The sequence below is a fragment of the Nyctibius grandis genome, chromosome Z (genome assembly GCF_013368605.1).
Source record: "Nyctibius grandis isolate bNycGra1 chromosome Z, bNycGra1.pri, whole genome shotgun sequence".
Taxonomy (NCBI): Eukaryota; Metazoa; Chordata; class Aves; order Nyctibiiformes; family Nyctibiidae; genus Nyctibius; species Nyctibius grandis.
In genome coordinates this window covers 88,573,865-88,862,222 of record NC_090695.1, presented here as the reverse complement: position 1 = coordinate 88,862,222, position 288,358 = coordinate 88,573,865, and the positions used below count along the sequence as shown (strand labels likewise).

Sequence of the window (288,358 nt, the reverse complement as noted above, 5' to 3'; positions counted from 1 at the left end):
TCTCCCTAGAGAGAAGAAACATGTAAATTATTGATTTTGAGCAGTGACAGTTTCAGCACAAAGCACATTCAAAAATACAACCCAAGACATTCTAAATTGTTTTTTTCTCATAAGAGGGTTTTCAAAACTGAACATAAAAATCAAACTGAAGGACAAAACATGTCTCTGATAAATACTGCTTTCTGTTACTACAACCTCAGGGATAAACCTAGAGAGGAGCCACCCTGCCTGAGATGAGTAATGCTTTCATAAATTCTTGCTTGTTTTTTAGAAATGTATTTATAAGACTAAGCCGGGTATGCATGAGAGCTACAGCTCCATCTCACCCACGTAACAATGGTTTGAGGCCTGTGAGTCTGTTACACATGTAGAAATTAGATAATGCAGAGCCTGTTTTTCCATAGTTTGCAAACAGAACTTACATTTGTGAAATAACATTGCTAAATTTTTATTTAATTATTAATTATTATTAAATTATTATAATAATTTTGCTGAGTAACATTTTAAGACATGGCTTATGGTTATTTACTTGAAATTAATTTTGTAATTAGAAAACTATCTATGAAATCACAGCATAAGAGAAGCTAGTGCAGACCAGAAATTGATAACTCCAGTAGCAGTTAAGATGTAGAAATAATTAACATACCACACAGGTTCACTGCCATGATGTAGATTCTTTTACATGACTTCAAGCCTTTTTGAAAGTGTTGCTATATTTGCATTCAGCTTTCTCCTTTCTAGACAACACAATCCCCAAATTTTAAAATCTCTCCTTTTACGTCAGGTTTTCTACACCTCTAATCATCCTTGCCACAATCCCCCAGATCCGTTCCAGTTGCTACATACTCCTCTTGAAACGAGGACCCAAAGTGGACACACTACTGCTGCCTACCAACACTGAGCAGAGCATTTCTACACGTCAGGACTCACAGAAGGACACCATGAGCAGTAAAGCCGGAATTTGCATTACACATACCAGCAAAGGCTGAGCTGCCAGTTATGGTGCTACAAGGAGCTGCACAGCTGCCATCACATCACACGACATGAGTCATGACACATGAGCACAAACTATCCGAACTGGCACACATGGCCCTGTCCCCAGTCCGGACTGTGTGACGTGAAATTTAAGCTGGAAACTTCCTCTCTCACCACGTGCTTGGCAGCGCTGCAGCCCTCCTGCAACCCTGGCCCCATGGGGTCCAGCCCTGGAGCCACAGGGAGGCTGCAGCTCCCGGTGTCACCCAGCATGCCGGGCACAGCAGGGCAGGGGGCCCACAGCAAGGGGTTAGAACAGCAGCCAGAGTCCGATGGGGCTGAATCCCAGGGCAGAATCTGTAGTAGAGAGTCATGTGAAATGAGTCCTCTCCTTAATCCAGCTTCTAGTGTCCATCATTGCATCATTTTTCAGAAATTATTTAGAAATCCCTCACACTGTGCAGTCTTATTGGTGAAAGCGGAAGGTGAAGTAAATTTAATTTAGTTTCATCATTTTTGTCATTTTAACAGAGCCTCTTGATGCCTTTTTAATTGAATTTTACATGTGACAACCAGTATGGCCAACAGAGGACAGCACATCCATTTCTTTTAATGATCAAAAGATCCTGAACTTGAAGCTGCCATTCACTTTTTCACTCAGGAAATGTGACAGGCAGAGTAGAGCAGTGTGCCATAAGTAAGCCAGCCAGCTGAAAAAGGCCTTTTTGCAATTAACTACAGCTGTTTTGAATTCCAAGAGATTACTTACAATAAATCTACTTCTAACCAGGCGTTATTGCTAACGAAACACTGTGGACGCACCTCTCTGGAAGCTGGGTCTGTATTTTGCAGCAATTGTTTATTGAGCACCGCAATAACAGTTAAAACATACTTAGGAGTCCAAACACACTTAAGACTGTCAGGTGAACTCTGCTAATTCCCCTTCAACACTGCAGAGGGACAAGGTGTCTATAACTAAGTTTTGATGAAATGTGAGTGTTTAAAACCACTGAAGTAAAGCCGGACTCCAGTGTTTTTACCGCATTTGATTTGGGGGCAGAGAAGACTGCAAGTCATAATGAAATTCAAAGAACAAACCCAAGGATTTCATGTGGCTGAGGGGAATTTCATTATGGAAATTCAATTAACCTGCAAGAGTTGCACACATTGAAATCTATTATCTTTCCCCAAAAGCTGGCTATTGTGTTTTTTATAGCAACCTTTGCTATTCCTGGATAAATAATGCTTTATTACAAATGCATTGACATCTTTGTATAATTAATAGCATACAATAACATCTTCTTTCGTTACTGCTTTGCAAACATTCATTTCTGCTTCCTATGAAATGTATCAGTGGTTTTTTTTTAAGATATGACTAAAGAATGACTGGGTGTTAGGACACAAGCACAAAGCAAATACACAGATTTAGGAGACATGTGAGGAATAATAGTGGCTCATGACAGCGTGTGGGTCTGCTGCAAGTCCCAATTTACATTTGTCGGTCAGAGCCTGATCCTGTGAATCGCTGAGCAGAATTAATTAACAGCCTAAGATACTATTAAGTCAGTGGCAGTGCTCAGCAGTTCTTAATATTGGAGCACTTAAATAGAAGCCAACCTACAAATTCCCGTTCGTGCAAGTAACAATATTGCACACATCTACAGTAGTAACATGAATTATTCACATCAGTGTAGTGTGAAACACGCAACCCGCAAAGCCTACTTAAAATAACACAGGAACATTAATTAGTGTTCCTGTGATACATGGGAGGGTTATCATTTGGCCCATTTTTCACTCATATGTGTATTCTTTTATTTGCTGTGTGCATAGGTCTGATACGAGGACATGGGGGAAAGTAAATACAGGAGATAGACATCTATAAACATTAGTAGAAAATGAGGAAAGGGGGTTACTGATTAGCTTGCTTCCCATATGAAACTCCTAGATCATATCGGAGAAATGTGAGTTAAGTATTTTACCATTCTTCTTTTTTTAACCATTATCTGATCAGAGAAGCATGAAAACCACTTTATTGCTCACTTGATGGGTTTTTTTTCCTGTGCTAGGAGCCCTCTGCAGGAAGTGAAGCTGAATTTCACAAATCTTCCCTTTCTGACGTCTCCCGAATTTCTAGGAATGCCCCTTCCCTGTTACTATATTTGGCGGTAGTTTCTAGGAAAAAAAGCAATTTTCGGACGGTCTTGGACTCACCACACCTACTCTCGGAGGACTGTGAGCCCCGGGTCTCCTGGCACGGCCCCCGCGGAGTTGAGGAGCCCACGGCTCGGGCTCAGCAACTCCCGGCGCAGACTGCACGTCTTTGTAGCACTGTTGGAGGAATGAGCATGGAGAGGGAGTGGGAAGGCGAGAGGTGTCTTTGTGGCAACAATGAGTGAATCTTCTCTAGTTTTTTTCCTGGTGGCTGCTCTTTTTCCCCCCTCCTGCACTTTTTTTTTTTTCCCCTTTTTTAAAGGAAGAGGATCTTAAGAAAAAAAAAAAACCTTCTGGATTTTTTTTTTCCCCTCCGCTTCCCCCTCTCCCCCTCCCCTTCATGTGGCCTCTTGTTTAGCTTGTGGCGTGACCGTGATGAAGAAATGTTTCTGGGCGCCTGGCAGGGTGATCTTTTTATGTAATGAGTCAGGATTTTGCCAACGGAAGGAGCCGGCTCGGAGCGAGGACCGAAGGGCTGCCTGCTTTCGAGAACGGGAACCTGCCAGGCGAGCGGCACCCTCTCCTCGGGATCCCCGCTCGGTCCGGGCGTTCATCGATTCACGGCTCGCGGGGGGCACGGCCGGGGGGACTGACAAGCGGTAAGTTGCGCTCTCCTCCCGCGCCCCCCGCCATCGCGCTGCCTGCCCGCCCGCGGGGAGAAGCGTGGCCCCGCGCACGTCCCCGCTGCCTCCCTGCCTCCGCGGCCCGCAGGTGGGGCCGCCGCCCCGCGCCCCGCTCCGCCGCCGCGGGCAGCCGGGGGGCCGCGCCCTGCCGCGGGGATGGGGCGGCTCCGCGCCGCTCCGCGCCAGGCGGGCACCTGGGCGGGCGGGCGCCGGCCGAGCCCAGCGCGGCCGCGGAAAGGCGCCCGGCGCCGCCGGTGGGGCGGGGGCGGCCGCGGCGCGGGGCCGCGCATCCCCGGCCGCCTCCCGGCGCGGCGCCCACCTGCCGCAGGCCGCGGAGGGGGCGCAGCGGGCGGGAGGCCGGGGCCCGCCTCGGCCGGCGCCGCGCGGGGAGGGGGCGGTGTGCGGGCGCCCCCGGCAGCCACAGGTGTTCGCGCCTCCCGCTGCCCCAGCGCCGGCCCCGTCCCGGAGCCGAAACGCGGCTTTGGGGTCGACTTTCGCCGAACACGGGTAACTACAAGTAACCGTGATCGGTGTCGATACGTATCGTTTGATGAGCTCATGTGAATAACAGCAAGAAAAATCTCCTGAATCATCACAACCATAACTAAGTCAGTTAATTCCTCTTTCTACAGGCCATACATTTCATTTTAACATTTCTGCTTAGCCCGAATTTCCATCAACTTCTCTGCGTTTTCCTTTCAAGGGGTATTTGCTCATTATACAGCAGCTCAGCGAGGACAGCGTTCTTTGGCTGTGTATTTTGATTATCAAAAGCAGAATAAATGTAATAGTGGCTTTTCAAGCACAGTAACTATTTTCTTTTAAAGTAACTGACAGCATTTACCTACTTCAGTCATCCAAGTCTAAACTACCGTGCTTTTAAACTTGGACTTTATTTAGAAGTTCTGTTGGAATTATAAACTGAGGGTTTAGAAAATACGTTCCTTTTGTCTACCAATCTCCACTTTTCCTCTCATCTTTGAAAGAAGTTCTTAAGAAGCATTATGCTGAGGGTAGTAAGATTTAGGCGCACAGCTGAATACTTGAAACTACCAGTGTTAGTGGGAAGAGACCTAACTGTTTCAAGTAAAGTGAAAATATTTCCTAGTTTATTGTACCAACAACAAATTTAGAATAATGACAGACATCTCTCTGTAATGTGTCAACTGTATAGTCTGAAATCTGGTGAGACAGATAAAGAAGTAAGTTGTTACTCACTTTGAGAAGAAATCTTAATAGATATTTTGAGTGCTGGGTCTGATAAATAACTTACTCTGGGGGAGTTCCATGTCATTTTATAGACACTTATAGAAGGTGCCGCTTACCTACTTAATAAATAAATCATAAAATGTGAATAAAACCAGATAGTATCTGTTATCAATTCCAGCTGTCCAGAAAGTGAAGGAGTGTGTATTGTGACTTGGCTACAATATTCTCTTTTATTAGTCTGAAAATTACCCACTTTATAAGCAATGATTCTCTCAGTTGATTGGGCATATATTACAAAGATACTTTACTTACAAATTGAATCTCAGAAGGTTGTGGTTCCAGAGTCGGGGTTTTGGGGGCGAGATGAGCTTATGTTTTATCCAACTGGCCCACAAAGTCCCGCTTTTGGTGGTCACTTTGTTCTGCAAAAGAAACCAGTACATTATGGCTCTTACAGTGGACATTAAACTTAGTGGTAAACTACTGCTGCACATAGTAAAAGGCTACTATACACTAAATAAATAATAATATTCTAACGTTAACATCTTCAGCGTTAAAAAGTGGATAGAAAATACTATCATTCTGAAAGTTAGACATAAAAAGGTTTTCTAACTGTTGGCAGTGTTTTTCTCTTAAAAAGCCAGCAAAAGCCGAAGAAAAAGCTATGTTTCAAAGAGTGGTCATTCGATATAGGTGAATTGGGAGAAGAGGAAGTAAGTCCCTAGAAAAGACAGGCAGCTTAAACCTTGAAAACATCGTATGAGCACCGGTAACATTTGTCTTGTCAATCCCCTCCTCAGTTTTTTTTCTCACAAAGTGTTCAGTTTTAATGTATCTTTTCAGCTAGCTGTTTTTTTACATGTGTGTGTGTGTCTACATGTGTACAGTCTGCATCTATGAATCAATTTAAATATTACTAATTTTTGTACGGATAAAAGTTCTAGAATATATTTTTATAAGTAAGGCACTGTAAACCTGAGCTTGGTAGAGCTGTTTAAGTTCATGTTAGTATTTACATTCTGATATCAACATCCTAAAGAATCTAAGCATAATTTTTACTTAAAAATGATGTAGTTGTACCTTCCTCATGGGATTCTATGAAGTGTTGAAAATTTGTTAGTAGATAAGCTGAACTTTCTTGTGATTCTGAATATACTGTACATATATTTAAGACTGAATGAAACACATTACACTCACACAATATGATTTATACAATAGCTCATGTACACAGCACACGCACACAAAGTACATACAGGAGCATCCTCTCAGTTGGTGTAAATGTGTCTGTCATAGTTCTGACATTTTATGCCAGCTAATCACCTGCTTAAGTTACACATAAACATCTAGACATTCACATTGTGGTCACATTATCATTGCAGTCAGATTAATTTTAAGAGCTGACCTACTCAGACTGAATCAATTTGAGTATTTCAAAAAGGCCTGGAAATTCAGCTGAAGTTACACAGTGATACACTGTTAAAGCGAAGTTGTTGGTATGTGATATATCACATGACTTTATGCAGGATCTGTATATTCATGCAAATTGATATCAAGCTGAATTATCACGATTTTTCTATGGAATTCTGGTATTTTACATTTTATAGCAATATAATCACTACACATGTGAAATAGGACATATCCAAATCTCAGTGCAACAAATTCCTCACTTTAACGTTAAAGACTGAAATCTGATGTGGAAGAGCTTAGGTCAGAGTTGTGCTGCTAATATGCCTTTTAGCTACTATTTTGCATGAAATAATGCTCTTCAAAAGCAGCATTTATGAAAAGGTTAAATTTTCATGAATCAATTAAGCTACAAACTTAACTGTACAAATTTTTTATTTTTGAATTATAGTACTTAGTTTGGGAATACAGTCTAGACCTGTCCAACATTACAAGTTGTCAGATTTGGATTGGTTTATCTCCTGTGGTCTCTTCACTAGTATTCTGAGAACATAAGAGCAGAGAATCAGAGATTAGAAAGTGGATCCATGTGAGGATCTTGCTTTAAGGGAAAAGAGAAACAAACTTATATATCCGAACAGCAGCAAAGATCAACTCTGCTCTGCTGAAATACAGCAGTTGCTTCTCACCAACTATTACTTTAAAGCTCTTAAACCAAAACATGTAATTTTGTATAGCTACTTCCAGTAAGATGTGCTTTATGTACCGCACTTTAACCAGCTAGTTTTAGATTTTCTTTCAAATAGTTTCTATTTGATTCTCTATTAAAGATACATAAAATTCACATGAATTCCTTTTAGCGCCAATAACCTAGCTATAGAATTAATAAACTATTAAAATGATTAATGAGCAGTGTTAAAGAACAGTTACACTTCTGTAGGCCTTCCTCATACAAAACTTTTATTCACATTTTTCCCATTAGTAAGCTTACAGAAAGAGCTCCTGTTTGTCTCTAGTGTGCAGTAAAGCAGACTATTTTCTACTACTATGGATATCATGCATATATATTAAACTTTAAATGTATGTTCATTTTATATTTGTTACCCAAATTAATGATGATTAGACAAAACAGTGATAAATTCCCTAAATATCTGTGTTATAAAAATTTTATCTCTTTCCCTCACACTGGTTTTCCCACGAGGTTTCTGTGCAGCATGGGGTGGTGGCCTTAAGAGATAAGACTTGTGAAGTGCATTGCGTATCCTGAGCATTAATAATTAAATACCTGGGATCAGTCTATCTTGCTATTTGAAATGAAAAAAGAAATTTACAGAAGATAAAAAGTAGATAGTATGTTTGGAATAAAAATTAATTTTCCTTGAGATAAAAACTGTCATGAATTATTGAAAAAATCATATTTAGAAAGATCAACTCCAATTATTTATTGCATTTATAATTTATAAAATTGAAAGCCCTACTAGGTATGTTTCTATTTAAAATAAATTTTAAACTACATTTTTAGAATGACTTTTCTGCATTTTTAAGCAAACCTTTAAAAACAGCTTACAAACACTGAATCAGCAGAGGATTATCAAATGGCCCAATCTGTTTACTTTTGAAATTTTATTGAAAGCAGTGAAAAGATCAGGATCTCTACCAGAATCCAGTGGCATGGTCTGGGGAATGGTCTGTGGCTGGCATTTTCTGAAGCAGGGCCTCAACCTTTGACATCTCCTGACCTCATGTTGCAACAGAAAAGTTTTGTGACTCCCCTCTGATCTAGCCATAGAAAAAAAAGAGAGGGAGGTAGTGACCCCGAGTTTGGAAACTCATGACCTGGAACAACTAAAAATTTTGCCTTAGTAAAGGCTACAAAATCAGTCATCCCTTCCTATGAAGCTATCCAGAGTTTTTTTCAGGGCAAGAAAACAGACACCCCAAGGTATGATATTTAAATTGTGTCTTGTTCTTCACTCACTGTTACAACGTTACACATCAGCACTGCTTGCCTGTGTAAAACCTGGGCATCATGCCACAAAGAAAATACATGCGAACACACACCAGTATGTTCAGAACACATTTTTCAAAGGTATCACTCAAAAATCCCATTTTATTTGCCTTAAAAATCATATTTAGCAGGTTATGAAGCAAAACAATTTGTAAGTTTTTTTGATGGTTTTAAAATATTGGGGAAAAACCATTGCTATCACCCAGAAGCTGCACCTGTAGTGGAAGAAGTGGTAGAAAAGTGGTTGTATTACATGAACTGCCAAATCCACTTCAGACCGCGCAGCTTGAGACTATGAAGCCTGTGGTGAAATGAATGAATTTAAGGCACCGTTTGCCCTGTTCGCAGTGTACATCGGTTAATAATTACGCAAATCTCTTGTTGCAATGTCATACGCTTTTCTCAGTCAAACAATGCAAATGTGTAGGGAATTTGGTGAAGGTACAAACATGGAAAAAAGAAACAAAGAATCAGCTTTTTTTGCCTGTTGTCAAAATGCCCAAATAGTTTCTGTTTACAAGGTTTCAGTGCAAGGGCAATGTTTATGTAGGTGACGTGTGAATGGATAGGTGTTATTCAGCTTGTGGAATTTTTTCAGGACACTTCTACAACATGTACAGAATAAATAAAGATAATAGGAACAGAAATAAAACCACATCTATTACTGAGGTAACTTGCTTTGTGAGCTAGCCAAATATGACTACATGTTAGCAGTTGGTTTCAGAAGGTTACTACTGATTTCTGACTCCCTGTTGGATATAAGGCTCTTCAATTATCAACATTTTATTTTTCACATTGGAATCATAATTCTCTACAGATAGGCTCCATAGTTTTAAAATATATCTTTTTCCTTTTCCTGTTTGGAGCATACCTGCTCCTAGCTGAGCTCAAAAGAAGTCTTAAAAATAATGCATCGGTCCTATCTGATTACCTAATATACTGAATGCTTACATCGTCAATACACATCAATAGCTTTAAACAAAACTATTTCAATCTTTTCAGTTAATACTGCTGTAATATTTTAATTTAGCTGTTAATGAGGGAGGCTACAATTCACCAGTGAAATGTAATATTGATACATTTTTGCTATTTTAAGTATCTCAGCTTCAGTCAGACAGTCCAAATCCTTTTACTGGAATCATGACCTTTCTATATGAACTGATATAAAATAGTAGCTAGACACCAATTTTTTAAAGGAATAGCTTTTCTTTTGTTTTCTAGGTCAGGATAAGAATTAAAACAAGCAAAAAGACAAAACGTGTTCTGTCATCTACAACAAGGCACATATAAATGGTTTTAGCAAAGAGTGAGAAAAATCATTTCAGGATCTTTCAGGATTGGCCCACAAGGGTCAGTAAAAATAACTGAATGCAGTAATTTTACTGAAGGGGTATTTCTGTTTGTTACATATTGCTATTGTTAAAAGCGTCTATTAAAGTCAGCATAATCTAGATTTTTGCTTTGATGCTCCTGCTGTTTGTATAGAAGCTTTCTTTTGTAATAAAAGGCTTATTTCAAATAACACAAACTGCACACACCTCTGTCAGTAGGTGCCTGGATGCTGGTGTAAGTCAGCAGTATCTCCACTGAAATCACTGGACCTATATCAACAAAAAATACAAGTGAGATCACAGTAAAATTTCTGGAACCTGAGGAAAAAAATGGCTTCATTTTTTGTATTATAACATGAACAAAGAAAGAGCAAAGGTATTACACAGAACAGCATATTAAATAATGTATGAGGGATTGAGCATTGTTTTTTCAACAATATTATTATATTTTATATGTTATCCTACAAGAATCCATTGAAGAGTATGCTTGTTAGGTGCTATTTAGTATGGATTATTTTAAAAGAGTAACTTTTTATTAGGCATGTCAGCTGAATAGGCATAACTAAAAGTTCAAATGTGCTACCTGTTTTACTAAGGAGATTTATAAATATGGAGAATTCGGTCTTTACTAAATTGGGATTCCTCTTTGCATTTTTACTCTGAGTGGTCTTTCTGTATGTATGGAAAACTGCCCACATGGTTGGTTGGAAAACATTTTGAAATTCTTTAAAATGAAAGATGTTACATGATTTTATTATGTATCATTTTGTTCTATAAACTAACGTTCACGCTGTCACTGAAGTAAATCCTTTAAAATGAGAGATGCAGGTCAACTGTTAATGATGATTATTCTGGTTTATTTTTTGCTTTTTGTGAGCTGAAAGAACAAAAATTGTCCTGGATTGTCTGTGCTTTATGCATAATGTTTTTAGTTTCCCAGTAGTAATAGTATTTCTACGACAGCTACTTCAGAATTCACTTTGGTGAATGGACAGAACCATTTTATACATCCAAAGTAAATGAGTTAGAGGCTATTTGAAAAACTACAATTTTCCTATGCAGTGGACTAAGAGGAAATTATGAAATCCTGAAGTATTGTTGGAAAATTGTTCTAACTTTAAAAACTTTTCTTTATAGTTTCATTCTTGGTGTTCCACAGCATTCACCACTTCCTGCATGGCTCTTTACCGCAGGGAAAATGAGGGACTTTTGGGGGCAGATGTGTTTCCATTACACTATCATAATGCCCCTAAAAATCCTTATTGCTCTTGCAGTATTCTTCTGTGTGGCTGGGCCTGGTGTGAACTACTTGAAGACTTAGCTTATAAGTACAGCTTTTCTCTAAAAATACTTTAAAAAAACCACTGACTTTTACTTTGTTTATCTTATATTATTTTTAGTTGTGTTTACTGTTGCTTAAAATATAAATGGCAAGATATGCAACCACCTGTTGGTAAACAAATGTCATAAGTCATAAATCCAAGGGGCATGCCGATAACTGCATGGTATTATGCAGAGGAATGTATTTTGGCTTAGGAGTGAGAGTTTCACTCTTTTGGTATGATTAACTTGTTTTTAACATAAGAATTTAGTGTGTATATCTTTGAAAACATGACACAGATTTTGCAAGCTAATTTGAATGACTGCTATAGCGGACCTCACTTAGAATATTAACCACTTTTAAGAACATACGTCAGGCCATTTATCGAATGAATAGATCTGCCCAGTACTTTAAATTAAATGCATAAAAATATTCAAATCAAATTTTCATGAAGTCCCAAAACAGATTTGTGATTAAACCTAGAAAATGCATTGTGGGTTCTCAGCTATTCTGTGCTTATTCAACTCGAAAGGTCTTTGTGTGGACATACCTTTTGCTGGGGCTTTTGAGGAAGGAGGGATGGCACAGTCCATTGGGAATGCAGTCGTGCTGTAAGGTTCCTCTCTCTACCACTCCAGGTGAGGGTCAGAGATCTCCAGGATGGGAGTGCCCACACTTAGACTCTCAGGCACAGTTTATTCCTACTAGGTGGCAGATTCCCCTGAAGTCTGCAGATTTCCACAGTTCTTGAAGAAAAAGGCAGAACATATAAATGTAAACATGGTTAGTTTTTGTCTGAGTATTGCAGCGCAATATATCATCAGTTTGACACGTGCAGTGCTAGTAACATTTATTTCAGTAGCTATGTGTAGGACAGTACTGTAACTGGTTTGTGTTAAATGTACTCTTGACTTCACTGACTAGCTTAAAACAAATAATAGATATATGGCGTCATGTCGTCCCTCTGACAGTGTCTAATATCTTTAAATAGCCTTCAAAATATTTGGTGACATAGGAAGGAAGCTAGCTGGGTAGATTCTTTCCCCTTCAGCCCTTTTATACTGAAGTTTAATCCCCAAAAATGCTCTTCTTCATCCTGCTAAAGGAGTGTTTCTCATTTCTCAGACAGGAAAATCTTACAGGTTAAGTCATGTCCTATAGGTCACAAAGCAAGCTTACTGTTATGACTGGAACCCAGAATTTTTGATGCCCAGATAAATACCACAATAACAAGAAAATTACTTTCTAGAAGGACAGAATGAGCCACGTTGCACAAAATTATATTTACAGGTCAAAACACACTGGCATATGCATTTCAACCTACAACATTTCAACATGCAACAGCATTTCAAATGTATGTATAGACAGAAAGCAGTAGAAAAACTAGTCATTATATTAATTCTAAATTTTCATAGCAATATTTCAGTGTTTCTATTTGGGCTACTGATCGCAAGATGATTCCCAGCACCTTCTGACATAACTGAAAGCTGGTGTAACACAGACTGGCTCAAGACTTATGCAGCCTTTAAAATTATAAAAGTTACTTACCAGGTATTCAATTAATTGAATTATTAATGTTATTAGTAAAGTTTTTTTGCTATCTGTGTGCATGTTTAGCGAACTTTTTATTTCTATGTAACACTCCTAGCTAAAGAGTCTGCATCTAATTGAAAATGTTTAAAAAAAAAAAAAAGTGCGAGACCGCACATATTCTATGGAGTTCTGTAATATTAGGGATCAGTGAAGGGAGTACTCCCAGAGCTATAAATGGTATCACCTTTATATAGAAGACACTGCTAATATGAACAGAGTGGAATTTTAATTACTTTTAAAAGAAGTCTTTTGGGGGCTATGCTAGTCACAACACTATGTAAAGAATACTGTGATAGATTTGAGCATTAAAACTGATCTGATTTTGTATTTGTCCTATGTTACAATCTTGTCTTAGATGTAATCTTTCAAGGATATCAGAATTTATTTTTTTTTCCTAATGTAAGCAATCTTTCATAAAATTTCTGCATGTATAACTTGCAGATCTCAACAGCTGATTCTTACCTACATACCTACTTATATACATACAGGCTGTAGCAAAAGTCAGATTCCCTCTGAACATGTGCTCTGTAACTATGTAAAAATATGTTTCTCATATGGCACTGCTATCAAGAAAAACATTTGCTTAGGCCTAGCAATCCTGAGATTAAATTCAAGGAATTTGTATCTAATAGGAATCACCTGACATACAATTGTAATTTTTTTTTACACATTTTTATCACTGAATAATAAGTATTAGAAAATGAGAGCCAAGCACATGGTTTGAAATGTGTACTTCAAATGCTTGCTTAAAATTGTTTATTTTAAGTATTTAAATTATTTAGGTTTGAAATATTATGTCACAAAAACCTCTGCATCTGATACAGCCTCAGAGGAAGGACTGCAAAACTCATCTCTAAAACTGTCCACTGAAGCTAAAAGCACTTTGTGAATAGGCTGTGAGTAAGTTTCAGTATTAAATATTTCGTAAAAGATAATTTTGCTGTCTGGTTGTTTTTTAAATATGAGCAAAGCAAAGATTTCTATTAGCCTCTTCTTAGGGATTTCGATTATAGGACCAAGAGTCATTAACATGAACCAACAAATTCACAGTGTTGTGCTAAAAGTTAGAACAGTAGCAACTAGGTAATATTTTTCAAATGGAATTTCCACAGTGGAAAAGATATTAAATGTTTGTTATGTGCCAGGAAATGAGTAATATGAGAATACTTTCGTTCTTTTACAAAATGGAAGAGCATTAACAGCATTTTAGGTTTTTTATTATGTAATACAAAGTTTTTGTGATTACCAACAGTCTCATAATAGATAAACAAAAATAGCAGAAAAGACATGCAGTTATTAAATAGGCGGAATAAGATAAACCAGTCTCATTTATGTATTGAATAAGCCCATTATTATCTCAAGTTTTGAACGTTACCTCAACTGTAGTCAGTATGTAGACTGACTATTTAAAATGTTATTCAGAATACAGAACTTGGCTCATCCATTTTAATAATATTTATTTATTTACTATGTTATTGGACTTCTGATACATTAGATCCAGTTTCTTACTGAATTAAGATAGCATCAATTCTGCTTCAGTCAGTACTGAGGGGATACCAGTGCTGCTCCCTGTATGCACGTGCCTACGTAAATAACAGAATCGGAGTCTGAATGCAGGAAGCAGTACTGTACCTGTGTCACAATGAAGCTGTTCAGAAAAGCTCAGATAAGCCAGCTAGTTTCACACACTGTTAGAGAAGGATGTGGGAAAGGAATGATTGTAAATTAATAAAGTTCATTAAAAGAAATCACACATTTAATAATAGTGCTTTCATCAAGATAATATGACCTATTTTACACTTAAGCAATTAAAACATAAGCTGAAATATTTGGAGATGATTAACTTATCCAGTAGTTAGACTTGACAGGTGATATTACTCAATAAATAATCTACTGAGTGACTGGAATTCTTAACCAAAATGATTTTTTGTTGACTTCTGGGTTGTTGGGGATTTTTAAAGAAAAATCTGTTTACAAATATGCTTTACCTTTCCAATGCCAAATTACATTTTGTACATACCTTTAAAAGAGAAATCTACAGCCTTGCTATGACTGCTGTCTGAGGCTTTCGGATATCTCAATGGTGAGAACAGCATAAGTATCTAACTAAATTGCAGCAGGTTAATTTTGTATTGGAGGAAGCACTAAGGTATTCATATATAAAGCCAGGGAATCTGTGCTAGTCATTTTTGGAGTTCTGAACTAATCCATAACAAAATTATCCCATGACTGGAGCTGGCAGTAAGGAGAACTGAGTGTGTCCAGAAGATCGATTGCAGTTTGGGTCAAACCTAAACTCTGTGATATAATCTGGACTCATATTCAAATAGTCTAGATTCAATATCTTGATAATTCATATAAAATAATCTTATCTTATAAATTTATTCTAATTTGTACCAGAATTTCACAATAATACTCTTTTAAAACTCTGGGTATGTCTAAAATCAAAAAGGAAAATAAACCCCTTCTTAGAACACATCTGAAATTAAAATTGTGGAGTTTTGGTTTCAGTCTGATCATTAGGAGATGAATGTTTCAAATTCAAGAGGTTCCAGATTCAAGGTCTGGGCCCTGATTTGCCCTCTAGCCAGGCACAGGAAGGTGCAAAATGCCTTCACTGGAACCTAAGCAAGGTAAGGTACTGCATGCACTTCATCTATCAGAGGGAGCAGTACAGCTACCAGCTAATTTCAGAATGCATTTTAATCTGGAATAGTGGGCCAGGGCAAGTCAGCTCTGGCCTTAAACTTAGTATCTTTCTGTACCACCCCTATTCCTATCTCCTCCTTTGCAGATTATCCACTTAATAAACAGAAAGTTCCAAGAAGTCAAAAAAACCTCCAAACCAGAGGTTAACTCCTTTTTGAGACTCTCCTGCCAGAAAGTAAAGACTGAGCCACAGCTGCAATTTCCTGATAACGTACCTCTTGCTAACATCCCAGTATGGGGTGTGTGAGTCGAAAAATTACATCAATTAGTCAATTCAAGCCTCTTGATTATCTCACAAAGAAGGACACTCCTTGCATCATGTCCTGCAACAGAGACATGCACCTAGTGTGGCAGGTTGTAGAATAAAAGCAGGGGGTCGTACAACACATTGGTGCATGTGGTGGAAGGAGACTGCAGTGCAAAGCTGGAGCTGGGGGAAGGTGCCTTCTGGCAGGACCCTGTGAGCATGGTGGGAGGCTGGAAGACAGCAGTCCTCTGCCTGCAGGGCAACGCCGTGGCTCTGTCCTTTGTGCTGCACGCACGAGGTGGGACTGGTCAGCCAGCACATCACACTTGACCTTTATTATTGCTATTTTGTGTGTCTGGTTTTGTTGACTTTTTCTCAGACGTCACCCACAAGATAGCAAGAAATGGTGAACTCCTGCATTATGAGTTTCATCTCACCTAACTCCCTAAGAAAATTTCCTTTACTGTTGTTAATAACAGGATTGAAAAACAGCCTACAGCCCTGATGCTGCATAACAGACAAACTGTTTAGCTACACAGTTTTAACTGATTTCACTAGGAATTAATATGAGCAGAGCAATATACTTGAACACCAAATTCTGCAGAGTATATGACAATGCCTGTAATAGCAAGTTTATCTTATTCCACAGAAAAGTTAACATTTCTAATGAATATTGGATGGTATTAATGTTATATATATTATATATTCCAAGGACATATTCTCACCTTTTATTTATATCACAGAGAGCAGAAAAACGTATTTTCCCATTCTACCTACCTAACACTTAGAAACACTTCTGTATTTTGTGCTCCTGTACCAGAATACGGCAGTGTTACAGCAGTAACACATGGAGTTTTAAACATATTTGGGAAATAGGGACTTTGTTTCCGTTCTGTCATTCTACATCTCCCAGATCCTGATGCATGTGTTTAACACTCAGGTGTTAAAAGCTTTGAAAGAACAAATAATAGTTTTAAGGTGCTGTACCTTATTTTGGAGCATTTTTTGTACTTCAGGCTGTACATAATTATTACCTATCTTTAGCATTAGGAATATAGAAAATATTGTGCTGAGAAAAGGCATGGGAACAAAAAATTAAAACAGAGCAAACCAAAGTCTCTTTAGACTGCAGGCCACTTGCCAGCTTCTTCTCACAGGAACTTTCAGTTCTGCGCTTGTTTTGAGTGTAGCAAAGAGATAAACATTTTCTTGTTGCAAGTTAACAAACACTGCCAGGCGTGACAAGTTGATAAGCAGTATCAAGAGTTTTATCAGGAGTTTATTAGTTCATTTGAACAAGATAGAAATGTGCTGGAAAGTTCTGAAGTGCAGCTGAAAAATGAAAAATAATTGGTCAATGCCCAAACTGTTCTGCTGAAAAAAGGTTTTCTATTCTTAGTAACTGGAGATTTCACCACTATAGACAACTTTTCTTTCTGTTTGTGGTAAATTCCTCAACGTATCTGCCTCCTTTGTATACCTTACACCACTGTGTCGTGGTTCTGTATTTTCAGGTAGTACAAATATAGGAGTCTAAATTCTACACTGATAAACTTAAGAAACTATGCTAAAGTCATGGCGTAATAGGCAGAATTTGACTTAGTGACTTCATTAGATTAAAAATAAGCTTTTTCTGCTGTGTATCTTTTCACTTTAACTGTGGATGTTAGGATCTTGTTTCCATGTTTTTGCCTTTTGTAATTACTGAAAATTAAATGCTGTATATTTAGGTCTGGTACAAAATAGGTGCTATGATGGGTTCTGCTGTACACCTCTATATAGCACTCCTTAAATTCTTGCCTAATTATTTTTGTGATGTAGGCCTATATGCCTTAGAACAAATTTGTAGTGTTTGACTCTTGATATTGTCACCAAACCTGTATTTAAGCTAAGATCTGCCAAAGTAAATATTAAAAATCCTGCTGTATATATCCCAAATGTCACTTTTAGTTACTTTTTTGGTATGCAGCATAATATAAACAAGGAGGAACAAAAAGATAATGCAAAAATTGGCAAAAATTGGAGGTGAGTATATTAATCACAGATGATATAAATATAAGGAAAAAGGTCTTCTTCGTGGGTTGCAGGAAGAGACTTTTATCCTAGACTCTAATGACTTTTTTGTATAATTTATTTTATCGAACAACTATTTTAGAAAAGTTTTAATTTTTTTCTTACAAAAGTATCCATACTATTTTTAGAGTCCTTTTGCCCACTAAGACAAGCTTTTAAGCACCATTGACGTTTGTGGTATGCCAATTTTTATGGCTCTGGAGAAATAACAATAATACACTGTTGAGAAAATTGTGACACATTTTGCCCAGAAAGTGTTGTTACACTGTCAAAGAAATATGAAGATCTTATTTTAATATCCTGTCTCACAATATGGGGTAAAATGGACAAGAAAATTAGGATGGGTAGATGAAATGTATACTTCAGCAAGATGTGATCAGTAACCAGAGGGCTAATATTTTCAGTTATTTGCAAGACTTCAATGATTCCCAGATGCCTGAAGTAGGGCAAGGATGAAGACTAGGGATTTCTTCTGGATTTGATGGTTGCTTGGCACTGTGGAATGTAGATACCTTTGCCCATTTGTATGAGAATTGTGTCCTTTGCCTTGGTTTCCTGCTGGGAGTTCACAACTGAATACATAGAGAGTCTTTCATGACTTCCTTCCTCCTTTATTTAGTGCACGCACGCAGGAGATGCATGTGCAGGATGTTTATTGAAAAGAATAAAAATGTTTTACTCTTCCAGCAACTAAATGCTCATGAGAGAGTGTCACACATATATGGATATTTGGTGAAAGCAAACACGCTCCTCTCTGTCTTGAAGGAGAAAGAGCAAAGGCTTTTTTCCCTCTGTATTCTCAGACACTGAATAACGTTCTGTTGCAAGACAGAAATTGTTTGTGTGCAGATGCCTGGCTTCCTTGAAAACATAAACAGTTTTCTTGGTAGCATATTTATTCACCATATTAATATTAGTCAACTAGGGGTTATTATTTTTCAAATTGAACACTCTTAGGCTAATAGCACAGAAGTATTGCTATTGGCATGCTAGATATTTTCAATTAATTAAGTTAATAAGTTCATTAATTTAATAAATTAATAATTTTCAATTACTGAAGTTAATTTCTTTAATTGCTTATCCTGGTTTCTTCTGATTCTCAAATCTAGAATATTAAAACTTAAGCAACAGACCAGACACTGACATGTAGATATAAATTCAAGTACACAATATGGCCTTCACAAAACAGCGCACTGAAATTAGATGTCTCTTGATACAGGAGATAGTTCACTATTAAGCAACTGGGGCTAACGGTAGCTCTAAAAGATTCAGAATGTGAGCAATCTAGTAAGACAGCCTGTAAGGTGTAAATTTCAATTTAAGTCTTCTGTGAGGTCAATAGCTTTTTGCAGTGCAATGAGATTCCTCCAAAGTGTCTAATATTTCATGGCAGCAGACCTCTAAATTGTGATAATCATCAGATAATCTGTTTTGTGATAATCTATATTGTGATAATCAGCAGATAACCCATGTTATGAAACTACTGTACCTTCACTGTGGCATGAAGAAAGCAGGATGCTAACGGATCATCATTTCACAGGCTTTTTAGCTCTGGATCAAGGGAGCTCATGTAGGTCTGTAATATAAATAATAACCTGTGAGAATGCAGAAGCAAAGAAGAAATGTGCCAGTTTAGCCAACTGGCTGCCTACAGGAACAACACACTGCTTAAAGAATAAATTGTCTTTCAGCTTCGCACCAACAACTTTGCTGCAGGTATTTGAGATAAATAGATCCCATATGGCAAGCACAGACCCACGAGACACAGATAGCATTTCTCTTCTGAGGTCCAAGAATATTTTTTCTTAGTTTGTGCAAAAACCCAAATGGCCATAAGGAGCTAATAAATCTAAGTTAAAATTGAAGAGAATATTGTTTGCTAACATTTGTCTTATATTGGGTCTGACAGATTTAATGTTTAGGGTAGAATAAAGTTCATATATCATAACAGGCCACTGATACAGCACTTCAGACTCATTATCCTGCCTAAAGGAGATTTCAGTTTTATTTTTTGTCATCAGGTTATATTAGGTTAGGTTAGGTCTCCCAAAACAAGTATCATCTTTCAAGAAGGAAGACTGATTTAGACACAAAATCTGACCTGAATGATCTTAAATGTCTTGTTCAATTTTAGAGTAATGAAATGAGACCTTAATGGGGAACTTGTTACTTGTTCTGTTACCCTGATTTACTAAGTCTAGAAAAAAACCCAAGAATCACATGGTAGCTGGTATACATCAGCATGAAGTCGAGTAGTATTATGCCAGTTCATATCAATTGAAGTTTTGGCTCTGATTGTCTTGGACCCTAGAAAACACCTTAGCACAATTTAGAGGCAAATCTCCCTTCCAAAGAAATGTATCAACAAGCCAGTTCTGGAATATCTGATATAGCTAAATCTAGATCTGTTAGGACCTCTTCCAGAAATAGTAAAGGGAATGGACACAGAATTATATCTGCATATTAGCTTTATGTTGAAATATAAGGCAGCAGGAATGTAGCTAGAAAATATTTTATATTAACTGAGAGATATTTGGATTTAGCCAGATATGTAATGTTTGAATGTAGGATTTATTTAAAACTAAGTTGACTTTTTCTGAAAATAATATAGTTAGTGAATGTTTGTTAAAATCTTTTCCTTACCTAAGGATTTATATACCCTGTTCCCAATGCTGACATGATTTGTAGTTATTATCTTTTATTTTAAAAAAAAGTTCAGTCTTTTAAAATATTTGAGGCATATTATAGGTAGGTTCTTTGGTCTTATCAAATCTAAATTGTGCGGTTACATCCAAGTCTTTTTACACAAGAATGTAAATTCACTACTAATACAGAATGAATAGCAAAATATTCAGAAACAGGACTTCAAAAAAAAAAAAGCTAAAGCAGTCTTGTATTTGCCTCCCTTTAATATTCAACATAATTCTGAAAGGTTATATCAATAATGATTTTAATGCATTTAAGACAACATGCTGTTGTCTCATTTTCATTTTGTCATTGGATCTAGTATTTTTATAATACCTACCAGTTCAAGTAGTAATAATGAGCTTGCGGTGTCCATTGGTGAAGGTGACCACAAGAACTTGGGGAGGGGGTGAAGAATGACTAATTGGCTGAAATGACTCTATGTTTTTCAGGAAAACACTCTTGCATGAGACACCTGTTGGCAAAATGGAAATTATGTAACTGTTCCTACTCCATCTGCATCTTTTTAAATTATTAAATTAAATACATGAATGAAGAAAAATCAACTATTTTATCTGTAAATGTATAAATACATGTAAAAATTTGCTTTCACAAGTTATTTTATTTCTATATGCAGTCAAATTCATAATTATTCTTCTATAGTCTTCCTTTTGTTTTTTGGATTCTTTCATACTAACAGAAAAGACATATAACAATAGCAAAATACCAGTAGGGATTTGCATAATGCCAAATTATATTGCATCTCAATGCACAATAGACTCTGTAAAATTTCATAGTACAGCGCATTGTATTGAATATTGCAAGATATGTTTAAATGTCCAAAAGATTCCTAATTACCCATATATATGCATGCAGAAATTATTTTCAGATACCATAAAAATTATTGTCTCTACAATGGAAGAAAATTTCACATTCTGTTTTCAAATTCTTGTAACTTTTCACACACCTGCCATCCCAGTACTTCACAAAACTTTTTGAAAACTTAATTTTAGAGAAGCAAAGCTCTGGAAACTTGTCAGGGAGGCAAGCGAAAGAAAGCATATGCGTATAGAAGCAAACAATGGTGTACATTCATATATCATCACAAATTCTTGGAGAATTACAGTGCATGGAGAATAACAACAATTAAGAATTGCATTTCTTCATTTCTAAGTTCTCTGAGAATATCCAGTGTTCTTCAGGCATGCGCCATGTTCATGTTGTTCTAACAGGTCATTTAATTGGCAAAGTGAGTGTGTATCTCCCAAAGCAATCAGCCATATTTGTATTTTGTCAATACAATCATAACTTTAGAGGGTAGATTTAGATTAGACCTTAGGAAGAAATTCTTTACTGTGAGGGTGGTGAGACAGTGGAACAGGTTGCCCAGAGAAGCTGTGGATGCCCCCTCCCTGGCAGTGTTTAAGGCAAGATTGGATGAGGCTTTAAGCAACCTGGTCTAGAGGAAAGGCGTCCCTGCCTGTGGCAGGGGGGGTTGGAACTAGATGATCTTTAAGGTCCCTTCCAACCCAAACCATTCTATGATTCTATGAACTTGAAATGTATTAGAAACTGCAATATCATAGGCGTGACTGCACAAGTAAGTTAATAAGAGCTTTGCTTCAGAATTGAGAGTAGCTCAAAATTAAGGTCTGAATGTGTGTGACATATCACTGTAGATACCACCTTTGAGAAATCATCTCTCTCTTCTACTCACACATTACTGCAGAAGTGATCTACAAAGGCACTTCATGGACCCCTTCATTTAAAACAACAGGCCAGCAGTATTTCTCCTGGAGGACTCATCTTGGGAACATGCCCTGATTCTGAAACACCTAATTTCAGAATGTTTTGTAGGGAATTGTGTTTATTTGGATTTCTGTTGCCAAGTGCTAGAGGTGGAGAAACTGTTCCGCAGTAATGGCTCACAGGTAGTGCACCAGGGGTACTGCACCAGAAATTCATCTTAGTGAGCTCTGGTGTTTATCTCTGCTTAAAGAGATATGCGCCTAGTCTGCTCTTGCTGTAATGTATTCCAGTACTGATAGTAATTACGTAGAGTTTCCTTCTGAATTTAAAAAAATATATAGTATGAATTAAGAATCCTCCCAAATTTTCATGAAATTGAGAGACATAAATCTTGCAAGGAAATAAACCTGTGTTGGAAAGGTGCTATTTAGTTGTGCTTGTAGCCTTGTTCACTTTGTACAAACCCAAATATAATTTGATCCTCTAGATTTAAAACTCAACTTTTCCCTATTGGGATTGTTTTAATAACAAAAGAGATCTGTGTTAGTTAGTCAGGCATTGATAGCCACACATTATATCCTGGAAACAGAATTCAATATTTATTGCTGTAGTAACAAAGCTCCAAGACACAAGAATGTGGTAGTGAAGAAAAGGATCTTCCCAAATCAATGCAACGAAAGTACGATCAGAATAATTCTCTAAGTATGTGCTGCTTCAGTATGCAGTTTTTAATCATTAAAAAGTGCAGTCTTTTGTAACTTGAAGATAAAGACTTTAATGAGAATTTTTGTGAATGTATTACTTTCCTGTTAAAATACTTGGAATACTTTGTTAACCCTAGTAAAACAGCAAATGGAATGTAAAGATGAATGGAATTGAAATAATATACTCCTCCTCTGTGGAAAAAAAGTACTATAGAGCTGAATGATAAGTTCTCTATGGAAAAGTATAAACTAAGTAGAGTATTAGAAAGAATTCTTACAGAGCATGACTAATTTAGTCCTTATTGAAGTAACAAATTTTACAAATATAACAAATCCTTATTAATTTTTGATAACATGAGAAGTACCTTACCTGTACTCCTATAGCTGAAATATCCATTTCTACTTGACTTTCAGATTTGCAGCCATATTGATTGTTCTTAGCCAAGGTCTAAATTAAAAAGTGATTAAAATAATGAACAAACATTTCAGAACAGAGGTAATGTATTGTAGCCAGTTCTGCCTCACTGCAATAAATGATCATTTAAGGAGCACCTATGTATATATATAACTATATATAGATATATATATATACACACACATGTGGTTTGCTTTAGTAGATGCAAAGGCAATAGCCCTTTCTATAAAATCTACCTTTTCATGGCTGCAGTGTGACTTAACAGCATAACCCCCCTAAAGATGGCAGTCTGGTTTTGTAGAATAAATCCAGATTCAGGGCAGAGTCTTTCAAGACTCAGCACATTCTTCTTTGAGTCCCACCTATCTTAGATGCTTATCATATGAGAGGATGAATAACACTTTGGCAGTAGCCATTTATCTTCCCTGATAACAGGGTACTCCTCAGTGATCTTGTTCATCATGGTGCCTAAAGTTTTAGACGCCCAAGGTAAGGAGAGATTGATTCTCCCTAAAGCAGTTACGTTCCTCAGAAGATTAAGAAATGAAAAGCCAGCACATTATTTTTCTTACTTAGAAGATCAGAAGAAACACCGAAAAAAGGACTATTCTAATATTGTCTCATTGTGGCTGCCTGTTCTATTCATGACACCACTTTATAAACCACCCAAATCTATTTATGCAACCTACAGATACTCTAAATGACAAAATAAAATTAAGCATGAATATAGAAAAAATCACGCATTTATCATGCATAATCTTTTTCAGCCTATAAATACATTCAAAATTGTACTAGACAAGTCTAATATCACATAAAAAAATAAAGCAACTAGTTGTCCAACTTGCAAAGAACTAACATGATCAAAGATAAAGTCTAAATGACAAAACACAATCTTACTTAATAATTGTCTACTTAAAGAAAATTACTGGCAGTAATATTTTTATATCATTATAGTCATATTGATAAAACTTTCTAGAGTAAAACAGTGTGCATTAAACATTATGTTATAAAAACCCTTGTAGTATAAAGTTAGAATGAAACTATTGAATTTCCTTATTTAGGGAAGCCCTACTGAAAATCAAAGAATGCAGAAATAGGTATCTCTATCACCGGACATCTCTACTAGGCATAGATCCATTTTGAAATCTGAAACTGATCTGCACAACCGTAAGTTTAGCGTATCTTCAAACAACTACATTTGTAGGAGACCATTTTGTTTATAATGGAACACAGCAAAATGTTCTTTTGACAGAACGTTTTGTTCCAAGTCCCTATTTCTGTATTTTACCGTAAAAATCACTTATGTGAATTATGAGTGTTGCATAGATCGGTGTGAAATACTCAAAAAGAAATTTCGATCTATGGAAAAGAGTTTTGATTTCAATAGGTTTTGCTTTTAAATCAACTGAAAACCCAGATCAAATTCCCTTTAACACATTTAGTATGCCTGAGCTGATTTATGGTTTCATTTCAACACAGCAAAAAGTTAGTACTAATGATAGGAAATAATGTGAAACTTGAGAGATTTTGGCCAAGATTCATGTGGAATCTGGAGTATTAGTAACTCCGAAGTGTGAGAAAGTAGTATGGAAATGAAGGAAATACCCGTGCTAACCTTTCATGCCAAATTATTTACCAAACTTAAAAGGTTTTGCTATATTTATAAAACAAAAATCCCAAATCGTACAACTGTGCTGAACAAGCAAGGTTCCCTCTCTTATTAAATGCACAGTGATTAAACATTGGAGACTGTAAATGCTGTTTGATAAAAATGGCTGGTGCCTGTCCCAGAGGAGGTTCTCTCTGGAACATAGTTAGACTCTGATAGCTGGATTAACACATTGAATAAATGAAGATTATGACCTTCTAGATATTATTACTGGCAATTTCTTTGTAGTCATTCTTCGGGAATATTCCTGTTGGTTTAGGAGGAGAGCGCACAACAAATTAACCATAAGTCATATGTTCAATTCATCATATTAAATAGGTTCTTTGCTGCATCAGGAGTTGCTGCTCTAATCAGAATGTGTTTTGCATGAGGGCAAAGTGTAGCACAGCTGTATGTCCCTTCATCCTGATCATTGGCTGGGGCAGGGGCTGGAACATTATGCAAAAATGAGACTGTTAATGCACTATTAGGAACTTACTTTGTTATAAAATAGCATATTGCCTGACAACTATAGAATTATTTTTACATTATTCCAGTAGCTGGACTGAATAGAGAACTATTGTGACATGTTATCCCGGAGACACATTTCAGGTACTTGCTTTGAGCTGCAGCACATTATGAAATGGCTAGCATAATCCAGAAATCATCTAGGACTATACTTTCTCCTTAAAACTTACATTCAGGAGTATTATTGGTAGGCATTATTTCACACTGCCCACAACAAAATACTTGATTACATGTTTCAATGGTACAAATATATATTTTCACCGAATATTTACACTCTTCATACATGCCCATTAAAAATATAACTCTTACCCCCAACCCAAGCATGGATTTTTCTCTGTAGCATGAGGTTTATCCTTGAAGCGACTGCTTGACTATAGTGAATAATGTAAAAAGCACATTTTCAGTCCAGCCACCTTAAACGATGACCTAAATGAATCAGTAATAGCTAGTGACAGAAAACAACTTGGTTACAGTTGCTATTGTTTGCATTAAAAAGGTCTTTTAATACTTGGATTGAAGTTATCTGGCAAAACCTTCACTGGCTTGATTAAATCATGATAACCACTTATTGACCAAAAGAAATACTTACACATACACAATCCTATCAGAATTCCTCAAGTCTTTACCAGCATGGACAAATTACAATACGGAATCTGTGAAGGATTTACTGGAGAAGTCTTTCTTTTTTGTGTGTCAGAGGTCTATGCGGAATGTAGCATGCTTAGTGCTGGAGCAGGATCTTTTCTATACCCACCATCATCGACAAAAGCAGACAAAATATGGTCAGGTAGCGACCATCTACATTTGCAGAGGCTTTTGCCTGAAGAAAATGCAGATGAGTGCCAGATGAGATTTTTACTCCCTTTGGCATTAGACTTTTGAACTGCTTAGCCTCTTTGTACGTGTTAATCTGAGCAAGCTCTGTCATTAGGCTAGCAGAACCTGTCCTAAAATATGATGGTCTAGTTGAAATACATAGGAGAGGTCTGCATAGTGCCTCTCTACACTAGATTTGAGTGCAGACAGTACTATTAATCCTCTAATGTCATAAATACCATAGGAAAGTCATGCTAATAAAAAAGACAGCACTGACACCATTAATCCTGTATACGAGTATATGAATACTGCAGAAATCTCTCTCACTTTTTAAAGAAAATCAGCATTATAACAATTTCCTGGACACATTTACATTTATTTCACTGCGAAAAATATTTATACTCTGAAAATAATAGTCTTTTAAATAACCATATGGTTTTAAGTATCATTGTTATATCTACGTCAGCTTTTAGTGAAATAGTTATGGACGTGTTATTAGCGTTTCTGGTATCTGTTCTGTTTGTGGGAAGATTTGATTTAGTTAGCAATGAAGTTTGCTCCAAGCTGAAAAATTTGTTTCAGCCTTATGTCAGAGCTATGTAAACCTGGATTATATCAATATCTAAAAAATGGCTTATAGTTGGGGGAAAAAAGGTATCTCCTAATTAAGACATGTTACAATGAGATTTTTTAATAAACTACTTCTATGTTGACAGAAATGCCCAAGTTTCATTTAGAAAAGGTTCAGCAAATTGTTGTTGTCTGATACAAGCTAGCTGCTGGATATCTGCAGAGCACTCTGGAACCCCACTCTGTTTGTGGAATTTAAAGGCACTGGTGGAATCTACAGAGTCCATACGCCACATTCCTAAAACGTTGATAAAGACTGAGTTTCGGTTACTTATATGAAATTTTTAAATATCAAAATAAACACTGTAAGTTAAAAACTCCACAAAATACAGAACTGTTTTTTAAAGAATCTCTATATTCCAGGTATTTATGAAACTGAGTTGTTCACCCTATTTCCTGCTATGAAGAAACCCTTTATAATTTTGAGTTATGGGTAGTGGCATTACTTAGAAAGGGGCAGGGAATAAAGTGACTTAAGATAATTATTCCAATAGATAACTTTCAGGTTTTTATACCAATGGATCTCATATTCTACTTACAAAATATTTTGGAAAAGATTATGTTTGTAAAAGAAACATTTGGCCGAAAGCATCTTCCACTGAACTTCTCTCTTCCCCACTCACTCTGAAGTCTTTACTCTCTTTTACTCTGGAGTGTAGAAAGAATCTGCTTCTGGGGCAGTTCCCAGTTGGAGCTTGCATCAGGAGGGAGTTGTCAACGTTCAATATATTTTAAAATACATTTCAAAAATTGAGGCATACAAAATCAGAAGTAAAAAAAAATTATTTGAAAATATGGTTTGTGTTGACAGCACGTAGATAATTGAAAACACACATGGCTAATATTACAGTAACATAGGTTGAACCTCACATCTTCAGATATGAAACCTTGAGTACGGAACCTGAATGCTAAAAAAAATAAATGAGAGATGTTACATTTATGTATCTGTGGGTATGTAAATGTTTCTAAATATTATATTATGCCTTCACTTTAGTTTCTTTTTGGAAAGAAAACCAATTTTCCTTGCTTGAGGAACTTCTTCATTGGTAAACTTAATTTCTCTTTAAAGCTATATAAAAAAGTTATAAACTTGGCTTTTATTGCATTTTTTTAGAGCTTTTCCTTGTCAATCTTCCAAAGTTTGTCTTTCACTCAGTCTTTTATTGTAAGAAATTTTGCATGCAGACAATCCACATCACAGCAAAAATTTAAATTATATTTACTTCAAATAAAGCCAAGTAAACTGTTTGCCAGTTTCAGGTGACAGAATTTTGTGAATAATTTTATAATTCTGTTCTTTACATCTAATATTTAAAATAGTTCATTGATTTTCATATCCATGGGTGGTATTCACTACACAGTCAAAATCTTTCTGTAAGTGTAGAGGTGGCTTTGGCTTGCTTTCCAATATCTAAATCCTAAATTTGTATAGCATTGTAGAAGTAGGTTTTATTTATGGTATATAAATGTATTATTCTTCCCTGTACAAACTGTGCTTCTGCAAGTAAATCTGTAATCTGCAGTGAACACAATTAAATTGACGAGACTCCATACAGGAATCAGACTGCCTGGATACAATGCCAATATAGGACCGAGGGAGGTTTTTTATTCTTTTTACTCAGCAGAAAATAAATATAAATATATTTCACTAATGCTTTACAATATTTATGGGAATTAAAATATCTAAATTTTGTCATAATTCTTGTTTTGCATATTGCTTTTCTTATGGGTAAAATAACCTAGTCTGTTATTCAAAGCCATGTTGAAAACAGAGATAATTTATGTCCATACAAATGTCAGGATTATGTATATGAGTTTTAGATATTCACACTGGGTATAACTTTGATATGAGAATAAAACTTGTATCAAATATTTTTCCAATATAAACTGTATAGATTTTTGAAAGACTACTTAATCTTCACAAATGTTATAGAGATCACTTTTCTCTGGAGCAGATGTCCTCTCTTACTTATATTGATTACAGGAATAAATGCTAATAAATGAGGCATCTTTAGCTAATAATAGCAAAGATATAATTTATAGTACTAAGAAAATTGTATTTTTCCCAAAAGAAGCCCTCTACTTTGCTCACATTTAGTGCAATGGCATTATTTCTAGCATGAAGAAATCAGAGATGGACAAAAATATAAATACAGGTTACACATATAAGAATATTTGCATCAATTATACATATACACTTAAAACAAAAAATGCCTTTTCTTTTCTTACAACTGTCACTTTAAAATACATTACATTTATACATTCTTCCTGTTCACCGAGTGAAACTTCCTTGCTGTTTTTTCCTTCAACAGATATTTCTGATCGGTAGCTAAAATAATACTTATTACCTGCAGAAAGCAGTAAGTAAGAGAGTGTTGGGATTGGCAGAGATGCATTTTCTTTATGTTTCTCTCACCACAATGTAACCGTGCTAGCACGTCATAGGCTTTTCCAAAAAAAAAAATAGAATAGAAAGAATAGACTCTCTCAAAGGGTAGGTAACTGGACAGATGCTGGGGTATGGTGTCAAATCTTTTACCATATATGACAAAGAAAAACAAAAGGTTACTAATTGCAACACACTGGTCCCCACTTGCAAACATCGCATGGTTTGTACCACTTCAGCAGTCCTTTTTCTTCCCTACTTAAATGGATCCCATGACTGGTTCTGCAAGTCAGAACCAACAAACCCTGGTAGGACTGGGCAAGGGAGTTACCCAGCACCTGCCTGCACTTAGTTAAGCTCTTCATATTCTCAAACGTGTTTGAATGTCACATCTCATTTCGGTATGTGAGAAAACTACATCTATGCCACACTCAACAGCAAGTTATATGCAAGAACAAAGTAAAAGTAACTAAAAGAGAAATTTCAAGTGAGGGAGTTTTTTTAGTATAACACTTTAAATGCATTTTCCTATATAATATCACAACAGCAAATAATAAAATATGGACTGAAAGCTAACAACTTAGGCACAGTTATAGATTAGAAGCTGTAAATGTTAAGTGTTAATTCAGAATGAGAATCAGGGAGGTCAGAATTACAAGTTCAGCTGGAGAATATTTTTAAAACATGTACATTAAAAAACAAGATCTAAAGACCTACCAAGTTTCAATTCATACATGAAATAATCAATGCATAGAAAGAAGGACAAGTTTCACAACAGGAACTATCACTTTAAACTTATCATTTAAATTGTTTATAGTTTCCTACTAGCATTTACCTAAAACATGTTACAGCTTTGGGTCCTCATTTTTACCAATGAGGTAAATAGAAGGTTGTCTTGTCCTGAAAGGTGAAAGAGGTTGCAAAATAATAGCTCTTTTATGTTTATAATATATCTTTTTTTTTTTTTTTTTGCCATTTGTCAAATGTAGTAAATAACATTTAGCAAGTCTGGTAACAAACTTTGGTTATGTCCCAGATACAAATGGAGCTAGACAGGTCAGTCATCATGATTTCCGTGTAGTTTGGGATCTAATTGTCCTTTTTGCTTTTAAAAGTCTTCCCTTTGAAAATACAATAACAAAGCAGTATATGTTTTTTGTGATTATAATGAGAACTGAAAATTCCTGTCTGCTAATAAAGGTGGTAATATTTGTAAAAATAAGAACGGCACTGCTGTGCAAGGGCGGCTATACAGTGTTTCCATGTACAATGGCAATCCTGTAATTTCATATTTATATTACAGAAAACTACTGCTGTCCTGACAGAGTATTTTTTCCATCCTTTTTTCACTAAGAGGGACAAAGGGAGTGTCCAGGATGTCTCTAAAGGTCTACTTCTACTTCTTGCCAACAGTTGGTGCACTACTAAAATTTAAGAAAAATCTTAATATATTTAGACTTCAATTTCTGAAACTAAAGTATTATTGTCTAGAAATTGTATTGTCTAAAGTATTATTATACAGAAATTTACTTCCTTAATACAATTTGTCTACTTTTTCTCCAAACATCACAAAAGCCATTTAAAATTTAAATGCACCAAAATGTTTTTAAAAATATTTTTAACTACGCCATTATTTGAGCAAAGATTCTGGCAGCACTGATGGAATTTGCTTTATGTATTGCTATGGTTTATACTTTGTAATTGTATAATTTGTTTTATTTCAACTGCAACTCAAGAGGATTGCAAAGGAAGGTATGAATAAACATGAATTTGAGATTTTGCAACTAAGCACAGGAGTGTAATGATGGTAATTTTTTCCCTACAAATCAGCTCCTTGCAAGAAGCTTTAAATGTTTGATTTCCTCCACAGAACTCAAACCAAACCACTGATAGCATGTTATTAAAATGAGCAGCGTGCCTGTGTATGTCCCTTACAGCATCATCCTCTTATAATTGATTTGTACAATACAAAAGCCAGTACAAAATATTGCACAGAAAGGAGTTTGCTGTTACCCTACCTATACAGTTGCCACAAAAGCTGCCACTGAAACATCTCTCAATGCATGCCAGAGATTTCTACGTTGTGAATGCTGAGGAATTTGACTGCATGGTTTTTCATAGAATCATAGAATGGTTTGGGTTGGAACGGACCTTAAAGATCATCTAGTTCCAACCCCCCTGCCACAGGCAGGGACACCTTTCCTCTAGACCAGGTTGCTGGTTTTAAAGAAACCAACAGGATCATCAGTTTTATACAATGATTACATTTTTGCCTGCTGATATTCATCCATTCTTCTAAGGAAATGAAAGCAATGTAAGACGACGGGAGTTACAGCAAACTGGTAGTGTTTTAACTTTTCTCATGCTTGTGAATGCAGATTCCAATTAAAAAGCGATGATAGTTAAAGCTTTTGTATCTTATTTTCATTTTCCCTTCCAATTTGTGAAACACAATAAGATAGAGCACTAAAATAAGGATGAAGAGAGAAGGACAGAGGTGGCAAGAAATCTAAATGTATATCTAGATATAACCAAGATTGTTTATGCCAATGAGCTCTGCAAAAGGATAAGCACGTGTTTATGCGACTTTCTCAGTCAGGGAGTTGGTTCACAATGGTCTCTTACGCATGGTATCCTTTATTGTTCATATTTCGAAGGCCTTTTTTCAAGATTCTAAACAAACAAATCAAAAGTTAAATTATTATCCCAGTTGTATAAATGGAGAAATTGAAGTATTGAAGCTGACTGACTCTGTCAAGTCAATGTTTACTATTAGAAATAGGATTAGATTTCATGTCATTACTCCAAATCTTGCATCCAGTCTTCTAGCCCTGACTACTTACTATAATGTGACACATATTCATGTGTTTGGTTTTAAGTGATTAATACCCAGGGAAGAGCAATTTCCTGAATATCAGACAAATGACAAAAATTTCTTAAGGATAACTCAGACATTGAAGATAAAAGACATAACATTTCATGTTATAATTCTCATCTTTCCTGTTTCTCAGGCATGTTCTGATTCATCTCTGTGGAATACCTCATACACTGTAGTTTAACTTTACATTTCTATCATGACACCAACAATTTGCCAAAACAGCAGTTTCCCTACACACTGAGTATTGCTAGCTCTTAAATCAAATGTATACTGTCTGCTTCCCTCTCTGCTCTCTGTCTCAATTATTATTTTTCTGAAGATAAGAAAATCCCATTTTTACCACTGGAGAGCCAGGCTGCTTAGGTCACAAGATTCTCTTGGCTTAATCCTTGAGTATGAATCATGAACTTTCCCTAATAAGTACTGGCATTCTTCAGATGATCAAGCTAGCTTACTATGGCTTCCAGAGCTTTCCACATTAATTATCACCATGTTTAAAGTATCAAAAGCAGTAGTTGACTAAGAATTATTAAGACGATAAGTTGTTAATTCTTATGTTTCCTTTCTGTCCTCTATTTCTCACTCTTGTGTGGGTTGATATTGTAAATGGCAATAATACAACCCGGTTAAAAGAAAACAAAATATGAAAAAGATGATGAAAAAGATAAATCAAACTGAAAAAGATCTATGTGAAAAAATGGAAACAAATTCAGTTGCTTTCTACACTACATGGCTCGAAAGTAAGCTAGAAATGCCCATGACTCCTGTTCAGAAAAAGCTTTTTTCTCACATTCAACATCAGGAAATTGTGAGATAACTAGACTAATAGTAAGCCTCTACTCTGAAAATTACTCATAACCCCTGCAAAAGAATCATAGACTCTTCTGAGAAGTCAGAGTAAATGCCATGTGATTAAATAAGTGTTCTGTTAATAAATAAATAAAATGAAGACCCTAAAAGGAAAAAAAGAAACTATTTCTTAACACTTGAAAATGGAAACAGAATATTCACTCTGGATTCAGAGTATAGAAAATTGCTGAGATAAGACTAGACTCTACTAAGTACTTTAAATCTGGAAACATGAAGATCCTGGACAATTCAGGAAAGATTTTATATTCATGCACCAAATTCAGATAGTAAATCTAGTAGAAGTAGAACAAATATGAACCTATTCACTTTAGCTACCAACAATATTTTTGTATCTTTACCAGGATTAGCACACCTAAATAAAGATCGAGTAAATTCCTCAAACAGTGTTTTAAGCATGGCACAGTAGAACAGGATAATAGAGTATTGGAAAAAGTAAGGAGGTTTGTACTTAACTGGTAGCTAATTAAACAATGTGTATGTATGGGCTCATTATATATGTAATAATAACAGGACACATCCAAGTCATATTCAAAATCACTTGGGAACTTTTATGAAGACAACAAATATTTTTACAATAGCAGCGATTAAGCCTGAAAATAAAAGCAGAAAGCCCTGAAAGGAAATCAGAAGTGAGTCAAAATCAGTAGTGGTTACTCTCGTATTTATCATCAGAATTGAGTCAAAATCACCAGGCATTACTCTATATTACTAAGCTGTAGTATAAGAATGCAGTCAAGAGGAAAAGAAGAAACAAGAAGAAAAGAGCAAATCCAAGACACATTTTCAATATTATTTCCAAAGCTGACAAATTTGAGAAGAATACCACTAAAAGTAGTATTAAATAGAAAATGCTTCTTTGAGCACTCAAAAGAATTAGTTCTCAAAAAAGAACTAAAACCAGTGAAGTAACATTCTAGTTTATGTTTCTCAGAAATATAAAAGTCCTTTGAAATAAAATTTAGATATGATATTTACAAATTTAAAAAACACACAAAAATATCTTAAAGGTTCAGTATGGCCCTTTTTTGAGGAATGATTTAGTGACATACTTGAGCAAGTGAGTAGCTGAACCTGCATCTTGCTTCCAAAGACTTGCATAATTTAGCACCCAAGTTCAGGAAACAACTTTGTAATACCAACCTGATTCAGTAAACTATTTGAAGACACAGGGTACTGAGCACTGAATTTAATATTTGCTATGTACTTCATAGATAAACAGAATCTTTCTCCAGAATGAAGGGGTGTCTGGAGAAAGAGTAAAACATTCTCTAGTTCTATTAACTGTTTTTCTAACTGAGTACAGAATACAAAAGTTGTGCAGAAGATCTAGCATGGATGGGTAGAGATCTATGTCATCCCTTTTTTAAAAAAAAGTTTCATACAGGAGTAGGCTTACTTGAACATTATTTATTAGAGATAAGCTCAAGCCACTTTAAGTGAGAGCTAGACACACATAAGCAACACTTCTGGGAAAAAACTTTAATGTATTATTTCCAGACTTGGTGAAAAACACTGCGAAGTCTTATAAACACTTCATAACATCATGCAAAATTTAAACTGAAATTTTAGGCTACTGCTGTGATGAGTATTTAGAGGAGAAGTTTAAAGTTTTCCAGAAGCTGTACTATTCAGTTGTTAACTCTTTTTGTCCTGTTCCTCATTACCCCTGAAAATGTTTTAATTTGTTTTGTTTTTATGGAAGCATACAGATGTGCAGAAAGCCTGCTTAACAATTCATATTAAAAAAAAAACCAAACAACAAACTGTAAAGCTCTGCTGTCACAAAACACAGCATAACATCTTAACCTAATAAAGTGTTGCCCTACTTTCTGATTTGCAGACCTCGAAATAGGAATTTAAATATTTTACTTAAGCACTGGGGCAAAAAACTTTGAAAAAGTTATCTTATCTGGGTACTCCTTCCAATCCTACACTGGAAACTGTAGAATGAGAAACTGTTACCAGACGTGATAATATACATGATGTGAATTAGTAATGGGAGCCATATTCAATTACTGTTGTACAATGGCATAAGTAAGTGGAAAAGAAGACATAAAAGAAACTATATCCAATGTTCTTTTCTTTTGGATGAAATGAGCTCGCATAAAACACAGAGTTACAAAAATGAACCAAAACTATAAGGCCAGAGTGCTGGTGTGGCATGCTCTTAAGAAGAATCTGTTTATGGCTTCCATATGCTGTACAAACATAAAAATAACAATGTATCTGTGCAAAAAATACAACTTCTTATTTATGAAAAGCAAATTGTTGATAAAACTATTTTCAGATAGCATTAAAAGCAAAGATTATAAAAATAAAGGTAAGAATATAGCAAAAGTGAGACAATTTTGAATGCTAGACAGGTATACAAATTATTTTCTAAAAGTTCTATCAATTAATATTAAGCATGTCATTCTTTATGAGTTGTCTTTGCTCAGATAGCTCCATCATGAATCCGATGGAGATTGTCAATTAATTCTTCATATTCTCTATGTATGGCTATATTAAAGTATAGAAAACTAGCAATCTGAATTGTAAAATTTGAAAAATTATGCTTTTCTGTCAAGTGGAGTTATATACGCAGGGCTTACAACATCTTTCTCTTCAGTCAGCAGTTACTTCTATTGTTTGTTTTCTTTAGTCTCTCAAAGGGACAAAGGAAGGAGAACAATACATTTTCTCTGAAAAATACTGCTCTTAATATATCATATCTCCTTCCAAGTATTAAATTCAACTTAGTATATGTAGTGATCAATAGAAATGGACTTTATGGGGCAGGTAGTAATTCAGTAAGGCAACAGCGATTAACACTAACATAAGTCACAGGTACTGCCGGCGAGTGTTCTCTGTGTTTCTACGCTAAGGGTTTCCTCTTGTCTGACGTACTAGTAGTTTTACATTGTACACCTAACTGATTTTTTTCTTATGCATGTAATGCATTTTAATATGTAAGTTCAGAAATGGCAATTATGTAAATTTAACATTCAACACTTATCCCTTTAAACTGTTTCTTCTCCTTCTAAGCTGTTCATGATCTTCACTTAGCTACCTCATTTATTATTGGATAATGCATACGTATATGCAGAATTCTTACCACATCCCACCACTGTTTACAAATTCAAAAAGCAGCTGAGTTAATTCCTTCTTCATAACAAAGAATGCAGCATGTTATTTTTATGTACCACTAGGAAAAAAACTGATGAAGAGGAAATGAAGCAGGGGAACAGAAAAATAAAATAAGAAATGAAATCCAAGTTTCTAACGCAGCGATGTAATGCCAAGAAACTGCTCCCAAGAAACTGATTAACTGCCAGCTTTTCTACCTGTTGCCAAGAAAACATTGCTGTGTTCACTGATCCTGTAATTAAACTGACTATGTTCTGAAACAACTTCTTCTGAATTGTGCCATCTTCTGTAAAGGGGGAGGGAGCTTCATTCCTATAATACACCAATAGAAAGATGGTTCTCTAAAAAGTAGGTAGAAGGGCAAGCTTGGTTTAATCATGTACACACATTCTTTAAAGAAAAAAATTAACATTTGGAAAGAGAAGTCTTGTTGCCTACAGACCTTTAGTGGGAAGCACAGAACTATAGTTTGCATTGTTCAAAATACTAATGTGCAGGGCAAAAAGTCTTGATTGCTATTCTTTAATACCCTGTCATACCAGGAGTCTTGCTGACTCCTGTGGTTTTCTTTATCAAAGTTTTAAAAGTGAGTTCTTAATTCTAGTGTTTTGTAGGATTTTCTTGCTAGGATTTTTAATATTTAAGTTATTACAATTACCCATGCTAGTCAAGATATTTGTAGACAAGTATGTCAGTAAAACATCAGATCACACCAGTATACTTCTCCTCGCACATTTTATCTTGTTCAACCAAGATTTCGTAAAGGCTGACTATATTCTCTTCACCTCCACTATACTCCTCTGGTATATTCTTATAAAGATTTATTTTACTTCGGACTTCTTTTCTCCATTCCTCATGCTTTTACATTTGATGGGTTAATGAAATGTTGGCTTTATTTAGTTGAATTATTCTTTGATGTGTGGCTGGCTGTGCTAGACAGGACAGCGGCCCTCTCAGATGTTAGTCCTTACAGTCCTTATTGTCTCTCATGAAAGGTCTGGATTATCTAATGAAAGTGTGAGAAACCCCTTGCTTCCAAGACAGTTCCCAATATTCAGCAGAGGAAATTTGGAATCCCAGTGGAGGGCACCTGAGTTTCCCCTTAACTCAACAGCTCCCTCACCCTTCCTGTATGCATCCTACTACATTCCTACCAAACCAAAGTAGAAACATCACTGTAAAGTCCTACTACTTCTATGAACTCCACTCAGCTCATCCTTAGATTCAGACCTCACCAAATCAATGCAGACCAACTTCCTTTAAAAGGTCATTCACATCACTGGACATTTTGCCATGCTTGACTTGAGTTATGCTGTTTAAACCATCTTCCCATAGACTTTAAGCCACTTTAGTGAACTTTCTTTTTAAAGATACAATGTTTATGGAACTAAGAGCTACTGTAAGTAACAGCAGTTTTAGTGCAATTTTTGTTGCATGAGGAGGAGTTTAATTTGCTTATGTATTTAAATGACAGAATATAAAACATTTTTTGGTTTAGTCATTAGTTTCTTCAATCTTTATCTTATTACCTATAATTAAGAAACCAAACATTTTATTTAGTATGAAGAAGTCCAGAAAATAGCAGTAAAAATGCCTGCTTGCAAACTAAACCCATTCTCTTGAGGGGAAAGGGAGCTGTTGCATTTGTTTGGAGTTAGGCTGAGAAACCTTTTGTGCCAGAGGTATTCTATAACTGACAATAGCATCTGTAACTGAGAGAGCATCAGCTCCAGCCACTGAGTGACTCCAAGCCAGAAAGAGAGCTACTTCCAGAGGCAACTCAGACTTTAGGAAGGCTGAACCCTGAAAAGTTACTTACTCTGAAAGTAACTTTCTGATGATGACATGACACCTTAAGATGACTACACTCAAAATTGACATACCAGTACCTGAAGTTATGTGGGATGAGATATGGTCTGTGAATCACTGAATTAAGCTATGTTAACAGAAGAATACTTCCTCATTAGTTTTATGGAAGTATTTTTCAACTTTTCATAAAGATTTTTTTGTTCTTCTCACACAAAAGAATTGTTTGGAGTTGAGGACTCCAGAAGACTATCTGTGCTGTTCTTATATGTTGTTTCTTTGATCCTCTTTCCCACGTACAGCAAATAGCAGCTGTCAGAATATGCAGGTTTAGAGCTGACAGATTCACTCTGGAGTGAATAGCTGAGCATAGCTGGCACCCACACTTCACTACATTTGGAGGTGGTGAGTTGCTTTGTTTTTCTTATGTTTTGGCTTGTTTAGTTGACGAGTAACAGATCAGAGAGAGAACTGTGCTACTAATCTACCTCCAAAACAAACTCAGAAGCTGAGCCAGGTCACTCTTACCTTCCTGGCATGAATTTATCCTGCTCTCTATTGCTGATGATATCAGCAATATCCACTGATATCAGTGGACCTGAATATGCCCAGGTGGCACATTAACAATCATTGCTTCTATTCCTGACACCAACTAATTAATTCTTGTACTTCTAAGCCAAGCTTTGGTTTTTCAACAGTTTGTTTAGCAGAGAATGAACAGTTAGCTGTTAGTACTGATTCATTCTTCATCACCTGTTATTTCTCAAGCTGTCAGCAGTGACTCCAAATGCAACTCTTTAGATTTTCACCGCTGAGCAGTTCCACTTGCTATGGACCAAGCAGCAAAAAATTATCCATAGTGTTCTCTCTCATTATCTAATCAACCACTTTTTTATAACCCATTCTGACCTTTGCTAGTACAAAATATTAACAGGACAACTCCCAGGATGAATGCCCCGGTAAGTAAATGTTGTGAAGCTGCCCTTTGTGGACAACCCTGACATCACGATTCTGTAAATCTCTTTGGTGGTAGTGTGCCTTAGGTGTTCCCCAAGATCTCCACAGAGTCTTTCCTGCCTTCTGTTTATGGGCTTTCTCTTTTGTTTGGGTGTGGGTTTTTACAACGTTATTTTTCAGGTGGATGAGTTCCCCAGTTCAGCTCCATACTAGCCCATGAATAGTTATGCCAGCACAACACAGCAAAAGGGGTGGCATGAGAGTCAGGATGAACAGCAGAAGTGGAAAACAGGGACTCTCTAAGCTTGTTTGACTAGCACAGTTGCTGTGGGTGTCATCACAACCTGAATTCAGAAAGTTCTCAAATATGCCATAGTAGGAGATGGAAACCACATTCTGTAAAATCATGTAAGTTTTAAAAAATGTGTTTCACAGGAGACTTAATCTGCAGGTATAAAGAAACCAAGCCACAGAATTTTTAAAAACATGACTGGTGTGGAGGTACCTAATTTAAAAGATATTAGCAGTTCTGAAAGGCTAACAGGAAAGGGCAAACAAACAGTAGTAAAGCTGCTTAAAAGGCAATGGCAAAACTCCCACTTTTCCTTTTTCATAACAGTGTGATACAGTCTATTTCCAGTGTCTTATAACATTCAGATTGTTTTCTGTATAACCTTTGTGGTTGAATTATTTATACTTAAACATTTAAGTTTGCATTTTTCCTTACTAAGTTGTATGTTATATTTTTCAGACTATTTATTGAATTTGTAAAGGCTATTCTAATTTCTAATTCTGCCTTTCAGCATACTGGGAGCTCCTCTCAATCCTGTGAAATTTTAATAATTATATTCTAACATGTAATTCCAGCATCCAAGACACCAAAAAAGGAAAAAAAAAAGTACAAAGTTTTAGATACCTCTGTACCTCCGTAAAGACCCACCAACTTGATAATTTTTGAGTACTTTTCAACTACCACTAAATCTATAGCAAGAGTAACATAGAAATCTATGTGTAAATTTCAAGTTGCTACAAGAAAGGCCAGAAGATAGGTGGAGGGTTATACTTGTACCTGTTGAAAGGAGACTATATTCTGTAAATATTATGTTTTCAGTAGCCCTTGTAGTTATCATCAGGAGAGGTAATAAAACTGGTTAGCAGGCAAAGAACAGCCCCTTTGAGCTATTGCTTGTTACAGCCTTCTCATCCTATATTTCTGTCTCTTTTCTTGTGGCTGCCCTGACAACAGGAATCACAGCACATTGGTAGGGATATATATGAGAAGCCACTATCTTTCATAGAGGCGACATGTTGCCAGTAAGAAGCATCTTGTCTAAGATGTAACATCTCCCAACTTGCACCAGGATCTTTATCACATAATTTGGAGGGGGAAATTCAATCTGTCATACAGCCCTTAATGTTGCAAATGTATAACCTAGATGGTAATTCCCGAGATAGTTTATGAGAATGCCATTTGAGACATTTTCAAAAGCCTTATTAAAATTAAAATATACAACTCCTACTGCCTCTTTCTCATTCACAAGAGCTGCTACCCTGTTATAGGGGGAAATCAGACTTGCTTAACATGGTTTGTCGTTCAGAAATCCATCCTGTTACTCACCTTCTACTTATCTTCTGGATGACTGCAAATTATTTTTATTAATTTATTCTACAATTTTTTTTTTCTAAACTTACTTATACTTAGTGAAAAAGAAGCCAGTTGGATTCCTGAATAAAATATTTGCAGTTAAGTTACAGGAAAATTCACCTGTTCTTTGTGGTTTGCAATGGTAAAAGACATCTAATTTTATCAAGTGCTTTTAAAATGGACTTATCTCTTCACTTATCTTCCTGATCGTTAACATGCACGAGTATCCTTTACAGCTCCATCAGATTAATTTCTGTAGCAGCTTTGTGTTCCATTGTCTCCTTCCTTTTGACCATCAACCATGACATTCAATTTCTTATTATCCTATTACTAACCATTTTTAAATCTTCCATTTTATTAAAAAATATGTTATTAGTGGCATTATTATTAAAAAATTGCTGTTCATATTGATAATCTTCACAATGGTTAAGAAAGAAAGAAGACACAATCAGTGCATGTCTAAAATCCATTGCAATAATACTGTCACGTGGTTTACGAAAACTGTTCTTTCTATTCCAATGGATAGAAGCAAAACCTTTACAGCAACACACGGCTTTAAAAAAAAAAAAAAAAGTAAAACCTTGACCTTTTGATTCTAAGGCGTGTTTTGATAATTCAAAAATATCTGGACTTCAAACAAGCTTTGCAACAGGTGAAATTGTCTTTGAGACTGAAGGCTACACCAAGCTTTTCCAGAGTGCTAGAGACATTAAATCATCTTTTGGTGAGCCAGGTTGCATACTAGCCATTGTTTTACAGTCTTATGGGTTAAAATTCATTGCTTGTCGCAGAGAGTTTTGGATTTCTTTTTAACTTCTATCCACAAGTTATTGAGACTAAAACTGTTTTTTTCTCTATGGGTTTTTATTTTATGTATTACCACATATGCTGTTTGGAATATAACAGTAAGAAGTGCTTTTTATATACTCAAAAGCATTAGTTTATAAGAAAAGATTTGACACGTAGTGTATAAGTTAGTTCAACTGCTTACTTAACCACATCGATTGTGAAATGCTGAACTCAAACCAGCTCACACAGGATTTGTTTTAATTTATCTCTGTTGGAAGAAATAAAACATATAATTTAAGCCAAATTCCAGTGCTTTGCTCTGAGTTTTACTAGTACATGCCATCTAAAATGTACTAATAATACCAAAAAATAAAACACTGAATGCTCCTCTATTTATCCTCCATGTATCATTTTCTCATTTTGGTAATCAGGCTCTAAAGTGATAGTAATTGAAATAATCCAAAACATAAGTTTTTGAAAGCTGTCCCTTAGTACAGACCTTCCCTACCTTTGTAGTGGGGGTTTCTTTGTATCTACATGAAAAAAAAAGGTCTTGTCATGACTCTTTTCTGGGTTTTGTTTATGCCCCACCTACAACTCCCTTATTCTTCCTAATGATTCACTTAGAAAACTAGATCTCCTGTTAAATATGACAAATGCATTTCATCTGTTTAGAAAGGTGAATATGCTTCCATTATGAGAAAGTAATATTGTCATACATTTTTTTTGGACCTGAAATATAAGGGATTAACTAATACATTTATAAATATTTCTGGACTGTTACAGTAAACACTTCTTTGCTCAATGGATTTAGATGACAATTTACTAAGTAAATCTGCAGGCTCATTCAATTACATTTTTAGAGTGAATTACAGAAACAAATATGTGGAATTCTTTCTGGATAGTGCAAAAGAAAAGGTCTTTTTTTTTTTAGTTGCTACCACATATGCATATTTCATATGGGCTTTCTAAAGAGGACTCTCCCTTTACAAAATATTAATCAGAAGAATTTCTCAATGCTTTCTATCAGTGTATGAAAACAAGGCAAAACAAGCAGGACCATTTCTATCATGATCCAGGTGGGATTAATTTTCTGTCGATATGCAAAAAAAGTTGTCTAAATCTACACTCTCTCTGCAGCCTGGGGAAAGAGACAGAAAGCAGAAAAACTGCCTTCTGGAAGTGCCAGCTTCTTGAGGGGAAAAAATAAAGTGCATATTTCCTGGGGACTGACTCTTGAGAGACTCTGAAGTAACTAACATACTAAAGAGCCAACTTTTGAAAAGGTGGAGTGAGAACTTTGTCACAGAAGCGATTAAAACTCCCTCCGAGTTGAGCAAGGATCAGAACAACAGCCTCTGGTCACAGGAATTACCAGGGAACTGCTCCATCAGGGATGGATATTTGAATACACATAGTTCCTAGCTCTAATATTAATGTATTTTCTTTTAATTGGCAATTCCCTAAAACCAATCCTGCCCAACTACTGCATACCAAATGTAAGCCTACAGACAGTAAGCCAATTTGTATTACATAGCATATCACGCAGCGTTGAAGACTACCATGGCAACAACATTGCTACTACTTTAAGAATGGCACTTCCTTTCTAGTATTTTAGAACTTTAGGACAACTCTTGTTTGTTTTTAAATCACAAAGCTAAAAGTGTCTCAAATACTCTACGTCATTATTTTATCAATAAAGCTGATCAAAATCAATGTGCCAGGAAGCCAGCAAATCTGCTTTTAAGCACCAATATACCTCTGAAGCCTTAGGTGTTATTCCTGGAAATGACATTTGTGTGTGACAGTAATGCTGTTTTAAGATGCACCACCTTCTGAAGGTAGCCCCGGACCGATTCAAGACAACAATTGTGATTACTTATATATGTGCACTAAAAGGTACCCACCTATCCTAATCTTGTCCAACTGTACCCATTTAAACTAGTTCCTCTTCATCTTTTATATAACACAGCTAGTTTCCTATTGATATTACCTTGCTGCTTTTGTAAACTTTTGACACATTTTTTGTTGCTGTTCTATTTTCTTCTCGACAAGGGTAGCTCCTTTATTCTGTTTGATAGAAGCAGAATGCTATGACTAACATAGTGCATGAGTTTAACCACATTCCCAGAAATATCAATTTCAAGGACTTTTATATGTTAATTTGATAATATACTCATTTCTACGCATATTGCACATGTTCAAGGACAAATCCGATTTCTAATAAAGAAAGTGGATTGAACTACATGATGTGAAAATTGCTAACAGCTGGAGAGAAGGTGCAGTAATGGCAACTGGCCATCATAAGACAATGTAGAAACAATGAAGAGGAGGTAGCAGGTTATCTGTCCAGAGACAAATGCCCTTGAAGTACAGAAAGCCACAAAATAATACGACAGGTAAAGAAACATAAATGGATTTTTAAAACAAAATTCCAAGTACTATTGTTGTTGTCCTACCAGACAACATGAAGAGTTAACAGAGATGGGGAACAGCCGTGCTGAATATGAATTGCCTATATGTTGAACATAAGAAAGGGCAGGAGATGAATATGCCTACTATAGGTGCTGCAATGGTAAATAGTCTTCAGCCTGTGCCATACAGCAATACCTGTTACCAAACCTTGAAGACAGAAGCCCATTTTACTGATTTATGTTACCATGTCAGGCAACAAACTGAAACGGCTGAGGCAGGTGCTTGTTCTGCCCTGCAGTCTGCTAGGGCAGATAAATAGGCCTGGAGCAGGAGAGTAGGGATGGTAACCCCAAACAACTATAGCAAGATTTACGGCATTTGTTTCAAAGTAGCCTGAATACGTCAAGGGACATAAAAACTGAGATTATGTAATACTTCAGTCCTGAAAGTCTTCTGAACCCGAATGCTTCATTTCCTCCTCAACTAATTGGGTTAGTTTAGACAACACAATTATCTGCCTAAGAACAGGATAAGCTACAGGGCACAGATCAGCTTGTGTAGCAGCTCATGTCTCTGAAATTTGCTAGTGCCAAGCAAGTGCCTGGGAATCACCTTGCTGAATTCATAAAGGTGTAAAACTCTTCCTGCTGCTCTGAGAGATCAAGATAGAACAAAGTGTCAAAAATCATCCTTTTAATATGCAAACACTAGTTTGCTGAAAATGTAAGATAACAAGAGCATACAGTGATTCACAATGGCTCTAGGACTTCTTTGGATTCCTGGCAGTAACTTTCAGCTCTGATTTTTTGAGCAGCAAGTCAGTATTTCTCAGTAAGCATTCCTGATTAGAGTTATGGCTTTATTTTATTTTATTTTTTTACTTTTTTGACCTTTTCTATCTGCGACAACATATTTGTATTTTGTGAGCTTCCAAGGATGAAGGTTTTATTTCTTTCTCTCTCCCAGTTCTTGTGCGAGTAGAACAAATTCTTTGGGAATGAATAGAAGCTATTTGGCCTACAAAACTTGCCCTTTTTTGGTTCTGTCTTTCTCACATGATGTCATGCAGTTATTTTTCTGAATGACTTCAATGTGTTTGCCTCAACAAGTCTGCTATTTTATTATTATTATTATACTTTTCATCTTTTTAAATTGAAAGATCCACCCTTTCATTTTTAAAAAAAAAACACAAACCCACACACATTTTTCTTTTCTCTTTTTCCCTTTTGGTTTTTCATAATATCTGGGAGATGCATTGTAAGAAATATATAAGATGACAAGCACTACATGTGTTCTGTAAAAATCAGCTGTCTCCTGCTACAATTTCTGTATTGAGAATGTCTGATAATATCAAGGTGATTGTAAATAATTAGCAGGCATCTTATATAATTTTAGTCTTACAGTACTTCAATCTGTTATTGTCACTATCTCTCTACTCCATTATACTGTTTCATTGTTATTATGAAAGCATTATTATATTTGATACAATTATATTAGTAGGAATTCAAGAAAGGTTCCCTAAAAAAAAGAAAAAACTAGATTTTCTAAAAAAAAGGCTTCAAAGGAAAGGGAATTCTAAAGGAATTCTAAAGATTTCTCTATAACAAAGATTTCTGTGGTAACTGGAAATATACAAACACAACAGACAATTCCCTCTCTTCTGGCTTCACAAGTGAAGGGGACAAATTCCAGATTGCTAAAATGGAATTTTGGATTGCTAAAATGGAGTTTAGCAATCTGGAGTTTGGAACAGCAATGTGGGATAGCAAACCTGAATCTGATAAGGAGGTAATTCATGACACTGACTACCTTTCCTGCGTAGCTTCTTGGTAAAACAAATTTGTGTATTCTGATTGTTGGCTTCTCAGTGCTAAAATAACTGCAAAGTATTTCCTGAGAAGCTTGAGGAAAAACACTGTGTTTTCATCATAGCACTTTTTCTCCACTAGTGAGAATTTATAACAGTATTTTGTCCCTTGAGAACACATTGAATTTAAATGCCTATTGTGTACATATTCTGCTACTTTATGGTGGGTACAGTCAGAAAAAAACACAGCAAAAGGTGTCACAGAATCTATGTTAGCAGCAGTTCTGAACTACTGAAGAGATGTGTCCTTTCCAAAGCAAGCACTCCGTTTATATGGGATGGCTATTTCTCAAGAGGAGACAACATATATGCAGGTGACTTAGGACAACTCACATGGCTATAGACTACAATACTGTGGAAAAGAGCTCGACTGGAAAGAATACCAGAGATGAGTCTAAAAATCTGTCCCGAATATCTCCAATATACTTTGTAGCATTGCTTTAAAGATGGCATGTGTTATTTATATAATCCTTACAAATATTCAGTTGCTGTTGGCTTCTTTTCCCTTTCTCCACTCAAGCCCTTGACATAGCACAGCTGTTCAAAGGTTCATTTTTAATCTTGAAATTATTTTCATATTTTTAAAATAAATTCCAAACCACACATTCACCCAACTTTTTGTTGTTTCTCACTTTCTGAAAACCCTATGCAACTAAAATATATCCAGTATGAATTTTAATCCATTTTGACATCGAAGATATATTCTTCTATACATTTGATTACTGATGAAATTATATACTTTTGCAAGGTCGCTTAACTAGCTTTTCAATTTAAATAATTTAAAATAAAAACATCTGAATGAAAAAAATTAAACACTCCACAAAATCCTGACTAAGCTTCAGAAGTTTTAAACAAGACTGTTAATTCTTTTTCCATGTTCCCAAATTACATGTACAAAATAATGCCCCTCTGTTGGGACGTCTGCTTTCTGAAACTCTTTGTTGACCTCTTATTTGCTGTTGCTTTATTTGTGTTACCTAATAGTGTGTGCATTTATAATACAGCAAGTAAAGACAATGAGGAGCACTGGTAATTAAACATGAGAAACAAAAATCTTTGCTCTTCTTTCATGTTCTTCAATACCTGTCTAGGAAAAGCCTGGAAGAAATCCACATTAGAAGGGCATAGAGGAAAGCTGTCAGATTCTGACTAGGCAAAGAAAGGACCCAGAAAACCTAGTTGCACAAATATTTGCACTATGGGAATGTGGTAAGTGATTCAATCTCTAGTTATCAAGATAAATTATGTTGTAACTGCCATTTCTCTCATTCTCTAAGTTCTCAACGAAATTCAGCCAGCCGGTTTAAATCCAACATTTTCCATCAGAGCTTCTCACACTGTGGTCTGCAAGAATCATAGGTTGCTCTATGAAATAACTGCATTTTTTTTGTTGGTTTTTTTTTGTTTTTTTTTTTTAAATTCATTCACTTTCATTCCCGCTCATGTGAAAAAGAAAACACCCCATTCTGCAAGGGAAAACATAAGTAATGGAATTCAACATTTACACTATTTTTATTCATTTATAAGTCAAGGCTGTACGGCAGCAATGGATGGGATTTTATATGTATTTCTTTTTCCACTAAATTGACAAATTCTGCTTTATATTTTCCGCATATTTAACATACAACTCTCTTCCCCAATACCATAATCTAGCATTAACATACAAAAAAATGTTTTACTTCTTACTGGAATATATATCAAGCTGTCTGAATATTGTTGTGGAGTAGGGGGGTCATGGAATACTTGATCACTAAATGGAACGTTTAAAAAATAAAAAATCAAAAGCACAGAAACCCCTACACCTTTTCATTTCCTCCTCTTCAGTTATTTCAGTTATATTTTCTAATATATTGACCATACAAATCAACTGATATAAATGACAGACTGTAAATTTCTTTTTAAGTAACATGTCATGTATTAGTAATTTCATATTTTTAACTTATAAGTCGCCTTGCAATTTTCAGGAAATATACTGTTACTGAAGATATGTTTTAACCAAAATATTTATGCAAGACAATTAAAAAGAAAAGTGGCGAAAGTAGAGCTGATACCTTTTCTTAGTCTTCTGTAATTTCTAGAATCATTGACTCTGATGATTATCCATCTTTCATAAATCTAAGACATTCAAAATGTTAAACATTCTCAACTACAGCCTTTCACAGGAATTAAACATTTCTTTACATACCTCAGGGGAACAGTAGCCATTTTGCAGAATCTCACTTTTATATGTATGCTAAAATGGGAAAAAAGGTGAAACAATAATGAGAATCCTATCCCACATAACTAAAACTCTTGAAATGTCATAGCAGAGAAGAATGTGAGATGTTGCTATCCTTACTATACTTCATGGTACAGGTGGGCATCAAGAGAATTTGAAGCATGAAAGCCTGTAATCATTTCTGTGATTTTGAAGAATGCTATGAGGATTATAAAATATAAGACCTATTGATTTAATAGGTTTCAAACACAGACAAGAAATACAAAAAAGACAATCAATACTTTCAAAAATACATGTAGTGAAATACAGCTATCTCAGAATCACAGGGTGCAGCAGGACAACAGAACACAGACCAGCTCAATGGCTCCCCTGTAAGGGTTTCAAGAAGAGCACAGTGTAAGATCCTCAGGTAATCAGTAGCTCTGTAACATCTTCGACTTTTCCTCGTTTAGAAGGAAAAAGGGAAGATAGTGTTTCCCATGTTACCGTGTTGCAGTGAATTAATCTCTCTACCACAGTTTCCATCTGCCTCTTTCTGGGGTTAATGTTCCTCCTGAGTCCTATTTCTGCTAATTAAAGAGTGTGCACCAGCCTGAGCTTTGGTGTAGCATGTAAACTATAATGGTTTTTATTTGCTACATATGAACATGGTTCAGTGGTGGAGTCCATATTTTTTGGAGGATTCACAAGTAAATACTTCAAATATGTGTTACAAATCTGTCCACAGATGTTATCTTTGCTGTAAAGACAGCATCTTCTCTTACTGATTGCAATACCACTGCCATAAAACTCAGAAGGTTAACAGTAATGTTTGTCCCAAATTATTTCATATTGTCACTCACACTTAATAATGGATTCATGGAGAAAATAAAGAAGAGGGTGGATGTGCCCAGCAGTCTAAAGTGAAATGCAAGACAATAGGAAATAGAGAAGGAAACAAAAAGCAAAGGAAGACTGAATATTTCATAAATTTAAAAAATTGGGGGGGGGGGGGGGGGGGGGGGGGAAGAGGAATCAATAAATCCTCAATCTGTTCAAAAAGAATAGCACACAAAAGACCTTCACAACCCAAACTGCAAGACCACCTGTTAATTGTCTACAGGTAAATACTACCAATATATTCCCAGAACTGCAAAGATTTTTCTATGGCATAAGCTTTGCAAAGATTCAATATGCTCAGGAGATAAATATAATCAATACTAAATAATTGTTTAAATGTAGACTATTTAATTCTAAATATTATGTTTATGTCAATAAAAATGAAAGCGTAAAATAAAAAGTATCTGGATTTAAAAGGCAGTGATTTTTGGGGCCTTATTCTCTTCTTTATGTCACTTCATCTACATATTCATTTCTGTGCAAACCATAAGTAAAAGTAAGATTGTCTGCTCAGTATTTCTGGCAGTCATTTGCACTGATTTTATCTGTTATCTAACAGACACAGGAGATATCACAAGGTGAGAGGTGACTTTTACTTGATTCATTCCCCTTTGCAAAGTACACGTGTAACTTTATAGGTACATTTATGTGTGTTTATGAGACGACTGGAATTTTGCTGCTCGAGACTTAATCCACTGCATAGTTTTGTCTGAATGATGAACTCTTTCTGCTCTCAGTTTAAGATGTAAGCACACAGACTGCTTAGTCATAGTGCAGTGAGGAACCCAATATTTAGACAGAGTAATCAAAAAGAATTAGTCACCAAAAATGTTAATTATTAAACATGATTAAGGCCTGAGGAATGTCAACATTCAACTGATGTTCCTAGTGAATTATTTCTTTAAAAAAAATTTTTTTTCAAACATCTGGATTCTTAAAAAATGCTAAGTTACAAAATCATTACACTTAGTACTTATATAATAACATACTACTACAAAGAGTGACAGGAATTACAGAGAGCAGAATTAATGCTAAAGCCTTGAAAATAATTCATTTATGCAGCTACCATATTGTACCTCATGTAAGGTGGTTCACATGTAAAGCTGATACCGTAAAGAAAAATCTCTAACTTACAGATACAAAAAGTTCAGAACTTTTGCAATTCAGTGCTTTTGCAGAATCCCTTGGACAGATTATGTTCCTTAAACCATCATAATCAGATATAACTGTCATGTCTCATAACTCCCTTAAGAGAAGGTGAAAAGGCTGAGTAACTGCAAATGCTTTATAAACATTAACTATTGGAAACATCAAATAAGGCCAACCTTTTACACACTGTACTTTTTTCATGCTAACCACATCTACAGCTTAAGTCTGTAACTTTTCATGCTAATTCCTCCGAACAAAAACTGGGGGGAAAACTACTACAGTTCACTGCTGCTATTTGTTAAATTTTAACATACAGAGCTGTGAACTGCCATGACCGCAAAGCCAACATTCCTTTGGTTCTGCAGCCCTGTTATGGGACAGGCACTGCCAGCTGAGTTGCAGAGCAGACAGATAGATGCAGTAAACTCTTTAACCAGCTTGCCAAGAAATTAATCTACTGGGGCTCCCCAGCTGTGGTCAAACACTTCAGAAACAGCTGTGATAGTTTTAAGATGTTGCTCCTTTTACTAATTTTTTAGCACCCTCAAGTCCCAGTAAGTGAAATGGACTTCCTGAGCCAGCTAGGTTCAGTTAAATCACCTTCAACACCAGTTAAAGATAACTGAATTCATTATGCCACTAGGTCTACACTGAAAGGTACCTGCAGTCTAGTCACATTAAGACCTCTAAGGGGACGGAGCGTACCCAGCAGCTCTGTGGAGCTGGTATGCACATACTCCGTGCGGAGAGAGGTTATGGGAATAATTAGGGAATAAAATTATAAAATATTTTGCTGTTAAAATCTAGCAAGCAGAGATCATACTAGGAGTTATGCCCAAAAGGGTTAAAACTTAGTTAAATATGTAGATTTGTCACAGAAATAACAAAAAGCAAATGCTCAACAGGCAGGCCACTTTCCTGCCAACATCAAATCTTAATTCCAAGCCTTTGGGTCATTCCAGTATTTCAAAGAAAAAAGGTGCCAGACCTTTGTTTTTTAATGAGGATAATACAGAACACTGGCCCCTAGCTTAATTTAAAAAAAAATTTTTTTTTAAATGCTTACCATGTTTACACTGGAAATAAAAAATATTTCTATTCTATGGTCTCTCCTTTTTAATAGTTAATGTATTATTAATGTAAATCATTCCACAAACAAAGAATGGGTCAAAGTTTATTTTCTAAGTTATTTTTTGGGGGGATGTTTTTGTTTGGTTGGTTTTGGTTTTTTTTAAGGATTGCTAGGGTATTCAGAATTAGCCAAACTAAGTCCCAGGCTATCACATCTGGATATCGGGTACAGCAACATAACTTCTAGGAATACTTATTTAGAATATTTAGATGCTTGGACCAAGTGCCAAAACATGACTCTTGCACAATCTGAAGCTTAACATCTCTTTCATTCTCGATTATATTCTTCATAGAAATATATTTATTATATTAAATAATAAAGAAATATATTTAATGTTATGAGATTACAAGCAGACATAATAAAATGTATGCTGATGTAAAATTAGAACACTTAAAATTGCCTCAGTAATTTTTTCTTTGAAATGCTCTATTGTACATTAATTAGCGTTCTTCACTTTTTGAAACTTAGTCATTTGATATCTGTAAACATTTTAACACTATTAGTTTTAGCTGGTAAGTTCATATGTACATTAGTCTGGAAAAATCTAAGTAAAGCAATATAATTTGAAAATGGTCAACCTGACAGTGAAAGTGTGGATGATGGAGCTAAGTCAATACAATGACTTAGGTACTGACATAAAGGGTTTCCCTTGTTGCTGGTCACACATTCTCATTCTCTCCCCTTGAACAAGCATCTTCTGACAAGACCCTTGTCAGAATGACCCTTCTGATCTTTTCTGGTAAGTTCAGGGAGTGAAGCAAGCAAAAGATTATCCTTACAGAAAGGGAAATCATCTTCTGCCAGATTAGTTCCCCCAACTGGTATAACAGAGAGGCAGGAATCTGAAGCCAGGATCAAGACAACTGTTCCCATCAGGAGTAGCTCTTATTCAAAACAAACCTGGAAAGATATGGAATAGGCTTTTGTTGCATCGGTTTTTCTCATGTTTCTGACTCAAAATCAATGTGAGATTCTTCTGCTCAGAGAAGTACTGGCTATATCTTTTTAAGATGTATATAAAGCAGCTGCTGGATTTGTAACAAACACATACTTAGAAGTTACATGGTGTGTCAATTCTCATGTTTCATATTTTATTCCACTCTAACACCTGTTTACATACTCTGCACATAAACAGCAGTCAGGTGAATAAGTATTGTGTGAAATGTAGAATGCCACCAGTACAGCTTGTAGGTAAAATACTCAAAACTTTTAAGAAACTACATTTGAAACAGCATATGTCACAATGTGTGAAATCTATCCCTGTACAAAGTATGAATCCTGGTTGTGGTTATGAAACTGCTGCATCATTAAATATCTTAGAGGATGTGAAGTCAACCATATGCTGCCAGGGCTGAGTCATATGTGTCTCAGACATGGGACTGTGGAAATGTCCCACCCTAGCAAGTTCCCAGTCAAGAGGAAAAATAAAAGGACAATGGGGTGCCTGAGCCAGACAGCAGCAATCAATTCACCCAAACTCTTCCTGGAAGCCAGGGTTTGGAGCTATGGAATTTCCCAAAAAACTGAAAGGAAGATCTAATGTTACGACTAGACCTCAAAAGCTAAAGCATTTGGGAAACGCCATGAATCACAGACAGACAGAAAACTTGTCCCTGGAGAAGGAACAGTGAGGCATGCTTTGCTAACTGTGGGCCAGCCAAGTGAGGAGGAAACTGGCTTCAGAATTCTGACACAGACATGCATGCAACATAATTTAGAAAAGTTATGTACAGAAATGGATGACACGGAGCACAGAGACTATGCCCAGAACAACATTCAAAACTGAGGAAGGGAAGTATACACAGTATATTTAGTGTTTTCTCATCTGTATGATATTTTATGCCAGCTAATATAAATAATCATTGATTTTATGGAATTTTTATGTCTGTGCTTGTCTATTTCAACTATCACATGTTTCTAAGAGGTGAACTGTAAACCCTGTGCAAGGAAAATGAGGGCTAAAGAAAAAGATGTGCTTAATCTTTCAGAGAACCTAGGGACTCAGCTGTCAGTACTCATCCTTGGGGTGGGGGGAGCATGTGCAAGTAGCCAGCAAAGTCTCACTTTTACAAAGGAATAGAAGACAAATAACCCGTACTGGAAACTGAACCAGAAAGAAACCTCCTTCCAACTCTGATCTAACAAAGCTTAAAGGTATATGGGCTTAGAGAGCTAGAATAGAAACAAAGCAATCCAGCCTATTTCCAGCTGATGGGACATTATCAAGCCTGTGACAAGCCTGTGTTTCTTACTATTGCATGAGTTGAAAATTGCATGTCCATTGTCCAATCTTCACTTTCAATAAAAGTTAACACAGTTATGATGATTTTAGGAAACCGTCCATGCAGTCATACTTACGAATGGCTCTTCACTACCTGAGTGCTCTTCATTAAATAACTTCTACAAAATTTGAGCTGCTATTTGTTTATCTTGCTATTCTTCCTATGTTCTTAGCCAAATACCAGAGAAAGATTTCCTGCCTAAGTACTTCTTCCTAATGAAAATGCATATTCTTCAATATATTGTAAAATTACACCCAAGCTACTAAACTGGAATTCCAAACCATTTGTAGATATACCAAAAATAAGATAAGGACAACATTCAGAGCTGTTTTGTTAACATTACAGGTAACTAATTCTGTCCTTGACTTCTTTACTCATGAGAATCATTTGACTGCAACTTTTCAGGATAATCATTTACATTTTTAATATTTTCAACTCTTCTTCATTATTATGTATTTCTAATGTGTTCTTAGGACAAAAGTGTGAGGATGCATTGTCATTGTTGTCTTATTTTCTGGGTGGAGAACCACAAGCACAAACTTTGGAAATCACACATTAGCACAATGTTAAGTTAAACCGTGTCCAAATAGCTTTGACTGCCATGCACTTCAAAGCACTGGCAAGCCATCATGCAGTATTCTTCCAAGCTTTGCTTGATTTCCATAGTGGTGAATCATGACCATAAACGAAGCTGTGTGAATGTTGGGGGTTTTTTTTCTCCACACAGGAAACAATAAAACATTAATAAAAAATAAGGTCAAGAGAGAACTGTAGAACTGTTCTTCAGTGAGATCTAAGTGGCCAATTTTTTCCACCTGGGACACCCAGTCAAAATATTTGTTATTAGAGACCTCACTGTGACTCACATGCTAAAATTCCAGGTACAGATTTAACTCACTCCTAACTCTCTGACAAGTCCTGACAAACAAGAGAAACTCTATGTCACCCAGTCTGATGAAGTTTGTTGTAAGTCATTCCAGAGAATTCTATCTTCTTTTGGGCTTATTACTTAAAAAAAAAATTTAAAGTATGGCAAAAATCTTTGTCACTTAGCTCATAGAAAATTCAAAATTTTGTAAAATTAGACATTGAAGTTAATGAAGGAAGTATTAAAATATATAATGAATTTGTATTATGGCAAATTCTGATACAGAGATGATGAAATTTTGTCTTTTCTTTTGAAAGGGTTTTCAAGGACTGTCATCAGATTCATACTAAATGAGAAGATGTGCATGTCCTCAAACAGAATTACTCATGTGTCCAAACTTTTAAAAGCAAGCCATTCTTTAAACTGTATGGAAAAAAAGACAACTGCTTGCAAAATCTTGTTTTATACAATACTTCTCCAGAAATGTTTCCTCTACAGCATTTCACTTTTTTTGCTTACAGATATAAAACTGATTTATATTCTAACTATATAAAGGTATGTACTTATTTCAGTGTAGAATAGAAGATGCTCTATCAAATCCCAGTATCATAACCTTTTCTTAAAAGAAAAAAAAAATTATGTAAAGCACATACCCATTTAATTATAGTAAAATAGCCTTGTCCTGCTTCTAGTCCTCAGAATAGTACAGGATGCATTTTAATTTTTTTTCCTTTATGAATATCTGTTTGAGAATACATTTGAATTGGAGGCTTGAATCTCAAGGGAGAAAAATGAGGAAAAACAAACCCGTGTGAAATACGAAGTTCAGAAATCTTTTCTAACTCCATACTCATTTAGAAAAAAAGCCCTTCACTTCAGGATGGCAAAGTCAACATCTGAGATCTTTCACTGAATTACCACTTTTGTAAACGAAAAGCATACAGCAACAGTAGTTGCTGAGTACTAACTTTCAAAAAGCCTGTCTTAAAGGACAGATAGTCAAAGTCAGGTATGAAAATATTAGGAAATTTAAGATTTTTGTGCAACATCAGATATCACCTTCTTTGTCCAGTCTATTCAGGAATCCAACAAAAGGATGATTCATCTCAAGGCTGAAATGAAGTTTGTAACAAAAACCCCAAACCTTTCCTTTGGAATATTTCTATCTGTTCCTTAATATTTTAATTAGTAAGAACTTGTGACGGATATTAGAGCTTCCCTGTTCCAACCACAAATTCTATAATATCAAGTCTCACAATGCAATGGTAAAAATAACACCAGCAATTTAATGATATGCATGAAATCTTTTGGTATTTTGTCAGACAGTGTAACAGAACACCTGTAATTCCATACTGTGAAATGCCTTAAATCAACCAAAAAACCCTGTAAGATTTTTTTTTTTCAATTAGTTATTAAAATTATTAAAAGCAAATCATAACTAACAACTGCAAACAATTACTGTGTAGGATCAAACAGCAATGAATTGCATGAAGTTTCATTTCACAAAGAGATGGCACACTGTCTAAAATGTTCACACAAGTCTAAATAGAGGTAAACAGCGATTTTAACTATTACAATGTTAGCATATTGTGCTGATATTAAAAAAAAGTAATTGGCCCAGTAATGACATGTGGAATGTTGTGAACATCTAATGACAAATTGGTTAGCAGAAAAGGCATTAAAATAAAAAAATAACTCTCAAAATGAAAAACATTTTACCCTAGTAATATCAGTGACAAAAATTAACGCCAGGAGTCAACCTACCACAGACTCATCTTTTACGTATCTCTGTTAAAAACATCATAAGGATGTAACTTGCAGTATTTTTATCACCTACAGTTTTCTTGTGAACATAACAAACCATATTTGTGATAGATGAAAAGCTTCCACTTCTCTTTCAATTACTTAAAAAACAGCTCTATGTTACAATACAAATTATGACTAAGAAAAACAAATTAAATGGATTGGATAGAACAGACTGATTTCGTAAGGTTATACACTGTACACTGCCATATGTGCTGCATGTCACCTTTTAGCAGTGGTAGTGTGTCCTTATTAAATTTTAGACGATGCATTACAAAAAGAGGGTAAGATTAAAGTGTTGATCCTTCTTAGCAATGGAATCCTATCAAGATATAATTATGTTAAGTAGCCTAGTAACTAAACAAAATGCTGTATAACACACATTCATTCTGGGTAAATGTTTCTGAAAAAGAAACAAAGTCATCTCTGTTCCAAAACAATTTACACAAATTACAGCAACAAATGAGTTGGTTTTAAAATGTTATATAACCTAAGGTTTATTTGCAGGAATTAAATTTCTTAGATCAGCATCTTTCTAATCTGTTGACAGAAATGTAAATTATCACTTATGTAAACTCAATAGTGAGACACAAGAATTATAATTCTTTCAAAATACCACATAGAGATGAAAGCTGAACTGGGCTTACATATTAACAATTTTCACATCTGGGGGAATGTCTTTCATGAAGTAGCCTGGCAAAAGTAACTGTAATGGCAGTAATACAAATGCGGGTACATTTACCTTTCTTTAGTCTCACTGCTCGCACATCAATAATTCCTTCTGACAAACCTGTGTGCTTTCAGGCAGACAGTGCTGCGATCTGCAGTTGTGAGCCCGCTACTGGGCAGATCACCACATTTTCTCCTCTTTCTGCACACTGAAATAAGGTTTAACTCAGCCGTCCTTCCTGGACCACTGCAGGCAGGCTCATGCCACACCTGCAGCTAAGCCGGGGTTTCAGAACCACACATTTATTTTGAAACAACTGCGCAGCAATCCAGACTGTTCAATTATTTCTTCCAGCCACTCATGACCCACTGATTTTGCATCTTGACTCAGGACAGATTACATTCACTTCTGTCAGAACTGAACTGAAGAGATTTGTTTAGTTTTTAAGGATCAGTATCATCACTGTCAAGCTCTGAAATAACTAGGGAAATTTAGCTAATGGAGGCATAAAAGAATGACACACAAGTTGTGAAAACCAAGTGAAAGAATAAGCAAGACGCATTTCTGTTTGGAAAAAATCCATTAGGGAAAGAATTAAACAGCAAAAAAGCAATGAGAGAGCATGTGTGTTGATGTGTTTCATAAACACGCTACTGTCTCATTCTCCTGTATTGCAAATCAAGTGTTGTTGACTCGCAGTCATTTCAGAGGTTGGCTTTGTTTTGTTTTGAAGTGAAGGCAACAATTATGGCATTGCTTTTGTTTCTGAAGCATGTCTATGCTGTTTTTTTTTAACCAACAGATGCTTTCCTATTCCAAGGGGCCCATAATAAGTTATTTCATTTAAATTAGTCCATCCATTTTAATATACATTAGGACTCAGACATCCTGTGGGTGCCAGCTCACTCACCCTCCTTAGCTGAAATTATTTAAATTTTTTTCCCCTTTAGTTACACCTTATCTCTTCAGAAATACTTCTTGTTTTGATATCTGCAAACCATGAGTCAGTTATCAAATTTATCCAAAAGATAACACAGCAATAACGTGCAGTTAGACAAAATTGAAAAGCTTATTGTTTTTCACTTACATAAAGTACTTCAAAACTGTACATTGCAGATAGGACAAGTGTCTGCTTTCAGTGGACAAAGCTTTATACGAATTTCTCTTTCACGCAAACCCACTAATCCCATTCTAATTTCTAGGAGAGCATGAAGCAAGCCTTCAATTAGAACGCTTAGTCAATACGGATAATTGTACGAATACAGATATTGCTTTGAAGATTTTAGCACCTGTATTACCTTACTTTCTTGTTATTCTTAATAGCTGATAATATGCTAGCATAACTCATTAACAGTTAAAGAAGTTTAGGCATGGAAAACTAATTATAAACCCAAGTAAGATCTGAGTTCTAGCAAAGATACATTATTATTCCCTCTTTTCTTGGGAAGGAATCTGAGGAGGTGACACAGTTCAAGAGAAACTAGATTGTCCCAAATATGTACTGTGTCTGGAAAGAAAGATCTGAAAAAGATTAAGACGTCCACAGTAGGGTATCAATTCCTGTTCTACCCAGCCAGTGCACACCATTTGACCTGCAAGTGCTACTGTACACCGTCTACCTGTAACTACAACTCACATTGCAGGTGAACATGCATTTCATTCCCTAGAGATAATAATTATCTGATGACTTTAGATTATTATTCTGCAAAAATAGCAGGAAATAAATTTTCTGAAATACCAGTTACATACATGAAAATACTGTACTTTGGTTTTAAGTACAGTCTTACAGCTTGTGCAAAGAATAAGGCCTTGATGGACAAAATGATTTAGTGTAGTTGGACACTGAATTCCAAAACTGCTGATCCTTTTAATCACCTGACATCTGTAGGAATCTAAAGTTACCACCAGGATGAAGTTCCCTGTGCATCTAAATATTTTTTGAAAAGAACTCAAGCTGAACATCTATGGATCAAAGGTAAATAAATACATACATACATAAATAAAAATCATCCCAAGCTTTATTAAATATACTCTTCCCAGGAGGGACAGAACAGTGTCTCCAAGATGCAAGGTTAGCAACATGAATGAGTTCTGGATTGTTCTTTCCCTGCTCCTTGCCCACATACAATATTTAGGTAGAGTCTGTGTCACAGACAAACGAGAACAACCATGCTGATCAGCTCTGACCAGTGCAGAAAGACATCTGCCAGGGGTCTCATTTGGGAAATACTAAGCTTTTATTCTGAATTAGCTATAGCTAATAACAGCTTTCAAGATAGTTTTCATAGTGACTAACGTAATGACAATGTCTCTGTTGATATCTGTGGAAACATGAGTGATTACCAAATGGTAATTCTTTTTGATAAAGACAGATAGTAAGAAAAAAAAAAACAAACCAAAAAACAGATAAATAAATAGTCCATATATATAATCTACCCATTCAACTGTCAGTCCTATTCAAAAACCTGTTTTTAATAATATTCAAAGTATTAACCTAATAAACAGCCTTCAGTAGACTTCACTTTTACAGCTTCAGCTCTTGTCTAGATTAAGAATATTGAAATTTAAAGACCATAAAACTGTAAAAGTAAAGCTGTAAGATTTCAAATAAAAGAATTCCTATTTCCAACGGACGTATATCTGTACGAAATGTGTTTGCTGTTGACAGGAGCTGATGAGAGCCAAATAGATTCAGCATTAATTTACAATTGTTTCAAACATATATAATACAGAATATTATGCCAAAATCAGATGAGAACAGAAAAGCTCCTTAGAAAGTACAGCTATTCTCAACAATTTCCATTAAGTTGTTTTTTGGCACCAGAAAGATTCCTATGACCCAATTTCCACCTGCTTATTGGCTTTATATACCATGCAAAGTAAAGTACCGAACGGGAAACTGCTAAGTGAAAGGTAACAAAACAGGAGTTTTTAACAGTTTGCTGTGTGTATGACATTATTTCTTCACTTAGCTTATGAAAAAAAGTAATTATGGGCTAGGAAAGTGATGGAGACTGTGTACATTACAGTTCCTTAGGGAACTGCAAGTTAGGAGACCTTCTTGTTTTGACAATTTATAGCAGCAAACAAATATTCACAAAAATTTATTATAGTTAGTATATAAATCCCCAATATCCCTGCTTGTGAGATTCACATAATTAGGAATACAAAAGTCAACAATTCAATAACAGCTAATGTAGACGCAAATATTAAATGCAAAGTCCTAGATCATTTTCAAACAGATGGCTTCCTAATTGTTTGGCTTATTGAAATAAAATTTTGCTTAAGTTTGTCAGGGGAAGATTGTTTAACTGAAACTATTCAATCATTTCTAATTGTATATGTGCAAAATAGTTCAAGCTAACACACGGTAAGTAAGCAAATTTCATGCTGCAAATGTGACACAATATTGGCAAACGTAACAATGGCAAAGTTACAACATTTCAAACAGAAAATTTCCCCAAGAGGTAAAACTGATGTCTTAAAATTCTGGGGAGAAACTGGTGACTCTCTCTTGTCTACAGCCTTTCAAAAAGTTTTATCTCAGTCTCTTTCAGCCTCCTAAGTAATCTCAATAATCAAATCCATTCAAGCCACTTAATTGCACCTGTTTGCACAAGGCTTGAACTCTTAACTTGTTGTCTGAAGTTGATTTACTTTCCAAGTATCTCATTAAATACCATTATTTATTAACCCAGTCATTTTGAAGATCTATTGGTTTACATAGGCCTGTGCAAAAGTAAAATTAAGCTCAATCCCCAAAACATTTGGTTTGGGTGTTTTGTAAACCACAAGCTTTCAATTGACTCCTCATCCATCGCCAGGCAGAGCTCCATGCACTCCAGCACGTCTCTCACATGAAGGGCACCTCCCCTGCCTCGTCTTCCCATCCCGTCCTTCCTAAAGATCGCATATCCCTCCACTGCAACACTACAGTCATGGGAGCTAACCCACCACGTCTTTGTAATCCCAACAACATCACAGCCCTGCAACTACACGCAGATCCCTAACTCATCCTGTTTATTCCCCATACTGTGTGCACTAGTATAAAGGCACTCCAGGAATTCAACTCCAGGATGTCAAGTTCCTGGAGAGCGCTTGGGGGATTTCTCCATAATGGTGCCTTGTAGGCACTTCCTTGCTTACACGCAAGTGTAAGCATGCAAGAGAAGCTCTTCTTCCTCTTTCCAATATTTTGTTATTCATTCTTTAGAATGAAACAATGACATTGAGAGAAGGCAAAGATGTTTCTTGAAAAATGTAGTATTAACAGTACATGGAAAAAGCAATGCCTAGTTGACTTTCTTATTTTTTTACCTTGTTTTTCCTGTAGTTTGACATATGTTTACAACATTCCTGACTTTCCAAAAGTCTTTCCTTAGCAGACAGATGATTAAGGTGCCCCTCTGCTTTTATAATCTGTTACAAATTAACTTTCTTTGCATTAATGGTGATTTACAACTAGCTGCAAAATATAAAGGGGAAAGAAGCGGCACTATTTACTTTGTTTCCTTATGTTATATTCTTCCCCTGCTACTAGTGTAGAAGAGCATATCCCATACTTTTGGGCATTTTGGTAAGATTCCTCTCAAATAAATTGTCATGTAAGGGTAAGAGCAGTTTGCTCTGACCATTGATTTTACTCTGTAGCTGATGGGAAAACAGCTGGGCAGCTCCAGAAGACTATTCATTCTCATCAGACAAAGCCTGTGCTAGTGTGAGATGAACCATCCTCCAGAAGCGTTTGTTCCCATTGAAACTGATGTGTAGCTTCAAATAGATGAAGCTTTAATTAGATGTTTCAACATAATTAAGCCTTCTCTTATATATGAGTACTTCAGTCTCTCATTCAGGAGTAGATGTTTAAGTGTTTCTCATCCTTAGAAACAGCAGCCACATTAATGCAGAAAGAAAATGTTTGGCAACTCATTTTGCCAATTAAAAATTTTGAGAGAAATATAAACTTTACCCATCACAAAGCTTATCCATGCCTAACACCTACTACAATGGCTCCCGGGGAGCTGAGGGAGGGACTGCAAATTTTGTAACCTCTCATTGACATAAATAATAGATGTCACTTCTGCCTTCAGGACAAGGGAAATAATGTGAAGACTAACAATTGTTCACTTTTTAAATTGAGATCACTGTGTAAACAAAGATTCTACAAGCTTTTAAACAGAAGCTTTAATTATGTTCTTTCTGCCTATAGAGGTGATTTTCTGTTGCAGCAATCTAAGACTGCAATCTGGAAAAGAAAAAGTCAGTTGAAAGTCAGGAAGCTATAAACGCTAAAGTTAGTCTGCACAAAAATCCCTCTCTCACCGTACACATTCAACATCTATATCACAGCAAAATATTTTTAAAGTTTATACTGTAAATTAAAAAAAAAAGTATAAGTGACTTATATAAAAAAAAAAAAAAACAATGTCAAAGCAAAACCAAACAAAAACCAAATTCAATTTACCCCTATTTTGAATATAATGAGAGCAATGCAAATAAGTGGACTGGACCTTAGAGTCTTGGTCTATCTGTTACGGAAGACTGAATGCACTAGATACAAACTGAAAGAAATTAGTATGTCTAAGAACACTGACCACATGAAACAGGATAAAGCTTTCTCTTTGTGCTTACATGCTGCTTTAAACTATATCAGGAAAATATTTGAAGAGAACTGTAGCAGATACTGTCACCGGAAAATATTTTTGCATATTTATTCAAGGAATAAAAAAAGTAATCCCTTTTCCTACAAACACCAGATGAAGAGGGTATGTTGTCCCACAGACCTCCATTCCTACACAAATACACAATTAGTATTAACCAAGAAAACCTGGACTACGATTTCAAAGAATAGCCATTCTAATTGTTCTTTTCCTTCATTTCCCCTGTCTCCTCCCAGCTGGATTATTCCTGTGTAGTACTCAAGTAGCATAGAAAAACAGCTTCTGTGAAGCAGTGTAACTACACAGGTTACATTTACAGGGAATATTTATCTGCTTGAACTTCAACATGCTTTCATTGCTTACTGTAGTGAAGACTTTCAAGAAGTAAGGATTTGTCTTTTTTTGCCTAAGGCAACTTCCCAGAATGAACTTCTACATGAAATCTCTTACACAGTAATTAACTTCCACATGCACAAGGACTTGGTACACATAGTTCAAACTAACATTCTCACTGAATGAACACACGTTTCTAACTTCATGCTCTCTGTTGGGAGTTTACAATACCAGGAAAAGCTGCAGTATAGGTCTTTTCAGGACAAGAAAAGGTCGAGGCAGGGGGGGGGGATCATTCCATATAACATGGAATCATATCCTTTATAACATAACACCATCCCTGTACATTTAATTAGACCACAGAACAATATAGTTTAGTTATAACACTGGGGAGAGACAGAGGGGAGGGAAAGGACCAAGACAGTAAAACATGGTATTTCATGGTGAAGGCAGATCCTGGAATGACTTCAGAAAAATAAATGAGGCAGAGTATCTTTAAGTGTGTATGGCCATATCTGTCAAATGAAATTGAAGAAAACTGTCATACCTGATTTTGTCAAACACTTACTAATAGAAGGAAAGACAGTTAATTCCCCATGTATTGCTTTTATGGACAAAGTTCACAACATCTTGAGTAAATACTCATTAAATTCATATAAGTAATGATTCTTTTCATATGTAATAATGCCTCACATAAAAATACAGTATACTCCTGAATCTTAACTGAATTCAGTCTCAGAGTAGTAATATCAAATACATAATTATTACCTCCATATTACAGATGGAGAAACTTTAGACACAGATGGGTTAAGGTGAGTTGCCCAATTCACACTAAAAACTGGTGGCTAAGCTGACAGTGACAAAAATCAGATTATCCAGTGGTGTCCTACCAGGAAAAAAAAAAAAAAATCTGTCTTATAAATAACAGAGCAGCTCAGAAGTGCTTCTCCACTTTGCCAACATTGTGGATAAATGTTGGCAGTGCAAATGTGTGGAATTTGGCGTAGAGCCTTTTTCCTTACAATGTGTCGTTCACCCTCATTTTTAGCATTTCAGTGGCTGTTCCTTTTAGGTGGCTATTAAAGGGAAGAAAAAACAAACAAACCCAAACAATAGAATACACTTATATTACACTAATAAAACATAAAAGTTAAGCAGAGGACCCTCTTCTAGCTTTGTAGCAGTAAAATAACTCTACAATATCAATCAGATTAAGTGCTAGAGTTGGACCACCCCCAGGATCTATCAAAATATTAAAATTTTGTTTTTATTTTGTTGGAAAAAAGTTCTCTGTGATATGCTTTTATGGTTCTATGTGATATGCTACCTGAAAGAAGAGAAGTGCCAGTAAAATTGCCAGAGCAACTACTCTATATAGAGCTAGCAAAAATAGGAAATACTGTACTGTTTCCCCTCATAAATCTTCACAGGTTCACTAAAGAACTATCCACAACTAGAAACTTTAGCAAAATATAGTATTAAATTAATACTTACAGAACACTTTAAACCTATGTAGGTTTGAGTGTCTGAGCTTTACTCTATGCATTGTCCAACCCTACATAAATCAGTCTCCTGAGATATACCCCATAAGTTGTATAAAAGAATAAGTTAAAATTAGAAGAATTTCATCTGTCACAAAGAAAGAATGTCAGAACTCTGTCTGAAATTCACAAAAATTATGACTAAATTAATGAAAATATTAGCTTAACTTAAATGAGCTTTGCTACAGCAGCATAAGCATAAAAATGCAAACTTTTCAGTAGGGAGGTTTTATCCAGCTCAGGGCTAAATATACGTACCCCAGAAAAATTATCTTGAATCTCTGAAATTGGACTGGTTTTTTTTTAAATACAAAATAAATCCTCACAACATTTTATTACACTATGGGAAAAAAAAAAATCTGTGTTTAAAGCCACCATTATCTGTACTGATTACACAATTTAGATCTCAATAAATATTACCTACAAGCTATTTTCAGAAGATACTTACTTTATTAAAGTCTCCTGGGCCATAGCTATTTACATATAGATCCAGTAATCAAAGAAGATTTCTGTCTTTTGAGAAAGAGATTGTGTTACAAGAATTAAAAGCACTGTGAAGGCAAGTAGGGAATCCCTTAAATTGTATCTTATCCTACACTAAGTTTGAAAACACATTTCTGAACTGTTCAGGATAAGTTGTATGCTGCTGTATAATCCTCCACAGAGCTGTGGAAATACAAAGGAACTAAAGGAGAAGAAAAAGTCATTATTCATATTTGTTACAAAATCTTATGTAAGTGCATATAAAAACACAGATCAAAATGTTTGCAGATTCCCACCAACCATGCATTTCAGTGTTAAAATTCAGATAAATATCCCAGGCTGGAATACAGACAAGTCACTCTGTGAAGAATTACTATAGTTTCGGACAAATGATTTCTAGCAGCTTTTCAGCTTCCAAGTTTAGGATTCTGCAGAATATAATACTCAGCAGCATGTATTGCATGAGAATTGGGCACTGTACAAGGGAACTCATGTAGCTGCTTAAACTCTGAGGCTTGCATTTGTAGCTCCCAGTCAACTCAGTGCTAAAAAAAAAAAAAGTCTTTCAGAGCATGAAAGGTGTGAGACAGTTGCAGACACATAAGAGTGAGCTGGATCCCAGAGAAGTGCATGAACTGGCATGTCTGAATGTGATTAAGTGCCAAGCAGTTTTACAGTGATTTAAACAAGGCTCAAACTTCAGGAAATGAAGGGGGAGTGGGAGACTGCTTTTGACTGTGGCATAATATTATTTAATCACTAAGCCATTACTTTCGTCTAATGAAATATAAGTAAAGCACTCTAGATTTTCAATTCAGCTATGCAAATTCTCCAGTTATTCTTCTGTTTGGATATTTGGAATTTTATAAGGGTTGTTAAGTTCCTGCTTTGGTTTTATTATTAAGCAGATACTGTGTATCTATGATTATGGATGCTTTAACTTATTTATATTACCCATTTTTTCCATTCCAGTTTCCAGTACTAATTTCAGTTACCTAAAAGCCAGCCAGAGCATTCTAAAATGGATCCACCCACCCAGAGGGATCAGTGGCATAGTTTAGATTTTCTCTTAGGATCATTCACTCTTATTTCTATTCCACAGAAAAATGTCCGGAACATGGCAGCACTCTGTCAGTTTGTTATCTACAATGATAACTCTGTGCTGCTTGCACTACAAGCTTTGAAAATTCAGTGTGATGATTTTTTAAAATTTTGAATGTGGATAGATCTTAGTAAGGCTCCTCTAATCTACAGAGTAAACATCTGTCTGTTAGGTTCAGAATATACAGAGCAAGAGCAGCAATGGAAAAAATGTAAAAGCTAATGCAAGAGTCCTGCAAATTTTTCTCATCTACTAAAAGTCCCTGTATTTACATCTCACTACAGTAAACATTTTTCTTTTTGTTTTTCTAGGTAGACTATATTGAACTTGGAAAGCAATTCACTTGTCTTTAGACGAAACTTGAAGATCATCTGACCATTTTGCCAGACACAACTCTAAACCTATCTGAAATGCAAATACATTTTAGCATTTAAAAAAAAAAAGACAAAAAGAAAGTTTCCTGAATATGAGTCAGCTAGCACTTAAGTTACTCAGAATACTAGATGAGTGTCAGCTTCCTGCTATTTTTTCCCAGTAGTTTCTACAGTTGGACTGCTAGGAAATATAACTTCAGTCAGATATATAGGCCAGAAAGATCATTTACTCTGTTCTGTTTCCCACAATACTGAGATGCCAATGCTTGGGCTTATTTTTCCTGTTCATATCATGCACCCATTTGACTGCAGTCATCAAATACTTACATTTAGAGCTAGGCAACACAGTTTCACATTTTATCTTTAGAATGTGCTTGCAATACAACCAAGCCCCTCCAAAACCCTCCAAAACCCCCCAAAACCTGAATGGAATACAAATTGAATATTCTGTTCAAAGACTGCTAATACAAACACATCTTGTTGTATTCATGCCTCTCTCCAAAATCTGGCAACACCCTCAGTAATTCTCTTTAAACTGAAAAAAATAAGCAAAAAAATGAAAAACTTAAGAGTATATATAGAATCTTCCAGCTGTCTCAAAGAAACATACAGATAGTAAACCTAGCAGGAACGCTTGATAGAAAATATTGTTCACTTTTACAAACTGAAAATGATTAAGTGAGGTGCCCAGGTTTTTATTAAGAATGTATAAAGAAGGAAGGAAAGGAATTTGTATAATACAAAACATTTGGTTCTTTCATCTTCCAATGTCTATTTGACTGTTTGCATATTGTTTGCTAGCACAAAAAAAAGGTAGATACTTTGGAAAGATTTGTGATATAAATACTACACTATTGGCATTTAGCAGAAGAGCTGTGGGAAATAAGTAGTAACCGTAGAGCTTCTTAGAATTTAACGTGCATGTAAACAGTTAGGGAACATGCGAGTGACTATGCATTAATTGCCCCTAACAAGGACAAGACACCTAAACAGAAGGAAGGATTCTGCTCCAGTGTAGAACATCTATATCCTGCGGTCCAGCTGAGTACTCGACACCTACAGGCAGTATTTATATAGTTGCATGTTCTATCAAAACATTAAAACACTTTTATCCTTTATTTTCTCAATCTATTGTCACATTTAAAAGTCCACTAGTAATTTCCTTGTCAAAGAGCATCACTGAACACTGCCCACATGAGGTCTTATTTGCACAAGCCTTATCAGTTCCACTTAAGAAATATTAAATGTGCAGGTGTACTCAAAATTCTAACAACTAATTAACTTCTCATCTTTACTGATATCCTTTGTCCATTTTCTTTTACTATGTTTTAGGATTTTTTAGTTTTTGGGATAGCTCTTCACCCTCCAAGGAAAAATCTCTTCCAGTTTTCTCTAGCTTTTATAATGTTTGACAATGTACTGTTCTTCAGGCTGTTATATGAGCAGTTTGCCACTGCCTCCAGTTTTGGTTTGCAGGAATTCCTTTGCATTGGTGGTGGCATGGCTGAACAGCCACACATTGGTTCCACAATCCTTTGCAGTATGTTAAATAGTCATCATGCCAGATTATTAATTTCATCTTCCATTTCATGTAAATATTCTGCTTGTGGAAACGGAGTGCTCTACCCATTAATACACCGAGATTACACAGATTGCCTGAGTCATAAAACAGCCTGTGAGAGGTCAAGAGAATGCAGTTTCAAAACACAGTGATAATTTCAGTTCTTGCAGAGGGCAACAAGCTGAAATCTATTTGTCGCAATGAGTAATGGAGATCTAAATACTGATTACAGTTCACAAATCTACCTTAGACTGTATGCCCACATTTGAAATTGTACTCTATGTTCAAGTCACAGGAATATTTTTATCCCAATAATTTATTCCAAAATATAAAGGAAATATACACACAAGTAAAACTATATGTACTGTAAATATTAAACATTTTTCAAAGTGCTGTGAATGCAATAATACAACTGTGTTTACGTGTGTGTTTGTTTTTCAGGAAAGTATTCAAACAACAAGAAAGTGTTTGATTTATTTGACATGGGCAAGTATCTTAGTAAAGAGAAATAGATGAGAATGTGGTATCCATAGTTAAATTTGGTGTCCATTAACTTAAACTTTTGAAGTATGCATGGGAAGGAAAGCAGGGAAGTACCTCTACTTAAGAAACTGGAATTCAGAACATGTCACAACTCTGTCTCATCTGAACTCCTGTAGAAGCAAAACTCAGAAATTTCAAAATTTCTTATTTAAACTGAGAAAACATCTACACTAGATTGGAAAGCATCTACTGATAGAAAATCTTCTGTTCCACTAAAATACATTGGCCTGAGTGCATGTTTTGGCAAGACAGAGTAAGAAAGCCTGCTTTTTAAGATACTGGAACACGTGTATAAAAGTTTCTAGCTCTTGCTCATAACACATATACCCTAAGATTACATATCACATACACAAAAAGAAACCAGACAAGTTCTTCTCTAAAAACACAGACCTGAGTTTATGCATTCATCAAGTCTTTGAAAATTGTCAGACTATAACTGGGAATCCTCTCATAAAACTGCATCCTTTTTTTGCCATGAGAAACAGCACACTTCCCTCAGAAAACTACTACTTTCTACTGTTACTTACTGGACTTATTTTATATGTTGGAGTAGTAATTTTAGAAGCATCTTTTACAGGTTCCTTCCAAGGTGAAAAAATAGCTCCACTTTGCTAACCTTAGAGTGGTACTAGGATGGAAATATATTAAATTGAGCGTCATTCTATTCTTTAGTCTTTTTATAAACTCAAACAGTTTCTTGAAGTTTGTATAGCTGCTATTGTAAGGTTTTTAAGGTAAGCTACATTAAATTTAGATTTTAGTATAAGCTAGTACTCATACTCAGTCAGCATATTACTACTGTCATCACAAGTATTTAAAAATGTCTTTCAGAGTAGTTCTAAGCAAAATAAATATTTGTTAAAACTGTCAGTTTAAAAATACTGTTTCATATTTAGTTTATATTTAGTCTAATTATTCTAGCTCTTTCCTCCAAAAAAAGCAAGGCATGAAAAGACTATAGGGTACTAAACAAGTGATTCTGCCACTGAATCTCCATTTTACTTTAGGCACATCCTTTATCAGACTATTATTCAACTAACAATCTGTAAATGCAGTGTTCCTTTCTGTACATTTGGCTTTGTTTTTCAATATCTGGACTATGTTTACATACACATATAGTTTATAGATTAATAAATTTCTAAGCTGAAGGCCTTTGAATGGGAGCATGATAATAACATTTGGTCTTTTGTACCTAATGTACTACACATATACCATATTAGCACAGGCTGGTTGGTTGGGGAAGCAGTGGGGGGAGGTTTGCACTATTGCCTGCAGACAAGGGTCAAAAAACTACTGGACAGGACTGTTTTGCTGACATGTGAGGAGAAGATGCACAGGTTATTCTGTTCAAACCTACTGAGCACTTACCCCAAATTTCATGTTAGACATGTATTAGATGATCAGTTAAATGTTAACTTCCTATTCTTGGACATAATTCAAACCAAAGATGGGAGTCTCAAACATTCCTCTGTACATAATTGCAAATACACATTAGAAATTATTATTAAGATGTTATAAGCACTTTAGAACACCTTAGAGTTGCACTCTAAGACACTGAAGAATTCATTTCAGTTAAGAAACCTGTTTAAAGTACTGAAAATAGTGATCCGTTTTAGGAGAATGTAATATTAAACATTTCAAGCAACACCTCATTTACCACCTAAAATTTATGACTACGAACACTTCCCATTAACTTCTTCACAGACTAATCGTTTAGTACCACCATAACAATTCCTTAATCTGTTTTAGTAACAACAATTACTTTAAAAACTCAGGCTAAAATGGTACAATCCAGCAGAAAGAGTCATTAGTCTACCTGTGAGGGACTCCAGTAACACTGAGGTGAAATTCTCTAGTAAATAATCTCTTTGTAACACTGCATTATTAGTTGAAAGCAATATGCTCATCATAGAACCAGACAATTGAACTATTGTTTCCACTTTCAGCAGTTCTACACTATTGTAGTAAAAAAGTTCATATTGATAACTGGCAGCTTCTCAACAGCACATTAAAAATACGATAACTGAAATTAAATCCAGCATATGAGAGAATTAAAAGGGAAGGCCGAAGTGTAGACTTTTTCCAAACAAAATGGAGGGCCAGTTTTAAATTACTGTGGAATTGTTAGCCACTAAGTATCACTTATTTATTGTGAATGCAGCAAGCAACTTCCCCTAACGCAAAAATTTTAAACAGCAGACTAACAGATATGCACACTGCACATGCTTGGAGCAGACTTACTTTTGAAGAGTAAGAAGCAGTGAAGTAATCTAGCTTCTAATTTAAAAAAAAAAAAGATAACTGAGTATATACATGAACTAAACATGTTCAGTCTTCCTTGAACATTCTAAGTTTAAAATCACATTTGAAAAAGACATTCAAGGCAAAAGTTAAAATACGTATATATGTATGTACATATGAACACTTACACTCATTACTGAGAGAAAATTATTCACAAAGTGGTTAGAATCAAACAAAATAGCCATTCTTACCACAGTAACAGTGCAAAGGGGATTTTTTGAGGCTTATATAAGGAAATGGTAACTTTCAAAGGCTGAATTTGAAGTAATCAGCTTTAACACAATTGTATTTTCAGTCATTTGATGGGTTGATCATTGGGATGCAACTGGCTTGGCACAGTCACAACCTCCAGATTTTCACGTTCAACTGCATATGGATACCAATTACATCATATAGGGGCACTCTGGTAATAAACTGGAAAATTGTTTGCAAGAACTTGCAGACTATAGACTGCTCATGTACAAATACAACTACCAGTAATTTTTAAGAAATTAATATAAGGGAAATCAAACTTTTCACAGTTTGGCTGAATGTCTTCTATATTGCATTTATGAATAGATGCGTTCCATATGAGTTTGTCTTGAGCTGGAACCGACCCGTGATCTGCTCATGGAAGCACATGGCTGCCAATAATTATTCTGATTGAAAAAAAAAGTTTTTTAATGGAGCTTCATGCATACCTATTAAAGCAAAAAGAACATCTTAATTAGGAGTATACTGACCCTATAAATCCCAGTCTAACCTACCATCTATTGCTCCTCATCCAATTAAAGTGTGGCAGTATTTCTGTAAAGCACACAGGGAATGTTAGTGTAAGTTTAAAGCTACAACAGTGCAATACAGACAAGTAAGTGTTTATTCATTTACTAAATGTACTGTGGAGTAATTTGTGGAATCCTCTTCAATGTACACATCTGGTCAGCTGGCAACAGCCTAAACACTTCAGAAGCCAAGAACTTTTGATTATCAGGAGTCTTCTTGTGTATGCTCTGAGGCTCAATTGCAGAGGACATTTTTGTCTGCATTACATTTACCATGATTTAAAGATAGAGAACACATCCAGGGTACCAGACGTTTTCTGGGCACCATGACAGAACTCAAAGGTTTAAAGAAAGAAAGAAAGAGTTATATTTTTTTTTTCCCAGAATCACTGGAAGTTTTAGCTTTCTACCTCTCTCTCAGTTTCTCCACTGGATGGATAGTTAAATTTAGCCCTCCATCTAAATCATCTGAAGCCTTTAGCTTTTTGCTCCAAACCATAAGCTCAAAACTGAGACCAAGAATAGGCTGTTGCACTCCCAGCAATCTTAATTTTACATGGGATAGTTCATTCTTTCTCTCTTCTCTGTCCCCATTCAAATTCATGCCACAGGGACACTCACACTCTTCTCTTTTACTCTACAGTACACAATTACCTTTTTCTCCATATTTCTTGCCAACCAGCAACCTCCTATACCCTGTGCTGTCAATCCTGTGCATTCTGACACAAGTTAATACTTTTCACCCATAAATGCTTGAGATGGATTTCAAAATTACTTCAAAGACAGTTTTAACTTGCTTTCTGATGCAAACAATGAAGCGCTCAATCACCACTGATAAATGATCATTGTCAAGTTTAAGTTTCACTCAAATAAACACATTTTTATTCCCCAGAAGAGGCAGGATTTCAGCCCACTTACCTCATTTGCCTGCCTTCCCCCATGTTTCTCCACACCATTTCTTCAGATGGCCTCACGTTCAGGTGTACACTCCCAAGTTCTCATCTTTTCTCCTCAACGCCGCTCACAAAATTCCCTCATTTTCTCAAGGAAACTCATCATTTTCTTCAACCTCTACTTCCAGCACTTCTATGTATTTACGCTTGTTGATTCTAACATCCTCCTTAGCGTCCCCCCACCCCGACGCCCACGCAGCTCCCGGCTCCCTCCTCCTCACAGCCGACGGTGAGGAACAGGCCTCCTCTCACCTCACCACAAGCACGGACAACCTTCCGCAGGACGCCCGCAGTTACAGTAAAGCCCCTGGACATTTGCTGAAGAAAACCTTTCACTTCGGAACTACTAACAGGAGGTAACGCTGGCTGTTTGATGCAATTGGGGGGCAGAAATGAGAACCCTCAAGGCGGCTGCAGCCCCCGGCCCCCCCCGGCACACCTCGCCCTGGCTCCCCCTCAGCCTGTCCCGCCACCCCGCGGCGCGCGGGGGCCCGGCCTGAGGGGAGCGCGGCGGCCGCGCCGCCGCCATCCGCCACCACCACGAAAGGACAGCAGAGCGGCCTCCTGCCCGCGGCGGGCTTGGCCCCGAACAGGCACTAGTGTGCAGGACACTGAACTAGGTGTAGCCACCGCTGCTCCTCCAAATAGAAAGCAAAAACACTAGCTCTAACATTGAACAGATCCGTGTGTGTCCCCCCGCCCTGCCCGGGGAGAAAAAGGGAGCGAAGAAAAAAAAAAAAGTAATTAAGAAGAGTAATTCGATCAAAGTGTTACACAGATGCATCTGACTTTTTACTGAGCCAAAACATAGCCTCCCAGCAACTTACCAGCCACCCCAGCTCCATAACGAAGCAGTCAGACCAATGCCTCGCAGTACCTCTGGAGTCAAGTAACAGCACCTGAAACCCCCAGAGATGAAGACCCAGGAATCTCCGTAGCCATGAAGACTGGCAATGACAGCTTTGTTTTTCAGAAACAAATGCTGTAACAATCTATATTCTATGCACATTTTCAACATACATTAGGAAACAAATGTGGATCTAATTTAAGAAGCTACTTTCTTTTCCTTCTAGAATTAATTATTTCATTTAAAATGAAGGGCAGTGTACCAAACCCCACAGAATAATGAGGTTTGATGCAGTGTCAATGGGGCCAGTTCCTTCTCAGGACACTACCTGTCACTGATCCCTGACATGTCTCCACCCAAACTTAGTATTAGAAATACTATAGCCCCACATCCAGTCACATTTTAGTAGCTTACCTAGGTGTTAACTGGTAAAATCAAACACATATAAGACTAGGAAATGGAAGAGCACTATTTTCTTAAGAGGTATTAATTACAGGTGGAGATAAATAACATCCTGCTCCTCAAAATGACAATTTGGGAGGGTAGGAGGGTAGAAACAGTGGGAATATCTATTAAGCTTTATACTTTAGAGAAGGATATACATGGCCTACTCTGAAGAAACAAGTTTTTAAGGTATTGTATTGTAATGTAATTAAGACATATTTTCCCTGCAGGTATGTAAATGCTGCTGTTGAAGACTGAAGTCAGTACCATGAAGACCAGGTGGATCCTCTGCAATAGTGCAGGCCTCCATAGCTCTTGAGCAGAGGCTTCCTTGCCTCTTAACATACACTTCTGACAATCCCTTTGAATGCTTTTGCATCCTCCTGACATCGTGACTCTTAAGGCTCCCTCCCAAATTATGTTATGCCAGTTCTTTATGACATATAGTTAATAACACCCCCGCCAACATTTGGATAGAACACCGTATAAATTACCTGAATCATCTCCATAAAAGATGAATATTTTATACAACTTTAAGTGTTGCATATATTATGAGAGCTAAATTTGCAGTTTCTTTGTAAGTATGGATACTCATGATAAAAGTGATTTAAGTATTTACTCCTAAGATCATGAGTCTCAGAGAAGAAAAGTCTCTAAATCCTTGAGAGCAGAAGAGTTCACTTACTAATTTCCCCTTGCATCACTAATAACACTGTCTTTCCCACATTTTAGTGTGAGAATGTGATGATATGGCTGCTATTAAAAAAACAACTTAATTATACTACTTCTGGTAGTATTCCAAGGTTAGTACTAAAACATTTCACATTTAACATCTTTAAGTTATTTTTCCCTTTGCAATGCAAGTTCAAGATAGCTCTCAAAATCATTTAAAACCCCACAAATTTTGGCATACCTTCAAACAGGTTATTGCATTGTTTAAATGACAGTGGTTCCCACTCTAATGTAAACACAATCTGATGAAGCCTTCTTAATATTCCACTCTTCCACAGCAATGGTTTGAATTCACTGATTTGTAGAACTCTCTTCTTTTTATTGCCCCCTCCAAGGGAAACGCATAGCAATTTAAATCTTATGATAAGAGGCTTGCTTTTCTTGGTTACATTTCACAAATATCTTGAAAGTAGTCCATGAACCAAAAGGATCTGCTAACCACAGGCTGACAAAAAAATTGTTATGAAGAAAAAAAAAGAGTTAACTAAAATAATTTCAGAAGCTAATAAATAAAAACAAACCAGTTCCTAAGAAAATGTCTTTAATTTTCATTTTATGGAAATACATATTTTGTTTTTACTTCCATGATACAAAAATGTTAAATATCAAACATTTTCTGAAATCTACCAATGCAGATCCTTTTTTAAACAAATAAAGGGCTGGTGCAGTTAGCAGGTTTGTCACAGGTACCAAAAAACATTTTTACAAAACCCCCACAAGGTGGGGAAGAAGAAGGGAAGAAACAGATCAAGACTGAAGAGTGAAAACAACAAGAGACGTGAAAACAAAGAAAAACTACCTCCCACCAGGAAATTAATGTTTGCAAAACTTGTAAGTTACAGTTTTTTCAAAGGATAAGGTATGTGTAAAGTTGGTATTTTGATGAATACTGGCTGCACAGGGGGTGGGGGTAGAGAATGGAAAACTAAAAAAGATTTCCAGATAAAGTAACTGGTAGAAAGCCATATGTGAAACCACAGTTCTACCTGTTTCAAGAATCCTGACAGCATACTGATATTGTCTGAAAAAATAGCTAAAGATTAGGAGATTTGTGGTAACTCCTCTCAAGCACAGGAAACAGCCTAGCACGACATCATAGAGTGCCAGGTTTTTTTGTACATTTCATAGCCAGCATGCCAAAGTAGGTGATCAAAATACATTTAGTCTTGCTTCTTAAATCTAACATCATTTACGACAGGAAGGATTTCACATGATCAACAATGAATCATATACTAGTTAATATACACACAAGTAAAATTGACAGTGATTGTTCAATAAACAGTTTAAAATAATTAAACTGATTTTCAGGACACATACTGCTTTGTTAACACACTTTATTTAAATAAAGTATGGCTTCCAAGAGGTGTATTCTCACAACTGCTTTCAATCAATTCCACTTCTTAAGGCAGTTGTTTCCTACCATGTTTCAGGGACTTCAAAAATTCCAGTGGAACTAGTTGTGAGACTTCCTAAAAGACAGAGTCATGGAACAATATATTAAAGACTCCAATTACAGTAGACAGTCTTTGTCATTTTGGATATGCTTGCATGGCCCAATTGCCCTACTGAACTACAAGCAGAAAGCAATTTCCAAGCACACTTTTTGAATCAACTAAGAAAGATTTTACTCTACCAAATCAGGAGAAAGGATGCTTAGTATACAATACTACTTCCTGGATAAAAGTGGCTAGAGCAGATATTGAAATGAAGTTTTAACTATTAATATTTGAATATACTTCAACACAGGCAGTGCTCCAGATGACCAATAATTAAGATATAACTTAATTTTTAATATAGTCTAATTAATTTCTGCAAGAAATTACTAACAATAGTTAGTTGAAACAGAATCAACAATAAATAGATTAATAAAAATCAAATCTTTTGATGTTTAAATTCATGTGACCTAAGGTTATTTAATTACTTTTTTTTTTTTTGTACAGGCTGCAATAACTCACACAACATAGCAAAAATATCACAGGAAACATAGTCATCTGATTGTCACCTGCCTGTGTTTAGTCAGACAGAGTGCAAAGTACTTTGGCTAAAAAATACGTAGGTATTAAAGTCTGCAAAAAAACCCTTACAACAACCCTAGATGAAGAGTCTTCAACCAAATAAAGAACAATAAAGGCTATGGTTATGAACAGCACACAGAACATTGCATATACTAATATATACATCAAAACAGTTTTTAGAAGAAAGAAAAAGATTATTTGGGTGTATAATTTGTATTAGAAACACTATTGATTTTTCAAGCATTACGTTGTGAGTTCTAACCCAGACCAAAAAAAATGAAAATTTATAAAACACGCAACAGAAGAAAGAAAAAAATTTCAGTACCTGGGCAAATCCACAATTTGACATTTTTACAACAAAAACCTACTATTTCTTCTACTTTTCAAAATCTGCATCTCCTGAAGGTGAGATTCCTCAAGCTTCAACTACTAGCAGTCCATGAAACGTGAATGATCTGCTCACAGTCCAGTAAGCCTTTCAAATAAGCAAAGACTTACTCAGAGCATGTGGCAGACTGCAAGAATTGTTAAGGGCAACTATGATCCACCCATCCAAAATGTTTGGAAGGGATTTTAAACACACTCACGTTTCATCACCGTCTTGCCAAGTGTTACCAGAAAAAAACCCTACAGCTAAGTGATTCATAAATGCAAAGCACCCAGAAAGCTAAAGGGCCTGCATAAGTTTAAGGGCCCAGTAGAGCAGCACCTGTCTGGCAGCTTACACCTTCATTGAGCTGTCTCACAAAGTCAACACATTCTCAGGAAATGTTCTAGAGAGGAAAGGGTTTCAGTAGAGTTGCAGCCTAGTTATTTATACCATGGGATATAAAACAGCAGTCTGACTGAGTCAAACTGCACTCAACCTAAAACAGCATTGTGGCAAGCAGTGTGCCAGAGGAGTGGTGAGGGGCAGGCAGGTAGACTGTCAAAGTTTTGGCTTAATTGTAGAGGTAAATAATATTCTGACCAGATTGAGAAATTCCATTGTTTTCTCAACTTACAGAACTATCTTATCTCAGAAATAACTGTAAACAAGGGATGTTAGTGCAATATTATCAAGATATATAGTCTTAAACGTGCTAATTAAAAGGGCACATATATTAGTTTTCAGGGCAGCAGGCAGCTTTATTAAAACTGGACTTATTTGCAAGTAACAGAGGTTGTCTAATGACACATATCCGTCAGGTCAAGCTATGTGCATTCAGGCACACTATGACTCCATCCAATCAAGCTTAAGCGAAAATGTCCACATTAAGTTAACATTACATTTTGTGATAAATTATTGGCTTAACAGAGAAATCTACTCTAGAATCCTGCTTCCAGAATTCCTTCAATTTTGCTTACAATATGCAAAACATATTGCGTAACTTTAAATAGAAAGTCACATTAAAAAAAGAAAGAGATATTAAGAATAGCTAAAAATATTCAGAGCACTTTATTTTAAGGAAGAAAGTAATCAGGTAAGAAATCAGCTACATCTTGCTTCCTTCGGTTGGTCTCAGGCAGGGTTTTGTTTGTTTGCTTGTGGGTTTTTGTGGTGTTTTGTTTGTTTGTTTTGTTTTTTTTTTTTACAATTTTTTATATGATGCAATCTTCAGTTTAAATAACTTTTCTGGACTTCTATGAATGTAATGGAGTAAGTCACTGTTATAAGTTATTTTGCAGTAAGTTAAGACATTCAAGAAACAACTTCAATTCTGTTCAGGCCTAGGGTAGCTACAAACAGAACAGAAAACCATGTGCATGAACATTGCACTTACCTGCTGGAACTTGTTCTGTCTTGATCTTTTTGAACTTTTTGGCTCTCTTCTTACCATCTGGAAGGGACTCTGCACAGGAATCTGTCTGATTATATTCTGGATCTTGGCCTTCTCCCTCTTCCATATCATCAGAACCAGTTTCTTCCTGAATAGGACTCATGCTTCTCTTTCCCACTGTACTTGTACCTGTAAAACTGAAAAGTAGAAGAAATATCATTATGAACAAAAGTCAAGAATAACTATTTCATAGATACTAGTTGTTGTACATCTATTAAATGCTTATGAAGGTAGTAAAATAAACTGTAGTAAGTGGTGTACCATGAAATTAGATTATCTGGAAGATCTAACTTAACTATACAAAGTTGGCTATCTAATCCAATGTTATGTAGATGAAGCTATTCATTCTTCATACTATAGATGTCTCAGGCTTAGCTGCTATTCTGATGAGATCACTCAACTCAAATATAATTAAAGCTGTTCTCTCTCCCTGATTAGTTTTAATTTTTATTCTCTTAGTTATGAAAGCTCTTGTAAAGCCTTCTCAATTGACATCAAGTTAGAAACAACTGTTAAGCCTCAAACAGACATCTCGATATTGAAGGATGCTACACACTAACTTCATCCTCTCTCCTGAACTATATGCAGTTTTAAAAGCATTTCTATTATATAAAGGTAGAGAAAAGCATCAAGCTCCATATAATAAACTTTAAATCAGGCCTTAAAGTGAAGAGTTCTACCATTCAATGGGCTGGTAAAATAAAAAGCACAAAAATCTGCACACTCATTTCATAGGTAGTATTTGAATGAAGCCTGACTAATACAGTATGAAGATGAACTTAGAGCTCCATTTCATCCAGCATACATTGAAATAACACTGCATAGATTTTCATTCAATTGGAATACTATTGTTACGTTTCCTTGAAAGACAAATTACAATATTAAAATCAAATTAGCATGAGTATAAGAAAGGATGTGGTAGCAAAGAGGCTAATGAAAAAAATAGTTCCCATTACAAACTTCTAGGTATGTGAGTATCAGATACTTAAATCTCTATTTTAATGCTCTTTTAAAACAATCAATTAAAAAAAAAAAAAGGTAGTTTTAGACTTAGAAACCTTTAGTTTTTCATTAAGAACTACACAATATGGCTGTATGCATCTAAGCCATGTTCTATTATTTAATACAGGGTTATAGAACAAGCTATTTTACTTTTTTTTTCTAATCAACAATAGCTGGGAATTATGGTGTTTCAATAAGATTTCAGCTAAAGGACTGTTCAATTTGGCTGTATAGTTTTGGCTTTGAAATCAGCTGAACATTTGCAATTTAAAACAGACTCTTTCTGGGATGTCCAAAGGCAATAAACAAACATGAAACATATGATTACGCCTCATACTCTTACTTCCACTTTAGGAGCACAAACACCATTTACTTTGATGAATAGCTGGCTCTTCCTCCAAACATTCACACACAGAAGGCCTTCTTGCATGATTTCTTACAAATCATCATTTCGAGTCACACTGCAACTACCATCAATAAAAAAATTCCTTACTCAATTGGGAAACAAACTGATAGCTATCAGTAACTGTCCAATTCAGATATACCTGTTTAGGATTTTCAACTGTTTGGATACCTGAACCATTTAGAGACAGAGACTTACATCATCCATTAACAAACACAGCATTTTGGTTTCAAAACACACATGTACAACAGTTAACAAGGCAATAGTATTTTTTTTTAAATAATATTTTTAAAGAGGTTCTGAAATTTCTTTTGTATATTGAAATGGAGATTGTTCTCATTTTTTAAATAAAGTTGCTAGCCAAGTGTTTTTTGAGGGGGAAAAAAACCCCAAAACACCCCACCACAAGAAAAGCCTATCATACATTGCCTGTTGGCAAATGTGAACACAATATAGTGAACACAATATAGCTTTCATATCGGTGATGACAGTAGGTGGGGTTCCAAACCTCTTCAACAACAGCAGTTTCCACTAGTCCTTCTTCCCCAACCTCTCCCTTCTGTTGACCTATTTTAATGTCAGCCCTCAGGCAAACCTGACAAGGATGAATGCCACTGGAGAAAGGTGGTAGAAACAGAAAATCTAGATTTTATTCTCAACTTCTGTTTCTATTAAGTACAATCCTAATCAACAAAGAATACAGTATTTTTGTTAAATTCCAGCAGTATGACTAGCAACATTAGTACTAAACACAATTTGATGAATCAACAGGATGTCACTCTACTGACAGAAAGAGCACAGACTCCACCTGATTAAACTGCCCACGAACTTTGTAATGTCATTTCAGCTGCTAAATAGCAGCAATCCAACTAGTACTATGGTACTTATCTTGAAAGAATCAGCAGGGGTCCGGGGAGAGGAAAAAGGTGGGAAAAAATTACGATGATGTAGTATTAAACATTTTCTGTCTTGGAAAAGCATGTCCTACTTTTAAAAGGACCACTTACTTCCATCACAACAGAGCATCTTGAATTGCCCTGGATATATACAGACCTCCAACTTCAAGTAAATGTCATTTAAACGAAAACATAAACCCTGCATTCTCTTGCCAATTTGAACAACGTTGAGGGGGGGAGTAGTTACTGATCCATCATAAAAATCAGTCATTTCAGCTTAAGAGCAGGTGAAATCACCTGAAATAACACTAGAATACAGGAATACTATAATAATTTGCTTGCAATATTTATTATCCATATCTTTAATGACTCAGCTTTTCCCAATTCTTATCCTTTATTTTAGTAATAGACCACTATAAACAACTATTTCTGTAAAAAAAAAACAAAAGAATCATCAGCAGAAATACATGAACATTTCAAAAATTAGACAAACTATCTTCAGCAAAATAAAGGCATTCAAGGAAGTGGTGCTACAAACAGCACCCTGACTTGACAGAAGAGGCAGCACTCCTGGTTTTAGCAAGAAAATTTGTAAGGCAAATTGACATATCACTTCCCTGTACTTCAAAGTCGTGTAAGTCTGTTGCCATTGGCCTTATTCTATTTTACTCATTCCTAGATGATGATCAGGAAAATTAGAATGAGTACAAGTAGAGCAGGATATCTAGTTTTACATAAACATACCCTATTTGATTTTTCATGCTATGGTTTAACACTATTTTGCTAAGGAAAAGATCTTACATCCATGTATTTAACAGTCATGGCAGAGCTGGCAGGCAGTTATTTGCTAAGCACAACATAGCCAGTACTGTATACTACGCAAGTGGCCACGATCCATCTGTTTTGAAAGCATGTTCTGAATAAGTGAACGACTTTAGAGAAGGGGATCTTACTAACTACTCAAAGTTTTGTCAAATGCATCAGTTTTTGCTCTACTTCTCCATCTGACATTAATAATCATGAATATTTCCATTAAAGTCAAGTTTGATATCTAACAGTAGTAATAAGTTATATACCAGGGGTATATATTAATTAGAAGTGATTTTACCTTGTGACTGCTATTAATACTATAATATTATATTTTCTGAAGAGTAGTTCCTCTAGAATACGGGAATGTAGTTTTTTCAGTGAGACAGGAATTAAAGAACCTTTGTTACATACTTATCAATTTGTCAATTTAAGACAAAAGTTCCTTACGAGAAACACCCAACAACTTCATTACTGAATGAAAAAGTAGCCACGATATATTGTCATCATGGAGAGGAACAGCTATTCTGCAGCTGTGCTCCCTGGCAGAAACTGATGCAGCAAGCTTATTAAATAAATAAATAAAGGATGTAGTAACATGAAGCTATTATAAGAGATCAGCTGCTAGATACATCACAGCATTGAGTGCTCAGCTACATACGATTCAAATCAATCTGGACAAATACACACACATATACATGCACACATATATATTTGTCCTGATTACTTTATATCAATATTTATATTTATGTTATATTTATTGTATTTTATATAAAATGGTTATATATAATATATAAAAATATAAATAAATATTTTTGAGATATATTTGTCTGGAAAAAAAAGGAAAATGTTCATTCTGAGTAACCTGAAAGACCACAAGGTTTGCAGTTCCGTATTATACCTAACCAGATTACACTTAGAGGAAACATTTACAAAAGATTAGTTGACAAGAGAACACAATCTAACTAGTAACAAATAAAAATAAAATTAAGAAAAACATGTCAAAAGACCTGCATGAAAGGGAATTTGGGACAGAACCAAATCACTTTATTAATGGAATAATGAGAGAGAAAAAATTCATGTAACATCAATTACAAAAGAAGTTCTATCAGCAAAACAAAGGCTGCTATCCAAGGCTATCAAAGTGTTGATCATATGAAAACAAGGCTGCTTCTTGTGGAATTTTACAACACTAGAAAAAATAGATTAAAAATTTTAAAGGAGATTAAGTGCTTAGGCATAAATTATGATATACTTCAATGAGTTGTAAGGACAGAATTCACTGAAAATTTTATTCAGCAATTTTCCAAATTATACATTTGCAGTAGTCCTCAAACTTCTTTGTGAGATAACAACGAGCTTTCCACATTTACTGTTTTCCAAAGTATATGTTAAAAGAATAAGTTGTCTATGGTTCAAACCATAAGCTGCCACTCTTACCATCTGTCTAGAATCTGTGATACCCAAAAAACAATGTTCATTGAGAAGAGACACTTCCACTAGTAGAAATAAAACTAGGACTTAATATTTCTTTGCAGTAGCGTCAAGATGTGATAAGAATTTTCAGACTATTTAATACAGATTTAATTATAGACCTAAACCTTAGCCACATGCACACTAGTGCCAGGACAATCTTGAGCTCCCCATCTCTTCACAACATGCACTCCCAAGTTGCCCTAAGTACAACAGTTCAATTAAACTAACTTCATTTGATACAGATTTCATCACCAGGTTCCTCCATATGGTTTTTAGGGATCAAACATGTCTCTAACACATTTAAAATTCCCACCATGACAAAAGCCATGAACATTTGACAGCTAGCCAAAATATACACCTGCATTTAACGTTGCAAAGGAGGCAAATCACAAGCTCAAGTAAGTGAGAAGAACAGAACAAGTTTAGTAGATTTGTTACATGACAGATAACATTTACAGCAAGATATAATGAGAGCTAGAACTTATCATAGCATTCCCAAGAAAGATAAAGCAAAGACCTCAGTGTTGGTTTTATGGCCATCTTATTTGATCCGTCTAACCAGGAAAAAAAACACCACCAACAAAAAAAACACAAAACCCAAAACCAAACAAAAACCAAAACACCATCTTACAGAAATGTAACTTATGCACTCCACTGAAACTTATTTTTATGTAGAATTGATAGAATGGCAATGGTGGAAGAATGGCAATAATTTGATAGGTTAATTAAACAATTATATGAACACTAAAAGACCCTTCCCATTCACAGCTACAGACATGACTGAGAAAGAAGCCTCCTCTTACCATCATACCAAAACCTGTCATTAATATGAGAGAGTAAAAATGGAACAAGAAATATACACAGCAACATACTGTAACAGAATTAAAACTGGCATCTCCTGACTTCATTTTGTCCTTAAACGATGAACTAAAACCCTTTTCAAGTTTTACTCCAAAAGCTTAAAGCCATGCAAGTATCATACCATTTGCCTTCCTGTTTCTGACGCATAAAGACGACCTCATCAGGACTGCTCACAATGGTAATTTATACCTTTCTGTGTGGCAGTATTATCACCATGGAAATTCATCCAAAAACCAAGATGACCTTTACAAGGGTATAAGATGACAGCTATGACACACGGCCATTCAGAGGTGCCAAATGAATACAGAAAATAATTCTTTTATTTTGGTTATAAGAAATGGTACTGCTACATCAAGCGTAGAAGCTGTGATTTGATCTGCCCTCAAGATCCCAGTATTTTAAATATTTGTCTAAATCATTTGTCATGAAATTTCCTCTGCTTCTTTACCTGTGATCTTGTGACAGCTGATGTACCCCTACTGATTTATACGCAAAGAAATACGTACAGAAAAAAAGTCACCTATTGGTTAAGAACTACCTGAAAATTGCTAGACTTCTAATAAAAATGCAATAAAAATACAAGAGTTGGCAATGCAGGAAAAGTCTCACCTGTTAACACAGTAGTATCGACTCTGGGAAATGTAAGGTGTGCATTGAGTTTTTAACCGCTTTCTCTCCATCTCCTTCCAACTATCTTCTGCACATTTTCTCTTTGCCTGTTTTTCTTCATGTTTTTTCTCAACATATTCTGCATATGTCTGGATCCTATAACTTTCAGCATACCTGCTGGTGTTTACAGCTATGGGGAAGAAGAGCGATGTTACATACAGAACACTGTTAAATGACAGCATGCCCTCTCCTGAAGTAACTTATTTTGAAAAGCAGAAGGCAGTGAGCTATTCTGTTCATATAAATGACTTCTAATTCCATTGTTAGTGATTAAAAAAAAAAAAGAAAATGCCGTACTCTCCTAAATTCACATGGTATGTTTGAACTAGGTATTCAAAACTCTGAGAAGAGTCAGACTTCATACAAAAAGGGTTAAATCGACTTAAGACTTTTCTTTTTAATTAGAAACCATCAATTCTTCAGTCATAACCCTCTTCCAGACTGCTTGTTGGCAAGAAAAGATTTCCTGGATTTTTTCCCTTTTAGTCTCATTACTTAACCCAGCAGGTTTATTTTGCAAGTCTGCCAGGAAAAGACGACATTTGCACAGCCTTTGCCAAAACTCTGCTTGATTGCTGTGAAACATAAGCTTATTTGAACTGCATTTTTGGTTGCACAAGATATCCGTGGAAGCAGCACTTAACTAATATCCAGCTGTTCCATCCTTGTATCTTTGTAATGTTTGGTCTCCATTTAACTAAAAAACACTGCGAGTTCAAGGTAGAAGGGTTTCTGTCAATGCAAAATTAGAATCACTTCAAAAATAAAGAAAAAACTTTCACTGCCTTCACTCAGCAACAATTTACCAACATTCCTTCAAGTCCCAGCATCTTCACAGCCCTCAGCCTTTAGTCTGCAAGCCAAGCTCTGGCCTGAAGCCATCACTATAACAGATGAATCAGCAAATTAAACTGTCAACTGCTGTCCTCTGCTTTTTTCAGCCTAACTCACTGAAAGAAAGTATTGTAAACCAACCAGTAAACCAGTTTAAATATAAACCAGAACAAAACAAACAGATTGTTTTCATATACTTAGGCTGCGCATTTTAAAATACCGTAATTGTAGTGGAGACAAAATCCTGATTTTATTACGTACTTCCAATCTTTTTGTAGAAGTTTCACATGCGTATCCAACTTTCTGATTCTAGTTGAAGCGTTATCATCTCGAATACAGGTATTCTGTATTGCCTGTAGCCCAAGCATGAGAAACAGCCAGTTCCCACATCACAATTCGAATAAGGTGATGAAGATGGGTGGATTTGGGTTTTTTCTTCTTTCAGAACAGATCATCTATTCTGCATATTGGCTATGCTACTGTGAAATTAAATACCTATAATAGCAGTCATGGCATATAGATGTTGCTGCTGCAGTCTTTCAAACATACTTAAAACTGGGCAACAGCAATGATATTTAATTTTAATCCCAAGAATAAATACCAGCAATTATGATTATTAGCCTCACGAGATTGTTGCACTAACCAAAGAGACATTCTGCATACCTCCTTTCACACCCCTTATATTTGTTTTGAACTGTGAAGTTGCAGGATCTGTTCGTAAGAATCAGGAGTATATTTATTTCCCATGAAGTTATGGTGCAGGCATCATGAATGAATTAATAACGCTCACTGGAGTTACTGCATGCCAGCTGACATTCCTCAGGGTAAAATTTGTTTAGTTAAACTCAAGCATGTTTTTACTTTCTAAAATCAAGCACATAGTTACCATGGATCATCTGATAAATAGTGATTTGTTAAAACACAATAACCATTTCACATTATTTGTTTTGCTATAAACTAAGAGCCAAAGTTATGGCTCTTCCATTTAATTCCCTGACAAACCTGGCCTGTATTTAAGGGGCGGGGGGGGGTGGGGGGGTGGGGGGGAGTGGGGAGGGAATCATCCTTATGCAGCCTAAAGATAATTTTCAAGTAAATAGTCAATATTTTTGAACAAAGACAACCTGCTTTCTTGAAATAAGGCCTGTACTTTACAGCAATCCATTCATGTTACACACCCCCACAAATATATGCATATACATAGATATGTATATATATTTAATACAAAAAGTCATATGCTGAATATATTGCTTTATGCATTGAACAACTGAAATGAAGGCATATGGAGAAGTCTAAGGAGCCACACAGATAAATCAATTCTGCATGGTCTTGAACTGAAGAGCAGCTCCCTGTAAAAGCTTAAAATACATTTTCTCTGATGCTTTTTTGATGAATGCTGTCCATATTGCCAAACAAAGCAAATACAGTTACACTGCTCTGCACTGTCAATAGAAGAAATGCACTGCTAGAATGCTTTGTGAATTCTAACAAAATAAATAGAACTTAGGGGGGTTATTTACTTATTTATTTAAATCATAAGAAAGAAGACAAACCTTTCTGTGAGAAACCTGGACTAGTAACCAACACCACATGGCTGCATTTCATTACACTAGTTGCAGCCGTAAAGTTAAGTTTCTGTCTTGTAATAGAATAATAGTAATTGCACGTTATTTTAGGAAAAGCCGTTCTAGAGGACAGCATCTTCTCTAGTTATTAGGCAAGCTACTAAACAGGCTGACTGTCATTGAGTGATCCAAGAAGAATGTGTACAAAGATACCCTTTCACTAAGTCCTTGCTCTTATGCAGAGCAAAATCCTGACAGAAGGCCACTGACAATATTAAGCCTCTTAATAAATAGACAAATATGTAAGGGAACTCTGTAGGTAAAAAACCCACAATATATAAATAAAATAAATACACGGAACTACACAGATTAAGGCTGCAATACTAAACACTCAAGTTTATGACACACTAGAGGAAAAATTCACCTGTGAAGCCTTAAAGTGACCTCTGTATAGATGCTGCGTTAATCTTATCTGATCATGTGCTACTTAAAATATAGGACTGCTGCCTCAGTCGGATCGACAGTGTTCAATTAAGTGAGTAGCTAATTCAGTATTTTGCTTTATTCTCATTATTCACTGTATGGTTCCACAGCCTCATTGATTGACTTCTAGAGCTATTCATACTGCATTTAAAAAATCAGAAGTTTGCCTGTGCACTTTTTGCATCATGGCATTGTCCAGTGTTTCAAAATAACGCTCATGAGCTGAAGCAGCAGTGCTGTGTGCCTACTTTATAATCAGAAAGCAGAAGCAAAGACTCAACATCCCAAATTAAAGGGCATCTTTTAAATTAACCTAAATGGAATTAAACTGTCTACTACACAGAACATTCAATCAGGGTTGGGTTACTACACAGCAAATGTATTAACATATTCCCAGAGAAGCCATAAATCCAAAGAAACAGTATGTGATCACGTGGCCATGGACCTCATCAATGCATAAGCATAATTCACCTATATTATGTTAAATATTAGTGAAATTAGCATTGCAATATTAACGTTGGGGGTTTTTTTAGCCTATATGCAGTTTTCAAACCTTTAAGCATATGTGGACAATTTCTGCTGCAAGGCATCACACTGTTACACACATGACTAATTAGCTGGACCAGAAATTCTAAATGTGCGTCTCCAGCCTCTCCCACTAGAATTATGAAAGTTACTGATACCTGCTAGTGTTGACTCTACATAAAAAGCACTGGGCACCCTCTCTGTTGGCTTGTCTCAGAAAGAGATGCATGAACTTGACAGAATTCTCAGTAATTAGCCAACGTTTCTGCTGATTTCTGCTCTCATCCTACCCTCTCCAATTTGTCTTTTTCCCAGTTCAGTCTTTTTTCGGTGTCTATCTCATTTTGGTCTTGCAATCGATCATAACCCTAAACATTCTTCAATATTAAACTCACCGTTTCCTGTTTTCTCTGGCAAGGCAGTACTCCTACCTCCTTTTTTAAATTGTTTGTCCCCGCTACCATTAAGCACCAGTTTTCCCCAACTTAACCAAGCTACCCCCCATTATCCATTTCTGGTTCTTTATCCCAGTTTTTTTTCATGCAAGGTAATCCTTGTCAAATGCATTTTTCTTTAGTGTCAAACCAGTTTATTTTCAAACCTTGTCCAATCACAGCCTCTTTGCTCCATCGAAACATGCAAAGTAATTAGTTCCCAACCTCACCCCCATTCACTAGTTCCTCAGCCATTCCTTGCCTAAACCAAGGAAGGGGAGCTGGTAATGGGGCTGGAACCATGTGCTGGTCTACGTAGTACTACAGAAAACCTTGGTGAAATTAAACCTTGTTCCACCTCCAAAAGGACCAGCACATCCCAAACAAGCAAACAAAAGCATACGATAAAAATTACTCCCTTACCATTAATTTTTTTCTTAAAATAGTCTGGTTTGAAAGCCAAAATAAAGAACACTGTAAAGAACAAGGACAGTACCGGGGCAGCTTTCCCTCCGCCACCAGACTAAATTAAGTTTTTTAAACTTTTTTTAAAAAGAGCAATCTTTAGTCTTAGGGAGGAGGCAGGCTATACTGACTCCTACCAATAAAATTACTGTATTCAGTTTTCTTTCTTAATGTTTCTTCACTTGGAGTAAGTCTGTGTAGTATCCCAGAGTTTTCCTGGATACTACACAGACTTTTCCTCTGTTTTCCAGAGTTTTCCTCTGTTTCTTATTTCCAACAGAAAAACCTGAATGTTTCCTGAAATCCTGCTTTTAAAGTGTTGGGGTTTTGTTTGTGGCTTTCTTTTGTTTGTTTGTTTGTTTTGGGCTGTTTTTTTTTTTGTTTGTTTTTGTTTGTTTGTTTGTTTGTTTTCCATCTGAAATGCTCACAGCAATTCATCACCAATCAGCTGAACAGCACAGTGGAGTTTTAGGAGAGTAAACCCATCTAACACTGCTAATGTCGAAATTGACCTAAGGCCTCATTAATTTACCAGGGTAAGACACCACATATGACAGACAGGATTCTTTAAAGCCTTGGTCATCAACCCACACTAGCAAAGCAGCTATTTTGTTGAGCTGGATGTATTCAACATACCCTTTGCTAAAGCTTTTATTGAGATGAAACCTTACCCTGAAAACAGTTTTCTCCACTTTTAACAGAAGTATCCTGCACAGGTCTACTTTTAATAGAGTCAAACAAATACTTCAATTGTGACTGAATGGAGTCAAAAATAACTGCTAATTCAGCTGCAGAAAGCCTAATTGCCTGCCTTCCATTTTCCATCATAGCTGGGCTGCTGCATCAAAACCCTTTTGCACATGCCAAGGTAACTACAGCAGACTTGCCCAGCACTGCATTTACTAGTACAGAAATGCTTTTAAACCAACACTGGAGAATTTTAACTTCCAGGAGTACTAGTAAAGTGTTCAGATCTGTTAATCTACAAATTAAAAGTGTAAAGTATACAGAACATTTCCTTTCTAGCCAGATAGAATGTCTCAATGTCTACTATTACTCAAAGCACAGAGAGCTCAGATCTGAAAAACTTTTCAGAAAGAAACAGAAGCCATGGTCTGGCTAGACAGCTGATTTCAACTAACAGCTTGTTGCCAAATGGGAGAATCCCATGCCTTGCTCCTTAGCCCCTGCTTTACAGTGTTTCTGGGTTTACTGACCTGCTGATGAGCCGGTTCACTTCAATGAACCAGCAGGAATTTTCCTTTATTATTTTTTGAGGACACAGAGCCAGCAAAAGAAAAGCAGTGAGAGCTCACTGTTGGGAGTATGGAAAGTCATCCCCTTTATGTAACCATGAAGGATTAAAACTGGCACAAACCATTAGCTATATTTTAATACCAGCAAATTAAACATTTCAGCTAAGGCTGAGCAGCTGCAGGACGCACACTCCTGCAAAATCTGATTACACTTCTGATACTTCTTAAGAACTTCAGAACAAGAACTAGTGAACTGAGCTTGGAGACATCCTCATGGCAGGGCTGTCCAGAAGACTGTTCAAGATTAATACAGACATTTTCAATTGAAGCACCTACTAGTGCCCCACATGACATGTGCTTCAAAAAGAACTATCCAGATGAGTTCACCCATCAGGTACAGTTTGCTACAAGAATGATTGCACTCCATTGCCAGAATTAACATATTCACTACTACATCAAACAAATGTGTTGATACTGTCCCCATCTAAAAAGGCATCCCAAAAGTAAAACTAAATCTTTAACTTTTCCATTTTCATAACCCTTACTACCCATGAGGAGTGTAAAACCTACAGACTAACTGCTCAGGTCTTCGTAGTGAAACCGTTTCATTCAAGTCCTTACAGAGCATACAGGCACGTGGAACAAATCATTACGATCTTTTGAAAAACTATATGCAGTTTCAAGCTAATGTATATTTTTAAAAAAATCCAACTTGCGTGAAAATAATGTAAAAGCACACATCTACAAGGTGATTACATCTTACTACAATTATTACAACTATTAGTTTCTCATCTTAAATGCCATTTTGATGCAGCTCAAGAATTCAAGCCACTCAGAATTTAACATGGAAAATACCAAGATTTTTTTACATATATATCTGCACATTCATACATATGTATGTATACACATACATGTATCACATAAGATTCAACACTGTAAAATTAGCATCATAGGCAAAACCACTGATGCAAAATTTAAACCAAGTTTTCCTAAAACATCAAAACCTTGTGGATCTTAAGAATCCAAAGTTTGATGGGGGGAGGAGAGGGGAAATCACAAAAAGCTAGAGAAACTGTTTGAGACTGCACATAATTTGAATAAAAAGTAAAATAACAGTAATGCTGATAGTTGACATACTGCAGTATGACTCCGGCTTCCTTGGTCTACATTAAGGAAGCTTCCTGCCCAGAGTATGTATCTGACATGAATTTCACATTATCTTATTGGTGAGAACAGAGTCATGTGAAATATAATTTTTCAAAGAATCTGGGTAATACAGTAGATACTACCTGCCATTTCCCCAAATTCAGTGAGAAGAGGCTGATATGCACACAATCTCAAAATACATGTGTACATTTTTAAATTGTGGTGGTAAGCATTCATGCTAAGTAGAAGGTTCTATAGTAAATCTTATAAAACACTAATAAACCATAAAGTCCAGCCTTGTCTGAGAAACTCACAAGTTCAGCAAGATTAATGATTTAAACAAGAATCACTGAAAGGCCATCACAATTTCAGCTGCTGCACCTGCTTTAGTCCATTGCTCCCCTGCTGTCTAAATACATTGGTCTACTCAATGCCTAGAGGAAGAAGATATCTTGCATGCAGTAAATTCTACATGAGCTCATGTATCAGGGCACTAACACATGGAACAACTTAACATTATTTCAATGCTTGCCATTTATGACAAGCAGTTGCTTTTCATGTGTATTTAAAATTCCAGGTTAAGTGTATTTATTGCATTATAAAACAGGAAGAAAAACATTCTCAAGAAGATTCTGAAGTTAAAATTACTCTTAAATTGAACCAGTGGTCTTAAGATATTGTAGAAGTTGCTCATAATCAGAACATAGATGTTATTAAACTGCATCTAAGCCTTAGGTAAAGAGAATTAAGAGCAAGCGTTAAATGCTAAGGGAAAATAAGCCAGGTATATTTTTGAAATACCAATGATAAACTTGTCCATTATTTCCATTAACATATACCTACGTCAACTGTCTTGGAACAGAAACCAAATGTTACTTTCAAGCAGTTTAAAAATCTAACGTATTTATAAGACTTTTCCCATGTTTTAGAAATTAGCCCACCCTCAAGTAACAGCATTTTTTAAGAGTACATTTTAGATGGCCTATAAAGACTCCACAAGTGCAAAGACATCTAAAGAAACCTCCCTTTAAGAGTGCACCTAGGTTCTTTTTAGACCAGCGACCTAAACAGTCACTGAAAGTTGGCTGACAACAAAATTCAAGGAAACCATGAATAATAAGAGCTTATCATTGATACAAAGCATTAACTGAGGACTCACAAACTAGTTAACTGCCCAGAATGCTTGAGATATTGAAATGGTTGAAACACTGAAATACGTCAGGTTACATCCATTTATTAATTAAAATAAAATACTGGTTTTACTTTGAAGTTAATATAAGCTGAAGTCTCTCGCATCTTCCCCACCATTTCCAGACCATTTGTATGAAGTCTAGACCCCTGTAAGTCAAGAAGCATTGAAATAGTACTTATTTCATACTAACCTTTCCAGTTGAAAAGCCAACTTTATAAATTTATGAAGCTGAACAGCATCCAAAAGCAAGCTTTTCTAGCAAGCTGAAAGGTATAAGGGCCAGAAGTCGTACACCAGAAGCTGGTTCTGAAGTTTCTTGTTTCTATCAACTAGAAGAGCACACACTGCTTTATCTTTAGCCACACACTTAAAAAGCATATGCTCCATATTTGACAGCAATGCTGAGACCACATGAAGTACAATTTGGCAACAGTAAGTTCTGTTTCCCAGACGTCCAACTAAACAAGTATCAACCATTTAACAAATTCGTATTAATTAGCTACCTAAACAGCAAACCTCAACAGAAAATAGACTGTGTTTATTGTCCATTATTGTTTTCAGGTGGAAAGTTTTCAGGTTTTAACTTGGAAAGCAGTTTACAGCAGAGCATATTGCAAACAGTGACAAATTAGAGCCATCTAAACCACTACTTTCACAAACTCATTATTGGCTTTAACATGACAACATAGCAGCTCAACAGTGACAACTGACACAGAGAACACAGCCCACTAAAACTCAAGAACAATCTTCCCCCCCTAAATATGCAGGTACAACTTGCATATGTAGATATGGCAGGCACCTAACTCTGTGGTGATTACGAAACGGTTAACTAACATTTCTCTTGATGCAGCTTCCACTTCAAGCTGAAGTTCATGTTCTAACTGTAAGGAGTAATATGATTTTCTATAAGAACAAGCCTTTTCTACTCATACTAAATTAGAGAGTCTGCCAATATGCAAGTCACATGAATAACCAAATAAAGTGAAGGTTCTTGGACATTATTATAAGCAGCAAAATGAGAAGGTTAAGGGATTTGCGTCTTGTTTCCTGAGGTTTCTGTTTTATGTGTTTTAAGCATGCTATATTCAGTTTGAAACTTAGGAGCAGCTCCAAAATTGCCTATAAAAATACTGCCCTTTCCCCTACTTATTTTTTCAGAGGGAAGTAAGTGTAAGAGGGAATAAGTCTTTTTATACTATGCAAAGATTCATAGGTCCTTCAGGGTAACACTTTAACAATTAAAAAATTGGAACGTGCATTCTTCCTGGCCACATACACAGTACTGATTACCACGTGAAATTTGAAGAGCTTCTCATTAGTTTAATTCAGGTAACCAGATTTATACTTTTTAAACAGAAAAGCATATGGACCAATGTTTTATCAATCAGTTTTTGACCACGTTTTAATGATTACCATCCATGATATTACCTAACCCAGGAACACTGTTTTAAAGAGCACTCGGGGAGGAACAGATACATTTTATTACCTACATATTCAAAACTGATTTCTATGTATGTAAACATGAGAAATCCAACATATTCCCAGGGTGTAGATGAACAAGCTTTTAGTCCATTTAAAATACCTGAAGCCAGGAGAGTTAGAAGCAACAGAAACAGCATAGAACAGATTATACAAAGTGTCCCATTTTAAGAGATCTGTCATTTGTTTGATGCAAAGGTTAAGCATAGGCATGAAAATTAGTTATAATTAATGATCTGAAATGTGAAAGACAACTGGAAGGAAAAAAAATCCCCTCTTCCAACTTCCCCCCACTCTTTTTTTTTAATCAAGTTAAAATGAACCTTGAAGTAAAAGCAAAGCTTTTCAAAGTTTTCAAAGCAGCATGGAAAAAAAATCCTGTATTTAGGACACAAGATTATCACAATTTCAATAGTACCCTTAGATATAGTTACAAAAAACTAGTAATATGGAAAAATCACGTTTCAAATTCTTTAACACCTACAAAGCTGAACAAAATAAAAAGGCATTGCAGAAAAGTTTTTAAGACACAAGCCAGATTCATCAACTGGCTATTCCTGAGTATTCACATCAAGGGATGACTGCAGATCAGTCTTTAAATGATTTGCTGTTCAATTCTATAACTTTACATTAGTTCAGCCAAATATTCAGTATTTGAATCACTGCTGCAACTGAAAAATAAAGACACCTCCCAGACCTGAACTGAGTTTAAAAATAATTTGGTAGACCTAGAATCAGTTAACACTCCATGCAGATTATTACAAAACTGATCCTATTTTCATAGCTTTTCCCACATAGTTCCATGCAAAATAAGTCTGGATGTTTTTACAGTGCTTAGATTCATATATAACGCAAATCTGACCACCTTATCAATACAGGGAAATTTCCACACACCCTTCATGTTCTCAATCCATTTGTTTTCCATAAATGTTTTTGTTGCACACGTGTGCTTTGTTAACTACACATATTAATAACAGCTCAAAGCCAGAAATCTTTAAGACTTAAGCATAAACATATGGCTGCAGCAACATCTTGCATTGTATCATATTGTTTGACAGTTCTCCAAGGCTTTTTATATAGTCCAGAAGATGCAGACATATTTATATAAACAGGTTAAAAAACAAGCCACATAATTAGCTTTTCCTTGGTTCTTCACTTAAACACAGCTCACTAAATCACAAGTACAAACAGTGATTTTTATTGCCAAAGCAGTTCATTTCACAAATAGAATAACAGAATTTATTTTATGATGTATTTATCACATGGGGAAAAAAAAAAACAAGAAGTTTAAGTGATTTTACGGTAAAAATCGCACAGCTTTTTGGTAACTGAGGTTGCTATAGTTTATCAGCTTAGTTGGCTGACCACTTTCAGTATATGAGATTTTACTAACCTGATCTCATAAAAAAATCTATGAAAGACTATAATCACCTGAGCTTTCAAACAAATAACTTGTTTCCTAGCACGTGGGCCACAGAACAAGCCTTCCTGTTTGTCAAAGCATAAAAAGACACACAGAGCAGTGCCAGAAAGATTCAGTTTAAATATACTGCAGACTTTCAGTTCTTTCTACAATATGTAGTTGCCGTAACAAAAAAATAAAAAAATTAAAAGAAAAAAAAAAGTGGTGGTGAATACGTATGCCAAGCATTCAGACCATAGGTAAGTAACAGAGGTGAATCGCAGTGGGAAGTTACTGTAGCAGCATCTAGGAAGGCTTTCAGCTTATGAAATGGCATAAACCACATGGTTTTTATTGAAGACAAATAGTCTTTCAAGTCCCAGTCAGAGAAACAAGCAATCAGCTTGAAAAGAGGAGGGAAAAAAGGCACAGATATATAAACCTACAATGACCTGTAGATATTCTGTACATCAGGACATCTGAACTAAAAAGCAGAAAACACAACTTTATTGTATTTCACCACAAAGACAAATCCTCTTGGAAAGACAAAAAGGTGGAACAATTACAACCATTTATTCAATTTTTTCTCAGCCTCTACCTCAACACATGGAGGCCAAACTCTGAATAAGACTGACCAGGTCTGAAATAAAAAGCTTCAGACTTTTCAGGTAAGTTGCTACTTCACAAATATCATTTGTGATTGCACAGCTCACAGTACATTTTTACTTAAAACAGTTTAGATTAAGGCTTATTCCCTCCAATCTTGTAATGCACTTGCTGCTGTATGAACAGAATTTCCCTCAAACCTTTGATGATCTGCTGGTATCACCACTAATTATAATACATACAGTTTACAAATCATGAATGCTTCAGAGGTAAGAAACTAAGATGACACATGCAAGAAGTGCTAGCAATGCTTTCCTGAGTTACAGAGCTAGCTAAAACAGCGCCACATTTATTTTCACATAATTCTTTATCTGGCACTTCTCACTAGAAGTTATATGATCCTTACATCTATATATAGATGAAGAAACAATGGTTCTTGCTGCTATGGAGCATTTGTTGTAAGCAGGCTGCTGGTAAGCACTCAAAATGCTCTGCAGAGTTATGTATATATGAGGAAGTACGATAAACACTCACAGGATATTAATAAGGAATTGGATGCACTGATTATGCATCCAGAACCTGAAAGCTTCTTTATTTGAGCTTCTTAAGATAGATGATGGTGAACTCAGTGGGGTTTTCTAATTTGTTTGTTTTTATTTTTTTTTTCTTTTAGAACTTAGTCATGGGAATTCTTGCAGGATAGCTCGTAAGTGCAACAAAATTTCAGCCACTTAATCAAAAGTGCTATGTATGCTGCTGTTCTTACTGGCTCCACAGCATTTGATGCAAGCATTTGAGTAAACAGGGATGACACTACCATAATATATCCCAAATAATCATGTATAATGGTCCACTTCCAGTCATTGTTCCCAGCAGTAAGTTTATGGGTCAGTCCTCAAATATATGCCCAAAAGAACTACAGAAACCACTAAGAGCTTGTGGATCCAACTACAATCAACCAAAAAGATTAAAAAAACCCAACACCCAAACAAAACAAAAAAACCCCCGAACTCCCCAAAACAACAACAAAACCCCAAAACCCAAACCCAAACAAAAAAACAACCCAAAAACCCCACCCAAAAAAGATTGTTTTTCCTCCTAACTGGAAGCAATATTTTCAGTAAATTCAGAGATGTTGGTCTCTTCCTCTGTTTTTTACTTAATTCTTGATTAATTCTTGATGATTTCTCAAGTGTGTTACTTATTTTGTATTTTTCTTATATCTAGATAATGTTCTGCTCTATGCTTTCAATCAGCTTTTTATACTGCAAATGTTTTTTTATACAGTACCTTGCAAAACTGTAAACAGTAAAATATTGCTATCTGTCCTAATTACGTGAATTAGGAATGTGGGTTCACTAAGAGTATTTATGTAGTCATGCACAAATTTTTTTCTTTAAACTAATCCCTCTCCTAAAATCCAAGCCAAGAAGCAATATATTAAAAAACCAAACCCCAAACCAATGAACCTTCAAGAAAGAAGTCAAACATGTATACTTCCTGTAGAATTTATGTCCATGAACTTTTTTAAAAGCTAAGCTCAAAAGTTCAAATAAAAATTAAAAAATTAAGGTTTAGAGAGATTGCACATTATTAACATACAAACTGTAGACACATTAGCAGTCCAGACTGTTAGAAGACTATTATTTTGCATGTATTCTACAATACACCAAAAGGCGTTCCACTGCATTTGTTACTTGCAAATGTAAACCAAACTAAACATGTATCAGACCAAAAGATATTTGAAGGCAAAGACCATAGAAGTCTTTGATAGCTCTACTTTGTGCAAAGTAACAGTAAATAACCTCAACAAATACTGCCTCAAGTGAAGAAATTAGCATTACTCTACCTACAGGTTCAGGTACTTAGAGGGTCATGGGATGAAACACAAAACTCTGAACCAAGTCCCGTTTGTGCTTCTTGTCTTTGCTGCAACATGTGCTGGTACTATAAAAGTTTAGTTCCTCCTATAGCATTGGAATCAAGTCAGTAGTTTTGCCATTAGAACCACAGACCCTGTTGGCTCAGAACATTTTACAGAAGCCAGCTGAAGTCAAGTCTTAATAGTGAAGTAAATTCAGAAACACTTACCTATTTGTACTTGTTCTGGCTGGCTCAGTGATACAAACGCTGATGTATCATCAATCCACGAAACCTGAATGTTACCTAGCAAAGGAAAAAGAAATTATAATGACTATTTTCATCCTAGGCTCAGTCACAGATTTTATCTGATGTGCCATGACATAAAAGAAGATAGTCAACTAAGAGTAACTTCACCCAAGAAGGCTTTTGTCCACTATAAAGGTGCGTAGTGCATACACAGTTGTACATGAGCCTGGAACTGTTCAGAAAGCAGTGACTGTTAGGGCTGCATCCACATCCTCTATGTACTCAGACCCACTAGAGTAAGCACCAAAAGGAGAGAGACATGTCTAATACCTTTTTCATTCCCAGAGTAGTATTCTGCTTCTTCATAGGTGGTTTGGTTTTGGTTTGGGGTTTTTTTAATAAATCTTGTAACAATTCAAGTAATCTTAGGGGTTTTTTTTAGTTCTCCCTTCATGTATTCTACAACAAAAACTGAAGCAATTTTTTTCTGGGAAATTTCAGCTCTGTACTAAAACAAAGAACAGCTCTTTGGGTTTTAAAGCCTATCCGTCCTTCAGAACTGTAGCATTTCCTAAAGACACAGCATGGACAAGTTCCAACTACCACTATCTGTTCCTTAACTTGTACAGACACCTAAGATAAGAAATTCCAGTAGAGCCAGGAGTGGGTATTGATCACACAAGTGGAGAGTTCCAGTTATTGCAACACTCTAAATCTTCAAACTCTGGTTTGTTTGGATCCCACCGTACACCATTTCCTGGACGTGCAATGAAAACTTAATTTGAGTAAATATGAAGACCAGTATCATGGACCTCATTCGGAAGCTGTTACAATGGAACAGTGGCTGGAAAGAAGTTCATTCATCAAGCAGTTAGTGCATTTTCTATGTGAATGGCTTAAAATGTCACATTAGCACTAAAAGAGCTCATAACCAAAGCAGAGGAAAAGGTTCCCATTCCAGACACAAGGTCTTTTTATAGTCTGAAATTCATTTACATCTCTTGTCCTCATCTAAGTGCTCTACTGTTAGTACAATTCAGATATTGAAAATTGATGCAATTTTTTTCAGGTGGACTAGGAAATCAAGTTATATATAATGTTACACCACCATTTAACCTTCACACATTACAAGGTTAAAAACAATGCTGCAAAATGGCTTTAAATGCATTTTATTTTCAGATCTTTAATCTATTTAAATGTAATTTAGCCTACAGGTTACAAGGTTATAGAAGTCTCTTCTGAAATCCAGCCAGATAATAAACAGATTTTCTAATTATAAGAAATAAAAGCCTAGTTAGATTTAGTTTGTATGCTATATATTTGAGTAGACAGCTATTTAGGACTTTAAGGTATAATCATTTTGATCATTGCCAAAACCATAATTAATTCAGTATGGTTTCTGACATTTCCCTATACTAAAGGGCTAAGGCTGCTATTAAGAAGAGCCTACACTGAGAAGTCAAATGTTAGGACTTCTTTAAACACTTTGTAGGGCAAATAAATTCAATTTCTAATACTTCAGTCTTTGAAGAACATAGATCTTTGCTGCCTATGGGTAAGGGTCTTTACTTTAGAGAGAACATGCTTTTGGCAGGCCATTTAACATTTCACAACACAGAAAAAGCCCAAGCTGATTTATGATTGCAACTCAAAATTGTAGTGAATTTGGTAGGACCCTGACATCGAGCTTCCTTTAAATACTAGAAATTACTGCATAATTTAACATTGTTCCAAGTGCATTGACAAGTTACTGCGCTGAATTCCTTTGTGTATCAAGTCCTCCTCTTTTGCATTACTAATTACAAAATTTTCTAAACAATCATTTGAGACATCTGAGACCATACTCTTCTGTAATTCTTCAACATGGAAGTGCTGTCCAGATTCTGTCCCCTTCCTAAATATATAGTTAATTAATTCCATATCTACCCTGAACAGACCAAAAGAAACATCAGAAAAAAAAAATTCTCCTGAACATTTTGCAATCGTGCCCTTAGCGTAAAATATCAAAGAGGAACAGTGATGGACGAAAATCACCTGACGGAGTTCAGCTACTACTCAAGTGGACTTCAGTGCCCATTTTTTCACTAAGTACAAATTAAAAATAAATAAATAAAAATCCAACCTATTGATGACACATCATTTCAGTATCAGATACTTATTCATTGCTGCAGAAAGGGTACTACACTCTAAATGACTTCAGTATTTTAGATAATTAAGGGTTTCAACACCTGCCAACATATGCTGCCTTTATACTCAGATTTATACATTTTAAATATATAATTTTAAGGACAATTAAATAGTGGACACTGAGCTGCAATTTAAAGAGAACTGCAACAATGCTCTTATGCAATTCTCCATGCTTAAAAGATACTCTTTTCAGACTATGTCACATTTCATTATTATGAAATAAGAATTTAAGAGAAACAAGATTAATAAATTAGATCATTCAGCAATATTGCTAAGCACTCTGTAAATATTGTGCATTGCAAAACTATGGTGAAAGGCAATAAAGATCTGAAAAGCAAATGCATCTGCACTTGAAGTACAATATTTAGCAATCAACATAGCCATGTGCCAGCTTACTGCAAGGCTAATCCAAATTAGCCATACACAGCAATGTAATAGAATACCAGCTCTAGAGAAATAAAACAGACTTCTCTCTCTACACTTCTAGAATAGATCAAATGTCTTCAATACTTTGAAGAACACCACTGTCAGCCTATATGACCCCTTGTCTATTCGCTACTACATGCGATGTCAAACAATGTCCCTTGTTAAAAAAAGGGTAACGTCAAGTAAAGCATTATCTAGTGAAACAAAACATCTTCACTCAAACAGGAGTAGATGAAAATCTGATCTGTTGCTTCTGAGATGAAGGCCCAAAATAACATGTTTTTTTCTATAAATACATTCGAAAAATCTCTCTATAACCACAAACATGCAAACAACATTAAAATCACAAAATAAAACAATACTGATGGATTATGTCATTCAAACAGATTTTCCTTCAGTTTTTATACCACAATGACCAAAGGTATAGAAAGGTTTCCATATAAGAGACTAAGTAAATTAGGACTCAGCCTTCAGGAGAAAATTCTGAGGAAGATACCTATACACGTCTATGTGGAAGATACGAGAACAGAAATTATAAGACAAACATACAGAGGGGATTCACTATTTTATTATAAAACAACTAAGGGACATCTACTAAAATACACAGAAGTTTAAAAAACAAAAGAATTTTTCACATAAAGCTTAATTGCAGTTAGGGAACTGCCACCAAGTGCTATGGATGACAAGAATACATATGGGATAAAGAATGATTTTAGACTGACTTCCAGGAAGCTGTGAAAGGCTCAAACTGAAAGATGCAAGTGTGACCTCCAGCTCATGAGTCCCTAAGTTATACATTGCTAGAAGGCAGGAAAGTTGTTTTACTTTGGCTCTGTTCTTATACATTTACTACACAACCGTTAGTGGCAATTAAACACTTAGGACAGGTATTAGGACTACATGGACCTTCATTTAACAAAAAAAAAAAAAACAAAAATTATGAACATATTCCATTTTCCTACAATAAAAGAAAATAAAATTGACCACATTGACACCATGATAGAATTGCGAACAGTTTCTGGACACCGACTGCAATAGAAACAGCTGAAGGTTTTATTCTGCAAACAAGGGTTGAAGCATATATTAAACACAAACAACATTTTCCTGGTGAATAACTGAGAAGGGTTAACAGAGCTTCCACCTTTCTGGCAGGAAGACACGGTACAAAGAAAGCAAGAACAGCTGAAGGAAACATTGGCATGAGAAGAAGGAGGAAAGGCCAGAAATGCACAGAGAAAAATAGGATTAAAACTTTAAAAAGCCCACAAAAACAAGAACACAAGAAGCAACAAAAACCAAACAAAACAACCCCCACATCACAAAAAACAACTCCATACCCAAAAAACCCCCACAAATCAAGAAAAAACAACACTCAAAGGTCACACGTCTATATGAACATGAGCTCAGAATACTTAATATATATATTGTGTATTAGAAGTTTTCCCTAAACTAGACTGTTCACCTTTGAAAGGGACATTTTTCAAGCTACATTTTTTTAAGAAAAGTTAAACATTGAGTTTGCAGTACAGCGGTTAACAGAAATAGAAGTCATAGTGCGTGGAAATTGTAAATGAGTCTCAAAAAGGGATTTAAGAGGCACTTAAAACTCACCTATATAGTAGCATGGACTACTAGAACAAGATTTAAACACACAAAGGACTAGTTACATTTTAAAAGTAATTTATGCATCTTCAAGATCACTATGACTCCATGAACTACATCAGCACTCACCTCCCTCTTAAAGACGACACTCACGCTCTCACAAAATACAATGCACAAGTTTGACTCCACTCACTTGGAAAACTTTTAAGTAGTAGTTTTTGTAATACTTTGATAGTATGTGTTTAAATTAAAGCCCATCAAACACATTCATTTAAGTAGAAGTGAAGGCTATACGCAAAAGCTGTATTCCACCAAATACTATTTTAATACCTTCATATTTCATAACAGCATTACCAAATAAACTACATTAAAGAAAGTAAGTGTTCTAAGAGACTGCACAGTACTGCAAGTACTTGTACAGTGAAACTACATTCACCCATGAGACTATAAAAACGTCTTGCGTGAACAGGTGTCCGCTTGGTATGCATGCAGTACTGAAAGACTTCAGAATCATGAACACCCCTTCCAGAGTAGCAAACGTAAAACAACTCTGACACTGCAGCCCCTTCAGCTGTTTCACTGCTTTCATTAGAAGCTTCATGGAAGATTACAACTCCGCTTCAATTCATACGTGGCTAAAACAAATTCAAAATAATTTTTCTATAAAGTCAGATTAATATTGCTATTCAATTTAACAATAGATTTTTAACCCAGGTAAAAGCTCAATTTAAAAACAATTTCATTTAACTGGTGTAATAAATCGGCATAATTCATGTCTGTTACTGCCGTATTTTTGGGGCTTTTAGCAAATCACTTAACCTCACACTGTGCCACTCTGTCCCTCTGTCCAGCTGCAACTGAAAAAGCATGGGTACTCTAGGAATTTTGGAAGGTATGATCTGCAGTTTGTTTCGAGATACCACAGCAATAAGGCCTAAAACAAAATATAGATTAAGCACTACTCAAATACCAGGAGTTCATAAATCCAGGTATGAAAACATTCAGCTCTGAACTCTGGAGAAGAGAGAAATGGGAATTTCAAAACTGAACAGTATTTTGAGATGTGCAAGTACGGCCCCTGGTGGCAGTGAGCTCTGCGTGCGTTTCACAGCAACACTGAACAGGGGGAGTTGAGAAAATAAGAAAAATTATATGGCTGAGTCTGTAAAAGCCTCTAGAAACAATCTCAAAACTGTATTGTTTCTTACTCCTGTAACAGCAACTCTAGAAGAATCTCAGTAAGTTTCTACAATCTCACATTCTAGATTTCACAATGGGGAATATTAAATCCTATCCAGCACGATACTGGCCATCATGCTGCAGTACAGATCAAAAAGTCAGAAGGAACCGAGTGAATTTTATATAGGTCCAGAGGTCCTGCACAGACTACCAAGCCACAATTCTAGGTGAAGAGAAGAACGGTATCATTCTGTAAACTAGTGTGGTGACCACAGCAAGCACGGGAGTGACACGACCGAGTACACTGAGGGACTTCCATCCTTTTACTGGTGATTAAATGTCCTTATGGATACCACAGCAATTATTTCAATGGAGGTTAGGTTCAGGTTTGCCATGAATCCCTTTGCCACACTACAAATCTGACTTAAGTCATTAAGTGTGGTACATTATTTTGAAACAACTGCAGTACACTGATCAAGTACTAGCTAAACATCTCTTCATTTGCTTGTCTCCAAAAGGGGAAAGGTCCATTTTACAATATAGAGCCAACCAGTCGCTTAGCTGCTTAAAAACACATGTAGAAATATGCATAGTTTTTACAGCGATTATACTCCAATGGACAGAACTGGTACTGGGACTTTAAGTAAGACTGGGGGCAGTGAAAAGGGAAAGCTATAGTACCAAACAGAAAATTTTTAAGGAATAGGGAAATTACAAATTCAGTCATACATGTTCTGCTTAGAGCTGCCAAGACTAATGTAACATAAAGCAAAGATTTTATTTTTTTTAATGAGAAAGTGATCCCCCCCCAATAAACACTTTGGTAAATAGCTTCCTTTTTTTTTTTTTTTTTTAAGCAATTTCCCATTAAAATCCTTATTAAAGAATTTGAGGAAGACAAGATGTATAAATGTCTATTATAAGTAACATTTAATACGATAATTTCAATAACATAATTACTGCAAGCAAAGATTTCTGGAAAATCATGCAAAAATTATTTTAATAAGAGTGTAATTTTTGTTTTACATTATATGTTTTAAGAAATGGAAAGAAGTTACCTCTTCGCAGAAAAAAACAAAAAGCCCCAGAAAAATAATTTAAAATTATTTGCAAGCCCAGAAGATCTCTTTTGAAGCATTACCTTACCTAGCAGAAAGAAACTAGAAATCAATCTGCAACAAAAATCTTGGAAACAGCATCCAATCCAGGGCTGTATGAACGATCACTTTTGTTCTGATTTAGGGACGCAAAGCATAACCACAGTTTTCTGCTGCAAGATTTAGGTATCAGGAGAGGAGATCACTGTCAATTAATTAGGATCTCCATGTCCTTACATTATATACTAATACTTAGTAGAGGAACAACAGGACTACTAGTCCCCAGTTATTAGATAGCTTTTTTGTTGTTTCTTCTGACTTGGATGGTGTTCACAATCTTGAAATCAAATTGGCTATTTTCAAGCTTGCTTGCTTGCCTAGACTCACACAAGTTAGTGTCTGGCTTTAAGCAGACTGCAGGAGGAACCTTATTCCTAAAACCTTGATCTGCTTTTCACACCAATCCCCACTGCCTTTACCTGCCTATACAAACTCTTACCTCCTCGCAGGAGAGGCTGTAAATAAAAGGATCAAAGGTCCACAATATCCAACAAGCACCACATAAAAAGATTTCTAAAGAGCAGTTCATCAGGGCAGACGTTTTCAACACACCATTACAAAGAAAGTCCACAGGATACCATTCAAAAATTACAAAAGGCGGTTCATTATTACCTATACTAGGAGTAAGTCTGCATCCACAGATTAAAAGTAACAAAAAAAAAACCAGAGGTACTCGCTAATGACAAAGAGGAAAAAAAAAAACGTATAAGGAAGGATCGACGATATCACTCACCAAAGGCACTGAAAAGCTGGTAAAGGTCACTAGTCTTCCACTCTTTGGGAAAAGTAACATGAAGAACATGATCTCGTTTTGGCTGCACTGCGAAATAAAAAAGCATTTGTTAAAATAAGAACCACTACTAGTATCTTCAGATTATCCTAAAAAAGTTATCCAATATGGTCATGTCGCTTTTTTTTCCTTTCTTTCTTTTTTTTTTTTAAAATAAGATAACAGGCCAAGATCTACGAAACTACATCAGGCACCAAGGAAAATGTGCCTGCAATTATACATGAAATAGACATACTAAATCCTACTAGCACATCTGTATAAAGAAATTGAAACAGCATTACATGCAGTGGGAAACGCCCACAAATCCAGTCCTTCACATCCTTTTCGTCAAGTTCAAGGACAGAAGAAAAAGCCAACAGCTTCTTCATGCTCCAGCTCTAGCTTTAAGAAATTATTAGCAATAATTCAATGTTGCCATTTTTCTGTCAATAAAAAACTTACTGTGAAACAATGTTCAATTTAGCTTTCATATAACATTAGGTACAAGCTAAAATATACACACTGACAGACTTTTTTTTTATTAAAAGCTACACCAAGAAAAAAATAGCATATAAAAGCCAACATCTCAAGAAGAAGTGCAAAAGAAGTCTTTGGTGTACACTGAAAGTTATTTGGAGCTTTGTGAATTTGAGAGAGAGAATCCAAGTCAAACTCCTGGACGAGGTAAAAAGGTTAAGAGTACAGCAGAAATTATCACTATACATCTGCCTTACTTTTACACACTTCCCCCTACACATCTGGTTTTGGTCATCGTCGAGGCAGATGGACCTCTGACCTCGTCTACTAAAGATCATTTGTACATAAGAAATCATCACAATGTATGTGTGACTGAAGTTCCTTTCACTAGACACTTGAGCTTTTAGAACCTGTGAATTCCTATCATGTTTTAAAAAGAAGCAAGTGGAATACTGTATTTTAAGGTGCAAAGATATTGAAATATTTTCCATTTTCATATGAGACTATTTACAAATCATTAATTAAGACTCTCCACAGGTATCTGCAAAGATTTATATTTTTATGCATGACACATTGCTAGATCTTCCTTTGTGAGTTTCATGTTAGACAGTGGCTGAACCATTAAAGTTAAGCATTCCACTCTATAAATTTACTGCTCCAGTTTGTTAAGGATAACTCAAGGGTTAACTACACACAGCTTTACATGATCAGATTTTAACTTGACCACATGGAAACACTCTCAGGAAGAGCTTCTCTCTTCTTTGGGTATAGAGATATAGAGACTGACTTTCATCTTAGTGAATTACCCTCCTGAATTCTTTTGTGACACAAATTTTCTAGTTTCTGATCTCCTTAGCTTTCAGCATTAAAATAGGAAGTTTTTTGAAGGCAGATCTCATTCACGGAGCACATGTGTCCAAAATCAGACCATCAACCACTTGTTATTGCTATATCCAACTTTCATGTGTACTTGACCCCATTATACAAGGGTAAACCTGCCAGGTTTTTTTTCCCCATTTAGTTAAGATGGAACTTTGCACTGTTTTCAGCTGAAAGCCTTGTACATTGTTAACTTCATAAATACAGCTAAGCATTAGCAATTACTACAATTTAGTTATGACTAGTAATTAAGTAAGGGGTAGTGTCCTCAGCCTGGTATGTGCTTTAGAGCAGAAAGCATGTACGTTTCTAGGTGTAACTCTATTCCACAAGGCTTCATTTTTGCATGAACTTGAGAACTGTAGCTTTCAACAGCTACAGTGTTTCCTGAATGGATAGAACAGATTTTTATGTGCTTTGGTTTAAAGCCTTCCCACCCCTGCCCAAAGGGTTAATGAAATTTTTATTCACAAATAATTTTTTGGCATCTTGTATAAAGTCAACGGAACACAACAGTTACTTAGAGGCCTCTAAAACTCAAGTTCCTAACCAAAACATGTCATGAAAATACGACAGGTTTCCAAATGCATCTATCTTCTAAGAAAGAGATTGCAGCATGAACTTAATTATAGCATTAAAATACTAAAAAAAAAAAATTCACGAAAGCACCATTATGCATGTACCAACAGTAAAAATAATGAAGTTGTAACTTAGCATCTCATAACTGAAATACAGAATGCTTCCTAAAGTTGGGGAAAATAGGTTTCCTAAGTTTTGTTTTGAGTAACTACTTGTTTTGCTCCACAAAAGTAAAGAACCTAGTTTTTCAGTTGCAAAAAAATGGAAGACCAGAACATGACCCTATAGTAAGTTGTAACATGATCTCTAATTAGTTGGTCAGCAGAACCCACGCAGCTTAGAAAAGGGTAAATTTTTCATGTGTCTGATCATATCAGCTGAAATAAAATTGATATTGGAGACAGGTATGCAGGAATATAGCCTTTTCCAGATGAAACAGTATTAACTGAAGATGTTACAGCTGCCAGCCTCTGGCCAGTTGTGATTCACTTGTAAGTGCTTTAATCCGCTTCCTTCAAAACAAGCCAGGTTAGCATAAGTTTCTGATAAACTCCCTGCTAACAAATTACAGCTTTGCATGAGCAACTGAGCATCAGATTGGATGGAGACACAAGTAGCTAAAGAAAGCAATCCCTTCATGAGCACAGGTGAAGTGTTGTTCCTTAAATCTGCTACTTCAAAAACCAAAAATGACACAAAATTTTTTAAGCACCAGAATTCATTTTTTTGGCACTATACAAGCCAAACACCAAAACCCCACAAGTTGTCTTAACAAGCCAATGGAGATCATTGCAGTATAGCCTACTGAACAGCTAGCAATTCAAACGTTTAAGTATTTGCAATCCAGTAGTAGAGAACTGTAACAACTCCGGTTGCAGATGTTACAACAGCCTTTGTTGATTAGAGAGAAGAAACTATTCCTAACCCTCCAGTATCAGTTTGTTCTAAAACTCATTTTGAATCCTCTGTTAAACTCTATACCTTCTACCTCCTCAAATATGAATATTTGATTCATATTCTGCTTTGCAGTCATTTTGTGCAGCAACTTCATTCTTTTTAAAGGAGTTTTTAATACACAGTAACAGAAGAAGATGATGAAAGTCACTTTCACATATTCAACACAATTTAAGCTAGCATATGTTACCCAACTCCATTATTTCTGGAAAAATTGCACAAACTAGCTATAACACTACAGGACAGACAAACTGACGAACACAGCAAAACTTACAATAGTTACCTAGTTAGCTGTGCCTCTCCTTTTTTTTTTTTTTTTTTAAATACAGTCTCCAAATATATCTATCACAGAAGTGTGGCCTTATTCTTTGCGTGGCTTTACTTCTCTGCAAAAATGGCCTCTACAGACAACAACCAACCAGACAGCTTCCTCAACCCACAGTAGCATTTAAATCTCAGAATAGAAATAAGAGTTTCTAAAGCAGCCAGCCAAACATGTCACCCTCATGTACTTCCCTTTTTGAAGCTTAGAAAGTCTCCCTCCTTCAGATTCTGCTGTAACATCTGCATCAGTCTGTTCTACAGGAGTGGCTTTCAGATAAAAGAGACAGACTTTCAGAGGCAGACTCTTTTTTGGCAACTCTTCTTGGCAAAGTATCAAAACAATCCTGTAAGTTGGCTAGCAAGTGGAAACAGCATCTCTGCAGCTTAGCAGCTTTGGCATTCTCTCAATGACCTGAAGTATTTATCCATTCTCCCACTCAATATCAAACAGTTGGGGAAAAAAGTATGCAACATAATTAGATAACCATTCCAATAGATCCGCAGAGCCAGAGCTCAGTGATCTGATCACCTAATTGCATTTAAAAATTAAATATATGCCCTTACAGCATATGTTTTCCTCTCCAGTAGTTACTTCCATCTTTCTAGAACTGCATTTTGTTACTGTTATAACTAGCATCTAATAAAAGATCATCCTCCAGTCTGAGCTTTCTGATACATGGAGTGAAAAATGTCTTCACATCAATATTGCTTCCAGGTGGGTATCATTTTTAAGACATTCGTGTATCTGACTTCACAGTATAAAATTAAGCTTTCATCTAGTCGAGGACTAGACTGACCTTCAGGGCTTCACATTTTTGTAAGTCAAGACATCAGTGGTAACACTCATCTGAAGTTTTCTCCCTCACAGAGTAACATCCCATAACAGTAAAGACCTTTATATTAGTAAAATCTGTTTTCATTTAAATGTATTAGCAACTTATTACAGCCCCAGGTCTGTAACCTGAAATAACCTAAAATGTAAAAATACTTCAAGTAATATTTTTCCATTTATGTAATCATAATCTCATGTGGCAAAAGAATTCTGATGTTTTGACTGAAGTTAAGTAAAGGTACTTCTGCAAGCAAATTGTGCAGGAAAGTGGCCGGAAGATTTTCAGAACCGTTTGCTATTCACTAGTTTGCATCCTGTATTCACTGCTGTGGTGAGGGGAGAGGGGGAAAGTGTTAAGACCCCACTTTATATGTTGTATGGTATATAAGAATAGTGACCCAAAATAACCATAAAGCTGTTAGCTTCAAACTCTGTTACATTTAGTTACAATAGTTTACTCTGTTCTAGTCAATCCCCTTTATAATACAGATTCTCTGGTCAATGTTGAAGAACTTACAGTTTTACTATTCCGTTGTAAGAAAAAAAAAAGGGGGATGTTTAGATCATTTGATAAGTGGCTAATAACCTAAACACAGCTGATGTCCTGTGCTTCAGATATACCATAATTAATCTTTGCACTTCCTCCTCCACGAAATTTGTCAGAATAGTAGTAAGTTCACAATGAAATAAGCTACTTACAGTCTGGTCCTTCCAAATTGAGATATGGTATGTCCATTACTCTCATAAGAAATAGCCTGAAGCAAAATGGAAAAGCACCATTAGCAAATTTCTGCCTAAAACCCTTTTAATAGGCTTTCTTTTTTATAGTTTTTTAGATATTGCTTCTGAAGAAGCAGAATTAATCATCCCAATCACATCTTAAGCTATATTAAAACAAACAGACCCTAGTCCAATCTGTTATCTAACAATCCAGATGCAAAAAGTCACTTGGCATCATGCTAGAAATTTTATTTATTCAACAAAACAAGAACAAAGAAGCCCCAAACTGTTACTGCTGAAAACAATTAAAACAAGTGGGGAAATGAACATTTAGAAAGTAGCAGCTCTGCACAGTAAGAGCCAGTTACACAGTGGATAGGGCAAAAGCTGTCATTCTAATACTTTCCCATTTTCTGAGCACTGCATCAGAAGGGATCTTAAAACCCAAGAACTGCAAAAGCCATCATGACACTTTAGTGGAGATAACCAGGACGAGTCTTCTGCCCTTTAACATGTAACTGAAGAGTTTCTCAAAACATTCAAGAAATGCTTTCAATAAAAGCTCATATTCAGCTCTTAAAACTATTTCCCGCCAAAATAAGTTAAGTAGCATAAAATCCTGTCATAGGTATAGATGCCACATTGCTGTTACAAAACATTTCCTGTTTAGAGTGTTCACTGGAGGGCTAAAATAACTTTTCTATTACAACTTCAAAAAGCTTCTAAAATGCTTATTGAATTACAGTTACAGTATTCAACTAAGTAATAACTGATGTAAACAGCTGATAAAAACATTGTAAGTGTGCAGACTGATTTGTAACTCCCTAGAGATTCTTTGTATCATACCACACTCACTATTAGTTTTGAAGAGTTTGACTATTATGTCCTTATGGTTACTTGTATCACTGAAAAGTCTACTATAGAATGCAGTTGATAACTTGTCTTTACTATAAACGCTCAGGAGGAAGAAAAAAAAAAAAAAAACACGGGGGAGAAAATGCACTATATGACAGGTTCGCATGTAAGCCAGAGGGTCTTCAGAGAATTGGCACCAGTTATAATACACACTGTCCCATCTAATTTCTCTTCCTGAGTCTCAGGGAAGATACGGTATAACGTGCACTGTGTCCCTCTGAGCACTGCAGAACCTAAAAGAATTTTATCAATAAAAATTAGAAATATAAGCATCAATTAACTTCAGAAACTTTTAACAATTCCACTATGACACTGAGTAATGAAGATATTTTACAAAGGAGCCAGAGTTTCTCCTCATGTTTAGCCTTAGGTGCCATACTCCTATAGCCTTGGCTTCATTACAGCTATCTGTCTAAACAGGACAGGAGTGACATCTTGAGAATGAAGCTAGCTTCAGAACACAGCTTCCACAAGGGAACAGAGAAAAACGTCCTTACTGTGACATCTCCTAGAGATCCGGGGTACTACTGACAGGACATGCAGTGCAATTGCTCAAAAAAGAAACAAAAAAAAAATAGCCATCCACCCAGAAAACAACAGACAGGAGACACAGTGATCAGGCCATAAGAGTATCTTTTATGACATTAAAGGGAGGGGAAATACAAAGAGGGCGTGTGGGACACATCTTCCAAGGAGGAATAGAAGGGAGATGACTATATTCCATCTCTGGTGGAAGACATCAGGCAGCATCATGCCACCAGAGAACACCTAGCTGGGCAGAAAAGAACTTGCAGGTCTGGGATCTATGCTCTGCTAGTAAGCTGGACTTCACTTCAGACCGTGGAAAGACGCTCAGTTCCATTTATTGCCTATGATTTGTGCTTATGTCTTCATCTGAAATAATGTCAATGTCACTGTTAGGAGGAGCCACAGCCGCCTTCGGACTCCAGTGCAGGGGATAAGCATAGCCTAAATATACAGTATTTTAATTAGTCAGTAAAAGCAGTTTAGTCTCCACTGGATGTTGTTCATCATCAGTGCAGGACAGCAAAAGTTTAAAAAAAAAAAAAAGGCAGGTTTAGTTTAAGTTGAGCTATCTGAAGAAAGAGCTTTCACAGAATTCTTGGAACCAGCTACTTTTTAAAGTACTCAAATAACTATTTTAGTTTACTAGGTAGCAGTTTCCATAAAAATAAAGATGAAGTTTACTAAAAATACAACAAAAACTTCTGGGGAGAAGACTAGTCAAGCTGCCTTCCCCCAGGTTTTATCATGTTGAGGAAAGAATACAGTGGCCAACAGCAAGAACAGACATGCCAAAAAATGCATATACCTGAGATTAATTAAGATCAGTTCTTTATCCTCTGAGACAAATCCTACATTTATTTGTTTGACCAAAGAACTGTATCTCTAAACAGCACATACACACACAAACACACATACTCCCTAAAGAGATAGTATAAATACCGATTTATTTAATATTAAGTGCACTTAAAGTATGTTACAGCAGTAACTGCATCTTGTAGCACTAACTTACATCACATGGATTATGAACATCAGGTTGCAACATAATCCATAATTAAGTATCCATAATTATCGTTGTAAGATTCCTCACACTATCTGCAGAAAATTTAAACTAATAAAGTTGTTCTGTAGGACAAGATGAACCCTACTTTATATTAAATTAGCTAGACTCATGAAGTTGTAGCTATGTCGTTGCTTTTCACTACATTAACTCACAATTATTTAAAAGCTATACTGTCCAAGCTAAAAAATGTTATTTCCTACACTGTTTAGAGGCTACAACCAGATCACATGGTCAGAGGACAGAGGTCTGTTTCTCAATATAGAACAATATCCCAGGAATTCTGAGGTATTTTGAGACAGCCACTTGGAAGACAATTGTTTCTGTGGCAAGTCAAGTAAAATAATGAGAGCAAGGCTATGATCATGCCACTTCACAGCAATACATAAGTAGTCTCAAGTAGTCCTTATTCTTCCTCCGCACTGAACTAGGATGAAAGTTTCCACAGCTGTGTGATGAACTGTGTAGAGAAACTGATCCAGCTGAAAAAAAGGGCATCTTTTAAAACCTAGATCAGCTTACCAATCCAGCTCAGTAACTAGTACAGCCACATGGGGCTGAAAGCACAAGGACAGCAATTGTTTACTCCTGTTGTGATGAAATCATATTTCACTGTGATTGAAAAGTTATTGGTCAAACTCCAGAAAAGCACATTGACGTTCTTTTGCAATAATTTAGCAAAGAAAATTAAAAGAATACAGAAAAGTAGAGGGAGAAATTACCTGATCTGCAATACACACCAGGCAACCTAGCTCCCTGGTGAGACATTTTCGACAACTATAGTGCAAAATCAAGCTATTTGCACAAATTTTTCTTTCTGATACCCCTTTGTATGAAAAAAAAATTTCTTAGACAATTTATGTTTCTACAGACCATCACGCTATTCAGCTCAATAAAACATGGTGTTTTCATTTCTCTACACCTCTTCCACCCCCTGCCTCCAGCTACATCCAAAGAAAAAAAACCAACATTCAAACAACCCAAAGAGATCTGAAATAAAGTTGTCATTAAAAGTTTGGGAGGGGCTTGTGGGTATGGGCAGGGAGGTATGGAAGAAGAGAAGAGATGTTGCTCTAAACAAAACAGGTCAAAAAATTTCAAATCCACTTCAAAGTATATAACAGAATATAGCATCCAAATTATACACGTAAGAGTTTAGCTATTGCAATATAAAAAGTCCCATCATCTCAACTCCTAAGTGTTCATAAGGGATTACTCACAGCAGACTGTTCACATGAACGTGATTGTTCAAAGATGTTGTATATATAATGAAGCATAAAGATTACAGAAATGTATCTCTGGAATTCTTGGCTTATTGCGTTGTTTATCATACAACTTACTGTATTATGCCTAAAAGAGCCAAACAACCCTAAGGCAAAGTCTGGTTTTAATCAGTCCCACTCTTACAAGAAGTTGAAACTGAAGATTTTACCTATATTCATCATTAACCTATATGAACATTAACCTATATGCTGGCCACCACTCTTGAATGGCAAGCCAGGAAGTTCCATAACTTTGCTGACATAACGAAAGTGATCAAAATAACTACTGAAAAAAGTATTACCTTCCTTTGAAGTCTAAGTTTGTAAAAATCAAACTTGATTTTTCAGTTTTAAATTTACTCCCACTGTTCACATTAGTGACAAGTCTATTCAAACAGAAAACATTTCCAAAATCCTATCGCTCACACCAATCATGTAGAAGTTTAATTTCTAAACTGTATTTAATTATTAACACCTAGTATTCAGAGATCTTGAAATTAAGACTTCATAAGCAACCCAAAGAATCATAAAGTGGTCTGCTTTAAAGAACATTTTTAAGACTATCTTGATAATAGTTCAAACTGAGAACATCCCTTCTAAATAATTGCCTTATTATAAACTACTCTGTTCAGCTTCTTTCAGGAAAAACTTTTGTGACAGATAGTATAACTTTCATTTGTTTAGCTTACTGTTTGCATGTTGTAGTTTGTGTTTTGCTTGAAGAACATGACTACAGCACAAAGGAAAAGGTTTCCTTGTTCTGACTGCTGCCCACAGGATCAGGTAGAACTTCTGGAGGAAGGAGGAAGATAGTTTTTTTTCTCCCCAGGAGGAAGAGAGGATGCTCAGCTAGGGAAAGCTTCTAGACCACAAACTAGAGAAAACTAGGTGTAGCAGGAAGCTAGCTGGCAGCCCAGAGCATACCTGCAAAAAAGCCCCAGAAGCAACACACTTACTAGGGACCTTAAGATAACTATGTAAATTGCAAAAGCCCTGGATGCTACTTAGGTGATAAACAGACCAAATGCTGGAAATAGAGATCTGGTCTGCAAGGACACACTGAACAAAGCAAAAGACTTGTTCATTTAAATATCTAACAGCTCTGACTTCAGTTATGTACTTAAATCTTTTTTCTTTTTTAATAAGTAAATGGACTCGTCTTATTCTGGATTGTTATTTTGCATTATAGTAAAAAAAAAGCTTTAAAAATACAAGCCTTGGCCTGCTCACTATAAGGAAAAGGTGAGACAGTCTCATCTCCAAGCTCTGACTGAGGTGAGGTGGCAGATGTTAGAATATGGCAAAGCTTCTAAGCTGATGTGAAAGTAAGACATGGCAAGTCTTCCAAGTTTCCATTATTTAAAAATAATATATAGCTTTTCTAAAACAAGAAGCTACAAGTTCTGAATAATGACAGAATGGATAAACTTTCTTTTTTTCTTGTAAACAGTAATTTTCAGTTCTTGCTTAAAAAAAAAAAAAAAGAGCAAGCTGCTGTTCTCCCTACAATTTTTTGTTAACTTTCCCTTTCATTAGTTAGGCAGGGTTAACTCTGAAGCCAGAACAGACACGGCAGGCTTCCTCTCAAAACTTTGAAATGTCCCTGTTAGGGGAACATCACGTATGAAATACACAATTAACTTGAAAAGCCTAAATTTAACATATTATTGTCACAGTTTTAGAAGTTTCAGTTTGTACTTCTTGCAGATATGCACCTCTAGAAAGAACTGAAAGCATTTTGGTTAACGATTGAAAAATTAACCCCCTCAATTGGCATCTACTAGTTGGCATGTGTGTGTGCTGGTGTTACTGAAAAGAACCCTGTGATAAATCCTATCTTAAAATGAAATTATGCTGATCAATTCTATCATCAACTCCACATTCAAATCAAGTGGTCACTGCGGGTCCTTGTTCACTCTAAGGAATGTACATACAATTTTTAACATCTGCTAGAATATATGGAGTTACTACCCCACATCTCAGTGTCAAAAGAATCACCTAACTGCTGTTACTATAGTAATTTGGTTTCCAGACCAATGAAAGCTGAAAGCCATGATCATGATTATTGCCTCATTTGTGTGGGTTGTCTGAAGCTAAAATAATTAATTTTGCCAACTCCTATATGATAGGGTTTGAAAGGATGGAATTTCTCCTGAATTTAAACAGACAGACTAAAAGCACTAACAGCTTTTTAATTTCAACTGCTTTCCCTTTATGTGACAGGTTATACTATATTTAGAAGCTTCATAAGGTAAAATCTACAGATTAAATACACAAAAAATCACATCTGTGCATAAAGACTCCTACATTTCTCAAGTCTTACTTCAATTTGTTCAAGTAATTTGCATGAAGATCCAATTCAAAAGCAAAATACTGATCACAGCCTCATCTCATAAACTACTAATCATATATGTTTATTATGCCTTCTTAAAAATGGTTTACCTGGTAATGTTAATACAATAGCTTTCTGGGTTTTGGGTTGATATTACAGTAGGGATATTTTAGTTTTTCCAGACTGTTTAGCATACTCAGATTTAACTATCACCAGTTTCTGACAGTGTCCTAGAATATAAGAACACCTGCCCAGTTTTCCTTCAGTTCCACTACTCGCAAAGTTTACTCCAGAAATAATTTTCTGAAGTATAAATATAGTCTCAACACTGTCATGGACAAGGCCATTAAAGCAATCCAGGTACTCCTAAATGTCCTTTTACAGTTTAGCAGAAAGTAAACCATTCTCTTCAAAAGAAAAGGTATTTACTTTACAAATTCTGGCCTCTCTGCAGCATTACTAGCGTGAACCAGAAAGCCAATCAAAACGAAGTGTGAAGAAAAATGCAGTTAGCCATTGATTCTGAGGCTAGAGATAATTATCCTGAGGCTAGTGTTAGATTTCCATGTTTTAGCAGGTCTTTTAATACAACAACTACTTACTTGTTAAAAAAAGGTTCAATGAGTTTTGATCTAGCAGACACATGGTTTTTCGGAGGACTGAGGAATGAACCTGATGAAGGAGAAGAAATTCAGTGTGTAATAAGCAGCCACAGACAGCACTAAGGAGAAGGTTTGAAAAAGACTACATAGATACCTAGGAAATTAGCCATGGAGATGAAGCACAGTCCAGTAATGTAAGCATCATATCCTGCTTCATGAAGTTGTTCAGAAGCTGTATCGTAACTTGGAAACCCTTCTGCACTTTCTGACGAGAAAAAATAACTTGTAAACACATTATCACAGAAGTTAAAGGCAACCCTGTACGCTTACCCACACACTTATTTTGCCAGAACATAACATCATTTGGGTAAGTTATATGATTTTCAGAAGTTCTGAAAAAAGCAGAGTTTTGTTTTGTATTTTTAAATAAGAATGGGCTCCTAGAATAGAAACTCCTTCTGATTAAAAAGCTATTAATCCACAGATCTACTTAGCTAAAATGGAGTATTAATTCTAACACAATGACAGCAGGATTCCCCACACAGCATATTTTTTTCCTGACTGTCTTGGATCTAGAGGAACAGATGCTCAGGCTAATGGAAAGCTCTACTATTAACCTGTTTGCTAACCATCTGGTTGACCTATGGTCAGATTTTTCAATATAGTTAAATGATGAAGATGGAACTAAGTTATTAAAGGATGTCTTTATTGACAATCATGCCTGGTGCTTATGTGAAAACCTTGAGAAGTATCCCTTGAATCACCTCAGAAAGTGGAAACCTTAACAGCTGCCTCTCTGAAGAGAAGTGTTGGAAAGTGCCCAAGTCTCAGTAACAGAGAAGTATGTGCACATCACACTTTTTTCTTTACCATTTCACTTTTTCCCAACTCCCAATGTTAAAGTTATTTCACCTCTGTAGCTAGCTTCTCAATCTCTAGAAATCTCGCTCATTTTGCTCTAGAAGTTATACTGAGAATAGGACTGGAAGAACAAAATTAACTGTTTAAAAATCTACAATCATGACCCTCACATTAAGGTACAGACCGAAAAGTGAACTCTCTAATTCCATTTGATTTATTGCATTCACCCTTGCAAAAGAAGCTAAAATGCAGAAACATACCCAGGATTTAAAACAGAGATACAGAAATACTAGCATAACTTATACAATGGAAATATGTAAGCATATACACTTGTATTTTGTAAAAAGAAACCTGAATCCAAATTTTACATATAAAACTGGAGTAGCAAAACATCAGGCCTTTTTTCAGATGAGCCTTTGTAATATTTATTTAAAAAAATAAAGTTATCTGAGATTCAGACAACGTTAAGCTATACCAGCTGAGCTGAAAAGGACATTTCTTAGCACTTCATTTAATCACAGAATCACAGAATCACAGAATGTTAGGGATTGGAAGGGACTTCGAAAGATCATCTAGTCCAATCCCCCTGCCGGGGCAGGATTACCTAGATCATGTCACACAGGGACACGTCCAGGCGGGTTTTGAATGTCTCCAGAGAAGGAGACTCCACAACCTCTCTGGGCAGCCTGTTCCAGTGTTCGGTCACCCTCACCGTAAAGAAGTTTTTCCTCATATTTATGTGGAACCTCCTGTGCTCCAGCTTGCACCCGTTGCCCCTTGTCCTGTCAACGGATGTCACTGAGAAGAGCCTGGCTCCATCCTCATGACACTTGCCCTTTACATATTTAAAAACATTAATGAGGTCACCCCTCAGTCTCCTCTTCTCCAAGCTAAAGAGACCCAGCTCCCTCAGCCTCTCCTCATAAGGGAGATGTTCCACCCCCTTAATTGTCTTTGTGGCTCTGTGCTGGACTCTCTCTAGCAGTTCCCTGTCCTTCTTGAACTGAGGGGCCCAGAACTGGACACAATACTCCAGATGCGGCCTCACCAAGGCAGCGTAAAGGGGGAGGAGAACCTCTCTTGAGCTGCTGACCACACCCCTTCTAATACACCCCAGGATGCCATTGGCCTTCTTGGCCACAAGGGCACACTGCTGGCTCATGGTCATCCTGCTGTCCACTAGGACCCCCAGGTCCCTTTCCCCTATGCTGCTCTCCAACAGGTCTGTCCCCAACTTGTACTGGTACATGGGGTTGTTCTTGCCCAGATGCAGGACTCTACACTTGCCCTTGTTATATTTCATTAAATTTCTCCCCGCCCAACTCTCCAGCCTGTCCAGGTCTCTCTGAATGGCTGCACAGCCTTCCTGTGTGTCAGCCACTCCTCCCAGTTTGGTGTCATCAGCAAACTTGCTAACAGTGCACTCTATTCCCTCATCCAATTTAATTTCTTTTTTTTTTTTAATAGGTACATACCCCAAAGAAAACATAAATGAACAGGTAACGAAAGTATTCTAGTATTTTTAAACATGCTTTGCTTTGTATGTTCTGAACCTCATTAATCATCTCTGATTAAATATTAACACTTCTGAGTCAGTTAACAGTTATGGTCATATTTTGCTCAAGAAAAAAAAATTGTATAATTTTTATATTACATCAGCAAAAAATAGTACCTGACAGCTGCCAAATTATATTACATCCTGAGAAGAAGCTACAGAGGATACGCCACTAAAAGGTCTGCACGCAATTACTGTACAGTCCACATACATGGTACTACTTCGGTCTAGGCACCAACAGCTCCTGCTCATTGTCCAAGAAGATTGTAGATTATCCCATCTTCTTATCTCTCCTGTTACTACAACTTAAGTGCATCTGCTCTCTACATTCAGCAATATAAAAAAAAAATCACTCATCTTGTTTTTGATTAAGCATTAAGACTTTCCCTTCCAATATACTCTACTGTCCAATATTGCCCTCCCTTTTCTAAATCAGCAGCTTAAGAAAAATTCCAGAACCTTGAGATAAGCTTGCCCTTTGATTAAATATCCTTTAATTCACCTCAAAGCAAAGAAAGCTCTAAAGGAATTTTAGTAATTTCTAAAACACATACGACTAGTCACTACTGTGTAAGTTTTCTTGGTTTTGTTTGTCCAAGTGCCTATTAGAGTGCTCTGGCTTTGATCTGAAGGACAATAATCAAATGAAACAATTTTAAAACAATTTCAAATTACTCATCAAAAATCAACCTAAAAAAAATGCCATCATCAGAAGATGACGAAACTGCTGTTCACTGAATACATACATTCTTCTATTATCTGAAACGAAGTGGAAGGATTCCTACTGACTTCCACTCGTTCTAAATACAACTGCACTGTATGTATATTGCCCATGTTTTAAGTCCTTTTAATCAAAACACTAATTATTAATAGGGGAATTTACATTTCAGATCAAGAACAAAAATAATAAAAACACCTTCTTTCCTCTGAAAGAGGAAAATAGTTCAGAAATAAGACCATTTTGATATATCCTTACCAACTTTAGGAGGGCTGAATGGAACCTCTTTTAAACGCTTTTCCAGTTCTGCAAGGGATGTATTATTAATGATCTCCTGCAAGAAAAGACAGCATTAACTGCCAACACCAAGCACATTCTCCCTGGAAACTGAAATCAAATAAGATAAAATGAGTATTTACTGCTGCCACCTTGTGTTTCTAAGGATTTATACATTGTCTCATTTCAAACTAACACACCAGAGAAGTCTGTCAAGACAAGTTTTAAAAAGTTAACTTGCCTCACCTACAACATCATGAGTCACAGGCATTTATTAATACTTTTCAGAATTCTTGATGATGAATTATGCCAAAGTAATATTTCTGTTTGAATCTGGTTCCATGTATGGTACACATGGCAGTGGAAAAGGCAGCACAAATAGCAAGGCAAAATATCCTAAATATTGATCATAATGGTTGAAGGCATTCAAGGTGAGTATTGAAGCGTGCTTGTTGACTGGACATTCTTGAATAGTTTTATAAGTGTAAATACCACTGATTTAAAGTAATACAAAGACAGTAAAAGAAGCCTGACAAACAGAATGCTGCACCTACACTTCAGCTTAGCTGAGTTGCGTTACTGCATCTATATATGAGTATAGAAAATGTCACAAAAAGATACACAGATTATTAATTTCTTCAAACCAAACTTCTTGAAGTTCTTAATCAAATGTACTTTGTCAATCAGTATAATGGAAAAAACATGCAGAATCACTATAGCAAGAAAAACTAAGAAATCTCGCACTATCTTAAAGTTGTCTGAAATTTTTGAGAATCAAATTTCCTTTGATTCTAAATCAAGACAGCTGTTTACAGTTATCATCAAGTCCGTGTTCTGAAAAGTTATCAAGAATTCTGTACAATGAACAAGCTCAAATGATGCATTATATTGGCATCCCAAAGCACCATTTGATAACAGTAGCCTAAAACCCAAGCATCTACTGTAAAAACGACAAACATAACTGTACCAAATGTCAAACTTGTGCAGGATTATTAGCTTTCAGAATACAAAAGCCTCTATTCTTACTACAATAGTATGCAAGACAAACCTGAAAATATCTACTAAGTATATTTTAAGGAGATTTTCTGTTATGCAATGCTCTACAGTCAGAGGCATGCAGAAAGATAGATGCTCCTTCATCAGCATTTTTTTTTAATTAATTCATTCCAAAGGCACACAGGAAAGCAAGTGAGTGTGATCACTTAACTAAACACCTCTTTGGAAGAATAAAACTCATGCTGCAAGAGGTTTTAATAGAAACCTGTATTTTTTTTCTCCTGCTGACCACCCACTGAACAGCAGACCACAACAGAACCTAATGATATTCAAGCATCTTTTTCTACACAAATCTAAGTCAGCATTCACAATATTCTAAAGCTTTAAGTATACAAGCAGCTTTCAGGTCCAACTCGTTCACGAATAACACTTTTCCTCCTGAAGAGACATGCAGCCTTGTGCTAATTTACAAGACAAAAAAATCTGCTAATCACATTTTCAGTAGCAAAAACTGTACATATTTTGGAATTAAAAGCTGCTAAGTTACCTTAAAACCGCAACAAACACAGAAGTCACTTGTACGAAAGTAAAAATTTGTATTCTAAAAATTCTGTAAGTTAGATAAGGGGTTAAGAAAAGTCATTCTTTTACAAAAAAAGGAGCACCACAGAAAACAATATTAGACATTTTTCTCTAAGAAAAAAATAATTTGTTTCAATGCACACTTCAAGCACTTCAATGCACACTTATATCTTCAAATCATTCTATAATATTATATTAATTTACCTTAAAAGGCTGTGTACTTGCCATCAGTTTAGTATCCAATAGCCTAGAAACAAAGTAAGAGCTAAGTAAGTTGAAATGGAAGAATGTACATTTTGCCAAATCCTCAGAAATGTTTTGGTGTATTAGCTGGAAAACAGCAGTTTCACCCTACTGAAAAACTACTCTCAGATCCTAGAGCAGCCATAACACTCCTGACTTTGCTTAGCATGAAAAAGGACAGCAACTAAGCAATAGCAAGAGATGCAAACAATAAGTAGCAAATAAATCTTGTTCCAAATATAGTGCAGATTCAAAGCACCAAACATCATGCCAAAAACAAGAGGGCAGCAAAGCTGTATCTTTTGCCAAGAAGTAGAACAATAGCACTGGTCTTCTGAAAACGAGATGTTACAGAATACTTTAAAAACTGAATTTATCTAACTTGTTCCCAACTTTATTTCTAGTAACAGGTAGGTTACAGGGCTAGGACAAAGAATACTAGCTTGATAAAACATTACCAGAACAGTTGAAAGTTTAAACTAAGAACTTACCGGGGAAAGACACACGATGTTAATTCCTTGAACTCACTTAGGTCCTAATTTAACATTAAACCAGAAGATAAAATCCAAATCAGTTAACTGTTTATCAGTCTCAGGTTTATAGATAGCAGTAGCTACAATTATCCAATCAGCTTCTAAAATTGAGATACAGTGACTGAATTCTCACCTCATAAGAGATGTGTTTGTCAGCATTACCATAAATACCACCTGCAATTACACAGAACTACAGACTAATTATTTCTGATTTGTCTGCGATTTGTAAAAGAAATGTTCTATCACGTCCAATACCCTATCCTATTATATAACCTAGACCACCTCTAATTCCAGCGGTGTTAACAGTTCTATTTAAATGTTCCCAGCATTTAATACGTCAACATCAATGACTGTAATAAGCAGTCACTCCAGGTGGACAGCTGACTGCCTACAGGTTTAGATCTTCCAAGAGTTAAAAGTACAGGAACAACTGACAACTGCTTATGTTCCAACACCATCCGAACAGGTCCCAAACTTCTTTCTCTCATCTCATAACTACGTCTTTCCCATAACACCCACAAGCCCTTGAGGACTGCAAGCAATATAACCATCATGTGGGCCACCCCTCCAAAGAGACCTTTTGCTTCTTCAGACAATGTCCTCAGTGCCAATACATTGCTTAGTTTAATTTGTTAGACTATTGCGGTCATGAACTGTTAGACTGCCCTACTACAGTCACGAAAGTATGCTTCCTCCAATTATTCAGGCATTCCACCTCTTCACCCCAGTGAACATCATCCTGCTACAAGATTTCTTAGCGTTCTATTAATTGTACTATGTTATATGGAAATACGTATTCCCACTTCGTAAACTACAGGGGGAAAAATGCCACACAATAATGCTGAAGCTCCAAACCAGTATCTTAACAAGTACGTCAGTTAAATTTATCTGCCGTTATCCGAGCAGTTTCTGAAGGACTAACAGATATGAGCAGAAACCACAATTCAATTCCAGTATTTAATTTCAACATTTTAAAAAAAGGAGAAGAATTCAATCCAACTAAGCTTTCTACATGAAGATTTAAGAAAATAAGGCAGTAGCCCAGAAGTAACAAGTCCTCTTTTTAAAATACTTCTCTGTTGTTCTTAATAGACTGTCATATGCTTCTATTCACAAGAAAGTTTGGAGTTAAGACTAAAGACAAATACATTAAGGCATTTATTTCATCATCTGAACACTCAGAAGATCACTTACATCAGGTAAGGGACAATAGAACTGGTGTATGGTATGCATAACATCCAGTAGCATATTGTGCCCAATAACAAGCTTGCCCTGTGAAAAGAACATTAAATGTTAGTTACGCTTCCAATCATGGTCATGGACAGGGCAATATGTGAAAAGCACCTATCCCAGATGCTAGCCAAGGGCAGCTGAGAATAAATACAAATCAAACCTCCCATTTGCTCTCTGCCTGCCCCACAGACTCCTCCATTCTCTCAGAGCTGCCACTCCTTTTTCCTCTACTCCCAACCACTTATCACAGCCTTCAGCAGCAGCTTGAAATGATAAGATGCACTAGAACAGCTACTTACAACTTGGTTTCCAAATGTAATCTATTTAAGATTGAAGTCAAGTGATTTCTCAGTCCACTACCTTTTAATTTACAACTTGCACAACAACTCACAATATATTCTTTACAGTTGTAATACACGATAGTTATTAGCAACATGATCTGGCTTCTCACAGTGCAGAACCTTTCATGTTAGATGCTGTACAACCAAGTTCCTTCTTGAAAAAGTACATCTAATTTTTTAAATATTAACTTTGATTCATTTGACATGACAACCTTTTCTGCTTCCCTGCATCCTCCACTTGCTAGAGAAAACAATATGCATACCTATTTTTTTTTTCCTACACAGCAGGCTGTAACAACTACATGAAAATAACTGGGCTGAAGGGGACAGATGTAAAACTATAGCTTATTTTAACTATCTAAGTAGAAGAGAACCAAATGACCTTCTCTGATTAAGCCTTTAACTGTCAGAAAAAAACAAAAACAACAACAAAAAAACCCACTAGTCTTTTCAGGAGAGAGAAAAAAGTCCTCAAAGCTTAGTTACTTAAGAGAATCTTGTCAAGAGCCCTAAGAAATTGTTATTGTTGACTCTTACAGATAATGAGTTTGTTCATGTCATTAGTTTAAGACCTTACTTAACCTACCATACTCTACCATTGTGAAACATGAAGCAACATCAACTTAAAAAAAAAAAAAAAAGATAAGCCACTTTTAACTTGTATTTCATCTTATCTTTCAAAATGTAACAGCGAAAGAATTCTTTCTTTGAATTAATTTTTTTCTTACAACCAAAGGTACACTAAAAATCACGTTAACTTACAGAATTAGCAATGGCATGAACAACTCTGGAAAATCCTACCGCATCATTCAATTCTTCCTGTAAGCAAAGATTCTGACATTAGTGAAACATAAATAAAAACATTGTCAAAACTGTACCTGCGAACTGGCAGACACGTGAGTTTGGCTCAAACTGTTTCTCAGATGTAACCAAGAACAAATCACAGAAGAAATGTCAATATCTGGAAGATACATGAGGTCAAAGCAGGATGCTGCTGACAGAATTCCGGTTTTATACGTAGCTCTATCTAGTTCGCTGTAAAGTAGGACAAGTCACCCCTGGCCAGAAGCCAAACACCTACTCTGCCTTTTGCTCACTCCCCTTTCCTGGGGTATAGGGACCACCAAAAAAAAAAAAAAAAAAAAAAAAAAGAAATTCAAAGGAAGGCTTGTGGATCAATATAACGACAGTTTAGTAAGAAAAGTAAAAGCTGCATGCACAAGCAAAGCAAAAAGAGGAATTCATTCACCACTTCGCATCAGCAGGCAGATGTCCAGTTGCTTCCTGGGAAGCAGGGCCTCAGCATGCTTAGAAGTTGCTTGAGAAGATAAACACCATAACCACAAACATCCCCTCCCAACCTCTTGCCCACCTCCCCAGCCTACTTGGTTTTGGGGGAGGGTGGAAATGAGAGAGAGAAAGCCTTGACACTGTGCAAGCGCTGTTCAGCACTAGCCAAAACATTTGTATGGTATCAACACTGTTTTAGCCACAAATGCAAAGCACGGCAACATATGGGCTGTGAAGAAAGTTAACTTCATCCCAACTAGACTAATACAGCTGTAGTCACGTCATTGTCAATACACTATCTTCAATAGCGCTCAACAGCTATTAGACTCTAAACAACTCACAAAGTTATTAAAATTAAGCTACATATCTTCAGCCATATTTTTTACATAGTTACAAGATGAAACAGGTTGAATCCACATTGTTATTTCTATTAAATCAGATTGTATTTCTATGCTAACAATGAGATTGGGGAAGAAACATTCTTCACTATTTATATAAACAAAAATAAGAAATATTATATAACTACAATATTATACATATACACTATTACATAATGTGAGTTACACATTTTAAACTGACTTAGATTGGTTTGGGGGAATCTGAATACAGCATCTACTTTAGTTTCACTGAAGGAATTTTTTTGTAACCAATTTTTCTTTTTCAGGTCTAGGGAAGACATTTCTGCCTTGCACTATCTGTCTTTGATCAACCAGAAGTGAAATTCACTGTTATTTTAGTTCAGCTCTGAATGCCACTAGTCAGAGTGAGTAATACACCTATAAAGACTGCTTCAGAAAAATCTACTGTAGTAGTAAATTGTCCTAACTTGCTTTTTGGAAAAAGAGATGTCACATCAGTCGAGGTCTCTGTTAGATATCTCTTTCCCTCTTAAGAGGCACGTATTATTTGCTCCACCCTAAACAACTTCATCTTGAAACACATAAGCACAATTTACAAGAGTGTGATCAAGAATTCCCATAATTTAAGTTTTATGACTTCTGGAAACTTGCGTCAGACTCAGTAAGCAAAAATATCAAGTCCCATAAACAAAGATGAGAGTGCCTGAATATACCAGACATGACCTTCCAGTTAACTTGTTACTACAGTATTCATGTGCAGCATGTTTCTCTCAAGAAAAGTCGGATGACATATTAATTGTACAGGACATTTTAACTCAGACAACTAAGAGCAAGTTTTGTAACAGAGTACTACTCCAAGGACAGACTGTAAATCCAAATAACATAAAAACTTGCTTGGGAATTTCTGCAAGATTTCTTGCAATGACTATTGTTATACAGCACCAATAAATACAATCAACTGATGTGTCCTGTTACTAGACCATGCTTCTCTAATAGAGCAGATTCATATAAGGAAAAATTCACTGCCCCAGAATATTGGTTCAGTATTCTACAATTACTCATTCTTTAAATTTTTGCAGTGCCTTGCAACTATTCTTGCTCTGTTGCAAAGCCTACGTTATCTGGCAGAATTGGAGGATGAACTTCAGACAACAGCCACAGCCAAACAAAAGGGAAATACTACCAAAGCCTATCACACAATTTTTCATAGCTGATTGAAGTCATAGATTCTTCCACTCCCTCTTTCAAATAAACTAATGAAACGGAACTTATTTACCTGTTCTTTTGCTTGTTTCTGCTGTTCTCTTCTTTTTCGTTCTTCTTCATTTACTTTACTTATAACGATATATCTCTCCTTCTAAAATCAAAAATGCATAGTTTGAGGAATGACTCTCAGAAGTTCATATTTAAGACCACTGCAAGTTTCTGTAAATTTACATTGTAAAGAAAATGAAGTCACACCTCAGCAGCAGCTCCTTGGCAACATGACTTCTATTTTAAGCACCACTTTATGACCTATTCCCAAAAGCCTACTTTAGAAAGCTGTATTAGATTCATCCACCTAAACCTAACTTTTACTAAATCCACTTTCTACTTTCGAGGAAAGGTTATCAGCGTTTCCTTGTAAACAGTGGATTTCAAATATCTTTTGAAGCAGAGATTTGTGCTGGGAAGTGAGGATACAGTGTGAGATGCTACTATTTTCCCTCTAAGATCAAGATATACTTTTCACCAATACTGAATGTCAGATCCACTACATCTTAAAATATCTTTTAGTACCTTTTTAAAAAAAATAATAATATTAAGCCACAAAAATACACGCTTACACTTCATACATTGGTCAGATTTAATGTTTAGAAACTAGTTCATTGTATTCCATTTAAAATGTTTCACATTTTACATAATAAAGCTCAAGTTAGATCTAAAAGTTAGGAGAGATGGTAAAACTGAGAAACAAAATTTCCTTTAAACGGAAAAAATGTTACAGGCAGTAACATGCCTAGGTACCTTATCTGACTCCAGAGTTTCAACATGGATACCTTTTGGATACCTACATCAAAACAAATGAAAAGTAAATATAAGCAGTTATTAATTTGGCATTTAGCATATTGAAACCACAACATTGATTCAGTAATTTCATGTTTCATTATTACTATAAGTCTTAAGCACAAAAGACCTATTAAAAGTTCCTTTTTAATTTAAGATAATGGAAAATTTGAAGCAACAGGCTAGTTAAATTGGCCTCCTTACATTACCTAACAGTAACTAGTACTAAAATGTATTTTCTTATGCGATTTCCCAACCTATTTCCCAACTTGTAACTTCTTAATTTTAGTAATATTAAGTAAAGATCAACTAGATATCTAATCACAATCTAGAATCTCTGCTTTCAAAAAACTCCAAAACCAAAACACTGGTGAGAAAGCTCTCATTTACTTGCAGCCACAAAACAGCGCCTTTAGTGACTGCCTGCCTTTAATATGTCACTTATTGTAGGATTTATAAACAACCCTGAACTTCCTGCTATCAGTAAGCTCTAACAGGAAATACTAATACAAATGTCGTTAGCTCTGCTACAGGGTTGCATCACCTCACCACAATCATTGGTAATTACCAAAGTACTACCACACACAGAGCCACAGAGCATCCAACCGATAGCAAGGTCAGAGAATATTGTCTTCCACTGGTTAACAAGTAGATATTACTATGATCTTCCCATTATAATAAACTAACCACAATTATATAACCACCTCAGAACCAGCATGTTTCCTTCGTCCTCTGGCTACTACTAAAACTAGTACTAGAGAATACGTAACAGACTACGATTGCATCTTCTCCACCCTGACTTCTCACACAATTTTGAACCTAGACCTCACTTTCAAGCTGTTTCATGTCACAGACCTTGTATGCATCAAAACACTGTTGCACAACATACGACTTCAAAAGAGAACATGACCCATGAAGAGTTCAGGACACACGGGCAATCAATAACCTCACTGTTTTCTGTTTTAATTATCTCCATGCTACCTTCACAACTTTGCTTTCTCTCGCCAATATACACACAGTGTACACAGCTGTATACACATAAAGCAACACAGCTGAATATTAGACAAAAATACAATCCATGAACACACTCTTCCATCCACTGAGAGAAGATGCAAGAATAAGTGTCAGACAAACATAACGCTACGTGTTCCTGGAAGCTATAGGTATTCTATCAATATATTAAAAAATTCGTAGAGAAAAATTCTTGAAAACACTTCTCTATTTTTCAGATTAGCTCTCAGGCTCATTTCTTGAGATTCCATTTTATAAAAAGAAGCTTTATTTTATCCACTTCCAGTATAAGTAAGAGTGCCACATACTGTTGCAACACTGAATTAATTAAATGTACAAAAAAAGATTTCCACTATATTTTCCCCATTTTACCAGTGCACTCAGAACAATGAAAATCTCATCTCTACAGTTTCTCCTAAGGTCTTAAGGGATATAGTTAGGCAAAGATGAGGGATAAAGTAAGCCAAGACAGGAGAAGAGAATTACTGCTAGAATTACGATTTTTAACTCATCAGAAATGCTTATACTTGGCACCTAACGGAAAACTATAAACATACCAGTACCTACTATAGAACTAGTAGCTTTTCAAGTAAAGCCCACAATCTGTATAAGCACATGCACTTTCTATTCACTAAAAACCTGTCAAGTTGCATTTGTTACATAATTCTAGGCTGTACTGTTCTATTCACAGCGTTTAGATAGGAATGATAAAATAAATACTAAGCTTTAAAATATTCAAATGAATCATCACAAACCAGTTTAATGTAATTTATCTTCAGAACATTATAAAAGTCTTCTCTTAAAGGAAAAAAAAAGTCTCCATGAATCACCTCTGAGGTTAAGTAGATCAGATCTTATCGAGATTTCTTATCAAAATACTAAAAATATACAGTACGGCAGTATTACCAGGAACTTACTTCCAGCTCAAGGTCTGATAAATTAATTTCCTCTGAAATCTAAAATCAAAAGACAACTGTGTCACTATTACTCCTCATACAAAAGTGTTTCAAAGTAACAATGTTCAGTTAAAGCTGGCTCCATGTCTATTTGTAGAAAGATTTTTAAAGCATAAGTCACTGCTACCAGAACCTATAGGCTTGGAAGAGTTTTATTGAATTCTGATGTTCAGTTGCCAAGCTGTAAAGGCATTTACACCATTTTGTACAGTTATCCACATATCTTCTCATAATCAAGTATTCTGCAGTCATGATTACTGAATATAGAAACAGTGATGTTACCTTACCCCCAGCTTCACAATGTTCTAGTTATTTCTAAATTCAATTTTTTTTAATTTTTTAAATAACCACATGCTACAAACATCTGGACTCCAAAGCTAAATAGACTTTGGGAAGAAGACCCACTAAAACCAGTTTCAATACACAGTGTCAACTATGAATAACTAATAGCTCAATAGATTTGAGAAATTTGTTTATAAATGCATATCCAAGGCTTATGGAGCACTTCAACAACAGCAAAAGGAGGCTCGCATATGCAAGACGCTTCTTGGCCATACTTAAATATGTTGTCACTACATGCAGAAGTTACGGCTCATAAAACAGAGTGTGACATCTACATAAATTATCACGTTTTCTCAACCTTTACAGATTAGTCAAATGCAGATTTTGCTACAGTTAACCCAAGTAACAATATTATTCTGCCTTGTCACTCCCCTAATTCTATATGGCCAATATAAATAAGTTTTTTGAAGATATATAATTTCAGAAACTGACCCTGTACATGGCTCCAGTTCCAAACTTTCATTTTCTTCATTCTTTAATAAGTCTTCTATCCGTTCCCTGGAAGAAACAGATTATTTGCTTCTACATCTACTGTTTTCTTTTTACAATGTTTACAGCTCTCCCCAAAAGACAAGAAAATACTTCATAACAAAGAGAACTATTTCACAACTAGTGAACTAATAAAAATAGCTTTAACATACAAACATGTCACTATTGTTTATGTTTTAGTTTCAACAACATCAGAGGATACTAAACAATTTTACTTACACTACTTTCTCAATAAATTTTTTCTGATCTTCAGGAATTGTTACAGGACACTTTGTGGCATTAGGAGAAATGTATGACAGAGATCCTGCACCATTGGCCTGAGAACGTTTTTCATCATACTGTTCCCTTAGTTGTCTTTCTTCTTCCTGATTTAAATATGGAATGCCTAAAAAAAAAAAAAAAAAAAAAAAGACATTTAAAAGCTCATCAAAATTAAAGACAAATTTAGGATGTATGATTTAGCAAAGACTTATTACTAACCAAGCATTTGCCAGTGTTACACCCCTGAAGGCTCAAAACATACCCTTTCCTTTCAGTCTTCTGTTCCAGGTTCTAGACCCCATTCTTTACCTGTGTCTACACAGGCTTCCTTCTAGCACATGCCAGATTAGTTTGTACCACTGGATTCTTAAGAGCTATATGCCTTATCTGCACAAGGCACGAGCCTGAGGACTGCAGAGCTGTAGATCACAGTCACAAAAATATTCAGCACTCCTCTTCCTTGCTATCTGCATCACTTTAATAACAGACTGCAGCAATGCTTATTACAATGTACTGATACCTCTTCTAAAATGTTATACTGATCCATTACACAGCTACATAACTTGTTACTCCTATCTATTCATGTTTAGCCACCAAACAAAAATAAACAACCAAGCACTTACCTAAATGGGAATTCTATTCTGTTGAATCTATACAACGAATTTTTGGAAAGGGAGTAACTATCAGCACAATTGTAGATCAGATAAGAATAATTCTAAGAACTTAATCGTGTGTTAAGAGAGTATCACGAATGGCTGCCTTTTTCTTTTTGCAGAAAATGAAGAAAGATGCCATCATAAATTTTGCAGACATTGAAAGAAAGAAAAAAAAACAAAACAACTCACCGTTGCGAAAAACTTTATTAAAATCAAAGCCTTGGTTTGCTAAAAAATCTATGCTTGAACTCTGCAACAAAAGAAAACAGCTTTACAATTGGCAAGAGTATCTGTGGCATAAAAAGATCAATTCAGTTATTTTTACACTTTTTAAGAAATTATACGAAGTCCAAAGTCAAGAGCAACCAAGTTTGTGATCCTAAAGAAGCCACAGAGAGTTTAGGCTATGCTACTTTTGTTATTTATTTTCAACTTCCATAAAGTACAAGAACAATTAACACACCAAAGGCATAAAGATGAAAGAACGAGCTATGTGGAGAGAGGAAACTAAAGCAAGCAAAATGTGGTTCAGGAAAACAAATCTGAAACCAAAGAAATGCTGGCAATAGCCTGGGAAGCAGTGAAAGTGAGATAAGCAGATGGGAATAAAGGATCAAACAGAAAAAGCAAGGGAGCAGGAAGTCAGACAAGAAAGGAAAAAAAAAATAGAATCATCTTGCCAGCTTTGGAACATTATCTCCAATTCCAGAATCCACACAATGTAATGCGTAATGAGATTTAAAAACTGAAGTCAAAGATGAGTTAAAGCTAATTTTTAGGGATTGCTCTTAACTGATGCTTATTTCTTCTAGAAGAAAAAAACAAACCCCAGAAACTTATGTTTTTCTGTCTTTTAAGCTGTTAAAAGAACCAATCACTTCTCCCTCTACAATGATGTAGAGTTTTCCTGGAAATATTTTTTAGGAGTTTGCTGCAGGCATACCTTGACCAAACAAAATCAGACTTGTTTTTCTACTAACCTGACAGACAAACTTGACATCTGGTGAACTTCTGTTAAAGGGTTTTGGAAAAATATAGAAATTAAATGACTTCATTATATACCTGCGAAAAAGATGAGATGCATGTCAATACAGCTTATCAATATTACTTCATGAATTCCTCAATTAAGAAAACAAGGAATAAGAGAATAACATACTTTTCTTCTGTGTGATCATATTTAAAAGTGCAAAGGCCAAACTGAAAGAGCAAAAAATCCATGGAATGCTGGAAAGGAAAGGAAAACTTTGCATGAGAATAAAATCGTACACGTTTAAAGATAACTGGGGTGCATCCACAATAAATATGACTTCTCTACATTTCAAAATTAAACAAATCTGAATCTTCTTAACCAATCTTTGTTCTGTTGGTAATTTTAAAGTAAATACACCAGAGTTTTCCAACAGGGTTCATTTGACTCCTTGGATGCTTCAGGAAACAGCATGTACTGAGATGCTTAGCATTACTCTGATACCTTTCTCTTATGGGAAAAACCAAACCAAACCAAACCCACAACCCAAAACATCACAGTTTTGACCTTTTGACCCTCACACACCATATGTTGTCTCCTGTGATCATTCAGCTATTTCTTGCCACAACCTCCAGCACCTTTGTGCGTGCTGCAGAGACGCAGAGGTGGTGGTGGCAGCTGGCATTTAAGTTTTGTTAGGGACAGTACACACTGGCAGGGGGAGGTAGTTTGGGAAGGACCCTAGTCCTGACGTAGTTTCTCTGTCAGTGAATTTCTCTTACCCAGTCCCCCTCTGAACTGATTAATTTTAACACTCTCAACATCCTTTAACTGGTTCTACACATCTACTAACTGTTGCATGAGGAATCACTTCTGTCTGTTCTGATCACGACTTCTGCAAATTTAATACAACACTCCCCAACTCTTGTGTTAGCAGGGACAATGAAACAAGCAATCCCCCACCTGCTCTACGTGACTCAATTTTAGAGACTTCTGTCATATTCCCTACATTGTCTCCATTCTGAACTAAGGAGTTCTAACCTTTTTCCAGTATTTTAATTTTAGTCAATGAAAACACTTTACCTTTTTAAGTTTCTGATACCTTTCTTCTGGAGTGTCAAAGCCATTGGTTAATGCACTAACAGAAGGCCCATCGCTGATCCCTGAAAAAGCAGAACATATTTTGCTTTGGGTAAACTTTTCAAAATTAGCCACAGCAAACAAATGCAACAACTGGTAATTTAAGAGAAACGTTTTCACTTAAAGTACATGTTAAGATTATTTCAGTCAAGAAAGATTTTCTACTGCATAGTACATGTTAAGATTATTTCAGTCGAGAAACATTTTCTACTGCATAAAAGTATGCATGTTAGCGTAAAAGCCACACAGTTTAATGGTAGTGCTCTAGCAGTAAAGCTTTGCTGCAAAAGCTCTGCTGCTCTGGTTCCTATTCAATGTGATAGTAAGATGAAAAGATCTACCAGTAACATAATGTTGATGGGTCTTTACAACACAGTGCAGCATCAAAGTCAAACTAAAAATGGGAAGAGTGCTCTCCACAGGTTTATTGAATGACTTAGTCACCTTAAACAATACGTAACAACAACATTTCCAGAAGCACCACATGTAACAAAACCTAGTCTTGACCTCGTTTATGTTTCATGGTTGGCTGAACTCCGCATCCCAAAGCTAAAGCACTTATTAACGCATCTCTCCTATGCATATATCCTCTGGGTTTTACAAATGTAGAAGTTCTTATTGCTGTCTTTCCCTACCCAAACACTTACAGGGCCTCCCTTATTTATCTCAATTCTTGCTTTCATGACACGTATAACATCTTCAATTTTTTTTCCTGAGCTGTAGCTGAAAATCAATTAACGTGTTAAAAGATTACTGTGGGGAGGCAGTTGGAGCAGCATAAGTATTACATGTATTTTTATTTGACCAAACCTTGCTATTGCACATATTATAAGTGGTTTAATGATCTTGTAGCAGCTTTAGCTTTTTCAAACCAACACTGACGTACGTTACATGAGCAAACCCGGGCAGCTAGGACCTCACACTGGTATTGCCTACAGTTCACAATCACAAAACAGGCGCGACTGTACCTGAAAACTCCCCATCGATGGCCAGGAAGTCCGACTCCTCAATGGCTTCATACACTTTGTTTAGGTTATCCTTAAAATCTGCGAGGAAAGGGGTAAAACACACCTGAGACTTCTAACGACTTCCTACCGCTGCCCGCCGCCCCTCGGGGGGGCACAGGTGACCCGCACCTGCCAGCGAACGCAGGGCCGGGGCCGGTGGGGCCTCCCCCTCAGGGCTGTCCCTCAGGGGCGAGGGGAGGCGCGGGAACCCCCTTCGCCCTCAAGGAGAGGCTGAGGGCGCACCCCGCCGCCAGCCTGCGGAAGGGAAGCCGGGACACCGGGGCGTCCTCTGCGCCGCCGGCTCGGAGCGTCCCCCCGCGGCCGCGACGCGCGACCCGAGCCCGGCGCGCAGGGGCGGCTGGTCACTCACTGCTTCTGATCACCTCCATCCCGCGCCGCACCGGCCCGGCCCCGCCCGGCCCCACCCGCACCCGCCGCCGAACGCTTCCGGAAACCGCCCCTCCCGCCCCACCGCACGTGAGCACCCACGTGAGCGCCCCGAGGCGGTGCGGGGGGCGGCCGCCATTTTCTGCAGGGGCGGTGCCCGGCAGGGGGAGTCTCCGTGCGCAGGTTATTCGCACCGGTGAACGGCCCCAGGCGCGCCCTGCTTGGGCGCGGCGGCTGAAGAACCGCTCCCGGAGGGGAGGCCTGTCCGCCTACGTGTGAGCGGGAGCAGGCCCGCTGCTGCTGCAGTGCACCGTTGGGCCTGAAAAGTGCCCCTGAGCTGCTCGCCGCGTCGCGTAACGGCGGGGGAGGACGGCCCTGCCAGCCGCTGTGGAGCGCAAAAGGAGTCCTAAACCAGCTGGTGTTCTGTGAGGTGTTTTAAATGTCACACGTGTTGGAAAGCAGTCTTTGCCTTTCAGAGTGGAAAGGCAGAACTAGCACCAGCAAGAAAGAAGGGATGAAAATTTGCTGAGGAGATGCCAGGAGGGTAGCAGACAACTAGTGGTGATTATGCCTTGGGAAAAGTCCAGAGGAACGGGTATGCTTGAAATTTTATGGAAGAAGCGTTTGTCTTCCTGTTAAAATGATAAAACCAGCACTTTCACACATTGCAGAATAACAGCAAACAAAGCTCAACGCCCAGCAAGATACCCGTGCACCTGTGCTGTGGGAGGAAACAGCTGCCCAAGAGAGAAGGTGTTGCACAAAAGCAGGAGTGCACAAGGACGGGGTGCAGAGTTTAGGGTGTGGGCTACAGGTTTAGAGTTCACGCAGCAGATGAATATTTTCCAGAATTCCAGCATGATGAAAAAAAAAATGGAAAATTCTGCATAAACTGGGAGGCAATTTCTGCATAGATTAGAAGATACAGAATTATGCAGGATTGAGCAGAGAGAGCTTTCAAGGATTCTTCAAGATTAAGTTTTGCCTTTTCAGTATAAGCAATTTATTCTACATGCAGTCCCAGCAAATCATCTGTATGATTAAGTGGTGCTCAGTAAGAGGTTAGTTGGAACAGTAGTAGAGATTTTTCTACTTTGTGGTAATTGGCTGAAGCCTAAAATTTTCATCTTAGTCCTCTATTTTGTAAGAAACGCTCCTGCAGTTTCTGTTTAAAGTGCTCATGGCACTCTATTAAGCAGCTGCACATATGAATATGTAGTTTGTAATCAGAGGTCTTCAAATCTCTCATGGTTTAAATGACACCAGAAAAGACTGGCTGCTTCCCAACTTACTAGGTAGTCTTGGGAGAGAGCAAGACAAACGGCTAGTGACAAGACTACATTGCTATTTTATACGTGAAAGTTTTATAAACTAGAACAAAAAAGGCTACATGTCCACAACATTGTGTAAGTCTGCTATTTTCTTGATTGAAATAGAGTGGAATAATTTAAAAGTTAATTATCTGGTTTTGGTAACTCAAATGTCATTTGACTGGACTTGTAGCTTGTATCAAACTGGAACAAGAACCAAATCTTTAAGAAAATGTCACTGTGTTGCACAGTGAAAAAATACATCTTAACAGTACTTTAAAAAAACCACTCAATTTTCTTTGGACTCTAGTCAAAAAGAAATACAGTAAGAGAACAGAGACTGATATAAATAATTGTGAATGTGTGTATATATAGAAATACTCTCGTGGTAAAAATAGCCTCTCTGTAAACCAACCTGGTGCAGTATGTGTTAGCACTGCAGTCAAACTAGCATCTAAAAGTCTAATTTACTTCTGAGATGAGACCTCTAGACGTGTAAAACAAACCTTGAACAAAGTTTCTGTGAGGGAAGATTACCTGGGTGTGTAGACATACATTCAGCAAACGTTGGTGAGAACTCAGTGTATGAAGATAAACGCGAGTGTAGTAGTGTTCCTCTCCGGTGATTCTAAAAGCTTTGAAATACCACGCTTAAAGATAAAAAAGAAATGGGCTCTGCTTACATAGACTGTCGATAAGCTCGCTGCTGCTGCTCAGCAGGGGAGCAGACTGGCGGTTCCCCCTGACAGAGCGCCCTTCTCCTGCTGGAGCCCGTGGCAGGACCCGGGACCGCAGTGCTCCCCCGCAGCCCCGGGCTGGGGAGGCCGCTGGGAGCCAAACCCTCCCGGGCCGAGGCCAGGCTCACCCGCGCCTCCCGTGAGGCGCCGGGCGTGGGGCGGTGGGACGCGCCCGGTAGCTGCGAGGCCCCTGGCCCCGGCGGACCAGCGGCGCTAGGGCCGGGCGGGCCCCGCGAGGCGGCGGCTGCGCGCCGACCCGAGGAGCCGGCGGGTGAGTCGGGTGGGAGCGGCGGGCCTGAGGCTGCGCGGGGCGGGCCGCCGCGGAGCCTCCGCCTGTGCGTGCTGCCTGGGGGTGCCGGGGCGGTGGCGTTCCGCCGCGCTCCCCTCCGCTGCTGGGAGCGGAGGAAGGGGCGGGCTGGGGACGCCTCGGAGATGGGCCTGCCGTGCCTGGGGGGGGAAGCGAGCGTCCCGTCGGTGCAGGCCCGAGCCGTCGGTGCCTCGGTTCTGGTAGCAGCGCAGGGGAGAGGAAGCGGACTGAAAGAGGAGGCAGGAGAGGAGCTAGTGAACTTTCTGCTTCTGACCCTTCTCTTGTTTGGTGCAGAGACTGAGTGGTGAAGTATTTTTTTGCACCCGCAGAAATCCCATTGCCTCTCTCTTCCAGGAAAACTAGAAGAATGTTCTTAGGTGCAAAACCTTGTTTTTATTTTTCCTCTTGTAAGCGATGTTTCAGGTTTGTCTTTTAGAAAGCCTGCAATCTTTGCTTTGCTGGGAAAAGACATGTTTGTAAGCAGTCTGGGGATCCTAGTTGCACTCTTGGTTTGTATTTCTGTGGTGCTTGTGTCTTTTTTAAATTTTATTCTTTACCAACTTGCATGCTTACGTCTTTGTGCTTGATCAGGATGGAAAGATGGTAACTTAGTAAGCAGGAGCCACATGGTGGAGAGTGTAAGCATGTTTTGGTTTGGTAGTGCCTGAGGAGAAAATTTTATAGTTTTTGATAGCTGTAACAGATCATGACTGATATGATCTGGATCAGTGCTTTTCTTAAGAAACTAGAAACAGCCATCTGAGAGAATATAGTAGGAACAAATGATGTTCCTACTATATGTTTCATTTTGGGGAGAGCTAAGTTAGTTTAAAAGTTTAAGACCATCAGAGTGACAGAAGAATTGCAATGATGAAATATACTGCTTGCAATTCTAAACTTCTGTAGTAACTTTTTTCTTAATGAGGTTAATCTTGTTGCTTTGCAGAAGTAATGCCTTACCTGGTTTGAAGATCTAAGAGAGCTTTCTGTTTGCATAAGGCATAAAAGAAAATGGAAGAAGAGGAGACGTCACTGCAAGGTGAAACAGAGAGGGCAAAAGTTGAAACACATGCTACTCCTGAGATTGGTCGGCGGATATCAGTTAGTGAGTTCCTTTGCCACTGCTGTTACGACATTCTGATCAATCCCACCACCCTGAACTGTGGGCATAGTTTCTGTAGACATTGCTTAGCGTTGTGGTGGGTATCGTCCAAGAAAAATGAATGCCCAGAATGCAGAGAAAAATGGGAAGGATTCCCCAAAGTCAACATCCTCCTCAGGTGAGTGTACTATGCCATTTTTGGATTTCTAAAACCACTGAAATTAGTTGTCTGATTTCTTGAGTTTGCTGCAGATTTTCGTAGTTTATTGGTAATCTGAACTGCTGCAAGGACATTTAAATCCTGAAGTATTTTGTATTCTGCAGTTGTACTGAACTGTTCAAGCACATTTTTCTGCATGGAACTGAGGGGTGGGTCAGTTGGCTTTGTTTTCGGTTTTCTTTTTTTTTTTTCTCTCCTGAATTTTTTGGGGGATGGAGAGGAGGGATCCTTTTCTTAGTATTGAGAACTTGCATCTTTTAATACAGCTGGTTGTTTCCTAATAATTCTAAGTTAGAATGATCTTTGATAATTGTGTAGTTATTTTTGTAATAGCAATTATTTATAGGAAGAAATGTGATCTCGTTGCAGAACAAAGCTAGAAATATCAATTTGCTGTCTTGAATTACCCACAAGTTCTTGTGTTAATAATACTTTATCTTAGGTTAATAATGTTCTAATAAAAAGATGGTAGGATTGATGGTAGGCTTTTATGTTGTCTTTTGCTTACCATTTTTAAATAATCAAGGCTTGCCAGTAGCACACACAATTCTAGTTTTATATAAGAACTAAGGATTTTTTTTAAAATGTGATATTTTAACTTCCTCTAGAAGCTAAGAAAAATGTTTCTTGGAAGTAAATTATTTAAGTTTACTAAGTATTAAGAATTAACGTTTTCTTGCTTTCAAAGATGACAGTCTTTAGTAGAGGCTGGAAAAGAAAAATCCAAAATTTAGCCCCTTTTCTGAATGTTAAGCCTCAATGGTTATAGTACAATGACAAATATTTTTCCCATTAGGGATGTTATTGAAAAGCTATTTGCTGATGCCATTGAACAAAGAAAAGAAGATATTCAACAAAACAGTGATGTAGCACGCAGCTTAGCAACCTTCCAAAAATACGGGCATGACCAGATCCCTACAGTTGCGAACACAGGAAGAATTAATCCTCGAGGAGGAGGGTTTTTCTCAGGCGTTCTGACAGCTTTAACTTGTGTAGCAGTAAGTTTCATCTGGTTGGTTTTCCATATTTACTTCATTAAGCATGCAATCAAATATACTTCAATTACATGCACATAAAAAAAACTGTCCACGCAGAAGAGGCTTTAGCAGAGCGGAGTAAATAAGGTAGTATTCAGAGCTGTCTGTCAGGAGCTACAATTGCAATGTACAGCAAATGGAAGTTACACAAGTTGGGTAAAACTTCAGGGTACTTTCTTATAACCTGAATATTCTAGAGTCCATAAAACATACACATTTGTGTCATTAATATATTTGCTTTGCAGGTAAAGGATCTTTTTTTATTTTTTTTTAAATTTTTTTTCTGAATCTACCTATAGGTAGTTCTACTTGGATATCACTGGAGTAGCAGAGAATTTGAAGAAGATCATCTTGTCCACAAGCCTGTTGCTAAATGGACTGCTGAGGAAGTGATACTTTGGCTAGAGCAGCTGGGTCCATGGGCTTCGCATTATAAAGAGAGATTTTTACTGGAGAAAGTGAATGGAAGGTGAGAGACCTAATGGTCAAGAATAGCTATCATTTGATTGGACTACTGGATTGGACTACTTTCACTAGGGACAGTGTATTGTGAAATGAGTGTCATTTGTTCCACAGATTGTGGGAATATTCTGTTGATGTATCAGAATAAAACTGAGGAGAAGTTTTAACAAACTTTAGTAGTAGATACTAAGCAAGCTAACTGAAAATTTTCTAAGAACTTTTTAAAAGGCTAACAATGCAGACTGAAATGATACTGAAAGTAAAATTCTACTAATGTATTATCCACCCCTCCCACCTTTTCTTTCTTGTGAAAATATGCATATTCTGTATGCATTGCTGCATTCCACCCAAGAGCTCTAGGTTTGATTTCAGGAGACCAGACTAGATCTGTGAAGTACTGAAGAACTGTGTTCAATAATAGCCAACAAGCTGATAAATTTGCATGCTGAAAGCAGGCAAGAGAAAACTTGAAAAGAAGGATATTTAAAACCCAGGCTCTGAGACGCAGTTGATTCAGAACACTTGATATGGATTGTAATCCAAAAGGTGATACCTTCTATCAGTAGCTTATTGTTTCAGTATGTAATTGCTAATTTGTTAGTCATAGCCTTTTGGTGAAGAGGCACTGTTTACCTTCTGAATTCTGCTTTTGTAGACTCCTCCTAACACTGACAGAGGAGGATTTCATGAAAGAGCCTTACAGTATAGAGAACAGTAACCACAGAAAAGCTGTTATGGCAGAACTGGAATGTGTGAAAACTTTAGGCGTTAAACCACCACAGAACCTTTGGGAATATAAGGTAAATTTTATATAAAATCTGTCATGTATATTAAGTATTTTAAAAATAATATCTTTAAAAGAAAATCCTATCAAAGCCAGGAGGAGTGTTAAGGTAGTAGAACTACCCTTGTAAAAACTGCTCTGTTTAATGAACTGTTGGATTTGAAAAATGATCCTTTGAAAACTGATTGTCAGAAGGATCTAAGAACTGGCATGTCCCTTTCATTTTATTTTTTCATTGTTTGAAACTTGATAATTTTATACCTTTCAGGCAGTAAATCCAGGAAAATCACTCTTTCTTCTGTATGCACTGAAGAGTTCGCCAAGACTCAGTATGTTATACCTCTATTTGTTTGATTACGCAGAAGCTTTCCTACCTTTCATCCACACAGTTTGCCCTACGCAAGAAGACAAGTATGAAGATATTGTCACAAAACTACTAGTAAGTGTTTGAAACATTAAATGCGCTACTTGCTTTAGTTATAAGTATTTTTAAGACTAGCAGCATAAAAAGACATGATGTAATTATTCACCATTTCATCTCTTTACAACTTTTAAAAAAAAAAGTCCTACAAAGTAAGTGGTTCCTTGATTTTATTGTATGTGATCGGCATTGTTGTGACCAGTACCTTTAATAAGTTTGATTTAAGGCTTTTAAGACTGTAAATCTGTGAGACTGATTTTTTTGAAGTTCACGTGACTATAGAAAGGCTGCTCACTCAAAATACCTGTATATTAACAAATGGGGTTATAAGGTCTGGCTGTCTGTGACGTTTTAGTCTAATCTAATGGAAATTACTGGGTTAAAGTATTATCTACCAGAAAGTATAGTAAAGATAAATTACTGCTTTCAATGTATGAAAAAAATTTTTCAACAGGAGAGTAGTGGAAATAAGCCAGTATTGTGTCTATTTAGTAGGAAATTGAGTAACAGTCTTTTTATCCTAATTTACAGGACCTTAAAGATCCTTCTTGGAAACAGTGGAGAGAATTCATTGTAAAGTATTTATTTTTGCCATACCAGTTGATAGCTGAATTTGCTTGGGATTGGCTGGATGTGCACTACTGGACATCAAGATTTATAATTGTAAATGCCATGTTGCTCTCTGTTCTGGAATTATTCTCCTTTTGGAGGCTCTGGTCAAGAAGAGAATTGAAGTAAGTCTTACTGAGCTTGTTGAAGAGAGTGGGAAGTACATGGCCTTATAAATCGGAAGTAACAGTCTTATGATTTTACAGTTGCTCACTGAAATGGCAGTGTCTAACCACAACTCTGAGGTTAATAAGAACATGTGAATCTGAATCCACACATATACTAGTACTCACTCTTGAATATCTTTATTTCTGTGAATACTTGAAAGGTTTCTTATAGCTGGTTTTATGGATCAGATGTAGCAAATGAGTAATGGTAACAAGCATGTTCTTAACCATCGGGTAAATATTAACTCTTACCTTGAGAATTGCCTTTTATGGTAACTGGTATTAGCTGTCAGCTGAGAACTAAATAGGTAAGAATTTTGTCATGATATGCTTACAATGTATCTATTAAAGGACGAGTCCTCAGGATCATAAATAAGTTTAGTTATGCTGATATTATTTCTGATAGGTGATCAAAATTGCTGTTTTCAGTTACTGCTTTAGCCTTAATTCAAGCATCTTAATATCACTTCACAATTGCTGTGATCTGTTATTTATAGTTTTTAGAACTTGTGTGGGAGAAATTCCTGGTTTGGTGGATACGGGGTTTTCACTCTCTCTGCCAGCAGCCAGAGGGCAGAACGTGTTCAAAAGAGAACTGCCTACGTGGAAAGAATCTATGGCAAATCTGAAGTTTGACCACTTGAACTTGCTGTGCTTTGTGGTCTGAATAAATTGATTCAAGGCTTCCGTATATAAAATCTAGTACTACTGTATTTTAAGAAAGTTTTTCTAGAGTGCAAAATGATGTTTTACAGGTGTCTGAGTAAGGGCTAAATAATTTGAGGCTGCAGCACATATTAGCTTTTCTTAGAATGGGTAAAAACAAAATGGAAAGTTCCTCTAAGCCTCTCCCTTTCCTTTTTCACAGGACTATTCCTCACAGAATGTGGAGACATTTCTGGAAAGTCTCAACCCAGGGTCTTATTGTTGCCATTTTTTGGCCTTTTATTCCTCAGTTTGTTTGCAATTGTTTGTTTTACTGGGCCTTGTACTTTAATCCAATTATAAACATTGATCTTGTGGTTAAAGAAGTAAGGCGTCTGGAGACACAAGTGCAGTGACTGCCATTGGAACTTTTGAGCTGTTTAGCTTCTAAAAATGGACATTTGAAATAAGCTTTGCTTTTCTTCTTTATATGTGTGGCAGTGAAAGGGGTGGATTATGTTAACTTAAACATACAAAAAAGCCTTAAGGTAAGTTGCTCTTAAACCAGCCAAGTCCAAATCTGATGATGGGCTTTAATATCTGAAAGGAATTTTCTATTAAAAAAAAAATACATTCCTGATTTAGCCATGTAAGACTTAAACATTGTCACGTCACCCTATTTTTGATCAAATCAAACTTCTCTATTCCGTCTTGAGCATTCTGGTTATTTCCAAGCCTGCCTTAAAATCAGTGTCTTCTGAACAGATACAGTGATTTTTTTTTTTTAACTTAGCATTTCATACCAGCAGTGTGTCCCTCAACTTAAGTTTGCCAAAGGAAAGCTCTTCCTGGATAGGCTTGATATTGAAAGTACTTCAGTGTTTTCAGTCTGCTTTATATGTGAAATTGTGACTGTCAAATTCACAGTCTCACAGTAGAGTTTGTTCTAAAATTCCCGCTGTTGAAGGCAAAGACTGCTTGAGTTTTCTTGTCTTTTGGAAAATGTGGTGATTGCCATTCAAAATTTTTTATTCAGATCAGGTAGACTTCATCAATAGCTTCTTCAGTGCTCTCCTCTTGAAGTCTGTTGCTAATTTTTAAATTCAGGGTTCTCTCTTAAAAAAGATTATTTTGGAAAAGTGACCTGACGCTGTAATTACATCTTACTGCAATATAATGTGTATATCTAGATCTGTGAGCAACTATGGACTGGAAAGTTATTTTGTGTAAACAGGATTGCCATTTGTTAATGTATGGTTTTTGACTGAAGCAAAAGTTAGATTTTTCAGGCGTTTTTATCCCCTTGCATTCTACATTGGTTTGTTTTTTTTTTTTTTCATTTGTATCATTAATATGAACTTTAAATTTGCCTATGAATATTTTTAAAGATTAAAGATCTCTTTTGAAATCTTCATCCTTCCTAAAGAAGTGTTATTTATTTTTTTTTATATTGAAGTACTTGTCATTAGCTTTGACTTGTGCAAACTTGTTCTGTAGCCCTGCATCTTTAATTACGTCGAGGTGGGTGAAAGCAGACATAAAACACTACTTGTTCTTAAACTGTTAAAATTAGCACTTAAGTATTATTCAGCAATTCATGTTACTGATTTCTCTTCCTAAAAGCTTTCAAAAAACTATGAAGTGACCCTAGCTAAAACCATCTTTACATCCTTATGAGATATATATACAGTTCTGAACTTTGCAAACTTATGCTGTCCAAGATCAAACACTTAAAGGAAAAGCAGTTGGTCTCAGTGGCTGCTACTTTTTTCATGTATCTGTCTTGGTGATGGTTTGCATTTGCACTTTTAAATCTGGCTCTGAAGTTTTAAGGGTAGAACTTTTCCCTATGCCCACAGGAAACTCAAGGTGTACATAGAATAAGGAGCTTGAGCCATGTCAAATGAACAACTTCTTAGAAAACTATTTGAAAAGTAAATACTAGAAAAAAAGAATTATATTAGGCATTTTTTAATACAGATAGGACTACTTAAGGTGAATGAGATGCAAAAGTTAAATTAGGCTTCATAATAAGCGTTTAATACAGATGAGAGGGCTCTTTGTGCTGACACTGTCACTTCATTCATTTCTTTCGGTCAGTTCAAAGTTAACAAATGCGAAGGTAAATGTTAGTGGAAAAGTTTGATTTGTGTCTTACAGACAGCGGAGGGGGGATGAAGAGTTTACAGTGAATTATATTATGACTCTGAATATAAACAAAATTGTTTTTAAGTCAGTTACTCTTTAAGCTGATAAAAGTTGATTAAAAAAAGCTGATAAATGTTTACTTTGGCCGTTCTTGGATGGAGAGGCTGAGGCAGCAGGAAGGAGGATCAAGAAAGGGGAAAATGATTTGTTTTCAAACAAATGTTGTCACTACTGTGACAAAAAAAAAGTCATTTTAGGTTTAAATGCATACAGAGTTTTCATAAAGACTGATGTTGTATATCTAATACCTACAAAAAGGTTGAATCTCACCACACATAACGTCTGGCCACAAAAGGTATTTTGTATGATAGGGAGCTTTCGAAAAACATTTGGCAGCTTCACGGTCACATTCACATGCCATTTTTTGACATTTGTCTTCTAGTGATTCTGAAAGAAAACACAGTAAATTTGATGTTAGTCTGAAGTAATTAAAAAACCAAATGGAATACCAAGAATTGCTACCTCATGTTCCATATTTGCCATATAAATGTCTCTTATATTTCAAGTGCAATAGGAACTGTACTGAGCTTTAGTAAGACTTAACAATTCTTTCATGTTCTTTAGACAGAGCTCCATGCTAGGACATCTCAGCAACAGAGAATATACAAGCATGGTTTGGTTTAGCAACAATTGATAATCAGTGGAACTATCTTGGCAGGTGAAAAATATAATAATTGGATAGAGACTTAAATACTCTTCACATTCTTTAATAAAAGAACTCTGATAGCTGATTCCTCTTCAGAAAGTGATATGTGAACTTCCCTGCCTGCCCTGTTTCTGTAGTGAAACTTTAGTTTGGGAAGATATTTCCATTTCACGTGTGCTTTAATCTATTAAAGGATGTAGCATTAAAATTATATATGTGAAATAAGAGATCCAAATATGTTCCATGTTCAGCTTAAATCACTCACCTTTTTTTATTAATGCATTCAGTAAGAAGTTAAGTAAAGTGTGTTTAAGTATAATAAAATCCATGTCTGGCTATATTTGTTTTGTAATTGTAGTGTTGTAACTTAGAGATTTCTTGGCGTGAACGTTTCTTCTTGGCATGAGCATTTTCTTCTACAGCAATATATTTTGGTTTTATTGTGCCAACCCAGAAATGTGTGGTTTTTCTCTCTGCAACTGTCTGTAAACTGAAGGATCCTTGATTATAATTTGTCTGAGTATTTAACATTTTGAAAGCTTAGCTGAGTCTCTGCTTGAGATTCGTCTAGGAGCAGAACAAGTTTTCAGTTTTTGTGAATGAACTCAAATTCTGCTATGAAATTGAAGTGTTCTTAATGTATATATGTTGATGCTGAAACTAGCTACCCTAAGAACTACTCAATAGCATAAGTAGCATAAACAATATCACAGGATAAAAAACCCCAAACATTAACTGAGAAGAACTATTCCTTCTCTTGTTATTGCTCTAAACTTAATCTTCTCCATGGTACACCAGGGACTTTGTTTCAGCTTTGTTTCTTGATGACATGCCTACTTTCTTGGCCAGTATATTGTCAGCTTCTGGACTGGAACAGGAGCAGAACCTTTACAGCAAAATATAGGTGGACTGTAACTTGACAGTTAATTAGTTTGAGAGAGAAGATGCTTCTTACTTCTAGAGCAGAGGAGGAAATTAGCAAGTAGAGATTCTGCACGAGGTAGATACTTGGCCAGAGTAAAGGTTGAATGAAAATGGGGAAAGGAAATAGCATCAAAAACTTTCATTTTATTTCAGGTCAGGCAAATTCTAAATTGAGTTATGAAATGAGAGGTTTTTGTGTTTCTCTGAACAGCCTACTGTGTTGCCTTTAACCTATAGTAGTCAGAAACTCAGACTCATTGTTGCAAACAAGTTTATGTAAGGGTCCGCATTTTTGTGGTGCAAATAATAACCAGTTCTTAAGCTGATTTGCATTCTAGGTAATAGCATAAAATTACGTGGAAAGTAACTGACCTAGCACCTGATTTAAAAACCAAAAAAACCCTCAAACAACAAACAAAATAAAAACAAAACAGCAACAAAAAAACGCCTAACTTAACAACGAGAAGATAAAACCCTGCAAGTTTTGTGGAGGCTTGTGGGAAGTTACAGTTTCAAAAAACCTTTGAAGTGTATTGCAAAATATTTGCTAAAACTTGGGAGTTGTGAACAAATAATGTAAAAGAAATGCTGCTTTTTCCTGTTAAACATTTTTTGTTTGTTTCTTTGAGATCTCTTTGTCGTTCTCTTTTATACTACAGCATTGCAACTATATTACATTGATATTTTGAAGCAATCGAACAAAGTTTATCAGGATATGGTCAGCCATCTGTTCCAACTTGTACACTAATGACGTAAATATTTTCAAATTAACATTTTATGGCTTGTGAACATGTTACTTCCATAATTAAACATACTCATCAAGCACTTTATTACCTCACTGTTTGATATTGTAAGTTGTAATTGCGAATTCGTTCATAAATTGCAGCCACTAGCAGTGGGCTGTGCAACGATCAGTGGTAAGTATGCCAAAAACTTGTCCATCATAAACTTAAAAATGGTGTGAAATATTTTCTACTAAGTATAAAAAGGACCCTTTTTAAACACTTGTAATTTTCTTGCCTCCTGTTTGTAGTTGCTCTCCAGTTGGATACTTGCAGGGAGTAGCATCACATGGGTTCCTCAACATATGTAAATGCTGAGTAAGAAGAGGGGTCTTTTTGGTAGTGTTTTCTGAAAGGGTAGTAGAAGCTTGTAGATCAGAATTTTGTTTGCTTATATATGTCAGTAGGTGGGGATTAAGAAGAAGAAACTGCACTCGGTTCGCATAGCTGTGCTTTCTGGAGGCACAGCTTACCCTGGCAAAAAAGTCACAAAAGAAAGGATGGTAAAATAAGATTTTTACAGTTAATTAAGAAAATGTCTTTCTATGAAGTCAATGAGACAATCAATAGAAGAAAAAAAAAAAAACAAACCCAAAACAAACAAAAAAACCCCCCCCACCTAGAACTGTTCACTCACCACACACAACAGCATTGTCTTCACATTCCCAGTGGAAAGTTTCTGTCTTTGGGTGACAACCTGCTTGTTCTGCCTTACCGTAGCAGCAGTCATGGTTAAAGCAGCACCTGAGAGTAACAGAAATGGGCTTGCCTTTATTCATACTGTGGTGATTTATGGTCACATAATCTGGATGGTTTTTATCAGCACGTTTCTCCAGGCTGTGAAATAATAAAACTGTCAACATATGCAAATGTACAAACAGTTACCTGCTCAGGAATCAAAACAGGGTAAGTGTTTAATAGATCACCTGGAAAAAATTATTACTCTTTCATGTAATCAATGATGAGAAAAATGTCTGATATACAGTGGTCTAGTTCAACTTCCTCATAGATGAAAATACAAGGAATCTTTAAAGCATTCTCAGTTTTAAACACAATAAACTTTTAGGTGGGTATGCCTCTCTCCTAGCCCCTTCCAAGGAAAAGATTAAATGGCAGAACAGTCTGTCAGATAATGAATCATATATTTTTCTGCCACTTATTGATGCTGTTGTAACAGTTACTTACAGGGAAGGGACAAGAAGATTTGTTAGGCTGTAGCATACTATCATAAATGTCATCTTATAGCAAAGTCCTTGGATGGCAGCAGAAAAGCTGAGAGCAGGTGAAATGTTCAGTAATGAATAGGCACAGGTGCTGTTTAATGCCATAATATAACTAAAACTGTTTGCTCAGTATCATGAGAAAATTTGGAAAATTGCCCAAATGATTATTTCAAAACTGTTCTTGTCATAAATGGGACAATGAATTCATAGACTTTCTATCACACTGTGGAACTGAACAGTACAAGTAAGCATTAATGGCATATTTTAATGCTTGAAAAAATAATTCCTCTTCTGGTGTAGAGTCATTACAAGCCCAGAATAGCAAGTAGGGGAGGTAACAAGGACCTAGATAGCTTGTAAGTTTTTGCTGCAAACTAACTATACTCTTTCTTTCTTGACTCGGTGGAAGGAACAGCGTGTATCCATGAGCTCTTTGTGTTCAGTCATTCAGTTTCCTCATGGTAGCCTAAAACCATCATATTCCAGTAGGCATATGATGTTTAGATGGTGTTTAGATTGCCTGAGGAATTTGTGTCTGCAATAGAAAAAGTTAATGCTGTGAGCTCTCACTTGCAATTACTGTTTTTCCCTATGCTTATTAAATAATTACTTGGTAATTCCACACAGATCGCCATTTAAAGATCCTGTGGTACATGACAGTTGAACAGCACATGCCTGTGAAGTAGCTCAATACATCCATTTCATGCATAGAAATTAAGAAAATAATAGATCTAGTGAGTCTTTGTAGCAGCAGAGGTAAATAAACGAGGAAATACGGCTCCTTTTGCCATAGTGCATTCTATCTTAATGTCTTTACAAAAATTTTTAGAATTACTTTAGTCCTCTTTTAAGCATTTTAAATAAGAATAGCTGCTTAAGGATTTTATATTTTATCTTATGAAAGCAATATGTGATTGTCTCCATTTGAAAGTTTGTAAGGGGCAGGTGAAAATCTAAATTGCACTAACTATTACTTGAATAATTCCATTACAGATGTTCTTACTTCAGATTAAGTATTTCTGTATTTTCACTTGTTTTCACACATAATTCTGAATGTAAATAGCCCACAATGTAGCTCAAAAGTTGTAAGAATGTTTGTCTCTACAATCAGTTGGTGCAATTCTTGATTCTGTTCAAATGCAGTCAGTAGAGTAAGTACCCTCACTTCTGCCTTGTTCATAACATTCTATATCTGTTAAACCCCAGGCCACAAATAGCTAACCATGTTTTGTGAAGAAGCAGCTTCTTGCTACTGTAGGACTTTCACAAAGTTAAAAATTGGCCTACAATGAAAGATTGGCAAACTGCAGATTCTCCATCATTATCTTTAGGTATACAGATGACCAGAACTAACAGTAGTCCCTTCTTTTTGTATGTGTTCCCAGTCATTAAAGTAGCAAATACATTCTACAAAACTGTCTTTAAAATGACAGTTTACACATCCTGAAACTTGAAATATGTAGGTAAAGATTCTAAAAGTTTTAGGTCTAATCACAACTAGAATCTTTATGCAAAAAAAAAAAAATCTGAACTTTCCATATATTCTACCCTAGATGTGAGTATCAGATGTTTGTTTTCCTGTCAATTTACAATGTATCTGTCTGATAAGTCAGAACTTGAGATGTCGCATATGGCAGGGAAATACATCATTGTAATGATAAACGTGAAAATACAAAACCTTTATTTAACTGCTGTAACAAGAAAATCATCTTCCTGTTAGCTAATGTTCAATTATAAATTAAATTGATGGTAGTCAATATGCTGAGATTTAGTACTAAATACAAAGAACTGTTTTTAGAATTATTTTAGTGACAATTCATAACTCCTTTTATTCAAAAGTTATTTTTAACATGTTGAATTTTGCATAATTTCCTATGTATTAATTTGTATACTAATAAAATGGGATGGATGGTAGTAGAATCAAAAGATTTTTCAATTGCTATTTATTTTTTAATTTTTACTTTTATAGATAGCTTGAATGCTTGAGCTTTGAAACTTCTCCAAGAAGACTTTAGTTCCTCAGCTCTTGGCCTTGGAAGTTTGAGTTAAAGGCAAGTCGGACTCATATAGATCTATAGTAACAGAATTCTAATGCTTCAGAGTTTCTTAGTAGTCTGAGGTGTGTTTAAACTCGGTTCCCTCACTGATGTTAAATAGGTCTAATTCATATTTTAGTCCTTTTACTCTTGTCATCTGCATACGTTCAGCACTTAACCACTCAGATAAGTAGTTACTCTTACCAGTCTACTCTGTCCTTGGGCCATCCTCTTCCTCCCAGACCACAGTAGCATCCGTAACGTAGGTAGGCAAAAGGAGATCGTCCTGTAGTACATCTAATGGCTCCGGCTAATTCAAGAATTCCTCTTCGATTTCTAAAATGGGCTTCCCCAAAAGTGCCTTTGTAAACTGTGGAAGGAAAACTATTTTTTTATTGAATCAAGCATGCAGATACAAAATAGTTTGGTGTTTTTTTTTTAATTTTGATAATGTCAGTGCTTGAAAATAATAGTTTTCTTTTTGACACTTTGGGGCCACACTGCTTGACCCAGTCCCTTTTTACCCCAATCTGTAGTGAGGAGAATACTGAACAACATTCTGAATAGCTGCAGTAGTTTCCTCCCATCAAGGCAGCATACAATGGCAGACTTCGGTCATTTCTGAATGCTTCATGATTAAGGTATGTTTTTAAAATCTTGTGTGGGGTTTTGTTCGTTTTTATGAAGACTTCACATTTATCTTTATGGACAAGAGTATTCCTGTAGATTTGATTATGCATTCCTGAAAGAGTAGTGTCATCCCTCTATGTCTAGTCTGTTTTTTGTTTTTGTCATGAAGATTGTGTGCAGCTTTATCAAACACAATATTGTGGGTAGGGGAAAAGGGAGGAAACTAGATTGTGTTTATTTTAATTTCATTGCTTTATGATGTGTATGAAAAAATCAAAACCACATTGTTTTGATATCTAGAGGTCACAGGAAATAAGTACAACTAAGTGTACAAAAATAATTTACAATTAGTTTGAGTCTAGTCTTGTTAACAGCTTTTAATATTATTGTAATATTTAATTCCACTGTTTATTGCATAATAGGAATTGGAACTTTGTTAGAGTTTCAACTGTTCTCATTCTTGGAAGAAAACTTTAAAGACAGATATTTGGGAGAGGAAAAAACTTATACAAGATTAGTCCATCAGCAAACTCAGATTTAACTGGATGTGGTGTAGCTGCTTTAAACATAAATGTTGAAGGCAAACCGAAACCATAGCAATCCTAAGGCTATTTAGGCACCATAAAATAGCAGATAGGGAAAGAAAAAACCCGTAACAAATCTATGTAATTGGCTTTGTGAATGTAATGACTAAGCCAGAGAGATCAAAAGCCATGAGGTGACTTTCTGAAGACTGAAATTAAGTAAACAGTAAAGACGGCCCGAGAGAAAGTAACAGTAAATAATCACATTACAGTTGTGTTGTGCTTGATTTTAAAACTCTAATTCCTGTTGTCCAAACTGGAGCCCTGCTATGTTTGGAGAGTTTGAACTTCATCATACTGTTTCAGTTTGTTGCCTGTATAAGCTCTTGAGAGTTCAGATTGTGCTAAACGCTGTACATTATTATGTCTTTGCAAAATATTTTCCACTATACCTTCCTAGTCTCCTTTTTTCCTCATTTTCTGAATAGCTTACAATAGTATTTAAAAATCCAGTCCCTTAAATTTCCATATGCATAGAGAAAAAAAAAATTTAGAAACACATGAATTTTTCATGAAAGGTCATATTTCCTGTAGCATTTACTCTTTGCAGTGGGCATAATGCAAACGTAATAATTATTTTTGCAGATTTATATTTTTATTGAGATGCACAGCTTGCATAATTATGATACATAACTACATGAATCATTAGCGTCTAATACAGTCTGTGATGTTTTGTGAGTTTTAAAAGAAATTTTAAGCCATTCTTTCAAAAGACTGAGGCTACAGAAACATTTTTTGATGTTAAATATGTGTAAGATTTCCTATAGTGATACTTGCTTTGTACAGTCATAGTGCTCCAGTAGTTCAGAACTTGAAACTTGGGAATAAGCAGACTTTCTGATGCATCTCCAAGATCTTGCCAGAAGTGGAAACCTCTGAACTGTATGTGTTAGAGAAACTTCTTTTTTGCTTAGATTTTTTCCTTCTGTTTCATAAGCCAACAGGAATGGCCTTTTTCCCCGCATCTTGTTGCCCAGACTACTGATGTGCTACCTCCACAAACTGTGGTCACGTGTAAATTTTTTGAAAGGATAAATTTGCCTGTTTTGATACTGTGGACCAAGCATTGAGAAACAGGTAAATTGCATTCCCCTTCCTCCTCACTGCCTATGGAATGGGTGACTGTGATGCCTGACTCAGAGCTCTCAGACCACAGCCAGCTCTCTGTGATGATCAGTAGGCTGGCAGAAGCAGTGCAACAGTCTTTCATTGCTTTCCTTAATGTTCTTGCTGAGGTTTGTGCTGTGCAAAGGGTGAAGTCGGGAGGGTGATAAAAATGCAGAAGGAATAATAGGGGCATGCTGAGGTCAGGAAGTAGAATTGGGGCAGTGAGCTTGGTGGGACCTTAGGTTGGCCCCATTATGCAAGCACCTTACCTTATGGTCTTTAATCATGCGATTGCCTTTTTTTCCCCCTCCAGACCCTGCTTCGTTCTGTGCACAGGATCTGTTATAAGAACGAATTGAGGCTCTTGTCCTTAGGATCCTTCTATTTGCAAGATTTGGTTTGGTGAATTTGCAAGCTGTGTAGGAATGTATAAAAAAAGTGCAAGAAGACAAAAGAGAATCTCTTAATTAAGGCAGCTGAATGCTATTCTGGAAAACTGGATTTTATCCTTATAGCTGTCACAAAGGTTCAGCATGAGGTTAGTTTAATCACTTTAAAGCAATGCCTATCAATGTTTACTAATAGTATGCTCCCAGCCTGCTGACTATCCTGGGGTTGGAGTACTGCACTACTGCAATATTCAGTGAGAGCCAGGCTTTGAGTAGTTGAAGTTCCACATAATTTTAAGTAGTCGTAGGTAAAATTGCATTCTAATGTGTCACCATGAGAATCTAAAATTAGTGGATGCTTTTTTGTGTCAGCCCACCTACCTATCTGAAAAAGAGGGATGATAATATGGTTTCACAGAAGTGTGAAAGAAAGAAGTACATTCAGATACTATACTGATGAATACCTCGGAAAACCTATGAGGAAATGAGCTGTAAATCATTACAACTCGTCTTTAATACTCCTTAATAAACAGGACATTTATTTAATAAGCAGGAGACCAAACAAAAATAATTAAATACTTGCAAAGTGAGTAGTTGGCTATGCTCATGTATGAGGCAGGGGTCCTTTAATTACGTTCTCACATCCTAACTTATTCATAAAGACTGACTCATTCTTTCAGAATAACCCAGTTATGGTTTTGAGGGAAATTTCAGTTCTAGCAGTTCCTAGCTTTCGAACTGCTTTGTAACTTAAGTGCTCTGAGATACCTCTCTCTAATACCCACAAGAAGAGTATGGGCAAATGCATTGGCTTTGTAGAAAGATTATTATTACACATGCAGTCTGCAGTCTGATTTTGAAATACTGAACTTCACCACGCTTGCACATTACTGATGAACTGTACAAGTGTATGTGAGCCCCTCGAGCACTGTGACTCCCAGGTAAGTTGAGAAACGGATGGGCTGTCAGTGCAGCCACAGCCTACACCGGCAGCCGGCACCTCGGTAGTTCCCGTTCGGGTGGGTTACACCCGAGTTCCGCCCCGGCGCGTTAGGCAATCTCTCAAAGCACTGCTTTTCACACGGCGAAGGCATTCACTTGCCGCGGTCATTTCTCCTAACGCTCCTTCCTCTCCTCGCCCTTTCCTCCAGACGCAGCCAAGCCCCATCCCTCAGGGTACGGAGCGCGCCCGGCAGACGCGGCCCGGGGAGGCGCCGGGGGCGCTAAGGACCCGCTCCCCGGAGCGCCGCTCGTCCGGCGCCGGAGCCCCGGGCTGGCCCGGCACGGGGCTCGCAGCGGCTCTACTCACCGGCCGCGAGCAGCAGGAGCAGCAGGGGCAGCTGCAGGGGCAGCGCCGGGCGGCGGGGTCCCATGGGCAGCGCGGCGGGCGGGTCGGCGCAGCTCCCGGGGGCAGGCAGGGATGCGGGCTCCGGGCGGGAGTGCCTTGCTCCGGGAGCGGAGTGTGTAGGTGTGAGCCGGCGCAGCTGTGTGCCGGCAATAAAAGGCTGCTTTCTGCCCCGAGTCAGGTCCCCCGGAGCTGAAGACCACGCTCTGCTGTCCAGCTGGCCAGAAGGGAGGAGCTGCCGCTGGAAGAGCTGGGGAGAGCTGGGACCTGTCACTCGGGCAGCGCAGTGCCGCGCAGACACACAGGGAAGCCAGTAGTCAGGCTGTCTGCTGGGCTCTGATGAGGGGGCCGCCACTCCACTCCTCCAGGACTTTCCTGCTCTGGTAGCTATAATTTGTCTTGGAATTACAGCACTTCCTAGATAACTTAATCTAGATCTGAAGAGTTAGGATAGCAGTGAACTGTGGTGTAAGTTATTGCAGTGGTTAATTCTAACTAGTGCTGAATACACACGCTGTACCTGTAGTCTGAATTTGCCAAAATTAATCTCCTGATTGCTACTTTTCTTGGAGGACTGAAGAACAACCAACTCCTAAATTCATTATAGATATTTGTAGCTTGATCAAAATAACTTTTTAACCTTCCCTCAACCAAAATAGTCTTATACTGAGTATTTTTTTGTACATTGTGTAATCTTCACATATTTTTTCCATTCTAACTCTTGTATTATTTTGTAAAACTTACAACTAGATGCCATATTGCAATCAGTTTCATTGCTTCTTCAACACACAGACAATACCGCTTGCTTTTATGTGTTTTTTTTTCCTTGTTCATATGTTCCAAATATTTCATCAGACCTTTTATTATTGCACTGAAACCAGTGCATTTCCTGACAGTTGTTCAAGCAATCAGGACCCCTGAAATTTTGGGTATTGATTTTTTTGTGTGTGTGTGTTTTGTTTTCTTTTTTTTTGGAGGGGGCATTATTATACTCCAGGATATGATCCCCACTGGATCCCGTTGAGGCCTACACAGCTAGGATTAGGAGGAGAGATAAAAACAAAGGGTTTTTACAGAACTTATCAAAAACTTGTTCTTGGTCATATCACCTTACTATTGGAGAGCAACTGATAGATTTTTTTTGTAGTGAATGGTATTTTCATCAAAGATATAAAATGTTTTTTTTCATGGGCATACTGAAGGATAATTCTACTTTTGCATTAAAATGCCCTGATTTCTGCGTTATATTATTCCTCTTTAATTAGAAGAGAAGTAGAAGATCATATGTGCTCTGATTCCAAAAGACAAAAAGCATGCACAGACAGATCAGATTTGTTTTTGTTACGCTCTCATTAATCCACATGCTATGAAATGTTTGTGTTGGCACTGAAGTTAGGGTAGCGTGGGATAAATATGGAAGCACATCAATTTAAGGTAGGATATTGATAGGCCTTTGTGCAACTACCTGCAGAACACCAGAAATGGTATGTTAGCCCAGTCAAAACTATACACAGTGCTTGAACAAGCAGAAAGGAACTTGACATGAACTTGACAAGCCAGAAGAAAGCAGGGTCTCCAGCTCAAGAGCTTGTATTCTGCAAAGGGGTGAAAGTTGTTGGAGGTTTCCTGTGTGACCGTGACTTCCTGCTGATTGATACCAAGTAGCTGCTGATACAATGTGCTATGATAAGCTGCCAGCTAGTCTTTCCATGCCTCTCCTTGGGGTGTTATGAACATAGTGGACCACAGCTACCACTGTGTTTCCCAACAGAAATGGACTAGAATACTAGTGAAATAGGATCTGTGGCAACCATAAATGTTGTCAATGACCCTGAGAAGTCTTGGTAATGTACAAGTCATCATAGAAAACCCATCTATTTGGGATATTTTTTTTAATTTTTTTTAAGATTTTGTTGCTACTGTCATCAACTGGGTCGAAGCAATTTTCCTATTACTCATGGAGTCACATCGCTAATTACTGTTACTCTATTTTCATACTGTCACTTATACTCCATTTGTTTACTGACTCTTCCGGTCAATAAGTCACACCTATTAGAACGTTTTAATAGTGTTCAACAGCAGTTTAGTGAAACTTCCAGTTGAGCAGTATCCCATCCAGCATACCATTGGATATGACAATGAACACAGTATCCAGGGGAGCAACATGAATTACATTTCATGTTAGTTCTTCAGAAGACTGATGCAATGTGTTAGTGCACTTGATGTTGGATTAGTGCAGTTGATAAGTTTTTCTCTGAAGGAAGGAAAGTAATCTTAAAACCATTGAAAAATCAAGTGAGACTGAAATGATCAGGCTACAGCTGCTTCCATCAGAAAGTAGACAAAGATGTGAAGTGACAAACACTATGTGAAGTGATGAAGTAAGGAATGCAAGTCAGGAGTTCTATTTCCTATGAGTTGTAGTAAAAGTTCAAAGGAGAACATCTAGTGAAATTGGGGCAGGGGGAGAGAAATCTGATAAAAGGAAGTACTTTTATTGAGGGGGAGTTAGGTTGTCCAGTTAATTGCTATGGCACGTGGCTAAGAAAATATACTAGTAACAGATTGGAAGTTAATATGGATTACAATCATATAGTGATATTTTTTAAATAATATTTAAATTTCCCATTAAATTTTTAAATAAAAACCTATGTGGCAGTGCAGACCTGTCATATTTGCTTTTTGTAGTGTTTCTTTTATCTGAAGCATTTGGTAACTGGTATAAGTCATATGTGACAAATGGCATTTTCCTTCTTACCGACGAATTCTTTTTGTCAACTGGAGCTGTGCAGGGGCAGAGAGAAGCATTTGCTTTTCAAATGTACTTTCTCAAACAAGGTTGCATGTTCTTAATGGTTGCTTTAATTAAGTTGTTTTTAAATCTGAGGAACAGCTTAATATAATTGAGATACAGTTGTACTGAGGAACATTCTCACAGCATAAAAATGTTATGGGCAAACTTGTTAAGTTACTTGTAAAAGCCTGGTTTCTCAGTGTCCATGATTCTGTACATGCAGGAAGATGATAGACTACATTAATCCAAAATATTAAAATGTTGATGGAAAGTGCTAGAATGGTCTAAAATATGGTTAACATAAGTGCAAGTTATCCATTTCCCTGTGAACAGGTGAAGGTAATGATGTTAAGAGCAGTGTAACAGTATCTTTACTGCTGACTAAACAGCTGTAAAGCTGTATTTTTCTAGTAATAGAAGAAGTTGGCTGCATTAACACTTCTTATTTAGTAAGAGCAGTTATTTTTACTGCAAAATGAAAAAGCATTGGCCGCCTACGTTGGTCAAATTTATACATACTCCACATTTAGCTGTTATGAAGACCTGTAGTAATGATGATGAGTATAAAAATACTAGGGTCTGTAGGTATCTAAGCAAAGTCTTATAAAATTAGGATCTTTCTGCATTCAGCATGTGACAATTAAGCTATGTGATATTTGCTGCCCCGCTGAATTAATGAACTAACAAAGAATGGTGAAAGAAATTATTTTCTCATTGTTAGAGATGAGAATGGAGGCAGGGTGATTTGCTCAAGGTGTTATATGGTGGCTGTAGCAGAGCTGGGGAACTGCACCTTGGTGTTCTGCATCCCAGCTTAAGTCTCAAATTGGGTTCTTCTGTGCCACTGACTCCTGGAGGAAAATAAGGAAAGAAAACACATGCCTCACTGTGAAGGTATCAGAATAATGAGAACTGAAGAGCTGCTTCCCAGCAGTAAGTCAACTGACGGTATTTACTTGATTGCTATACTTGGCAAATGTCCTTAAGTTACCTCACATTTTCTTAAACAGTGGATTGGGACACAGTTTTGGCCTGGAATACATCCTGTACAAGTGTATGTTCCTTCACATACTGAATGTCCAAGCAGTACACAATCAACTTCTTTATCATTGTTGTCTTAAAAAAAAACCCCAGCCTTATTTATTAAAGTATTTGTTTGGAAACATTTAGTGCCTTTGTTCCCATTTTTAGAGGTTTGGCTGGCTTTCTTCTCTTTCATGTCCTTCCATCTTCTCTTAGTTCCTTTTCACAGCCGATGCTTCCTGTGTACCAATGTTTTCTTCAGCTCATGTTGTTGGGGATATTGTTCCAAAAACTATGAGAGCTGTAAATCATAGTTTGGAGAGACAAGCTCCATGTGGAAGATCAGAAAACGTTCTGCTAAGCCATTTTATAGTATCCTCCAATGTACTTGGTATTATCTCAAATCTATTTCTAGCACACAGAACAAAATCCAACTTTGATTTAAGACTATAGTAGCCTATAGCACAACTTGTAATGTCTTTGGTAATAGTAAGCCTACGAGTAGCATAATATGTTCTGAGAGAATTTTGGGAACCATGTTTGTAGCGTTGTCCTTTGTATGCCCTTTGGCAGTGATGTTATTCTGTCCATTCTGCAAAAATACCGTGCTAGTGCGTAGCTGCCCATAACAGGCAGTTGTGTGCCGGAAAGGTTGTTATTACCTAAATGTTCTTGCAACTAGTTTACAGTTATAATGTATGCAGAGGAGCTAAATTACTCCTACAGCTTTCTTTTTTCATGTCTTTTTTTGGTTTTGTCTTGTTCTGTTCCAGATTCTACCCTCTGCTCCTTAAGTATAATGTCTACTAGTGCAAAGTCCATCCCGTGCATACAATCACCCAGGCAAATAACAAGATTGCAAGTATGTTCTTGGAGTACTGTGTACATACTGATGCAACTCTGTCCTATTTATGATATGGAAATATTTTGTCTGTCTTTGAGCAAAGCCACAGACTGGAAGATTCTGGGGAAGGACACTATAAATAATTTCTGGCTTGCTTAGCTCTTAAGTTTCAACAGTCATCTTTGCCTTCCAGAAGATTCTTTACACACTGTAAGTGAAGTTCTACATTTCAGCCTTTGTACCCAAAAAAAAGACCCAGGGCCTGCTTCTTGTGGAACCTAGGGCTACTTTTTATATCTAGAGAAGAAGAGAATTAGCAATGCAACTCTTGCATTTTTGTAAAACAAAATTTGAAATCTCTAGCATATCTCTGGAAGGATGTTTGACTTGCTTTCTTTTATGTAGGTTACATCAACTTGGATCCTTGAAATGGCTGATGTAATGACCAGGATGATGGGATAGAGTGACCTCTCAGCAAGTTTGTGGGTGATACCACATTGGGGGGAGTGGTTGATACACTTGGAGGGCAGGGCTGCTACTCAGATGGACCTAATCAGACTGGAAGAATGAGCTGTTGGGGACCTCATGAAGTTCAGCAAAAGCAAATGCAAAGCCCTGCATCTGGGTTGGCATAACGCCACACAGTAGGACAGGTTGGGAACTGACTGAATAGAAGCAGCTTCATAGAAAAGGAGCTGGGGGTCATGATGGACAAGTTGAATGTGAGTCAACAGTGTGCTCTTGCAGCAAATGTGTCCAGCTGTGTACTGGGCTGAGTATAACTGGTAGGTTTGGAGGGAAGTGATTCTTCCCCTCTATTTGACACTTGTGAGACTACCTCTGGAGTTCTGTGTCTCATTTTAAGAAAGGCATTGACATACTAAAGCAAGGCTAGTGAAGGCCACCAAACTGTTCAGGGGGCTCCAGCTCATGACATACACAAAGAAGCTGAGAGGGCTGGATTCACTCAGGTTTAAAGAAGATGATGGTGAGGGGAAGTCATACTGCTGTTTACTGCTTCCTAATGGAAGGGTGTAGAAAAGATGGAGCCAGATTCTTCCCAGAGGTGCACTAGAGGCAATGAGCAAAAGCTACAACATGGGAAATTCAATATAGGAAATAATTTATTTTTTTTTTTAAACAAAGGATGGTCAAATACTGAAACAGCTTGCCTGGAGAGGCTATGGAAACTCCATCCTTAGAGTTATTCATAACTCAACTGGACATGGCCCAAAGCAACCTGCTTTAATGGGACCTGCCTTGAGCAGAAAGTTGGACTGCAGACTTGCAGAAGTCCCTTACCACCTACGTGATTCTACGATTTTGTGATGTGATAGCGGATAGCTTCAAAATAGCAGTTCCAGACTGCCAGGGAAAGAGACTCCAATACCACTTTTCCTTTTGCCTAAAGGTTTTCATGAAACTATGCTGCAGGCAGGGAAGGCAGTAGGCCTGTTCTACAACAATAACAAATTCATTGATAATTATTTTTTCCACGTATCACCAACTAAGCTATGCAAATGCACAGGGGAAATCATCTGTACTGAATTCAAAGAGAGCTGAGACTTTGTCTACTTTTATTATCTAGACAGCTTTGTCATAGACAGAAGCAGTGTCCTTTTCATAAAGAACTACTTTCCTACCGTTTTAACTCACTGTTCTAAAATTCCATTTCTGTGCCTTTGTCCTTGTTGACCATTTCAGAATCTTCTTCCAGTTCTATTTTTACTGAGATGGGGTGGAAGCTGCAGAATTGTATGCAGTATTGAAGACTATGTTCCACTAAGAGGGAAGAGACAGAGATGCACATACTATGATTTTGTGTAACTTTTCATTTTAGTACGTCTACTGGCTCTTTGTGGTCTCTAAAAGTTTTAAATTGCTTAAAAGTAAAATGCAGATTTTTCTTATCTGTTTATTTGTTCACCCCTTATTGTTTTATTCTTCATTCTGTCGATGGTGCAATGCCCTATTGGTCTGGTCTGCTTGTGTTACAGCTTTCTTTCATGACCTTTCTGTTTGCGATGTCTGCTCCCTCAGTTGTGAAGAGTTTTATGGCAATTGGACACTTGGCAGAGGATAAAACCCCTAAGTTATGTGTCCACCAAAGGGAAGGTGAGTAGAAGGTAGCCCTTGTCTGTTCCAGGCTAATCAGCACAAGAGCTATCTATCTTTAAACAGCTTAAATGCCATCCAGACTGCTTTGGGAACTGGGAAGTTACTGAATGTATTGCTGAGAAACAAAAAAACCCTGGAAGTACTGAGGGATGGGGAATGTTGGGATTAGCTAGAGAATTTATGAGTAGGGAAGAAGTGAATACCAGAAATCTGGTATCTTAAGACATGTGGGATCAAAAAGGGGCTTGACAGTGCTTAAGAACTGAGTCTATGTCACTTGTCAAGCAGGCTCTGGATATCTTTCTTTGCTGTTGGGATTGTCTCCCATCTTTACTCCTTGCTTTTGCAGTGTGGTTGGGATGAGGAGTAATTGAACCAGGAAACTGTCAGCACTAACATCATGATTTGCTATACCTGAAGTAAACCAGATACTTCCAAATCGGCCAAAAGATGTAATAGTCATTTGCTGAGGAGTATGCATAGAGTGTAAGTGCACAACATGCAGGTCAATGTTCAGTAAAATGCTTGCTTAGCTGCTATTGTTTTGCCACTAGCTGTTATTTTGATTTCCAGTGAGAAGCAAGGACTCTCATCTCAACAGAAGGTAAGAGTTTAAATGCATTCTCAAATCTGGGCCGTCATGACAAACATTAAGTTTTCTATGTAGGCCTGTTTTCCACTGTGTTTGGAAGGCAACAGATGTCACAGGTACTATATAATATAAACTATTTAGAACAGTTTATATATCCTGTAATTATAAAGACTTGGGCTTATGCTTCTTTGCAGTATCAATTACTGGCTTAAGAAATCTTTTTCCTAAAACTAAGAAAGAGTTTATGATTCTATAGGCTTTATATTCCCTTACAAGTGATCAGTTATGGACAAAAGAAGACATGTTCAGGACACTTGTGAGCAGAAGGCTTGTACACTTATTGTCAGAAAAAGCTAAGAAAACAGTCGAGTCTGAAGGTAGCTGCTGAAGTCCCAGTACATTGTAAATACAACAGTGCTCAGGCAAGTTGGTGATACTTAACTCTTACAGAGTTCACTGAATCTTCAAAGACATATAGAAATGTTGCATAATTTCCATTGTACAAATTGAAAACTAGGACACCAATGGGTTTGGCAGTCTTAAGTCTTGGTCATTCTTTTTGGATTTATTTTAATACAAGGAAGATGACCTGATCCAAATACATAAATTGCTTCCTTGGTTTAAAATAAAACTAATTCCTAATGGTGATACTGTATTTACTGAATTTCATAGAGAGCCATCTAGAAAAACTCTTGTCTACAGGTCCTGTAACTAATAAAGTTTGTACCATCCTAAACACATAGAGGGGCTATATGCTTTAAAGTAACATGTATGAAGAACCTTGGTCCTGTGTATAAAGAAGAAAAATTTTTAACTGCATATGAGATGCCATCATAAAATTAATACATCAAATGCCATGAACTACCCCATTTGTACTGGCAGTGATGGAACTGTGATTCTCTTTGTATTTACTGTACAGAATAAGGGAGTTTGCTATGCTGTGTGTAATAGGCCTTGCTAATTGGCATCAGGATGTGCAAGACAGCAAGAAGAAACGGAAGCAAGGAAACAGTCATAGTAAAGCTTTAAACAGAATAGTTTTCTCTTCAACTGTTAGAGGTGTGAATCTTGGTAAATGGATTTAAATTCTTTAAAGCACTTATCCTACAATATATATAGCATCAAGTCAGAGGTGATCTCAAGAACCAGCAGTCAAAAAGTGACTGGTAACAATGTAGTTCATTCCTCTGAGGCCTTCTTTGGTAACCTCCTACTTTCAAATTTATGTTGTAGCTTTCACTGATTAGCCTTTCAAAGTTTGCAGAAATAAACAGACATATTCCCAAATAGCAATTTTACAGTGATCACCAAACTCTTTCAGATGGCAAGTACTAAATATATTTTTACCTTTTTATGGTTTAAAACTTAGCACATTCTAATTGTGTCTCAGTTACTTAAGTATTTTCATTTAAATTATGTTCAATGGTAGAAATTTTGTCTAGCTTTGTTTTGTGACTATGGCATCCCCAAAAATAGGAATAATATGGTGCTGCATACAAAATTTTATGCCAACCATATTCAGATTATCTTTTAAAATAAACTTCTTATGCATACTTGACATTTTTATTTCACAGAGCAAAACAGTACTGCATAAACGGAGTATTCTGAATTTTATGCATAGTCTGCACATAAGATCTGCATACTGAAACTTAATGGTGATTTGATATTGCTGTGAGAATCCTAACCTATTAATTTCCTAATTCTGTTTGGAATTCTTTAATGCCACATTACTGTTTTAATGTTGTTCTAGTTATTTCCCCTCCCAGAAAGAAAAGATAAACCCTTATTAGTTTATGCACCGTGTAATCCCTAGGAAGGATTTGCCAGGAACAGATAATCTTTGCTTGTTTCCAAGTCTTATTTAGAATGGAGGGTCAAGGGGAGACATACCCAAACTTAATTATGTAAGCAATTCTAATTAATATTTATTCTGTAAAATACTATACTGAATTTTTGTTTAGATTTGTTTTGATAACCACCAAAGAAAATACCTGTATTGTATTTATTTTAAAAACCAAAAGTCAATACTGTGCATCACTCTTTCAAATGTATGGATGTTCAAGGATAACTGTGTGTTGAGATGTTGCTGAAGGTTCATTTTCTCCACTTCCAATCAAGTAGTATTTTTCATTTATTAATTTTTGTTGAAGCAACACATAGTTTGCCTATGGATGTGTGCAAACGTGTTTTGCATATGCATGAAATAATGAAGTAGAATTAAAATGTAAAGCAAAGTATTTAATTCTCTGTAATGATTTCATCCCTGGTCCTAGGGAAGGGAATGCATCTTCCTTTGGACAGAAAGGAAGCACTAAACGATCACTTTCTTTCATACAAAGAAAGAAATATTTTGTACCATAGCACATATATTGCATCCCCCCTTCAGTTTTCTGTACTCTGCATAATTAGGTGATTACCCCACAACTGGAAGGACTGGAATTAGGTGGGTCCTTTTATGATCATTATGACTGCAAGTTGAAGGAAGAGGAGGAGCTGCAGCAGTCCTAATTTTAGTCTAAATACTGGACTTAAGAACCCACGTGAGAACACTGAGCAGCACAATCCCTTAGAGAAGGGTCGCCATTGAAACAAGTGTAACTGCTTACTGATAGGCTGATTCTTTCAATCTTTTGGGGTCTTTGAATTTTGTTTTTTATCACTTTGTTTTGGCCTCTGCCCATCATCTTTTCTTCTTCAGCTTCTTAAGTCACTTGTCATTTATTCAAAGAGTTGAAGGTCAGATCATCTCATCTGACTTGTATGCCATAGGCCCTGAAATTTCTTGTACCAGCCCAAGTAATTTCTCTCTGAGCAAGGCATATTTTCTATCTGCTTAAGCATATAATTAAATTTGGAGTCACACAATTTTAGAAGATAAGGAACTTCCTGTTCTGATAACAGAAGAACATCTTGTAAGGGGCCTGTGGCTGGAAAAAAGTTGAATCAAGAGTAGGCACCAGAAGTAGAGATGAGACAGCCTAGTTAGGAGAGGGTTTATTTAAAACTGATTGACTTACAGTAAGATGGGACTATGCACATTTGAAGTGGTCATATTTTTATACTAAAAATAAAATTTAATAAAGACAACCTTTTTTTCTCAGCAATGAAAAGGTGGTTTATTCATTAAAATATTTGTTAGAGGTAATAATTTGGGAGAGCCTTTGAGAAAAAAAGAATGGCAGCAAGTTCAATACTAAAGTGTTTCAACTGACAGCCAGAGAAACTTTAGTCTTGAGAAAATATAAATAAAGTGTAAACAATATTTACTAAAGGTTAGGTTCTGCCCTCAGTTAAACCAGTACATTCCTACTGTCTCAGTAGGAAGTATACCTGAGATTCAGCAGTTTACAGAAGAAAGTACATTTTTATGTACACAAATAATCACTGCAACAGCTACATAGGTTTAAAAACTGAAAGCTCAATTTTACAAATTTAAATAATGGGACCCAGAATAACTAAAGCTCTATACAAAATCAGTAGCAAGGTAGAGATACAAACTTGGAAGAGCCTAGCTGCTTGTCTTATTTTCTGTGCTTTAAAGTGTGCTGGTGCTGCTTATTCTATCAAGAAGCATTATGCTGTAGTTTTAAAGAGAGGCTGACATGCCCAAACTATATGTATATAGAAAAACCTCAGAAGGCAGGCAACATTTCCTTTTAAAACAGCTTCTAACAATGACTTAGCATAATTATACATGCTCCAGACTGAGGTCTGGAAGAATGTTAACTCTCCTGTCAATTTAAAACCTCTTGTTGTGGTACAGCCAATGGGTGGGGTGCCACATGTTAGAGTACAGAGTTCAAGTTAAAAACCCAAGCATCTAAGGTTTGTTTTGAGTCTTACAGCATATAAACCTAGATGCTTACAATACAGTTCACAGCAGAAGTTATGTCAGCACTACTAAATCAGGCAGCGGTAGCACAGTAGTTTGCACTTGCTTCCCAAAATTCCTGAGCAGTATGCATCCTGGGGAATCCCGACTCTTTCAGATAAGAAGAAAATGCGCTAACCTTATTTTTCCAGATACTAATTTCTTCAGAGTAATTCCCTATGGAATCACTAACTTCTAATGATTGTGTTGTTTATATAGCAACTTTAGTGGTGAATCAATTCAATCCCTGAGATTTTATAATTTTAGAGTTATACTGGCTTGAATGCCAAGATGCTGGACAGAGGGATGCAATATGTGATTCTTTAAAGAATACCCTACTTTCTTAGGGTATCTATGGCAGCATTCATAGGATCATAGAATGGTTTAGGTTGGAAGGAACCTTAAAGATCATCTAGTTCCAATCCCCCTGCCATGGGCAGGGACACCTTCAGGTGTCTCAAAGCCCCAAGCATTCTCATGCTCTTCTGCTCCACTTCTGTGATTTCCTTAAAATACTAATCATTCTAGTTTGAAAAACAACAATTAAAATACTGTTTTAAAATATTTCTCGTTTGATAGAATCTCAGTTATGAAGTATTCTGTTTTTTTTTTTCTAATTTGAAGCAAAGAATCTGCTTCTCCAGAGAAGAGAGAAGTGAAAGGAAAATGTACAAATTTCTAATATCTAGTTTTGACACATTTTTTAAGTTTCAGTTGCTGGCTAGATCACTTAGTGAAATGACTGTTGATGACGACTGATGTACACATTGCCAAAACATTCCTGTATCCATTTATAATTCTTAATACACAGCAGCATTACTTATCAGTAATTTCTGCAGGTTTTTTTTTTAAAAAAAGGAATTGCTATATTTATTTATCCTTTTTTGTGTTTTAAGACAGTTTGTTGCTCAAGAAAAGTCGAGAATTGAAAGGAAGAATGCCAGGATGGAATAAAAGGTGAATTCTACAAGTAAATTTTATCTGGAAAAGTAAGGGAAAGGGGCGGGGGGGAAGGAGGGGAGGAAGACTCTTCTCTCCCCTGCCCTCTGAAAAAGTTGTATTTTGAATGCTGTGTTTCAGTAGTGAAGTAAAGAAAATGAGAGTAGAAAAAACTCTCATCAGTTTGATGCTCAGCAATACAAAAACAGGAATAAGTAGAAATAAGCAGATTGAATGCACCAGCTAACTTCATTCTCCTTTGTTTTTCTGTCAAAAGTATTTTCTTTTAAAGAATCTAGTCAAGTCTGTCCACTCCTCATTTAAAGTTTTATTTAAATTCAGTCAGGGTTTTTTAGCGTATATGTAAAATTGTTAGTTTTGTAATGTAGTTTTTGTTCTGGTACATTTTAGAAGACAGATTATTAAAATGATTTTGTTTTCCAGTGTGTTCTCCAACATGAAGTAGAATGATATAAAGCAAAAAGTAAACACTACTGTTAAGGACTTGAAACTCCAATTCCTTGGAATGTGTCAGAGGTAAACCTTAAGTGTGTTTTTATACTCAGTCAGCTTGAAAATACTTTGCCATTTTCACTAGTGCTTATGAACATGAGTTTTGGATGACTGCTTGACATTTTGGAATAGGAATGACAGTTAGGATCAGCTGATGAATAACTGCTTGTACTGTTTGCAGGAATTAAGGTATTGGTCTGTAACTGAGCATTGTGATGGCTGGTTCTCTATGTGAGGGCCTGAGCTTCCTCCATAGTATATGATGAGAGTTAAGAATTCATAAGAGCCAATATGATGATTTGGGACTTTCTATTTTAGCCAGGTGAATATGATTAAGCAAGGCAGAGAGGCGTAACATTTAGCCATTTTGACCTAAGACTGCAGGGAAGCAGACACAGCGCCAATGTGTTAATAGCTTTCAGGATACGAGAGATACAGTTTGGAAGCTTTGAAGATCTTTAACCTACTTAGCTCACCTACGAAAAGGATAATCTGATTGCCAGCTTAAAGAGGTTTGTAAGCAGCTACTGCCTCTACTCTTTTTGTTGAAACTGTGAAAAGAATTAGAGTGTCTCTTATTTAGTGACAGAGAAAGAAACATGCACCATGACACTCTAGCTTGTGATTAGGATACCTGACTGCAAAAAGAGAAAACCTGGCTTGATCCCTGCTTGTTTATGCAAAGGTCCCCTGCAAAATTTTCTTCAGAGAGATCACTCCTGCTAAGAGCAATCTAATTGGCAAAGTGTGTGTCTAGGTTAACATTTCAGTTTGGCTCAGAAGTGAGCCAAATTGATTGTCCCCATGTACTGTGCTTTGGTTCATTTTATAGAGTTGTCTCAGAGCACGTGACCTGGATTCCTTTGGGGTAAAATAAGACAGGAAGGTGTGCTCCAACCACTACATTCAACCCCTGTGTTCAGACTGAAGCTATTCCAAAGTAAACCCCCTGAAATGTGCATTGGTGCTGAGCGTTTGACATCCACACAACTTTTGATCAACAAATGGGCTTCTTTTGGACTAGTCTAACTTGCTAAAGTAGACACGAGTATGTGCAAAGATGGCAGAGTCAGCATATATCTTGCTCAGTAACTTCCCTGGCCTCTCTTGGACAACTCTTACTAAATGTATGCTCCTAGAATTCACACTGATTTGGCTTTTACATTATTAAGAGATTGAGACCTTCTAGATCTTGGCAAAGCTAAAAAAAAAAGTTGTTTTTTACTATTCTGGCAGGGAACCCTCCCTGGGTAGAGAGGTATTCTTCAGTTCTGCCTGTGTTATTTGCTAAAACACTGAGACAGATTATAAACCAGTTTTCCCCTCCCCCATCTTCTTTATGGACAAACTTAAACCTCATATATAACCTCTAATAGAAAAGACATCAATTCACTTTACCCATATCTTTAACAAAAAGAAAATTAAAAGCTTCTCAGAAAGAAGAGAGTTGACAAATTAATACCTTGATGATGTGCTTTCCTTGAATCCCTGAAGTACCTTGATATATATAGATCAGTATCTCATTTTTCAAGATAATTCTGCACTCTCAGAAAGCGTCCTTAGCTCATGAAGAGAGGTGCTGTGAGAACTGCCCACAGAACTGTTGGAACTTCTGACTGCTCATTACCCTGGCCAAAATTACCTATAATCAGTTGGAACAGATAGGTATCATTAAATCAAGAATTGAGGCAATGTATATATGATTCCTATTGAAATACAGGGTTTATATCCAGACAGATACATTTGTCTGATCATAGGAAATTTTGCAAATGTGTGACTCCCTTAAGAAAATGATAAAATACCTTGAAAGATTTACAGATCTTAAGGGTATGCAGTGTCAAGGCTTAGTAAGCTGGAAAACTGAAGTTAATCTACTGAGAGTTTACAGAGCAGAACTTTTATTGGTATCAGTCTGGTTCCAGTTTTGCCACTCTTGCTGTTTAAGTGTGTGTGACAACATCAGGAGACAGTCTGAACTGTAATACCACTGACAGCCTAACAAGCATGTCTCTTTTTTTTTCCTTTTTCATCCCCCTGCCAAAGCAAGGTCGTGCATTTTGATTTGTTTCTAAACATACTAAGAGAGGTCTGAGTAACTTAGACACCTTAGGGAGTAAAGCTAGCTGGGGAAAAAATCCCCTAGATCCATCTCCCAGTTGCTCATTATAACCCTTACTACTCTTAAGAGAAGGTTAAAAGCAGACTGGCTCTCCCCACCCTCCCTTTTTTTTTTTCCTGGCTAACAGAAGACCTCTTAACAGGTCACCCATTTGGAAGAATGGTTATATTTTCTGTTCACATCCTCATTAGACCAGTCATCCATAACTTCATCACACTGCAACATATTTTGCTCATGATGATCCTCAGAGCCTATTCCGAGTGGCTGGCATTAACAAATTTCAACTAGCCCTGCTTAATACATTTGTTTTCTGTGTGCTAAAATGTTGCACTGAAATTGCTTGACTTTTTTTTATTTTGAACCTTTCGACCTAAAAGAATTGTTACCTTTCTACTTTTTGTTGGATTCAGGTCACACATAAACTTGTAGCTACCCCCTAGGACTCAGCTCCTACAAACCGTGGGCCTGGGCAGCACCCCAGGAAGCGAAGCGCAGGAGGGGGACTCATGCCCTCTGCTGGTCTGTGGGATCGTGACCTCGCTGCTGTGGAAGGCAAAACTAATCGTAAATTTAGTAAAATAATCCAGAAGGTATGGCGAGGTATTACGGAATGACTGTTCACTAGCTTTTAATTTTTGCTGCGGATTACGACTGAGAACACTGAAGCAAAACCAAGATACTCTCTATTGTATACTAATACTTAATTTTTAGGTAAAGGACAACTGATGGATTTCCATGCTAACTCCTATGCAAAAACTCATAGGTGTTTCACTCACCTAAACAATTTCCAACAATGTTTTAAGCAAGAAATCTTAAATTAATTTAAAAAATGCTAAGTAGTTTCCTAAGGAAATGAAAAATGTTCATAGCTCACATCAGGCTCATATCATAAAAGTTACAGTTTAACTTGCCTTGTAGCTGTTCTCCAAATATTCTGCTGCCCCTCCACCACCACCAATTTCTTAGTGATAGCAGAAATCACTTTTCTGCTAGGGCAATACCACTGTATGCAAAAAGTGAATGAACTCTATCTGAGCCATAATTGTTAGAGTACCAAGTCATAAACACAACTTTGCAACATGCCATTTGTGTAGGAAGATATTATTACGCTGTTTAGCTCAAGCCTAAGGGTAACTAAATAATAATATGTAGACATTTAAGAAAGAATAAACAAAAAAGTCAAAAAACCCACCAAAAACCTCATTCTTTCTACAGAGATATAGGATATTCTGTTCTTGCACAGCTTTCAAAAAAGAATATAGACTGATGTAGTTAGAGTTTAAAAAAAAAAAAGTTCACCTTATTTTCAAAGGTCAAGCCCATAATTTGACCAGTAACTGCTAGAAATGACAATGTACAATTTCAGCAGCATTTAAAAAGGAAAAGCTTTGCTGCTTCAGTAGCGCAGTGAGGGTTTTCAACAGCATGGTATGCACATGACGGAACAGATAAAATACCATAGAGAGTGTAACTCACATGCAGTGCTCAGTGTTTTATCATGGAGATAGTAAGAATGCATCACTACCAACAAAAAAGCAGAAACAAAACCTAAGACTGGCAATACCTTTGGTGGGAGTCCTCCTTCATACGTTGGCCAGCTACAAAAATGTGCAATAGGTCTTCCTATTTTGGTCACAGCAATGCTCACTCATCTCTGGATATCCTAAGCAAAAAGAAGGGTGTCAAATTGTAGCAGAAAACAGAAAAATAATGGTGTGCACACTCCAGAAAAACAAGCAAAAAACCCACCAACTGCAGATTGACTTTTAGAATGGATTATGTTAAACTATATTTAATCTACACATGATTATTTAAAATAAAGGGCATTATTTTGGTTAAGTCACTTGCCTTTGGAAGGGGATGGTTCATAATCTAATCTATTTCAGTTTAATTCTGCAGGTTTCTCTTGTCATAAAGATATAATATGGCTTAACTTTCAATCTGGTTAAGTCAGGTCAATACTCCGGAGCATGCCTTCGCTGAAGGAGTTCTGTATTTCATACTCTTGTTTTGCATAAAGCTCTATCTTGGTGAAGTATTTATAGAACTTAGGCATACATTCTTTGTTGTTAAATATTTCCTTTGGTATATTTGGAACTTTATAGAGTTCAAGAGAAGTCCCTTTGCTTGTTTTGTTTCATAAGCTTATTGTGGAAAAAAAAATGTTTAAAAAGCTGGCTATGTTTTTGAAAAAGGCAGCTGCATAAGTGCTTAAATTTCCATTTTCTCTATGTGTCAGCTCTTCCTTAGCTCAAAATATCACTTTACTTAAGGGAATTCACGAGGGATTTTTAAAAATTAACTACTCAGTCATAAATCTTAAGATATTATCATAACTTAAGTTTAACAAGAAACACCTCTACTTGTAAAGCAGTGGAAATTATAGAATATGTATTTTCTTCTGTCTTAATAACTACTATTTAAAAAAGTCTACGATTGCATGTTTTTCAGGCTGTAGCTTGGCCGAATCTGGAAACAGACACAAATGTAGCAAGCTTGGAAGATAATGATGAACCAAGCAGAGCAACAAGGGCATGTTTCAGTGACTGAATCTTGGAGTGCAGTTCGGGTGTTTTGGAATGCAGGACTCAGTTCTTCAGTTTAAACCCTTCCTTGAATAATGGAACAATGTTTAACACAGGTGTGCTTCACCAGGTCAGGGAACCTTCCATCTGTGTAACTTCACCTCATAAACTACTAATTGGCTGTACTCCTTTTAGTCTCAATTAACGGTAGTATAATTTGTATACTGTATTTGTTAAAACATGGAAAGCTTTTCTTTATACAGTTCTACCATACACGCATCAGTGTCTCAAATGTTTTTTACCGTGTTATTTGTGGGGACATCTGTACAAGGCCGGTCAGCTGCACTACTGACATTGCCATCACTAATGCTACTGGAAAAAAAGGAAATAGTGTTATTAGAAAATCAATTATGTCTACTGTAAGAGAGGGAAAAAACCCAACCCCTCACGTTTGAGACAGCATTCAAGATACGTGTAATTCCGTAAGTCCCTCGGCACGGCACACGCTGCCTGTCACCGGGGAAGGTGTTCCTGCCTCCACCTGCTGCTGCCGAGAGCAGCCGCTGCTGGTCCTGAGAAAGCAACGACAAAACAACGTTCCTGAAGGCTCCTGCTTCACTCGTGTTTTATTACTTAGCAAAAGAGTTTCCATAAACGTATTTTGTGAGTTCCAACACAAAGGGCCAAAAGATATAACAAGTTCTTCGGTTCGTAAATACTCATCCCAGGCGAGTGGCGGAGAAAACCTCGGGTCGTGCCGGTGCACGGGAACGGAGGCAGCCGTGTGCCGCAGGGCAGCGTCCAGGCTGCCGCTCCCGCACCCGCCGGCTCACTCCGCGTTCGTTTCAAGGCGGCTGACGGCGCAGCGCCCAACACCGACCCTCGGGGTAGCGCCCACTGACTGCCGCCTCTCCCGCGCCCTGCCCCAGCGAGGCCCGCGCCGTTAGCGGGTCCCGGACGACCCCGCCTGACGCCCCCTTCCAGCCGGTGGCCGCTCACGGCGCATGCGCACCGCATACGCTCAAAGCGGGAGGAGCGGCGCGGCGCCGCGCCAGCCCGGAGCATGCGCAGTAGCCCCTGCGCCGGCGCGGAAGAAGGGTGACGTCACTGGGCGCGAACACTCCCATGGGGCGCCGCGAGCAGGCTGCTCACGTCAGGCTGCTTCCGGGAGAGTCAATGGGAGGCGGAAGGTCCTCAGCGCCGGGCTGCCTGGAGCGGCTTCCCCGGGCGGTGGCAGCTGACGGGCCCATTCGTGGCGCGGACGTTGTCTGTTCAACCAGTCATGCGCCACAGCTCACACAGGCTGATGGAGAGGCTTACGGACTGCAGCCAGCTGGAGGGAGAAAGGAGCGGGGGGGGCTCCAGGCAGCCAGCCAATCAGCGGCAAAGCGATTCGCAGCCGCCACCAATCAGAAGTGCCGGTTTCCAAAACAAGGTTGACGAGCCAATGGGAAAGCCCGCAGTGGTAGCGCTCCGGCCAATCGAGTCAGGCCGCCCGTAGGCTCTGCCCGCGGCCTCCCAGCAGCAGAGGGCGCTCCCAGGAGTGGGCGGCAGCGGCGGCGCTGCCGAGGGCGGAGCGGGGGAGGCGGTGCCGCGGTCGTCGTCGTCGTTGTCGCCGCCGCTGCCGCGCTCCTGGCTCGCTGGCTCCGCCTTCCGCGGCGCTGCGCTCCCGCGGGCCTGAGGAGCAGGTAGGGGCTGCGCGGCGGGGGCGAGGGGAAGGAGCCGCGCACTGCTTCCCCCGCGCGCAGCGGGGCCCCTCCGCGTGCGGAAGGGGCGCCCGGGCGCGGGCGGTTCTGCCTGGCTGGCCCGCTGCCTTTCCGCCCCGTTCGGTGGGGCGGGAGCGGGCGGGGGGAGTCGCTCCCGCCCCTCCCCGCGCCGCGGGTGCCAGCCGCTCCCCGGCCGAGGGTGGGGCCGCGCCCCCCGCCCCCTGCGCCGCGGAGTCCGCCGTCTCGCCCCTCACGGAGGAGCGGAGCGACCCTCCCGCCGCCTGTGCCTCCCTGGCGCGGGGGGCGGCGGGCGCGGTCAGTCACGGTTCCACGGAAGAAGTTGTCCGGGCCGGGCGGCGGGCGCCCCCGGAGAGGACTTTCCGTCAGCGATCGGGAGCCGGTTGGCGCGAACAAAGGCAGCGGCGGGTGGGCCCGGCGCGGTGCGGGGCAGGCGGCGGCGCTGAGGGGCTCAGGGTGGCGATGGTGGGCCCGGGGCCCGCTCAGCCGCGGCCTGACCCGGGCCCGGCGGGTGCGCTCCGCGGGGCTGGCGGGTTTGCCGCGGCCGCTCTCCGGGTTAAAAGTGGCGTTTTAAGCGCTCTCCTGTTGCTTCGTGACTGGAACAAGACCCAAAACCGCGGCGTTTGACAGAAAAGCGGAGGGCGAGGCGCTGGCCGCGGCGGGGCCGGGAGCGGGACGGGGTCCGTCCTGTGCCCCGGCCCTCCCCTGCCGCCGCCGCGCTCACGTCTCGGGCGTGAGGAGCTTTTCGGGCTTTCGGCGCTGAGAAGTGCGCGCTGTAACTTGCGCTGTTGTTCATCCCACTAAAGGAGAAAACAGTGTCGGTTTTGCGTTTCTTTAATTTGTTGAGACACTGTTCCCGGTTAGGCAGCGCTGTTACTGTCCTGTTAAAGTCATAACTGTGTTACGGGACATATAAAACAAAAACCCAAAGGCTGTCAATTCCAGTCATCAAAATCGATTACCAAAGCTTATCTTGGTATAAATTCTGTTGATAAATTTGGATTTATTGATAAGACGCTCCTTGTTCAGCTTGAATTTTGGATCTGTTTTTTACTAAAATGTCTAAGGGAGCCATAAACCAAAGTCTTCCAGCCCCAGTCCTTAATTCCGCAGGGAAATGAAGCGACTTTACAAAGCGTCTTTTTTCTTCCCTGTTTCTTTCATGGATTAAAAAAAATGTAGGAAAGCTATGAAAACAGAAAACAAACTTTGAACAGTATCTTATTATTTTGTGGGTAGGGAATGAGTGGGAGGAGATGCAACTAAATACTTAAGGTAAATAAAGAATGTGGAATGAGTAGATGTTAAACTGTTGCTGTATATTCATTTTCATTTGTTTTGTTTACATATTTCATCTTGACAACAGTTAAGTTTGTTTCACTTTGCAGAAATAAAAACTGAAACTGAGTTATGTCTGTGTTATTGTCTTTTTCTGCTGACTTAACAGAATTGTGTGATTATAACCAGAAATACTAGATTAAGCAGAAGAATTTGAAACATCTATCTATCGTGTACTGTTTTCCCTGTTTCCCCCCCAGCATGTTACATGTTTGAAATGTCTTATGTAATGGCCCGGTGATGCATGAGCATGAATATTAAATCTTTTGTGCCTTTGCTATCTGAGGAAGATATTTCTCAAAAGGTTTTGTATTAAGATTTCTATTTTCCCTTCCTCATCTTCATGCCAGTCCAAGTCTGTTGAGCAGCTTACAATCTCTGTAAGGCATGCTTTAATTTGCACTGTAGTTTATTATCTGTAATTATTCATTTAAACTGTCAGAGGGTTAGGAATAGCAATAAAACTGCTTTGAGAAATCTGCTTTGGGCCAGGCTTATTCTATGTTGGGCAGGTGCTTGGTGTCCGGCTTGATTCTTGGCTGGGTTGGAACTGGGGGTAATGGAGATGTTTTTGTTGGTGCCATCTCTCTAGGAAGCAGTTAGGGTATAGCTGCATGTGTGCCACTTTTCTCGCTTGTCTCTGTTGAGGTGGGGGCCTGCTTTCTTGTGCCGCTGGGGTGGGAATTACATGTATATAGCTTTTTGGATCCAGATGCCTGAACACATTAGGGTTGCTGCAGCTGTTAGTGGTGCAGGAGGTAGCAGCAGAGATGGGCCTCTGCTTCCTACAGGAGAAAGGGATTTATACTGCCTGCCTTTCAGTCATCTATTCACTCCTACTGTTCTGTTTCAGTCTTCCCCATTCTCTTTGCAGTATTCCCTTTATTCTGGGACCGAGGGTGTAACTTCTCTTTTCTGGAGTACAGTTTTCCTATATGGAAACACTGATGAACTGTTCACGTTTTCATTTTATACGCAGACTTCTGATTTCATGGCTTCTGATTGCTGATCAAAGTTTTGACATATGATGGTGTAGATGATGGGTTAATTTTTGACTGAGTTAATTTAATCTTTTGAATTCATTACCTTCTTTCCTGCCTGTGTCATAAAGTGGGGGAGAAGGCTGATGCTGGAATACAAAAGGTGGTCTCTTCGCTCAGTGTGATTTTCATTAGACTTGCACCACAGTCAAGATTCATAATTCAGCTGAACCACTGAGGCTGGTAGAGATCTATCAGCAGTAATCATGATGATAAAATTGTCAGTGTGCTTTGTACTGTACAAAGATCTAATTTGAGATTCCTGTAGCCAAGTAATTGCATTAACAGTGAACTCGGTACGTGGCAGCAGGAGGATATGCTTCTGTATCTTAAAAGAGCACATCTGTACACTGCACTTAGTTTTTAAGTTTTAGCTCTGTGGAGAAGGAAGTGCAGTGAGGACCACTGACTTCCAGTTGTTTTCAGCATTTAGGCCTGAAGGTGCAGAGAGTGCTTATTTGAAGTATTTATAATAGCTGGAACCATTAATGTCAATAACGAACAGTAACAGAACTATTTGGTCAGCTGAAGGTCATTAATTCCCAGTGATAGTAGTTCTGGTCCCCACATAATGTTATGTGTTTTTCCTCTATTCTCCATTCATCTCTAAATAAGCTGTCTGCACAACTGCATGCAATAGGAGAGAGCATTAGTCCTGCCCAGTTCCCTACCCTTTGGGACTGAATTTTCAACTGGGGGAACTTGTGTGCATGGCAAATTGTAGATACTTGCTTCCTGGATTTGCAATTTAGAAATGGAAAGGCCAGACTGTCCAAAGTTTTAAGCAGTGTGACCTACCTTTTCAAAATAACCAAGGACTGTATTTCTTCTGTAGAAAAACTCAGATCTCTGCATTCTGTATGAATTTATTGACTTGCATTCCAAAGATCAATTTTCCTTTGCAAGAGACTCTAGCAGTTGTGTTCCAAGCCCCTGTGCCTGAAGAATTATCCCAGGCATATCCTAAATATTGGGAATGTCCTTTAAATTTTGTCCTGAATGCCTCAGAAGTGCCAAAATATAGAAAGCAAGAAAATTGTCTTGCCCCATGCTGAAAGGAAAGCAAATAACCAGTAAGAGGCATAAGTGGCTTTGTATAAGAGAAAAGTGCAGGTGGTCCTGCCTGCTAGAGCTGGCACAAACTTGTTTTCCTCCATATCCCCTGTCTGTATGACTGGACCAGCGTCTATCAGAAAGGTGACATTGGCTACTGGCAGTGTACTTTCTGTCACTGGGCTTCTGCTTTTGTGAAGCATGATGAGTTGAATCCTGTGATAAAGATAAAACAGTATAAATTGTTCTTTAGCTTGTTTGGATTTAGGTAGCTTTTTTTTTTTCTGTACTAGATTTAGTAAATTGAGCTTGTATTGGTCACATAGCAGCAGTTGGAGAAATATAATATTTAATGCATCAATCAATTCTGCCTATAACCTTAATTACTGATACATTACTCTGCTTTTTTTTCCAGATCCTGTAGTATTTTTTTTTCCTTTCCTTTCCTTTAGCTTGTCTCAATGACTTGTACAAAGAGTAAAGCAACAGTATAGGCTTTGCTTTTCCAGTAATAGTTATAAGGAACCAAAGCAACATTTTAACTTTTGTAATGTATGTACATATGTATATTTGTTTTAAATTCTGTCCCTGCAGTTGAAGGAGGAAAGCTGTTGCTAAATAGGTGGGGTTTTTTAAACTCTGAAAGTGGATGGATGACGTTAAAAATCAAGACACGGTTGTTATTTGCCTTGTATATAACTGAGTCTGATGTGGTTTTGGTTGCTCAAGAGGATCTAAGAATAATTTGGATGGGAGAGATGGTGTTAGAGGTGCTATCTGAAACAATTTTAAATCCTCTGCAAAATCATCAAGTATGGGGGAAACGTGACTGTTAAAGTATGTTGAGGAAAGACAGTTTTTGCCTGAACATCTTATGGATGCAGATGAGTAAGTAGGAAGAAAATAGAAAACCGCTTTGAATAATAAATTGTACCACTCACACACGTTCATCACTTGCTAGCTATTCTTTTATCTGTGATGCCAGTTTGTAATATTTCCGTTAACTTTATTGTTATAGAGAAATTGGATCTGCACGTTCTCAAGTTTCAATATATCATTTATTCTTTAATATTTATGCTAGAGGTAATAAATAAATGCAATTGTTAACGTGTTGGACTTTTTTCATCTCTTTGCAAGTAGTTGGTATGGAGTATTGGGATTGCTTAAAAATAGTAGAGTAAAGCTGATCTTAATACTTGCCCAGATCTTGACATACGCAAGACTCTTGTATTGGCAAGGTATTACCTTGTCAGTTGTTAATTCAGGGGACTAAAATATGTTTTACATAGCTTGCTTATTTTTGTGGGAAAGCATATGCTGATATTGCTGCTCTCTTTGGTTAGTGTGAGAATTTCTTATTCTTACTAGCCCTTGTTTGAATCCTAAAACCTAAACCATGAATAAGTAAATAAAAAATATTCAGATACCCAATAAATTTCCTTTCAGCATTTATATTTAGATTTCTTCATAGATATGCTATTATTATTCATTAAAATATTTATCTTACAATAAAAGTCTTTCATGTATGTGCCAAAGGCACAGTATGTGTTATGACCTTGTGGAGGAAAAGATGGTGCATAAAATAACATGAAAAACAATTTGAAAAGGTGTTCATGGTTATTTCCTCTCCGGAGAGTAGATTGCTGAGTGCTATTTATATACCTAAACAGGCAATATCTGAACAATTCATGTCAGTGAACTATTGTAGCTGTCCATGACAGTTATCTACAGAATTTTTTTTTTTTTTTTTTTTAAAGCTTGCTGATACTAGAGGTCACAGTGGGAAGTGAGGTGAAATGAGGACCTTAGAGTGCTTCCATTCATTTGCTTAGTGACCTTAAGAAAATTACTCAGTTTCTTATGCTCGTTTTAGGAATGTGTTACAATAGGACTAAATCTTAATGACTTGAAATGGTGTGGACTTCATACGTTCATTTAAGATGCTTTGGAAAGGTTTATGAACATTATTAGAGCTGAAAGCTCTGCAGATTGTTTCATTATTCCAAATCATTAGCAGAAAGTAGGGTATCTTCTCCAGCTGGTTTCTATTGTCAGTTGGGATTTTGTTGAATTTGCTGAGGGTTATTTTGTTTTTTATTTTACTTTGTTTTCATTCTTCCGTCATTGATGTGGCACCTGGCACAAAATACTGACTTTTTTTAGCTTAGTTTCAATACTAGCAGAAATGTACTACATGCAGTTCAAATTTTTCTTTTTTTAACTATAAATTCCTACAAAAAGTAATTTTCTTGACAAAAAAATACGTATTTCCTCAAGCTAAAAGCCTTTTCTGAATTTCAGTATTCTCAGAATAAAACTTTGTCCTACTGATGTTTTTTGTAAAAATAAGTTGTGTTCTTATATTGCAGTTAGTCACAACTGTATGCAGCTGTGAAACCATACTTCAACCAGCCTTATCTTGAAGGTTATACAGATCGTTTTAGCCTGTTTGACTTGAATATTTGTAAATACAGTAAATGAAAGACATGAAGAAAAAAAAAATCACTGATTCAGGCTACTTAAATTGGATTTAAATGTCAAGTTGACGATGTGGAATTATATTAACAAATGAAGTAGGCAGTCTGCTACTGGTAAAGTTTCCAAGATTTTCACCTTGGTCAACTGGTAGATATTATTAAAGCAGTAGCATTTTGCTTCTAATTACACCGTAGTGGTTGGGTGATGATGAGAGACTCTAGAATTAGACTTAATGGTAGTTTTCTAATCAGTTTTGGTTTTATTAATAAATATACCAGGGTCCTGAGTTTATTTCTACTTCAACAAACAAGTGAAAGAAGTATAAAGCTGTTAAAGGGGGACAATGTGGAACCTTAGCTTGAGTTAGTAGTAATGTATGCAAGCTGCAATTGTAGTTTGGTTTAGTTTCATTAACATGACTCTGCATGATCTAGAGTAAATAAGTGGAAAACCAAAGATAAAGTAGAAATTGGAAGAAAGGTTTTCTGTAGAAGTGTTGTGTAACTGGGCACTGACAGAGGGGGTGTTAGTTCTGACCTGGGGCTTCTACCTATATCACTGTGGGCACTTCAGTGTTTGTCTGAAGTTCCTTCAGAGTGGTTCTCTGAAGCTGTGGTGCAGTATCACCTTTGTGTGATGGATTTGGTGTTGATGTGAGATTGGATCCTTCTGGTCCAAATGCAAACTGCTGTATATTAACAGTCATTTATCTTTCTTCCTTTTTGAGGAGTGGCATATCCGAAAAGTGGATGTTCAGGATAACATGTCCAATGTGTCAGAAGAGAGAAGCATTAGACAACAGGACATTAAGAAAGGACTCCAGTTTATAGAGTATGATTTTGTGGTTTTATTTTTGTATGCTTATACACTTATTTATATGAGATGAATAGCTCTGGCAAAGTCCTTTTGATATAGCAGCAGCAGAGGAAGGAGGAGGACCTGTGTTTTTCCTCAGAATATTTGCTGACACTAACATGGAAATGGAGAGCAGTCTTAAAGAATTAAGACAGAATCCCTCTTTGTTCCCAAGCAGAGCAGACTGAAGGTGGGAGGGTGTTCCTTTTTTGCCTTTGAGAAAAGTCAGCGTTGAATTTTTTTGGTGGCTGGGAAATGCTGATAGCCTGAAAGTCCACCTTATACTTATGGATAACTACACCTTAGACTAGGTTGGTACTGGAAGGAGTGGGTTTGCTCACCACTACCTAAATGTTTCAACTTTCTAGAGCTAAAATTTAACCTAATGAAAAATCATCTTAGTAGTTAATTTTCATTTGGAGCAATGCCAAATTCTTCTGTAGGAGATCCTGGCTAGCTTAGAATCATTGTGAAATTTCACACTAGTTCAGTTCACTGGTTGCATAAGGCATTCTTTTTAAAAAAAGAAAAAAAAAAAAGAAAACGAAAACTGCCCTTTAAATTATTTAGAAACAGATTCTCAGAAAACCTGTATGGGAAGGGAAAGGGTTCCTATTTTTCTTCCTGAAAAGTTAGAAGTAAATACCTCTGTTCTCTGCTAGAGAAAATATCGGTTGTGTGTCTTGTATACAAAAGAACTCTTAAAATTCCTGTAGTGTTATTGGTATGAGTTAATTAAAATTGATGTGTTCTTTTGATGGATAATTTGTCATTTTATAATACTTAAAAGAAGATTGCAGTTCTCCTCATGTATAATCTGTTTGTGGAGGAGAGGAAGGAAATTGTTTTTAAAAAACATTTTAAACTCAAAGCATTCAAAACCTTAATATATTTTGAACAGCAGAGTTAAGAGTAGCTATGTAACTTTAAATGAAAATGAGTCATTAGTAATAAGAAAACAGTTGTTTAGTCAAAACTAATCTACAGCACTTCCACCTTGTTCAGTGCAGGCAATAGACAATATTTAGAGTTTTGTCTGTTGCAGCAAGTGATACTTCTTTTAGTAAGAACCAGTACTCTCCAATGTGATCGTCTTCTAAGCAATATGTATAAGTACGTTTTGTGATTTCTGTTTCTAGATCTACTTTGCCCTATCCAGGGACGCAAGAACAATATGAGGTAATGAAATTACTTTTGCATTGCCAGAAGGGTTTTTAAAATGGACCTATCTTATTATTTTTATTCTTGTTTTTGATCATCATTTAAGTAATGGTATAGTATGAATGGTAATTTATAATGTCTCAGTGTTGGAACTGGAGGGCTACTTACATTGTGATACAGGTATTCAGATATTTGGATGCCCAGAATTCACTCATATAGCTGTTCAGATTAACTCTCTACTGATGTTAGGGATGAATTTGGGGCATTCATTGGATGAAACAATGTGCTATTTGAGTAAAGTTTAGAGTGGCACAGCAGAAGTGAGGTAAAAAGACCTCAGTCACATAAATCTTCATAACATTTAGTTGCTGTACATTTACTATTTTGCATTTTTTTCGACTTATATTTTCAGACCATCTTTTTAGCATTTTTATCCAATAGTAGGTGGTTTCAACGGATTTAAGAGCATATTAGGTAAAAATGCAGTCGCTCATGTTTTAGATTAGAAAAAAATCTTTTGCCCTGCAAAAGCAGCATTTTTGTACTACTGGTTTGCCAGTTGCTATGGCTGCTGCTTGCTGAAAGAATGTAAGAAACATAAAAAAGACATACATATATAGGTAGATATATTTTAAAAAGTTACTTATACAAAGTAATTCTTTTATCAGTAGTTCAGCCTCTCTTCTATGTACATGTATTGTGGTCTTGAATATTAGAGATTGCCTTGGAAAAATGTCAGAAGAAAAACACTAATATAGACAAAAGTTTTGCATTTTGATTCCATGAAGTTACAAGTATAAATTTTCTATTTAAAAATGTATTTGGAAATACGGAAGATGAACAGCAAAACTGCTGTTGATGAGTGTTTCTTTTCTTTGTTCCAGTTATTTATACGAGAGCTTGTTAGAAATCTTTTTAATGAAGGGAATGATGTATATCGAGAAGGTGATTGGAGAGGATCACTGAGTCACTATACAGAAGCTATAAACATAGCTGATTATGCTAATTCTGAAGAAATTCATGTTTCTGATGATATTTTAGAGAAGCTGCACGTGAACAGGATAGCATGTTTTTCAAATATGGTAAGTTTCTCTTTAAACTGATTTCTCAAGAACAGTGTACTAACAGAGTATGAAGACATGGAAGGTTTCCTAGTGAGTGAAAACCTCTTGGTGTTGGTTTGCGAATCGGCATGTTTCAAATCATCATTATGGCATATTTTTTAATATCTTCTTTTTACAAGTATAATCATCAAGATACTTTTAGTTACTAATACTAGAATATTAACATAAAAGAGTCATACTAGGCTTGGAAGTTGATGGAACAGTATTTTTATCCATTTTTACTGCTGATTGCACCTGAATCTGCTGCTTTCCCTGTGGAATAAGATGGCTCTTGTGAAAGAGCTAAATGGTCTTTGTAACTATTATTGGATTTTACACGAATGATGGCACTGCTTCTTTTTAGTTGCCTAAGTTGGTGACCTAGCAAAACTCATACACGCAGTGTGCAGTGGCCTTGGTGAATGTTTTATAGTGTTTCAGTACCTTCATATAATACAGCTTAAATTCTGTATTTCGATGATAATAGTTCTGATTAGCACTTTCCCCCACCCCCCCCCCTCTCCTTGTAGGGATTGCATGAAAAAGTTCTAGAAGACTGTGAGATAGCATTAAGATTGAATGAAAACAATTTCAGAGCTCTTTACCGGAAAGCAAAAGCTTTGAATGAACTGGGAAGGTATAAGAAGGCTTATGATGCTGTAGCAAAATGTTCTCTTGCTGTGCCGCAGGTAGGTAAATCATATATCGACTATTATTTTTGAAGATTTGATACAGAAAACATATACTTACATCAAGACCATTGAAGGTTTTTTGATTGGTTTGGGATTTTTTAATGGAGTAAAATATTTTTTTATTCCTCTAAGAATTATTTTTTATTGTGAAAGTGAAGACTGATAGCAGAGATTACAGTCCCCAAGCTCAGTTTGTTGTGTTAACTTTCAGCAAAAGAAATAGTCACTTTGCAGTGGGGGTCAAGCGCCATAAACGTTTGCAATAAACACTAGAACCACTGAATTAATTGTTTAAAATTCTCTGCAGTCAGAAGTATATTCATGAGATAAAGAGAAAATCCACCCATAATTATAATGTACAATATTGATTCTTTTGATAACTGTATTATTTCTAAGCATTTAGTAACATTCTTATCTGTGCATTGTCCTCCATCTGGATCACTTACCCTGCACCTTTTATCTTAGGTGTAGCTATATTAGCAAGCAGGGTGTGATACAATAGGAGAGGATCTGTAGACTGAAATGCTGGTCCTGAGGATCTGATTTCCATGGTTGGTTGTGGTTTTTTGTTTTGTGTTTTGTTTTTGTTTTTTTTTTTTAAAGAGTTTGAGTGCATCAAGTGCACTACTGTTGCTCTTTCAATTTAGTTGCATCCAAATGAATCTAATTGGACTCTCTGAGACCCTGCATAATGCAAACTAAAATGCAGTGAGTGGGGATGATTAAGAGATTTCACTTCAGAAATGCATTCCTGATTTGAACTAAAATGCTGATGGAAAATTTACATGCTTTGCTCAAAGCGGACTGCTCACAGGACAGAATACTGAGTTGCATTTTTTTCGTCTTTCTACACCAAAATTACAGTGAAATGGCTAGACAAACTGTTGTGCACAGTTTTACCTCTTGATATAGAGAAGGTTTAAGTTGTGTTTCCAAAGGCACAAACAGTTCATCTGAGTGTGTAACTTTGGACTTTGGATCCTCACTTTACACTTCCAGATCTGAATGTTTTTGCTTAAGGTTTATAGACCCTTATATAAATTTTATAAATAGCTTTTTCTAGCTGTAGGACACGTTCTGAAAACTAAAGCTTAAAATAATTTAAATGGGGAGTTATTATAACTATGGGACAGAGTGAAATATGACCAGGTTTTTAACTCAGCTCCTCTAGTTGTATGATGCAATTACTGCCAAAATACGGAGCTCTCATTAAATATTCAGCAGTGTTATATAGTAGCTGACATTATGGCAATCAGAAATGTGGCCCTCAATTTGTGTAAAAACAAAACAACAAAAAAACCCTGTCCCCTTAAAAAACAAAGACCCTCCCCAAATAAAGAAACAAAGAATACCCACCCACAAAAAAACCACTGCTCTGAACTTCTCCGGTTTTGGGAAAATCTTTACATTATTTTAAATTCAAATAAATACTGTCTGTTTTCTGGCTTTTTAAAAAATTCCAAGTATTGCAGTAATTTTGCTTGAGAGTAGCTGTATTTTTCAGCATTAGCTTGTAGTCCCATATGTTTGTGAAAGAAGAAAGTTGCATTATGAGACATCCTGCATATAGAGATCTCCTAGAATATATACTGAGATGTAAATAGATGTCCTGACTAGATGAAAATACATGTAAATTATGGAATTTTATTTATGTCTTTTAGGATGAAAGTGTGATTAAGCTTACCCAAGAACTAGCTCAAAAACTAGGGTTAAAAATAAGGAAAGCATATGTAAGAGCAAAGGTAAGATTTTATTTTAACATTTTACATTGAGGTTTCCCTCTCTTGATATCAGTTTTGTATTTAATGAAGGTATCTTTTCATTGCAGCCACCGTCCTCAAATTCAGCTTCTAGTGATGTATCAACTCAGGTAAGGTTTTACATATTCTAAGTGCAAGCTGACTTTAAACTACAGGGAATAATTGTTTTATAATTTCACGATGATGAAGTGAAAATAGTGCAATTGACATTTTATATAAGATGCCATTATTTTGGACTTTAGGGTTCTGTTGATCTTTGTGTTCAGTTTTGCTATGTATTTATGGCAGACTAGGATATAAGATTATCATTCAAGTTATCTTTGTTGAATAAATGTTAGCTAAAACATTAAATCCAGTGCAATGAATATATTTACTTTGAATATCTTGAGGCAAGGGCACAGTTAATGTGCTTATTTATTTATTTAATTTTGTTGACAATTACCAAAGTGAAGGGTGCTGGGATAAAATCCCTTTTAATTTATACATTTGTCCAAATTCAACCTTCACTAGCAGCTGAACTTGCATTTATCTTGCTATTTGTAATGTGTCCAAAGAGCAGTAATGACGAGGAGTTTCTCTTACAGACTTTTTTTCACAGGGATATAGACAATTTAACTGTAAATGAATGAGGAAGCATAGGAGCAGCTCATGTAAGATACTGTTTGGACTCTTTCATTCCCTGAAGTATCACTTTCACTTTTGTTGGTTGATTGCAGATTTTTAGTGATACCGTGAGTGGATTTCAGTCTGCAAACAGATGCTTTATCTAAAAAATTATTTGACCTTTAAATTCCATTGGACTTGATGAGTTTCAAATTTTATAAAACCTAAATTTGAGGACTTACATTCTTAGTCTGTAAATACTTATCTGAAAAATTTTAATGGCTCTTATGCAAAGTGCTGAGAGGTATTTTTTTCTCACTTACAGAATTCTTCCTCTTCTGTAGAAGATATTGAGTTAGGTGAGTCTTGTTGTGTTACAATATTAGTACTAGGAAGTTAGATATGCCATGCATATCTCATTGTATTTGTTATGAAATTTCTTAAGAAAATTCATCTTGTCATTTGAAAGATCTGTGGTAAAAACTCTGATCTGTTTGTCTCTAAAAGTACATATTTAAGTGGCTGAGCAAATTTCCTTTTGGTCTTCTCAACTTGACATAATCACAAGTACTCCTATCATGATTGTCTCACACTGTTCTCTTTAACTTGGAAAAATAGGGAGGGGAGAATATGCCAGAAATTTAATAAAGTATCAGGTCTGTAATCTGTCCTGTCTTTTTTAGTTTGAGTAATATATAAACACTGAGATATAGGTACACACGAATTTGAAGTTAGTGGAAGATGAAAACATTTAATGTGGTTTTACTTAAATATTCTTCATGTTTCTCCACTCCCTCACTCCCCACATGGTCAGGGTAAAAGCTATGCAAAATATTTTTACATCTTTGAACAAAAGTTCCAGTCATTCCCATCTTCTGTGTTTCAGATTTATCTGACCAGAAGCAAGAGATGGTTTCTGCTGCTTCTTCATCAGACTTTGTTTCTGAAGTGTCTAAAGTGTCATCAGTACCTGTACCATCTTTATCTTCTGTTATGCCTCTTCAAGTGGACAAGGTTTCTTTGCCTTCTGCAGTGTTGGCAAATGGAGGGAATGTTTCTTTCTCTATGCCAGAAGCGTGTTTAGATTGTGGAGATGGAGATATAATTATTGGGGAAGAACTTGATGAATTACTTGATTCTGTGCCTGATCCAGATGAAAGTGTAATGGTAAGCTTTTTTGTTTTCTTTCTCAAAAGACTGTCCTTATGAGTGGGATCTTGTCTTTTTATCAAGTGGGCTAGTAGTGAAATGTGAGTTAACTTTCCTAGCTACACTGAGCTGTATTTGTGCATAGTCGGGTTGACTTTCTCGGGTGCAGATTCTTGCAAATGTGGCTGTAAAGATAGCAGGACCCAGCAGAGCTCCAAGGACAATTACATTGGTTTTGCCTGTTGAAAACTTGAGCAAGGTTGCTGAGGGAGGGATACTACTTCAGAAATACTGCTGTACTTCTACCACAGTGGGAGGGATACTACTTCCAGGAAGTACTATGAGAAGTGAAGCAGACATTTGAAGTCTGGGGTAGTGTTTTGGGGTTTTTTTTGGTGCAGATAAACCCTCTCAGAACCTGCGAGTGTGTGGGAGTGCCCACGCTGTAGCTGTAGAAACTATAATTAAACTTATGCTAATAGCTTTGCAGGACAGTAGTACTTGCGCTGTGGTCTTCTGGTGCATTCACTAGTATCTCTGCAATCAAATCTTTGTCCAGATCCACCTCCTGGATAAACAGAAATAGACCATCATGAGTGTAACATTTTCTATTTTTTAGAAGAGATTATTAGGGAAATTTAGGCATATGAAGAGATGTTCTTAATACACCATCATTCCAGAACTAGAACAGACTGTGAAGCATACAGAGTTCCTCAACTGTTAGTCAAAATGAGAGTTCTGATTGATGAGCAGAGATGTCTGAACTTACTAGCAAGGTTACTGACTCTCTGCTGTGGCCCTACCCGTCCTTTGGAGCCCTTAGTATTGCAATGTTAAATGAGACTGTGGCATATTTAATTCTTCAGTTAGTTGTGATTTTAATTTCCTATTCAGCTTTGGAGGCAGTTGTAAATCTTTAAATCAAAAATGCCAGGACTTCTAATTTTCTGTTTTATGCACTTTGTTTTGTAGAACATATTTTGGAAATGTAGAAAGTAATTATTTTTAGGAGATCCTAGGAAGTTCCCTGAATTGGTCAGGCAGTTGGACTAGATGATTGTTGTAGGTCCCTTCCAACTGAAATTTATTCTATTCTATTCTATTCTATTCTATTCTATTCTATTCTATTCTATTCTATTCTATGTTTGCCATAATGAAAGCCAGGAGGAAATAGGATCTTCCAAGATAGGCTGCAGTCTCGTGTAGTGTAGAGCCTTCAGTGAGTTGTAGGCTAACAGCTTGGGGAACAGAGGGAATTTCACATTGGCCAAACGCAATTTGGTCAATGTCCAGACAAGGGGGAAGCTCCTTGGGGTGACAAGGAGGAGGGAGGGAAACTCCCCCATTTGGTAATGTCCTTAACAAAGGTGTACAGAGGATATGTTATTTTCCATGGGGGACAAAAAGGTGATTTGGCCTTTGCAGAACATGGTATCATTTGATCGTATCTGAGGATTTATTTCAAAGCTAACTCTTAACTCTTCACTGTACTGCAATTTGAATTGTGTTCTCTTTGTTTAGAAAAAATCATGTAGTTTTCTGACTCTTCCCTATTGTCTTATGTTTTTAACATAATTTGGAAATTCAGCTCTGATCTGTTCATAAAAAAATTCAAATCTGAATAGGTTAATAAGCTTCAGCTAACTGAACCTTTAAAGTCGATGATTGATGGATAATTCCTTGCATTAGGGTATTGCTTAGGGTTTAATTACTGTAGTTCTCTAAGTGTACTGTAGCTCTGCACAGTACTGTAGTACTGTAGTGTGCCTTTTATTGTTGTTTTTCAGTAGGTTTATAAAAACTTCGCAAAAACATTGCTAAAGGAAATACTGTTGCAGACTGTGTTCTTGAGAAGTTTTTTGCTATGTGTGGACATTCTTTTTAAATTCCATTTTTTTCCAGCAAACTACAGGAGCCAGAGGACCTATTCCTGCAGGAAGCGTAGCTCCTAGTGTACCTTTCTCTGCCTCTTTGCTGGGGACACTGCCAGTTAGTGCGGGATTTGTTCCTTCACCTTCTCTTTCAGAAATCTTTTCACAGCCTTTGGCTTCTTCACTGGAAAACTTTTGTTCGCCATTAAGCACCTTTTCAATCAGTGACCCAAAAAGAGGTAAGAAATTAGTTTTAATATTTAACCTTTATGATGAGAGTTGTGCATGAGCCAACTGCCTTCTCTCTTTAACAAATGAGTTTTCGCAACTATTCACTAGTATTTAAAGCTTTATTCATAAATTCTTCTGTACAACCAACACTGATTATCAATACTCTCAAAAATTGTGAGCACACATCAAATGTTATTTAAGCATGAAGCTACTGCTGATGTTAATTTAAAAAAAATGTACACATTTATTACAAAATCGTAACAAAGACTGGACAGTGTTTTGCTCATTCTGGAAAGATGAAGCTCAGTAATACACAGCTCTGGAAACTAACCAGAGACTGTGGCAATATCTTTCTTCTAAACAGTCAGATATTCTTGCATTAAGCTTGGCGAAAACTGCCTTTCAAAAACAGAAGGGGAAGTAAAATGAAGGAAGCAAACCTTGCTCATCTTTCCAAATGAAATACGAGAAGGATCTTCACATAAAAATGCACAAACATTTTTTATTACCAATAGTGCTACAATGAAGAATGCAAATTTTGCTGTCTAATTTTTTGTCTTTTTTCTTCTATTGAAGATGATTACATAGCAATTTTTCAGCTCAGATGTTTACAGGGGGCTTTTGCATAATTGAACAGAACAATCATAGCAAACAAAAAAACCTTTGGTGTTTGTCAAAAAACCCAAACCTTTGATATTTCTGCTTCTCAGGAATGGTAAATATTTTTTTGCATAGGATGTTTTGGGGAACTGAAATAATTAAAACTTCTTTTTATTCCTTTAGACCTCTCAAGTTCAGCTTCTAGGGATGGAACACCAACACTTAGCAGCAATAATTCCCCGTTGTTTGTAAGTATTTTTCATGTTTCTTTTCACATCAGTTCAATGTTAATGCCTTGAAGGCTTAACATAGATCTTACTTTTTACAGTAGAAGTTTCCGTTTTTAAAAAAATGGCACTTTTACCATTAAAATATGATTCTGGCTTGGAAAATAGTTGTGCAGTAGCTCACAGCAACAGTCATTGAACACAAGAAAAAATTTACAGAGGTTGTTTTATGTATGCAAACTTTCACTACTGTCATAGCTACTTTTGCATTCTGAGGAACTTGCTGTAAAGTACTGTGGAAGTGTAAAATAACCAACCTAAAAGAGAGGAAAATCTCTTATGATCCGAGTGCCAAATGTTAAGAATCCTGGAGAACTGTCCTAGTACGGGAACAGAGCAGAGATTGCCTCGTCTCTGAGAATCCGTCTGGTCTCTGTGTTCTAGTCATGCTGTATATTTTCAATCATGCTGCTGGCCATTATGTGGGGAAGAGTGGTGTGAAGGATTGCATCCTCATGAGCCAGGATGGAGTAATAATTAGCCTGGCAAGTGCTGCTGTTCTCCCTGTACCTGGTTGGGTCTTGTTATATATTTAGTCTGTGCTGGGTATACAGCTTTTGTAAAATCTCAGTGTACCCTTCTTAGACAAGTGGTTAAGTTTCTATTATGTTTTTTTTGTGTGTAGTATTTCTTATGCTTTGAAGAATAATTTCAGTAGGTTAAATTTTAATTGTAGTTAAATTAAATTATATAGATCAAGTAAAGTATGCTTTCTTCCAACAGATAAATGGCCCTAGTAGTTTGTTTGGCTCCGAAAATTACATGGGAATTGCAGGCCAAACTAGAAATGACTTTTCAAATGTTTTTAGCAGTGCAACTGCTAATATACCTGTATCTTCAGCACTTGCGGGAAGAAATCCATTAGAAGGCACACATGAGCTAAGACAGGCCTGCCAGTTATGTTTTGTCAAAAAAGGTAAGTGGCTTTTGGACTCAATTGGGTTCATTTTTAAAAAAAATAAAAAGCATACATTTAAAATTTTAATGTTCAGAAGTTAAAATACTCTTGGCTTCTAAACAGTGTTAATCCTGACTTGTTCTTTGCAGATGTAGTACGATCTTATGATTAAGGAACTGGTAAAATGTTTCAACAACTATTTTATCTTCTTTCTTCTTGTCTTTATTTCTTGTCCTAATAGACTCTTGATTCCTAAAACCACCACAAATCACCACACGCTTTCCCCAACCTGTAGCTTTACTATGTAAGGTCGTTCACATTGTGTATTCGCTTTCCTCCCAACCCCCAGGGTACTGTGAAGAATGACACCTTTGCTCAAGACTAAAAAAAACTTGCAATACTCTCTCTGATTGGCCATGGGGAATTGAACCGCAGTTCAAAGTACCTGGTAACCTTCACATCCCGTCTGTTTTATTGTTCTTTCAAACTAATTCTATATCATAATCCTGAGGCTTCCAAACCTTAGTAATAATTAACTCCACTGTATTGACTCAAAGGATCTTAACCAGTATTGGGCTTTAATATAACTAATCTTTTAGGCCTGAGCTGTTGCTGTTAAACAGAGCCATATTCTAGAGGCAATAGCTTTTATTAAGACTAATCTTAAAAATAAGCATTGTGTTTCAAGTTACAGGTGTCATTGATACTGATATACTAATAAAGAATTGTATCCAGACATTTAGGGGATGACTGTTGTAGTTTTAAGAACTTTTATATTAGTTTAAAATTATTTTTACAAGAAAAATCCATGAAGTGATGTTTGAAAAACCACAGAACATGTTCTGTTGAAAGCAGGAGCTATAAAATATTGGTGGAAGTTAGCGTGTTACCAGCTTCACTTTCTGTATCAAAGCATCTATTTCTTTGCATCTCTATCAAAGCCTTGAAGTGTCTACTGCTTTGACTACCCACTTTTGAAATTGTACTGTTCCATCAGCTTCTTGTCCAGGGAAACTGGGTCACACTCTTGTTTTTATAGTCCCATAAATAGGAAAATTCACTGAGTGTTGCTTGTCTTCACATTCTCTCCCTGATTTCTTCATTTTGGTGGTATTGTAATCTTCACTTTAATGTCATCCTAAAGACAGAGTTTTGTTTCCAAAATCACAAAGTTCTGGGATTGGCGTTTATATTTTTGGCATGTGTGTACTTCTTACCTAACGTGTTTTGTCTCTGAACATAGTAACTGTTCTAATACGATAAAAATTGAAGGTTAAGAGCGCCATTTACTGATCCTTGGAATTAATCTGCATTGGCTTATTATAAATAAACAATTTAAGTTTTAAATTAGCGTTATGGAAATGTATACTTTGGAATTTGAAAAAACACAGCAATTTGTTGCTGTCCCAAAGTAATCTTAAGGTTGTAACACAACATCCCTCCCCAAGTAACTTGTGTTTTTTTTCTTGCCGAGACTGGTTCTTTTGTAAGTATTTCTGGTTTTTTCTATTCTGCTCATCATGGCTGTTAATGACTTTTGGTTCTTCAGAGTTGCTGGAGCCAGTAGGAATTCTATACAGTGTGTTCGTCTGCTTTGCTTCTGGGCTTATGTGCCAGTCTGTGTACGGAAATGTTAAAAGTATGCTGCAATTTATGTAAATATAAGCAATTTTCTGTGATTGTTTCAGGTCCTAAATTATTGGATTATGCTTACCATCCCAGTTTAGAACATAAATGTAAGAAGGATATTCTCATTGGGAGAATAAAAAACTCTGAAGATAAATCATGGAAAAAAATACGTCCAAGACCAACAAAGACACAGTATGTGGGACCCTATTATATATGTAAAGGTACGTGTTATAGATAGTAAAATGTTAATGCTTACACTCAGAGTAATAGTTTAGCTTTTCCACAGTGAAGTATAGAGTGAGTTTTTATTCTTGCTTATGGGAGAAGGAAGTTCACTGGGTTGTTTATTTTCAAAGGCTGTAAGGAGAGCCATATTTTGACCATTAATGTGATTAGAGAACATGCGCTGTACTTCTGCACTGTTCATCATGAATAACTTTGCTTCCGAGTGCAGTATTTTTATATCCCTACTTTTGCTTCATTTTACTGTATCACTCTGTGCCACCCCCATTTCCCTTCTTTTCCTATGCACTATGCGTACAGTGTTGATTACTAGGGAAAGGCATGGGAGTAGTTCCCTTCCTGTTTCTGATATTCCCCCAAAAGTCTTGGTGTGTGTTTGTGTGGCCATTTGGCCAGCCAGTAGGGGAGATAGAGTACAGTCCTGAGAAGTGCAGCCTGCTCTCTGACTACAGCAGGTCTCTCTGCCTGCACCCACCTTCTCATCAGGAGTTGGTGTGTTCTGGCAAGGAGATGGTCTGGGCCAGGAGGGACAGGAAGCACAGCTTTTTCAGCTGTTCGTAGGTTAGTGAAAGAACTGGTCTGAATCTTAGGCAGGCTTGGAGTGTACTGTTGCCCTGAAAACAGTAGGTTTCTGGACTATTACTATCCAAAACAACAACAGAAAAGCATTCTTGTTAGACTTTTGCAGTATGAACCTCTGCTTATGACAAGATGACTTGTGGATTAGTTAACAGCTATATCTGACTGTGTTTAAGCAAAGGGTATTCTGGGTTGTCAGCATTGTTGCGTTAGACTAGAAAAGGATGGTTAATGGAGGTGTGCATCAGCCTTTCTGAGGAGTTTTACATTTTCAGCAAGTCATTCAGCATAAGGTTTTGCTTCTGTCTGCTAGACTTAAGTGACCAATTTACAACAGATGTAGCTCCTTTATTAAAAACATCTGAAATGGAGATAGTGGAAGTTTTAAGATGAATTTCCAACAAAAGTTGTGTAAAAGCAATGTCATATTCAATGTTATAATTTTAGATGTTGCTGCTGAAGAGGAATGCAGATATCCAGGTCATTGCACGTTTGCGTATTGCCAAGAGGAGATAGATGTGTGGACGCTGGAGCGCAAAGGAGCCTTTAGTCGAGAAGCTCTTTTTGGAGGAAATGGAAAGATCAACTTGACTGTGTCCCAACTTCTTCAAGAACATCATGGTTTATTTATGTTTCTTTGTGAGGTGCTGCTTTATTTCTAATGACTCAATAAAAATGATAATAGATAATAAAATTACCTGGAAAGAAATGCTTTGGTTCATGCGTGACTATTTTGCAAATTTTGAGATGCGTGTTCAATAATAATCTGGCTAGCTTTAGATTAGAGACTAGTTGAAGTCTCTGTTAAAATCTTTAAGGTATATTTTTAAATGTAGAAAACGCATACTCTATAATTACCTGTTTTTGTATTCCAGAAATGTTTTGATCACAAACCCAGAATAATAAGCAAAAGGAACAAGGATAACTCATCTTCTTGTTCTCACCCTGCTATGCATGACTTTGAAGATAACAAGTATGTCTGAAATACCATCTCTTTAAGTTTCAAATTAAAAGCAAAGGTTTCAGGGTATTTTTTAATATTCACTTTCTTACCTGTTGATTAACTTCTCTTCCTTGCTAACTGATTGTTGTGCTTTGACGGTATTAGTAAGACAAACTTACTGACCAAGGATTGTCTCATGTTACTAAATCGAAAGTGAACTATTTCTTTATCAATGCATTCAAAATTAGTGGTATCCATCCTCATGTTCGAATCTTACTGGTTTTGGTGTCAGTTTGTTAATAGATGTTGTTAATTGATGTAAATACATGTGTGATGTTAAATTAATACAGAAATTCATAAGTTTGCTCTTTCTTCGGTCTGTTTTGCTTATTTTGCTGTAGTTTTAATTCAGTTAAGAACAGTTTACCTTAATCACAGTGTCTGAAATAGACCATAGTCCTTATTAATTCAGTTGATAAAAAATAATGCGAGGGAAGTGTCTTTAATTATTCTTTGAAAGTTAATGAAGACTTCAGAGTGGTAATAGCATTAAATAAGTTTTGGAGAATAGACTTACATTTTTGTATGATGGGAACATAAGTGGGAGCATTTTAATTGCTTTGTTTGTACTCCCCTATATTGAGGAAACACTACAGCTGTAAGAGCTAGGCTGTTACTGTGATGCCTCAACTCTTTCTTTAATGGTGCTCTACAAAAGAAAGTACTTGTGTTTGTAGTTAGATCAGGATATATACTTGAAAGTGGACATGATATGCTTTCCCTCTTGGAAACCAGTGATCCAATTGGATTAATTCAGTAATGCGTTGCAGAAGAGGGACCTCTGGATTTCATGAGAGTACTGTTTCGTGATGTTGGTTTACTCAGCCTAGAAATGATAATTAGATGCCACTTCTGGAAATTTTTTTGTCTTTCTAATTTCAAGTAAAAAGTGTTAAAGAGACATTTGAATAAGCTGTGATGAGGTGTGGGTTTTTTTTGTTTTTCCTTGTTTTGTTTTTACTTGTTTTTCCACACATTAGATATTCCTTAAAGTGACTTTGTTAAAATTGACTGTTTTCAAAACAGGTGCCTTGTCCACATTTTGCGAGAAACTATGGTGAAATATTCCAAAATCCGCCCTTTTCAAGTTCGATGTCAGCTTGACCTGTGCAGACATGAGGTTCATTATGGCTGCTTACGAGAGGATAAATGCTTTTATGCACACAGTCTGGTAGAGCTTAAAGTCTGGATAATGCAAAAGGAAACAGGTGTGTTTGGTAAAGTGCTCGCTTTACTCTTCCTTATAATGCCACTCCTTCCTTGTCTCAGCTCCCTTCTGAAATTAGCAACTTGGGATCAGTGCATTCACTTACAATTTGCTGGAATCTTTCATACAGCATATTCAATAAACAGCAATTTAAATATGGTAAAAAGTGTTGAGTAGCTGTTCAAAATTAGCAAGTTTTTGATAATAAAAACTCAAAACTGCTCATAATGATCAGATTTTTTTTTTTCTTGAAATAAAACCAGAAGTCTTGAGCAGGTACTAAATCCAAATCAAACTATATTTGTTTTTAAACTTTGAAAGTTTGGAAGATCTTGATCAAATTTCTTTTTCACTGAGCACTTGAAAGAAAAGCTTGAAATATTTTATTTATGCCATTGTTTCCCTCCATCCTCAGTACCTTTCTTTTAGCTTAGTGCCATTCTGATATTCTTATATAGTGAGCCAGAAAATCTTTCCGGTTCGCTACTCGGTCTCTCATTACTGTATGTGTTGATAATACTTAATTATTTTTTCTGTTCTTGCTTACACAGGATATTTAGGCTGTTTTTGTTGATCTGGCTTGTTTTTGTTGGCTTTAAGGATAACAAATTTTACTACTCATTTCTAGCTGATGGCTTTTGAACAACATGTCTCTGTACTTACAGTCCATTCCTTGATCATGAGTTCTAAACTCTCCATGACTTTTTTTCTTTTTAAAAAAAAAAACGAGCAATTGAACTGTTAGCAGTAAATAATTTGTACCACATAACAGTTGCTCATTCTTCCTGCCTTGCTCTGTATGACAGCACTATTTACTTATTAAGTAATCATGTTAGATCATTGTGATACGCAGAGGAAGAAAGGAAATGTGGCAATCCCAGTGTGCTATGGTGTTTCTGGCATGTTTGCCCCTTTATGTCAGTGATTTATCCTCACCTGTCCCTTCTTTGAAGAAAAGGCTCCTTGTTGCTTCAGCTTTCTAACTATATTCTTGTACAGACATACTGACACAAGATGTCATACTGACCTGAAAATTTTGGAGGAAGAAGATGAAATAGAGACAAGAGATGACAGTTTCTTTGCTGATTTCCTGTTCTCTCTCCTGAAGAAGCCTTTAGAAGTTTGTGTGTGAAAGTAAAACAGTTATGTTCTTACCAGCTGCCCCTACAAAGTCAAGGATAGCAAATACACTATAATTTCTATTTTGAAGTAAGGGTTGGGTGCTCCAAGAAACTTGATTTGCCACTGAAGGCATATTTTTTATTTTATTATGTGTTCATGCTGCCCTCATGCTTAGCCAAAGTCAGTTAAAGGTCAGTCTTTGCTCTTTGAATGAGGTTCCTCTTTTGAATGTAAGGTGTGGGAAGTAAAGGAATGCTACTTCAGGAGGGAAACAGTTTACTGACCCTCAAACCCAAACACAGATGATAGTCTGTGTTTGTGGGGAATTAGAGCAGTAAATGTTACAGTGTGTGTGAACACTGTATAGCTCTGATAGGAACCTTAGCTGAAGAGTTTTTTTTCTGAAACAAAACCTAATTAACAGGGCTTGTTTAAAATCTTTGTAAAGAAGGCAGGGGCAGTCTAGTGTCTGTCAGCTTGCATTTTGGATAGTTTTTCTGTGGTCTGTAATACAATGTGGCTTTTCTAATTAGACTGTCATTAGAGGTTTAGTACATTATGGTTAAATAAATACTCAAAGATGCATCTTAACTTATTTGAGCAATGTAATTTAAAAAACTTATGTTTGTTTTTCAATGTGATGATATATACAATATTTCTGTTTTGGAGGCTGTCATGAGATTCTTAAATATATAGTTTGTGTATGGATGTAAATGTATATCCACACCCACACACTTGAGTGTGTGTATATGTATACAATAAATAGAAAGAAAAATAGATAAAAGCTTTGGGGCTTCAGTAGCATTCCAGTTTGAGCATGTCTGAAATTTTACAACAGAACTTTTTTTCCTTCCTTTACAGGTATTTCACATGATACTGTTGTTCAAGAATCAAAGAAATACTGGCAGAACATGGAAGCTAGTGCCCATGGATCACAGGTATTTTTGTTTTTCCGTTGAACTAATTCTACAGTGATAATTCTTTGGTGATAATTCTTCTTCTATGTCTGTGTATAATGTAGCTTATTTTAGAAATTACTCTTTCAATGCTGTCTTCAAGTAGTCTCTTTCACTGCAGGCTTTCTTTGGCTTGCTCCACTTACACTAAAATGGCTGCTTGGCTTCTATGCAATTCCTTTTTTGCTTTGCTTATTCTGTCATAGGTGGAACATAAAACCTAAATATAATTTCTAAGTCAGCTGCCATAGGGCAATTAATTATCTTTTCAATATGTAGGACTTTTATGTGTTTAGTTTGTATATATTATCACAACTTCTGGATACATATACCTAAACCAGAAAGAAGTTAAATAAAAATGCATTTGTTAAGAAATGTCTAGTTTGAAATTCCAAGCTAAACTATTACAAGGCATGCAGTGTAACATCTGCTTCCAGACCTGTGTTGTAAACTTTTATCATAGGGGGTAATTCATAATTATGTATGGATTTCTTTGCAGATACAAAATACCTTTTATTGTTGTTGTTATTTTTTTGGCTTAAGATCCTTGGGAACCAAATGAAATATGGATCACTTAATTTGAAGATGAAGTTCGTTTGTGGTCAGTGCTGGAGAAATGGTCAAGTCAATGAGCCAGACAGAAACAAAAAATACTGTAGTGCAAAGGCAAGACACCCGTAAGTAAGACCAAACAGTGGAAGTTTTACTGTTCTGTCAGCCATTTAAAACGTCTTTTGGGAAACTTTGTTACTGCTGAGGAAAGAGTCATAAAAGGAATTAAAAAAAACATACTGAAGCTGACCATAGTCATCTCTTTGTAGTGTGTTAACAGTTGGTAATGAGAAACACTTCAGTGGCTATATTTTTTTTTTTTTTTTTTTTTAATTATCAGTAGATAATTAAATTATCTACTAATAATATAAATTATTCTACTAATCCTAGTAGAATTTACTTAAATCTCAGATATATGGTGAAAGCTTTATAAAGAACCTTTCTGGGCTTTGCTGCTTCTGTGTACACAGTGTGTCTTTTTTTCATAGTATTTTCTTTCGTTGAATACATCTGTTTTTTAGATGGACCAAAGATCGCCGTGTGGTGCTGGTAATGTCTAATGAACGTAAGAAGTGGATGACCATTCGTCCTCTTCCCGCAAAGAAACAAGTGCCTCTGCAATTTGATGTATGTTAACCTAAAACTAATGTTTTAGTTACACAAATAGGGTAACTGGAAAACACTATTACATGGGCTGGTTTCCATGGGAATTTCTGCAGAAATGATGAAGTTAATTGTAACATTATTGATACGTTACATAATGAAAAATTGATACGTTAATTGTGTTTCTACAGAGTTCAGCCTTAGAAAAGGACTGATCTCACACGTTGTTACTGAAGCCCTTTCTCATCAGTGGAAGTTAATAACTTTTAAAGTGATTTAACTAAGTTCGTACTATTTCCAGTAAATATTTCAGAAACATATCTGTGGTCTGGTAACACAGTAGGAGGCAAAAAGTAGTCATGGTACTTTCTTCTAGCAGTTTGCTTTTTCTAACTATGAGTTTTCTATAAAATAAACATGATCTTATTTTTTGTGTGATATAAATGTCTGATTGGGAGGGAAAACTAGCCAAGACTGGAAAGAAAATTTTCTACTATTATCCATTTTACTTCATAAGGATTTTTTTTTAATTCACTTTCCAGTTGTGCAATCATATTGCTTCAGGCAAGAAATGTCAGTATGATGGAAACTGCTCATTTGCTCACAGTCCTGAAGAGAGAGAGATGTGGACCTATATGAAGGAGAACAGCAGTAAGTACAAGAGTAAATCTAACATGTTGTAAATCTAACTGTTCTTCTTTTCATTCTTGTTCCTCAGTTACTTTTTAGTCCACTATCTTTCACTGTCTTTTGTAGTAAACTGTGCAGGTGGCTTTTTTTTTAATTTGAGTAAGCCCGGACTGGGTATTCAAAAACAATGTTAAATAAAAATAGCTTTATTGTATATTTGTTGCTTGATGTGTTTTTTAACAATAAAGTAGTTTGCATCGATTTTTTTAGATGTCTTAGAAATAGTATATTGATCCATGCAGCAATATTGTTTGGTATTTATACTCTGCACTGCCATGTGCACCCACTAGGATTCTGTTGATAACATATGGGGGCAGCCTATTTGCAGGAGAATCCCCCCACCCTGTATTTACTGGGAATTACTATTCACTTCCTGTTGTTGACTTGTTATCCCATTAGAATGTTACAGGGGAGAAATAATCAAAAATCAGAAGTAATAAATGCCATAAATTATAATATCATGATATGCAAGAAAGCAGACTAAATTTACCAAAAACTGTAGCACACTTTATATTAGCACTTCGAAATTCAGGTACTGATACACAGTGGCACAGTTGTTATCTGTACTTTGGGTACAGAAATGTGTAACATGTTGCTTTCCCCTAGATAGGCAGAAATGGGTCTTGGTAAGTAGCCAGAGATTCATATTGATCTTGGCTGTTATCTCTGAACTGTGTAACTGTCTACATTGTGTCCTTCCTTCTTTCTTCTTACAATAGGTGGGGACTGAATTATGCTTGCAAACTCAGTCATTTATCTAGTATTCTCAAACTCTTGCCTTAATTGCTAATTACTTATTTTAGCTTCTGCTCTCATTAGTTCAAGACTTGGAGCAGTTGTATGATATATGGCTAAAAAGTCAAAAACCAGAAAAAGGAGACGATACAGCTGCTCAGGCAAACAGAGAAAATGGGAAGCAAATTCACATGCCGACTGACTATGCTGAAGTTACAGTAAGTAATCATATGTATAGTTCTAAACTCACACGTGGGTTTTTGTGGGTGTACATGTGGGTTTTTGTGGGTGTTTGTTTCCCCCCCCCCCCCCCATCAGTAACATACATTGTTGTCCTTATTTTCCTGGTCCTTCCTTAGATCATAGCTAGCTACACTATATGCAAACTTTAACTGACACTGTAAAGCGGTTCCTCTGAATCCTCTAAAGCCAGCGGAGATCATAAACTTCCGGTGATTGTTTAAATAACTATATCTGATTAGATAAGCCACAGTTTACAGGCCAACATAAAGAAAACATTCGAAATGTATTAGTAGCAGTTCTGTCTTTACAGTATTGAATTCTCAAATGTTTTGTTTTCAAATTCCCTGTAAAACAGGTGGATTTTCACTGTTGGATGTGTGGGAAGAACTGTAATAGTGAGAAGCAATGGCAGGGTCACATTTCTTCTGAAAAGCATAAAGAGAAGGTTTTCCACACTGAGGACGATCAAAACTGCTGGCAGTATCGCTTTCCAACTGGATATTTTAGCATTTGTGATAGGTATGTGGTTTTTAAGATGTTAAAAATGCTGAAAAATGGTAGTTCATACTGTAAATAATTATGGCGGTTGTTAGTTTTGACACACAATGTTTCTAGTATTTCTTGTTTTGCATACATCTTTAGACAAGAAATTAAGTAATTAACAGTATTTTAACTCATACTGTTAGAACTCAGGGAGTGACAAGGTGCCTAACTGGGGAACAGAATGAATTGCTTGTGTGATGTTAATAAATGGTTGCAAGTGTATTGCAGCTGTGTGAAATATTGTTGGTATTATTACAAGTTTACTTAGGCATCTGCATATTAATTAGTTCTGGAACACAAGAACAGTACCTAGCTAGACAGTGATATTGGAGCTTTAAGGCAAGTAGAAGTGTTGTTAGCATCAAAACAAATTTGTTAAAATCAAGTATTTGTCATTTGAAATCATTTATGAAAGTTTGGAAGAGAACTTCCAAGACCTGTTGGTTTTCCCCAGCATTGGTTGTATGTTTTGCTGCTCCCTTTCATTCTTAAATGCAGCCTGTTTACCTGACGGCAGTAGAATTTTTGTAAATCTGTTGAAAGTTCTTTGCACTGTTGGAATCTTCTTGGGAGGCTAAAAACTTTGGAATCTGCATTCCGGAGTTAAAGATTCAGTTTGCTGGTACGGATGCCTTTGTTACTCCGTTTCAAGGTACAGATTTTGAATGCCTTGGAGATCTTGAGAAATTGCACAGCATATAAAGCAAGTTATTTTTTGTTTGCAGTCTTTGTGTATAAAGTGAATAAAACCTGGCATGCTTATAACAATACAAAAATACTAGGATAAAATAGATTCTTAAGTCATACTGAGTACTTAAACCCCAAATTTAGTTAACAAAGGGTAATTAATTAGTTGGATTTTTTTAACAATAGTAGTTCTTTACCTTAGTGAGTTAAATGATAAGGTATTAATTTACCTGATAATGTGACCTGATGAAATTAAAGGTTTCAAGCATGAAATGACTCAGTAAAGTAGGAGCACGAAGAACAGAAAGAAAAGAGCCATCTCTTGTCCTCTATAAATACTTGACAGCTGTGAAGGTAAAATATGATCAAATGCTAAACAGAGTTAGTATTGTCTTACTTAAAAAGTAAATACTCTTCCAATTATTTTTTTTGTCCTTAATATTTTAGTGTATTTGAAAAACATGACCAGAAGAAAATACCTAGATACAACCGTGATCATGGTAATTCTAAGAAAACGCTATTTGAAATCTGTCTTAACAGATATATGGCTGGTACTTGCACTGAAGGAAACAACTGTAAATTTGCCCATGGCAATGCTGAACTCCATGAGTGGGAAGAACGAAGACAAGTTTTAAGAATGAAGCTCAGCAAAGCAAGAAAAGACCACTTGATTGCTCCCAGTGATAATGACTTTGGAAAATATAGTTTTTTGTTTAAAGATTTAAACTAATACTGAGATGACACATACATGTTATCAGCTGGAAGCATAAACCAGAAAATTTGACAATAATAAAAAGCATGTGACAGAAAAGCTGCAGGTTTTCTGCTTTTATTGGCATATATTGTTCCTCCTGAACAGCAAAATATAGTAGATTTAGGGGGATTGAGCAGACCTGTCTGTGCTCTCATGAAACAGAGTGGTGATTAAAAAAATCTGAAGTATTATGTGCTTACTCACCTTCTGTTGGACAGAAAGTTAGGAAATAGAAGGGGGGAAGAGAGGTTATAATGTCTAGGAAGCCCCCTAGTATCAGTCCTTCAGTTGAAAAACTTTAAGGTATCAAGGTATTACAAAAGAGTGTTATGGGCTAAGAAGAAAATGATGGCTGAAAATTCTTCAGATCTATTAATGGAGAGGATTTGTTTAAAACAAAGTTTGCTACTTATCTATATGTAGGTTGCTAAAAAGGATTTTCTTATTAAAGATTTTAAACAAAATAACCATTTAACTACAATATATGTTGAATGGGTATTTTTTCTCTATTTGTATGTTTCAATATAATTTACTGAAAAAGGATCTTGGGAGGAAAAAATGTATTAATTTTTGAAAATGAAGTAGTTAAAATTCTGTTTCTTGGTCTTTGCTGTTTAAATGATGATTTTGAAAGATTACACTGTATGTCAGTATTGTGTATTATTGTATGGACTAATGTTGCCTGTAATAAAGAGAACTTTACACAAAGCTGTTTTCTGCATGTAGCCTCTAAGGACTGAGATTTTGTAAAAACAAACAAACGGTGATTTGCCTATTAGCAAAAGCCTGAGCACGTGTAGCTAAGAATTTAATAAGTTGGTATTTGTGTCTCCAGCTGCTTGTTTGCAGTTTTCTGTATTGTCATTAGCTCATCGCATCACTAAAGTAACAAAAATGAACTTGTGAAGTAGGCAAGCATTTTGGAGCTGTGCAGTGCTGGGACATTTTTCAGCCCTTTGACTTGGGCATGAACCACCATGGTAGTTCAAATTCCATTTCCTGCAGACCACAGGAAATAGAAAACCATTCACGGGCTGAGATGACTTCTGACTGATGAGCCTTTTGGCTTTACAGTTGCTGGAGCTTCTGTTGCATTTTGGCTTCTCTGCAGATTGTGCTTTCAGCTTTCTTTGTGTGTTCACTTAATTCTGTTGTGGTTTTTTTTTTTCCTCCTTTTTTTTTTCAACTGAGCTTCTTTCAGTCATTCATTCAAAATAGCTAAAGCTAGGTTTCTTCTTTTTCCTCCATGACTTCCTTCTCCCTCTTCTAGAGAGTATTTTTCTCTGTTATTGGCTGACCTAATATAATTAGAAGAGCTTTAAGAATGACTTAAGTAGTGTGAATGTAGTCATGGGCCATATATTGTGTATGTAAAAATTGTTGAACCAAAGTTAAGTGATATCCATACACATGGCAAGCCTGGATGCTGTTGTCCCTTTCACTTCACAGAACAAAAGCACAATGACTATTAAACCACCACCTTATGCTTCAGCTATAGCTAGGGGAACTGGCGAAGTAACTGTGCCTTCCAGGCTAGGCTGAAGGACATTTGAATATGATGTACAGTATGCAGACAAAATTAGCTTGGTGCTTGAAATGCCACCTGCTGCAATGCTAATTTTTTACAATGTTTGTAATAAACTGAGCTTGAAATAGAATATTATGGACACTGTTATTTGTGACAAAACCTGATTGTATTGTGTGCCTTTCTGAATTGTTTTCTCAATTTTATGCTTTCATTGTTTAATGTTAAGTGCTCTGTAAATTATTGGAAGTAATTCTAGACAAAACTAAACGTGAAATCCTTGTTCTGTAAGGACGGTGTGAGATCTTTAATGACTGCAGGGTGGGGGCTGTGGGGGAACAGCTGCCGGAGGGGGCTCGGTCCTCACAGAAACGGAGGGGTTACTGGGGAACTACTTACTCGCTGATCGGGGCGAAGGGAATCCTAACGCTGTCCTGCACAGGGCGCAGGCGGAGACAAAGTCAGTCTTAACACGTTTTTCCTGAGGCCGCGGGCAGGACGCGGAGCGACGCAGGGCCTCCAGCCTCACGGCGCTCCCAGCCCCGCCGCCGGGCCCGCTCCCCGCGCCCCTCCCCGGCGGGACCCGCTCTCCCTTCGCCCTCCCGAGGGTTCCCCTCTGCCGCCGGGAGGCCGCGTCCCGGCTGCCCCGGCCCCGGCCCGGCCCGGCCGCCTGTGCGCCTGCTCGGGGCGGTGCGACGTGGCGGCGGCGGGTTCGCCGGCGGAGGGGGCCGCCCCGCCCGCCGCGGCGCGGCTGACAGGCGGGCGGTAGGGAGACGTGTGCGAGCGGGAGCGGCCCGGTGGCCCGCACCCCTCCCCGCCTGGGCCGGGGGTGATGTCGTTATGCGACGGCTCCGGCCCCGCGGCTGCCCCTCGGCTGCGGCCCCGCGCCGCCCAGATGGCGCGGCGGCCCGAGCTGCTGTGCGGCGCTGCCATCGTGCTGGGCTGCGCCTTCCTGGTCGCCCTCAAAGTCACCTGCAGGTAATGGCGGGGGGGGGCGGCCTCGGGGGAGCGGGCGGGGGCCGGGCGGACCTGGGGCGCTTGAGGCCCGGCCGAGGGAAGCGGCCGCCCGCCCGCCGCTCTTCCTGGAGGCGGTGCGTGCCCCGGAGGCCTGGGACAGAGCCGCCTGCGGGGGTCCCGCCCCGCGGCCTGCGGGGGTGCCGGGGCCGGCGGTCCTCCCGCGGCGCGACCCCTTGTCGCCGCTCTGGCCGCGCGTCTCCCTGCGCTCTATGGTCGGGCTCCGTGAGGCGCCGCGCGTGGCCGGGTCGCGTCAGGGGCGGCCGTTCCTGGGGTAGGTGACAGACATGTTTCTCCCGGGCGCCGCGACACGCGATCCCCATGGCAACGGCGGCCGTTCTCGTGTCGTGCGGGAGCCCCGTGGCCGGCTCGGCGGTGTGGCGGCGGGGGGACACGGGCCCTGTGACCCGCGCCGGGCAGGGGCTGGCGGGGCAGGGCGGGAGGCCCCGCTCCCCACGTTAGTACATGGGTGGGGAAGGAGCAGCGGTGTTTGTAAGACACGTACGGCTTCATCGGGGGCGGCGGGGTGTGGTGGGGGGCGGGCGGATGCACACGCACCTGAGGGACAGGCGCTTTGGTGAGAAAGCTGTCTTCCCTCATCTCCAGAGAATAACTCGTACGTCAGGTTGCCACAGAAGGACTGAGGGGGCCCAGCGCTGAAAGCCTTTCCTCGGCGCGCTCGGCCAGCTGGTCGGCGCAGGGTGCAGTGTGGGGGGAACACGTCAGTTCTGGCTCGTGTGTTAGTGTTCACCCCCCGTTACCTGCACCTGCTTCAGGCAGAAAGGCGCTTTGCGTTTTTTTTTGCCCCCAGTCTGGTGGTGCTCCTCTTGGGAGCTGGCACTTTATTGCAAAAATCTCTTTGGTTCCTGTTTGCTGAGAGCCTGGTATGTGTGGGTACGTGGAACTAGATGGTTTGTAGCTGGGTGTGCAGGGAGAGTTGGGGGACGTGCAGTAGGCACGTAAATGCACTGCAGCTGGGCAGCTCATTTCTGGAGCCTAAACGGGGATCTGAGTGTTCTGGTTGGGTTTTAGGTCAAGGTGACTGTTACGTGCTTCAAGTCATACTGTATTAATGGGAGAAGGCTACAAGGATCTGATTACTTCCCTATTCTGCAGAATCTGACAAATTTTTATTCCAAGAAACACTTGATTCACAGGTAACACTTCTGAAAAATACTAAGGCCGCCTTTTCTTACCTGTCCACAGAGGATATATTATTTGAATCAGAGTGAATTTTAAGTCTATGAATGAGTTGCTCTGTGAACAGCAGTGCCTCTGTTCCAGTAGTCTGTATCTCACAGTGACCAGATAATTTAGATGAAAGTGTAAAGCTCTTGCCATATTACAGAATGTATGGTGAAGGATTTCTGAACTTAATCACCTCCTTGTTTTACACTATCCATTACTAAAAAATTATTTTTTTTACACTTAAAATGATGCTTCTGTTTTCTTCCTGCTCTCCTTCATTTAAAACCTGCGTGTTCCTTTCAGTTTACTGCTAGCTGTGTTTGAAAGCTCACAAGTGGAATGTGCTTGGAATGTGCTTCTTGCCACCCTGTACTCTGTACAGGAGGTTTGATTACAGGGGTTTGGCTGTTCAGATTGTGGTTAAATAGACAAACTAGTATCAGAAAAGTATTCACTGTTCTGTTGCTGTCAGAAACATAGACACTTCAAGTGTAAAAATTCCATGTGCACTTTGGAGGTTGGTTAATTGCATGTTAACTGTGACTGCAGTACATAGTTTCTCACCACACAACAGTCCGGTTTGCAAGCAAGTCTCAGCACCAGAGTACAGTTACTACCACTACGCTTACAACACGTAACTTTTGAGACCAATTGATAAAAAGTATGGAAAGGGAAGATTCCTTTACTACAAGGCAATCTGTAAGTGGGGTTTGAGGTATTGCAGGTTTATAGCGGCTCAAGGAATAGCCAAATGAAGCGTGACCTAACATGTATTATTATGGAAAGCCTGTGGTTTAGAACCTGAATTATTTCTAGCACTATGCAAATGTCTTTCGAGACAGCCCTACTCTAGGGACCTTGCAGTCAAAGGGGCTGATCCTACAGGCACTTGCATGTGCTTTCGTTTATTACCAGGTTCTGTTGAAGTGAGTTTAAGTTTTTATAGACTATGTGCAGCAGGTAAATAACACAATCAATGTTTTAATAAACAGTGTGTGATTATTATGTTTCTATAATCGTTTATTATGTAATCTTCAGTTTATACTTGTATCATTTTTAGGGGTTCAGAGCACTATTCTCTTTGTAAACCTGGGAATTACATGAAAGTACTCTGTTACGCATTTAGTATTGCAGAGGGAGACACTACGGAGCAAATCAGCTTAAGCAGCTGGTAGCTATTGATTTGTTGTGGTTTGTTTTTTAATAATTACTAGAGGTTTTTTCATATTTGAGGGTAGCCATGTAGTTCCTGACTCATTCATGTCATGTGACTTTTGTTGATCTGTTTTATGCTTTCTTGCCCTTTGGAGCCAGTTTCATACCTCATTTTTAGAGCTTATGCTGTTATGTTCTGTATCCATCTGTCTGCTCACTCACCATAACTCTTGAACCAGTTGTCCACCTTCAGTTTAATTCAGCAGAGGAAGCAGAGGTTTTAAACAGATTTAGGTTGTCTGTTTTCATTAAACTAGTTACAGAGGAGAAATTCTAGTTAACCTCTCTGAAGAAGTGTATGTTAGTGTGGGATCGACACTTGGCTGCCGTGTTTTGCTTTCAGCAGCTGATCAGCATGTGTGTGCTGACCTGTGAGTTAGAGCCGTGGCGCAGCGGTGTTGTGTCCCGTCCAGCTGGCAGTTAGGAGTCACGGGAGGAAGGCAGCAGTTGGGATAAGCGCAGGGTGCAGGAATGGGAGGGAACCAGCGGGGTTGGGTGTGAGGTGACATAAGAACCCAAGGGCTGGGGAAGGAGGTGCTGGGCTACTGACTGGGGGAGAGGGAAGGAACAAAGGTAGAAGTCCATAGAAGAAATGATATTTTTGGCCATCTGGGTGAAAACATAATTTTGTGAGCAGTGGAATTAATGAATTGTAAACACGAGGAACGAGTTAATATTTTCAAAATTCTGGATTTTGAAGCAAATATTGTTTCTTACATATGAGTTAAGAATTTCCATAACTTCTAGAAAATATGGTGGGAATGATTCTTAAATGTTGAGCTTTAAGTGTATACTTAGTAACCTGGAAATCAGAGAAGAGCTGTGGCGTTTGAGGGTCTGTATTGTGAAAACAAAGGTACTTCTTACAAACCAGAATGATTGTAAAGTTTGGAAATGTGGCAGCATTGTTAGGAGGTTTGACAGTGTTCGGGGCTGAATAATTTTACCACAGTTACTAAAATTGTAACCTGAGAAGGATCAAATATGAGGTAAAAATAGTTTTGTATTAGTGTTTTTATTGTGATACAAGGTAAAGGAATGCATAGTCTTTCCTAAAACTTCCTGTCACATAAGGAACCATGGCAAAATTGAGCGTTACAATAGTGCAGTCCAGTTTTTAATCTGACTTGCTGTAGGGTAAATATAGCTAGTGGAAAATTTTGGAATTAAGAGAATATAAAAGAGAATATGATCGTTCACTTGCGTTTAAGGCAGTTGATACCTTAACAACTTCTGAACACCTTGGAAATGCCAAGTTCTGGATTGTTTGATTGCTGATTTGATATAAAATGGTTTCCTGAGTGTTTGGTTTACATCCTTGATACTACTGGTCAAACTAATTAAGAAACTTAATCTGTCATGGTCCCTTTAAATCGAGACTCTCTTTGTTGATATTGTCCTTATATTGGAGGAAATGTGCCCCGAACAGTTTGCAGTCCCTGCTCTAATCAGTAAAATAAACTAACACACATTTACATTTATTTTCCTAATACAGTATAAAAGAATAGAAGCGTAGAATACTTAAAAGCAAAGCGTAAGGCAGGGTAGTAGTCTCTGTTTATATAAACATCATATCACAAAACTTTATGACCAGTGTCTCTTCTTTTATCAGGGTGCTGTTACTTAAAGTACAAGTGTTAAAAGAGGATGAGGCCAGGGAAGAAATCCAAAGAAATCACTCTTCCTGGTAATTTTATGCTCTGTAGCAACCAGCAATGAGTGTGAGCTAACATACCCATAAACATAGTGCATGGTACCACAGCCTGACTTTCTAAAGCTTGTTAAGGGTGGTCTTTAGATTTTTATGGTATTTCATGAAACTAACTCAATAATGTAAGATGTAGTCATTTGCATCAACTTCTAAAGTTTTGTCATTGCATGGTCTTTGCTAAGATGAAAAATTAGGGCTTTGGGCACACTTCCTAAACTACTGCTGTACAGTCTCAGTAATGACTATTAATTCCTTCCTACAGCAGAGCAAAAGACGTAACAATGCCAGCGAAGCTTCCAGTGAATTTTTTCTCCACAAGATCTCCAGTCATTGATCTTTTTCGAGGACAATTAGACTATGCAGATCACCTTCGCCAGGATTCAGAAATTGTGCTGTATTTCTTCTATGCGCCCTGGTGTGGCCAGTCCATTGCAGCAAGAGAAGAAATAGAACGTGTGGCCAGCAGGTTGTCAGACCAGGTAACTCCAGAGAAGATATGAATCTTAAACATGACCTAATAGCTTTTTAATCTCCAAGCTGATGCTAATTTCTGTCATCCTATGGGAACCAGTAGGACTTGAATGCTTACATTTTAGGGTAACTCAGACAGTCATCTTGATTTTAATTTAACATAGAGTGTTAGAATAAATGGAGAAAACCTGTGATTCCTGCTCAGTTGTCTGTTATTTCTGCTCCTGAATAGGGAACTCTACAAGTTTCTTCTTGTAAAGTGTTCTCAGATTTATTCACCTGCCTTCAGACAGAAATTACAGGGAGTTTGCTTAGAGTTCCAGGATCCTTGGAGACACTGGTAATCATATAAGATTGCAGCCGTAGCACTGCTTTCTAGCAATTGGTTACCTGTGAACCCTTCACAGGTACAGCTGTCCTAAACCTCCACTTGTTGAGCTCCACTCTGCGGAAAAAGTAATTAATAGGGATTATGACTAAGTTAGTAAATTTGAAGGATTTAGATTTAAGAAGCTTAAAAACTGGAAAGAAAAGTGACGAAAAGGATTGCTGTTGCAAAATGACAAAAAAAAATTAAAATAATAATAATTTTAAAAAAAATTCTTGTGTGATAGAATTAAGAGGAGCAGATATAGAATACTGAGTTGAAAATACACTGAAAATAGCAGATGGAACGGATTGGAAAAAATACATGTTAGATAAAGAAAGTCACAGTAAGGTACTTTGTTAGTTGTGAATTTTAACCTGCTTTGCAGGTGCTGTTTGTGGCTGTAAATTGCTGGTGGAACCAGGGGAAATGCAGGAAGCGGAAGCATTTCTTTTATTTTCCTGTGATACACTTATACCATCGGAGGTAAGATTTCGTACATACAGTCTGGGGTTTTTTATTGTTGTTTTGGGAAACAGAGATATTGCATAAAATGTTACATTGTGAAAATGTTATATTTATGGCTATAGTAAATAGTCGTAGAGGAGGAGATTCTGGGTGAAGCTCATCCTGTATGCTACTTAGGTGTCAAGAAGGGCTGTAAATGTCAGTTAAATGACATGCTGTGCAATTCTTCCTTGTTAAGGAAATTTTCTTTTGCCTGTGCATCTCCTGGAAGTTCTGCCTTCAATGAAAAGTAAAGAATTCATATTTATATATTAATTTTAGTTGTCTGCGTGCTCTATAGATGGATTATATCAACTAGTCCCTATTTGTGACAGCAATAAAGTATGTACTTAAGGGCTATTGAAGTTAGTGGAATTTAAGTGCATATTTAAATGGCACTACGTATTGAAGACTCTCTTCTAAATTTGAACTTTATGCTCCAAATGTTGAGATATCATTGTGTAAAAGTTTATATAATCTCACTTTTATTTTTTAGTATTTGTATGTATTATCCTTTTTTGTTTTCTCTTTGTGTGGAGCAGAAGGTAAGGAAAGATGCTTTCTAATGCTAGGTACAATAGAGCTGGATGCTGTGTAGTTTGCCACTTGCATTTTACTTGTGTACTCTAGCCTTGAACTGCAGCTCTCTCCCATTACAGAGGCTGATTTTGGTTATTTGGAGGGATTTATGTATCGAGGAGGAACAATCCTGATCTTTGTCAGCTGAACTTGGAATAGGCACAGATGGCACTAAAGTAATTCAAACTAATAAAAAAAAGCCAACAGTCCCGCTTGGATGTACATTGACTTGTAATTTCAAGATCAAATAAGTTTAACACATTAGAGGGATACACTTGGGTATTGTCAGTAACCTTAAACAGAGCTGCAACAAGATGAGATGTAAATTCATACTGATACTTCATCAAAACCCCGAGGGGCAATGCACCCCTCATGCCTGAGATATTAAACCTCGAATGTTGCATACAGGGCATGTGACACGTTGAAGCAGTGCATGTTGCTGTTAAGACAAAGTTTTGTAATTAATCAGTGTAGGATGTAGAATAATCTAGTGGGCTCTAGAACATTTCAAAGCATCTGAATATGATAATAAATATGATGCAGGGTTTCAAGGGAATGAAGGAAAAGCTCTGGAAATTGTAGCCACAAGGCTGGGCCCACCTTCTGTTTTATCACTACCTAATGTGGTGTGAGCTGTGGCTGGGGGAGAAACTGTAGACTCGCTGAGCCTGTTCTTCAGCAGTGTGACTGGATTCGTCCCTGCTTTATTGAGTGCTACTTGTAAAAGTCTGTGTAAAAATATCACACCTTTTCAGATTGATACTGTTTGAACTTTCTAAAGATTTTTAAAAACCGAGTGACAATAGTGACATTTTTCAGATCTGTATTTTTAAGTCACATGCATTTACTTCAGACAAAGGAGAAAGACAGGTAGATGATCATATAATTCATACCTGCATTTTACCAACTTCTTTAATGGGACTCAGAGGTGGTCTCCATCCCTTTGTCCCCACCAACACACTGCACCTACCCATAGACAACACTGCATTAGAGTCACTGCAATTCCTGCACTGTACTTCAAGTCTGGTAACAACTCCTCTACCAGTTACAGAAGCCACGGTTAATTAACACAGAGAGCAGTTCCCTAGAGGCTGAGCATGCTGTCTGTGTAACTCCTGTCTCTGCCAACCCCAGGAGGGGCTCTCTCTATTGTTAAGTCTTAATGTTTTATTATTTTTTTTGGTACTAGTTTTGGACCAATTGAATACAAAGGCCCTATGAGTGCTGTTTATATTGAAAAGTTTGTTCGCCGGGTGATGACACCACTACTCTACATCTCGTCTCGATCAAAATTACTAGATTTCCTCTCAAATTATGAGGTACTTGTCTCTCTTCTCTAGCTTTACCACTGTGGTTCAGAAAGAGTTTGACTTGTTTCACGATTAAATTTGATCTTCTCCAAAGTACTAGTTTATTTCCAGGATCCTGAAATCAGTGCCCTGTAAATTTGTTAAAATCATAAAAATATGAAATGATAAATTCATAATATTGGTTCCCTGTATAGTCACTCTTAAGATTTAGTGATGCTCTTAGTTTACAGTACTTCAGTATGTAGAGACCACAAAGTTGTTACCTCACCGAAAACTTAGATACAAACAAGAAAGAAGGGAGAAATTTTTTTGCAAAAATCTTGCAGTCTAAGTTGGGAAAGCATTTGAGAAATATATAATCATTGCTTTAATTTTGAAAGGATTATTAAACCTTTCTAATAAGATAAGTCTGTTAAGTAAAAACAAATGTGAAATCAGGTGAAATAACGGCTCGTAACCACTTTGTATGCTGTAACTTCATGATTTTAATCCACTGGTACCTTGTGTTTTATTAATTTTCAGTCTGTTGTGTTCAGAGGTGCCAAAATTAGTAGCAATACTAGTGGATTAATAACTTCCAATTAGACAAAATGCGCTTACAACAGAATCATTTATAATCCCTTTATAACTGTTCATTTCTGTAGTGCAGAATTTCTCTCACAAAGAGAAATACCATAATCTTACTAAACTCCAAGCTATTAGAGCGGAATGGAAAACCTGATCAATAAATTGATGCTGCAGTAGCGGCCAAAACATGCGAGGGGCTTTCCAGTGTTTCAGAATGAAGCAGGGTTCCTCTTCGAATTAGCGCGTGTTCTAATGACTGGTTCTGCTGCAGGGTGGAGCACGACCTGTGCTGTTAAATGAAAGCTGCCACAGAAGGGAAAGGAGAGAAGACTGTAAAAGATAGATCATTGGGCATTTTGACCACTCTCTGCTGCTTGATCAGGTTTTTGTGATTTCTTCATTGAAAAGCTAATTCATTTGAGGCTCAGAATATTTTCTGAAAGATTTGTCATCATCAGCATCTAATTTTCAGTCCTGTGTTCTGCTAGGGAATGGGTTCTGCGAACTTATGTTAGGGGTACTTACTTTTGACTTGAAAATTTCAGTTGAAAAGAACCTCTGCAGCTGATCCCCAGACTGCACTTAGGCAGTGCCCATTCTGTTCCTAGGCTGTTTCATTCTACTTTGGTATTAAGGTCTCCCATATTAAGAAAGCAGTAGGTTGCAGAGCAGTTGCCTGTCACTCACTTCAGGTCCTCATTGTTCTGTTTGTCTGTCCAAGGATAGCACTATGTATAATCTGGAGTATGCAGTACGTTGGTAAGTTATTAGTAGATGAGTGAGTCACTTGCAGGGCATCGTGTCATGCTGAAGTTCTGCTCAGCATGTGTTTTCACACTTAAAAGAACTACTGCACCCTTCTTTTCTTTTTTCAAGGGCATTTTGTTGTTGACTGTCAATTTACTGATAGCCAGGACTTCAAGCCCACAGTTGTCCTTTTCCATCTAATCTGAAGCCTTTGGTGCTTTAATCATGTGTTCAAATTCCAGTAGCCAGCTTTTGAAAGAAAAAGCATCTAGCAAGGAAAACCAGGAGCTCTACCCACTCTCAATTGGATATTGAAATCCATTAAACATGTTAGCATGCCTGAACTAACAAGTACTGTAAAGGTACCAAGGTAAACATTCAAAGCATTTGTTTTGTAAGTTGAACTACACTAAGAGCTACTGAAATCTAGCAGTATTTTATCTTGTATTCAAATGTTAATTAGCATGTTTTAATTTCTAAGAAATACTGATGAACAGAATCCAGGTAAACGTTAAGAGAAGTGGTATTAGTTGCACGGTGTCGTGTCCATTCCTCAACCAAATCATGACCATAGTGAGATGCTGTGTTGATCTCACAAGAGGGCGCTCAAACCCCAGGAAAAAAATCCTGTTGGGGACTCAAAAGTTAAGATTCTGCATTTTCTGATACTATTTAAGGTTTTTTTTTGTGGTTGTGGAATGATATTAGTGCAAAACTAGAACTGGATAAGAATTAGAATTTAATTTTTGAGAGCAAGGAAAAAAATCCCATTTGGAAAGCAGTTAAAATCTTCGAATGTATAGGAAGATCTAAGTTACATCAGGAGAAAGATATGTAGTTCCTACCAGGACTCCAGGTACCTGTAAGAACCTATAATCAGACTTCTTTTGTTTTCTTAACTGCAGAGATGTAGCAGTTTCATTTTAATCCAAACTGTCGTTTCTTATTCCTCAGATGTAACAGTTTCATTTTAATCCAAACTGGCATGTCTCGTTCCTCGTCTGACTAACCCAGCTACTAGAAACAGCCTCATCCTTCTGAGGCACAGAGGAAGAAAACATGCAGCTTCTGTAGTTAGACAGAAAGGTCATTCACTTATTAAAATTAAATATGCCCAGGGAGCTCATCATTTGCCGGTTTCGAGAGAGGTGAGGGAGGAGTTGGTCTCTCTGGGACGTAGCTGGCATGTGTCTTAACATGGTGTCGGCTCTCTTCTTTGCTCTGTGTGTGGAAATGCTTTGTGAGCATTAACCAGCTGTGTAGGATCTGACCCAGAAGTGGATTTGACTTACTAGCTTGCTCTTGTGTGGGGTACTGTGGTGCCTATGTTAAAGGATGACATGAGAATTTGCTTTCAATTCTGGATACACAATGTTTTTAACATCGTTAGAAAATGAACAGACTTTTACTTGTAAATTTAATTAAACTAATATCAATCAACAGTTTCTTATTTGCATTTCTACAGTATAGAATTAGTGGTATGTAATATTGGTTCATCTGTTCCTGAGAGATAACACATTCCTTTCCTCTTGCTGTTTCCTGTGTTCACAGATAAAATGAGGCAGGAATTGCCTGCCTGCACAAGTCTGAGGTTCTGAAAAAAAAATATCATCTCCCTTACCTCAATGCAATATAGCCAAAATAAAAATAAATAAATACAAATTGGGATAGAAATAACTTAATTGAGCAGTAAAAGCATTTATCTAATTGGAAAAGCTAATCAGTAGCTGTGGGTTTTTTTCTGTTCTCTGTTCCTGTTACTTTGCACTTATTGGCCTTTAAATTTCAGAGCTCTTTCATTGCATAGTCATTTAATACTGTCTTTCTGCGACTCTTCCAAGTCAGCTGTAGTTTCAATGATCCCCAATAACCTTTGCAAATTTTGTTCCTCACTCTTCTCTCCCTTTTCTAAAGTGTTTATAGAAATGTTGAACTCTTATGAGCATCAGTACACATCCTGGCTGGCTGTCTTCATCTGTGGAAAAACAGTAACCTCTACCTGTAGTTTTCTATCTTTTCTACTAATTTAGAAAAGGAACTTCTGTATTATTCCTTATCACCTTAGTTTCTTCCAGTGTGTTTGGTAACTTCTTGTAGGCTTTTGGGGAATTACAGCATGCTGCATTGAGTAAATCAGTCATCTACATGCTTGCTCGTTCCTTCAAAGAACTGTGATAGAGTTGAGGCACGGTTCAGTAATAAAACCATGCTGGCTGTTCTCCAATAAAAATTACTCACCTGAAGATCTTTGTTAATTCTTAAAGTTTCTATGAATGTGCTGTTCTGTAATTGTTGAGATTCTTTACAAGTCTGTTACTTGTTTGATTTCATTGGCATCGCACATCACTTTCCATTCCTCTGGTGTAGAGACCAAGCAAGAAATAGGACTATACTACAATTAATGGTTTTGTATTTCCGTATGAGTTTCATTAGGAGATGGTACTAATGACTCTTCACTATTGGCGTCCTCAGGCTTGTTCTAAAACCTTTCCTACAGACACTCAATTTGAGACAGGTGCTGAAAATTGTTTCATGGAAAGAAAAGCTCCAGTAAGCTCCACTCTAGCAACACCAACGCTCCTAATGTGGTATCTTTTAAACTATTGCTATGTCACATTCCAATATTTTATCCTCCCACTTTATATAGCAGCAAGTTGTATCCTGTTCAACTGATTATTCCTAACTGCCTGCATGAAGATAGTTAACCATAACTCCACACAGATGGTTGTCTGGAAGCAGCTGATCATCAATAACAGCTTGTATGTAGATGCCCACATAAACTGTATGCAGGTAGCTGTTTCTACACCAGTAATTGATTGTTTTGGAGGTTCTTACCTGAAAGAAAGTGGGAGTTGCTGCTGTCAAGCTCCTCTTAGCATACTTACATTCAAAACTAGGAACGTCTTATTTACATTGAGATATCTCTTCTGTAAGACTTGAATCTCACTTGTACGGAGCAAGATTCCTTGTAGTTGCTAGCACCTGGAAGTGTTCAGTTTTGTTAAAATGAACAGAATAGTTGGTATTAGCAAGTGAATCTCTTCATTCTGACAGAAGAATAGGAAAGTTTGCGTGGTACTTGAGAAGAAATACAGCATTTTAGACACATTCCTCATATGTATAATTGCAGCCTGTAACAGTGAGGAAATTTTAACTATTCTGGTGTGATCATTAAAAGGACATTAATTAACCATATTACTGATTAGGCATATAGCATTAGTATATGTTCTTCCACTACAATTTTTTCTTATTGAAAAAACACTTTCCAAAAATGTCTTGTGGAAATGTCCTTCACAATCTGGAAGTCTTAAGCTGCTATTAGTGTACAACAGAACTGGTAGTCAGAATCAGAACATCACCTTTTCTAATAACTTTATAAGTATTTCTAGATCTGACTTTTGGCTTCTTGTCACGTTTTACTGTCACTTTTGACTCTTCCATTCGCTGTTTGGTGCCATAAGTTTGCTTCGTACAGTAATAGTATTCAAAAATGGTCCTAGGAAATGGGAAACTAAAATTTTGGTCATCTTATCTGTCTCCTTATTTTGGTTCACTTGAATGCTTTAGAAGTTTTTTATAAGGGATTGTTTCTTTTTACTGTCTTAATTTGGTACTGGGAGAAAAAGATGAACACTAATTACTAACCTGTTTATTGTTTAAACAAGAAGAATGAGCGCTATTATTTTGCTGTATTTTTTCACTTTTATTTATATTTTTATTTCCTTCTTGACAGTTGTTTTTGCAGAAATTTCACTAATTGTTTGTATCTCATTTTTCTTATTGATAATTGTCTTGGGGAACCTTATAAGGAGTCTTTATGAACAAGGGTCTTGTGTTTAGCATTCATTCATGAAAGATAATTTCTGCCTAAAAAGAGCAGGTTATTAGTTGGAATGGACAATGTTGTTATTGGTGAACATCCTGAGATCGCTGATTCGTACTGAATTAGCTCAATTCATATGTCTGGTATGAATAACTGAATTCATATCACTAATACAGTAACAGGTAAAATACATGTTCATGTTTTAAAAGGAAATTAAAATTTTTATATGTAAAACTCAACAAAAAAATAAAGCAGCCTCTGAAATACCAAATGAAAATACTTATGTGGGAATATATTTGCCACATAAACGGGTGATTGGTGAGTCTGGAATCTTTTGTTCCACAGCAATCCCTAGAGTGCTCTTGCTTTGTGTATCAAATGCTCTTTCTGTATGTGCTGGTGGAACTGGGAAACAACACAAAATAACCAAATTCCATCACTTACTCTGTCCTGAAAGTTTATTAAGCCAATTTGACTGATGAGTTAAAAAACATAATTAATAATAATTTTTAATGGACTATATTTTGCAAAATTTAAAACCAAAACTTAATTGAAATTTTGGAACAAGAGAAGTCTAAAGACTACACACCTCTCTGTTCCAAGTCAGCTTCTCCCAGATTCTCTTCCTGAATTTAATACAAAGCCATTCAGGCTTCATACCTGGTAAAGTCAATAGGCCTGTTTAGGAATGAGTCTTTTAAATTTTGAAGTGTCTGTTTGGCAATTTGAAGAACTTTATGGGGCTCTTTCATTATGTTTGTACAGATGGTCTCTCACTGACTCCTGCAGGATATACTGAAAGAATTTATAATGACTGACAGCTTAATGATGGGATGATAAGCTGGCTTAGCAGTTCAAGTATTCACACACAAAATGTGTGAATTCATACGTAGTTGCTAATTATGTGCAACATGGTGAACAATTAAAGTGTTACTGTTTAAGTTGTTTATACTCAGAAAAATCACATTTGATATTTCCAATTCTAAAAGAATCACAGAATCAGAGAATCACAGAATGTTAGGGATTGGAAGGGACCTCGAAAGATCATCTAGTCCAATCCCCCTGCTGGAGCAGGATTACCTAGACCGTATCACACAGGAACGCGTCCAGGCGAGTTTTGAATGTCTCCAGAGAAGGAGACTCCACAACCTCTCTGAGCATGCTTATGGTTCTTATTTTGGTGCTGGAACCGACTCATAAAATAGTTGCAGTGCAAATATTAATGGTTTTTAGTGAACTTTAATAGCTAACACGGGAAATACGCAGTTTGAAACATGCATCTACAGCCATAAAAACCCTCTCTCGTACGTAGCTTTTGAATGACAGCTTTAGAACTGATTTCCGTTCAATCTTTTAATATTAAATTTTTTCTTGCAGCATAAAGTCACTGTTATTCAGTAAACGTTGTTGTCTTTTTAAAATCTGTCGTGTTTTACTGTAGGCCAATAATTGCTGTACCTCATATTTATACTTGAAAATAGCTTAACTAACTCTAATTCTTATTATTTCAGCCTGGAGTTCTAGGATATTTTGAGTTCAATGCTTCGCCTCAACCACCTGGTTATTTAACATTCTTCACATCGGCATTACATTCATTAAAGAAAGGTAAAAGCTTCATTTTCATAATTCAAGGCATCTGTGAATGAGTTATGCATATGGGCTTCAGTAGTTTTTTGCAATGTTTTGTAATTAATCCCTTTCGACTGTTTCTTGATATTGATCTAATTATGAGACTGTCTTTTATTACAGTGCGAGGATTGCTTATATAAAAGGCTTATTATGTGATCAGCCATCATGGAATAAAATATACGACAGGCTGCTATTCAAGGATACATTAAGATAATGTATCCCTTTTTCCTCAAAAACCTAAACGCAAACCATATAGAGCCATAGTCATACTCGCACATATTTAAGTTGTATCCAAGAGTGTTTGTCTTGTGTAACAATCGAAATGTCAGGTTCAGAGGCATTAGGATGCACTTGACTTTGTCAGTACTTAGTAACTGAATTCAACAAAGTGCTTTCCTGGATGGAGTTACAGAGCTGGTACAAGGTAGCATCATGAGAACGGCTTTCTCCCCCTGTTGTTTTGCATTAACAACCTAAAATATGTGTTTAAATATGCAAACTTTGTATAGGATTACTACCTTTTTTGGGGTCATAAATTCTGGATAGAACTTTCTTAAAGTTAAGATCAGCACATTTTATGGATATTTCTTTCTGTCAGCAAATGAAGGAAATTGATACCATTATTCTGATTTTTATTGTGCCACCGACTTGGTATATGACAGAGCCTGTTCTCCTATATTTTGTTCTGTAATTTTGCCATTTATATGTTGGGATAGTTCTTTGCAACATGAAGATGAGAAGCATTCTATCCTTCTGTGTACGTGTTTAGAAATATAGAAATACTATAATACGTATTTAAATAATATGTATTTACTGCAAATGTACATCATCTAAACAATCAATGTTCATACCTTTTCCTTGTATGTATATCTCATCTTGGCTTTTGAGAGCCCGAACGTGTAGCAAGGTACATTTATGATACCAGAATCTATATTTAATAAGCAAATCAAGAAATTGGACAAATCAGGTTAACGTTCTCTATACCTTGAGTGCAGAAGAGGAACACATTTGTTCCTGTTGCCTGCTCTTGTCATCTTTATTCTACCTCACTTAATCACCCATATTGGCAGTTGCTATTCAGTAAGATTTCTGTGCTATTTACACAGCAATGTTCTGTGGTTTGGTTTGAAGGTGTTCTTCAGAGGCTTTCAGGAGAGAAGTTCGGTGTGTATAATTGTATTTAAAAACTGAAAATTTGCCCTTTCAGATTACCTTGGAACAATACGCTTTGGAGTGATCACAAATAAACATGTTGCAGAGGAGATCTCATTGGTGCATTCAGGCAGCCTGTATTTGCACAGACATGTCAACACATCTCTTGTGAGTATTGTGTTTATGCTGTAGTGACTCTGAGACATGGAGATTGAAGCTCTGTTGTAGTAGACCATGAATAAGTGTTTCACGGAACTTTAGGATACAGGATGTTTAAGAACAGTATTTTTGTACAGTAATACACATTTTCATTCTACCAGTCAGTAGCTGTTCTAAACAGTATCTAAGACCCAAGTTGATCATCTCTGTCAAAACAAAATGCAAAAAACCCAAGCACCTCAGAAATGACTACACAAAGACTTTTCTCCTAAAGTTTCTACCTCTTTCAGTGGGTCAGAATTAGAAGGCTACTTGAATGAGTATATGAACAAGGAGATTTTGTGGATAGTAGGAACAGTAAAAACTTAGATTTTGATTTCAAGGTATGGCATTACACTGATTAGAAATAATTTAATTGAAAATTTATAGTAACTCTTAATCCATGTACCTCGTTTTTGGAAGACTAAGACTGAAAATACTGACTTTCAGATTTGCCATTTGGCATAGAGACCTTATCTATCCACACTGCTACCGTGAGTGGAAATTCTGTGAAGATAAGTATTTTAGTGTGTATTTTATTCAACTGAGACTAGGGAAAACATGGGTTTTTCTGGTTAAATTACTGGTAGAGACATAAAACTACTTTTGTCTGTGCGAATGATTAAAGATAAACTTGCCTTAATTTATTAAAATGATCCTAGAAGCTGTGAGAGCATTTTGTTATGCATTTCTTTTCCCTGCATTCAGTAATAAGAAATACCAGTTTTAAATGCAGTCTTAACGTTGGGGTCTTAAAAGACTAATTTAAAATAAGTTAATATGGTGAATGAGTAGTGGGAAAAAGTTTTCTAATATGCCATAAATCGAGATACGTGATGATACCAATGTGGAGACTGAGCTCTTTCATTTATAAAGAAAATTTATACTCATGAGAAAAGTAAAGACTACAAAGCTGTAGTAAAAGAAAGAGGAGCTTCCCTGGTAGAATACTTTTTGCCGGAAAGACTGTGTGTATTACTATGATCTGATGAGCATTTGGAAAGATTTCCCAAAGGGCAAGGATACATGAAATGCTGAAGCTCGCTGAGTAGTGTCATTAAATTTAGAAAGAGAGTTTTAGGCATTAAGTAACAAAGCATGCCATATTTGATATCTGCATTCATTACTAAACCAAGTGAGGACAAATAATGTATTTTTTTCCCCTTTCAAGATCTATCCAAATGACGTCATGAACTATACTGCTGAGAACATTTGCAAGTGGGCTCTGGAAAATCGAGAGATGCTCATACGCTGGCTGAGACCACATGGTGGAAAAAGCCTTCTTCTGAACAATGAGCTGAAGAAAGGACCAGCACTTCTCATATTTATCCCTTACAATCCATTAGCAGAAATTCATCCTCTTTTAGATGAAGTAAGTGAAATAATTATTTTTTTACTTCAAAAATACTAGAACTTGAGACCTCTAGTCAGGCTTCTGAGCTTAATTGTGACAGATATCTCATTTTATTTCACTGTTCCAAGTATTCAGTTTTGTTTAAAACCACATTTTCTCAAGCCATATTATCACAAGTCCCTGATGCTGGTTTGCCTCACACACAACATGCCTTTGTCTCTTGTCAGCAGTTGTTCGGAACAAGCACCTATCTCTTTTCCTTGACTTCCTTCTTTTGGTGGTGAGTGCTGTGTCAGAGATGCAGATCTTTAGTCTCTTCTGTTCCAGCTGACGTAGCTCAAATGAAAGAGCGAGAATGTATTGAAATATTGCAGGACTTGTGTTTTGTCTACCCCATTCTGTTTCTCCTCTCCTTCCGTCTTTCCAGAGGGGGTTACGTAAGGAAGAAGGGACCTCTTATTAAATCAGACAGTGTTATTTGAATTATAGCCCAATCGAAAAACTACTCAGAACTAATCTGATCTTTATATCCTGTGTGTTCCTAAGCCGCCTTCCAATTTTCTCTTCCTTTGCCATTATTTCCATTACTGAACTGCCTAGGACTGGAGTTTGTGTAGCTGTGCAGTAAATGAGATATGGAAACTAACTTGGATGAAAAATAATTTTTTCCCTGGGCTATTTTTCAGCTGGAACCCATTGTCCCATTTAGTATACCCCACAGCTGCACATCACAGTGGTGATGGCATGGCAGTAAGGGCAGTGTGGAACAAGCATCTGTGGAAGATGAAAAGCAGGGCTGTTTTGGTGGCAATGCTGACTTCTATACATGGCACCTATGTCCTGGAATGTGTGGTTTCCACAAGGAGGCCTAACTAATATTGCAGTGTCTGAAGCAATGAGGAAAAAAATGAAAATAACTTATGATACAATATTTAGCCAAACTAGAAATAGACACAATAAAAGCTAGACTGCTACAAGATAGGGTTGGGGAAATCTTTGTGGAAAGACTGGAAAAGAACTGCGATTGTTCGTGTACTAACCTGTCTTATTTTTGGCAGACTTAATTCAGTGATGCTTATCACAGATTAAACATTTTAGTAACAGGTACCACTTATTTAGATCAAGTCAGTGCAACATGAGATGCTCTGTGTCAGATTTCATTCTGCTAAATAACAGTATTTATCTATATCAAAATGTAAAATGAGATACAAAATATTCCAGTTGCTCTTGTATAGCTTCACTTTGATAGAGAGATATTATGCAACTTGTTTACCATAGGAAGAGATGTTTACTGCAGCCGTCTTGTGGGTTTCATCAAGCAACGAAACCACTTGACTGTAAGGCAGTTGCAAAGAACAAGCCTGTCAAGTTGTATGTTGAAAGCTCTCAGAGCAAATTTTTTTTTCTGATAGTAGCTCACTGAAATGGGATTTCTTGTCGCAAATCTGGTTTTCTGTTCATAATTTCTTCTATGTTTCTCTATGTAGGTAGTCAAAATCTTCAGGCTAGATTATAGTATGAGGGGACAAGTTTCTTTTAAGTATTTAATTGAATATTCTCAGGATGAAAACTTTTAACAACAAATTCTTCAAGACTGTAACAAACTGTTGCTGTAGACCACATCTTAATACTGATGGTCCTGTGACACAGCACTCCTCCTAGATGTGACACTTCAACATCCCTTTGATAATTATAATGATTCCTATCAAAGTGTTCTTGTGTAAGCAACGTTTATGTTCTGTATTTTGATTATGTTTAATATGATAGATCAGGATGAAGGGAAACTTCCTCTTTCATTTTCCTTTCTTGTAGTTCTGTTATTCATCTCCTAGAAAGAGAATTCCTTCTATGATCCATACATATGCCTTTTTTGCTGCTTGTTTCCCCTTAGTTATGAAAAACAAAATGGTGATGCAGCACCGGACTGCTTGCACTGAGAGGCAGGCTTTTTTCTTTTTTCCTTTTTAGTGTTTTCTCCCAGCAAGTCACATGTTACTGTATGCAAAGTACACCTGCAGTATTACAACTATATGCCCATGGCTAGGAGAATAGTAACGTTGCTTCATCACTGTTAGTGATTGTTAGAAAATTTGTGCACCACCTATACCAGGAAAAAAAATCTCTGTTCCCTTTTCATATGGGAATGCTTTTATTTATTTTCTCCTCATATTGGAAAATAAAGGAAATTCAGGAACCCGTACTGTTTAGTGCTTCATGTAGTGGGTTTAACCTTAAAATGTAGTGTTATTGCGCTGTGATCAATATGACGCAGAGGACCTTGAGATCAGTGTAGTGGACTGAAAAATTTTTAAAGTGGCTTTTTGTTATTCTGTACGTTTAATTCTTACATGCTGAAATATCTGAAAATCTAACTTTGTTATCAAGTCAGAGCTTTCTATATTTTTTTTGTAAGAACAAAGAAGAGTAGTCAACTTCATGTTTCTGAAATTCCATTTCTGATTGCATATATGTTGTTAAACCTGCAACAGATAATGGCATTTGAGTGAACTACGTACAGTTAATGTTGGGTTTTTTTTCTTTTTTTTTCCCCTCCCCCTGTAGATTACCAAAGTGGCCTTGGAATACCACAACTGTAACAAAAGCCAGGCAGCTGAGCCAGATCTTCAACACTTAGGAGACACTGATTCACCAGCTTCTGATTCCTCTGTACCAGATGCACATATGAAATTATCAGAAACATTTTCAATAACCAAGTACCCATGCTGTAACACAGTGGTGCTTCCGCAGTGGCATTCAATATCTAGAACTCACAATGTCTGTGAGCTTTGCATTAATCAGACACTTGGTGTCAAGCCAAATAAAGTCCATGTGCCACACTGTAATTTTTTAGAGATAGAAGCAGCTTTGGACTCTTTCTACCTCCAGGAGCATACCTTTTTTCAAGTTATATCAAATACCTTAGAATGCAGCAATTTCTTAAGTTTCTATAGTCCCTTTAGCTATTACACTGCATGTTGCAGGACAGTAAACAGGCATTTTTTAACTTTCATTAGTTCTGAGAAGACCACCTTTCAGACTCCCAAAGTAGCATTTTCTTCCCATGGGAAGAAAGATAACACTCAACATTCTATTCCTCACATTGAGGATAGGAATTGTTTTATTCCTGACCTTCATATTAGTGGCACTAACATTACTGGTCTGAGCTGCAGGACCAACAAAACCTTGAATCTCTATCTATTGGATTCAAATCTTTTTTGGATATACGCAGAGAGACTAGGAGCATCAAGATCTACTCATCTTAAGGAATTTGCTGCCATCGTTGACCTGAAAGAAGAAGTGCATTATGTCCTGGATCAAAATCAGTCACTTGCTGGATCTACCCTGGGTATGGTATCCACTATACAAATGCTTGAAATAAGAAAACTAAGTTTGCAAGTAAGCTTATGAGTGGAAAACCTAACGCCATTTTGAAAAGTGAGACTATAGTCAACGTTGTGAATCGTAATTTATCCTATTCTAATTTATTTAGTAGTTAACCAAGCAGTAGAATCATGTTCTAGATGATGTAGGAACTAAGTTTCATATACCAACAGTAATTTGCTTTAGAAGTGAAGGTCAAAATATGTGATTCTTGACTGCCTGATGGAATTGGTAAAATCTGAACTAATTTGCTCGTGGGGAAAAAAAAATTACTATGAATCTAACACATTTGATATTACAGAAGACATTTGTATATTAATGGTGGTGGTGGTGTTGGCTCAGCTGTTCTGTGTACTAAAATATCCCAGAATTTTGTGAGATACTGCCGGCTTACCAGCAGAGACTAGCCCTTCCTCTTGTCCTCTGAAACCAATTTATAAATTGTTTTAAATTTATTTTGAAAAGTATGTGTGTTTTCAAGGTAGAGCTCTGAAGTGATTTTGGCCAGCTCTGTCAATACTCTACTTCCTGGCTGAATTGGGGAAGAAAAAAACCCAAACCAAACAAAAAACTCAACCAGCCCAAGGATCGCAGTTCTGATTTATTTACCAGTTATTGAGTAAGACACAACATGCCTAACCGTATGTGTTTACCTATCGTGATGATGTGCCAAACTGAGTCCACCTTCAGAAAATGCAGGGGTTTTAATGTTAGCAGTGTAAGTAAGCACGGAAGTAAATTCAGGTGAATATAGTATTAAAATAAATTGTTCAAGAAGGTATATCAATATAATTCTGACAGCATTAATTACATTTCCATTTTGCCATAAATCTTTTAAGTACAAAAGCATGCACAAGATGATAGAACAAATAGCCACATTCTTAATAAGGATCCCATCCAGCCCTGTATCCTGTCTCCATCTCAACCCCCCGGAAAAACACTGGAAAAACAAACAACAACCCCAGTGACCATAAAAGGATGCCTAGGAAAAATTAAGATCAGAGTGAGGAGATCCCTTCCCCTTTCTGCTCCCAGTACTTTCTGTCTCAAACCTTTTTCAGGTCACAGGATTTCCTGAGCATGATGAGGGTTTCTCTGCTGAGTAACAGTATATTTCTGTTCCAAGTCATGTGAACTTCCGGAAAATTTTTGCTTCTACGTATTTTTTAAAGGATTCACTGTGATTTATGTTTGGGTTTTGTGGGGTTTTAAAAAATTTATTTTACTTCCTTAAGCCTTGTAACTTTTGATATTTTAAAATAACGAAACAGATTTGTGTTTAATACATTTAACAGATGTCAGTTTTTACAGATGGTTTCTAAAAATTCAGGAGTATGTCTTTTAATTAGCCCCCTCCTTTCAGTTATTACTTCATCATGCATAGATATTCCAAATCTGGAGATCAGGAAAGAAAAAAACTGGTTTTGTCTGGTGTTAGAATTTAATGAAATGCTGAATAGTAAATATAAAATTAAATGTACTGCTGTTTGCATTTCAGAGATATTTTGTGTGTATGTGCAAAAGTGCCAGTTTTACTTGGGCCTAGTTTTTAGACTGGAAATAACAGAACAAGATGTTTCTGTTTGATCAAATAATTATTTTTAGTGTGTTTATTATACCTTTTGTCTCGATTATTGAATATTCTTATTTTATAACGCATAGAATAATATTTCTCTATCTAAATTGAGAAGAAGTATACAGTTGATATCCTACAGCAATTTAGAGAACATGGTCTAGGCTCACAGTAGTGTAGCTGAAGGTAGTTGAGGGCTTTGGAGTTTGTTTTACATTTTTACCACTGGCCAACTACTTGTTAAATATCTTAAAACTAAGGACAAAGTTGAATGAAGAGTAGGAGGGTCATTGGTAAACAAAAGGTGGCTGGTCATATTGACATGGAAATAGCATAGTCTTTAAAGGTCTAAAGCAAAAGGAGAAAGTAATTAAAAATTAAAGAATAAATACAAATAAATGTGGAATTAAGTGGAGCCTTCAAGATAAGGGCCAAATACTTCAATGCTACATAGGAAATTAAAAATACTGTGAGGGGATACTATTTATGACTTACCAGGTGTGTGGTTAGATTAGGAGGGTAGAGAATTCTTATTACAGAACATTGAATAGGAGTAGAAGCAAGATTAAGAGAGTAGTGTGGCAAGTGAAAAGACGACTGCAATGAGCAAAACAAAACAGTGAAATTTTGTCTTGTTTTCACATCAGTGGTGGTTACTCAGGAGTTGCTACCAAACTGTCAAAAGTTAATGACGTGAAACCAGGTTTGAATTTGTATTTTCTCTGTAAGTTCTTCTGAATTCCAAAGTAAAAACTGCCAAAATCACGTATTTGTGAAACTGAAATAACTTTGTTTTGTATCAACTTCATTTCAGAGAACTTTATAAAAAATTTCAGTATCCTCTACAGTCCCTTGAAAAGGCATCTTGTTGATGACTCTTCAGTCCATGTCCATGATCAGCGTGTTATCACTGAAGTGACTACTAATACCTTTCATGATACCGTGTTTTTGAGTGAAAAGGTACACCTCATTACTGAAAAAGGTTCTTGCAAGTCATTGCTCAGGCTTTAGAGGAGGGGGTCTCATTCTTTCTTTATATTGATGTGCTTTGCTTATTTGTAACATAAAATGTTATTTTGTAAAAATTCAAAATTATTTTTTTAAAAAGGCAATTTGGTATAGTGTAATCTTAAGTAAATCTGCAAAAGATCTTCTGGTGTTAAAATAATCAAAAAGTCAGTACAACTGATTCCCTGAAGGTTTCTGCCACAGTTCAAGGTTTGTTGGGTTTTGGGGGGTTGGTTTTTGGTTTTTTTGGGGGGGGAGGAGGCGTGATTTGTTTCCTGTGTGCTTGAAATACAGATTTTAATTACCAAAAAAAAAAGTGGCTGTGGCTTGATTTTTCCTTTTCCTTTCTTCCTCTGTAGCAGGAGCACATGCTAAATACATAGGGTTTGAGGTAACATTGAAAATATTTTTATTTCTGTGTTTCGTACCTCAAAGGAAACAAATATACGACAACTTTTTTCTATATATGACATTTTTTTAAAAACCTTACTTTAAAAACAGTTAAAAATTATTGCATAATTTTTACATAAACATAATGAGAAAAAAAAGAAAGAGAATATTTTAAGCCTAAGGCATTATTTGAAAGCACACAGCAAGAACCCCAAAACTTTCACAGGTAAAAGCTTTCCAATAGCATGCCATGAAATTGCTTTACATAAGACAGCATCCTGAACAGTAGTTAAATTACTCTGATTTCTTAAAGATGTGATAGTAAGGATTAATATCCATTGTCTTTCAGGTCTGCAGTGAATGTATGCATGTCCAGTAATTGGTTTCCAGCAGCCCTAACTCCTGCTTTGCTAGTTAGAGGCAAAAAGCAGAAGTCTAGACATCGTCTTGCCCCCCCCCACACCACATGAAGTACTGTTAGATACATAGGAATTTAAGATTGCAAAAGAATCTTGGGAAGTGTAGTAAAGTTTGGTGCATTTTCACTTAAAAGGAATGATCTTAAACTAAATAATCTAAATAATCCTTTTCTTTTTGTCTTTTTCTTTATGGAAAGAGAATACCCCAAGAGTTGTGTATTAACTTTGTAGACAGAGGGCATCAGTAAATAGCTTATAGTAAAGTTTATTAACATTAGGATATAGTTTCCTTTCACATTTTAAGGTTTCCAAGTTTTAGATGTTGTGAAGACTAGTCCTCCTTTACTGCAGATTAACTACAATAGATAATCAAACTCTTCTCCATTTCTTTTTCCAGAATGTTTTGCTCCTCTATTATGCACAGTGGTGTGGATTCTGTGCTTCTCTTAATCACATCTTTATTCAACTTGCTCGGCTTTTGCCTCCAGATAATTTCACTGTGGCAAGGTAAGAAAGATTCTAATGTCATCTCTCAAGAATAATGTAAGTTCATTGAGGTCATCAGCCTAGAAAATAATTACTTTTTTTCTCTCTACAATCTTGCAGTAGTAGATGTGAATGTCATCTGCTTCATCTCTTTGAATATGCATTATTTGAATGTATCTGTATAAATTTGGTGGTTTTCAATCCACTGCAGTAGTTATGCAGTTTAATTAAATTAATTTTTAAACAGTGCAATTAACCTTGAAGCTTCCTAATTTCAGGAAGTAAATCAATGAAACAGCAGCAGAAAATAATTTTTGCCCCTCTCTCTGATAATTTGTAGCAAATAATTATATCCTGTAGTACTGTATTTGAGAAATCGTTTGAGATAGGCAAAATACATGTTGTTGTGGGTTAACGCTGGTGGGCTGTTAAGCTTCACACAGCCGCTCGCTCACTTGCCCCTCCATGCCCCGTGGGATGGGAGAAGAGGAAAGGAAGAGTAAAATTATGAAAATGTAGATGTCAAGATAAAACAAACCAAAATTGTTTAATAATTGAAGAATAAGTGGAAGGAGAGAGAAGAAAGCAAAGCTGTTCAGCTGTTCAGCAATAACCAAAGCATTCCTATGTTACCAACACTATTTTCATCACAAATCTAAAACGTAGCACCATACAAGCTACTGTGAAGAAAATTAACTCTATCCCAGCCAAAACCAGTTTATAGACATACATATATTTTATATGTAGATGCATGTGTATAATATATATTTTTATATATATAAAAGAAGACATGTTTTTGTTTGGTATTCCCAGTGTTTTTAATGTTTCAGTGCAACGTAAACATTCTTGTTCATGTATTTGATAATACGTAAATACTTATAACATCTGTTCTGATTGCATCCTTGTTTCATTCTGACTCAACTTACTCCAGGAGGCAGCATGAGATGTATAGGGAAAAAATTCAGTTAAAAATCTGGAGTTATCACCTGTTTATAATTGCGGCTTTATTCCCACAGATGTAACATTACTCTCAAATCTACACCCATTCTATTTCCCAACTTTGAAGTTCTCTCATTTGCTCCATTATTTCTATTGCAGTATTACTGATGTGATTGTCTATGTTTTTTTTCAACAATAAAATTGTTGTAATTAATAAGAATTTTATTTGTAATTGAAGAAAACCTAAAAAGACAGAGAAAAACGTAACAAGCAATTGAGCAAGTGTTTCATTCACGAAATCTTGTGTTCCCTTCTACGTAGAGCTTTAGCAAAAATTGTGCCTTTAAGAATGTGCTTGCCCTTGGAAGAAGCAAAGTAATTTACTCCCAAAACTACTTGAAGGGAAATATTCATAGAGTTGTACTTGAGAAACAAATTAATGAATAGAAAAAACTTCAGTCTCACATTGAAACTATTAGGCATTTCTATTTGTTTCAGAGAAGGAAAGTGTGGATGCAGTGAAGATGTATACATAAAGAGTGACTGTGATTTAATTGCTGAGTGAGAGCAGTTGGAATACTGTACATTTTTTTTCTAGCAAAAAAACCCCCCCAAAGATATTTGTTAAACTGAGATTCATCATCTTGAATATTGGTAATTAATTCTGTTGACTCATATGCACAATGTATTTTACATAACGCATTTAGACGTACTTTCACAGATACTTGCATTTCTTTCTTCCCAGTCCTTAAAACGGCATTTTACAAGAAAATACAGGTTGTTCATGTGCCTGTTCTCTTCATCAGTGTGTCTTTTTTCTTAACAGAGTTGATATCACTCAAAATGACCTTCCATGGGAATTTATGACAGATCGTCTCCCAACCATTTTATTTTTTCCTCATCAGAGGTAATGTGATTCTTTTCCCTGTGGGTTTTTAACTTTCTTTTTACGAAGTTACAAAAATTATCTGGTTACATGTCTTGGTAGAGAAAAAAGCCAAACAGCAGTTCATTTCCATATATGCATTCTTACTTTATGCATATTCTAATTTAAAAAAAAAAACAAAACCACAGAAAAACCCCAACAGACATGGATAGCTGATGGTATGCAGATAATGAATGTTCTCTCCAAAGGTCATTATTTAATTGTTTGTAAGTCGTTATTTACGAACAGCTGTATTACTAAGCTTATTCTTCAGTTAATTTTCCTTACTATTTGGTTGTATTTAAAACTATTATTTTGGCATGGTCCAAATAAATTAATGAGTGACTACAGGAGGGGGAGAAGGGGAAGCAATGATGTAGATGGTGGTGCAACGTAGATCTAGTGCAGCTTGTATCTAATGGCTTCTAATTGGATTAACTAAGAGAGATGTCAAAGAATATTATAACGGATTCTTGCAGTAAAATGCAAGGATTTGCTTGCTATATTTTTAATGAAGAAAAATAAAAAAATAAACACAGATGGAGAGTAACTAATCCAGCCTAAGCTTGGTCTCGTTTAAGAGAATAAAAACTAACAATCCTGACATTACTGAGGGAGAGGAGATAGATTGTTACATGTTTTTAAAGTAAAAAATATGTCTTTAAAAAGTAGAGAATCTGAGTACTAAAGGAGGGCTTATGCATCCTTTGGAAATATGACAGTGGTCCTAATCTGTGAATTTTTATTTCTCCCTCATTCTTCTGTGGGTAGAATGAATGTAACATGATCAGAGGGACTTCGGAGTGTTCGTTGCTCAAACTGAAGTTCTTTCAGGTTGCATTTCTCTCATTGTTCTGATTGGCTTTTGGGGGAAATGTATGTGTGTCTACCTGTACCTGTGTTTTGGATATCGGATTCTTTGGCAATCTGTATAAACCATGGAGGTGTTCCATCGGCTAAGAACTAGTCTAACAGCAGCAGAGAGAATGACTTGAAATACTTCTGGCCTTTATAAGCTCTCTAAAGGAGATGCTAATATCTAAAGCAAAATTTCTGATTTTACATAGCATAGGAATGGCAGTATATGTAGAGATAGCTCATATCTTGTCCTGATTTAATAAAAATAAGGGTTACATTTTCCTCTGTTTTATATTTCATTTATATGTCAGCTCTGTTCCCTTTTGTATTGAAAGAAGTTTCATACTGAAAGAAATTTCAATGTATAAAATATATGTTAAATAAGAGGTGTTTTCATTCCTGATAAAATCAGAATATAGAATTATTTTCTTTTTCCTGCTTTTGTGATATCATTAGTCTTGTTTGGTGACATCATTGTGTTTCCATAAAAGAATATGAAGCAAAAATACTCAAACAACCGTTATGAATGTTACAATCAAGTAGAAAGAGAATATGGGTTGGAGTGAAAAAAGGTAGTTGAAGAAGCGGAAGTATGACACAGTGAGCAAATGTACTTAAAATTAAAACATTCTCAAAATTGTTTGGAAATGATATATAAGTTATTGGAAGATTGTCATGTTGCATGGCTAGAAAAACTGGAAAATCTATTGCAAATGCTTCGGGGGTTTTATTGAGCTGTTCTGCTGCAGTGTTTCTTAAACATAAGAGGTTTTTTCTTTTTTCTTTTTTCTTTTTTCTTTTTTCTTTTTTCTTTTTTCTTTTTTTTTTTAAACTATGAATATTTCAAATGGTGTGATACAGTCTTCAAGTGAAAGCCATACTTGAAAGTAAAGTAATTTCATGTAAGAACTTCCTGTGTAAGCTAACACTGTGGTTATTGAAATATCTTTTTTTCTTTCTTAAAACAACACTCATTACTTCACTATTTCAGTTGGGCATAAATATATTTTTTTTTCAAAGTTCTGAAAAATTTTTTGTTGAAATAGCGCAGATACTTCAATTGTCATTAGTGTCCTTAATGCTATTGCTAAATTTTTTTAGCAGTAATTAAAAAAAAAAAATACAGAGCATTGCTTTTACAGATACTATACAATTACTTCATGGGCATTTGTGTATATTGCCAAAATGTTTTGGTTTTCATTCTGACTCAGTAAAAGGTGCTGGACTTTTCACAGGAGAAGAGTAGCAGCAGATTTGTTGGCATTCTAGAAGCCTTTTGTTGTTTCTTTAAAACAGAAAACAAATGAAGCTTCAGTAGCAGTTTAACACCTACAGAGGAAAATATCCTAAGGAGATGAGCAGTAAAACAAGGTGTACATGCTGTTGAAGTGAAACTATATACAGCAAGCGAGACCTCAGAGAAAGAGCCAAGAAATAAGAGTGTAGGACAGGGAAGTGTAGTTTCAAGGAGACACTTAAGATTGAGAATAATTTCTGGGATGATGAAAGCTGAGTTGTAAGAAGGGAATTGATTCATGAATAGGTGAACAAAAAAAGCAAGATAAAGGAGGGTGGGGTAGAGAAAGGCACAAAGAGTGGGTCAGGAAAAAAAAGGAACTCTGAAGTTAGGGATGTAAAAGGGCAGGAGAGTACATTTAGGACTGGGATGGGACCTGGAATGGCTACAAGGGTCTTGAATCCTACTCTTCCTCTGCAGCAGGGAGAAATTCTGAAATCCAGCGTCAAACCTGTGTGTCATTTCTGCTTTGTACCAGTACACACAGTGCAGGTGCATCCAGCCTCTCATAGGCTGAGGAATAAGAAAAAAACAGATGCAAGAGAGCCACAAGCTTTCAAAAATGCTCAATTTATTGTTTCAGATATGTTTTTGGTGTTACACGTATGCCCTATGCATTAGGCTTGATTGACCTCGGGTTTTGTTTTTCTTTTTTTTTTTTAAAAGATTAATACTGTCTTACACAATTACAGTTTTTATAGAAAGGAAATGAAAACAAGCACTATAATAAATGCCTGCCTCTTTGCAATGTAAAATAAACATGTTGATTTCCACCCTTCTCCTTCAAGAACTCTGTCATCAGCAAATGGTAATTCGGACTATTGGTACTGTGCAGTGTTCCTACCACAAAATCTTTAAACCTGTGCCTTAAGTTTTGCAATTCTAAATTCATGTTTTAATTCACTAGAGAAATAGTTTAATTTATATCACTTCTGAGTCACCCCAACTTCCAAATCATCATCTCCCCTACTTTGTGCAGTAAGCCTTGCAAATCAGCCTCAGGTCAGGCTCCCTCTGCCACATTCCTCCAGCTCAGTTCCAGTCCTTCTCTGTTCCTTAGGTTAACTGAGCAGGAACTCATCTGAAATACAGTTCCAAGGTGTGTACCTGTCTACATAAAGGTAGTGTTACCTTCATCCACTCCTTAGCAAAAGCTGCCATCTTCAGTGCCAACACCCCAGTCCAGTTCTGCAGATTCCACTGGGTCACAGTTTTGCACATTTTCCAGCGTTCAGACTCTCTGTCTCTCATTTGCACAGTCCATTAGTTCTGGCTGGCTTGAGTGGCTACAAGCAGAGGACCTGCTCGTTTATAAAGATGAGTAGTCTCAATTTTAGTTGCCATGAGCCACACGTGTTTCATGAGGTGCTGTTGACAATTGAGACAAGTAGTAGTAGTAGTATGCTGTTGTCTTCTACTCCCGTTAGGTCAAGTGGCATAAACTGAAGATCTAGATCTAACCATATTAACAACCATTGGAATACTAATGTGATTAATTTTAAGGCTGGAGAAAGTTAGAAACTGATTTCCAAATATTGTTGTGGCTACAGTTTTAAGACCATTGTTCTAGTTAATGAGCCCGAACATACTATTTGGAAATCTGAGTCAAGTGACTTTCCCTCCCACTTTTCAACAAGGATCTAGTTGGCAGAACCATGCCTTCTAGGGGACAGAGCGAGTGTCATGTATAACATGATGAAAAGGTTTTTCTTGAATTATTTTAAAGCATAGCTCAAGCAGGTTTTAGAGCAGTAAAACAATTTATGGTAAGTGAAGCTTCCTCTAATACTTAACCATCTTCCCTGTGTTACTAGAAAGTCCCGGTGTTCCCTGTTTCTTTTCATAGAGACTCATTTTGCCTTGGTCTGTTTTATAAAGCAGCTCTAGACTGTCTCTGGAGTGACAGACTTAATAGTTTTGTAAGATTGTTTTAGTAATGTTCCAATTGGTTTCATAAAGGTGCCTTACCTCTAGTCATTGTTTTCTCTCCAGCTTTTCCTCTCCAGTGTGTTTTCTATTTTGCTGCATCTAGGTAATCAAGAAAATTAGGTTCTCGTAGTATTTGGAGTATCAGTAGCACTACTAGAGTAGTCATATATTAATTTTGGATATAAAGGTGCCTCATATTAAGGTTTTCTGTGCAGCTTCTTATGCATTTGCCTCATGAGACAATTAACTCTGTTCTCAATTTCTTTCCACCACATGCTGTTAGTATTTTGGTTTGCTTTTTATTTTAATTAGCCTTTTAGCTTTTCTGATACATAGTGTGGCTTTAGATCAATAAGAATGGATGATAATGTAGTAAAACATTACCACTGTATAATGAGTCAGTTTTGTCTTAGTGCAGACTATTTTTTCCTAAGTCATGTCATGATTCATTAAACTTGTATGTGAGCTGATCGTCAGCTGAGAAACTGCTGGTGGTAATTACAGGAGTAACTTGGTTGATCACCAGAAGTCTGCAGGGGAAGAAAAATCATGTTGCTTATGCTTCTAGAAATAGCTTAGTTTTGATGAACAGGAGCCTCATCTGGCTGAAGTTCTTGAATTATTGATAAAATATGCTGTCTTCTACCTGAAATACAATAAGTAGTTCTAAGTAAATGAAATTAGCATATGTTTATATCCCATATGCTAATGAGTTGGATTTCAGAGAAGGCATTTTTGAGACAACTGTAACTGGTAATTGAGTAACTCCCCTGTTCCAGCTGCATGGTGTAAGCAATTCAGAAACATAATGTCACCCATGTGGGGACATAGGGGTTGTCCATGGTGTGTGTTGTACAGGAGCAGTAGTGGTAAACTTTGAGGCATTAGGCATTATACTTGAATCTGGCTTTCTTCCTCTGGAATAATTTTTTTGGGTTTATCCTATGTATGTCCTTTTTCTGACTTACTTGTGTAATTAACCCCTGTCTAAAGGTATGCTGCATACCATTAATCTGGTTATGAATTTGACAACCAAAGGGAAGTAAACTAAGCTTTTCTTCTCTTGTTTTGATGGCTCCCTAATGAAAGACAGAACATGCTTCTGACTGGTGAAGGCTAAAGGTGATACAAAGTGATGAACTCTAGCTTCCCAGTTAAACATACTGAAGTGTAAGTAAGTAGCTCTACAGCAATCGTCTGGAGGCAGCAAACTCATGTTATACTGGAACATGCTGAGTGTAACTGGTTCCAAAAGAGAAGGTTAAAAGTTAGTTCCTGCCGAGACCTCAGAGGACAGTTTATGTTTTGTGATAGAAGTATGCACATGGTCCAAAAAGGGCAAACATTTTAACATTTGACACAGCTGGAAGTTGTGGGTGTCTTTTGGTGGTTAGTAGTCTTGACAAAGAAATTTGGTACTTGTTGGTCTGCAAGCAGCTTGGACTCTTGTCAGGTTAAGAGTAACAGTTTATGCTGTTGCAGAAAGCAATGGCCCTGCCTCTGCATATGCTGTGCTTAGTATTCACAGCCATAGATGAGCTTCAGAAAAAAAAAACAAAACAACACAAAACAGGAAACTTGCTTAGTTTACTTCCTTGATCACCTCAGTGGCATAAAGACAAAGAAGAAAGAGGGAAAGACTTGGGCTTTTGACAGCAAAAGGGCCTTGCTTCTGACTAAAGTGACTGCTTACTGCTTAAAAGCAAACTACTTTTCTGCTCCTTGCACTACCCTTCTGATATTGGAGCACATAAAGCTACTTCTTCCAGGATAACATATTTAGGCTCAAAACAGTAATTTCCTATCAATCAGATAGCTTTATACATCTGGACTTAACTTCTAACAATGTATGTAGAATTAGGAACACTTAAATGCTCTCTCCTTCAACTTACTAACAGTTGTTAATATCTGTATGCTCTGATCACACCTGCCCAACAGTGATGCTACCATATGTACTTCAAGCTCATAAAAAAAAAAAAAAGTATCCCAACTTGTGCCTGACAGAAAATTTTGCTCTCATACCAATCCAGTGCAGCCTGGAATACAGGTAAAAGGGTTCATCAAAAGAAAATACCATGTGCTCCACCTTTATTATATGAGTTCAGGTTTACTCTTAGCTGCTATGTTAACAATTTGTGATAGAAAACCAAGATAGCAAGTTGGGAGTTGAACAGCAGCTGCTTAGATAAAATTATCATTGCTTACCTTTCTGAATGTTTTAATATTAACTTGTTATGTCTTTCTAGGAAGGAACAAAGTGTGAAGTTCCCTGAACACTTTTCAGTTAACCTTCCTAATCTCCTTAAATTTATTTTACATCACTCAAGTCTTTCTTCATCAGAGCCCTGTACCAAAGAATGCCTACATAAAGAGACAGCTCTACAGCAAGGACACATCTCCCACTTAGAAAGAGAAATTCAGAAGTTAAGATCAGAAATCAGCACCCTTCATCAGGCCCATGACCAGCTTGAAGCACAGCTTTCTGAAGCTAGGAGAGAGGAACATAGACTACAGCAGCAAAAACACACACTGGAAAAGCAGCACAAGACTCTGCAGCTTCACAGTGAGCAGTTACAGGCCACATATGACCAGAAGAATCAAGAATTATTAGAAATGGCTGAAAAGCTTCAGGAATTAGCTGATGCATCAGAAAACCTCCTTAAAGAGAACACTTTACTGAGAATCCTCGTGGCATCAAGGGATGGAAAGCTACAGAACAAATATAAAATTAAAGAATCGCTTCAGTCAGAGCAAACACTTTCTGAAGAGAATGATATAGCAGTTTCAACAGCTACTGCCACATTAGAGGAAAAAACAAGTGATAATATTGATACCATAGAGACAGAGCACAGTAGTGGAAACAGGACAGAATGATCGCTTACACAAAGTCAAATGATGCAGTATTGGGTAGGTATTTATGCAAGTTTTATTGGAATTCATTGTAAATAAAGACTTCTTCCCCCATGATCTAGAAAAAGAAAAATCAAATGGAGTATTTTTGTATACTTGAACAACTTATTAGATACCCACATCTAAAGAGAAGAGGAGAATGGAAAACACTTTCTGCACTTTACTATTGCACTAACTTGCAAACACCTATCCATTTAAATTAAAGATGCTGTTTTTTAGGGGCAGCAGTGTGATGCACCTCTGATTAAGGACCAGTTACTTTTCACTGGCGTTCTCTTACAGCGCCTAGAAGAGAGCTTAGACCTTTGATTTATACTTTTCCATGATTTCTGAAGTTTGCCCTTTACACTGCCTTCTCTTTGCTGAATTAAAATAGAGATACTTCATCTGTGTAATCAGTACACTTGAATGGACAAAGTCACCTTGCTACGACTATTCTGTTCTAGAACTTCAGCACTTTCTATCACTTTTGTACACCAGTTATCTGACTGTCTTGAAACCCGCAAGAGCCATGTGTGAACTGTTCTCTACTGAAAACTAAAGAAAGAATTACTGAATTAATCTTTTTCTCCTTGATTTGTAAGGGGTCTAGCATACAGCAGTTTAAGTGTACAGGTCTGGCTCTACATGCAAGTCTCAGGAGACTAGTATCTTCAAAAAAAAGAAAAGCATGTGCCAGGGTCAGAACAGCCCTTTCTCAGCTGTACCCCATATTGTACTCAAGAGGCAACAGCAGGAGCTTTTTGCTACTGACAGCATTAATTTTGCTTCAAATTATAACCTTCAATTAAAAAAAAAAAAAGAAAAAAAGGAAAATGTAGCACTAAAAATGCAAGTCAACATCTTACTCTAGAAGAGACAGGACTTTTTTGTCTAGGCCATTATTGTCTTGCATATAGTTACAATTCTCAAGCCAGCTTGCTAGGCTTATGTTACTTAGTTATTCCATATGTACAGGTACAAGAAACAAGTCTAATGCTTCCTATAGAGCTGAAGAACTTGTACTTCATTATTTGTAACTTATCTCAGGGAACAGATTTACAGTAGCTTTTTCCTCCTAGGCAATTGAGTGTTTAAAAATTTCAGTAGGCAAAGGAAGCTATGTATAAACTCATGGAAAACAGGTCAGTGGCCCCAAAGCACATGGGCCTACCCTAACAGTTTTAGAATATGTAAGCTGCCTCTGGTGGCTCAGTGTTGTTCCTTCTCCTCCCTTTTCTGCCTCCTCTCCTCCCCCCCAAACCTCTGAGGTCCAGAACTCCCCCTTTAACACATCTTTTTACAGTTCCTATAGCTGAACTATAGCACAGAGCAGGAAATTGAAGGGATGTCGTTATTTGGAAGGACTTCACCCATTGCTAGCTAAAAAACTTTTAACAAACTGACCAGCAATCTCCCTTTCCTCAATCAAAATTTGTTTTTGTAGGAAAGACCAAAACTTATCTTGTAGTAGTACAGTTAAATCAAGAGTATTTATCTACATGACACATTAACTGAATTCTATAGTTGACTGTTCATCTGTAGACTAAAATGCCTTTTTACAACAGGCTGTTAACATATACGCTAACTGCTAAGTACACAAACAGGGGTTCTAGTAAAAATTCATACTAGTTGCACTTACGCCAGTTTTAATAAGTAACCACTTCTGCAGTTTCAGCATGCAGACCTACAGAAGAGAAAAGCCTGCTCTACTGCCATTTCAAACTCCTGGAAACCTTCTGGACCATCCCTGAAGGTTCAGTATCCATCATTCGTTCCCAGGTTGGAATCCATCAAAATGGCAGTTTCCTTGCAATAGCTACATAGTTAGAGAACTCAGTTCTAGCAGCCAAAAGCTTAACCTACTTAGCTGCAACTGAAGGAAATCATTTCCTTTCTGATAGCTTCTGTGTTTCCTCCCTCAACATGTTACTGAAGGCTTATACCTTCTTTTCAAAGAAAGTATTCTGCATCAGTTCAATAAACTGTTAAAGAGTAGGAGTTCTGACTTTATGGTGGTGCACTCAAGTTAGTAGCAGAAGCAAGCTTTAACTGCAGATTTGGTTTTGAAGGTCTGGAATCCCATCTACAGTTGTAGTTCAGGAGTCCCCTTGTGTGTTATGTACAGTCGCATCGTATTATTCCCATATGCTGTGGAACACAAAACAAAAAGCTTCTGGCAGCCTATTTACAGTTCACAGTTGTAAAGTAGTTCACATTACAGTAGTAGCTCCATCAAAATAGGCTCAGCTCAACATTCAAGTAACAAAAAACGCTAGTAGTCTCTTCACACCAATATATCCCTGTGTCCATTGCCAGCAATGGATGTTATGCCAGGTGAGTCAGCTCCTGTCATAGAGGAATTAGGAGACACAGTTGATGCAAAGTGCAACTTCTCAGGGCATGCAGTTGCAAACAAAGCTTATTTAATCCTCATCAGGGTGTTTTCTGATGAGTAGTGTGCATGTGACCAGGTTCTTCACAGTATAGAGATTCTTCTGCTGGTTACACACATCATAAGCATAGTCCATATACATGTGTTGCTCCAAGTTAGCTATGTACTTCTGTGCCATTTGGCGTTAGCTTAGCTTTCCTCTCTACACAAGGTCCTTTAGCAGAGTACTGCACCAGAAGAAAAGGCTCTTTGGTTTCTCCTTCACCCACAATGCTTTCCTCATCTTCAGACTGGCTGATCCTCTGCAGACGCAGGTAACACCAGCAGCCCAGTATCAAGGCCCCAAGAGCCGCAACAGCAATCAAAATAACAATAACAGTCACCACTCCAGTGGTGGGGCTATGATCCATAATAGACATGGTCAATATTTCAGATTGTCCGACCTGTTTAAGGAGATTCTTCTGTCCTCACTGTCAGGCTTGATGCATCTTCAAACTCCTGCAGTGGAAAAACAGACACTTAATGAAGGTGTGCAGTTTTACAGAGGCAGCAGGCAGGAAAATGGGAGAGAGAAGGAGCTCCAAGACTTCCTTAGTCTGCTGCAGAGTTTTGGCAGGATAAAAATGTATAGGGAACAGCTTTTGCTACTTCCATTTCACAACACTATTTAAGGGGTCATGTGAGCTTTGTCTTAAATTTCATAGTTATTGTTTACAAAGTTGGTAGCTTTACGTTCCTGCACTTCAGCAGTGACATAAGACAAAGTCATTCATTCATTATCTTTCCTACTACTGTAGCTCTTTGAAAAGACAAACTCATGGAAGACTTTAGTAGAGACCAGAGCCAGTCCTACCCAGGAACATCTCTTACCTTTGTACTGCTGTAGGAATCAGGTTAGGGCTCAATACTACGATTTCAGGTACCACAGATACAGTCCCTAGTGGTTCTAAGGCCAGCTGCAAGTGCAGAACAGTATCTGCATTGCACCTGACATGTAGCCACTGACAGGCAATGGAATAACGGGTTTCTTCTGGCTGCCGTAAGTGCCAGTCTATTGAGGGCCACATACCTTTCCAGGAAAGGCTCTTCCCCACCATCCTTGTCTCTCAGCTGCAACAGCAGCATCTTCATACAAACCCCTCAGGAGAAGTCAGTCTTAACCAACCTTGAGCCAGAACCATTAGGTTATTGTGAGTGTTAGCCATTGCACTTGAATTCTCACCAGCATTTCAACATGAGAATTACAGCAGTATCTTTACCAACAGAACTCAAGCTAGAGACTTAAGTTTATTCCCTAACGTCTCATGGAATGGCAGACCTATGCACACTGCCACGTAGCCGTTTCAGCAAGGCCACATCCACTACAGAGAAGTTCAGCATGAGTGTCATTGGGATCCAGTGTCACATAACTAACTTGCACACACTCTGGTGATATTTCCAGCCCTGTAAACTACAGCAACCAATAGCTTGTAGTGTACCTGATATAACCAGCCAAGTCCTGCAGACCTGACTTTGCCCAAGTAAGAAAACAAAACAAACTCACCACACTACACACCCTCAGCAAAGCTACGTGCCCACTGCAGCTGGAGAGGTGTATGATTTTTGTCATTATCATCTTGGTTCTGCAATGCTTATTCAACACAGGGTGATCAGCTGAGGATGATTAAGAGTGACTTTCATGTAGTTCATTTTCCGCAGGGCATGTCTGAACTGCAGCACTGTTTGATCTAGTCACAACAGTACAGCATCAGCATAAAAGATGGTCTGCCTTGCTTCTCATGCAGGCACTGCATGTCCACATTAAGCCCTCTTCTGCAGCTTGCACAATTGCTAGCCATGACAACCTACTAGCACTGTTTCTCTACAGCAGTTTGGTGCAGCACATAACCTTAAATGAGAACTAAACAGTTACTGTCACCTAGAAAATAGCTTTTAATACTGGAAACTAGCATTAAAAATGCTACCCCTCTGCCAGACTTCAAGTGAGTAGACAGCATCAGCCGTGTACGGTATAAAACTGCACATCACTGTCCTCTCTATCACCAGGATCTTTTGGCAAGCTGTTTTTAAACCTTAGCATAACAGCTAGCAAGGCACACACCTTTGCAAGCAGTCTTGAGAAAAAGTTTGAAAGCAAGAGCTAGATGTTAGGTCTGGGTAACAAAGGACCTACACCTATCTCAACTGTAAGAGGATATGTTTCTCCCTCCCCCTTTTTACCAGGCACAGACTGCAATGGTCTCAGTTTGACCTGGAAAACACCAGGCAGGTAAGTTCCTATTTGAGGGAGAAATGGGGCTTTTTAGGGGTGCAGACCTCTGTCTTTGAGACAAGGCTTTCTTTCACCAGGTTACACACTGGACTCTTGCCATTCCCATTTCTTTTGGGATCCCGAGGAATACAGCTGGACCAGGAAGTCCACTGTTTGGGAAGGTGCTTTTTCTGAACAAAGCATGCACAGGAGCAGTTCAGAGGAGTTATGAGAGGTAGGCATTTATTGTGGTCCTTGTGCAAAGAGCTGCACAGTACTTTAATTCTGATTTACTGTTCTTGGACACTTCTGTTTAACACCACAGTTACTGCTTAATAACACTGCTACTGCTTGAAGTTGTGAGGCAATTTAACCTCTGCTTCCACCTTTTGGGAAAATCCTATGCCAAGATCAGACCCAAGTCTCCATCAGTCTTATTTCTCAGCAGGCACTGGGAAAAACCTTGCAGACCCACATGCACTCCATGGGCACGTGACTTCAGTCACTGGCAACTCCCACACAGCTGGTGCTTCTAGAATATATGAAGTTTTACAGCAAATGCCAATCAGGAGCAGAAGTAGAGAGTTTCAAGGTGCAGAGCTGGCCTAATCATCAAAACATGCTGATTACTCTGGGTATGACAGCTTTGTTTCTTTATCCTCTGCTCTAACAAGTCAACTCAGCTTAGTCATGACAGCTCCTTCTAGAATAAATTCACGAGTCCTTTACAAAAGGACAGATTTAACAACTGGGAGATCATCTTTTCTTGTAGAAGTCTTGCTCATAACTTTACAAACAATGAAGAATATTATCAGACTCATCCTTCCAGTCTAAGAGGTCATTTGTATTTATTACCACCAACTAACTAGAAGAGGTCTTTAAGACAACCGAGATGTTAACAATAGTAGATATAAACAGAACAGAAAGTTGCAGGACCTGTCCTTGAGGCAGGATGTTATACATGAATGCTCACTCTGTTTACACTAGAAAGTTACTTCTAGCTGGTTTAGGTTCTCCTGTGTCTCAAGTGATTCTACCTTGCCATAGTAAAGCAAAAAATGTTGGAGACTCAGAACTAGGACCTCCAGGATGCACAAGACTGATCTACGCTTATTAAACAATCCCAGTCCAAATTTGAGTGCAACAGCCACTTACAGATTGCTCTTAAGGACTGTTCTTGGCCATATCCATAGGTTTTTACCTTTAAAATTCTGAATGCTTTTTTATTTGATTAAAAATTCAAAGGAACTGCATCAGTTTGACCTCTGGGACAGAAAAGAGCACAACTTCCTCTGGAGGTATTGCCCAGTAAATTCCCTTTCTCTAGGCACAAAAATGAGCGTGATCTCACATTAACACTGTCAAGATAATCAGGTTGCATCAGGAAGCCCTTTCTACCTTCTATTTGTAAAGCTTGTCACATCTTTGCAGCATACCATAGTTAATGCTGAGAGTTGTAGGAGAAAACAAGCCTACATATCTTTGGAAAGATTATTCCCTGGACATTCACATTCTAGGAGAAGGAAAACTCTGTAAAATTCAAGGTCACTTTCTCAAAGCACTTCAACTCCACTTCCCAATGATATAGGTAAAGTGTAGAAGTCATTCCTTCTGCAGGCATATCCTCTTCTCCTTCCCACTCTGGAGTCTGGAGCCAGCACCTGATAAAGTCAGGTATTAAGCATCTGTACAGATTTACAGAGGTACAAACAGCTAGTTAATGGTGCATGATAGTAACTGGGATGGAGCACTTATTTTATTAGCTTTGGATAGTTTTGTTTCAAACACCTGCAGTGTTCTGGCACTGAAAGCTACAGTGTTGTTACTAGCTCATGCTACTATTTTTCTGGCTTTAGGTGACTGTATACCTAGAGCTAAAGCTCTGCTGCAGCCTCAATTCTATCCTTAGCACGGTACATTTGCATGTTGTAATGATACTAGTAAGAACTACCAGGGAGGCCTTCAGTTTCTGTATTGTGTTCTAGATGCAGAACTCCAGCCTCACTGCTCTTTCCACCAGCCACAGACTGAAATCAGGACCAAGTTTTCTTCAGAGTCCACTTCTTGATGGGAGAAATACTACATTCTGTAGATCCCCTTAGAGTGATCTAAAGTACATAACCGCTAGCTTTCAGACTCACTTTTCCCCTAAAGCATACCGGAGCTAAAAAAGCCCATGAGCATACCAGGAGCAGCACTGATTTCATTTATCACTTTTATCGTAAGGTATTAAAAGCTGTAAATTCCTGATCTTCAAAGGGATTGCTAACACCATCTGTATATACTTGGTGGCACTTCTAGTGCTATATCCCTTCCCACCACACTTGCTATCAAAGCAAGCATCTAAGCGTATTTACTCATTAGCAAGATTTGCCAGATTCACTGGTGGAAACTGTGCAAATAGCCTATCTCAGTTCTTACAGCAATCAAGCAGTAAAAGCATCAGCTATAAACCATTTTTCCATAAATAACCACTTTTCTTTTTTGTCTAATACCAGCTTCTACTTAGAAGTTCATTTGTGAAGTTTTATTATCCAATTCAGAAGCTGTAAGTAAAGGACAAACAGAAAGGCAGTTTAAATTGCAGAAGGCTGCTAGGGGACAAATTAAATGCAAGGCTGGCATTAGTTTCTAAACCAAGTTTTTCGTGATTATAGGCATTCTGCTGCTAAGTTCACTATCGTTAATGCCTGCGGGCATGTTTCGGAAAGAAACACTGCTACCATAGAGGCCAAAGCTATAGGAAAAGGCTTCAGAAGCAAATCTAGTATAGTGCACACAAATATACAAAGTCCTCAAGCAGTCATGTATAAGGTGCAAGTATTAAGTCTTCCGAGTTTGATTTTTGGGGTTGCAGGGGGCAGGTGGGAGGTATACTTGAGGTTAAATACTGTAATAGAAAGTAAGTTGAATGGGGCAGGGTAAAGGAAATGAAGCTACTAGAGTGACCTTCACCTTAAAATTTAGTACTGACTGCTTAGTTAAAAGCCTCTATGTTAAGACCTTTAAGACACAAAGTAACAGCAGCTTGCACTACATGCTACTAATCATGAAAAATGCTTTTCCTGTATGTGTCAGTAAGATTACTTTTGAGGAATGCTGCATACTCATCACAAGAGCACCCTTATTGCCAGTGGAAGATGAGGGGAAAACCCTCTGGGGAAATCAGAGCTGCAATTCTACCACTGGCACACAGGCGCGCACAGCACCCACACTACACATCCACAGAGAGTTAAGCCTTAACAATACAGGAATGCTCAGGCTTCTCCACTTAAAAAAAAAAAGTGGAATCACTTCTTAATTAACTCCAGTTAATACCACCTCTTTCAGATAAAGCCAAGTTACCTTGCACAAACTGGGGCTTGGACAGAGGCTATTTTAGAAGCAGGGAGCTGGTTAGTAGAAGCCTTCAATGCAAATCTCCTGCTCCCAACCCTTATTATACTTGCGATGAAGAATAAAAGAACAGGGAAGGCAGCTAAAAAAAAGGCTTTTCTGTGGCTAGTTAGTTATGGACAGTCTTCCAGCAACTTAACATTAAAGCAACTGTCAGAAACACTAGAACAGAAACTGATACCTAACAGCATTGACTGGAACAGCAGTTAGTTTCCGTATGAGGTGTAGTAGTACCTTACACTTAATCAAGAATTACTTTTAAGCTTTACAGCAAGCTAAACCACACAGAAGACAGTAAGATGAAGAGAGATGAGGAACAGCAGTCTGGAAAGCTTCCCAGAAACAGTGACACAACTTCCAGAGTAGGGAGACCCTCTCAGTAGCATAGCAAGTAGAATAGGTTTACGCTCTAACTGCCAGTCAGGCAAGTCAGCCAGTTTATGCAGAACTAGAAGCAGGTTTTTTGTGTTAAGACCATGTTTGCTTCAGAGGCAACTGCATGGCTGGCAAAGCATCTGTCACATTCTAGATTTATATTTGTCAGTGTCACATCCACATGGAGCTCTAACGAGACATCTGCCCTGATAAGATAACAGAGTCACTGCTGACATTCAGTTATCAGAAGTAACATGCTGTGTATATCCTGTGGCATAGCTTAATTCTTGATACATTAGAAAAATTGCTGAGATGGCAACACTAAGTTTGCTGATAAAAAAAACAACTTCTATTTACAGATTCAAGATAGTTCTCCAAATGTGTGGTTTGGGGTTTTTTAATGGCTGTGTCTAACAGCAGCTAGGCAGCACCCATACATTTCTGACATTTGTGCAGTTTTTGTACTTAGCTCATATCTTCAGACTGCAAGTACCCCAAAAGTCTATCACATACCTGCATCAAGCAGCTCAAGAGCTCAGGGTAGGAGTCCTCTACTCGGAGTTTTAGAATCGGCTTATTAGAAAAGTGAAGGTCACACTGGTTTTGGATCTTGTCTGGCAAGCCTTCCTCTTCCTCCTCGCTCCTCCCCTGTGGAGAGGGATCACATTGGTCTCTAGATGCTCTGAGTCCCTTTTGCTCTTGGCTTTCCGGAGTTACATAACAATGTCTAACCATTAGCTTCTGGTACAGGCAGTCAGGGAAATAGGATCCCATACTGTTTCACCTACCTGCTCTCAAGTGAAGAGTCTTACAAGTTGTTCAGAGTTCTTTACGTCTGTTCAAAAGCAACATCTACTGACAGATGTCTACACCTGCCTTCATGTCAGGAAAAGGAAGAGCATGAGACAGCACGGTACACTGCGGATGCTCACAGGAAGGAACAAGATTCATTTTGAACAACTCACGTTACCGGCAGCTCCCAGGGCTGTCAACGTAATGGTCAGTTTGGACTCATTCTGTAGCACGTACCTAACTCCTCGCTCTAAGCTTTGCGGCGTTGGGCCAGCGGGGACGAGCCCGGCTGCCCACCGCGACCTGCCGCTGACAAGCCGTGAGGCATCGCCTTGTGACAGCAGCACGGCGGCGGCAGCCCCGCCGGGAGCAGGGGGCCGAGCCCCCGGCGGGCAGCGAGACGGCACGGGCCGCTCGGGAGGACGGGGCAGAGCCGCCGCCGGGCCGGGCCCCGCCGGGGGAGCCCCGAGCCACCCCTCGGGGCGCCCCAGCACCGCTCGGGAGCGAGGCAGGGCCGGAGCGGAGCCCGCCGCCGCCCGGGCGCGGACCCCTCCCGCCGGGCCGCCGCAGACACAAAGAGCGGCTCCGCCGCGGCGGCGCCCGGGAAGGGGCGGCCCCTCCGCTGCTCCCGAGGCTCCGGCCCCCGCACCAACGCGGGACCCTCCCCAAGACGCGACCCGCGCCCGCCTCGCCGCCCCCCGCCCCGGCTCCCAGCATGGCGGGCCCGCTCCGCACCCGAGCTCTCGGGCCCGCACGGCGCCCAGCCGAGCCTCCCCCCGCCTCGGTGCCGGGATCGATCCCGCCGCGCCCCCCGCCCCTTACCGTCCGTCACGGCCCCGCCGCACACCGTCCCGCGCCGCACCCACCGACGCCACCGCGGGCGCAACGGCTCCTTCCCCGCCCGCGCCGCCTTATATCGGGGGCCGGGGGGCGCCGCGCGGCGGCCAATCGGCGCCTGGCGCGCAGGGCCCGGGCAGCAACAGCTGACGGGCGGAGCGGCGGCGGCTCGGCCCTCCCCTCTGCGCTGACAGCGGCGGTGGGCGGCCGGCCCGCTCCGCGAGGGGTGGGCGGGTCGCGGGGGCCCTGCGGGAGGCGAGGCTGAGGTAAAGGGCTCCCCTGAGGGGGCGCGCCCCTTCCCGCCGCCCTCGGGCGCCTCAGCCCTGCCCGGCGGCGAGGCGAGGGCGTGAGGGAGCAGCGGCTGGGCGGGAACACGTCGCCCGCGCTGGGCAGCCCCGCAGCCACCCCCGCGAAGGGACTGAGGGTGCGAGAGGTTTCTTCCCCTGCCCCAGCGCTCCCCTCGCCAGCCTCTGCGCGGGTAAAACCCCTCAGCTACCGCCTTGGCCCCGCAAGAGGCCCTTTATCGGCTCTCCGTGCAGCAGTATGGCGACGGCGCCATTCCCGCCACGGCCACCCCAGAGCCGCCGTGGGGCTGGGTGAGCACTGACAGCCACGGGCCGGCCCAGGCCAGGCCTTCCTGCCGGCGCTCCGCGCAGACAGCATGACAGGCCTCCCTGCCTCTCGCTGTCTGTTTCAGACTGGTCTGGTATGATCTCATTCCCAGTATGTCCATTATATTTAGTAATTCACCCTGTAGTGGTGCAGTATCTATGTAAATGCATTAGGAAGTTGCCCAATACAGGGTTTCTTCACCCTTCCGCTGAAGCTGGTCCTTACTGATGCCAGAGAGCGAAAAGATGACGGAGCGTTGCAACTCTTCTGACGTGGTATAGTTGCTGGCAAAACAGATCCCCACTTGTCTGAGGTTCCTTTAAAGTCTTCAGAGGTTTCTGGCAAAAGGAGTTTTGAGGGAATAGACTGACAGATGATCAAGTTCAGAAGTTACCATGACTTATACAAATACCTGTTTTACCATATAGGTGCTGGTTTATATAATGCACAGTTTTCTGGGGAATAAAAGTAATTTTTCCTTGCATTAACGCAGTGTCCATCATGAGCATGTGACAATCCTAAATTCCTTGTCTCTTTCCATTCTCATTCAGTGAAAAGCTAAATAAGGCCCAGTACCCAGAGAGATGCCTCACCTCCCCTGCTCGCGCTCGAAGCCATCCAGACATGAGCCATCTTTTGCCTCAAAGCTGTACAGCTCCACTCATGCATTTTGGTATCTCAGGACGCCTTCCTAAGATGACAGGTAACTCTGGATTGCTCCCGAATCCTGCCTAGACAGTTTGCAGCATTAGCAGAGAAGCTGTCTCATAGTACAGACTGCCTTAAGCACACCATCTTGTAGTTTTGTTTAATCAAAAATGCATGGTGGCATGGAATACGAGATACCACAGCCAATTAAGAACATTTTAGAAAAGTCATTGTTTAATGTAAAATTATGTTTTATTTAAGCTTTGAATCTGATGAGTGTAGCACAGCATCAGTTTCTATTGTCTTTATGCATCAGCCACCATTACAAAGTACTACTAAACACATCTTTAAAAGTTCAGAATCTTTTTTGAAAGGAAGTAGAAGACCAAGCATGGACACTGAGTTACTTTCACTGTTAATATCTAATGTTCTGGATTGTCTGGCAAAGCAATATTGGCCATGGCAGTAACTTATCTTTCTGTCAAGCAAGCAGATGCAGAGGTAGCCTTTGGGCCGGTACTTTAATAAGATGTCTAAATCCCATTTAGATATTTGAATCTCTACGGAGATGCTTGTTTCTCTTGCGTAACCATGGATGTAGACTCCACTGTATATGAGTGTCCTAATCCACTTCAGTGAGAAGGGTCATGCCCTTTTGTACAAAAAGCGTGAAGGCAATTATGACAGAGCTGACTGGTAAAAGCCATCCAGTAATAGCACAGCCTTAAAAGAAGACCAGCAATCTCTTTTGGCATAATTAGAAAACTTTTTGCCTTTGAGAAACTTTTTATAGTGTAACTCATAGTTAGTAAATTGCACAGAGAACAAAGCAGGTTCATTCACATCAGTTTCTTATGTTTGCAAATGGGCTGCTTGATCTGTGCAGGCTTATAGCATGGGAAATTTCCAGTCTTCTGTGGAGAAAGTACAGGGCTGTTAATCCTTCAGAATTGCTTAAAAGCTTCTCTTACTTTGCCACCTTCACCTGTCCCCAGTTAATGCCTAAGGCTTATTGGAGGGGCCAGGCTCTAGTGTCCTCTGATCCTCACAGCTGAGAAGCAGAAAGGACCCACTTTATGCTTTACCAGGAGTTTGTCAAGTGTACTGGCAGATTCAGTTAAAGCAATCAAGTAACGTGCTCTTCAGCTGTGCCAGGCATGCCAAACTGAGCCTTTCCTCTCATTTATTTACTGTTGCTCCTTAGCTGTGCACAAGTAATGTACAACTGTGAACATGCAACATGCTAGTATAGGAGATGATAGTTTTCTCTTCCTAGAAAAAAAATGATAAGTTTATCAATAAGATTTTTTCCCCAATATTCATAACATATAAACAGATTTAACAATTTTCTGAATTTTATACCATCATTTAAAACATACCCTCTTGCTTCGATGCTTTCATATCACAGCACTCAACATTTTAAACCATTACATATGCTTATTGATTTCACCGGGAATTATCTGCAGAAGAATTCTGGGGTCAGTTGTAATCATCGTCACAGTCATCCTGATCTCTGCTGGAGTTACTCTGACCTCTAGCATAGTTTCCAGCAATGTTGATTTTAAGAGTTACTAATTATAGAGATTCTTTTGTTTTTCTTCAGGGACTGTACCACTGTCAGAGAAATTCATGGTCAGACTAAGATTTGCCTGTATTTTATTTTGTTAGAAATTATTTCCATTGTTGCAAATTCACATCATCTCCTTTAAATGTACCTCTTTTTGGAGTTTCCTTCTGTCGGTTACACCCTGTGTCCTCTAAGTATATTCTTTGTATATCCATTAACTTTAAATTTTGAACGGTTACTGCCAATATTTGTTCCCTTAATTAGGGACATACACTGTGTTACTTCTGAAATGCTAACTAGTAAAATAAAACACTTGCTTCCTCCATTCCCACTTGGAAAGACAACAAATATGCAACAGATATTTATTAACACCTATAATACCTGTTCAATTTTCTGTTGTTTTGTAGCACTCCTTACTACAAAATGTATTCAGTAATCATCTTTGCACCCTAGAACGTGTATCAGGGAAACAGACTAGTCCACACAGAACAATTTCTTATTTGTGTTTTAACAGTTCCTTAGAAATAGCTGTTTTGCAAGTCTATAGAGGGATTGTTAAAGAGGACAAAATGCCACTATCTCTATTCAAGGAGGTATAAGTGACAACTTGCACCTTTATTTACAGGTCCCCTGGAGAGAACATATCACAGAGGAAAGGGGACCAAGCTGAGCCTCTCCAGCAGCGTGGGCAGGTAAGTTTTATCTTTTCTTATTTCACCTGAAAGAAGGGAATGAGAAATTATTAATCCAGCTCTATACATGGAGTGGAATGAAAGCATATGAAGAGTCTGTCTAGGTCAAAGTTTAATTTTCAAAAGTTTTATAAAACCCACAGGGTAATACTAAACCAAGACTTGCTTCCTCTACCAGAGCATGCTGTTCATGCCCCAGAAGCTTTTCTTGTGTTCTTCTGTTGTGGAACCCTCCCAGTTTCCCATAGCCTTGTGCTTAAGAAGGCATCTGTTGTTTTTTGTGCTCAGTCATGGATGAAGCTGAGATCTCCACAGCTCCAGCTGTTGGCTGAAAGTCTGAGGTTGTTTTTTACTTTTCAGCTGTTTGACACACAACATACTGGTTGACACACAATGTACTGGTTGACACACGACATACTGGTTGACCTCTTTAGTATATTAGAAAGTTTTTGTTTGCTTGCTGTATCACGTCCTCTAAACTTGGGGCATTTTTTTCATGCCTGCAAAGCTAAAGCTACTGAGTGACGTAATGGCTTTAGTGCATTAGATAGCAAGTGGATAAACTCTGAGGCCCAAGGCTGACTATTTGTCCATAGTCAAGGAAACTAATTTCCAGTTTTCTAGGAAAGAAAGAAAGATAATGAAATTAGCAGGCAGGTTCCACTAATACCACTGTTTTAATTTTCCATCCCATTCAGAAAATGTGGTGTGTTTGCTCTCCAGTGATGAGAGAATGAAGGCAATTGATACTCCTGAGAATAGGGGAATGAGCACGTAGTTTTATTTTAAAGTGTTCAGCAGTCATTGCTAAGTAACATCACTGGTTATCCTGTGAAGTTCTGAATATCCACTTGTAATTATATGTATATATTCCTGTGTCCATGCTGCACCTTACTCTCATTTTGCTATGACTCACGAGGTGTAAAAGCACTTCTAAGATTAGTGTGAGAATAGACTCACTGTATATCTGAGTAATAGAATCAATTCACTTCAGCAATAATTCCACCTTCAGGAATACCCACCTTATATATTTAAAAGAAAACCCTCAAAAGATAGTTCCTATGTGACAGCAGCAATGGCAATGATGAATTCTTTTATTCTCATTAGTGTTGTTAGTGGTGCTTCACAATGACAGACTGAATCCAGGCCAGAAAAAAAGGATTGTTTAAAACCCATTTGAGCATAAACTTAGCTTCAGGCTTCTGAAGGCTGAAGCCCTTTTTGGCATAGAACCTAACTTGAGACAAGAGCTGTTTCTGCTTGCATCCCTTGCCTTCTGTCTTGAAAGAGCGGCTTTTATATGTAATTACACAGATGATAATTAGAAAGGTGAAAACAGTGCTACGTATCATACTGACACAGAAAAGTCTCATCTTTATTTTGCTGCAACACAGCTATCTCCTGTTCACTTCTACTGCTTCAAAATATGCAAAAAAGAGAAATTTCTTGTCTTTTGCTGTGTTGAAACATCTTTGTCCCATGCTTTGGAGGCTGTTTTTGTATCTGAAGGCTGATGAGCAAGGTACAAAGCGAATGCTTTCCGCAGCAGTTGCTTATAAACTTTTATGCCAGAGTTATGAAGCCTACTGAGAAAAGGCATCTGATGATAGTGTCACCATCTCAGGCTCACTCAGTGTATCTTGGTGTACAGAGACAGTTTTCCATCCTTCCTTATTACTTCGAATCCAACAATTATTTTAAAACATGTTATTTTAAACATGACACCATACAGGTTTTAGCAAAATCAAATGTTGCTTTGTAATTAGACTGCAGGAACTGCCAGTAGGAGACGTGAGAGGTGACAGTTTACTAGTTGAAAGATCTGGCAGTGTAATGAACTTCACTTTGCAGGAACAGTGTTTGCTTGGCACTACAGGTAACTGGGTTATGCTGAAAAATAGATTCCTTGATATACGTTTGGAAACCACATTTGGAAGAGTTGTTCAGCATTTCCTTCAATTTAACGGTACCACACAGACATATGAAACAAAGCTATTCCCTGTTCCAAGACTGGAGGCAGAGCCAAAAAGTTTTTATTTTAGTTCTTTCCCTCATCCATGGAAAAAGACTACATATTTTATGTTCCTGTATGTAGCAGCCTTTTCCCTTTCTTTATGAACCTAGCACACTCCTATTTCCTTCTGTCGTCAGTAGCGTGGCCCAGAATACACTTTTACTTTGGCAAAGCAATCTCTTTTTTGTAGGACAAACAGTCTGCAATCAGCTCCTGACCAGTTTCTGAATATGAAACTGAAGGACTGCAAAAACGGGTATGATTAGATCAGCAAGAGCTTAGCCTCCTTCATAGCCTGCAGATACTCTGGAGGAGCAGGGACCAAAATTTAAAATTGTCTTTAAAAATGACATTGCTAACCATTAAGTGTGTGGCTGGGTTTTTTTTTCATTTTTTACAAAGAAACATTTCCTGATAAACGGGGTGACTGAGCTACTTTCTGGAAGAGCTGTCAGCATGAGCTACTGTAGAATAGTATGGAAATATGTAAAGAGAAAAGACATAGCCCTCCTTTTACTAGATAATATTAACATCATGGTGGATTTATCAGGTTTGTAAAATCAGTAAATGTGACACCCCCCCAGGAAATCAGAATGCATTTTTTTCTGGTTTTGCTTGTTAGTCATTTGGGCCTAATTTTAATCTGTTAATTCCTTTCTCTTTAAAGCTTGCAGAGGCTTACAGTACTTATGAACTTCAGGCTTTCTCTTCCTCCTTTCTCTATAGAGCTCAAATAAACAAAAGGTGGTTTTGAGCATCTATCAGGTTTTTAGCCCTCTCCTTGTTTACTGCTCCCCCTACTTGGGCCATGTTTCTTATTTGGTCTTCAAGACACATATTGAATGTGTTACCTGGTGAAACCCAAAGAAATTCTGTTTAGATTGGTAATTTGCATGTTTAAAACACATTTTTTACCTTTTCAGCATACAGAGTAGAATAAGCAATTTGGTCCATATGCTTCATAGTGCACTTGAGCTACATTCACATAGAGCTAGAAATTCAGATTGGAGTGATATTGTTTTTAGGCTGGGTAGTCAAATGTTTAGTAACTTCTTGACAGTCTTACTAGATTTTATCACCATAGTTTTGGTTTTTACAGCAAGCGCTTCCCGAAACAGTGTCAGTGCACTAATGCAAATCATAATCCACACCAGTGTATTGTATTTATTGTGACAGATTGCCTTGCAGTGGAACATCTCTCCAGATGAAGCCTGTTTTGAACTTTCCCTAATGTAGCCAAGAGAAAAAGAAATCCTTTGTTATCTCAACATTTGTGCCAACTTGTCTTATTTTGCTTTGAATTTTAGGACCACTTCTGAAACCAAATCACAGTAAATAGTTCAAACTGGAAGAGTCAGCCATTACAGAAAACCAGAAAACACTGTACGGCTGATACCTACAAAGAATAGAAATCTAATGAAAACATGTGCTACTGCATTTAATGATTGCAACTGCCTGATGTTAGTAGAGAAGCTAGAGGTGATTTAGAGACAAAATGGTTTTTGAGTGATGTAAACAGGGAAGGTGGAAATGATCTGGAAACCTAAATTCAAATTGACAAATCAGTTCAGACAGCTCCATCTAGTCCCTTGGTAGCTCTGGTCACCATTTTTTTCTGCAAGTTACCTGGTAAATTTTGCCTGGACATTGTTGTTTACTCCTCTGGGATCCTGGAAGGAAACCCACAACCTATGAAACCCAGGACAGGAATATTGCATCAGAACAATCAGGACATTAAACAGAGGCAATATTTCATACACAAGGTAGCTATTTTATCTATTAGTAGGAAAGACTACTAAATACAGTAGTCTGATTATGAGTAATTGTTTTAGTTGCAATTAAGATCTTCAGATTAATTTCCTGAATACCAGCGATTAGTCACTATACTAGAAGCTGAGCCATAAGCTGTTCTGACGCTGTTTGCGCAAAAGCCTTCATTCTCCTTTGCATTCCTGCAACTTAATCTATCTGTAACTCTCCCCTCTTCCTTTTACTTTCATTGTTTCAAGTCTCAAGTAAAGATATTTTATCTCCTTTTTAGGATTAGTTGTACTCTCCCTCTGAAAATCTGCAGCTGGACATAATTTGCACTGATTCTGCTCTGCAGTAACTGCCTTATGCTATGTTAAATTGTAAATGTCAGAGTACATGACTTTTGCTACATTATAATTATTGATAGTATTCTGTGACTGGGTTAGACAGGGGTAGCAGGGCCTTAGAGGGTGTTAAATCGAAGTTAGCTGTGGTAGATGGTGCACTGGTCACTGTGTGGAGGACCACATCTCCTGAAGAAGGCCAGAAAGCTGCAAGCTACCAGAGTTCAACGTCTCTAGGGAGAGGGAGGTGCTGTACTGTAGTTACCAACATATGTAAATACTTAGGGGAGAGGGGGTTTGAAGACAAAGGAATTCAAGATGTTAACCCTGCATGGTGAGCGGTGCACAAGAAGTGTACATTTGTGCTTGACTGTTTTGCAAGTAAAATTTTACATCCTTGTTTCATCAGCTACGATGCTTATTTGAGCAGTGCCAACTCCCTCCAAAGTTCAGGGAGGGCAGAGTTGTGAGTGCCTATGGTCCAGGCCTATAATCTGTGGGCAAGGAGCAGGACAACCTTTTCTCTAGTGACCAAGCTGTCTTGTTGACTCAGCTTTTAGAGCATTCTGGTTTTATAAATCTTTCTTTTGAGAAATGCGGGTTAAATTGTATATGTCAAAAGTTTAGTGTAAATTTGATTTTTATGATGTGTTTGTTTTGAATAGCTCTAGTTTAGAAAACCCTTTATTGCAGCAGAATTAATGCACTGGTAAAGCTGTTACCTACAAAACAGTTTACAGTAGCTGTCAGCATCAAATGTTTTCTAGGCACTACATTCGCCGCCTAGCAACCATGCCAGGGTAATCTTGCTGCAAGTCACCCATGTGTGCAGTCCTGTCAGATAAAGGGACTGAGCTGCGGGATTACCCAACAGTCATTAGTCATTAATGACAACATATCTTTCTTACAATACAAAGTGCCCTGCAGATTCCCCAGGGTGAATGTGCAAGACTTTGAAACACCAGTGCATTTTGCTGTAAAAGAAAACCTATACAACATTCCTTATGATGAGGTCTCCAGTCAGCAGTTATTCCTTGGAAGGCAACTTTTGTAGGAAATATTTGAACTTTTTTCTTCCACTGTATTTCAGAATTCCAAAACTAGAAGTGCATATTCTTTGAAGCTGATATTAATTGCTGTAAGAAACCAGATCATTTTACTACATTGAAAAGTCTGTTAGCCTTTAAATACAATGAAGACATTTCTCTTATTCCTTTCTGTTCCCTAGATGCTCTTACACCCTGACTGAATACTTGCTCTCCATTTCAGAGACCTCTGTGTCTCTTGCAGAGTCTCATCTCTACTAGACTTTCCTGTGAAGTTTCTCTGTTATTATTTGTTGTTTCAGCTATACTAATAATGGATAGTCTGGATAGTCTAGACCTCTCCGGAGTTACATGCCGTAGTTGTTCCCATGATAGCAGCTGGCCTATGGCACTGGCTGAGTGCTGGCAAAGACAACATGCTGTACTGGGGCTTGTAGGATATTGCAAATTGAATAAAAGAACATACAGTGAGTGGTGCTGCTGGAGAGAGCAGTTATTTATGAACACAGGGCAATTCCCTTAATTCCTTTAGTCTTGTGAAGAGACAGGAACTCTATGGTGAGAATAGCAGCCAGAAAACAGAGAACAGGCAATCTGAAGGATAAGAAAAATGCTTCAAAAGCTAAAGGAGAATACAGAGCACTGGGAGACAGTGACAGTACCACCCCAGCAACTTGTGCATGTTATCCCAAACATGATAGCCCCTTTCCATTTTACTTGTTGATGGGGCATCGTAACTATGGAAAGACTCTGAGTGTAGCTGCATGTCTACATATATGGCTTAGATTGTATTAAGAGCCTAAATTGCTTTTCAGTGTTTTATTCAGATTACTAGGTATTACTCAAGCCTGTATAGTAGTGCAGAGCATTTTCAGCCCATTGGTGTTCATGTATATGTTTCAAAGATGCATTTAACCTCGCTATGAATCTTGAACAATATAGAGGAAACATTTAAATTAACATCTTTGATGGAGTTGATATTCCAGCCTCTTATGATGCAGAGAGGCCTGAAATGCTCTTTCTGTGGTTCCTCTGGTATATAACCAAGTCATGTGTTATTTTCTGGTTGTTGAACGGGACATTGTTTACTAAATACAGATCAACAGCTGTAGCTGAGAGATCCTCAATGTGCTCAGATGGCTGATAGGAATGAAACGTAGGTAGTGGGTCAGAACACTAGAGAACATGAGTGTGATCTCCAGACTAGCAGGCGGTACAGTTCAGAGCTTTGAAAAGCTTAAAAGAAACTGTTGGGGAAATCTGTATTATACAGCTCTTTAGCCATTCAAATTTATTTAAAACAAACCAAACCAAGAACTGTTTGGAATAGAAATGTGTGCATTACCTAGAGACACAAGGGAATCCAGTGGTTTTACCTTTAGCTTGTGGCAGAGCAGACTCCGACGGTTCTAAAAAGAATCAAATTGGAAGTGACACGAAATATTATCACAGACCCAACACAGCACTTAGCTGTACTCATTTCAAGACACTTCGAAAGCCTCGTAGACACAACTGGTATCTTCCTTTTTACAATGCTGGGCAGAAATGTAAACAGATCATTCTAGAGAGACCTGTTTCTTACTGCTGAGTTAATACAAAAAAGGCTTGTAAATGGAAATCTGACATCCAGAGTGTCACCTGTAGACATCCATAGTGTAGATATGCCAAGAATAGGAAGGTGTTTATTCTGTGATAGGAAGATGCCAGACAAGGCAGTTATTGAGATGTCCCAGACACCTAGGTCTATGGAATCTCCATTTTCTATCACTCTCCTTTATGCTCAGACTCCTCAAGGTTCCTTGTCTTCTGTAGTTAACTACATCATCTCATCTGTTGTGCTTACGGGGGTTTAGGAGTGCAGCAGTACCAGCCCTAGTCCTGTTACGTACGGTCAGGCCGTATCAAGTGCTTCCAAGCACTGCCTCTTGTGGTTAGAATCAGCTTGTCTAGGAGGGGATGCTCAGGAAAATTTTGCTCAGGAAAATTAAATGTGCAAACTTAACAGGCATTGGTTTGTTTCAGCTCAGTCTTCCATCAAAGGTATATCCCTAGCTACACCATGTCAAAATCAGAGCCTATGCAATAGTCATGCATTTTAACTGCCTCAAAGATTTAGGTAGAACATGTCTGTTCATCTCTGTCCTGTGAAGCTGCGAATCAGCTAGAGGAAAAGAGGGAAGAGAGTGGCAAGTGAGTGAGAACAAGGGCCTACCTTCCAGATCGCCTGACTTGCAGAGGAAGAATCATTCAGTTGCACCGACAGGAAAATTAAGTTCTCTGACCTGGTCCTATTTTCTCAGAGCTACAATGTTCACCTAACAGCTTCTTCCTGCAACAGTCATCCTGCAGCCCTGATGACTGCTCCTTAACCTTGCAGAAAAACAACACTCATTGCTCTTGAGCAGGAGCTGCTCCTCAGTATATATTGATACATATGCATTGCAACCTCTTCTGCATCTCATGTCACATTCAGCCGTATTCCATTTTATAGCTTAAAAACTAAGGAGATATTACATTCATTACATGTCACACAAGCACGTGGTATGAAGTGACTTTACGGTAAGAATTCCTAAGTCATCAGCTTTTCTCTGTGTGTCTCTCAACATATTTTCCACGATAAGTTGATGAAATCAAAGTCTTCCAATGTGTTACTGTAGACCTTAGTAATATTAGCATGCAAGTTAGTCTTCTGGACATCTTGTTTCTTTTGCAGGCTGCATGGAAATATCTGCATAAGATGTTTGTTAGTTACAGTGTTCTCCTCTCAGCTGCATATTTATTTACCTTAGCTAGTTTGTTTTTAATTGGTATTCCTGGAAAATATATGAACATACAAAACCTCAGCTTCTTTATGCATTACTTTCCTGGTAGTTACAGTTTCCTGTACCTATTTGCTTGAAAAATCCGTTTATAAAAGTGTGGTTAAATACATTGCCTAGGCACATGTGCAGAGTGCATTTGGCAGTTACTTGGTTTTAAATTGCTTTACTGCATTATGGAAAGCTGCTGTCTATGTTGGTACAACAGGGTATTTCTATAGAACTATCTGAGGTTATCAATGCTTGTAATCATCAATAGTTAGTCATCTGCTACCAATGTTAAATAGATTAATATTGTTCTCTCTGTCTTGGGTGAGGCAAAGTTGCTACAGGTTAAATGATCCAGATGGGTATGAACTCACAGTTTTGAAGCTCCACTGATTGCGGGCCCAGCTTGGTGTGTAGGACTGTGTGCCAGAGATGCTGAATGCAACAGCATTCTGAAAAAAGTATATGGTACTAAGGGGTTTGGTTCTAGAAGCCAGGCCTACTGTAGGTTTCCAACTCCCCTGGCAACACTTCAATATTTTTATATAAGCAAATTGTCCTAGGACGCATAGGAAATCTGTGCCAGATCTAGCAACAGAACCCAAATATCCCGAGTGTCACTTTCCCATAAATATGCAGAATATTATTTCTTCTTTATTATTTTATATGCTTTAGAACTGTGCATGCTACTGAAATGCTGAGTTGTAGGAGATGAACAACATGAGAAACCTGGTAATGCTAGCAAATTGTTGATGAAGAAAATATGATCAAAATCTTTTATTCTAAGTGTTCTTAGCCTATGTAAGATATTCCTGTAAGAGCAGCGGGCCCAAGCAAGCTTTTTGATTGACACTTAAGACAAATAATTCAGCTTCAGCATTTGCCCCATCTTAATTCCTCAGTCTCAGGTAAAGATTTGTGGTATCTCATTAAGAGCTAAAAAAAATGATAGCTTAGTTTAGGAAAAGCTATAAACACCTTGGCAGCAATTTTTTTCTTATCTTTTTTTGGTTAAGTGCCTTCTCTAACAGCTTTATCTACCCGTTTTATTATTGAGGAAGTGACGGCCAAAATGCTCCCCCCAGTGCTGTTCTCAATGGCTTTCAGTTCTTCGCAACATTTTGGAAACATTTTGGAAACTTAGTCTCACACTCTGAATTACTAAGCATTTTATTTCCCATAATAATGTAATCAGTCTTACAAACTCTGTTACCTTTAGTATGAGGAGTACTAAGCAGAACAAAGGTTACAGAATGAACTGCAGAGATAACTCTGAATCTTACTTTTCTTGGTGGTGTCTGTCTGTCCCTTACGTTTACTGTCTATCAGATTTCCTTGGTACCTTTGTTTGATAGACAGAAACCCACAGATAAAACAAAAACAAGCAACCAAACAAGAATGCCTGGCTGCTCGGTGTTGTAAGGCACAGCCTTCCTGCACTGCAGGTTCTGCTGAGAGGCTCATGGTGACACTTGCAGGTTGGAAGAAGCTGGAATCACAAAGTCAAGATGAGTCAAGATTCTGTAAACTATTCTTAGATTCGAAGATGACAAAAAAGCCTGTACATAACTGTTTTGGCTGGTAACCTGCAGTTAAAGTAGTTTGTTCTGAACCTCTGACTTTTCCTTCCATTACTATTATGTGTATCTAGGCCCTTTATTCTGATTTTTTTCTTTAGTTTCTTTTGTAGAAAGCTAATGATTTACTTGACCAGTACTATTCCAAGTAACTTCAAGAGTTGCCAGGAACTAGTCAATCCATCTCCAGCTTTCTTGTATGTATTCCCACAGGAGTGTATTTCACTCCGTACTGCTAAGGTCAGAAGCTCATGAGTCAACATGTTCTTGCCAAATGCCCCTAGAGAGGGGATTAAAATGCCAGAAAAAAATAATAATATTGGGTTGTTTCCTTCCATTTAAAGAGTTAGCTTGAATACATTTTCAAAATTTCCTTTGTAATCAGGCAGATTGGAAAGGTACATTGAAAATAATGAAAACTGAGATTCTTGTCTTTCCAGGGGCTTAGACTTAAAGAAAAGACTATATATCAGAAAGCTTGAGACAGTAGCAGGAGGCCACAATTCTAAATTGAGCTGCTAAACTAAATCTTCCCCAAGATCCTAGTCTTCAATCAAATGTGACCAAGTTGTTCTCTATTTCAGTATCAGGCATTGATATCTAACTACTACAAGGACTTTCAAGGCTCAGTGAATTTCTGTTCAGGATAATATTTTATTAAGTATACTCTTGCATGGGGAATTCAGAAAACCTTTTCTAGCAGTGTCTAAAAACCCTTGAATTAAGCCTCAGTCAACTTTAAGATTTTCCTCCTTAGAGAACAAGCCTATATTAGGAGTTATTAGACAAACTGTTGAAAACAGAGTTGAGGAAACAGCAGAACAGCAAATCAGACGCATACTTAAGCCTTCCTCTTAACTGCATCTGGCAGCAGTATTTACAGGCTGCTAATTCTGTGAAATAAGGTTAATAGTTAACATCAGGCAGATTTGGGCCTAGACCATAGTTGGAGGATAACCTTTCTGAAGAAAAAAAGATAATTGCAACAAATCAATAGACAGTGCTTTGCCCTTTTTGTTGATAGGGAGTGAATAGGCTGGTCTGGTCATACAGGCCTCGGTCTTTAAAGGTATTTGACCCAACTGTAGAGTGAATGACTGCGGATGAGGTAGCAGCTCTGCCTCACTACTAGGCTAATAAGTCTTGAAACTGTTTCCGTTGCTGATTTGTTTCAGTCACATTTCCATGGATTTGATCCAACGTCTCACCCAGATCTGTGCAGGGATCTGTTGGCATGGTCTGGTAACTTCTAGAAGGGCAATTAATTTGTTCCTTAGGCTGTTCCTTTTCTTTGCATTAGTTCCCATCTCTGCAGACCTGTATGTTCCTGGCAGAAACACTTTTCTTCCAGTGCAGGCTCGTTGTGTTCCCTGGAATAAGTTGGCTTTTTTCCTTGCAAACAGTTTTGCCTATGTCAGAGGGTGAGGAAAGTGGAATCCTTGCCTGCCCTGCTTTTAAATAAAACAGTGATTGACACACTTTTGGAAGTTTAACAGCAAGATTGTGAAAACTCTTCGCATGTTCTGGTAGCTGTCAGAATTAAATTTGCTGGTCTGTTTTTTAAAATGTGTGGACACAGGTGGATTTATAGTGGCAACAGCACCTCCTGCTTGATTTAGCTGTGTATGGCAGGGATTGGTGCAATTCCTGTGTTCGTGCCTAGCTGCCACAAAACATTAACAGTTCACGCTTACGCTCAGGCTGCGTTAAAACCAAACACTTACACTCACTTCTTCTTCTAAGCTAGCAGTGCAGTGGACTGTGTTCAGCTAGGCACATCCTGTGTTCACACTAAAAATTGGCAGAGCAGTGAGTTTTGGCACCAGCTGGACAATACTTGGAGTCAGCATTCAAGCTCCCTTTTCTGTGTTCATCACCATGCAGTTCTACTGTAATTAGTCAACCCTAGTATTAGACAGAATCCTGGTTTTGCGACCAAATTGATGGATGCAAACGCATGGATGGGATTTTTTTAGAAACCCCTTTCCTATTGTTTTAGATGACTATTGATTGTGTATGTAGTTTTAGGGATTTGAATTTTTTCTTCTCCTTTCCTGCAAACGTATCCTTTCACTTAAGCAAAAACAAATCTGCATTTGTATTCTGATTACATAATACATAGCCTAGTAAAAATAAATACCACCACCTGTCTCTGGCTACATAGCAGCAGCCAGTAACAGAAACTGTGGCCCACACTCTTATGTTAGCTAATTTACTGTATTGAAAAGGCAAATCGGTAAGTGGAAGTCATGTGAGGGTCTTCTGGTGAAGACCACATTTAAAGTTAGCTAGTATAAACCTGTCTTTTTAGGAATGCTTGCTAGGCTAGATTAGGAACTTCCCAGTCTTTGCACAAGATGATTCTATTCTTTTGAGTGAAGATTAGAACTGATGCATCGACAGAAATTGTATCTAGTCCATTAACTATTTTTGGAAAATATTTATATTCGAAACTATACTTAGCATGTGAAGAGTTTTGCCAGCATTTGCTTTGGGAAGTTGTGGTTGCAGCCATAGAAGCTGTTTCAGTGCAATTCGTGTTGAATGTGGTCTTTAGAGGAAGAGGAATTTGCCATCTGAGATTGTATTCGTTTTTTGTGTTCCACCTGCAGTTTCTGACATCAGGACAAACTGCACAGAGAATTTCTGTAGCAGTCCAAATTACTCAATAAAACACACACAAAAGTGTGAGCTTCCCAAAGCGTATACTTTTAGTGGTATTTTCAAGGCAGACCACAGAACATGGGTCTGGAAATGGGGCATATTTAGGAGGCTTTCTGAAAGTTAAATTACTAGTAATATTACCAAGGCTTCTAAATGGGATCTACTTTATGCAGTAAGAAATAGCTATGAGCAAGGTTAATATGACCAGAGAGACATTTTTGGACAGAACAGAGCCTGCAGCAAACAGCAAGAAAACCTTTTTGGCAAAATAATGAATTTTTTTCCACAGTGCTATTTTTTGAACTTGTCGCTTTTATGCAAGCTAATGAGGCAATATTACCTATATAGCTATACAATTTTCTTCTGTTTCCTATACTTAGTGTTTAGTGTTTGCAAACTGTCTGATCTGTGCTGAAAAGACACAGGTGTTGCTGCATGCCTAGTTATAGTATTTTTTTCTGCCCTGTTCCATGACTCCTCTCCATATCACAAAACTTTAGAGGACAAATCAATTTACAGTCATGGTAAACATCTCTTCATCTTGTTTGGATATTGTGTAAACGAAGATAAACGAAACTTTTTTCAAGCTATGAAATTGTAGCTGTAAGAAAAGTTACCTGTTCCTTTGTTCATTATCTTCAGATTTTGTTCAGCGATGGGCTTAGTGTCTTTGTTAGGAAAATTCACATTTATATTTATTAGCCTTGTTTCTAGGAGAAGTTCAGAACATGTAACAGATTAGACAAAGTGCTGTCTCTCAAATACACTGAAAAAAGCCTTCTTGAAGATAACTGTAGCCAAGCAATACTTGACCAGATGTGTCTGGTGACTATGGATATTTTTCCAGCCTTTGAGTTAGAATGAGATGTCTTTTTCTGCTGTTGCATTTCTTTTTTGTGTATAAAGTCTTAATAAAATACACAGTTCTTCTGGGAGAGCTTATGTTTTAATGCCAGATGAATTATTTATGCACCAGCACTTACAGAAATGGAATTGCCATATGCTAATATACCGAAGAGGAATAAATACTGTCCTTTAAACTTACACACAGAAGGATGCAGAAAAACACCAAATAGTGCATTAGAAGCCTGTAAACGTTACTCTGTCTGAGATTAGGCATTTAATATTTTTTTGTAGCTTCTGTTAAAACAGTTCAGCTGCTGTGTGATTCATTTTAGTTCTTGAAACACAGAATTTACTATAGAATATAAATTTATTAAATGTTTTCATTTGCCCAGCTGAAAGATTAACCAAACATTAATCAACTATATGTCTGTTAACGTGCTTTTCCTTTGAGTGTGACTAGAAGCAAAACCTGAAAGGAGGTTGTAGCGAGGAGGGTGTTAGTCTCCTCTCCCAGGTAACAAGTGATAGAATGAGAAGAAACGGCCTCAAGTTGCCCCAGGGGAGGTTTAGATTGGAGATCAGGAAAAATTTCTTCACGGAAAGGGTTATCAAGCAGTGGAACAGGCTGCCCAGGGAAGTGGTGGAGTTGCTGTCCCTGGAGGTATTTAAAAGACGAGTAGATGTAGTGCTTACGGATATTGTTTAGGGATATTGTTTAGTGGTTGACTTGGTAGTGTTGGGTTGATGGTTGGACTCGATGATCTTAAAGGTCCTTTCCAGCCAAGATGATTCTGTGATTCTGTGAGAAGGATTTTTAGAAGAAAATGTTTCATTATGTGTGTAGAAATAAAATCAGATACGTACGCAAGCCTTTGAAGTAGGCAGAGAACTGGTCATGGTATAATACAATTATATAATTTCACTCATGTTGGAATAAGAGTCCTGAAAATAACGGGCATGGCATAGGCAAGTATTATGAAAATTGTGTTTAGCTACAGCTATGGACAGAGTCTGCAGTTTCCTTATTGCAGTAAGGTTACAGTCCTTATTTGGATTTACTGAGTTACAGGTCATCATATCTGAAAGTCCCATTTTATAAGTGGTTCCATTTGTAATTCAGAAGGTTGAGGGAGGGATAAATTATGGATAGAAACAGAAGAGCTGTGTGTGTTATGTGACAAAAGACGTGTCCTGAAGTAACGTTTCAAATGGTTGTCATAATCTTTACTATCAATGAGTCTTTTATAAAGAGTACTTCACCGGAACATGAACCTGTAGAAACACAGAGTGTGACATTAACTTCGGAAACTGGGGTAAAGGCATGGACACTTATTTCCCTGTTCTGCCTCGGTGTGACCTTGCACACAGTCACTCAACTATTTCATTACCCCAAAGAGATTTTAGGTGCCTAACTGCCACTAAGTCCCATGGGGGTTTCGTTTCTGTGCCTTAGTCTGAAAAATGAAACTGATAATTTCTCCTCACTGCATGAAAGACTCTGTACAACATGACCCATGCAAATATAGATGATGACTTTTTTTTATTTACATAATATAGCTTAACACGACATTCCCAGCTGCCACCTTCCATGACAGCGAGGCTGCCTTTGGCTTAACTTTAATGGGAGAAGCCTGGAATTTCCATGTTAAAGGTTCTGGGTTCATTCCTGCTGACCTCTCTATAGGCAGGCAAGGTTCATTAGATATGGAAATGATTCAAGTCTTTCTGCTTTTTTGAGTGTTCTAAGTCTTGAATTTCTACCTAAAAACGCTTGCAGCAGCACAGTCTGTGGGGGTACTTTTAATCACTCATAAACACAGATTACCATAACACTTTCCTTTCCTTTTTTTTTTAATGTGCTAAACTTAAAGTAGTGTTAGCTAAATGGTAACTTGTCTTTTTAACAAGGATTTAAGAAAATTTTAATCAAACTATTTTGTCCTAATGAATGGTTAACCTCTCTAGCCTACACAGAAGAGACTTGCTACAGGATCTTTAGACTGATTTTTCTGGGAAATGGGCCTGTTACTCCATGATATTCTTTGCTATAGAAAGTATTTAAAATGCATAATGAATATCTCTTTATATGCCTATACCGTGTGCTAGTTTGTCCAGACTGTCATTTTGCTGAATTAAGCAAATAAGAAATGACTGCTATATGTGACTAAGCATGGAGAGGTTCAAAAGCAGTAGCTGAAATCATGAGAAATATGTGCATTTTTTGTGTTTGGAATAAGAATGAGACTGATGCCATGGTTGTCTGATGTATGAAGAGCGAATTATAACTGTGTGGCAATGAAGTCAGACTTTTTCACAATTTTTCACTACTAGAACACATAAAATTACTTAACTATTCATTTGGGATGATAATTTCATAGCTTTACAAAATAATATGTTTATAATACCAGCTGCATGTGAGCATGAAGTCTATTAGTAATTAATATTTCTGTTTCAAGAGATTAGATTCAAGTGTGTTGCATTCATCAAGAGCCTTTGTTCATCACTTAATCCCCTGTTCTCTGGGGAGGAGACAGCAAAATGATGGCAGAAAATGCCAAATGAGCAAAGCTGCTTTCTTTTACTTCCTTCAGGAAAGCAACAGGGAGACACTTCCTAGATTTTGCTACAGAACTTTGGAGATGGTTATAAATCCAAAATGAGGGATTTTATAAAAGGAAACTGACCTGTAAATGAATGTCATGGTCTGCAATATCCCTTTTTATAACCTCTCTCTTCAAGAGTGTCATTCTGAAAGTGGATCCCCATTTGTCTGTGATACTGTCTGGTAGATACATGTGAGGTATCGGTATGTGACTCTCTGTAAATAGTCTTTCAGTGTGCATCATCAGTGAGGAAAAGCAAATTCACTGCATATGCAAAACATCTCATGGTCTTACTAAGACTTTCCCAGGGGAACTGCATGTAAATTTTGGACCTAGTAACTTATGTTAAATTTTAAACATTTATTTCATAGCAGTCACCCAAAGAAGAAGTCCCACCATTACCTTTCTTGTAGGAAGCGTGAATTCTGAGAACTTTATACTATTTCTGTGAAATTTCCAGACAAGTTGTAGATGGAAAAAAATATAAGCACCAATTTTTTCCCCCAAAATAACAGCTAATTATTTTCAACATACAACATATATAATGTTTAAAGAATATGAATGTCCTTGATTGTGCATATTAACTACGAAATTCAGCACAACTGCTCAGGGGAGTTACTGCTAGTGAAATTAATTGGGTATGTATATGGAACTAAACAGAGTATTTGTCCAAAGTTAGATGGTCCCAGGTTTTGCCTAAAAATAATATAACTTAGAAGTGGTAAAGGCAGTCATAAATGAATGGTTTGTAAGCTACCTTACAAACACAAAATACAGCGAAATCCATTGGTTTTTATAGAAATTATATTCAGGTTTTAAGTGAAATGTTTTAGAAATTTCAATTTCAACAAGTAATTTTAGCTATTTAAGTAGGAAAATATTGCTTTGGGATTCAGGAGGAGTTAAATTTAATATCTCAAGTATTAGGTATACTGTGTGTAAAAAGTTAATGTGAATTGGCATTGGCCAGATCACTACTCCAGCAGGCTAAGCATTGTCCAAATTATGCTGTAAATACAGTCCCTGCTCCAAAGAATTTATACACTACAAAGTGGCTAAATCTGAGAAAAGAAGGTGGTTAAAAAATACACAGTTTAGGCTAGCTGTGCAGGCAACTGCAGACTAGGGAGTAGCAGTGAGAAGAAGCAATTATTCACATGAAGAGAAGGATAGACAGAAAAGTTTGAATTTAAGGTTCCTGAAAGGGCTTTTCTTCTTGGGTTTGTCAGGATGAAAAGGTTGCAGAACTGTCTGAAGTGGCCTTTTGGCGTTTCCCTAGCCGCTACAGACCCTTTAGAACAGTTCTGCTTCTCTTTTGTCCGCACCCCTCCCGTCAGAGGTAAGTTTCAGAGAAAAGTGAAAGCACTTCTATACAGTGTTCAGTGCAGAGAGGATGGCCTAAATAAAAGCAGCACTCTGGAAAGCATTTTGAAAACTGACAGTTCAAAGAGAGTCAGGAAGTTCAAGCTGCAGAGTCATAAATTAATCATTTTTCATCCAGCACATGAGTGCTATGTTTTTACTGTGTTTCTTCTTTTGATGTCAGCAGTCTACCATATCTGTTAGGCACAGCAGCACAGAAGTTCATTCCCCATGATAGTAATCTGACACTATTCATTTTGGATCCTATTGTACATTTTAGAAATATACAAATTTCACAGCTTCTTTGTGTTTCCATTTTGTTTGAACAACTGTGGTGGAAATAAAATAATAAGTTGTATTTCCCTCCCCTCCACAAAATACTGATCTTTGAATTTCTTTCCTGTTTATGTTAGCATTTGCTTTCCTAATTCTGCAGGCATTCAGGCCTGTCATGTTGCAGAAATCAAGGCATCCATTCCCTGTGGAGCCAATTACTTTCCATAAATTTAATCATTGTCTTTCAGTCTTTTTAGTAGCATGTGAGAGGGTTCAGTGTTACTTTTATGCTCTGTGTTAGAAACAGAGAAGAAAAATAGCTTGCTTTTAAGAGGTAAAAAGTGGCAATGGCTGGGATGATTTTATGTGTATTCTTCTAATCAAGGTCAAGTTACTGGAATCTGTGTCTGACGTCATGCGGAACAGGGATGTGTTGTGGTTTAGAGTGATATTGCGGTGGGTTGGATTTCTAGAAGATCTGAGCACCTGGAGACCTCAGTGACTGCCTGGGGAGCTGAGAGAGCTCAGTGAGCCCAAAAAAATCAAGAGGGTTTGGTTCTGTAGGATCGTATCAGCAAGCCATGTCATTCATATGAATGTGTGCAATAATACTGTACTGAGTGTTGTACACTATCACCTGAACCTGAGTCTCAAGTTAGTAGATCTATCTTTGAAGTCTCTGTTAGAATGTTTTTTTTTTCCGAGTCAGTAAAGAGAAACCTAGCTGGCATGTGACGTATCTAATAGAAGCACTAGAAAGTAGTGTTTATCTATTCACAAATAATATGCATACAATGAATTATTTATGTGTTTGGCAGTTCTAATTTATAACTTCTGGATGTCTACTATATAACAAAATTACGGATTTTAGAAAGTTTGTAATGTTTGGACTTTGTTTAGATTGAATGTATTTTCAGATAAAAGTGGTGTAAGAGTAGGGCAGCTTCTAATGTCAGTTAAAATACTCACTATTTATTTCCAGTTTCCCTGGCAATGAAGCAGCAGGGACAGCACTGCTTAGTCTGCTGTAACCAAGGTACTCTAGCTTGCAGATTGCCAAGTGAGCTGGCTTGCAAGATGGCACAGGGAGCCAGCAGGCAGGCTGCATTGTGGGGATATCCCAGAGCCCCAGACCTCAAGAAGAATACATGTTCCTGGCATCATAGCAGACTAATTGAAAGTCCAATGAATGGTTTATGTTAATTTTGGTGACAGGTTGGAGAGAGATATTGTCATGTTACTGTAAACTTCACTCATTTACAGATTTGGTGCTTCAAGTACAGAAATTTCTGCCTATTTAGTTTCAGGGTAAAAAAAAATCGCTGTAACAAATATTTTAAACCTTGTCCTATAAATGCAGAGAAAGGAACAACGGGTGAGAAGTTTGAAATGGGAAGTATGAAGTGAGGCTTTCATGTTAGCATCATCTCTCTTAATGATCTTATAATATCCCAATTATGTTTTTCTTTAGCTAGAAAAAAAAAAAGATTTACAGATTTTTCTAAATAAAACCTGCTCTTTGACATGTTTTAAGATGCAGTTAAACAAGATAATAATTGTCCTTTCACATAGGAGAACAGAATTTTCTTGAGATGGACTGCTATTCTGGAGTTGAAACATAGGTGAAAAGCAGACCAAAGACTGAAAACATACTTTGTTTCTTCTGTGTATATGTGTTTTTTACGTTTTAAACTTGCACTCTGACTGCTGGAGGAAAACAAGGACAGCACACAGTTTTGCCTGGCTAAGCTAGACCATGAAAAGTAAAAATAGAGCAAGAGGAAAATGGCATGTTAGAGTTGGACAGAATGGGGATACAAATTCTGCATTCCAGATGATGTTTGGAGTGTGGCCAAAGCTGACAGAGGGGAAAATTTTATTTGGACCCTCCTACAGGGATTAGTCCCTAAAAAAAACCCAAACCTTTAGATCAAATTGGCAGGGAACTGTGTCATGGAGGACACCAGCATCCAGAAACAATGGGGAAAACTTTATGTTGATACATTTTGCTCCTTTTGATACATCTCTTCCCAGAAGGTGTACAGTTCCCTGTAGCAGCATAAAATTATGTTGTTGGGTTTTTTTTTTTCTGAATAGGTCAGCATAAAACCCCCAATGGTTGAAACAGTACTTTCTTTTCTTATTTTATTCTTACTTCTGGTGTGGCTTCCAGATTTTTTGGTGTCTTGGTGCTAGGCCTGGATTTCTCTTTCTTCTCAGTACCAGGCAAGTGCATTTGGAAACTTGAAGCACCCTCATTTAGTCAAGTTTCTCTACTTTGTGGATTTTGCAAGGTCTTTACTTCTTTTCTAGCCCACTAGTAAAGCATGTTGATGTACAGACTTTTCTCTACATCATTTTGTGTTCTGTAAAACAATTTGTTCTTATTAGAGCATCCTCAGCCACCTGTAAATGTAACAGACAATCAATGGGTTTAAATCTTTGCCAGATAGAAAGCTAAGAGTAAGTGCTCTTCAGACAGCAGGATGCAATGTAGGCTCTTTCCGGAAAGCCTCCTTCACTTGCAGTTTGCCCTGAGCTCTGTGTACACTTCCTTTAATGCATGGCGAGGGCTTAGGAACCAACCACTTTACCAATACAATGCTGAATGTCTTACGCTGTTCCTAACATACAGAAAGTCCTCTCTCACTTCTGCCTTGGAGAATAATCTGTTGCATGGGGATACTGGGGAGACTAATTGATAATTTAAAAAAAAACACTTTTGAAGATATAGAGAACAACATTTCATTTACTAGCTTTTTTCTTTCCGCTTATTTTTTATGTCCGTTTCCTTTTCATTCCTCTTTTCTGTGGATTGTTTTTCCCTCTCTATACAACTCATACTGTTTCAATGCCATCTTAAAGACTTCTGCTTTTGTAACTTACCTGTGAACTGATGTAAATTGGGTTAAAATAAAATATGTGCTATATTCATAATACCAAGAAAAGGAGACCGAACTTCCTGAGTCTGAAGTATATTTTTATAGGTACGTGAGTTATAAAACCTCTAAAACAGGAGGCTATTAGAATAGAAATGCTGACGTAAATGTTACTGGAATGACCTGACTGGAAGGAACTGAACTTAAAGTTCTCTGAAAATAATGAGGAGTTTAAGTATTGCTACAATAACACAATACTGGTATTTTCATTTTAAATGTTAGAAGTTCAGCAGCTACATTTACTTGATTTTCTCTAGACTGTTCTGTACTCAGCTCTGCTAAGTCTCTTAAGCCTTGGCTGCCTGCAATGACCCATGGCTGCCTTGGATAACTGCGTACTTAAACAGGCACTGGGAAGAGAATACATAGCATTAAATTCAGCACACAATCTTCTGCTTCTTAAATTAAAGGAAGCAGTTCTATTAACTATCAAGTGAAGAAATTCACATGGAGGAACAGAAGAATTGCTATCTGCCAGCTTCTCTAAAGAGAGAAGGCACCCACCTATTTAATCCTGCGTACTTCTGCAGCTGGTACCTTTGAGGACGGCATGGCAGCCCTAACCGCTCATCTCTGTATTTTGGCACTAATCAAACTAACCGGTTTCACTTTTATCCCAAGGTTGTGCAGAAGCTAGTTGTATAGCTTCATAAATCCAAATTATAATTACATTTAAATAGGCTATTTATTTTAAGGAGATACCAAGGCCGTTATCTCATACTCTTATTACCTGCATTGGTAACTACATAGAGTAGAAGATGTAACTAGGTTAAAAATAGTAGTTGTCTGATGATGTTTCCAGAAACGTTTAAGATGTCTGTTCTGTGTTGGACCAACAGTGTGCAGTGAGCCAGATGATCTCGTGGCCCTGTGACTGTAGTCCAGCATCTGATTCTGCACTTGCAAGAAACTGCTCAAATAGACATTCAGTTAATGTCAAAGAAATTGATAATAGCATGAGGATTTCATACTCAGAGCACCCTTTTGAAGAAGGGCCTAAAATATTGCCGCTGGCAGAAAGGGAGGTACACTTCCTAAGGACAATTCCTAAGGAAGGATTAGCATTCCCTTTCCTGTATCTGTGAGTCGGCTTTAGCTGACTTGCCCTTTTATTCTTTAATATTTGCTTTTGCATTTTCATTGATGTTGAGCCCTTGGTGGGCAGAGACAGTGATTAAATTCTTCCCAAGGCTCTGAAGTGGGATATGGCAGTTGAAGGATGATAATTCAGTGAATGGCTGCGCAGTTCACCCAGACAAGGGGCTATGCAGATGTACTGTGGCAGCATTGTATGATACCCTGGAATGTCATAGCCTTCCACAATGAACAGAGCTGGTTTTTTCAGTCCTTTATTGGTGATGCAGATATCCTGGTGGTTTTGATGGCTGTCAGATCTTATTTCCTATTCACAGAAAAATTAACTATGCCAAAACAATTAAGCTCACTAAGGTAATGTAAGCTGCAAGAGTTTGAAATGCCTAGACTGATGATCAATGGAAGGGACTGTTCAAGGAGAGGCATTTCCATCCTTTGTATGTTGTAGTAAGTTGTCAAGGCTGAAAACTTTTTTTTTTAAAAAAAAGCTAGATGTTAAGAAAAATGAGTACTTGCTAGCACAGGATGTAAAAGCTAACCATTTTAAAAAAGTGAAAAACAAACCTCTTCATTGTTAAATTCAAGACAGACAGTGACTCTGCTTATTAGCTAGGATGATGGCATACGTTTTTCTCTGCAGGCTGCTGACAAGCAATCCTGCTGACTGCCTGTCAGGTTAGACTTGCTTTGTGGGAGGCTAGCAGCAATCATTGCTCATTGCACTGCTGCCTTCCTTTTTGGCCAAGACGAGATATGGAATCTCACCACTGTCTCTAGTGATGGTTAAACATCCTGTCTCACATGGAGCTGATTTCTAGTGCCCTCTGCCCTGTGGGAGCTTACAGTTCCATGGGCAGCAGTGTGCTGGGGTGCCAGCCTAAGGAGAACTTTGTGAGGGGAAATCTTGACGGTTTTGTGGTTTTTGATGGAATTCTGAATAATGTGACAGCACTTTGTACAGATGAAATGTTTTACCTCAGTAGCATGTCAGAGCTCCATACCTATCTCTGTGCAAGCAAGTGGCCTATCACCAGTTAGTATATCCACTGCAAACCCTTACATTTTGATTAATCTTGCTTACTATGATCCTTTAGAAGAACACAGAACAGCAAGGAATAATGGATTCAATAGGTTTCCAGAAGTCTGCTAATTCATTTCAAAGAGTGGGTATTGCAGTTACTATTTTGACAGATGTTTCCTTGTTTTGTCCTAGACTAACCATTTGATTGCTGATTTCAAAAGATCCTCAAGTTCAAAAGGTTCTCAAGTGCACTGACAACCTCAAGGGAGGAAGCAAGAATCGTGCTTTCTTTTCCTTTGCATAGGAAATAAGTCAAAGCTGGAATACTAGCAGTGCAAGATGGCACATGTTCTGTAAGTATTGCTGCTTATTACTCTGCCTCCTTTGCATGCACATGTAAAAGGCCCCAGCAAGCCACTTGTATACAAACACTAATGTTGTCAATAACTCTGCATTTATTACTATGCATTTAACTGATTTGGCTCCATCTTTGAAACTGAAATATATATTTATGTGCATAATTTGCAGGTTTGAACAGAGTTCAAACACCATCAACTGTTTCTAGACTTAGTTGTAAAGGCAGAAGGAGAAACTGGTTTGAGATTCTGTTCAATATCAGGTCTTGTTTAATCTAATATTAATTTATTCTGTACCAAGAGGTAATAACAAGGTTATTCTGTCCCACTAAACAGTGTATCAAAAGTTGCACACACGGCTTTTTTATTATAATCTTTCCCAATAGTCTGAGGTTTAGTAATTTTCTTAGCCTAAAGAAAGATCTTATGAATGGGAAAAATAATGAGAAAACAGTCATAGTGTTATGAAGGCTGCAAAAGCTTTAAGTGGCATGAAATGGATTCTATGCTTTTGTTTGCACTTGACAAGTGCTTCAGCTGGTCTTGTTACAGCACAATCTTTTGTTTCATAATTATCTCTATATTATGTACTTAAGGCTTTAATTACATACAGGGTTATTGGAACTGGTTGAATTGTTTCTGCAAAGATGTTGAGCAAAAATGTTGGGTTTTCAATTAAAAAGGCAGATTTTGTTTAGATGGAAAAAAAGATTATTTTTAAAAACAGATAATGTGTATCAGGAAACTGTTTCTGAAAATGAACAAATCTTTGTTTTGGGGAAAAAGAGAATATGACTGTTACCAGCTGGTACACACTCACCAACCAGTAGTACAAGTGCTTGTAATTTATTGGTTTTCTTGTGGCTTCAGAAGGTTCAGACATGAATTCTGGGTGCTGTACAGAAAAACTCATGTCTGCCCCCAACTTCTTCTTGGAGGCAGGAGACAGCAGAGGATGACCAGGAAAGAAAGATCAACATAATAGGCAGTGATCTGAATGCAACAGCAGCATCTATATAGAACGATAATTGTTCTGGTTTTTAAAGACACACAGTAGAATTTTAAGTAAATGTTTGACGATATTCCATTGCAGAATTTTGTATGAATCCTTCCTGTTCGTGATGAGCAAAAGAAAGGAAAACACCAGGCTGCAGAGATGAACAGTGAATGTTGCTGAACAACTGAATATGAACAATCGGCAGATCAGAGGTAGGAGCATATAATTTGAGAATATGAGTTGAAAGTAATGTAGATTAGATTAGGAAAGGTTTTGGAAAGTGAAGTTCCCATGCAGGTAGGAGAACCAGAAAAGGGTCTTTGAAGCAGTTTTTGACTGAATAGATTAAAAACTACCAGAGTAAAAGGTGTTGTTGAAGGAAGTCAGCGGTATGAAGAGGCTGAAGTAGCCGTTTTAATTATACCCCTAATATATTAAGGGAAAACCAGAGGTAAATAGAGACTCAGTAAATAAACCAGGAAAAGTCCAGAATGTAACGAGACCACTGTGCATGGGAGGTTATTATAGTGCTTGCATGCAAGGAGCCAGGCAAAGAAAGTAGGAGAAATGAAAAGATTTGGACTGAGGTGATTTCAATGTCACGGGCTGAACAGGAGAAGCTGAATAAATAGTCAGATGAACTGCCCATCAGTATAGCGCAGAGAAACTGTGGAAGCTCCTATAGCAACAAAATAACTGCTAGAAGCAATTTAAAATGAAATTGATTGCACAGGAAAAAATCGATGTGCACAAGTCGGTCCAGAGAAGGGGTGAGTTGTTAGAGGGAAAAGCCTATACATTCCTCTAGACCTCATTAATCACTTTCATTCTTTTATCGATACACATAGAATATTATGCAGTTTCCTCTGGGGCTGTAACAGTGCTTGCTGAAGGGAATAAAGGCAGCATCTGGGCTTGAATGTCCAAGCAGTAGTGGTGGTGTATAGGGAGTATTGAGGAAAACTTGTTTACCAGCATTTCATCTCCCTTTCCATTACCTTTTCTCCCCCAGGAGGTAAGTCGATTTAGGCTTGACCTTTCTTCTCAGTGGCTAGTGCCAGCCAGTCTACCACCGGGGTGGGAGTGCCCTGATAATTTTCTGCTGAATAATAGCCAGTGATCTGATTGATTTAACATGTATCCAAATTAGTTAATTTTTATAAAAAAGAAAGAATGACCAATACAAAAGCATTCACTGCCAACAACTATAGTATTCTCTTCAAAGCCAGAAGAATTTCCTCTGGATTTGATATTATTAATGCCTTATTTCTTTTTGCTGAGCCAACTGGATTCAGTTTGTCATGAACAAAGCTCTCTGGTATAAAAGAGAATGAAAAATGAATATAGAAAAGCAAACAAACACTTTTTCTTTCCACAAAACTGCACTATGTATCTCTTTGTTTAACGTATCCTTCAAAGATGCTTATATGCTTTTTTCATTTCCCTATGTTGGCTTTTTATAGTGAAGGATTTTTCTGTCCTTATTTAAAAAACAGCAAAAGTTATTAAAAAAAAAAAGGAAAGTCTTCAGGTGGAGCTGATTTGCCTTAGGAAAAGCAGCTGCTTTGCAATGTGTACACTGTCATCAAGGCAGAAATGTATAGAAGTATGAAATTATGAGCAGGAAAGTCTTGGCTAGAAGAATACACTAGGTCTCAGAGTATCTGGGTGTTATTTCTGGTCTGAGTCTTCTAAGAACTTAGGATTTCTCTGGACGCTTTTTCTACACCAAAGTATGGTAATGAGAGGTTTAGTGCTGCATTATCTTAATTAATTCTGTTCACAAAATTCCACAAAAGCAAAATATTATCAAGAAGATGTGAGGCTGGATTAACTAGATTAGATACTGTTTAAATCCACTTGAAAAACTGTTGCTAAGCACAAGTACTCTGGAAGTTCAAAAGTTTTAGCTAACACTAGCTAACTTTACTCCTTTATTTTTACAGTGGCATCTATGTAACAGTTAAGCAAAAATAAAAGTGGCAAGACAGATAATTTCCATGTTTATTTGATAAAGAAGATACTATGACTTTTGTAATGTGTCTGTTTTTGCCAAAGCAAACAGGGGATATAGAATCTCCTCAATGCAAGCTTTCATACTGTGTGTTAATTACAGTTTTCTTCAACGCTTGTTAGTAATATGCTTTTCAATTCAGCTAAACTGTAACCCATATTGTGGCTTTAGCAAAGCCAGTGGAGTAAAGACAAGGATGAATCTGGCTTCACTTAAGAAGCCTTCAAAGAACAATGTGTCTGGATCTGCTAAGGCGACCAGTCTTGAATGAATCTTGATCAGTTGATGGCTGAGTCTTTATGAACATACTTTAACTGGCGTAATCTATGGTAGGTACGAGTAGATAAGAGGAGATAGGACAGGAGATAAAAGAAGTAACGTTCTTTATTTATGTACAAGGAGCTGATGATTAGGCATTGTTCTGTTCTGAACTGCACAGGGAGTCTGTGTCTTAGCAGTACAGTAATAGCCAGTCAGTCCTCTAACATGCAGTTAGGACAAATAGTTAAGTACACTGGTGAGAGAGAAGAGAGATGATTTGTAGAGTAGTAGATTTCCTCAGGAATTAAAAAGTTAGAGGCAACGAAGTTTTTTTCTGGGATCTAAACCATGACCTTTGAAAGCGTTCAATCCAACTAAAAAATGCAGGACTGTATTAGCAGGGGGGAAAGAGTTGCTCATAGCATATTGTTGCTAGAACATTGTAATCCTTCCTTGGGGCCTGAAATAAAAGTGAAAGTAGGTCACTTTTCTTCATTTGGATGGGTACTAATTTGCACGTTATCCAGTCAAATTATCCTCTTATTAAATATTTCCAGAAAGTATGACCTAAATGGGGCTTGTTCACAAATAACTGTCAAAAAATTACTTTTGATGCATCCATGAGATGTTTTAACTTGACTCTTTTATAGGTGTGGCAAATGGCAAGGAAACCCAGTTCTCTGCTGTCAGAGGCATAGCTCTTGGCGCTTGGCTAACACTTAGGCAGAACAGGTTTTCTGATTCTGTCCCTAACACAACCTGTATGTGACCATCCATGGGTTTAGTTTAAATCAAGTAGTCCATCAGTGTTCCCCTTTCCTGGGGTTCTTGTGAGGTGTTAATAAACCAGTGTGTTTATTTACATAGCAATTAGAAATGTTCAAAGTGTTCTATTAAAAATATACTAGCATGTTTATTCTTAAACTTTCAGATGAAAAGTACAAAGCATAGGTTTACTGGTTTTGTCCTGTCAACCCTCCAACGTAACAGAAGCATGAAATGTGAATTCCTAATGCTTTATCAGTAATTTCAATAAACACGTGCCTGATGTTCCTTCTGTATGTTAAGAATGTCTTGAAATTGAAATGCTGACTTCATAGGCATCATAAGGACACATGCTTTTATGACCATACAATGTAAGATGTGAATAATCTAAATTATTCTGAGCTCCAAAACACCCTTATTCCTTAATGACCAGCAGATCTGAGTAAATGCATTATACTGATCAGCTCTTTGTTATTATAATCCTGCCTGCAGGAATTAAAATGCAGGGTGATTAGAGGAAAAATACCATCCAAATAGTCATGAAGATAGTAGTTCAGTCCTCAGTGGAGTGGTTTTATATTTGTAAAACATTCTCCTTTAGAATGCATCCTTTTATTTGTTTTTTTAAGCCAATAAAATTTCAGTTTTGTTAGACTACTTGGTGCAAGAAGGGAACTGGATGGTGCTTAGAATCCAATATTTATTGATCTGTGTTGTTCTAATGTGCTTTTTGGTCGTGTTCCATCTACCCTATACAGAGATGGCAGGTCAAACTATATCAGCTCTACCAATACAGATATTGTGTTACACAGAGCTTCATGCACTCAGTCCATGCAAAGGTTTTTAATTAAAACACTCTGTAATGATTTAATGATTCACTGGCCTCTGGAAGTTTGCACGTAATCAAAGATAAACTAGTAAAATAAAGTGCAAGTTTCAAATATAATTTATAGTTCTGCTAGGTTTTTTGTCAAGAATGTCTTTTAATTCCATCTTTTAGATTATATAATAATGACTTTGCCTTTTTGAACAACATATCCCAAAGATTAGCTATTTTTCCCTTTCCTCTCTTTTCCATATAATTTTTAATTCCAAACGTAGATATTATATTGAGAAGTCCAGACCAGTAAGAACTTGTATGAGATCTAAAATTCTGTAATTTCCAGAAAAGAAACTACTTGGTTCCTAATGCTTAGATTTACCTCTGCTGTCATATTATCCTTCAGTTGTAAAGATTTATTTTGCCTGGACCAGTTCCAAACTAAACGTTAAATTTGCAGTCTCAACAGATGCTGATATTTTCAAATAAAAATTATTTATTTGCATTTTTTAGGGAGCATCTATATGTAGGTTTAATAGGTAGGTTTATACATTTGGAAGGAAGACTCTCTCTTGATGATAACTACGTAAAATACTGTACTAGAGCTGACAAATTATTTGCAAAGTATCGCTCTCAATTATTCAGGTCAGATCAGGACTGTAAATACAATCTGCATTAATATGGGGAAAGAGCAGAGCTGAAATGTTATTAATCAGTCTGTGACTGAAGACAGTCATCACTACCTTTAAACGTGATGGAGGGGAGAGAAGGGTGGGAGAAAGGAGGGAGAAGGAACAACACAGAGTCTACTGCAGACGTGCCCATATGACACATGAAAAAGTCTGCCTTTGCTGTGGGATTCCTGGAAGCCCCTGGACTGATGTGAATTTGGACTCTGCCAGTGTAAAAGAATTTGCTTTCCTGTGAAATGCATTGCTTGCCAGACTAACCTTAAAATATGCAGTGAAAACAAAAAAAAAACACCTAAAATATAGGTGTGGAAAAGTAAAAGATTTCATTTTCTTAATTTATCTACAGAACATTTTTAGGCTTGCTGTATGTCACTTTAGCCTTTCAAGGGCTATGATAATAAAGCCCTCTTTTAAATTCTCTTCACTCTCCTCATCCACTGCTTAAAATATCCCAGCCAGCAGGATGGATTTGCATTTTCTGCTCCATAGAACTTGATAAGAAAGTGTTCAGTCTGCAGAAGGTGCCCAGAACTTGCCTGGCCCTGCTTTGTACAGGAATCAGAAGTTTAGCACCAGAGGGGATCAGGCAGTAGAATCAATATATTTGTTCTATTTTTGCCATGCTACAAAGAAGTCTAGTCTTTTAAACCAAGGAGAAAGTTTGAAATGTATTTTTGTTGCTATCATTGTGTAGTTTCCTTTCTGTGGAAAATAACATGAGGCCTGCACTTTGCTTTCCAGTCAGTGCCTAAAGGGGCAGTGTCTTCATCTGTTCCTTTCTATTTATGGCATGTCTGAGGATAATTAAAGCTTTTAAACAATTTGCCACTTTGTTTCTAAAGGTCACAAAATATCTGCTCAGCTTGTTGAAGCTTCATTTATGAGGTCTAATTTTTCCAGATGTGGAAGGAAAATTAAAAATTAAGTCCACTGTATTATATCTACAGCAAAAGCAATTTTGTAGATTTTCAACATTTTTCCATGAAAAAAAATTTAAAAGTAAATTTTCATTTAAATGAGGCCTTCATTTTTTAAATGGTGCACATAGATCCATCATCATATGTATTGCTTTTAAAAAGTTAACTTCACAGAACATGACACCTGTGGTGGTGGTTCTAGTGCAAATGCTCCCCAAAAGGGCTTTGGGCCTTGCCAAGGGAGATGCAGAATGGGCCTCTGCTTTGAATGCCTGTGGAAAACTGTAGGAAATATTTAGAGGCTGTTTTGGGACATGGTGTAATCCGTATGCCTGGAGTACAGCTAGATGCACATTGAACTTGAAGAGCCTTCATCTCCGATCTAACTGTCCAAGATCAGTGTGAACCCATGCTGAACTTCAGATTTCGGATGAAACTTATATAAATTATGAGTAGGTATCAAAAGTGCTGGTGCACTATGGTATCAACTCGTTTGACATTAGCAAGATTTTTGCATCCAAACCATTATAGCCAGGTTATTGTTCATAAGGTATAAATACAAACCATGTTGAAACAGGTGCATTGATATGAACTTACTCCTCAGCTAATATGAAGAGCCACAGCTCATTTAATACAAGAGAGAAAAAGCTCTTTGTGGCTCCCAAGTGGCAGCTAATTTCAGCTGCTGTAAAGCAGATGATAGTGATATCTCACAAAGGATGGGCAAAGGATATGAAGATATGCTTCCCCTTTTGAACAGGGTAACATTCACACTCATGGCTTAAAATAACCAACATTTTGGCATTGAGTTGCTTCAGTGAATAAACCTTTGTAGGAATGCAGCAGATCAAATCATGGTAACTCTATATTAGACATTTTCCACTACTACATTGAATATGTAATATGTAACTAGTAAGTAATAGCTCTGCTGCTGAGCATTTGAATTGTCTTCATATAAAGTGCCTGTGCACACATTCTCATGGGATAATTACATATAACATTGTAAATGCCCAGTTGCTCGAAGGATATTCTTAATTTTTCTGGGTCTGTCTGTCCTCCATCTCCACCAAAAGCTAAGCTAAACTAAACATAAACCATGTTATGCAGCATCCGTATACAGCCAGTGCCACTTTGGCCATCTTGTACGCTGGAGGAGAACATATTTCACTTGTTTCTTTTAATCCACTATTCTGTAGAGAAAAATGTAAAGCCAGTAAAAAAATTATTTAGCATTTGCCTTTGAATAAAATTCTTATGCTTCCCTTGTGTTTTGAAATATGCATTTCAGACTGGGTAAAACAATTGTCTTAGTTTCTTCCTAAATATCTTAAACTGATTACAATAATTTTTAATTTAAACTGTAATTGCTTTTCCTCATATTTTTTTTATGTCCTTGTTCCACTTGCAGAGAGAGATTTTCTGTACTCAATGAGTCTTAAAACAACTATTGCCAAAATCTGATTCTTGAAGATAAATAGTAAATGGCATAAGGACTAGCTCAGTTCTGCAGTACTCTGGGAGCCCAGGTGGAGATGCATGCGCTGCAGTCACACTGGCTGCCTAAGGCAGTAGTAGGATTGTCTGCTTGACTAGAAGGCTGATTATTTTTTTATTCTCTGTCCCGCATATTTTTGCTATCTGGCACTTGCACCATTGCGATGAGCAGCATATCATCACAATGTCTGAAATCAAAACAGTGAAGTTCTGATGTTAGTTCTTAGCACTTTTAAGATATTCTTCCCCCTGAGTTTGTTGCTTCTTCCTATATTTGTATCAGTATTATGGAGTTACTGCAAAGATTATGGGGCCCACAGATATCTGCGTCCTTTATGCAGGGCAAAAAAAGAAAAAAAAATAGTCAAAATTACCTTCTACCAGAAAGCCAATGACTGAAAGTGTTAGTTTTCAGCCTTTGTATCAGTGCCTTAGGAAGAAATGTTTTGGAGTATGTATGAAATACAGAAGGATGTACTGTGAATATCAAATATTCTGAAAAGTCTTAGCTAAATAACTGTCAGAGTGTACCAAAGGAGGAAATTGAGCCATGCCAAATCCTCCAGAAATAAAAATCCTGATTTTGAAAAAAGTTTAAAAGTTCTTCACAGAAAGATAGATACACTTTCAGAGCAACTATCTGAAACTTCAGTAAGATAGACTATTCTAACCAGAGCTCAAGCTATACTTTTCTCCAGTGTTGACTTCACCTCTATCCATCTCAATTACTCAATCATCCTCAGGAATGTAATGTGAATCATGACAGATGGCAGTTTGTGGTTTTACTGAGTCAATAATGTAGACAGTAAATCGCACAATACTGAGGATTTTTTTAAGGAAAAAACCATGCTGCAAATAATCTAAGAATGGCCTTGATTTACATCGAGCAATCTCATAAGTGGACTGGTGTAATATATCTAGCATTTTCTAAATTTTTTATTCCATTTCCTATCTTGTCCCTCATTAATATAACGTATGTAAGCATCTAAAAGAAAGATTTTGCAGATTAAAATATACTTAGCTGCCAGCTATGTAAGCAATGACTAGATGACAAAGATAAAAAGGAGTGTTATGAGGGCTTGTGGTTTGTGGGGAATGAGTGGTTTCTGGGTTTTTGAGTTTACTGTCACCTTTCAAACCTATGGGCTCTGGTTGCCTCACCTGCACACAAGGATGGTACTCAGTGGTTTTGCTCCATGCTACAGCAGGTAAACCTCCACAGTTAGAACAGAGATGGTCAAAGTTTTTATTGCTACAATTATATTTTTTTCACTGTAGCAATTTGCTGTTCAGAATCAAAATCTGGTTCAGAAAATGCAAAATGGAGAAAATAATGGCAAGGGTGTAACCCGTCTAACAGCCCTCCATGCACACTATACGTGATTGTATATTGGCATCGCACAACGCATAAATTACTCAGAATAATATTAGAGGTCTTAAATACAGAAGTGTGAAGTGAGTGCCTAGAGACCAGTGTTGCATTTCTCTTTTAAATGTCCATGGTAAGCAGCTCATCTGAAAACAATTTACTGCTTTCTCATCTTGTCTTCAAAAGCTGTTAGGAAAGGGCAGCTGCAATGGCTTTTCTGGAGGACAGTTTTACAAGAACAAATATCTTCTTATAATCAAGGTAAGCTTTGTGGCTGTGGTGCCTTCTTAATACGATGGAGGAGGGATAGAAATCAAAGTGACTGTGTATGATTTGATTTGCTAGGTTATCCACTTATTCCCTTCATCATGAAGCACCTCCACAACAGCAGCAAGAACCATGCAATTCTGAAAGTGCTTCTGGCTGCTGCAGCGGCTGTGATAAAGCTGAAGTCTGAACCAGGGATGGCAGCAGGCATGAGGGAGGAAAAAACCCATCAGTGTTATAGTATGGAAATTAGACACCTTATTCTCACTATTCAGCTGAAGGAGACTAGCTTCTAGGTTTTTTTGGTCTGACTGAAGCAAAACTGAGCTATGGGACATGAAGGGAAATCCTGGGAGGAACTCACTGTATGTTCAAGTCTTCCAAGGGGTTCAGCTAAACACTCTTAATCTGTAAGGTCTTTTGCCTAAAAACCTATTAATATTACTGCTTAGTTTGTCTTCTCTGGCTTGAAAATTAAATTGCACATGAAGGTGGTGGCATTCACCTGAAGAAGACGCAGTATTATAATAAGAAAATCTAGTAGTCTCATTCCTGTTACATTGGCTAATGATAGGTGATTTTTTTTTCCTATTAATCTTAAAGCAATCTGTAATCATGAATGGCTTAATATAGTGCAGCACTCGCTGGTCTACTGTTCAAAGAAAGATGAATAATATGTAATTGGAATAATTTAGCAAGGTTGAAGTTTTTACCCCATAAGAGAGAATTTTGATTGCAGAACCTTTTCTCCCTGGAGATACACTTACATGACTAATTTCAGAGGAAAAACTTTTTAGGTAATTATGAAAAGTTATAAAAAATTTCTTGTGCATGTTCTATTATCACTTTTATGTTAACTTTGATATCAAACCAAGTTGGAAATTGTATAATTGAGATTTTAGAATAAACAACGTTTTCTTATGTACCGTAAGGGGGCACAGGAGTAACCGAGGAGACAGATTAGGCCCTTGTGATATGAACTGCTGACAGCTCTGTGATAAATGCTAAATCTCGCTTAGCTCTGTCCTGAATTGTGCTTCTTTAATGGAGGTAAGGCACAGACTGACTGATGGAACGGAGTTATAAAATAAAGTTAGATCCTGCAGCTGACATGTCTAGAAGGAATAAAAAGTCATTTGATTTAAGTTAATGTATTTAAGAACACATAAAATTGTCCCTATGTTTGTTTTGAGTTAGGTTTTCTGAAAAGAGAGGATTTGTACCACTTGCACACTTAGCTTAGGCATTAGGATTCTGAGTTATGCACCAAGTTTCTTCAGACTGGCTTGCTACTTATTATTGGGAGTATCTCACAGCTGTATTGGTTTAGTCCATGTATCTTTTGGCTGAAGGAGGACGTAACTGTCCAGCCTGAGTCCTGAGTGATGGCAACATTGCTCCTGGCTTCTGAACTGCTGCGTCCCAGGGACCCTGCATCCCTGCCTGTGCGTGACAGGGCTCAGTGTGTACTTGTGCATTTGTGTACTCCGTTACCCCTCCACAGCTCTGGCCCTTCATGTAGGTATAGTCGATTTGAAAAGGCCTGGCCTAACACTAGTTCTAACGGAACCAGAGTTTTTTTTCTTTTTTTTTTAAATGCATACAAGTGATGACATTATTTATGCTGTTTGACATGGCCACATTGAACGTAATTAAATTAGAGCCGCCTTCTATCTTGCAGTCTTTCAAAAGTTCTTTCCAGCTCTTGCTAGTAATTTATAAATGGTCTTAGAAGCAGAATTGTAACTGTAAAATTGTATAACCATAGACCATGCCAGCATTGTTACTTAAGAGTTATTACATATCGATACTGAAAGCTCAAGGTAAATAGCTGCATTTTGTAACAAATCAGTCCGAATATCTGCTGCTGATCTTTATGTAGGCTGTTGTACACATATACACCTAAATCCCAACTGTGTTTAGATCATCTAATAATGGAAACAGTAGCTGAAGGCGTTTATTTCCATAAATCTTAGATGGCAACATATTGTCAGGGACAAGGAGAAAACTGCTCACTAATGCTTGCCCATGAATGCTGACTTTTCTGACACGATTCTACTTCACTGAAGCTTTCCTGGAGCAAGTAGCTTGTTTGTGCAGTCTCTTAATATTATCATAATTTGAAAAGGAATCTTATGCTCTGTCTCACTCTTAGAGAAATTTTCTTAAAGGAGATAAACATCCTTCTTTTGCACTTCAGCAGTGGGCATTTTTTTCCTTTTTTAAAAAAATAACAGTACAGATCTGTATTAACAGGGTTTGACTCTTTGGGATGTACTTTGAAGTACGGTAGGGCAGCTGGGAGCAGAATTTAGCATGCTGGATCCAGGCAATGAAAAAAAGAATAGCAAAATAGATTAGGGTCTGATTTACCCCATTGATCTAGCAAAGCCTTTCTCATGATAGGTTAGTGATAAACAACTGGAAAGGTCATTAACTTTGTGAAAGAGTAAAACTGAACAATGAAATAAATGAAACATGCATTTCTTATAAATGCATTTGCTTTAAGATTTTTATAGTATAGTTAAATTAGCCATGTATGGTTTGGCTACAGCCCTCTAAGCATTTTGTGAAGTTAGAGATGGGACTTCCATAAAGAATGTATCTGTGACTTTCAGAAGTTTGTTACTCGACAAAAACCAAGCTTTTGCTTTTTTTCAGACATCATTTCTTGATACTTGATTTTCTGCCCCATTAAAATTAAATTGCATAGCATTTAACAATGGGTGAAATCTCCTATTTTCACTTACTTGATCCTTAGAAATTGCTTAGTTGCTTTTGCTTATTTTTAGAGGAATTAATCTACAGGCATCCTCAAGCTTTGTTAATGTCAGCCTTAATGTTCTAAGTATTGAAAAAGGAATTTGGAAGGTGAGTGCATGTGAAAATGTTAAAATAATGATTATTTCTACCTTTGCTGGTTATGCTATTTTGTGTTTAAATACTTCTGATATTTTCACTAGTCTGTGGAAAACTGTAATCATATTAAACAAAGTAAGGCAAAAGTTGGATGAAGATCTTTAGATGCAGTTTATGTGTTATCTGCCTACTTTTAAAGACTTTGAAATGAAAAGGAAGGTATATGTCCTCATAACTGTCAAACAGGGAAGGGCTTTAATATAATGTAGTCCTACTGCTATGTTAAGAGAAACATTAAATAAAGCAAGAGGTGGATCTGACAATGACTGAGACCTCTAAAATATCATATTCATTTATATGGCAATTAAAGTAAACTAAGATCAGCTGTGAATGGAGAATGTTTACTTCTGTATTTAAAAAAAATAATATACATGAGGAAAGAAAAGAACAGAGCAGAATGAGAAGTTGCTAAAGATATGCAAAAAGAACTGAGCATTATTTTATATATGATACTTATTCCTAAAAGCCTAATTATTTCTTCATTAGCCATCCATCATGGGTAAATTTGTCAAAGGAACATTCAGTGATTAGCAAATATGATAAAAAATAAACAGTTTGGATTCCTTCAGCAAATGAACTAAAAGCTGTTATATCTACCTAGGTGTATTGACTTCAAAAGTATTAACACAGCACCGCAGAAAGTACCTTACAGTTACAATTAGTCTTTTGCATCTTACTGGGAAGCTTAGCAACAAAACCGCACAAGTAGGGGACAGCAAATACTCTCTGTCTTAACAAATATTGGTTGGAAATCAGATTGCAAGCTAAAATAGCTTCCAAAGGTATCAGTCCTTGGACAAAACCAAATCTGATGTCATGCCGGTGTTAGATTACTGAGAGATTACTGTTACCAAATGAATGTGACCAGGATACTAGTCAGATTTTCTCTCTAGTTTGAATTTACCCAAGCCCTCACTTATACCTGAATAAACAGTGTCTAAATATGATTTCTGATGATCTGCAATTCCTGTGCACTTTGTATTACATTGATATCATATGCTCCAGCAGCGGAAAAAAAGTGATTTGATTCAATTGCCAGTCATGCCAATTAACTCTGAATCCACGTGCAGACGTGGATTTCGTAACCAGAAGTGGAGGTTACCAGTCACTCTCACATTCACAGTAATGAACAATAGGTGCTGGACAGATTGGTTGCACTTCCACAGCGGATGTGCTGGGGAAGTCATTCTTTCTGCCCAACTAGAAGCATTTCGGAAACTTTTGGAGTAGAAAATACTCATGTTCAAAAATTTCTTGTTGCTTGGGTACAAATTTCCAGAGTCCCACATTAAATGAAAGCCTCTTCTTTGAAATTTATGTGGTAACTTTGAGATAATCTCTAAAAATATTACTCCCACTTCCATGGCACTGCTGTTCCATTTGCAGTTACTGATCCTCATTAAATCCTGATGGACCCTCATCTTGCCAAAGAATTATTGCTAGTACGTTGCCGAATGGCAGGATATTAGCAGTGAATAGAGTATGCAAACACGTCTTCATTCCTGCTGTTACTTAATCTTTTGTGGTCTAAAGGCAGTTAGGATTCCTACAGATATCATTGTTCATTCTCTCAGAAGAAAGCAAACATCTCAGGCTGCCACCTGAGCAAGGTTAGTGCTTGCTGTGTCAGAATTATGTGTGAGGTAAATCTTACTGCACGTTTAACAACGCATGTGCCTTAATCTAAGATATTAACATACCCCGAAATAAGTCTTTAACCATTATCCCCCAGCTGATAAGAAGCATCAGAAGGAAAACCAGTTTCTGACCCAATAGTGGAGAATAAAAGATTCATAGACCTATTTCCTTTGTGTTATTTCGGGCAGCAATCATTTGCTATTATAACACCCACTCCCCCACACTATCAGAAAAAACGGTTGCTCAGCGTGGTCATCTCACACGCAGAGACCAAAGATGTGATTTCCCTGAATAAAGCTATGACTAATACTTCAAGTCAAAAGGATTCCTGTGATCTGTTTTGGCTTGGATATCTT

At 37.4% G+C, this 288,358-nt stretch overlaps 6 protein-coding genes and 1 long non-coding RNA gene across 23 annotated transcripts; 4 read left to right on the top strand and 3 right to left on the bottom strand.

Moving 5' to 3' along the window:
• Positions 1-3,181: 3,181 nt before the first annotated feature.
• Positions 3,182-36,402, top strand: LOC137676732 (uncharacterized). The gene is made up of 2 exons (XR_011050124.1): positions 3,182-3,785; positions 36,202-36,402. It is a non-coding gene; the product is annotated as an uncharacterized lncRNA (long non-coding RNA).
• A 39,172-nt stretch (positions 36,403-75,574) lies between these two features.
• On the bottom strand, positions 75,575-136,868 carry PARN (poly(A)-specific ribonuclease). Of its 3 annotated transcripts, none has more exons than XM_068423762.1 (24): positions 136,723-136,868; positions 134,304-134,381; positions 133,279-133,358; positions 132,385-132,452; positions 132,209-132,290; positions 131,418-131,478; positions 130,531-130,696; positions 130,255-130,320; positions 129,442-129,480; positions 127,475-127,517; positions 126,744-126,824; positions 124,581-124,637; positions 123,439-123,516; positions 122,203-122,246; positions 121,673-121,715; positions 119,873-119,948; positions 116,635-116,745; positions 116,481-116,550; positions 109,764-109,819; positions 104,984-105,070; positions 97,682-97,756; positions 84,144-84,333; positions 78,033-78,226; positions 75,575-75,723 (listed from the first exon to the last, which is right to left on the bottom strand). In XM_068423762.1, exons 4-24 carry the CDS (start codon positions 132,444-132,446, stop codon positions 75,671-75,673), a joined length of 1,734 nt encoding a protein of 577 aa, XP_068279863.1. In that variant the 5' UTR covers positions 132,447-132,452; positions 133,279-133,358; positions 134,304-134,381; positions 136,723-136,868; the 3' UTR covers positions 75,575-75,670. The 3 variants fall into 3 exon arrangements, with proteins under 3 accessions (XP_068279863.1, XP_068279861.1, XP_068279862.1); XM_068423760.1 differs by lacking the exon at positions 136,723-136,868 and adding an exon at positions 134,713-134,759; XM_068423761.1 differs by lacking the exons at positions 75,575-75,723; positions 84,144-84,333; positions 136,723-136,868 and adding an exon at positions 134,713-134,759 and having other exon boundaries at positions 78,105-78,226.
• BFAR (bifunctional apoptosis regulator) lies at positions 135,118-145,724 on the top strand. 5 transcript variants are annotated; one of them, XM_068423768.1, is made up of 8 exons: positions 135,118-135,324; positions 138,030-138,363; positions 139,202-139,403; positions 139,742-139,911; positions 140,560-140,704; positions 140,957-141,127; positions 141,641-141,843; positions 142,754-145,724. In XM_068423768.1, the coding sequence occupies exons 2-8, from the start codon at positions 138,095-138,097 to the stop codon at positions 142,944-142,946; spliced, it is 1,353 nt and encodes a 450-aa protein (XP_068279869.1). In that variant the 5' UTR covers positions 135,118-135,324; positions 138,030-138,094; the 3' UTR covers positions 142,947-145,724. The 5 variants fall into 5 exon arrangements, with proteins under 5 accessions (XP_068279869.1, XP_068279867.1, XP_068279868.1 ...); XM_068423766.1 differs by lacking the exon at positions 135,118-135,324 and adding an exon at positions 136,959-137,047; XM_068423767.1 differs by lacking the exon at positions 135,118-135,324 and adding an exon at positions 137,067-137,387.
• On the bottom strand, positions 144,499-172,734 carry PLA2G10 (phospholipase A2 group X). 6 transcript variants are annotated; one of them, XM_068423770.1, is made up of 6 exons: positions 172,192-172,734; positions 172,045-172,114; positions 170,782-170,880; positions 150,554-150,733; positions 147,728-147,927; positions 144,499-145,125 (listed from the first exon to the last, which is right to left on the bottom strand). In XM_068423770.1, exons 3-6 carry the CDS (start codon positions 170,802-170,804, stop codon positions 144,980-144,982), a joined length of 549 nt encoding a protein of 182 aa, XP_068279871.1. In that variant the 5' UTR covers positions 170,805-170,880; positions 172,045-172,114; positions 172,192-172,734; the 3' UTR covers positions 144,499-144,979. The 6 variants fall into 6 exon arrangements, 5 of the variants coding, with proteins under 5 accessions (XP_068279871.1, XP_068279873.1, XP_068279872.1 ...); XM_068423772.1 differs by having other exon boundaries at positions 172,045-172,111; XM_068423771.1 differs by lacking the exon at positions 172,045-172,114.
• A 598-nt stretch (positions 172,735-173,332) lies between these two features.
• ZC3H7A (zinc finger CCCH-type containing 7A) lies at positions 173,333-202,839 on the top strand. Of its 3 annotated transcripts, none has more exons than XM_068423545.1 (23): positions 173,333-173,430; positions 180,103-180,206; positions 181,370-181,409; positions 182,276-182,473; positions 183,025-183,183; positions 184,848-184,928; positions 185,015-185,056; positions 185,875-185,908; positions 186,436-186,716; positions 188,601-188,808; positions 189,584-189,648; positions 190,411-190,603; positions 192,274-192,435; positions 193,484-193,680; positions 193,912-194,009; positions 195,066-195,247; positions 197,230-197,306; positions 197,868-198,001; positions 198,398-198,503; positions 199,022-199,130; positions 199,989-200,122; positions 200,503-200,666; positions 201,918-202,839. In XM_068423545.1, exons 2-23 carry the CDS (start codon positions 180,139-180,141, stop codon positions 202,105-202,107), a joined length of 2,922 nt encoding a protein of 973 aa, XP_068279646.1. In that variant the 5' UTR covers positions 173,333-173,430; positions 180,103-180,138; the 3' UTR covers positions 202,108-202,839. The 3 variants fall into 3 exon arrangements, with proteins under 3 accessions (XP_068279646.1, XP_068279644.1, XP_068279645.1); XM_068423543.1 differs by lacking the exon at positions 201,918-202,839 and adding an exon at positions 201,189-201,310 and having other exon boundaries at positions 173,351-173,430; XM_068423544.1 differs by lacking the exons at positions 200,503-200,666; positions 201,918-202,839 and having other exon boundaries at positions 173,351-173,430; positions 199,973-200,108.
• Positions 202,840-204,430: 1,591 nt separating this feature from the next.
• On the top strand, positions 204,431-238,136 carry TXNDC11 (thioredoxin domain containing 11). Of its 3 annotated transcripts, XM_068424076.1 has the most exons (13): positions 204,431-204,634; positions 208,686-208,760; positions 209,047-209,263; positions 210,011-210,108; positions 211,898-212,027; positions 218,667-218,760; positions 219,992-220,104; positions 221,306-221,506; positions 224,051-224,834; positions 227,257-227,402; positions 228,657-228,766; positions 230,511-230,591; positions 236,940-238,136. In XM_068424076.1, exons 1-13 carry the CDS (start codon positions 204,489-204,491, stop codon positions 237,565-237,567), a joined length of 2,823 nt encoding a protein of 940 aa, XP_068280177.1. In that variant the 5' UTR covers positions 204,431-204,488; the 3' UTR covers positions 237,568-238,136. The 3 variants fall into 3 exon arrangements, with proteins under 3 accessions (XP_068280177.1, XP_068280178.1, XP_068280179.1); XM_068424077.1 differs by lacking the exon at positions 208,686-208,760; XM_068424078.1 differs by lacking the exons at positions 204,431-204,634; positions 208,686-208,760; positions 211,898-212,027 and having other exon boundaries at positions 209,184-209,263; positions 236,940-238,135.
• Positions 237,597-247,713, bottom strand: SNN (stannin). 2 transcript variants are annotated; one of them, XM_068424080.1, is made up of 4 exons: positions 247,614-247,708; positions 246,788-246,875; positions 246,513-246,647; positions 237,597-240,475 (listed from the first exon to the last, which is right to left on the bottom strand). In XM_068424080.1, the coding sequence occupies exon 4, from the start codon at positions 240,394-240,396 to the stop codon at positions 240,133-240,135; it is 264 nt and encodes an 87-aa protein (XP_068280181.1). In that variant the 5' UTR covers positions 240,397-240,475; positions 246,513-246,647; positions 246,788-246,875; positions 247,614-247,708; the 3' UTR covers positions 237,597-240,132. The 2 variants fall into 2 exon arrangements, with proteins under 2 accessions (XP_068280181.1, XP_068280180.1); XM_068424079.1 differs by lacking the exon at positions 246,788-246,875 and having other exon boundaries at positions 247,614-247,713.
• Positions 247,714-288,358: the final 40,645 nt, after the last annotated feature.

What these genes read in the sequence shown, in the direction of transcription:
- SNN (XM_068424079.1), bottom strand. Translation starts at nt 240,396, where the DNA reads ATGTCTATTATGGATCATAGCCCCACCACTGGAGTGGTGACTGTTATT.
- PLA2G10 (XM_068423769.1), bottom strand. Translation starts at nt 154,432, where the DNA reads ATGGGACCCCGCCGCCCGGCGCTGCCCCTGCAGCTGCCCCTGCTGCTC. An exon ending in GCTCCTGCTGCTCGCGGCCG is followed by an intron (nt 150,720 to 154,368) that starts GTGAGTAGAGCC and finishes TTCCTTCCACAG; the next exon opens with TTTACAAAGGCACTTTTGGG. An exon ending in CCCAAGGACAGAGTAGACTG is followed by an intron (nt 147,928 to 150,553) that starts GTAAGAGTAACT and finishes ATTATTTCACAG; the next exon opens with CCTGGAGAAACGTGCTGATA.
- PARN (XM_068423760.1), bottom strand. An exon ending in TATGATCACACAGAAGAAAA is followed by an intron (nt 132,291 to 132,384) that starts GTATGTTATTCT and finishes TCTTTTTCGCAG; the next exon opens with GTATATAATGAAGTCATTTA. An exon ending in TATCAGACCTTGAGCTGGAA is followed by an intron (nt 127,518 to 129,441) that starts GTAAGTTCCTGG and finishes GTTTTGATGTAG; the next exon opens with GTATCCAAAAGGTATCCATG.
- BFAR (XM_068423768.1), top strand. Translation starts at nt 138,095, where the DNA reads ATGGAAGAAGAGGAGACGTCACTGCAAGGTGAAACAGAGAGGGCAAAA. An exon ending in ATATTGTCACAAAACTACTA is followed by an intron (nt 141,128 to 141,640) that starts GTAAGTGTTTGA and finishes CCTAATTTACAG; the next exon opens with GACCTTAAAGATCCTTCTTG. An exon ending in TGGTCAAGAAGAGAATTGAA is followed by an intron (nt 141,844 to 142,753) that starts GTAAGTCTTACT and finishes CCTTTTTCACAG; the next exon opens with GACTATTCCTCACAGAATGT.
- TXNDC11 (XM_068424076.1), top strand. Translation starts at nt 204,489, where the DNA reads ATGTCGTTATGCGACGGCTCCGGCCCCGCGGCTGCCCCTCGGCTGCGG. An exon ending in CAAAGAAATCACTCTTCCTG is followed by an intron (nt 208,761 to 209,046) that starts GTAATTTTATGC and finishes TCCTTCCTACAG; the next exon opens with CAGAGCAAAAGACGTAACAA. An exon ending in GATAATTTCACTGTGGCAAG is followed by an intron (nt 228,767 to 230,510) that starts GTAAGAAAGATT and finishes TTTTCTTAACAG; the next exon opens with AGTTGATATCACTCAAAATG.
- ZC3H7A (XM_068423545.1), top strand. Translation starts at nt 180,139, where the DNA reads ATGTCCAATGTGTCAGAAGAGAGAAGCATTAGACAACAGGACATTAAG. An exon ending in AAAGGACTCCAGTTTATAGA is followed by an intron (nt 180,207 to 181,369) that starts GTATGATTTTGT and finishes TTCTGTTTCTAG; the next exon opens with ATCTACTTTGCCCTATCCAG. An exon ending in CATGACTTTGAAGATAACAA is followed by an intron (nt 194,010 to 195,065) that starts GTATGTCTGAAA and finishes TTTTCAAAACAG; the next exon opens with GTGCCTTGTCCACATTTTGC.